Raw genomic sequence first — 225,760 nt, forward strand, 5'->3', positions numbered from 1 at the left:
CCCCAAAACCTGCTTCCGTGTTGCCTCCATCTCCATTGAAGGAGTCAAACAACACGGCTGGGGTAGTGGTGGCTGAACCCCCTAAAATGGCATGCAGCTCATCATAGAAGCGGCATGTTTGGGGCTCTGACCCGGAGCGGCCGTTCGCCTCTCTGGTTTTCTGGTAGGCTTGCCTCAGCTCCTTAAGTTTCACGCAGCACTGCTTCGGGTCCCTGTTATGGCCTCTGTCCTTCATGCCCTGGGAGATTTTGACAAAGGTTTTGGCATTTCGAAAACTGGAACGGAGTTCTGATAGCACGGATTCCTCTCCCCATACAGCGATCAGATCCCGTACCTCCCGTTCGGTCCATGCTGGAGCTCTTTTGCGATTCTGGGACTCCATCATGGTCACCTCTGCTGATGAGCTCTGCATGGTCACCTGCAGCATGCCACGCTGGCCAAACAGGAAATGAGATTAAAAAGTTCGTGGTTCTTTTCCTGTCTACCTGGCCAGTGCATCTGAGTTGAGAGTGCTGTCCAGAGCGGTCACAATGGAGCACTCTGGGATAGCTCCCGGCGGCCAATACCGTTGAATTGTGTTCACAGTACCCCAAATTTGACCCGGCAAGGCCGATTTAAGCGCTAATCCACTTGTCAGGGGTGGAGTAAGGAAATCGATTTTAAGAGCCCTTTAAGTCGAAATAAAGGGCTTCATCATGTGGACGGGTGCAGGTTACATTGATTTAACGCTGCTAAATTCGACCTAGTCCTAGAGAAAAGAACAGACTCCAGGTCTCTTGAGTCTCAGAATGCCACTGCTCTTTAGCAACCACTTGTTTAACCCACTGACCAAGTGTAAGTGTGTTGCATCCCTCCCTGCAGTCTGGATAACAGCTTACTAGTGTTACCAATTATTGCTTTAACTCAAGTGGTACAAGTTAGAGCTGTAGGTTCTAGGGTCAAACCCTACTGATGACTCATTAGGACAACTTTGATTTTGGCATATTTTAACTTTTTTTTGTTAGTTTGTTCTTTGGGATGGAATAATAAAAACATTTTCCATATGTCAAAATTAATGCTTCACTTTGCACACTGCATCAAAAGGTTAACACTTCTATTTAAACATAACTGGGCTCAGGGTCACAACAGAAATCAATCAATGTGATTTTTTCAGTCTATCACCGCAGGTTTTCTTTTTTCAAACCTTTTACATTATTGATCCCCTAGCTTTCCACCAAGCCCCTTCATAAAAAGGAAGCACATCCACATCTTTATTAGTGAAAAGCAACAGGCTGCATGGTAACATGTGTACAAATAATCATATACATACCCAGAACCCTCAGCTATAAGGTTCACTTGTGCCCACTGCAGAGGCAATATGGCCCTGCCCTGTGCCAGAGGAGATCTGGGAGGAATTTTGGCCACAGAATTCCTGCTGCTACAACTTTTCAGCTGGCAGCAAACTCTCTCCCCTCCATCATGTGGGGTCAGCTCTTTGGCTGGTGCACAGTGAGAAACAGAACCATGACCCCACCTGTTCCTTGCCATGTTTGGGGTGGCTTGCACCCCTTAGTGTCCAAATAAGCATCAGTTCCTGTACTTTGGGGAGCGCTGGAATTGCTAGCGTAAGCATACCCAGGCTCTGTAGAAGTCTCTCTGTGTGTATTTATTTGCACCCCCTTCCCCTTTCACACTGAGAAAGCATCTGGGCACAGCCTGGCTTGTATTGTTTGTAAATGTCTAGCCATCTTCTACTGAGGTGCAATACCCTCTCACATTTCAATAAGGAGTCTCTTAAAATAAATGTACTACATAAAACTGATAGGCTAATACTATTAATATAGCACTGTTAGTTTATTAGTAGTGGTACGACTACCATAAAACTCCATTAAGCTGACATTAGAGATAAAAGATACTGAAAATTCAGGGTGCCACATCCTGCTAATCTCACATCAGCTCTCTCTCCTGACTTTGGCGTGGTCCAGACAGTGGTATGCAACATTGCTTGAAGGGAAGGTGGAGAAAGCCCTGTGTTAAATCTGTACAAAGGTTCCTGTCTAGCTGAATTACTGTAGTACTCCATGAGGGTGCAGCAGTGATGCAGAATGGGATATTGTAGAGAGAGCTGGGGAAGAGAGGAAAAGGGCAGAGGACTGAACAGAGGAGACAGGATAAAAAAGGGGAAATGATAGGAGTATTGAGGCATGAAAAGTAGGAGGTAAATAGAGGAACCAGACAACATGAACTAGGGGGAAGACTATAGTAAAGGTAGAGACACTGGTCTGGATCCTCAGGTGCATGGTTAGGGACTTTGCTCAGCACACTTGAGGAGAAGCATTGCAGAAGCACTGGTTTCCTCCTTTGATCCATGGGGCTGGATTGGCCTCTGGCCCAACTTAAAGCAACTAGAAGGCTGCATCTTTTTTTCAACATATTTCTGGGGCAAGCTCCAGCAAACTTTACTTCATCTCTACTCACTCCCACTTAGTTTTCGGATTTACAACCTGCAGAAAATTCAGCCATTTCCATCAGTATGTCTCCATTCAATTTCTCATTTTTCAGCTTAATCTGAATCACCTGGTATGAAACTGGCAGATCTTATTGGGGGGGGGAAATTGGCTTTAACTCTTCAGGCTGCCTTTTTTTATTGACGTTTCCTCCTAGAAGGTCAATTTACATGCATCATTGATTCTAGACAGGGTTCAGAGCCTGACCACCTGCTGCCAGAAAGAGCATAGTATTCTGAGGGTATCACATACTGGCTATCCTTTGGTGCTATTGGATCAATAACCATTTTTAGATTAAACATATTTTTGTGGGTGTAACATAACCGCTGGAATATATTGTCTATGAAGCCTTGCTTTATAGTGCCTGAATTTATTCTTCTAGCCAGGTTTGAAATCTGGACTGGTAGTGGGGAGATGTGGAAGATTTCTTCCTTCCCACATACAGGTTCCTGTCTTTATCAATTAAATTTATCAGTGGTTTTGGAAAGCCTCTTTAAGGAAATCTCTGTAGCTTCTTTCTCTAAAAAGTGGTTGTTATTCATATCTGACTTCAGGCGTAAACTCCATAAACTCTGTGTATGCAGTAGCATTGATCATTTCCAGGATATTAACAGTTGTTCTAAAAGTTTTTCCTCAAGTTTGACTTTCAAGCAACTTGATCTTTTTCTCAACTGAAGCAAAATTGTAATCAAAATTCTTGGCAGTAGTTTTTGTCTTGGTTTCCTGAGAATGCATTTTCTTTAAATACAGAATGAAAAACCAACTGTGCATGTTTCAGAGTAACAGCCGTGTTAGTCTGTCTTCGCAAAAAGAAAAGGAGTACTTGTGGCACCTTAGAGACTAACCAATTTACTTGAGCATGAGCTTTCGTGAGCTACAGCTCACTTCATCGGATGCATACCGTGGAAACTGCAGAAGACATTATATACACACAGAGACCATGAAACAATAGCTCCTCCCACCCCACTGTCCTGCTGGTAATAGCTTATCTAAAGTGATCATCAAGTTGGGCCATTTCCAGCACAAATCCAGGTTTTCTCACCCTCCGCCCCCCCCCCCCCACAAACTCACTCTCCTGCTGGTAATAGCCCATCCAAAGTGACCACTCTCTTCACAATGTGTGTGATAATCAAACTGCCTTCTGAGCATGCTGCTCTCAGCTCTACCAGTTCCCCTTCCACCAATCACTGTACATTATCTTAAAAATGAAATATTTTTTATTGTCTTTGAAGGATGGCCCTGAGGAAATGAGTTCTCATCTTCCACTTTTAGAGTGTTTTTGAAGTGTTTATTTTGAACAGCAGGTAGTCTCTTCTTTGGTGCCTGTGCTGATTATGATGTCTGTTAGTACAATTTCTAAAAGGTATTTAAGTTACATTTTTTTGGAGTATCACACTTAGACTAGATAAGAACACAAACCTCTTGCACACCTGATATTTGCTACAGTGGGGAATAAAAATCTAAGGCTGATTGTTTTGAGCCTTAGGCCCCATGTGTGGGGACATATGTGGAATGTCTTAGTGCTCTATTGGCTTTGGAAAGTTTCCTACTATGGAATTTGACATGGGTCTTTGTGCTCAATGCCCCTAAGGGAGAGGGGGACTAAAAGACAGAGGGTCAGATCCTCAGCGTAGCTCACAGTAGAGGCTCTGGCCCAGAATACTTTCCACTCTCCCTGAGTAGCCTAGATTTTTCTCAGAAAACTACTGAACTGTATCAAATTCTAGTAATTGAGGTCAGAATCTGTCTAGAAGGATTTGATAAAGACTTGAAAATCTCTCTGCTCTCAGGAGAGAAATTTGAAAGCATACGGTTGAGAAACTCTGGACCAGACTTTTCAGATGACATACAAAGCTTAAAACCCAAATTACAAGCATCTCAAAACACAAACATTCAAAAGGCAGCCACTCCCCTCCTTAAACCCTCATCGTTTTCTTTTCTGGTTTTCATAACTGTAAGAAGCAGTTACTGACAGTGACCCTTTCTTACTCTCCAGGCCTATATTTCCAAAAGCTAAAAATCATTCTAGAGCTGGAGCCTGATAGACTGGTGTCTATATTTGTCGGGATAGAAGTAGTGAAGCACACCAAATGGGAGGGAGGGAATGGTGGCAGTCTTTCAAACTCCTCTCATAAATACAGAACCTGGATGTTTTTGCTAAAATGATCAGTAGCAAAATAGTTAATCAGGTTAATATTGAAAATGTGTCATTGTCATAAATATAAAGGGAAGGGTAACCACTTTTAAATCCCTCCTGGCCAGAGGCAAAACCCTTTCACCTGTAAAGGGTTAAGAAGCTAAGATAACCTCACTGGCACCTGACCAAAATGACCAATGAGGAGACAAGATACTTTCAAAGCTGGGGTGGAAACAAAGGGCCTGTCTGTCTGTCTGTATGATGCTTTTGCTGGGAACAGATCAGGAATGCAGCTTAGAACTCCTGTAAAAAGTTAGTAAGTAATCTAGCTAGAAATGCGTTAGATGTCTTTTGTTTAATGGATGGTAAAATAACTGTGCTGAATGGAATGTATATTCCTGTTTTTGTGTCTTTTTGTAACTTAAGGTTTTGCCTAGAGGGATTCTCTATGTTTTGAATCTGATTACCCTGTAAGGTATTTACCATCCTGATTTTACAGAGGTGATTCTTTTACCTTTTCTTTAATTAAAACTCTTCTTTTAAGAACCTGATTGTTTTTTCATTGTTCTTAAGATCCAAGGGTTGGGTCTGTGTTCACCTGTACAAATTGGTGAGGATTTTTATCAAGCCGTCCCTAGGAAAGGGGGTATAGGGTTTGGGTGGGAAGACGTCTCCAAGTGGGCTCTTTCCCTGTTCTTTGTTTAACATGCTTGGTGGTGGTAGCATAGGGTTCAAGGACAAAGCAAAGTTTGTACCTTGAGGAAGTTTTTAACCAAAGCTGGTCAGAATACGTTTAGGGGGTCTTTCATGCAGGTCCCCACATCTGTACCCTAGAGTTCAGTGTGGGGAAGGAACCTTGACAGTCCTACTGATGGTGATACCCCTTCCTACTCTGCCCACAAGCCAAGTTCCAACTGTGATTTCATTAATGTCAATATGAGTTGCAGATGCTCAGCACCTCTAAAAATCTTAAGGTGCCTAAAATATGGATTTAGTTGCTTTGCTTTTATGCAACTAGATTTGGAAATTTTGATTTATTTTTTAAAATGAAAGTTTAAGCCTTGTCTACACTGGGATTATGCATATGACTGATATAAATCATGTCTACACTAGAGCAACAAGCCTGGTACAGTTACACTTGTGGCTGAAAATCTAGGGTTGATAATAAACTGACGGAGCCACCAGACCATTGCTAGTACAGTGTACCACCATGTACATTACTGGCTTTATCTAGATGCTAGACTATGGATAAACAAACTCTTTTTTTACTACATCTTTGCTAACTGTGACTTGGAGGTCCCCATTGAAGTTTTTGAATTATGCTAGCTGGTTACTGGTGGTCATAACCAGGTTTCTGTGTATGGGAAATGAAATCTGTGGCTGTCAAACCTGGTTTTTATAATACAGCAAAAGAACCTCCTGCAGTGGATGTTGCAAGGGGACCTTCCTAGTTATAAACTAATATAATAAATCAAAACACTAATCCCAAGAGGTTTCAGAGTAGCAGCCATGTTAGTCTGTATTCGCAAAAAGAAAAGGAGTACTTGTGGCACCTTAGAGACTAACAAATTTATTTGAGCATAAGCTTTCGTGAGCTACAGCTCACTTCATCAGATGCATCCCAAAAGGTTTGCAGTGTTGTTGTCCTAAACAGCATCTTTCAGATAAAATGTTTTAATTTGCTAATTATCAGAAACATTGGTGTTAGTTTGAAATATTTGCTGTGTATTTGATTTCACTACAATGGAAATATTCAGCCTCCCTACAAAGAAGATGATCATGAATAACATTTTCATGCTCCAGTATCTGGACATGTCACGTTAATAAATGCAGTTTGTGTTTCACGGCAGAAATACCTTTAAAAAAAGTATAAAGGAAAAAATACTGTCTTGTGTAAAGATGGTTGATTGGTGACTTCATACTTTACTAGATGAAAATTAAAAGCTAAATGAAAAATTCAGAGGAGCACAATCTGTCTGGAAAAGATTTGGATTTCAATGGTATGATTATCTAGATTGCAAAAGTGCTGCATGCAGTCACTTGTAAATTTATGTTGCAGATTTGTGATATGATGCATGTATGCATGAACCAGAGTAAAAAATATTTGTTTTACTGCCAAGTCTGCAAACATTTGTGAGCGATCCAGGTATACTGACCACCCAAGATAATTGTCTTGAAAATGTGTGTGTGTGTGTGTGTGTGAGGAAGGAGGAGAGAGAGAGAGATATCTATGCTTTTGCTATACAGCATAATTACTTGAAAAGGACTGTGTGTTTGTGTGAGAGAGATACCAGGCAACTGCTGGAAAAGGCCTGTATATGTGTGATATTTATGCTTTTGTCTCTGAAAAGGTGCCTGTGTGTGAGAGAGAACAAGGGAGAGAGCACTTGCCAGGCCTGTTTTATTATCGCAGGTAATTTTATTTTACAGAGGATGTAGAAACCTTCAGAGCTGCATGGTGAGTGTGCCGTTATAACCGCCAGCACAGATGGACACTGGTAACCATACACCCCAGCAGTAACCATACTGGCCACCTCCTCGGGCTGGAAATCGCCCAACCTGGCTTTCTCTGAGCTAGGGCTGTCAGCTCGTCCAGGGGCATAGTTTGAAGAAGAAAATCACCCCCATTAAAGAAAAAATAGCCACAAGCCCAAGCCCGGCAGTCCCCCCTGAGGCTATACTCTCCTTGCTTTAGCCAAGTAGGACGCAAAGAGCGCACGAGGGGCAAGAACTGGCAACATCCTGGAGGAGAAAACTGCCCTGGGGCCAGCTGGCGAGCCCCACGCACTCCCCGGGAGCCTTCCCCTTCTTTCCCGCGGGGCTGCTCCAGGGGCAGCGACTGGCCCAGGGGCGCAGAGCGTGCGGCCCTTGGGGGCCAAGGCAAAGCCAGGGGCCCGCAGGGAGCCGTTGTTGGGCAGAGCAGGAGGGGCGCGGCGAGGTTTGGGAGAGCGGCCTGGCCCAGCGCCAGGCGAGCAGGGCGGGGGAGCTCCCGAGGCGTGGGGCGGGCTCGGCGCCGCGCTCCTTGGCTGTACCTTTAAGGCGCTGTCCCCGCCTTCTCCCCCCGGGTCGGGGGCCCTAAGCACAGCCCTCCGCCCCTCCCCCCGCCGGGGTGTGCGCGCCCGGGCAGCCGTCACGCCGCAGGTGCGGAGCGGAGCTGCAGGAGCAGAGGCGGCGGCTGCTGCTGCACCGGCCGGGAGGGAGCCAGCCCCTTGCCGCGGCCAGAGCCCGAGCCGGGCCACCGGGCAGCGATCTCCCTAGGGGCGGCAGCGCGGAGCATGTCTGTGGCGACAGGGGGCAGCGAGCCGGCTGCCGCCGCTGGGGGAGGCGGCGGGAGCCGGGTTTTCTTCCAGAGCCCCCGCGGCGGCGGCGGCGGCTCCTCCCGGGAGGACTCGGTCTCCGCCGCGGCGGTGCAGGTTCAGCAGCAGCGGCGCCACCAGCAAGGCAAAGTGACGGTGAAGTACGATCGGAAGGAGCTTCGGAAACGGCTGGTGCTGGAGGAGTGGATCGTGGAGCAGCTGGGGCAGCTGTACGGCTGCGAGGTACCGCACCTGCCCGGGGGCCACGGGGGCGCGGCTGGGGAAGGCGCGAGGCTGCCCGCGTGCAGTGCCCGGGGAGAGCCCCCGGCGTGTGGGCCATCGCCCGCCGCACCCCGCTGGCCGCGGGAGGCAGGCACTCGCCGAGGTGTGTGAACGGAGCGGGGCTCCCCCTCTCTGGGCTGTGTGTGTGTGTGAGATCTGCCTGTGCTGCCCGTGCCTCCGCCCCCCAGAACCCTACCTGGAGACACAGGGGGGGTTAAACTTTTTCCTTTTGCGCCTGTCTATGGTTTGATTAATTGGAAACGTTGGTTGTTTTTTTTTTTTTTTAAGCCCACCTCTAAATGACATTCCCAACTCTGGTGTCCCCGCCCCCCTTTCCTCCCTCTCATTTTTTATGTTCGTAAAGCTGAAGCAAGATGCATGTCCCTCTGTTAAGCCGTTTAATTAATTTCGTCGCAAGGCTATCTTTCCGCGGGAATAGTCCCTGCAGAGGCGCCCAGGGCTTTTTTGCAACTGCGGGGGTTGTAGGATGCCTGTGTGAGTGTTTAAAACACATGTTTAGTGGACATGTGTAGAGCAAAGGGGCTGAAGTCTGGTTTGTATTGATTTTGAGCAGCCCTGATTTCTGTGAAGGTGATCATTTCTTTTTTTCTGTTCCCTTTCGCCGGCCATCCCCCAGAGAGGGATGGGGAAAAACAAGCCTTCTGTTCAACTGCTATTGATAATCATATACCTGGCATGCAGTAAGCTGGCCTTGATCCTCCTGCCGCTAAACCTGTCTCTTGCTGCATAAAGGGGTTATAAGTACAAATTGACTTAAGGGGTTTAGAAACGACGTAATTGTGGGCTGGCTTCAGTTACTTAGGCTACCTCCTGTCTTAGGGTTGTGTGCAGTGTTGCTGGAGACATGTTGGTTCCTAGGGTATTAGAGAGACAAGGTGGGTGAGGTTGGTGAGAGGGGCATGCTTTAGACCAGGGATAGGCAAACTATGGCCCACAGGCCACATTATCGGGCCCTGGGCTCCCACTGGGGAGCGGGGTCTGGGGCTTGCCTTGCTCCAGGTGGGGAGCAGGCTTGAAGGCCACTCCAAGCATGCGTTCTGCAGCTCCCAGAAGCAGCGGCATGTACTTCCCCCCCATCCTATGTTTAGAGGCAGCCAGACGGCTCTGTGCACTGCTCGAGCTGCAAGGGCAGCACCTGTGGACGGGGCAGCGCACAGAGCCATCTGGCTGTGCCTCTGCATAGGAGCCAGAGAGGGAACATGCCACTGCTTCCAGGAACCGCTTAAGGTAAGCACCACCTGGAGACTGCCTCCCTTCCATTCTTCCAACCCCCTGCCCCAGCTTTGATCCCCCTCCCACCCTCTGAACTCTTCAGTCCTAGCCCAGAGCTGCTCCCCAGCCCGGAACCCCCTCCTACACCCTGAACTCCTCTTTTCTGGGCCTACCCCAGATCCTGCACTCCCAGCCAGAGCCCTCACCCCAATTTTGTGAGCATTCATGGCCTGCCATACAATTTCCATACCCAGATGTGGCCATTGGGCCAAAAAAGTTTGCCCACCCCTGCTTTAGAGCTTTTATAGAGCTCTTGAAAAAAAGTTTTTGTCTTGGTGGATTCAATAAAGGTATTACCTCACCCACCTTGTCTTGTCTTACATGTGTGTCTGAATGGAATACTGTCATCCTATGAAGTAACATTATATAGAGCAGCAAGTTTGTTATGTTTACAGTTTACATAGTATGCTGCTGAATGACTATAATATAACTGATGCTTAGCTGTATGTTAAAACATGTTTTTAAAATTTAGGATGGTATCCAAACCCATTCCTTCTTTTAACCAAGTAATTGCATGAGGGAAAGCTAGCAGAAACATAAGAAAGCTTCTCTCTGACAAGCATAACTTGAGTGACTTTTTGTGGGGGCAGTGTTCTTTAAAGAGGATATTTTCTCTTTAGGCTACAGTATGAATATGTTAGGTCTCTTGTATGTATGGGCCTATTAAATGAGACTCTGGTCTAGTCTGTTTTGTATTCGGCAGCCTTCTAGTAGAAAGAATAGCAATGGTTGGATATTGACTGCTGCCTTTAGCATTGTTCACTTTACTGGAGACTAATTGGTTGTAGCTTGGGAACAAAAGGGAAGCATTCCAGAGGCTCATCATGTTAGTGAATAACATATTACACGCATTCTTCAGAATAAATGGAGAAACAAGTGCTTGATTCCTACTACATTAAACATAGATTAAGTGCTTATTTAATCACATTCTTTACCTTACATATTTCCTCACTTTTCTGTATTCACAGAAATGAAGTGAATATATTAAATTGGGGAATATATAGAGGCTGTGCTAATATGGTAAAATATATAGTGTACATATACTGTAGGATACAACAGTCTTGTCAGAACATTATAGCAGCAATTCTGAAGATTGCATTTATGTGCTGATGTTATGCTCAGTTCTGGACAGTATTTTAAAAATAAGCCCTTGCCCCAGAGAACTTGCCACTAAATAAAACTAGTAAATGTGTGATGATAAAGGCAGTAGGATGAGAGAGTTCAGCATACTGATCTTGCATTATTACCTTGAAGCAGTTGATAACAAAAGCTTGTGGCACAGCAAAACTGGTAATAGGTCCTGTGTTAGGAACAAAACACTTCCTTTTGCAATGGGAGGGTTTCTGTTGAAGACTATGCAGGACAACATATACTGTGAGTGATTCCTTAGTTAAAGTGTCTTTTGGTAAAGCATAGGTAAAATAAAAATCCTCCAAAAAACCAAAACCAAACCCCGCCACAAAAAGCAACCCCCCACATCCTCAGGGTTATAGTTCAGCATTTACAAGGTCTCAAAGTTAGACACTTCTCAGCTGAAGTTCCATCGTTGCCCTTCCTTTCCTGTATACCATGTCAACTTCTGCCTAGGGATCACGTCAGAACAAAAGCTGAAGAAGAGGTGAAATCCTGGGTCGACTGAAGCCAATATTAATTTTGCCAATGGCTTCAGTGGAGACAGGATTTCACCCCAGGGTCAGGAGTGCCTGTCAACAAAGAAGGAAAAGCCTGAAGTGCTGATGTCTAAATTAGATGTGAGGTTTGAATAACCAGGATGTGGGCATCTGACACACATGTATCTTCAAAATCAGCACAGCTATATTTTAAAACTAATTTCTTACTATAGCTGTCTTAGATTGCTCCCCTCATTAAGAAATGTGTGTAACAAGTTCAAAGGTGTTAACTAATCTGACACATGGACTTGCATCATCAACTGAGGGAAGGGGATAGGTGGGAATTTAGTGAAAACCAAACAAACCATTGTAACTTTAACTCCTCAGACAGATTTCAGAGTAGCAGCCCTGTTAGTCTGTATCCTCTAAGGTGCCACAAGTACTCCTGTTTTTTTGCAACTAACAAATTTATTTGAGCATAAGCTTTTGTGAGCTACAGCTCACTTCATCGGGTGCATGCAGTGGAAAATACAGTGGGGAGATTTTATATACACAGAGAACATGAAACAATGGGTGTTACCATACAGACGGTAATGAGAGTGATCAGGTAAGGTGAGCTATTATCAGCAGGAGAGCGGGGGCGGGGGGATGACATGACACACACCTTTTGTAGTGATGATCAAGGTGGGCCATTTCCAGCAGTTGACAAGAATGTGTGAGGAACAGTGGCGGGGGGAGGGGAATAAACATGGGGAAATAGATTTACTTTGTGTAATGACACATCCACTCCCAGTCTTTATTCAAGCCTAATGTAATGATGTCCAGTTTGCAAATTAATTGTGGAAAAGCAGCATCACTTGCCCCATAACCTCAGCCGTGCAGAACACAATGACATCCACAGCCTCAGAAACAACTCTGACATAGTCAAAAAGGCTGACAAAGGAGGTGCTGTCGTCCTCATGAATAAGTCAGAATATGAACAAGAGGCTGCTAGGCAGCTCTCCAACACTACATTCTACAAGCCATTACCCTCTGATCCCACTGATGGTTACCAAAAGAAACTACACCATCTGCTCAACAAACTCCCTGAAAAAGCACAAGAACAAATCCGCACAGATACACCCCTAGAACCTTGAGCAGGGGTATTCTATCTGCTACACAAGATCCATACACCTGGAAATCCTGGACACCCCATTATCTTAGGCATTGACACCCTAACAGCAGGATTGTCTAGCTATGTAGACTTCCCCCTCAGGCCCTACGCTACCAGCACTCCCAGCTATCTTCGAGACACCACTGACTTCCTGAGGAAACTACAATCCATCTGTGATCTTCCTGAAAACACCATCCTAGCCATTATGGATGTAGAAGACCTCTACACCAACATTCCACACAAAGATGGACTACAAGTCGTCAGGAACAGTGTCCCTGATAATGTCACAGCAAACCTGGTGGCTGAACTTTGTGACTTTGTCCTCACCCATAACTATTTCACATTTGGGGACAATGTATACCTTCAAATCAGCGGCACTGCTATGGGTACCCGCATGGCCCCACAGTATGCCAACATTTTTATGGCTGACTTAGAACAACGCTTCCTCAGCTCTCATCCTCTAATGCCCCTACTCTTCTTGCGCTATATTGATGACATCTTCATCATCTGGACCCATGGAAAAGATTCCCTTGAGGAATTCTACCATCGCACCATCAACTTCAGCCTGGACCAGTCCACACGAGATCCACTTCCTGGACACTACGATGCTAATAAGCTATGGTCACATAAACACCACCCTATACCAGAAACCTACTGACCGCTATACTTACCTACATGCCTTCAGCTTTCATCCAGACCACACCACATGATCCATTCTCTACAGCCAAGCTCTATGATACAACCGCATTTGCTCCAATCGCTCAGACAGAGACAAACATCTACAAGATCTCTTTCAAGCGTTCTTACAACTACAGTACCCACCTGCTGAAGTGAAGAAACAGATTGACAGAGCCAGAAGAGTACCCAGAAGTCACCTACTACAGGACAGGCCCAACAAAGAAAATAACAGAACACCACTAGCCGTCACCTTCAGCCCCCAACTAAAACCTCTCCAATGCATCATCAAGGATCTACAACCTATCCTGAAGGATGACCCATCGTTCTCTCACAGATCTTGGGAGACAGGCCAGTCCTTGCTTACAGGCAGCCCCCCAACCTGAAGCAAATACTCACCAGCCACCACACAACAGAACCACTAATCCAGGAACCTATCCTTGCAACAAAGCTCCTTGCCAACTGTGTCCACATATCTATTCAGGGGACACCATCATAGGGCCTAATCACATCAGCCACGCTATCAGAGGCTCGTTCACCTGCACATCTACCAATATGATATATGCCATCATGTGCCAGCAATGCCCCTCTGCCATGTACATTGGCCAAACCGGACAGTCTTGACGTAAAAGAATAAATGGACACAAATCAGACGTCAAGAATTATAACATTCAAAAACCAGTCGGAGAACACTTCATTCCCTCTGGTCACTCGATTACAGACCTAAAAGTGGCAATTCTTCAACAAAAAAACTTCAAAAACAGACTCTAACGAGACACTGCTGAATTGGAATTAATTTGCAAACTGGACACCATTACATTTAGGCTTGAATAAAGACTGGGAGTAGATGTTTCATTACACAAAGTAAAACTGTTTCCCCATGTTTATCCCGCCCCACCCCGAACTGTTCCTTAAACGTTCTTGTTAACTGCTGGAAATGGCCCACCTTGATTATCACTACAAAAGGCTTTTTTTTTTTCCTCTCCTGCTGGTGATAGCTCACCTTATCATAGAATTATAGAATATCAGGGTTGGAAGGGATCTCAGGAGGTCATCTAGTCCAACCCCCTGCTCAAAGCAGGACCAATCCCCAATTAAATCATCCCAGCCAGGGCTTTGTCAAGCCTGACCGTAAAAACTTCTAAGGAAGGAGATTCTACCACCTCCCTAGGTAACGCATTCCAGTGTTTCACCATCCTCCTAGTGAAAAAGTTTTTCCTAATATCCAACCTAAACCTCCCCCACTGCAACTTGAGACCATTACTCCTTGTCCTGTCCTCTTCTACCCCTGAGAATAGTCTAGAACCATCCTCTCTGGAACCACCTCTCAGGTAGTTGAAAGCAGCTATCAAATCCCCTCTCATTCTTCTCTTCTGCAGACTAAAACAATCCCAGTTCCCTCAGCCTCTCCTCACAAGTCATGTGTTCCAGACCCCTAATCATTTTTGTTGCCCTTCGCTGGACTCTCTCCAATTTATCCACATCCTTCTTGTAGTGTGGGGCCCAAAACTGGACACAGTACTCCAGATGAGGCCTCACCAATGTCAAATAGAGGGGAACGATCACGTCCCTTGATCTGCTCGCTATACCCCTACTTATACATCCCAAAATGCCATTGGCCCTCTTGGCAACAAGGGCACACTGCTGACTCATATCCAGCTTCTCATCCACTGTCACCCCTAGGTCCTTTTCTGCAGAACTGCTGCCTAGCCATTCGGTCCCTAGTCTGTAGCAGTGCATTGGGTTCTTCCGTCCTAAGTGCAGGACCCTGCACTTATCCTTATTGAACCTCACCAGATTTCTTTTGGCCCAATCCTCCAATTTGTCTAGGTCCCTCTGTATCCTATCCCTGCCCTCCAGCGTATCTACCACTCCTCCTAGTTTAGTATCATCCGCAAATTTGCTGAGAGTGCAATCCACACCATCCTCCAGATCATTTATGAAGATATTGAACAAAACCGGCCCCAGGACCGACCCGTGGGGCACTCCACTTGACACCGGCTGCCAACTAGACATGGAACCATTGATCACTACCTGTTGAGCCCGACAATCTAGCCAACGTTCAACCCACCTTATAGTGCATTCATCCAGCCCATACTTCTTTAACTTTCTGACAAGAATACTGTGGGAGATGGTGTCAAAAGCTTTGCTAAAGTCAAGAAACAATATATCCACTGCTTTCCCTTCATCCACAGAACCAGTAATCTCATCATAGAAGGCGATTAGATTAGTCAGGCATGACCTTCCCTTGGTGAATCCATGCTGACTGTTCCTGATCACCTTACCTGATCATTTTTGTTACAGTATATATGGTAACACCCACTGTTTCATGTTCTCTGTGTATATAAAATCTCCCCACTGTATGTTCCACTGCATGCATCCAATGAAGTGAGCTGTAGCTCACAAAAGCTTATACTCAAATAAATTTGTTAGTCTCTAAGATGCCACAAGTACTCCTTTTCTTTTTCCTCAAACAGATTATCTTCCCAGCCCCAGATGGTGGAAAAAAGTGTTCACCTTTGGTCTGAGAGGAGCAGGGGATCTCTTATAGAAAACTTTAACAGTTAAATGGAAAGATAAATGTATAACTACTTTGCTCTTGAAGTTTCTTGTTCTTTAGCAAACTCTCATGACTGGCTCATTTCAGATCTGTTGAATTTACTTAAGTTTTTGAAGAAAACGGTGTTAAACTTAGATTAGAAATACTAATTTAGGTTAATGTCTTGTTTCCCCCAGCTCTTGCTAGACATGTTACCTTATGGTTAGGGCCCTACCAAATTCAAGGTCCATTTTGGTCAATTTCACGATCATAGGATTTTTAAAAATGTAAATTTCATGATTTCAGCTATTTAAATATGAAATTTCATGGTGCTGTACTTGTAGGGATCCTGACCCAAAAAGGAGTTTGGAAGGGGGAGTGTCGCAGGGGGGGACCAGATTTCACGGTCCGTGACTTGTTTTTCATAGCTGTGAATTTGGTAGGGCTCTACTTATGGTACTGTGTAGTGTCATGGTATGTCTACACAGCAAGTAGACACTAATGGCTGGCCCATGCCAGCTGACTCAGGCTTGCGGGGGTTGGGCTGCAGGGCTGTTTCATTGCTGTGTAGACTTCTGGGCTCTGGCTGGAGCCCGTGCTCTAAGACCCTCCCACCTTGCAGGGTCCTAGAGCCTGGGCTCCAGCAATGAAACAGCCCTGCAAGCCTGAGGGCTTGCTGCAGATGTGTAGCTGCTGTGTAGACATAACTTCAGAGTTGATGGCAGTAGTCAAAGGGCTAAACAATTACTAGGCTGTCACCATTCAAAATAATATTCAATATCTATAGTCTGGTGGCAAGTGTGATGAATAATGTAAGATTTTTTGCTTAAATTATTTTTAGGTTTGGCTGTAGCTCCTGTATTGAAACTTAATCACACTATTACTAACTGTGAGTGAAAGCTGGTTGGGAGGAATTGGTCAGCTTAGCTTCTATGAAAGATCTAGCACAATTTCATAATATGGTGATGCTCGGATTCTGAAATAATTTTAATCCTCCAGAACGTCTCACTAGCTGTGGAATGGATAATTCTGGAATAGCAAGTCCATGGTTATGTTTCCTCTCTAGTCTGTTGAGGGACTCAGCATTTCCATTTTTCACTGATGGTGGAAATGAGTAATTACCATCCATTCTTGGGGAAAAGCAGAAGTAGGGAGGTGAGGGGTACTTTGTAGCTTAGTGCAGAGAATGTGTGCAAAATAAATCTTGGACTCTAATATTGTGACTGGGTAAATTTGCTGTCCGCCCACTGATCTCCATTTAAATAGCTTCTTTCTAATGAATTACAGTAAGACTCATTGGTAAACAAATACTTCAAAAACCAGAAGTGTCCCTTTATTTGAAGCCTGAAATGTGGTCCTGTGTCTTGCTGTCAGTGCTTGAGAGAACACAGGGTATAGGAGGAGTTGAGAACAGGATTTTTAAAAGAAGTTTGTGACTTTGAAAACCTCTCAATTTTTTTATTAAACTGAAACCTTAAGTTAAACTGGATAATGAAAAGCTTTCTTTAGAACATCAATTTTTCTTCAGAGACGTCTTGCCACGATTACAACATACAAAACTTGAGTTGCCTTTAGGAAGACGAATCATATGTAAACAATCATTTAGAGTTGTTTATGTTGGGGATGAGGGATGGCTTGTAAAGGGCTGGCTATTTTGAAAGCAAACTTTGCAGGGCCAAAGAATTTAGAGTAGGATTGAGGTTGAAGCATTTCAAGTAAAGGTGCTCTGAAACAAGGTCCAGTGGAATCCAAGGTGATCCAACCCACTCACCAATTTAGTTGTGCCGGGTTCTCAGGATGACTGGCCTTAAAAACTCAAATATGAACCCAGCTCAAACTCCTGTTCACGTGACCTCTGGCACTTACGTGAATTACTCTAGATCAGGGGTTCTTATTATTTGTCATAATGAGCCTCCCTAAGCTTAAAAAACCTCTCAAAACAATTGCACCTCATCATAGTTTACTAAGACAACGCAAAGAATGAAAACATAAGAACGGCCATACTTGGTCAGACCAAAGGTCCATCTAGCCTAGTATCCTGTCTTCGGACAGTGGCCAATGCCAGGTTCCCCAGAGGGAATGAACAGAACAGATAATCAAGTGATCCATCCCGTCACCCATTCCCAGCTTCTGGCAAACAGGGGCTAGGGACACCATCCCTGTGCATCCTGGCTAATAGCCATTGATGAACCTATCCTCCATGAATTTATCTAGTTCTTTTTTGAACCCTGTTGTAGTCCTATGCTTTGCAAGAATAAGAGTATTCCTAAAATATAATCCTATGCTTTGCAAGAGTAGAAGGGCTTTGATCAGTGTAGTTATAATAAGCGTATAAGTGTCAAAGGTACTAATTTTAGTTCATAAAGCACCTTTCATGTTCTCTCACAGATTTGTTCAAAAAGAGTACAAATCACAGCAGCTAAAATAAAACTGCACAAACATTTTAGGAAATCATAATGTCAAACCTCTTTGTGCCAAGTGGCTGAGGGCACACAGTTTTACAGGTATCTCCTGGGTCGAGCATATGCAGCATAATGCACTAAAAAGGGGCATGTAAGGTCTCTACTGAGAGCCAGTAGCCCACTGGTGGTCATAATCATTGCAAAATGTATCTATGGAATATATTTAAGAAGGTAAAAATCTGTACTAGCAATTAGGTTCCTTGAAGTTAAAGCAGGTCACCTGGAGGTGACATGCCTCGGACAGGTTCTGGTCAGGCAGGAGGTAGTAGACGCTTATCTCTCTGATTGGTTTTTGTGTATTGTGTGTCTCCCAATGTAAGTCTACCTGCATTGGGGGCTGCCAGCTCATCAAGACTGTCAAATCGACAAGTTATCACAAAATCTACAGGAAAGAACACACAGCAGGAGAGTGTCCAGTTTATGAATAAAAATCAAGACTGTTTTGATACATCTGGGGTTGCAAAGAGAGTGAGAGCATTCTACATTGCGGAGACAAGCTGACAGTATGGCTTGTCTCATGAAAAAGGGATCGCAGCCTTCCAGGCGAGAAAATGCTGGTGAACAATATTTACATTAGATATGATAATCTTATTAAATCTAGACTCTGGAATGCATGTTATAAAATTAAACCATATGTAACAATTTGTTTCCAATATTTCTATTTGCTATTGCCTGAATCGTTATACTGTTTTAAACAAACTTTTACTTTTCTTTTTTTTTTTACTATAAACATACCCAAGTGCCGTATGTTAAATGGAATGGTGCTCTGAGGTGGAACTGGCAAGTTGGCTGTACTGCCTCTTTGGAAGCAGTGAATGCTGCGAGTGTCCAGTGAATCGGGGGGGCTGGACACAACGGGGATGCATGGAGGGCTCAGGTGCTGGAGTGTTCCTGTTGCTAACCTGCAGCTGCGTGGGGGTGACAGAATCTGTGGGCAGGGAGTCGAGTTTAGCACTCAAGGTTGCCATCACTTTGCGCTCCACATAGGTCTGGCATAGCAAGAAGTCTGTGGGGGTGCTGAGCTAGTAGCTGGAGTGGCCTCTGCCATGAGTGCCATCATTGTCCTTGGGGCTGGTGGAGCTGGGGGTGAAGTAGAACTGTCACTGGCTGAGACCAGCTGGTTACTTGTTGGCTGTATGGACACTATGTAGGAGGCAGCGTGTCACCATGGGCAGGGACTGCATGGGGCCCTGCCTCCCCCTGGGACCCAACCCAACCAGCTACAGAGACCCCACATCTGCAGTGACTCTTCCCCGGCATGAGTGGCCAAGCTCCAGAAACAGGGAGGAAAGTGACACCAAGAGCCTTTACAGAACTTACTTTGGGGTTGGAGTGATGCTCCAGGAGCACTAAATCCCTGGCTAAAAGACAGGAAACTAGTGCCCCATCCTGGCGCACACTCCTTCCTCCTTAGGGAGAAGGGCACCCCATTGTTTGAATGCCTCTGCTCTAAATTATCCAAAACTACATACATATTTACTAATGAATCAGTAAAGTGAAAATGTAGTGCTTAAGTCATATTAGCCTTTAGTAGCACAAGATTTAGTGGCCCTCACTGGACTAATACTGTATAAATTCATTCTGGTCAGTTTCTTCAACCTCTGCAATGTCTGTCTTTCTTTCTTTTTTTTTTTAAAAAGCTTTAAATCTTTTTGTAGGAGTATCTTTCTCCTCAAGTCTGGCACCTTTAAAACCCCTGACCAAATTTGTAGGTGATGAATAAGGTTTTGTAACTGACGCTGCCTTAGAATCACCTGCAAATGAATAAAAGAATCAAAATTGGTGTAACTTATACCATCTGGCAGGTGGCCATGTAAGTTACACCAGTGAGGATTTCCATATGCATAGTTTGCCTTTGCCTTATGTTTACCACCAGATTTAAAATTTTACACATAGTCTCTGGGACAATTTCAGAGATGATCAGGTCAGTTCTATAAGTAACTTTCTGTGCTGTGGTATTTTCTCCCAGCAGGTATATCTGTAATAAGTAGGGCCCTACCAAATTCACGGCCATGAAATCACAGACTGTTAAATCAGGTCTTTTGTTTGCTTTTACCCTATGCTATACAGATTTCACAGGGGAGACCAGGGTTTCTCACACTGGGGATCCTGATCCAAAAGGGAGTTGCAGGGTGGTCACAAGGTTATTTTAGGGGGGTCGCACTATTGCCATCCTTCCTTCTGCACCGCCTTCAGAGCTAGGCGGCCAGACAATGGAGGCTGTTGGCCAGGTGCCCAGCTCTGAAGGCAGTGCTCTGCCGGCATCAGCATAGACGTAAGGGTGCAATACTATACCATGCCACCCTTACTTTTGTGCTGCTGCCTTCAGTGCTTCGTGGCTGGAGAGTGGCAGGCAGCAGGGCAGAAGTAAGGGTGGCAATACTATACCATGCCATCCTTCTGTGTTGCTACTGGTGGCAGCTCTGCCTGCAGATCTGGGCTCCCAGTCAGCAGCCACTGCTCTTCAGCTGCCCAGCTCTGAAGGCAGTGCTGCCGCCAACCGCAGCAGAGAAGTAAGGGTAGCAGTACCGTAACCCCCCTTACAATAACCTTGTGACCATGCCACAACCCCTTTTTGGGTCAGGATCCCTTCAATTACAACACCGTGAGATTTCAGATTTAAATAGCTGAAATCATGACACTTACCATTTTTGAAATCTTACGACCATGAAATGGACTGTGAATTTTGGTAGAGTTTAGAACAACACAGAATTTATTTTATGCCTGTTCATGTTTTGTTCTAAACCTTGATTCGGGGGGCAAGGTTCAACAGGTAGTAAGATATAGATAGGATATAGATAAGATACCTTGTCTTGCCTGGCATGCATTTGACCAAAAAATGGAAGTTGTATTATTCGGATTTATCATATCTAAGTTACATTGTTTTTTATTTATTTATTTATTTATTAAAACAACGTTATGATCTCAGAGGAGCAAGAGTAGGTATAATATGATGCAGGTGACTTGCTCATATTGTGGGAACTGGAAGAAAGGGTGGTTTGGTTGTCCAGGAGACTGTGTCCTATCCCAGCAGACTATGACCAATCTCAGTAATAAGTGTCTCTTCCTGGCTGGACTACAGCAATCAGCCCTTGAGGAAACTCTCGCTAGCACAAAATGCAGTAACGTGTCTCTTCAGCACTATGCACTAACATAAATACACTACGTCTGTCCCTACAGAACATAGCCAAAGTGAAGATCTTAGTCTTTATCTTCAAAGTGCTTAATGGCTTGGGCCTCGGATACCTAAAATAATCTAAAACTCCAGGATGAAGGAGTTTCCATGTGTCCAGCTTGGCTTCCTGGGGATAAAGGAGCTGTGCTGTCTGCCACAAGGGTGAAGCTTGTCAGTGTAGATGTAGATTTCTTGGGAGGCCCATGCAGAGGTGGGGAACAGACTACCAAATGGTCAAAGAACTGCTTTAAATCTTACCACTTTCCATTCCAAGTGTAGTGTGCCCTTTTCCGTATTGCCTTCTATAGTAAACACAAAGCACAGCAGACGTAAAACAGTTATGGGAACCTCCAACAAAACCTCTTGTAACACTCCCTCTAGACATAATGAGGGAGGGTGGGGGAACCACATGTGACAGATGCTAATTGAGTTGCCTAATGGGTTTCTGGAAGGCGCTCATACTATGGTGATAGGGCGGTAAGGAAATCTGAGCAGAATAAAGAATTTGGTCTTAACCATACTAATCATCATCAACCCTTTCCAAGAACAGTACGGAAATGGAGCAAGTTAAAACTACCACAACATTACTACTAAAGATACAGTTACTAATTTACAATCTCCTCTGAATAGGGCAGGTTTTAGAGATGAGCCCTATTGATCTTATTGTACTGCTAAATATTTCTTTAATGTCCTCATTCACGGCATTTCTAGTCCCTATCTCATTAACAAAACACTAGTCAAGGCTGCACCATTGAACATGGCACACTGCATCAATTTCTATATGCTTTCACCGGCTCGTGAGCCAAAGCTTCTTGTACATCTCCGATTACCTCCGCTATTACAAGGTGCCTGCCTGGGATTTTGAGGCTGCGTTCCTGTCCACCTCTGGTCTTCTGTCTGCTTCAACCCCTATCATCACCTGCCACTATGTCTGTGCTATGCAGACCTTAACCGTCTGAGGTGGTTGCTATGGTTACCAGCAATCTGCTTGTTCTGCATCTACAGGAACAGTAAATGGAAGTGTTTGCAACATCTAGGTAAAACGTTTGTTTGTTTATTTGGCACATCCCATCCTCATTGAAGTCACTTGTGCTCCTTTTGTTGACATTGCAAATTAGCTATATGGATTTGATGGGCTGATGTGGTATGGTGTACTCTTTATCCTGTTTTTGGAGCAATGGTTGAAATATTCTTTATTTTTCTTGCAGAGTTTCTTATTTCAAAGAGGATTGGACCCCTGTTGGGTAAAATATTGCTAGGATATAAAAATTTTAGTGCCAGTTGTGTGTCTTTTTGAAGAGATTCCCTTCAATTTGGGTGGCACCCCACTCTCCCCAGGCTAATTGGTGTCTGTATTCATTCTTGAATAGAATGGATGTGGCCAGAAAATGAGACGCATTAGCAATAATTTGTGGAGTGAGGGAGAATAAATTATTTACTCAGATATGAGTAAGTAGCTAGGTGCTCTGAATTTTTTTTCCTCAAGGAATTTAGTATAGTAACCCAGTGCTTGAACAACTATCCATTCAACTTTTTTTTTAACATCTCTCAGAAAAACTTAACTCAGCACTAGAAATGAAGTCATCTAAGATGACCTCCTTTAGAAAACCGATCAGGAATGGCCTAGAGTTCATAGTATACTGCCCCCACTTACTAGTGAACAGATCTGTGCTAGTGAATTGAGTGCTGCGATCAGGGCTCTTTACAAAGGTTAAATACTCTAAGATATGTGAAGCAATTACTAAATTCCCATGAAGTTAAAGGCACGTACCATGCTTGGCCTAAAAGGGCCTAAGTATCTAAAAGGAACATACACTTTCCTTAGAGAGGTGCTGAGCTCACTCATCTACCTTTTGGGGGGTCTTAGAAACGTACAGGAATGGTTTCTCAGTCTCTTTTTGTTTATGTAAATGTGCTAACTAAACTTCTGAAAATCTGGAAACAAGGTTTTTTAATTCTGGCTTTGAACACAACATTCAGCTATCTCCTTTTCTTTGTGTGTGTAACTTTAGAGATGTTGCCCCCTCAAGGAACACAGGAAAAGGTTGTATTTTAAATCATGTAAATATTGTATAATTCTGCTGCCCTTTCAGCATCCTGATCATTACCATGACTTTAAAATGTAAGAAGTGCCCTTGACTTCTGCTTCTGAGACTTTAAAGTGGACTTTCATTGTCTTTATTTAATCATCTTCCCATGCAGATGAAATCCCTATTTACTGATGGTCCACAGAAGAACTAGTTAAACTAGAGAGCTAATTTACTTCATCTTTTTTTTTCCCCTTTTTTCTCTCACTCTAGAGTATACAGGTCTTGCTCTTTGTGGTGGGGTGTGGCTGCCTTTTGACAAAGCAAGGAAAAGATGAGTCACTTATTTAAGTATATAATTGTACTTGTTATAAAACAACATCTGTAAGTAGTCATAGTTATAAGCTTTTTTTTTTTTTTTTTTTTGGTCTGCCTTTAGGTAGATAGCTTGAAATGTAAAGCTATTTCTGTTATAAGACAGTCAACCAAATTTTGTGCTGACTTGCATTGCATTTAACAGGGTGCAAGTCAGGGCAGAATCTGCTCCAGTCCTCTCATCTTGCCATATAAGCAGATGTAAATTCTGCAACTGAAACAAATATTTGAAACAAAAATAACCCTCTTTAAATGAAGAAAATGTTTATTGCATGACAGACTCCAGTTTTGAGGCACAAGTGAAGTGTCTTTAAATAGACTCGGTATCTGGGTAAGAAGACATTCTAATAGAAGTAAAATCTCACTTTCCAAATAGTGAATTGTTTCAGGTTTGCCCTGTGAATAATCTGATTCTGTACTCATTTATTGTTTGCAGATACAGGTGAATTTCCTGTTTGTAGTCTAGTAGTGCTCACTGTGTATTTGGTGCTTCTTGAAAAGATGCTGTCCCTGGACCCTGACCAGGAAACAAATCTCCAAACAATCTCACTGTACACTAGGGATAATCTCTTCATTTCCTACGCTCTCAAAGAATTGCTTTGCATAACTGAATAGCAGACTTCTCTTGAGTCTCCAAAGATGACAAAGCAGCAGAAGTATCAATCTATTCTTCTTGCAGACTTCCATCTTACTTACCTACCATGAGAGAGTACTTCTCTCTCATCTTCCCCTTCTTCTATCTCGCTTGCCACCCACCCACTGAGCTCGAGAAACTTCAGCTTGACACTACAAATTGAGTAGGTTAAACCATTACTATCCATCTGTCAGTTCAACTGCTAGTTGCATGGCCTAAAATGTTGGCAGTCTCACAACCCCAGTGTGACACAGAGTGGAATTACACAAGTGATTTTTCTACAGGTTATCAGCACTAGAGAAAGGGAGTGAAATTTAAAATCCTGTATCTGCTGCATGTACTGACTGTCACTTTATAAGCAATTATTTCAAAGGTTAAATAAACTTAACTATTAAAGAGAATAGTGTTCTTGGAACAAAGGAGCATGAGTCTGAGGACATATTGGGGTACAAATCTTCATTAAGGTGATTGTAGATCATAAATTGATTTAAATTCTGGTAACTGATAAAATCCTTTGTTTAAAAATCCATCATGCTATTCTAGGAACCTGTTCAATACAGTATCCAAACTATTTCCAGGGAACAGACAAAATGCCTTCTGTGTCTATGACCTGTCTGTTTTGTCTGTATGGTAGTTACCAGTAGTGGAGATAGTGTACTTAAACCTTGATGGAAGTCAGTGTTTTGTGTGTGGACTTCAGTTATTACATAATTGATAGCTTTGTTAATCCAGTGAAACACCCTTCTGGCTCCAGTACAAAACTGGCACACTAAATGTTTGCTATGATGTCTCTCTAATGTTTTCTTATCTCTTACTCTTATTCAGAAGGCTCTAATTTATAGGTGATTTTATTAGTCTATTATAGTGCAGTTTTTGTTCTGAAAATAAAAGGCATCTTGCATTTCTGAGTACATTGCTAATGTGAGGATTGTAAATTTAAATTTTGTGTGTGCCAGACTCCATAAATACAGAATTACAGCACAGTCAGTGCTGCATCGTGAAAATCCTCTTATCTGACTGTCTCAACAGTATTACGTTCTAGTAACTGTAAGCTTTTTGCATTTGATTTAAATGTTAATAGGGTAATTGTAATAGCATATAATATGCAAATCGGTTCAGCCTCATGTTCCTTTCCTGTTGCACTATAAGTTTCTATGTAGACTCTAAATGCCCGACTAAATTGTTTTTTGGTATTGGGGGTCTTCCCTAATGCACTTTCCTCACACACTTTACAATGGCACAAACATGAGACCTGAGGTCATCAAGGGATGTAGCTGTCTACACCTTTTATATGGGAGTGGAGTCCCACTGCAGTAAAAAAGAATTCGTTCCATCATAAAGGTCTACCTTGCACACGCACCTCTTTCTGTGGTTGGGGCCTTGATGGCCTCACTATGAACATCATAGGTTTGTTCTGTGGCTGGGATTACATGATGATCTTGAAAATGATGCACAAGTATCTTAAAAAAACTTAGTGATAAGTGAGGTACGGTAGTAGATTACTCTCTTTTCATAGAACTGGGTTGAGTTCTCTTAAGTAACTATAGACTCTGGTCTTGATTGGGACTCCATGGGAAACTTACCCACCAATATAGCTGTGAACCACTTCGCAACACTTGAAAATAGAAAGAATGATGACAAATCAAGGTCCTAACTTAATATTTAAAGACTTGGCTGAGAAATTAACAGGGGAAGGCAGACCATTTAAAGACTCAGATTTAGCACTGTGCTCCTTCACATTCTTTCCAGCATCTCTGTGAATTAGAGCCTGCTGACTGTAGGCTGAAGTTCTCAGCCCCAACACTACATCTGGTTGATTGTTCTGAAATCCAGTCCTCCAGGCTCTGGATGTCTGCTTGGTCTCACTTCCACAGCACAAATGGTCATTTAATCCTGTTATCTAAAATCATTATTTCATTTAAATCTCTGTGTTCCTCTGGAGGTGCAGTCTCTACAGATTCTACAGCATGTGACCAGAGTTGGGAATTGTTTTACATAGCATGGATGATCCTGGTTTCCCCAGATACTGCCAGGAGAGCACGGTATGGGTTGTAGGATGCCCTTGTAACAATTCTTGGGATCATTCTACTGGTATAATGATGCGGATTACTTCATCCTGTCATAGAAGGCTTGTGATGGTTCAGAACTTTATTATGCTTTCCAAGTATTAGTGTGTAAGTGTGAATTAAAGAGTACAACATGCATAAACATTAATATTGAAATGTTTCTGCTTTGTGTGAAGGATGAGAACGGGAAAACCACGTATCTGCACTGAAGTGGCTTTATCTAACAGAAGTAACAATTGAGAATAGGGTTAGCATGTTGTATTATTTTACCAGAAGATGAGATATTTGCTTAGATCAGGGGTGGCCAACCTGAGCCTGAGAAGGAGCAGAATTTACCAGTGTACATTGCCAAAGAGCCACAGTAATACGTCAGCAGCCCACATCAGCTCCCCAGCGCCTCGTGCCTCCCCCTCCTTCCCCACGCCTCCCAATCAGCTGTTTCATGGTGTGCAGGAGGCTTGGGGGGGGTGGAGGGGAGGAGCGAGGGTATTGCAGACTCAGGATGGGGGGACGGGAAGGGGTGGAGTGCGGGCAGAGCCAGAGGTTGAGCAGTGAGCACCCCCCAGCACATTGGAAAGTTGGTGCCTGTAGCTCCAGCCCCGGAGTCAGTGCCTATACAAGGAGCTGCATATTAACCTCTAAAGAGCCGCATGTGGTTGCGGAGCCACAGGTTGGCCACCGCTGGCTTAGAAGATACTACTTGGATTTGACAAATGGTTCCTGAGACTACCAGTGTTGTGGGGCTGGTTAAGAAATTCTGCATTTTTCCTCCTTATTTTCCTCGATCTGCTGTAGCTCAATGCCTCTACTGCTCATTTAGCAATTTCATGCTCTGATCCTTTCAGGCAACAATAGAAATACACCAAGTAGACTACAATTCCTTCACTTGTGTTTGTTACTGACCTCTTTAAAAACAGTGAAGTTGTTTGGACATTTGAGTAATTAAAACTATAGAATATCAAGCACTGCTAATGTTGTAATACAGTAGACTGAAGCTGAAACCTTGCTGTAACTGGATGGCAGCTCGCTCCTCATACTTACCCAATGATCTAGAGTTCTATTACTGTGAAAATACTACAATTTTCTCTAGATAGTTGTTAATAGGCTTTGAAAGTTAAGCAAATTGTTAGGTGCACCAAACCCTGCATTTATCTTTTTTTTATCTGAAACAGATTATTTTTAAAGACTCTTTGATAAGATGATTGTGGAATTTTTGCTAATCTTTTTAATATATGCCAGAGATGACAGTATGAGACATGCTGGATTTATTTCTCTGGTAACCGTGATGATGGCTCATAATCAGATGGCAAATTCTGGGCCTGATCATTCAAGTTGTGGAGAACCCTCTTTGCTCAATCCTGCAGAGCTGAATGTGCTCAGCACCTCACAGGAGGAACTATTCAGGGGCGGCTCTACCAATTTTGCCGCCCCAAGCAGGCACTGCCGAATTGCCGCTGCCCCCAGAAGAGCGGCGGAGCTGCCGCCGAATTGCCACCGTGGGACACAGAATGCCACCCCAGGCACCTGCTTCGAAAGCTGGTGCCTGGAGCTGGCCCTGGAACTATTGATTTGGATGTTTGAACTCTGAGCTTCTTGAGGAGATAGAACCGTTATAAGCCTCTGCCACCATTGCTCTTTTGCAGGAAAGACTCTTGCAGGACTAATATTTTAGTCACCACGCCCAAGTTAAAGTTTGCTTATTTTGAGAAGGTTGACTTGCTCTGTAATGTTGTAGTGCAAATACTCTTAATATTTGTTCGGCAGATGTGATCTTTCTCCATTAGACAGTTAATTTAAAGACAGGAAATTGATGTATTCAGATATCCACGTAATATTGCAAATGCTGCTAACTCAGATTAGCCTACTGTTTGGGCTAGGCCACCATTTTGTCACTGTTTAGCTAATATTTCATGTTTTGAGGAAGGCAAAAACAGACTTACCTTAAGTATACAGTATTGCATGAGAGTAGGAAGAATGTGTTCCTGAAACACTGTAGGAAATTGGCTTACATCTTGAAGCTTGAGACTTGGTCAATTTATCACTTGTTTTGCAGAGCTACAATGTTGTTAGACATAAATGAATCCAACCACAGTATTTGCATCCACAACTGCCTTCAGGTTGACTACATACTGTGCAATTGAGAGCTTCATTTTATTGGTTCTAAACTTAATGTTGTCTTGGTTTCACCTGTGAAGGGACAGGGTATAAAGGGAGGATGGATCAGTTTTTACTATGCCCTTATTTTCAACTACCTCAATCAAATCCTTTCTGACTTCCTTTTTCCCCTTGTCAAGCTAAATCCTAGTTTTGGAATATCTTATAATAGGAAATATAATATACATAAGAAATAAAAGCAACCTGATACACCAATAGATGCTTGTTTGCCTGCTTGCTTCCCTCTGGAAGAGCACTTTGCTTATAATTGTTTTAATATCAGATCTCTAGATGTGCTGGAATTCAATTTTTTCCCCCTCTTGCCTGCTCATTAAAGAATCTGAGGGACTAAAGGATCAAGGGCCTGAATCAAGATTACTGAAGGTCAGATTTGGAAATCAATGGGAGTTAAGCACCTAAATACCTCTTAAAAATCTGACCCAACCATCAACCAGTGGGATCAGGATTTGAAAAGGCATGCCCACTGACACTAGATATTAGTAATATTGCAGGTATATGGGTGGAGGCATAGAGTGGAGAGGGGATTAATAGCGGGTTATTGCGTCTTCCTTCAAAAGAGAAACAATATTTAGGACCAGTTCCTGGAAGCACTCCATAGTGAGGAGTAATTCCTCTGAAGTTCAGTGTCTGGGGCTCAAGGCTCCTAGCTCTGCTGTGCTGACTGCATTATATCAGTAGCACCTAATGGCTGCTGTGATTTCCCATGCTGACTGAACATCTTAGGGCTATTAAGGAAAATGTATGTGATAATCTTGTGGTTAGTATTCTCATGTTAAATGTGGAATATGCTTGCGTCTTGACGTTAGCTACAGAAGCATCTGCCAGTTACTTCCCAGGCAGAATACTTAATAAACAGCTGGCATCTAACTGTACATTCTGATTTTCAGAACCTAATTTATTCTGAGGGTTTCTGGAGCCAAACCATGTTCTGGCTCATGTGAGCCCTGATCAACATCCTGAATCTCATTTCTTCCTTTCCCTTGTTATACTTCAACAGTTATGCTAAAAAATCTTGAACCACAGAGGCTTTTAAGTGGAACTCTGTGAAATCTTATTTCTTTATTGACTTCATATTTAATAAACCCACAAAAGACATACAAGGAAATCCTGCACAAGCTTCAAAAACAAAAATGAGGTTTTTAATTCTGAACAAATCCAAGAAATACTTAATCTAATTTATGGTGCACCCAAGTTCTCCGCTTTCAGCATGTTGCAGATTCATTGCATTGATGAATAACCGAATTATAGATGTTTCTGGGAGAAGAGTTGGAGGCTTGCCTGCTGTGGGTGTGATGAGGCGTGCTTGGTAGCTGGGAAAGTCTGAGAGATGACTTGATCTTCTGGCATACAGGAAGTGGTTGAGGCTGTTGGTGGCAGAGAGGGAATGCAGCATCTCTTCCTCATGAGTGGGATCAGAAGTTACCTGGAGGGCAAATGAGGAGCGGAAAGTACTAGTTCTGTTTTTTGTTCATCTCTTCCCTCCTTCCCCTTGCAGTAAGCCACACCATTGCCCTCACATGCCAGTATTTATCACTGCATCCAACAGTGATAACTTAACATCAGAGGGAGGAGAATTGTGGGTACAAAAACAATTCAATTCTATAACTTCGGGGTGTCCTAAATTTGGCTCTGTGCTGAATATTATAGAAATACTAAGGTTTCATTTGGCAGAAAAGATAAGCTTTTGCCTGATAGACAAGCTTTTGTCTTATAGACAAGCTTTTGTCTTGGGTTTGCACTCTGTTGCAACCTGCTGCTATTGTGTTAACATTGCCTTGGAGAAAACTTTGTGCAATCAAATAGCAACAGTAAAAGTAGAAATTTACCCTCTCCATCTCGGTCATCTCAATGAGGTGAGAATTTCCAATTCTACTGGTCCATTTAAATGCCAATATTACACACACATCTTTTCTGTCTTTTAAAAACCAAAAGTCCCCTGTGTGATTAAACAAAAATACATTAATACAAATATATAAACAAAAAATACACTAAGAGACTATTTTTTGTTCTTATACAGTTAAGAACAATCAAACTGTGTAAAGACAAGGTTCTAAAAACAGTGTTAACTCTGCTCTTTTGTACACAGAGTAGTTTTTGTTCCTGTTTCCTGGCTAAATGTGTTTTGTTTTGTTCTAAAGCACGGTCAGTGCAAAGTTTTCAAAATGGTTGCGAATGTTAATTAACTAAACCTGAACGTTCTTGTGAGCTACCAATGTATTACCTCAGTTTTAGAGATGGAGAGACTAAGGGCAGGTCTAGACCTAAAAAAGCTGCATTGGTGCAGCCCTTTAGGGCTTGTCTACGCTGGCAATTTACAGCGCTGCAACCTTCTCGCTCAGGAGTGTGGAAAAAACACCCCCCTGAGTGCAGCAAGCTTTGGAGCTGTAAAGCGCCAGTGTAGACAGTGCACCAGTGCTGGAAGCCGTGCCCGTCGTGGAGGTGGTGTGGTGTGGTTTTTCGCTTTTTTTTCCTAAGAGCGCTGGGAGAGCTCTCTCCCAGCGCCCTGCCACAACCACACGTGCAATGTTAACGCGCTGCTCAGCAGCGCTTTAGCATTGCCAGTGTAGACTAGCCCTTAGTGAAGACGTGACCATGCTAACTGGAGAGCTTCTCCGTTTAGTCTAGTTAATCAGGTGGAAGTTAAGTTGTCAGGGGAAGCTCTGCTGTCAACATAGCACTGTCTGCACCAGGGGCTAGGTCAGTACAGCTGTGTTGTTCAGGGGGGTGGATTTTTCACACCCCTGAGCGATGTAGTTATACCCATGTAAGGGTATGTCTACACTACAAAATCAGGTCGAATTTATAGAAGTCGGTGTTTTAGAAATCGGTTTTATATATTCGAGTGTGTGTGTCCCCACAGAAAATGCTCTAAGTGCATTAAGTGCAGCAACTCGGCGGAGTGCTTCCACAGTACTGAGACTAGAGTCGACTTCCGGAGCGTTGCACTGTGGGTAGCTATCCCACAGTTCCCGCAGTCTCCGCTGCCCATTGGAATTCTGGGTTGAGATCCCAATGCTTGATGGGGCTAAAACATTGTCGCGGTGGTTCTGGGTACATATCGTCAGGCCCCCCTTCCCTCCGTGAAAGCAAGGGCAGACAATCGTTTTGCGCCTTTTTTCTTGAGTTACCTGTGCAGACGCCATACCACGGCAAGCATGGAGCCCGCTCAGGTAACAGTCACCCTATGTCTCCTGGGTGCTGGCAGACGTGGTACTGCATTGCTACACAGTAGCAGCAACCCATTGCCTTCTGGCAGCAGATGGTACAGTACGACTGGTAGCCGTCCTCATCATGTCCGAGGTGTTCCTGGCCACATCGGCCAGGAGCGCCTGAGCAGACATGGGCGCAGGGAATAAATTTGGAGTGACTCGACTAGGTCATTCTCTTTAGTCCTGCAGTCAGTCCTATTGAACCATCTTATGGTGAGCAGGCAGGCGATACGGATTGCTAGCAGTCCTATTGCATCATCTTCTGCCCGGCAGCCATGGGATGTGGATGGCATGCAGTCCTTCTGCACCGTCTGCTGCCAGCCAAAGATGTAAAAGATAGATGGAGTGGATCAAAACAAGAAACAGACCAGATTTGTTTTGTACTCATTTGCTTCCCCCCCCCACCTCCGCCCCTCTAGGGGACTCATTCCTCTAGGTCACACTGCAGTCACTCACAGAGAAGGTGCAGAAAGGTAAATCTAGCCATGTATCAATCAGAGGCCAGACTAACCTCATTGTTCCAATAAGAACAATAACTTAGGTGCACCATTTCTTATTGGAACCCTCCGTGAAGTCCTGCCTGAAATACTCCTTGATGTAAAGCCACCCCCTTTGTTGATTTTAGCTCCCTGAAGCCAACCCTGTAAGCCATGTCGTCAGTTGCCCCTCCCTCCGTCAGAGCAACGGCAGACAATCGTTCCGCGCCTTTTTTCTGTGCGGACGCCATACCAAGGCAAGCATGGAGGCCGCTCAGCTCACTTTGGCAATTAGGAGCACATTAAACACCACACGTATTATCCAGCAGTATATGCAGCACCAGAACCTGGCAAAGCGATACCGGGCGAGGAGGCGACGTCAGCGCAGTCACGTGAGTGATCAGGACATGGACACAGATTTCTCTGAAAGCATGGGCCCTGACAATGCATGCATCATGGTGCTAATGGGGCAGGTTCATGCTGTGGAACGCCGATTCTGGGCTCGGGAAACAAGCACAGACTGGTGGGACCGCATAGTGTTGCAGGTCTGGGACGATTCCCAGTGTCTGCAAAACTTTCACATGCGTAAGGGCACTTCCATGGAACTTTGTGACTTGCTTTCCCCTGCCCTGAAGCGCATGAATACCAAGATGAGAGCAGCCCTCACAGTTGAGAAGCGAGTGGCGATAGCCCTGTGGAAGCTTGCTACGCCAGACAGCTACCGGTCAGTTGGGAATCAATTTGGAGTGGGCAAATCTACCTTTGGAGCTGCTGTGATGCAAGTAGCCCACGCAATCAAAGATCTGCTGATATCAAGGGTAGTGACTCTGGGAAATGTGCAGGTCATAGTGGGTGGCTTTGCTGCAATGGGATTCCCTAACTGTGGTGGGGTCATAGATGGAACCCATATCCCTATCTTGGCACCGGAGCACCAAGCCGGCGAGTACATAAACCGCAAGGGGTACTTTTCGATAGTGCTGCAAGCTCTGGTGGATCACAAGGGACGTTTCACCAACATCAACGTGGGATGGCCGGGAAAGGTACATGACGCTTGCATCTTCAGGAACTCTGGTCTGTTTCAAAAGCTGCAGGAAGGGACTTTATTCCCAGACCAGAAAATAACTGTTGGGGACGTTGAAATGCCTATATGTATCCTTGGGGACCCAGCCTACCCCTTAATGTCATGGCTCATGAAGCCGTACACAGGCAGCCTGGACAGTAGTCAGGAGCTGTTCAACTACAGGCTGAGCAAGTGCAGAATGGTGGTAGAATGTGCATTTGGACGTTTAAAGGCACGCTGGCGCAGTTTACTGACTCGCTTAGACCTCAGCGAAACCAATATTCCCACTGTTATTACTGCTTGCTGTGTGCTCCACAATATCTGTGAGAGTAAGGGGGAGATGTTTATGGCAGGGTGGGAGGTTGAGGCAAATCGCCTGGCTGCTGGTTACGTGCAGCCAGACACCAGGGTGGTTAGAAGAGCACAGGAGGGCGCAGTGCGCATCAGAGAAGCTTTGAAAACCAGTTTCATGACTAGCCAGGCTACGGTGTGAAAGTTCTCTTTTTTTTCTCCTTGATGAAACCCCCCGCCCCTTGGTTCACTGTACTTCCCTGCAAACTAACCACCCTCCCCTCCTCCCTTTAATCATTTGCTTGCAGAGGCAATAAAGTCATTGTTGCTTCACATTCATGCATTCTTTATTCATTTATTACACAAATAGGGGGATGACTACCAAGGTAGCTGAGGAGGGAAGGAAAATGCCACACAGCACTTTAAAAGTTGACAACTTTAAAATTTATTGAACGCCAGCCAGCCTTTTTTTTTTTTTTGGGCAATCCTCTGTGGCGGAGTGGCTGGTTGGCCGGTGGCCCCCCCACCATGTTCTTGGGCGTCTGGGTGTGGAGGCTATGGAACTTGGGGAGGAGGGCGGTTGGTTACACAGGGGCTGTAGTGGCAGTCTGTGCTCCAGCTGCCTTTGCTGCAGCTCGACCATACACTAGAACATACTGGTTTGGTCCGCCAGCAGCCTCAGCATTGAATCCTGCCTCCTCTCATCACGCTGCCGCCACATTTGAGCTTCAGCCCTGTCTTCATCCCGCCACTTACTCTCTTCAGCCCGCCACCTCTCCTCCCGGTCATTTTGTGCTTTCCTGCACTCTGACATTTGCCTCCACGCTTTCGTCTGTGCTCTGTCAGTGTGGGAGGACAGCATGAGCTCAGAGAACATTTCATCACGAGTGCGTTTTTTTTCTTTCTAATCTTCACTAGCCTCTGGGAAGGAGAAGATCCTGTGATCATTGAAACACATGCAGCTGGTGGAGGAAAAAAAAGGGACAGCGGTATTTAAAAAGACACATTTTATAAAACAGTGGCTACACTCTTTCAGGGTAAACCTTTCTGTTAACATTACATATATAGCACATGTGCTTTCGTTACAAGGTCGCATTTTTGCCTCCCCCTACCGCGTGGCTACCCCCTCAACCCTCCCTCCTCCCCGTGGCTAACAGCGGGGAACATTTCTGTTCAGCCACAGGTAAGCAGCCCAGCAGGAACGGGCTCCTCTGAGTGTCCCCTGAAGAAAAGCACCCTATTTTAACCAGGTGACCATGAATGATATCTCACTCTCCTGAGGATAACACAGAGAGATAAAGAACGGATGTTGTTTGAACGCCAGCAAACATACACTGCAGTGCTTTGTTGTACAATGATTCCCAAGTACGTGTTACTGGCCTGGAGTGGTAAAGTGTCCTACCATGGAGGACGCAATAAGGCTGCCCTCCCCAGAAACCTTTTGGAAAGGCTTTGGGAGTACATCCAGGAGAGCCGCGAATGCCAGGGCAAAGTAATCCTTTCACATGCTTGCTTTTAAACCATGTATAGTATTTTAAAAGGTACGCTCACCGGAGGTCCCTTCTCCGCCTGCCGGGTCCAGGAAGCAGCCTTGGGTGGGTTCAGGGGGTACTGGCTCCAGGTCCAGGGTGAGAAACAGTTTCTGGCTGTCGGGAAAACCGGTTTCTCCGCTTGCTTGCTGTGAGCTATCTACAACCTCATCATCATCATCCCCCTCATCCTCATCCTCCATCCCCAAAACCTGCTTCCATGTTGCCTCCATCTCCATTGAAGGAGTCAAACAACACAGCTGGGGTAGTGGTGGCTGAACCCCCTAAAATGGCATGCAGCTCATCATAGAAGCGGCATGTTTGGGGCTCTGACCTGGAGTGGCCGTTCGCCTCTCTGGTTTTCTGGTAGGCTTGCCTCAGCTCCTTAAGTTTCATGCGGCACTGCTTCGGGTCCCTGTTATGGCCTCTGTCCTTCATGCCCTGGGAGATTTTGACAAAGGTTTTGGCATTTCGAAAACTGGAACGGAGTTCTGATAGCACGGATTCCTCTCCGCATACAGCGATCAGATCCCGTACCTCCCGTTCAGTCCATGCTGGAGCTCTTTTGCGATTTCTGGGACTCCATCATGGTCACCTGTTGATGAGCTCTGCATGGTCACCTGCAGCTTGCCATGCTGGCCAAACAGGAAATGAGATTAAAAAGTTTGTGGTTCTTTTCCTGTCTACCTGGCCAGTGCATCTGAGTTGAGAGTGCTGTCCAGAGCGGTCTCAATGGAGCACTCTGGGATAGCTCCCGGCAGCCAATACCGTCGAATTGTGTCCACAGTACCCCAAATTCGACCCGGCAAGGCCGATTTAAGCGCTAATCCACTTGTCAGGGGTGGAGTAAGGAAATCGATTTTAAGAGCCCTTTAAGTCGAAATAAAGGGCTTCATCGTGTGGATGGGTGCAGGTTTACATCGATTTAACGCTGCTAAATTTGACCTAAAGTCCTAGTGTAGACCAGGGCTAAGTTTGTAGTGTAGAGCTCGTCTTAGTCAAGTGACTTGCCCAAAATCATTCAGGTATTTCATGGTAGGTCCTGGTTACCAGATTCCTACTCACATTGTTCTGATTTAATTGCCACTCCACCCTTCCTCGCTATTATTTGTAAAGCATACTTCCTGAAACAAGGTGTCTCGTGTCTCCACTCTTTTATAGGGTGGATTACATATCAAGAGTGTCCTGTAGCTATCCTTCTCCTCCCTTTAAAACTATATAATAATCCTACGGGAACTACAGCAAGTACGTATATGAAAAAGAAACCTTGGGTATAGAGTGTCTTTTACCTTCTCTTAATGCAATTTCGTAGCAAGAAACAAGGAAGACTGTCAGCATTATGTAACCAGCTAGCTCTTCATAGGTCACTAGCAGTCCACAGCCCACAGTGTTTGAATTTCGGCAGTACACATCTTGTAATTTTGTAGAGAAAAGTTCCTGTTGTTGGAATCTTAAATCTAGCAAATCCCGATTTTAATATTCTAATGGGCGTTTGAATTTTTAAATATGTAGTAATTTTGTTGTTGGGAACGATATTCTAATATCTGAGATCGATATCAGTATGTTAGGCTCGAAGAAGCTTCCCCAGACGAGTGTATTCTGGAAAATCATTTAAACTCTATAATTAGCTGTTCAGAGGAAGTGCTCCTGCAAGCCTCCTGTATCAGTCTTGCTTTGTAAGAATGTTCGAGGTGCATATTGCTCTCTGTACAAGCTAGGGGGTTCTGTCTTCACTGCAGAGTGAACTCCAGTGATGTGCATTTAGATGTAAGCACCCCCTGTTTGACTTGATCATGTGTGAGCAGCCACACTGCAAAGCCATCCCTGAATTATTGTGACCGCACAATGGTGCTGCTGTCACCTGTGTGAAGTTCTGGACTTCTGGGGGCATAGCTCATGGTGCTTCATGCTGCAGTAAGCCGAGCTGCTCTGATTCTTGTGGGAGAACTTGTTCTTCTTTCTGGACACATGTGGCAAATTGTGGGAAGGCACTGGAGAGCTATAACCACTTGAATAGTTTAACCTGTGTCCTCACTGCAATGTAGGTGTGTTACCAGCTGGGCTGTAAAGAGCACTCCGGCTTTAGCCTGTACCCCAGGATGGGCCAGCTTGCCCAGATATAAAGCATCACCATCCTCAGCTGAGAGCATTTTGTGAGTGGATGAGAGCTGGGTTGGGGCAACACCTGAGAAAGAGCCAGAGTTACTCTTTTAGTGAAAAGAAGCCTAAAGGTGTTGGCATTTCCTCTTCAAATTTTCCTTTGGTGCCCATTATTAAAGAACAGTCATGCAAGAAAACTGATTATACCATGTAAAGCAGAGCAAAATTTCATGACATTGATCTGATGTGAAACTTCGGCTCAATAAGCGAGACTGTACATACTCATCGCACCTGAGTCAGGTTCCCAGACTGACTACACGTCTAACACTTACCAGCTATCAAGCTGTAGGTATGCAGCTCTTTTTCTGTGCAATATCTTGTAACTCTAGCTTTAATTTGCCTTCCTTAAGCATTTTCTTGTGTAATTCAACCCTCCGAAGTATTTGGTTGTATCACCGTACCTCCATGATCTGGGCACTCTTCTGATTATAACTAAAAAGCATTTCAGGATGCACACCTCCAAATCTGTATTTGCTATTAAATGTAGCTTGTGACCTTTCCAAAACTGAACAGGTGGTTGACATGATAAATGTATGAGGAACAGCATGTAAGGACATGGTGAGGCCGTTTAATTGCCTCCATGGTGGTTCTTGAATATAAGGCTATCAAAATAAGTTTCTGTAACTTCCAGAATAAAACGAGTTATTTATCTTTATTGAAATCTCAAGTGAATCTAATGCCTGGGTTTTTCTAATGAAATCAGTGATCATTAATCTTAGTGTTTTGAAGCTAACTTCACAAGTTTGGGTAGAATGCTTATTTTTGTCTTCAATATCACTCATCTAGAAAGTCTTTTTAGAATTTCCTAACTTATCTTTTTGTCAAACAATGGCACCAAAGGCATTAGGCCAGGATCCTCAAACTCCTTTGAAGGGCAGAGCACCCTCTAACAGAGCGTGTCTTGTGGACCATCTCACTTCCCATTTGCAATTGCGTCAGATCCTTCTGGCAGCTACCTAATATTCCTTTAGAGATGGGTGTTGTTATAATGCATTTTTAGCTCTCCTTTAATGTGACTTTAGCTGGTGGGAGTGAGGAGATGGTATCATCTTGCCACACATTACTCCACAGATCAGTTACAGAGCCTCTTTGCATTAGACCATTCACCAAGATATAGATTCAAATTATTGTTTATTTCCAGTTGAGATAAATCTCCACAGGCGTATGTTGTGCTGCACAGAGATGACCAAAAATAGGGTTACTATCAAAAGCTGCTTACAGTCTAAGGGTTCAAGCCTGCAAAAAACTTATTACTAAGTGCAGTGTTTCCTTGGGTGAGTGGTCTCATTGAATCCAGTAGGGCTAATTAAGGTAAGTAAACACCATCTGCACACACTTGTCAAGCAATAAGGGTCTAAGTGCAGTTTTACATAGTTCACATGGAGATGCCGCCAGACAAGAGGTTTACACAGATAAAGCTAATGGGTGGCTTGTCACACAGGGTCATGTTCATCTTTTAATGGAACATGTTGGCGCAGGTTACTGCTGGAGAGACTTGAAAAATCTATTTGCCTATGGTGAGCAGGCTGCTTTTCTTGGTGCGTGCCACCAACCTCCCCAGAATAGCTTTCTCTTTCTAATAGAAGAGAAGTGAAGTGTCTGACAGAAATGACAATTTAAACAATAAACATTCTAAACCAATAGCGTGCTGTCTCCAAGTCTGCAAATGGCTCCAGGGCCTGGGTGGTGCTGCCCAGAACTCTTGCAAGCTTCAGAAGAATGAAGGTTGATCATCTGGTCACTTCTCATCCTGGTGCTGCATAGGGGAAAGTGAGTTGCAGGATTTGGCACTGGAGAAAAGGACCCCAAAATGGAGGCCGGGGTTGGATGATGTAATGGAGATGCCTCTGCAGGTCAGACAGAAGGCTGAGGGAGGGTGGAGCAGCTTAAATCCATGTGTATGCTCCCTTGGTGCAGCCAGGAGGTGCAGATTAATAGATTTTCCTCTACCTGTCTCACTAGCACACTTGGGAAAGGCTCTGGTGGAGGTTTCAAGTTTAGATTCCTGCTAGCCAGAGGCTGATGTGAAATGTGGCGCTCCCAAGCAGTACCCAGAAGTAGCAGCTTGACGCAACCTCAGCACCTTCCATTTTCCTAGCAGATGTGAGTAAAGGCTGAGAGGTTTGCCTTCTCATTAGGGTATTGCCCCTGGATAGTAGCACCGCCTTCTGTATTATTGTCCTTGGGCTAGTAGGTTTCGTTCTCGAACTCTCTTGAGTACTGTACCTGGTAAAATGTTCAAGCCCAAGGGCAGTATAGATGTGGAGGGAGGAGGCTTTTTTCTTATCCTATTGAAAGTGTAGTGCAGTATAAATATATAGTGATTATGGAGAGACACAATGTAGAGGATGAAGCAGAGGACTAAAAGAATAGATGTATGGACAGAGAAAAGGAAGAAACTGATAACAATGCAGAAAAAAGGCCCTGTGGCCTTATAGGACAGAAGAATAAAAATTGGAGGAGGTGTAGGAAGACTTAAGACCAAGAGAGATGAACTAGGTTACATTTTTTAAAAAGCATATAGAACGGTGATTGTATGCAATAAACATTTGTACTTTTAAACTGCAGAAGGTGAGGCTCTGAGATTGTCGGTACAGGTATTGGAAGCCTAGTCCCCAGGCTCGTGTACGCTGAATATATATTTTAAATCCAGGTAGAAGATAGTGTGGGATTTGAATGTGGAGCGGGAGGTTGAGACTGTATATTTTGTAAGTGCATTGTCATTAAACTGCTAGAATAATTCCTCAGCGTTTCACGTCAATAGTTTATCCAATGGTATGGTCATGCAGCATCTGTAACGAATGCAGTTTCATCTAATCCTGGAGACTTCATGTCACTTGTCTGGTGAAGTTTAAACTTCATTTTCTCTAGTGAGTTCAGTGACTAAGATGGTTATCATCAAATGAAACTGATGACAGACAAATGAGTAGTAAACCAGCGAAAGGAACAGATTATGCCACCTTGTGATGACCTGCATGACACTTCAAGTGCTGTCGGCAAACAAAGCATAGAAGCTCTACTGAGTGAGCTAGAAAGAATGCTTTTGTACTGTGGAATCTGGCTCACTTTTGGAGGCTGCTACATGCAGAGCCCTCCCCTGTATGTTAAGGGCATGGAAGGAGTTTGTCTAGCATGGTGGATACAGGATAAACAGTGAAAGAGAAACTTAGGATCATAGAAAAATAGGGCTGGAAGAGGGCTTGAGAGGTCTACTCCATCCCCCTGTGCTGAGGCTGGGCTGGACCAAGCTTACCTAGACCATGTCCAGAGGTTGATTAAAGTCTCCTGGGGCCCTGGGCTGGAACAAGGGAGGAGGGGGCAGCGCTGTAATCATGGCCCCACCTCAGTCCTTCCGCCAGCAGTCCTGACCCTGTCTGCCCACAGTCCCGCCCCACTCAGCCCCATTCCACCCATGGCCCCACTTGCTCCTTTCCACCCCCTCATTCCTGCTGCAGCCCCAAGACTGGAGAATCTCTGTGATCCCGCTGTGGGAACTCCTTCAGCACCAGGGCCATGGCAGGGTGACATTTTTCTGGGGACCCCAGCCCCCACCACTGACTATGTCTGACAGGTGTTTGTTTAGCCCATTCTTAAACTGCCACTTCTCACTTTGCTCTTATAGTTTGGCATCTCTCTCTGATTTATTGTTGATAAAATACTAATGTTTCTTTAGTGTTTGAACATGTCAAAACTATTCACTGTAACTTTTCATTTGAAACTGGGTAGTCTATTAATATTACTCTGGGTCTAAAGGGATTTTAAAACCCATCTGCCACTTTGATTATGCTGACTCTCTTCTTCCCATAGAAGTTTTCCATTGGTAAAAAGAAGGTATTTTAAAAATGTGATCCCTCACAGATATTAAGTAATGGCACTCCAGCATAATTAAAATGACTAGAAAATGAAGTATGGTAAGGGCATTAGAGAAATCTGGGAGGGACCAGTGGGAAAGGAGCAACTGTACACAATTTAGTGTAACATTTTCATGGTGTCACAACTGAATCATTTTTAGGGGGGAAAAGCAGTTGTTGGATCTTCTCTAGCACTGCGTCACGATGATAGAAGGAAGCTCCATAATTGTGAAGACCTCCTAGGCTGGTATTAGGCAGTGCTTAAAGCCTGAGCAAGAAAGGATTTAATGTTTGTAGGCAGGAAACCTTTTCCAGACTCAGGCCAGCAGATGAGTTTGCCAAACCATTTCAAATGGAAGGCCTGGAGGCTTTTGCTTTATCTGGTGCCAGTTTGGATTGCCATCAAAACACGACAGACATGTTTTGGGGAACTAAATAACCTTGGTTGCCTCAATCCAGGATAAAGAGCTAAAACACAGGAGGAAAGAATATCTTAGCATGAATGTCAGAGAACTTTATCAGAATTAACGGCTACATTTTCCTAAAAGTAGGAAACTTTTAAAAACTTCTACTTTGCATCAGATTTCAGTTTCATAAGCCTCTCTCGACACCTCCCAAATGCAGAACTCATGTTGGATATCTTGAACTCAGACCTACAAAGAGAGGAACTAGTTTTCTTTCTATTGTAATATAAGGGCCTAAATTGCAACTTTGTCCTGTAAATGGACACAAGGGATCCAAACCCAAGCACAGTATGTAACACTTTCCTGGGTGGATCATACCCCCATTTCTGTTAGAGATCTCAGATGGGGCTGCCTTTTTTACATTTTGGCTACTCTTGCATAGCTTGCCATGTCAATAAAATCTCATTGAACTGAACTGAAATCTTACTAATATTTCCTTCTTGGCTTAGCAGTACAATGTCCACTTTTAAAATACTTAACAACAACAACAACAAAAAACCCAACAAAACACAAATGTTAGTAATAAATCAGAAACCTCAATATAAAATTGCTTTTCAGACTAGATTTGTAATTCTCTGGTTCTAAGGTTTTGTTTTATATAGAGTGAGTGTTTGATGCCCCCTGTTGGTCATGGTTCCAGGTTGTTAGAGACATTAATGTGATTAAATGTGTTAAATTGCTTTAATTATATTGCTGTTAAAATGTGTTAAAATCTAAGCAACAGGAATAAGACAGGAAAGACTCAGCTGTCTCCTCTCCTTTATCTCTCAGGGGTCCCAGCTTAGCCCTTGTCCCTCTCCAACTGTGTGTGTGTGTGTGTATGCGCGCACTGACGCATGTTTTCTTTACTATTCCCTCTCCACTATGGATCATCAGCAGGGATTGAACCCACAAATTTGAGATCCCCAGCATAGACCTGTTCCACTTCTGTCAGAATCCCTGGATTCTCTTCCCGGCTCTGTGAGCACATTTTTTTGATGTAGTGCCTAGAGGCAGCATAGCCAAATGTAAGGACGCCCTGTTTAGGTCACTTGTTGGCACTGAGTCTGGGGCTTGTGGATATAAAATTATGAGCCTCTAATTCTGGGGAAGTTGCAGACTCAGAAACCTCAATATGTGGTCTCACCACTGAAAGTGACACAGACCCCCAGGGCAAACACTGCATAATATAGCTGCTTTAGCACATCATTAGGCTTGCTCCATCTGAAAGCAGGGTGGCAAAATGGCTGAGACTTTGATATATTAGAGACCTGAGTCCTAACTCTTGCTCACATGACCTTCTGTAAGCTCTCAGTTGTTTTTCCTACAAAATGGTGAATAATACTGACTTCCCCTGAGGGAGGTATGAAGCATTTTCCATGGATACAGATGCTTTTATTTGCTGGGGGAGGGGAACGGCCTAGCTATCCTTATAGAAATTGCCAAGTCTCTTGTCCTAGCATTGTAAAAATACCAGTCTCCTCTGTCTCTTGATGTGTGGTTTTAAAATGGCTCTGTGGAGCTGTAAGGTTGCACATAGGTCATGTTTTTTACAATCTCAATTGGTACTAGGGTTGTCATAACAGTGCTGTGTTCCAAAATGGCATAGGGAAGGGAAGTTGAGTGTAATGGTAGCATACTTTTTTCTCCATGAAAACACTAAAGTAGAAACTTGTATCACCTGTAGGCCTGTAAAGAGAAACCTGCTGTCATTGAGATTGGCAAGGGAGAGGAAGGTGTTTGTCAAAATGCTGAAACAGATCAGGGGAGTGAGGAGTACAGAAGATGTACCACAGCTCAGAAAGCATCTCGAAATGGAGCCCTAACCTTATGTAGAATGCTTCTAAGTTAGTGGGTTGCTTAGAAGAGGATGCATTGGCTGGAGCAGATGCATCTTGGCACAACAAAACTAGGTGTAGCAGTGTTTTGAGTTGGAATTTTGCATTCACATGAAGAGACTTGTGCACTTTCAACCAGGCTCAAATTTCACTGTTTTAAAACAGTTGATTCCTGCCTTAACTCACATTGTGACGTGAGGATCAAAGTACTATATGGAGTGAGGTACAGTGTAGGGTTTCTGGGTTTAACCGTTACACTTTTTTTGTGTCTGATGGAAAACAAAATATTTTCAAACTTGTTCTTAAACTTTTTTGTAGCTAAGATTTTTGCCCTGTCCAGCCCTCCTCTTTGTAATAACAAAACTGTCTGACTTTACTCCTAGTTCCAAATGACTTTCATCCAAATACTATGGTTCATTGTGTTTCTGATACAAAATGGTTGACTTCAGAAGTCAGCTATTTCTTGGCTTGCTGCAGATTACTATGCTCCATTCTCACATGCTTGTGACTTCAAATGAGTTTGAGCCTATGCTGGGATAGATACTGAAGTTGCTCAGTGAAATTCAGGATTAGAGCTTCAAAAAAGCAGCCCCTTTAATATTTTTTATGCTATCATTTCTGGAATGGTAGTTGGTATTGAGCTTGGTAAGATTTCTAAGCTAACAAATATCAGAACTCGTGGAGTTATTTGATGATTTAATAGAGTTTATTGTCCATCTGCTCTGTCTAGTTTGCCACATGGCAGAGTATAATTAAGCCAGAATACTGACTGAACAGTGCACTAGCAAAACAACTTGCTCTTGTACATTATAGTGTATTAAGTTTGTTGATACTCATAAAATGTTTAACTGGTCTGAGTTCCATCCAGTCCCCCCAACTCATGTGCTCAAACTACGGTGGTGAGTGCAGTATAGGTGGATAGAAAAGGGTTGTCTGAATGCTAACTGGAGTCCCTGTTCTTTTTCCTTGTACTTCTGTTAGTTGTTTTCTCAACAGATGGGCAGCAGAGCCAATTACAGTTGCCTCTCTTGACATCCCCTGCTGCTACTGCAAGAGTTTGAAATGCAATGCTGTATGCAGATTAGACACTTCAGTCCCTCTTTATTTTGTACACTCATACTGGGCCAAAGCTCCAAATAGCTGGCTCTGCCCTTCTCAAACATTCTTTATTTCCATGTGTTCTAAATGAATTTTCTTTCAGTCTCTGATTGTGGAACCGTAAGTCAGTGTCTGTCTGTCTCTTCCCTCCCCCCCCCCCCGAACCCCCCATATTTTTATTTAAAAAAAGAAAAAAGGCCCTATATCATCCATAACTGTTAATTCCCCCTGAACTGTCCAGAATTGTCACTGGAAACATCAACATACACTTTCCTTTGGCCAATGATAAGTTTCCAGCAGTATAACTAAGGATTTTTAGTTGCAACCCTCGACTCTTCTATCAGTCCCTTGACAAGTCAAAACTAGGGGAAAAACATGTGGTGGTCTTTTACATATTTTTAATTCAGTGCCCTTTTAAAAATGTTAGCACTTCTTATAGACCGTTTTCAGGATGTTTAAAGACCTGGTAGCTTGTCATGGTCAGCCCGAAGGGGGTTGGGAGGAAAAAGGTGACAGCAATAAGATTCATGTGGCTGCTTCATTCTTAAGGGATATAAAATTTGACTTGGGTTCATAAGCCCCTGAAGTATTTTGAGAGGAGGGTTGGTTGAGTCACGGTGTGTGGACTCAGGAAGGAGGTTCGACATATTTGGTCATGTGAAGGAACTTATGAAGACAGATGTCAGATAAGGGACTGCACATCTGAGCAATATTTGACGTTTTGCCCCAGGTTCCCTTGATTAATATACCTCTCTCTCCTGTGGGTTGGCTGGAAACAAAGTTGGATTGTCTTTGCTTTCTCTCCTAAGGTTCTGTCTTGATCAAGTTGGGAGCTGAGTATTTAATTAGTCCTCACATCTTATTCCTTATGGGGGTGGTGGTTTCTCTTCCCCTGCCCCTTGTGGGGAAAGTTGGAGAGCCAGAGGCAACTGCAGGAGAAGGAAAATAATAATCAGGCACATGACTGCAGCACAACGATAAATTCAGCCATAGAACACTGAAGTCCATGACTATCTGTGTGGGGAAGGGAAAATGTCCAGTTTTGAAGCTGTGGAGTCCACAAGAACTTGATTGAGATGAGCAGGGCTAATCATATCTTAAAATGAACTGTTCCAGGCTCTCTGCAGACTCGGGCAGGTGACATTGCATCTGTTTGGCTCACATTTTCAAGGTTATCTTCCGAACCATCAAGCTAGAAACATCATTCTGATTCTTTTAGAGCAGGAAAGCTGAGAATCTGAAGCATAATTCTGTGGCAATGAGCAAGTTCCTCAGCCACAGAATTAGACTTGCAACCTGGCCTGGGCCTGAATACAAGAGTCAGGTTGGGTTGGATCTGATTTGTGTCCATTTATTCTTTTACGTAGAGACTGTCCAGTTTGACCAGTGTACATGGCAGAGGGGCATTGCTGGCACATGATGGCATATATCACATTGGTAGATGTGCAGGTGAACGAGCCTCTGATAGTGTGGCTGATGTGATTAGGCCCTATGATGGTGTCCCCTGAATAGATATGTGGACACAACGTGATATGCCATCATGTGCCAACAATGCCACTCTGCCATGTACATTGGTCAAACTGGACAGTCTCTACGTAAAAGAATAAATGGACACAAATCAGATGTCAAGAATTATAACATTCATAAACCAGTCAGAGAACACTTCCATCTCTCTGGTCACTTGATTACAGACTTAAAGGTCGCAATATTACAACAAAAAGACTTCAAAAACAGACTCCAGCGAGAGACTGTTGAATTGGAATTAATTTGCAAACTGGATACAATTAACTTAAGCTTGAATAGAGACTGGGAGTGGATGTAAATAAAAACACAATACCACAATGGCAAGGGGGTGAGGACTGGTTCACTCAGACTTGAGTATGTCCTGATTTCATACTCTGGAATCCTGTCTGGAGTGCTGTGCAATGAATGCTGCACTTCAGGATGGCTATAAGGCATGTTGAGGGGGTTGAGTGCAGTGGATAAGGGTCATAGCTTTCGTGAGTGGATGGTGAAGCTAGGGGTGTAGGAGGCAGCTGGGGGCGCTAAGAAGCCAGCTGTTGGGGAAAGTGGGTTGGAGGGGACATGAGGGTACAAGGGAAAGAGTTTTGGGACAAGGGCGCTAGTGCTCTGCCTGCATGGTAATGAGCGCCTGGATAGAGTCCGCTTGGCACTTCATTATGCTAATCAGCCGATCCGTGCTTTGCTGCCAGAGCACCACGTTTTGCTGCTGGCAAACCTCCTTTTTCTGGCAGATCCTCCTTTCATGCTCCCTCCACTTCTGTGCCTTTCGATTCTCTTCCACAGACTGACATCACTTCCTGCAGCGTGTCATCTTTGCTTTTATGGGGCCTCTTCCTGAGTGCTCTGTCTGTTGGCCGGTGATAACACTGGCAGCTGAGATCTCAAGGTTGCACCTATACAGGCAAAATGCAACACTTAACAGAGGAAGCATTGTACACACCAGACAGAGCAATGATTCCCCTAGACTTAAGGAGGGCAATCACAGTCCATACAAAAACCATACTTTGCCTGTCCCAAAGCAAGCGTGCACAACCCATGGGAGCCCCAGAAATGGTGAGTAAGCACAAGGTCCAGGAGGACTGATTGTTTCACGGATGTACTGTCCTCTGGGTTTCTGTGCCTTGGGGAGAGCCACAGCTGCAGAGGAAACCTACACTGAACTCTGTCACAACATTCTCCACAGGAGCTCGTCCTGGAAGATATGCTGAGGGTGACTGGGGAATCAAGGGAGGGTCTTCTACTACAATGCAGCTTCCACCCTGGCCCATACGCAGCTTGCCTGTGTGCAGCAATGGTCCCCTCGTGGCACAGTGGTGCAAACACGTTAGCCTGACTGGGACAAGAACCACACTGGCTCTCCCAATAAACCTGTGCAGGTGCATTGCCCATGTTCTGTCAGACTTTTGAAGAGATCACCGATGCCGATTACCGTGATAGACTACATCAATGCGCTATTCCGCATCTAGGTATGCATGCATCCCAAACCCTCCTCACCCAAAGAGCCCGCAACGAAGAACTTTCTTCCCGAAAAAAAGCTGCTTACCGGGAACCCCAAGCACCAGACGCTGTGACTGGCTGCCTTCCTCCTGGCTCGAGAAGAGCTCCTGGCTGCATGCATCTAGGGCATCCGGGGTGTCTTCCTATGCTGGAGCACCCTCTCATGCGTTTTCCTCCTCTGAACCCAGCACAGCAAGGCGGGAGAAGTGTCCATGGTGGTCATTGGAGTGAAGGTGGGGTTGCCCCCAAGTATTGCGTCCAGCTTTTTGTAGAAATGGCAGGTCAGAGCGGCCGTTTGCCTCGCAGGCTTTGCGGTAGGCATTCTGCAGCTCCTTCACCTTAACCCTGCACTGCACGCCGTCCCGGTCTTGGCCCCCTGTCCATCATGTCCCTTGATATCTGCCTGAAGGTATTGTAATTCCTACAGCTGGAATGCAGCTGGGACTGCACAGCTTCCTCCCCACAAACACTGATGAGGCCCAGCACCTCACCATTGCTCCATACTGGGGCTCGCCTGGCACGTGGAGGCATGATCACCTGGAAAGATTCGCTTATAGCACTCCACGCCTGGCTGAACAAACAGGAAGGGGATTTTAAAAATTCCCAGGGAATTTAAAGGGCGGATCTGATGGTTGGTAACCTGAGAACAGGGCAGCAGAGTTCAAAAGTGATGACCGGAGTGGCTAGAACAGGCATTGTGGGACACTTCCGGAGGCCAATCAGAGCGCATTAGGTGTCCACACTGGCGCCGCTGTGCTCCAGCGAGAGCGCAACAAACGTTATTCCTCTCAGGGAGGTGGAGTACCAGGAGCACTCCAGCTGCGGAGTCAGAGCGCTCTGTGCCTTGCCAGGGTGGTCGGGTAGTAAGGTAGAGCGCTCTTGGTGGCTTTATTGCGCTGTAGCCAAGGCCACAGCTGCAGGGATGCTAATATCAAAAACTAAGTGGAAGGAGCTTCTTGGTCCTGCCAATGAGAACAACGATGGCTGAAAGCACACAGTCGTGATTTCCACTTTGCCGGCAGGATTTCAGAATGCTGGAGTGAACACAGATCCCTTGCTAGGATCTGAATTGGCTCTTCAGTATTCTTATGATGTGCCTCTGGTGGTCAGCTTATCGTGCAGGACTGTGTAAAGTTAGTTCTTGTGGCTGATTAACTGAAGAGGGCACAGTTTTCCACCAATTTTGAGAGAGTGGGCAATAATTAATCTTCTTCTAAATCTCATATTTTAGTGTGTTAAAGTCCCAGCTCCTGGGGTCATAGAATCATAGAAATGTAGGGCTGAAAGGGGACCTTGATAGGTCCTCTAGTCTGGTGGTTCTCAACCGGGGGCACATGTACCCCTGGGGGTACACAGAGGTTTTTCAGGGGGTACATCAACTCATCTAGATATTTTGCTTAGTTTTACAAATGGCTCCAGAAAAACACTAGTGAAGTCCAAACTAAAATGTCATACAATGACTTGTTTATAGTGCTCTATATACTATACACTGAAATATAAGTACAACATTTATATTCCAGTTGATTTTACTTTATAATTCTATGGTAACCATGAGAAAGTAAGCGATTTTTCAGTAATAGTGTGCTGTGACACTTCTTTGTATTTTTTTTTCTGATTTTGTAAGGAAGTAGTTTTTAATCAGTGATGTGAAACTTGGGGTACACAAGGCAAATCAGACTCCTGAAAAGGGTACAGGAATCGGGAAAGGCTGAGAGCCACTGATCTAGTCCATTCCCCTGCACCGAGGCAGGACTAAGTAATAATCCAGACTGTTGCTGACAGGTGTTTGCCTAACCTGTTCTTAAAACCTGCAATGATGGAGATTCCACAACCTCCCTAGGTAATTTGTTCCAGTGCTTAACTACCTGACAGTCAAAAAACTTTTCCTGTTATCTAACAAAAATCTCCCTTTGGAGAATCTAAGTTTTTTTAAATAGAAAACCAAATTTTATGTTTAAATAGTCTTAGAATCTAGTTAATTTTCAGGGTTGATGTCTTCCAGTTTTTACAATCTTGAGTTAGGCTTTTTAAAAGAAAGCAACCACCCCAGCTCTACCTTATGATATTAGTGGGATCTGAATCAAGACTTTTGAGCACTTAAGGCTAGCAGTATTACAACATCCTTATGAAGAAGCTTGAGCTGCGTTATGAAAATGGGCCAGATCAGGAACCTGATGTTTAGGCTCTTCTATGGACTGTGACCACTTACGGTGTGTTTTGTTTTTATTTTGTGGAACATGAAGTGGCACGGTGCTTCAAATGAAAACGCAGCAATCTGTGTGCCTTATTAGTATAGTTCCATATTCCATACACATAGTAAAATATACTATGTATGAACTGAATGTCAGACCAAGAAGAGGGAACAGTCCATATTTTGTATTGCCCAAATTGAGAAACTTTAGTTGCACTGAAGATTTGCTTCTGCATCTGTTACAAGGCATCCTCTGAAATCTGCCCCATCTTTCTTTCCATAAATAACTTCTCTTCACCATGTCAATTTCTTTATACTTACACAAGCATTCGTATAGTTCTAACTTGCATTTCCCCTCTCCCTTCCAACTGGCTTTTGACAGTTTAAGACAACTGCACTCACTTCTGTTGCCCTCCCCCCACCACTCAGCTCCCATTGCAAAGTGCTGTACTTGTAAGAATACAACTGACTGGTGTAAGAATTAAGTATCTGACTTATATTTAGCATTTGGATAACCTATAACCTAGATAAGTTTGTCCAGGGGAAATTGGGAGTGTACTTTCTATAAGGTTTCTGGTCTATAGTCTTGTAACTGAATAAAAAAGGCAAAGATGCAATGGCATCTAAAAAGACAGCAGCTGTTCCTCTGTGCCATGTCTATGTAGATTAACCTTATTTTCCCTGTGGGGATGTGTTCAGTGAAGCGGGGGGGGGGGGGGGATGGAAATCTTTGTTCCGTAGCCCTTACATATTGAAATCTGTTCCTCATTCTCCTTCATAAAGAATTGCCACAAAGGGGCTTTCAAAATAATTACCTTAAGGCATATTATTCCCATCACTACCCATACACCTCCCCCACTCAACTAAAAGACCAAAGCCCTTCAAAAGAAAAGTATTGCTTTCTGACACATCAGTGGAGCACCAGATCTTTGAGGAGGGCTATTAGAGGGTACTTACAACATTTTTCTGTAAAGCCGTCGTGTACACAGTGTTCGTTGCCAAATGGAATCTGACTTCCAGAATTGAACTTGTAACAGCATCATTGCTGCTCCTAACTTACCTCCTTTTTTATCACAGAAACCCTACAAGGATATGACATGGTGTCAGTGCTAATTCATAACAAGGAAAAATGGTCTACAAATATCTGAATAAGAACGTGGGTTTGCTCATTAGGGTTGCCAATTTTGGTTGGATGTATTCCTGGAGGTTTCATCGCATTACATAATTTTTAATTAAAGATTAGTCTCTAACAGGGTGGATTTGATTTAGTCAGGGATTTCTTAACATGAAAGTGCATTCTTGTTGGTGGTTATAAGCTTAGTACATGTTCTTAACTCAGATGTCGGTTTCATTTTTAGATGGTACACACTATACGTTTTGAAAGTGATTTATTTTGAAAACTTTTCAGATTAGTTTTATAGCTATATCAGAAAATGAATGCTTGTTTGGTTGGTTATTTCATTAACCAAAGGAAATTGAAGCAGATATTTATGAAGTCATTGGGAGGTAAACAATCTCCAGTTCAATAGGTTAATCATTAATATTTGGAGGATTTTCTTGTCATGCTGTATTAGGAGGAGAACATCACTAGACAGACATTTAAATTGTTTTAGTTAACTAAAACAACGTTATGTATTCTGGATTTTTTTCTTCAACAGCAAACATAATATTTTAACAAAACAAGCATATGAATTTTTGAATTTAGTTAAACATTCAACTTTTTGAAACTTTGCACTTTTAGAGAGAGGTAAGGGATTGACTCTGTGTACAGAAATTTGCAGAGGGACAATAGGGTTGAGGTCTCTTATTTCTTACCTCTATATATTTATTAAAACATTTTTGCTGTTGACAAGCATGTTACCTCTGGAGAGACAAATCCACAGTTTGAGAACTGCAAAACTAAGCATCTCTGATGGTATCTTCTAGACTGAGCATTCCATCCCATTGGTAATCCTTTCAGTAAGTGTGGGTAGAGTATGGAAATACATCATTAATTTCCCTTAAATCTAATTCCTCCACTTCATATAATCTGAGCTACGGTTGCCAACCCTCCAGGATTTTCCTGGAGTCTCCAGGAACTAGAGATCAGGAGGAATAAAAATCAATTTTTTAAAAAAAAATTAATTTGAATTGGATTTTTTTATAACATGCTTTGAGGAAAACACACCTATCTTAATTAAAACTATTTTTAGATACATTATAGTTCAAAGATCTCATCATGGAATGGGGATTATAAATTTTATAGTATGAGACAATATATTCATTTAATGTTTAAGAAACGTTTTGTAAATGAGTTCCAATAGTTCATGGATTAGGGACCCAATTTTATGGGGTTCCAGGGGTTTCTGTATAGATTTAGGTTAATCTTTCCATCTACCCAATGGGATGGAGTGCTCAGTCTAGAAGATACTATCAGAGATGCTTAGTTTTGCAGTTCTCAAACTGTATTTGTCTCTCCAGAGGTAACATGCTTGTCAGCAGCAAAAAAATGTTTTAATAAATATATAGAGGTAAGAAATAAGAGACCTCAACCCTATTGTCCCTCTGCCTAGTATTACAAGAAATTTCTATAACTGAAATTCCTCTTTTTTTTAAAAAAAAAAGCTGCATGTCTTAATTTGCTTATACTACTTTGTGATAGTACTTACAAAGTTCTGAAAAAGATCTTTTTCAGAACTGGAAGAGTGAAATTGCCTATTCCCAATCACATCTGTTTAACAACTTCAGTTGAAATTGTGTCAATGGAATCCAGGTCCTGTGACAGCCATTTTAAAACTTAATTTCTTTACAAGAAAACATTTTTGTAGGTGTAGAGTTAAGGCATCTAACCACTTCTTTTTCATATAATCTTTCATCACTCAATATTGTCCCACCAGACCTGTGCTGTCATCTCTTAAATCAATAGGGCATATGTTAAATGCATTAAGTCAAACAGTTTACAAAAGTCCAAGTTATATCTACAGAGTTACCTGTATCAACCAAATTTCTTCAAAGAATGAAATTTGGCTTGATTGACAAGACCTATTTTCCATAAAATCATGCTGATAGGCAACTGAATGCATCTGATGAAGTGAGCTGTAGCTCATGAAAACTTATGCTCAAATAAATTTGTTAGTCTCTATGGTGTCACAAGTACTCCTTTTCTTTTTGCGAATACAGACTAACACGGCTGCTACTCTGAAACCAACCGTTATATTGCTACCCTTAATTCAGTTGACTTCTGTATTAGCTTTTCCATTACCTTTCCAACGTAAGAATGGCCATACTGGGTCAGACTAAAGGTCCATCTAGCTCAGTATCCTGTCTTCCCATAGTGGCTAATGCCAGGTGCCCCAGAAGGAATGAACAGAACAAGTAATCATCAAGTGATCCATTCCCCGATGTCCATTCCCAGCTTCTGGCAAACAGAGGCTAAGGGCCACCATCCCTGCCCAACCTGGCTAATAGTCATTGATGGACCTATCCTCCATGAACTTCTGTTCTTTTTTGAACCCTGTTATCGGCTTGGCCTTCACAACGTCCTCTGGCAAAGAGTTCCACAGATGGACTGTGTGTTGTTTGAAGAAATACTTCCTTTTGTTTTTAAACTCCCAGTTTTTATTCATTCCTGGGATTGATGTCATTCTAATGGGGCATATAGTTACCTGGGTAAGACCATTTGCCCTTTCTGAATATTGGCACATTAGGATCTCCCTAGCCAGCTTAAGAACTTTTGGATGCAAGTTATCTGGTTCTGCTGATTTTAAAATGTTTATGCCTAGTATTATTTGTTTAATATTCTTCCCCAGTTACTAATGGACTAGAAAGTAATTTATCCTTATATGAAAGAAACACATCATCCTATGTCTTTCCAAATACAGAATAGAAGTGTTCAGTGAACACTTCTGCTTTTTCTGCATCATTAACGGTTTTGCTAACTCCATCTAATAATGTGCTTATACCATTGTTAGGATATTTTTTGTTTCTAAGTAATTAAAAAGCTGCTTTATTGTCCTTAGACCTACCAGCCATGGGTTGTTACATGATTTCTTTAGCCTCCCTTATCAATTTTCTACACTTCATAACTTCTAATTTACATCAAATGCTATCTATTTCCTCATTTTTTTGTTTAATATTACTTTTTTTCTACTTCTGATTAGTATCTTCAATTTGCTGCCAAACTAGGATGGCTTTTAGCCAAAATTATCCTCTCTTTACTGTGGAGTTATGGCTTTTTGAGCATCTAATCAAGTCTTCTGAAAGAACTCCCAGGTCTCATTCATTTTTTCCTGTTTTAAACTTTTCCTTCCAGTCAGTTTTGCTCATTGTTTTCCTTATCTTTGGAAAATGAGCCCTCTTAAAACACTAATTATATATATCTTATTGGTAGGAACAGTTTTCTTTTTGCCCACATTGAATGTAATCAACTCATGATCACTGGTCCCTAGGCAACCACCAACTTCCAAATCCGTGATCAATTCATCTTTTTATCTGCCTTAATGAGATCTATAATAGTTATCTCATATTCGGCGAAATATTTCATTAGACAATTCTTATTTTTAGAAACTCTTAAGTCTTACTACTGGCTGCATGAGACCCTCCAACATGTCTCCCAAAGTGAAGTCCCCATAACACCACCATTTTTTTTCTTTAAGAATTGGGGTTATAATGGGAAATTGCCTTAACCATGGAATAACTTTTACTCTTTGTAATCAAACTTCTGAAGTATGTTAAACTAAATTTCCTTGGCTGTTGTCTACAAAGAATTCATGTGACTTAATATGTAAAGCTTGACATGGGAATAGAATCTAGATGTGTAATATGGCAGTTCAAAGTCTTTGCCAAATCTTGATGTTTGGGGGGAGGGATGGTGAGGAAGGTCTTCAACTAGGGTCCTTGATTTCAAAAGGGAAAACTTTTTTAAAAATTAAGGGAATTAGTTAGGGAAGGGGACTGGACTGAAGAACTCAAAGATCTGAATGTGGATGGGGTTTGGAATTACTTTAAGGATAAATTGCAGAAACTATCTGAAACCTGCATCCAAAGTAAGAAGAGAAAATGTGTAGGAAGGGGTTGCAGACTGAACTGGATGAACAAGCATCTCAAACAGGTTATTAAGGGAAAGCACAAAACATACAGGGAATAGAAGGGTGGGATGGATCAGCAAGGAAAGCTACCTCTTGAAGGTTAGAATATTGAAGGAAAAATGGAGAACAGCTAAAAGCCAAGCAGAGTTGGACCTCACAAAGGAAATTAAAACCAATAACGAAAGGTTCTTTAGCCATATAAATAAAAAGAAAACAAGGAAAGAAGAGGATGGAGTGGAGATTGAAGGCTATACTTAGATTATCTAATTCCTGAACAAATACTTTGCCTAAATTTTTAATAAGGGTAAGGAGGAGCTTGGGGACGGTGGCATGGTAACTAATGGGAACAAGGATATGGAAGTAGAAATTACCGCATCTGAGGTGGAAGCCAAACTCAAGTAGCTTAATGGGAGCAAATTAGGGGGCCTGGTTAATCTCAATCCAACAATATTAAAGAAACTGGCACATGAAATTGGCAGCCCAATAGCAAGAATTTTTAATGACTCTGTAAACTTGGGGGTTGTACTGCATGACCAGAGAATTGCAAATATAGTATCTATATTTAAGAAAGGGGGGAAAATAAATGATGTGGGAAACTACAGCCTGTTAGTTTGACCTCAGTTGTGTGCAAGATTTTAGAACAAATGCTGAAAGAGAGAATAGTTAAGGACAGAGAGGTAAACTGCAATTGGAATAATATACAGCATGGTTTTATAAAAGGTAAATTGTGCCAGACTATCCTGATTTCTTTCTTGGAGAAGATAACTGATTTTCTAGACAAAGAAAATGCAGAAGATCTAATCTACCTGGATTTCAGTAAAGCATTTGATAAAATTCCATATGGGAAATTATTCGCTAAATTGGAGAAGATGGGGATTAATATGAGAACTGAAAGCACAAGGAGCTAGTTAGAGGGGGGGAAACTACAATGGGTCATATTCAAAGATGAACTGTCAGGCTTGAGGAAGGGGTGCAAGAGGTTTTCCTAAAGAATCAGTCTTGACCAATCTTTATTAACATTTTCACTAATGACATGGCACAAAAAGTGGGAGTGCATTAATAAAATGTGCAGATTATACAAAAGTGAGACAGAAGAGGACCAGAATATCCTAAAGAAGAGGTAGACAACCTTGAAACCTGGAGTAGAAGAAATGAGATGAAATTTAATAGAGCAAAGTGCAAGCCAAGCATGTAGGGAGTAACAACAAGACTTTTTACTATCAGCTGAGGACATATCCGTTGGAAGCAAGAGAGGAGAAAGACCTGGGTGTATTGGTTGATCAAAGGATGACTGAGCTGCCAATGGGATGTGTCTCTGAAAAAAAGGCTAAAGCTATCCTAAGATGCATCAGGCAAGGTATTGTACAGAAAAGGAAGTGTTACCACCATTATATAAGCTACTGGTGAGACCTCATCTGGAATACTGTATGCATTTCTGATCTCCCATGTTTAAAAAAGATAAATTCAAACTAGATCAGGTGCAGAGAAGGGTTACTAAGATGATCAGAGGAATAGAGAACCTACCTTATGAGGCAAGATTTTAGCCTAAAAATGAAGGCTGAGGGGAGATACAATTGCTCTCTCTAAATACATCAGTGGGATAAACACCAGGGAGGAAGAGGAGTTATTTAAGTTACGGGTCAATGTTGGCACAAGAACAAATAGATATAAACTGGCCCTCAATAAGTTTTGTCTTGAAATTAGATGAACATTTCTAACCATCAAGGGAGTAAAGTTCTGGAACAGCCTTCCACAGGGAATAGCGGGAGCAACAAGCCAACCTTGTTTTAAAACTGAGCTTGATAACGTTTACAGAGGGGATGATATGATGAAATTGCCTACAATGGTATATAACCCCTTCATGACTGCTGTTAGCAAATATCTCCAACAGCTGCAGATGGAACACTAGAAGGGGAGGGCTTGGCGTTACTACAGATAATTTTCCCCTGGGTGTGTGCCCATGTGCTCAGGGTCTAACTGATTTGTCATATTTGGGGTTGGGAAAGAATTATGCCCCAGGTCAGATTGGCAGAGACCCTGTTTTTTTGTTGGTGGTGTGTGTTTGTGTTTTGCCTTCCTCTGCAGTATGGGCCACTGCACTGCTTTCTAGCAAACAGTTGTGTAACCACTGGAAAAGTGTCACACACAACCCTCCCTGTACCCCCAGTCACTGGCTTACATGAAGGATGATAGCCTTCTTTTGCTACCTGTTACTCCTTTAGCTTGATCAAGAGAGGTCTGATAATGAGGTCCTTGGTTTAAACCCTGCTAACAAACCATGTAGGAAGAAAATAAGTTTTAGTAAAGATTGCATCATATGCATATGCCCATACAGACTGAATAAAGTTTGCATGGCTACCTTATTTCTTACATTTCTTAACTTACAAAGCCATACACTCAAAAACCTTAACATAGTGAGTGTGAGAGAGACCCTCTCAAGTTGTGTGGTGTTATCATACTTATTCTCTGCCACTGTACTAGGTGCTGTACAAACAGAACAAAAAGTCAGTCCTTGCCCCAAAGAGCTTACAATCTAAGTTAACATTTATTGGAAGATAGGATTTCTCAGAACACTGCCAGTGGGCTACTAAACCTTTTACTTGTTGGTCATCAGTCTGACTCTAGCTCAGCCTAGTAAGGACTGATGTTTTTTTTCCCCCCTCCTCTAGTGGCTATATGGCTCCTATATGAGAAGGTTGGATCCTAACCCATTACCTCAGTCCCTCCTACGCTCTGTCAGGAGCACACTATAGTTTAGTCTCCTGTGGGCTGTAAAACTTTGGTTTCTTTTCTGTTGTTGGGTTTAGTATGCAGGTGCTGGGTGGTGGTGGTGGCCTGTGACATACAGAAGGCCAGACTAAATGATCTGGTAGTCCCATCTAGACTTAAACTCCATGATTCTATGGTAACCTGGCCTACAAACTTGTACAAGCCTATGCTTAGCCCAGACTTGGAACTTGCATTAAATCTGAGGCAGAAGCAGGAAACAGGTTGCTCAGTATGGGAGAAGAGAGCATTGAGGATAGGGCAGATTTTTTCAGGGAAATCTTGTTTTCAATTTTAAAATCCGTTGTTGCTTTTAAATCGAAGAAGCTACCTTAAAACTTATCAGAATGCATATATGGCTTTTTGGTACATCTCCCAGATCCTGGATTACTTGAAAAATTGTACCTGACAATCTATAATGGCAGGTACAAAATGTGTGTGGTTTAAAAACAAAACTAACTTTGACCCTGCTTTGCATGTGCACTCAAAATAGTTTTGTGGCCTGTGTAGCTATATAAATCAGTGTTTATACACAGGTCTGTAGTGGCAATTTAGATGAATGTCTACGGGTTAATGAAATAAGTTTGCAGTCCGTATTGTGGCAAAATACCTTGTTCACCTCAGTAGGCTCAGTCCTTTATAGCCTTGGAGACTCAGGTTTGGGGCAAGGCGAATCCTGAAAGGTGGCACAGGATCCTGCTACTCTTTTTCTCGGTCACTCCCTTGTGCTTGTTTTCCTTCCCTTCTGGGGAGGGAGTGCAGCCTCCCTACTGAGAGGGTCTGGTGTCTTGCTGCAAACAGCCTACTGGCAATTTCCCTGCTCCTCACCCTCCCTCTCCTACCACCCAGGGGAGGATTTAAAAAGGTCCCAAGTAGTTGGAGTCAGCTGAACCTAATTGGTTCCATAGCAACCCCTTTTCCAGCTGAACCTTACTGTCCTGTATTCTCTCTCCTCAGTGGATAGGGAGGGGCCTTTTAATCCCCTGGGACTAATTACTACCCCCCTTTTGTAGGTGTTTGTCCTGGGGCTTACCACAGTATACACAAGTATTAAGAATATTGAACAAATTCTGAATTTCATCTTAATTCCAAAACAAGGATTCTTTGGGTATTAACAGTAGTCAAAATACACTGCATACATAAAATATTGTAAAGGTGCAGGACCTGTTGATCAGATTTCTGGATTTTAACATGGGTGATTTGGAAATTAATGTAGGCCAGGCTAGTTAGGCACCTTAAGTAACTACTAATGAATGGTCTAGGGAGCTAGCGAACAGGAGCGGTTAACGGGAGTTTTGCGAGGGACTTCTCCAGGTGAAGGAGGAGTGATTACATGACTCTTGGTGTGTGTGTGTGTGTGGTGTGCTTGCTGCTTGACTGAAATATACTGTGTGGTGTATTTGTTTGGGGGCCCGTATACTGACCGTGTGTGTGCTGAGCCTAACGGCTTGCTAGGCAAGGCTGAGAGCTTCTTAACGAGGCTTTGATCCCTATGCCCTCTAGCACCTATCACCCTTAACCAGGGGAGACTACAATGGGTCATACTCAGGAAGACCAGGGCTTTAAAAAGCCCACTCCTAAGCTACCAGAGGAGTGGCTAACGGGAGTTTTGCGAGGGAGTTTAGAGGGGTGTGTGTGTGTGTGTGTGGGGGGGGGCTAGATATACTTAACGTTCTTTAAACTTAAACCAAAAACACCCCTGATAAAAACAAAACAGCAACGAAGGAACGAGCTTCAGGAATAAAAATATAATGCAGGCAGAATTCCAGCAACAGAGTGGGGGCTATCCAATTTATTGCACCCAATGCAGCATGTATGATTACCTGCCGTATGGGCAGGTGGCATCTGTGTGCATTCGGTGCAAGGAGCTCCTGGCCCTCAGAGATGGTGTACAGGCTTTGGAGACCAGAGTGGCTGAGCTGAAGGAGCTAAGGAAGACAGAGGTACATAGATGAGACTTTCCAGGATACTGTAGAAAGGCCCCACCCCTGGTCTGACAGCCTCTGTGCTGTTGAGGAGGATGAAAGTCTCAGGGAAGGAGAACATCCAACTGGAGCAGAGGGAAATGATCCCATAGTTGGGACCCTCCTTCCAGATGATGATGTGATATCCTCTCGCACTGAGGATGCTCCTCCAGGGGAGAGAACTCCAGTTATTAATAAGAGACAGGTAATTGTTATGGTAGATTCGATCATTAGAAACCTAGATAGCTGGGTTTGTGATGTCTGGAGAACCACATGGTGACTTGCCTGCATGGTGCAAAGCTTGCGGCTCTCTTGAGACAGCTAGATAGACTTATATGTAGTGCTGGGGAGGAGCTGGTGGTCGTGGTACATGTAGGTACCAATGACATAGATAAGGATAGGAGAGAGAGGATAGACGAGAGGTCCTGGAGGCCAAATTTAGGCTGCTAGGTAAGAGATTGAAGTCCAGGACCTCCATGTTAGCATTCTCTGAAATGCTTCCAGTTGCATGTGCAGGGCCAGTTAAACAGGCAGAATTGCAGGGTCTCAATGCGTGGATGAGACGATGGTGTAGGGAGGAAGGGTTTAGATCTATTAGGAAATGGGAAAACTTTTTGGGAAAGGGGGAGCCTATACAGGAAGGATGGGCTCCACCTTAACCAAAATGGAACCAAATTGCTGGCACTTAAAATTAAAAAGGTCGTAGAGCAGTTTTTAAACTAAGGGCTGGGGAAAAGCTGACAAGTGCAGAAGAGCACATTGTTCGGATAGAGACAACCCTTAGGGGAGGATCTATTAATGGTGATCCTCTCCTAGTAAGGAGGAGAGGATGGAAGAATATAAAATACAGGTAGGATCTGATGAGAAACAGTCAAATGAAAAAAAAATCCCATTCAATTACATCATGTAATGGCAGACAGCTCAAAAGTGACAAGTTTTTGAAGTGCTTATATACCAATGCTAGAAGTCTAAATAATAAGATGGGTGAACTAGAGTGCCTTGTATTAAATGAGGATATTGATATAATAGGCATCACAGAAACGTGGTGGAATGAGGATAACCAATGGGATACAGTAATACCAGGGTACAAAATATATCGGAAGGATAGAACAGGTCGTGCTGGTAGGGGAGTGGCACTATATGTAAAAGAGAATGTAGAATCAAATGAAATAAAAATCTTAAATGAACCAAATTGTACCATAGACTCTCTATGGATAGTAATTCCATGCTTTAATAATAAGAATATAGCAGTAGGGATATATTACCGACCACCTGACCAGGATGGTGATAGTGACTGTGAAATGCTCAAGGAGACTAGAGAGGCTATTAAAATAAACTCCATAATAATGGGGAATTTCAACTATCCCCATGTTGACTGAGTACACGTCACCTCAGGACTGGATGCAGAGATAAAGTTTTTTGACACCTTAAATGACTGCTTCTTGGAGCAGCTAGTCCTGGAATCCACAAGAGGAGAAGCAGTTCTTGATTTAGTTCTAAGTGGAGCACAGGATCTGCTCCAAGAGGTGAATATAGCTGGACCCCTTGGTAGTAGTGACCACAGTATAATTTAATTTAACATCCCTGTGGCAGGGAAAACACCACAGCAGCTCAACACTGTAGCATTTTATTTCAGAAAGGGGAACTACACAAAAATGAGGAGGTGAGTTAAACAGAACTTAAAAGGTACAGCACCAAAAGTGAAATCCCTGCAAGCTGCATGAAAAGTTTTCAAAGACACCATAATAGAGGCTCAACTTAAATGTATTCTCCAAATTAAAAAACATAGTAAGAGAACCAAAAAAGAGCCACCGTCGCTAAACAACAAAGTGAAATAAGCAGTGAGAAGCAAAAAGGCATCCTTTTTAAAAAGTGGAAGTTAAATCCTAGTGAAGAAAATAGAAAGGAGCATAAACTCTGGCAAATGACGTGTAAAAATATAATTAGAAAGACCAAAAAAGAATTTGAAGAACAGCTAGCCAAAGACTCAAAGTAATAGCAAAATTATTTTTTTAAAGTAAATCAGAAGCAGGAAGTCTGCTAAACAACCAGTGGGGCCACTGGACAGTCGAGATGCTAAAGGAGCACTCAAGGACGATAGGGTCATTGCAGAGAAACTAAATTAATTCTTTGCATCGGTGTTCACGGCTGAAGATGAGGGAGATTCCTAAACCTGAGCCATTCTTTTTAGGTGACAAATCTGAGGAACTGTCCCAGACTGAGGTGTCTTTAGAGGAGGTTTTGGAACAAGTTGACAAACTAAACAGTAATAAGTCACCAGGACCAGATGGTATTCACCCAAGAGTTCTGAAGGAACTCAAATGTGAAATTGCAGAACTACTAACTGTAGTCTGTAACCTATCATTTAAATCAGCTTCTGTATCAAATGACTGGAGAATAGCTAATGTGATGCCAATTTTTAAAAAGGGCCCCCGAGGTGATCCCAGCAATTACAGGTTGGTAAGCCTGACTTCAATACCAGGCAAACTGGTTGAAACTATAGTAAAGAACAAAATTGGCAGACGCACAGATGAACATAATTTGTTGGGGAAGAGTCAACATGGTTTTGTAAAGGGAAATCATGCCTCACCAATCTACTAGAATTATCTGAGGAGTCAACAAGCACGTGGACAAGGGGATCCAGTGGATAAACTGTCATGGGATAAGAGGGAAAGTCCTCTCATGGATTGGTAACTGGTTAAGAAATAGGAAACAAAAGGTAGGAATAAATGGTCAGTTTTCAGAATGGAGGGAGGTAAATAGTGGTGTCCCCGAGGGGTGTGTACTGAGACCAGTCCTATTCAACATATTCATAAATGATCTGGAAAAAGGGGTAAACAGTGAGGTGGCAACATTTGCAGTTGGTACAAAACTGCTCAGCATAGTTAAGTCCCAGGCAAACTGCAAAGAGCTACAAAAGGATCTCTCAAAACCGGGTGACTGGGCAACAAAATGGCAGATAAAATTCAATGTTGATAAATGCAAAGTAATGCACATTGCAAAACATAATCTCAACATAAATTAGCTGTTACCACTTGAGAAAGAGATCTTGGTGTCATAGTGGATAGTTCTCTGAAAACATCCACTCAATGTGCAGTGGCAGTCAAAAATGCGAACAGAATGTTGGGAATCATCAAGAAATGGATAGATAATAAGACAGAAAATATCATATCGCCTCTGTATAAATCCATGATACACCCACATCTTGAATACTGCGTGCAGATGTGGTTGCCCCATCTTAAAAAAGATATATTGGAATTCAGAAAAGGGCAACAAAAATGATTAGGGGTATGGAACGGCTTCTGTATGAGGAGAGATTAATAAGACTGGGACTCTCCAGCTTGGAAAAGAGACGACTAAGAAGGAATATGATTGAGGTCTATAAAATCATGATTGGTGTGATGAAAGTAAATAAGGAAGTGTTATTTACTCCTTCTCATAACACAAAAACTAGAGGTCACTAAATGAAATTAATAGCCAGCAGGTTTAAAACAAAAAGAAATATTTCTTCACACAATGCACAGTCAACCTGTGGAACTCTTTGTCAGAGGATGTTGTGAAGGCCAAGACTATAACAGGATTTTTAAAAAAAAACCTAGATAAATTAATGGAAGATAGGTCCATCAATGGCTATTAGCCATGATAGACACGGGTGGTGTCCTTAGCCTCTGTTGGCCAGAAGCTGGGAATGAGCGACAGGGAATGGATCACTTGATGATTACCTGTTCTGTTCATTCCCTCTGGGGCATCTGGCATTGGCCACTGTTGGAAGAAAGGATATTGGGCTAAATGGACCTTTGGTCTGACCCAGTATGTCCGCTTTTATTTCTTATGTCTAACTTTAGAATTCTGACTTCATACTGAATGGTGGTTTTTTAGTCCACACAATTCTTTTAAAGTATTATTTTTTTCACCCTTCTTATACTTAATTTGTACCCAGTTTTGGGGAAGAGGTTGGTGGTTTTGTGTGTGTGCGTGCATGCAGTATTTTAGGGTGAAAAAGTAACTTCCAGTTGAAAATATTTTTTATTTACTCAATGAATGCCCACGCCTAACTTTTGCTTGATGTGTCTACTGCTGCATTTGCTAATCATGCAAGTGACTTGCATTCCATATCAATATTGATATTATCTAACCGTCTGCAGTTCTACACTAGCATGTTTCTGTGCCATTTCTACTTTTTTCAAAAGAAAAAACAATCCATCCACATCCCTCAAGAAATAACAAAATGCAAACTTAGCTTAAAGGAGAAGCTTAAGTCTCTGTCTTAGTTGGTGTTTTGTTTGCAGGTGGAATCTGTGATCTGGCTAGTTATTTTGATGGTGTGAATAAAATGAATCTTGACTGCTAACATTGAGATACTTGTAAGTACAGAGGAACAACTCTGACATTGTATGTGGTCAGACAGTTAAAACGCTCAACAGATTTTTTTTTTTTATTATTATTTTTTTTACATAATTTAAATGCAGTAAGCAGGGATATCTAAATTTTAGCAAAAATGCTTTCTATGGGAGAGACTGAAGCAGCATGTAGTACTTCAGAATCTATATATTGCTGATCATGTTTCCTAAAACTAGTGGGCAGAAAGATCCAATTTCTGAATGGCTTTGTCTCACATGTAACATCTGTCTGATTTCAGTGGTGACGCAAAAGCTGTGGGATATCCATTGAATATAATAATCTTATGGGGAAAGACTTTGTGTATGAAATTTCTCATTTCTTCATTGTGGGCACTGGAAATCTGAACTTTTCTGCTGGGAACTTGTGCTAACAGTGAATGAGCATGCCTTTCCATAACTGAAACAAGGTAGGAACAGCCGAAAGGCCAATCCAGAGTATAATTTTCAAAGCAATTCTTTTGCTTCTCTATCCCTTTCCCTGCACCGAACACTTCATCTGCTCCAATCCAAGGAGGGCTATATGCAGCTATTCTTGAATTAGTTAACACTGTTCCTGAAATTGTCAGAAGACTTACGAGAAATCTCCCTTCCTGTACTACCAAGGCCTAAGCATGCTGTTTGTGACCTCTCTTGGCCTAGGAATGAAGAACCAACCTGGTGTGTCTAATTGATTTCTTTCTCCTCTGACCCCCAGCAGATGGTAATGTACGTGCTATTGCTAGACTGCCAGCTCAGCTTTTGAGTTGGACAACTTAATGCACTCAACCTGATTTTTTTTTTCCTTTTGCAGGAAGAAGAGATGCCAGATGTAGAAATTGACATTGATGACCTTCTTGATGCAACTAATGAAGAGGAGAGAGCTATCAAATTACAGGTAAAATATTTTTCCTTAAGTAAACTTGAGCATATAGCTGACTCAAGATATAGTCACCCTGATATGTTAATTCTGAATGACTCTGCTTCTGGTGGTAGCCTTAGAATGAGTATTTCCTAAATTTGAGAAAAGGGAATTTAATGTAACCTGTCTAGGACTACTGTCTGAATGTAAACAGATTCCCTAGCATTATGAGGAAACTCCTTGAATGAGGATGACAATAGTAAAAATACAATGTCCAGCACACTAGTGAGAGGGATAATTATTCTGAGAAGTAGTAGATCACCTTAACTTTTCTCCAAGTTTCATTAGTATTGTAAAATATGAAGAGGAAAAACCCACGTTAACTTTAAGAACCTCAGAAACCAGTGGGTCTTCTGGTCATGACAGTGTTGGCATTATTCCCTATTAATGCATGTGAACGGATCCCTTTGGTCTTCATTACTAATCTTTTCCTAGCAATGGAAAAAATAACTACAGCTTCTGTTGAAACACATGCAATTTTTTGAGTGTAAAAGCATAACCCATTGGTAGCCATTCAGGGCTCTATCTAAAAATGTGGGGTGAAAATCAAGATAGTCAACAACAAGAATTAACAAAACAGGGAAATCCAAAGTATGTCATCTGAATTAGGCAATTACAGTAGACTTCTTGGTCTAATTCCATAATCTTGTTTGAGGTAAATGTTAATGAAATGGAGTGGGAGAGGAAAGAGTGGGGAGAAAGGAAGAATAATTGTGTGTCTGGAAAAGACACTTGAAGCCAGTGCGGGACTTGCCATAAAATGGGTAATAGGTAAGATATATGAGGGGAAATGAAACAAGATCTAGTAAACATGTGAACTGGGATGAAGGTCTGTAAAGAACCCAATTAGTGATGCCCTAGTGAAAAGCTCCCAGTAAAAAGTTACTTGAATCTTGGGGTGTGTTGGGGGTAGTATTTGTATGTATGAAATCTTAGCTTCTCCTCCTCTCTATCTCCTTGGAGATTTACAAATCGGGATTTTTAATGTAGAATTCCTTTTTAAGGAAGCTGCTACTACTTCCCCTCTGAGCCCAGTGGCGTAGTCCCTTTCTGCTATAGATACTTTGCTGCACCTATGCTGCTACGCTCTGGGAGGAGTTATTGAATGTAAAGATTGCACATCTCTCCTCTCTAAGCTACATGAAAGCTCATTGATCTAGCTTGATTATATATGGGAAAAACACTATGAAAGTACGATAGTCTCAGATTATAGATGTGTTTTTACTTTTCAAAACTTAATACAGAAACTGTATTCAAAACTTAATACATGACTTAATACAGACTTCTTTCATGTTTTACTTCTAGGAAGTTCTTGTAGATTGCTACAAACCAACAGAGGTAAAATACCCCTTTTCTTGAATACCATTTTTCCCTGTTAAAAACAGTGTAGTTGTACTATATCTATATCTTTAGGTAAAAATATGGGAATGCTGATTAGGAGTTGAGGGGTTATGAACATTTCAGGCCTGACAGTCTCCCCTGGAATGCTGGAGTTCTGTTATTTGACTGGAGCAGGATTGGGCTCTTTGGAAGAAAGTTGATTATTCCTAGATAAGTGTTAGGGTTTTGATTTGTGATGCAGGTAAAATGTGCAAACTATAAACATAGTGTTACTTGTCCTTCTCTCATGTTTTGGTTGCCTTCAATAACACCTAAATCAAGATGTGAAGCTCAGATGTGAAGACGTGAACAAATGGAATTACTTCATCTGAAATGATAAAAATCTAACTGACCAAATGACTATATTTGCATAACATTGTTTCAACCTATTAAATGTATTGTATGGTCTCCTAAGCAAGACCATTATACTCTTGTCTTTTTTAGCTTATCTTTGGGAAGAGACTTCTATCTTACTTTATAGACATTTGTTTGAGCGGGCATGTGTCCAGCCACCTTTATAAATGGATACAAATACAATACAGTGGAATGATTAAGCCAACAGACTTCTATTAAGTGGATATTCGGATGGAAGTTTAGTATTTCTATAGAAAATACTTGTAAGCACCTATACCACTTTTAATATATTACAATTGCACATGTTTACTAGGAAGAGTGAGCCTGGTGATCTAACAGATATTTTGAATAGTTGAACTACTAAAATGCATGATCGAAGCTTTTAAGTTCCTGAACAGTTTATTTTAAATAAAGTGGTCCCCATTATAAAATCAATACTTTCTGAACAAATGCCAAATAGTGGTATCTAAGATACTGCAGTTGTGGGTGGGGAGTGCACGGTAGCTTGGTTTCCATTATTTGGTAACTGCTGTAGTCAAGCTGTGCTTGACAGGGGTGTGTGCCATTATTAAACAAGGCTTTGGGTAACATAGTTCTGCTTCAAGGGAGATCAGGGCTGAAATGGCTATAATCTGAGCTGCTTTCTTTACAGAATACTGAAGCGATCTGTCAGGCAAAACCTCTGTTATGGCTGACAGGACAATTCTTTGTCTATTTCTGCCTTAAATTCTTACTGAACCGTATACTGGAGAAGTCTGTTTATGACCCATTGCTGCAGCCATGGCCAATGAAGTCTCTTGTTTGGGATGATGGAAATGTAGCTCAGAAAGACTTGGATACTAATGCTTGTATAGCTTATCCTTCAGTGCGATGGAAATGGTAGATGTGGTACGCTGCTGGGATTCCTACAGAGATACCAGGCTAAAAGGCCAAGTTTTTCTGATGTGTCTTACAGTAGTTGTGCTATGTTTGAGATGACCCAGTCAACATATTCCAGCAAAGGCCATTGAACTTCAATTGTTTTTCATGCTATTGGTCAGGAACCTGACATTGCTGATGTCTCTCGGACTTTGAGGTGAAGAGATGCAGAACAGGATGCTAATAGCTCAAATGGGCTTATCGAGAGTGGCTCTGAATATCTCTTGTTTTAATCTTGCAAGATTACCCCATTCTCCCAACTAGATAAATGTATGAGGATGGCTTTTTTGGGAGGGAAGGGTAGGGCAAGAGAGCAAACTAATAATTACAAAATTAGTTTAAGCTAAAATTATTTTGCTTAAAAATTTGTTTATTATACCAAAATTCTGTCTAGTTTGTATTCGTCTCAAGAAGAATGTTATTTCTGTATTCTGAATATACACCTGACACTTGAGAATGAGGCGATGTTCAGTGTTTAACATAATTTTAGAAAATATCTGTATGCGTGAGGGAATGCATTTACAGTAAGAAAGACAGGGTTAATTGGTATGGCAGCTTAAATGGAATAGTACGAAGATCTGTGTGTGCGCTAATGTTAAACTGAAAGTAAAGAGCCAAAGTTTGAAGGCACCACCATAGGGGATTAGATTTTAGTATTCTAATTTCTTGGTCCTTGACTCCTGTGCCAGTGAAATGGAGGCAATGCTCTTACCTTGAAGAGTCTCCCCTCACTCCCTTGGTGACCCTTTGAGCTGGCATGGGAGCAGAATTGACAGACTGCAGTGAGCAGGGTCTCTTCTTCCTCTGCCAGTGGGGTAATTTGTCCAGTTTGGGGTTGAGAAGAGGAAAAGAGAAAATCCTGGGACATGGAAGAAAAAAAAACTATTTACACATGTATAAACAAATACACAACACACACACTCTATCTATATAAAAAAATCTGGCTGTTTATCACATTAGCATGTGAACTATTTCTATAAGAGCAAGAGTGTGTGTGTGTAGAGAGAAGTGTAGTGTCTGGCATTTCTCCTTCTAAGGAGCTGTAATTCAAATATGATAAGTTCTATTTCTGGCAAGGACTTAACATTTAAACATCTACCACCTGAAAAATGCTTGTGATCCTGAGTTCTAACCAGAAAAAATTAACGTAGTATGAAATCTGCAATTTTACAGCACATGAAAGGAAAGCTAATAAAGTCAAAGTTCACTAATTTGAAGTTCACACAATCATAGAATATCAGGGTTGGAAGGGATCTTAGGAGATCTAGTCCAACCCCCTGCTCAAAGCAGGACCAATCCCCAATTTTTGTCCAGATCCCTAAATGGCCCCCCCAAGGATTGAACTCACCACCCTGGGTTTAGCAGGCCAATGCTCAAACCACTGAGCTATCCCTCCCCCCTACATTTATATGTTTGACAAGGTGTCACTTTTGCAGATTGACAGGTTTCAGAGTAACAGCCGTGTTAGTCTGTATTCGCAAAAAGAAAAGGAGTACTTGTGGCACCTTAGAGACTAACCAATTTATTTGAGCATAAGCTTTCGTGAGCTACAGCTCACCTCAAGTCAGTTCTGTTTAGTTTCCACAACTCTCTTCGGAGGTGGAATGTTAAGGAAAGTTTCAGGAGTTACATCTGTGCATTAATACTCAATGGCTTTTCCGATCCGAAGAAACAGAATTATTTAGGTCACTCAGCAGGTGGCAGGTTTTAAGGTTTTCTCTCTCTTAGATTATCTAAAGTAATAATAGGCACTAATTTATAAGTGTTTATCTTCCTTCAAAGTAAAATACAACTAGACTCTTGAGCATGATCAAAAAGAAAAGGAGGACTTGTGGCACCTTAGCCCTGGTCTACACTAGGACTTTAGGTCGAATTTAGCAGCGTTAAATCGATTTAAACCTGCACCCGTCCACACAATGAAGCCCTTTATTTCGACTTAAAGGGCTCTTAAAATCGATTTCCTTACTCCACCCCTGACAAGTGGATTAGCGCTTAAATCGACGTTGCCGGCTCGAATTTGGGGTACTGTGGACACAATTCGATGGTATTGGCCTCCGGGAGCTATCCCAGAGTGCTCCATTCTGACCGCTCTGGACAGCGCTCTCAACTCAGATGCACTGGCCAGGTAGACAGGAAAAGAACCGCGAACTTTTGAATCTCATTTCCTGTTTGGCCAGCGTGGCAAGCTGCAGGTGACCATGCAGAGCTCATCAGCAGAGGTGACCATGATGGAGTCCCAGAATCGCAAAAGAGCTCCAGCATGGACCGAACGGGAGGTACGGGATCTGATCGCTGTTTGGGGAGAGGAATCCGTGCTATCAGAACTCCGTTCCAGTTTTCGAAATGCCAAAACCTTTGTCAAAATCTCCCAGGGCATGAAGGACAGAGGCCATAACAGGGACCCGAAGCAGTGCTGCGTGAAACTTAAGGAGCTGAGGCAAGCCTGCCAGAAAACCAGAGAGGCGAACAGCCGCTCTGGGTCAGAGCCCCAAACATGCCGCTTCTATGATGAGCTGCATGCCATTTTAGGGGGTTCAGCCACCACTACCCCAGCCGTGTTGTTTGACTCCTTCAATGGAGATGGAGGCAATACGGAAGTAGGTTTTGGGGACGAAGAAGATGATGATGAGGAGGAGGTTGTAGATGGCTCACAGCAAGCAAGTGGAGAAACCGGTTTTCCCGACAGCCAGAAACTGTTTCTCACCCTAGACCTGGAGCCAGTACGCCCCGAACCCACCCAAGGCTGCCTCCTGGACCCAGCAGGCGGAGAAGGGACCTCTGGTGAGTGTACCTTTTAAAATGCTATACATGGTTTAAAAGCAAGCATGTGAAAGGATTACTTTGCCCTGGCATTTGCGGTTCTCCTAGATGTAGTCCTAAAGCCTTTGCAAAAGGTTTCTGGGGAGGGCAGCCTTATTTCGTCCTTCATGGTAGGACACTTTACCACTCCAGGCCAGTAACACGTACTCGGGAATCACTGTAGAACAAAGCATTGCAGTGTATGTTTGCTGGCATTCAACCAAAATCCGTTCTTTATCTCTCTGTGTTATCCTCAGGAGAGTGAGATATAATTCATGGTCACCTGGTTGAAATAGAGTGCTTTTCTTCAGGGGACACTCAGAGGAGCCCATTCCTGCTGGGCTGTTTGCCTGTGGCTAAACAGAAATGTTCCCCGCTGTTAGCCACAGGGAGGGGAGAAGGTTGAGGGGGTAGTCACGCGGTGGGAGGAGGCAAAATGCGACCTTGTAACGAAAGCACATGTGCTATGTATGTAATGTTAACAGCAAGGTTTACCCTGAAAGAGTGTAGCCACTGTTTTATAAAATGTGTCTTTTTAAATACCGCTGTCCCTTTTTTTTTCTCCACCAGCTGCAAGTGTTTCAATGATCACAGGATCTTCTCCTTCCCAGAGGCTAGTGAAGCTTAGAAAGAAAAAAAAACGCACTCGCGATGAAATGTTCTCCGAGCTCATGCTGTCCTCCCACACTGACAGAGCACAGACGAATGCGTGGAGGCAAATAATGTCAGAGTGCAGGAAAGCACAAAATGACCGGGAGGAGAGGTGGCGGGCTGAAGAGAGTAAGTGGCGGGCTGAAGACAGGGCTGAAGCTCTAATGTGGCGGCAGCGTGATGAGAGGAGGCAGGATTCAATGCTGAGGCTGCTGCAGGACCAAACCAGTATGCTCCAGTGTATGGTTGAGCTGCAGCAAAGGCAGCTGGAGCACAGACTGCCACTGCTGCCCCTCTGTAACCAACCGCCCTCCTCCCCAAGTTCCATAGTCTCCACACCCAGACGCCCAAGAACGCGGTGGGGGGGCCTCCGGCCAACCAGCCACTCCACCACAGAGGATTGCCCAAAAAAAAGAAGGCTGTCATTCAATAAATTTTAAAGTTGTAAACTTTTAAAGTGCTGTGCTTAAAGTGCTGTGTGGCATTTTCCTTCCCTCCTCCACCACCCCTCCTGGGATACCTTGGTAGTCATCCCCCTATTTGTGTGATGAATGAATAACGAATGCATGACTGTGAAGCAGAAATGACTTTATTGCCTCTGCAAGCAATGATTAAAGGGAGGAGGGGAGGGTGGTTAGCTTACAGGGAAGTAGAGTGAACCAAGGGGCGGGGGGTTTCATCAAGGAGAAACAAACAGAACTTTCACACCGTAGCCTGGCCAGTCATGAAACTGGTTTTCAAAGCTTCTCTGATGCGTACCGCGCCCTCCTGTGCTCTTCTAACAGCCCTGGTGTCTGGCTGCGCGTAACGAGCAGCTAGGCGATTTGCCTCAACCTCCCACCCCGCCATAAACGTCTCCCCCTTACTCTCACAGATATTGTGGAGCACACAGCAAGCAGTAATAACAGTGGGAATATTGGTTTCGCTGAGGTCTAAGCGAGTCAGTAAACTGCGCCAGCGCGCCTTTAAACGTCCAAATGCGCATTCTACCACCATTCTGCACTTGCTCAGCCTGTAGTTGAACAGCTCCTGACTACTGTCCAGGCTGCCTGTGTACAGCTTCATGAGCCATGGCATTAAGGGGTAGGCTGGGTCCCCAAGGATACATATAGGCATTTCAACATCCCCAACAGTTATTTTCTGGTCTGGGAATAAAGTCCCTTCCTGCAGCTTTTGAAACAAACCAGAGTTCCTGAAGATGCGAGCATCATGTACCTTTCCCGGCCATCCCACGTTGATGTTGGTGAAACGTCCCTTGTGATCCACCAGAGCTTGCAGCACTATCGAAAAGTACCCCTTGCGGTTTATGTACTCGGTGGCTTGGTGCTCCGGTGCCAAGATAGGGATATGGGTTCCATCTATAGCCCCACCACAGTTAGGGAATCCCATTGCATCAAAGCCATCCACTATGACCTGCACATTTCCCAGGGTCACTACCCTTGATATCAGCAGATCTTTGATTGCGTGGGCTACTTGCATCACAGCAGCCCCCACAGTAGATTTGCCCACTCCAAATTGATTCCCAACTGACCGGTAGCTGTCTGGCGTAGCAAGCTTCCACAGGGCTATCGCCACTCGCTTCTCAACTGTGAGGGCTGCTCTCATCTTGGTATTCATGCGCTTCAGGGCAGGGGAAAGCAAGTCACAAAGTTCCATGAAAGTGCCCTTACGCATGCGAAAGTTTCATAGCCACTGGGAATCGTCCCAGACCTGCAACACTATGCGGTCCCACCAGTCTGTGCTTGTTTCCCGAGCCCAGAATCGGCGTTCCACAGCATGAACCTGCCCCATTAGCACCATGATGCATGCATTGTCAGGGCCCATGCTTTCAGAGAAATCTGTGTCCATGTCCTGATCACTCACGGGACCGCGCTGACGTCGCCTCCTCGCCCGGTATCGCGTTGCCATGTTCTGGTGCTGCATATACTGCTGGATAATGCGTGTGGTGGTTAATGTGCTCCTAATTGCCAAAGTGAGCTGAGCGGCCTCCATGCTTGCCTTGGTATGGCGTCCGCACAGAAAAAAGGCGCGGAACGATTGTCTGCCGTTGCTCTGACGGAGGGAGGGGCGACTGACGACACGGCTTACAGGGTTGGCTTCAGGGAGCTAAAATCAACAAAGGGGGTGCCTGTACATCAAGGAGTATTTCAGGCAGGACTGCACGGAGGGTTCCAATAAGAAATGGTGCACCTAAGTTATCGTTGTTATTGGAACAAGTTATCGTTGTTATTGGAACAAGGAGGTTAGCCTGGCCTCTGATACATGGCTAGATTTACCTCGCTGCACCTTCTCTGTGAGTGACTGCAGTGTGACCTAGAGGAATGAGTCCCCTAGACAGGGGAGGAGGCAAATGAGTACAAAACAAATCTGGTCTATTTCTTGTTTTGACCCACTCCATCTATCTTTTACATCTTTGGCTGGCAGCAGACGGTGCAGAAGGACTGCATGCCATCCACATCTCATGGCTGCTCGGCAGAAGATGGTACAGTACGACTGCTAGCCATCCTCATCTCTTGCCTGCCTAGCAGAAGATGGTGCAATACGACTGCTAGCAATCCTCATCTCTTGCCTGCCTGGCAGAAGATGGTACAGTACGACTGCTAGCAGTCCGTATCGCCTGCCCGCTCACCATAAGACGGTTCAATAGGACTGACTGCAGGACTAAAGAGAATGACCTGGTCAAGTCACTCCAAATTTAGTCCCTGCGCCCATGTCTGCCCAGGCGCTCCCAGCCGACGTGGCCAGGAGCACCTCGGACACGACGAGGACGACTACCAATCGTATTGCACCGTCTGCTGCCAGAAGGCAATGGGTTGCTGCTACTGTGCAGCAAAGCCGTACCGCGTCTGCCAGCACCCAGGAGACATAGGGTGACGGTTACCTGAGCGGGCTCCATGCTTGCTGTGGTATGGCGTCTGCACAGGTAACTCAGGAAAAAAGGCGCGAAATGATTGTCTGCCCTTGCTTTCACGGAGAGAGGGAGGGAACGGGGGCCTGACGATACGTACCCAGAACCACCCGCGACAATGTTTTAGCCCCATCAGAGTGCTCCATTGTGACTGCTCTGGACAGCACTCTCAGATGCCCGATTGTTTGCCATTGCTCTGACGCTGGGAGGGGCGCTTACAGGGTTGGCTTCAGGGAGCTAAAATCAACAAAGGGGGTGGCTTTACATCAAGGAGTATTTCAGGCAGGACTTCACGGAGGGTTCCAATAAGAAATGGTGCACCTAAGTTATTGTTCTTATTGGAACAAGAAGGTTAGCCTGGCCTCTGATTGATACATGGCTAGATTTACCTCGCTGCACCTTTTCTGTAAGTGACTGCAGTGTGATCTAGAAGAATGAGTCCCCTAGACAGGGGAGGGGGGGAAGCAAATGAGTACAAAACAAATCTGGTCTATTTCTTGTTTTGATCCACTCCATCTATCTTTTACATCTTTGGCTGGCAGCAGACGGTGCAGAAGGACTGCATGCCATCCACATCTCATGGCTGCTCGGCAGAAGATGGTACAGTACGACTGCTAGCAGTCCGTATCGCCTGCCCGCTCACCATAAGACGGTTCAATAGGACTGACTGCAGGACTAAAGAGAATGACCTGGTCAAGTCACTCCAAATTTAGTCCCTGCGCCCATGTCTGCCCAGGCGCTCCTGATCGACCTCACAGAGGCGACCAGGAGCACCTCAGACATGACGATGACGGCTACCAGTCGTACTGTACCGTCTGCTGCCACAAGGCAAGGGGTTGCTGCTACTGTGTAGCAATGCCGTACCGCGTCTGCCAGCACCCAGGAGACATAGGGTGAAGGTTACCTGAGCGGGCTCCATGCTTGCCATGGTATGGCGTCTGCACAGGTAACTCAGGAAAAAAGGCGCGAAATGATTGTCTGCCCTTGCTTTCACGGGGGGAGGGAGGGAACGGGGGGCTGACGATATGTACCCAGAACCACCCGCGACGATGTTTTAGCCCCATCAGGCATTGGGATCTCAACCCAGAATTCCAATGGGCAGCGGAGACTGTGGGAACTGTGGGATAGCTACCCACAGTGCAACGCTCCGGAAGTCGACGCTTGCCTCGGTACTGTGGAAGCGCTCCGCCGAGTTAATGCACTTAATGCACTTAGAGCATTTTCTGTGGGGACACACACACTCAAATATATAAAACCGATTTCTAAAAAAACGACTTCTATAAATTCGACCTAATTTCGTAGTGTAGACATACCCTTAGAGACTAACGAATTTATTTGAGCATAAGCTTTCGTGAGCTACAGCTCACTTCATTGGATGCTGTAGCTCACGAAAGCTTATGCTCAAATAAATTCGTTAGTCTCTAAGGTGCCACAAGTCCTCCTTTTCTTTTTGCAAATACAGACTAACACGGCTGCTACTCTGAAACCTGAGCATGATCAGTTATTCTAAAAACTCAGGTTGTGTAAGACAGCAATTGCTGCTACTTTCACCTGAACTAAGCATGTTTAAAGCTGGCATTTTTTGCAGTAAATTATCATTTTCATAACTTTATAAACTTAATATTTCAAATAAAGAAATATCAGTCATTCAATATCCTCAAATTATTTTGATGAAGGTATTATGGATTATAGTTTGGCTTGCATATAAAATAAGACCCACTGACTAAAAGCCATTTAAATATATTCAATGTAACATCTTAATCAAGAACAACATGTAATGTGACTGATATGTCCCCTAATCTCAGAAGCAAGTTTGGTCATGTGTGCCAGGAACTAAAAATGTCTTCTGGGCACATGATGCCAACTTCACTGTATTTCTAAAATCAATGGCTAAGAGGCACACTTTGCAAGATATTGTTAGATCTTAAAGTATAAATAATAAAGGCCTGCTTCCTTAATGTGATTAGGTCACACCTGCTGAAGAGAAACTGAGATACCTCTAGAAAACCCAGGCTAGGGAAGAGAATATAAGTTTAAAGAAAAGCCTCCAAGTCTGGCATGCCCAAGTTTGAAAAATTCAGTCTGCAAGACTTTGAATTGTATTTCTGAATTCTTTACACCACTTAAGAGTGGATATTTCTCTTCCATTTTTTCCTTTCCATTATACACTATTCAAAAATGGGAGTTCCTTCTGTGACAGAAGACCCAGTCTTGGGGTGAATGAATATTTTGGAAGAGTACTGTAGCTCCTTTTTTAGATGGGTGGAGAAAACTTAAAGAGCATTTTAAGTCTCATCTGCAAAATAACTGTCACGAAGAGGTGAGGAATGTATGTTGGGTCCATATTTTTCTTTATCCATGAGGGTCACTTAATAATAAATTTTCATGTTCCAGTTGATTTTAATATTTATATATTCTGCAAGAACTTGAGCTTCTCTACTCAAAACAGCTAGCCATTCTCAGAATAGAATACCATCCCTATACTCTAGCCTGTGGAAGAAGCATGGCCTTTCTGCACTGTCCTGGGAGTGAGAAGATCAAGACAGACCTGGGGCAAGTCAATATTTCTGTTCCTCAATTCCCTGTCCGTCAAATGCGAGGATGCTTACCCTGAATCACAGGCGGTGTTTGTGGTCATAAATTTATGTTTGTAGCACTCATGTTGCAGTGATGAGCACCACAGAAAAGCCTCTGGGTATTGTCATCTGTCAGGGAGGACACTAGAACTTACTCTTTTGCTGATCTATTGAAAATTTAATATTAAAGAACTGTTGTGGTCCTGAAAAGAAGGAGTTTTTATCAAGGCATCCATTTTGAAGAAGTTGAGGACTCTATCTGTATTAACTTTTGAGAATCTCTCACTGGTGCAGCTCCACCACTGGTAGCAATAGTGAGAATGCTAGTGTAAGATAGGTTCAGAGCAAGTCTAAGAAACCTCTGGCTAGTCTACATTAGTACTCGCGCTGGTGTGGCTGCCACAGTGACCAGCACAATGTTAGGAGATTTCCTGTTGTAAACAAGGCCAATGAGGTTGGTAATTCTGATAATTCATGTCTAGGCTGTCTCTGACTGTGTGTGTGTGTGTGTGTGTGTATACGTACGCATACCAGAGATAGAAAACTTCAGTTTCTCTTGAAAGTTGTTTTTGACAAAATGCTAGAAAACTTGTTTTGTTTATTTTACTCTTCCTTTTACCCTTTATTTTCCACTGAGAAAAGGGAGAAAAGGAAGAGAAGTAGGGGAAACCAAAAGCACTGAGTGGAAATGTCAAAAAAAAAAGCTTTTCACTGGAAATTTTGAGAATTATTGGCATTTTTCAACCAGTCAAACAGTGTCTCATGGCAAAGGTGCAATTGGCCCTTCACTGCAGCTCTTGGGCAGGAAATTATGTGCTTAACAACATCATGTATCCATGAATGGAGTCAGCAAAAGAAAGTACGGGACTCTATTAGTTAAGTGACTTAATCAGTGCCCCCTAGCTACTTGAACAGTTGGAGCATTTGAGAGGTTTTCAGTCCTGCATTGGGAAGAATGCGTTTGAACTGGCATTTCCCTACAGATCTATTTTTCCAAGTTTAATTTCTAACTAGAGGAAATGATAGTTTCTTGACAAAGCTTTTGGACTATGGTTTGGGCCAAATGTTTGGGCATGCCTCACACAATGCACATATTGTGCAGTTTACTCTGCAGATGTGGCTGGCAAGTTCTATTTCTTTTAATACCACAAATATAAACAAAGGACCAGAACTGTGTTTCCATTCTAGTGATGCTGGTGCACTGTGTGGGGGAGAAGAAACAGCAAAAACAGCAGTGCCTGTGAATAGTCCAGCAGGTGTGGGAATACTCAGGATATATGATCTCTTCACCAGATACCTTCCATAAGCCACTGGCTAAATGCCACAATAGAGATGGGAAAGGTCAGTCCCAATGAAGTGGCACTATCCCCAGGACAACTTGGGGGAAGGGATTATGTTTCAGTGAGCAGCTTAGTGCGCAAGAGGACTGCTATCTGCTCACACCAATATAGATTGGAGAGAGAAAGTAGACCCATGGCTCCACCTCCTTCCTTCCCCTTTTGAGGCACCTGTCACCACCCTGCCCAACCAAGGGCCCACAGAGGGAACAAACCCTGCATTCTTTTTAGCACACTGCAGGCAACTGAGGCTTTGTATATTTTTCTCCCCCACACACACCTGTGTAAAGACCTGTCCGTCTGTTCCTTTATTGAGACCAGGTGGGTGAGGTAATATCTTTTATTGGACTGATTTCTTGAATGTTCTGGGACCAACACAGTGATAGCTCACTGTTCCTGTATTGCTCCAGCTGATCAGTGTCCCTCTGAAGAGATGTCCTCCGCCTATGGCCAGTGTTGCTCAGTAACCCTATCAGGAGTTTTATTTGGCTGTGGAGAGCGAAGGCTGTGGAGGGAAAGGTTACTTTGTGCAAATGAATACTGTCCCTTCTTTGGCTTGTCTTGTAAACCAGACTTGAAATGCTTCTGTATAGGATTCCAAGTATTTCTAGGCTAAGAGGAGCTCTTATCACAAGTATCCTGTACATGTGGAGAAACATCTGTTGGGATGGTGTCCAATTAGACTCTGGAACTAATTGGAATAACTTAAACAGGAAACCTGGAATTCATTGCTGGTCATTAAAACAGTGAATCACACCTCCAAAGAGGAGCGGTGAAATGATTTCCCCTCTTGCTGAATTAGCATTTCATCTGTCCCCCAACCCCCCACCCACCCAGCTCTATCTGAACTGCATGCCTTTGATTAGGAAAAATGTTAGAGGGGGGAGACTGGGAAAATGCCTGAAGGTCTGAATATAAATGAATTCAAATGAAATATAGATTTAGTCTCTCTCTCTCTCTCATGAAAATTTGCTCTTTTGAATTAGAAAGGCATGTCTTCCAGAAACAATGGCTTCCCATGGTTCATTAACAGGGATCTCCACATTTGTAACAAATTGTGTTTAGAGGTGACCTGCAAAAGAAATTAAACTGGGTTTGTGCCTTTTTTCCGCCCTGCTTTGAAATTAAAGGCCTTACTTAGTGTGGTTCTTTGTTTTTTCTTCTTTAAAAATAAGAGGGTGCCAAATTTTGCTGCAGGGACTTCTTGGAGATAGCAAGGAGCAAACTATCTTAGCCCTTTGAATCTTTAACAGAACTGTTGTTCCTAAGTGTTTCTCAAGCATATGAGTTAAATAGATGTTAACAAAACCTGGAAAGGGAAGTGTTTTTGATTTTTAAAAAATTCAGGTTTTTTTTAACATAATCAGCTTTCATTTGCATGGTGACTGTCAATCCTGTCAGTTCTCAATCATCATCAATCAAGCATTCCAAGAAAAACACGGTAGAGAAAACCAGAATTTCTAATGTAAAAGTAAACTGTTTCTGAGGGGCGGTGTGTATGTGTGTGGGGAACAAATAGCCCCCTCCCCCCCACCTATTAAGCTGCCTCCTAATACACCCGTAAAGAATAAAAGGTGCAAAAACCAATTTCAATCCTTTCTGTGTGGCATTTAAAGAAAGCAAAGGGCCGTTGCTGTGCCAGAAGTATTGAGTTAGCTAATTTGATGATTATAAAATGAATGCACAATAAACCATTATGAAGCATCTTCCCATCTCCCAGTTAGCCAAGGAAAACAAATCTGCAGCCTTGTGAGATCCTTCTTGCTTTCTCTTTGCATGCTTACTCAGCTGTTCTTTGCTTTGAATGTGAGCAGAAAGGCATAGTTGTGTATTAGCATCTGAGTTTTATGCAGGCATCAGGGGCAGAATGATGCCCAGTGCAAAGCAAAAATGTTCTAGAAACACTCTGATTACGAACTTGCTTCACTGCATACCTGTGGCATATATTAACTACCGCATGGTGTGAAGTATCTGCAACCTACAAATGCATTGATAGTTTATAGTTTAGAATTCCTTATCACAAGTAAAATTGCTCCTGAGGGGGAAATCCTTTCTAATAATTTCATTTATTTCCTTAAATGAATGGTAATTTGTGTGGTTTGTCTCCTTTCCTGATCAACACCCTTCACTCTATATAAGGTGTAGGAGGGTTGTGGTTCTACTTCAAAGGAGGAGGGGGAAACCCTCTTTGAATTTCTAAAACCGTGTTTCTTCTACTGATTGCTCATAATCTCCCATGGGTCTGTTTGCTTTCATTTTACACAGAGATTTCATCTGAAAGTAAGCTGGTCATTGTTAGGGGGCTTATTCCTTCACCCACTTACTTCCCTGGTCCTTCTCGCATGAACAGAGAGCAACAATACCCGAAGTCCAAAGGTGCAAACAATTCGATGTTTATTGGGGTGAACTTCCAGCAAGCATGATTCCAGTTTCCTTCCTTAGTATCCTCCTTCCCCGCTCTGACACCACAGAGCCTTACACCTGTGTCCCTGTTCCCACTCCTACCCTTAGCCAAACATGATTCCAATTTTCTTACCCCCATTCCCTGTTCCCATCTCACACACCCACGTGCCCACCCCCCACCCACACCCAGTCACTTCCTCATTGACTACAGATTATATAGTAAAACTTGAGTTCTGCTTAGCTATACCTTAACCAATCATTTTCCTGAAATTTAACTAACCAATCCTAACATATTGTAACATGATTATGTAACCAATTATATCCCACCACCTTAATTAGTTTACACCCAGCAAAATTAATCATACAGCAGACAGGAACAATCACAGAACCAGACAGAGATTATACAGACAAACAACAGCAAAGTGGGAACTATAATGACAAGACAATACAGAAGTGAGGATTTCACATCCCAGCTATTGATAAGTGAGTTCCTGCCAGACAGGATGCCATCAAACCAAGCTTCCCTCCACATTTTCTAGGCACCTCCCCCTCTCTGGAGGTGACAGGAATACAATCCTGTCCTGATAGTGCCCAACAGCACCTTCTTTCATTGTGACTAGTTTGGAATGTGAGGATGTGACTGTTCGCTTCCCAGCTTATGGCTGCCTCTGCTGCTTAGCCAAAGGCCTTAGCCTAAGAACAGGGCCTCAGACTGTGACAGTAAGAGAAGGCCCTTACACCAGCAGACAGTGATTTTGATTCTCTTTTATACAAGTGATAAGAATACACCTAAATTCTTAGAGTATAGGCCTTTACAGACAGGCCTGAATATCTATATCCTAACAGTCATAGTTAAATTTGATATCACAGGGGGAAAACTATTGAACAGCTCCTCTAGAAGGAGGGGTGAGAGAGGAGCTCAGTGGAATTCCATGGCCACATTTCAAATAGGAAAACTTGAGCAATCCAATATCAGAAGTGCAGCTATACGGGTCCCTATATTCACATTTTAGGTACACAGGTTGCTGATCAACTCTTTTGTGTCCTGTTGACATTAAAGAGTCAGCCAAGTTCTGAACTGGATGCTTTGCAGCTGCCTATTACGGGGGGGAAAGGAGGTGAAGTACTGCAACCTTTTATGGGAGCAGATAGGGAGGTTCCAGGCATTTAGAAAAGAAATGGGAGGCTGATCAAATAGGGCAGAAAGGAAGGATAAAACTTTTAGGAGGAGAAGAAATATCTTAATCGAGTGTTTGAGATATTGATGCATACTTTTTTCATTTGGGACAGCTGAGGGAGAAATCTATTTCAGGTTTTAAAAAATCTGTTTCCCCAATCAAATCTCTTCTAAATGGGCAGAGAAGAAGCTTGCTTTCCTTCTACTGTATTGCAGTAGTGTGTTGAGACTCACGCAGTCCATCCAGAAACACACCGACCCCTCTCTTGAGTTAAATATATATCTAACCATAAATGTTACTCATAGTGACATCTCCCATAAATACTGTAGCCCTGGTAGCAAACAAACTTAAGCATTTGTTTTATCAGGGTTTCAACATGTTCATTTGAGCCTATCAGTGTGGCGTGTAGGTGCTGACTTTGTTCACTGGCATTTCTAACCCTCCCCCCAGGGAATGAAACTTGGAAGTGCAACTTTTGTTACAGGCTAAGCAAAGGGCTTCATTTTTATTTAATATCACTATAGCGACATTAATGAAGATATCTTTTAAATCTAGGTCTATTGATTACTTTCATTTCCAGTTTGGAATTATCTTGTCAGCTATTTCCTGGCTTGCTACCCATAACTATATTATATTTCGGTATTTAAGAACTTAACGCCAAGCTGACACTCACATGTGCTAGTACTTACGTCTACAAATCACCATATGTTTTTACGGTTCTACGTATGGCACTACTGGTAAACTCAATTATCCAAAAGTCTCAAATGACATCAAAAATCTTCAGATTAGTTGGAATTCCAACTAAACAAATTTTGGGATCTAATCAAAATTTTGATTCAGGGGATAAACTAATTTTGTATAAATTGTTTGGACAATCCTTATCCTACCTGTATTAAGAGGTAATATTGTACCAGAATTCATTAACTGTAAACTAAAAGCTATGATCATATACAAATAACAGTAGATAAATAATAACAAAACAATTTTAAATTGTGGTCTTTTTCTGCAAACCCTGACTCTAACTAGTGTTTAAACGTGAAAGAAAACCCCTTCGAAGTCCATCAGACTACTAGCTTGATTAAGGACCAACTATGTGCATAAGTTTATTATAATTTTAAATAGCACTGGCCCTTTTAAAGTTTAAAAACCATCCTTAACCACTCATATTGTATCTAGATGTTAGTGGCTGGTTTTGCCTGATGTAAGCCTTGCCTACACTAGGTAAACTTGCATATATTTTCACGTGTGGTGACCCAGCTTCCGCAGAAATTGTGAAAGCACCATTGGGAGACCTCATGTGGGCAAGAATCTCTCAGCCAGACCCACTATTATTGTGTCAATTAATTAAATTTCCTTTAATTTAAAAAGGTGGTAAAATGGGGTTTGGCTCTGGGACCGATGTAGCACTAGGGGAAACCCTAGTGTGACTACTTGTTTGGCAAAAGTGGGGCTAACAGTGATGGGGAAAGGGAACATTTTTGGCAAGCTTTTCCATTGTAGATGTGGCATAAATGTCAGTAATTTCTCAGTAGTAACCACTGTAGTCAGAGTTTTCATAATAACTTCATATTTTTCAAGATTGTAGCTTTCTGAAACTCTCCTTCTGGGGCTGAAATTTCCTGAGCTTGATCTCTGCCTGAAGGTGACATGTTTTGAGGGCAGGTTACCAAAATTGCCTGTTGTGTTTGAGGAAAGTGCAGGTGAAAACACCTCGTTGCACTTAGATTTTAACTCTGATCTCATAGAGAGCTACATTTTAAAAAAAGAAAGACTAAGGGCATGTCTACACTTACCAGTAGATTGGCAGCGAGTGTTGATTATAGCGGGTCTGGTAAAGACATGCTAAATCAATGGGAGAGCACTCTCTCATCGATTTGTGTACTCCACCTCCCCAAGAAGCATAAGGTGTAGCCACCGCGGTAAGTGGATCTAACTACGCCGACTTCAGTTACATTATTCATGTAACTGAAGTCGCGTAAGTTAGATTGATTTACCACCGTAAGTTTGAAACAGACCAGCCGTAAGTTTGAAACATAACATTTGACGTGAGCTGCTTCTTCTAGCTTTTGAAGAAAGCTGCCCAGTGGACAACTGTCAAATAGACTTGTGTGATAAAAGGGTGGAAGATGGATAGCAACTGAGTTATATTGCACATGGAGGGAATAATGAGTTTCTTTCCTTTCCACTTCATGAGGGAAGTGTGCATGTAGCCTTTACTTTAAGATTCCAAAAAGAAAAGGAGTACTTGTGGCACCTTAGAGACTAACCAATTTATTTGAGCATGAGCTTTCGTGAGCTACAGCTCACTTCATCGGATGCATACCGTGGAAACTGACAGTTTGCATCCGATGAAGTGAGCTGTAGCTCACGAAAGCTTATGCTCAAATAAATTGGTTAGTCTCTAAGGTGCCACAAGTACTCCTTTTCTTTTTGCAAATACAGACTAACACGGCTGTTACTCTGAAACCTTTAAGATTCCAAGAGCTCATATAAATTCCACCTTACCAGTAAAATCTTATCTCCAGGATAAGCTTGCATAGTTTGCTTTAGTGTTCCTCCTTTTAAAAAAAAATACAAACCAAAACTATGATGTCTTGATGATGCAAAATATTGTTTTTCTAATCTTTTTTTTTTTTTTTCCCCTAGGAATTTATCAGAGAACTGCTAACTCGGATAAGAGGGATGAGAAAGCTAAGCCCCCCTCAAAAGAAGAGTATATAACTACTCAAATAGTAGCACTCTTATAAGAAACCTAGCAAGGGAAATGGGACTTCGACGACAAGACGTTTATTAAAATAGAGTTGTCTTTCTGAGCAACTTTTTTTTTATTTGGTTCAGTTTTGACATTTACTCAAGGGAGTCCTATTTCATGTGCTTTCAAGGGTTTTTTTTAATTGTCAGTTTTTTATCAAGGATATCAACATTTTTGGAGCTGCTCAACTATCCTACTAAAGGATTTTTGAACCAGTGAAGAACCCAGGCATTAGTGACCATGTCATAGCAATGAAGGGCAGCAATCCCACATGGTGAATCAGAAGAGTATGTAAGCTTGCAGAGCTAGAAGAATTGCCTTTTTATTTTCCCCTAGCAACTAGTTAGATAACGTTTTAAGTTGGCTGTACATTTAACTCATGGATGTCAAGTTTCTTGTGCTTGTATGTACATAAGTTGTAAAGTGGGGGTGTGAATACTGTTTCACTTGGCTGGAAGGGAAGTTGTTACAGTAAACTATTTAAATGGTTGCTGAAGCAAACATGTTACTAGAGGGCAACAATTTAGGTTACCACAATGAGTACTGCCATTTTCTAAATCCATTTTAAAACACCGAGGTGAAGAACTTCAGTATATCTTCTCATACAGAAAGCAACATATGAGAAATGGGGGAGTTTCTTAAGGGCTTAATTTGTAGACTTCTAATTGTTTTATTGACTTTGATGCTTTGCCAGATCATTTTCTCTTCACCTCATGGTGTGTTAGAGTTGTATTAACCTACTGTATAAGAGCCTGATGTGATACCTAGAGAAATGTCAATTGCCATCTAAAAAATGTTTCACAGTGTGGGGGAAAGAAGTGCTACCAAAACAAACCAAAAGCGCTGTTTTGCATTGCAGGTTTTAATGCAGATCCCCCTTTCAATAAAGAATAGTGTAGCATTTGTTTAGAGCTCTGTCCCCAGATTTAGGGGGGGGGGGCTTGTTAGTTATGGGTCCTCCTTTCTTGTGAAAGCAAGAATGGAATACTTTCAGTGGATCCCTGACACTTCTTAATTAGGGACATTTTCCAGATGTTCCATAAGCTACCATATGCCAGTAGATGAATAGAGTCAGGCATTTTATATCAAAGGTGCTCTTAACATATTTTATTTTTAAAAATAAGAAATACATGTTTGTGAATTTTATGTATGCTGGCAAGCTTTTTTAAATGTATTTAATTTTGTAATGTTTATCAATGATTTTATTTACCAGATATTTACTCAAATAAATGGAACTTGTGACTCTTGTTACATCTACACTTCCCAAAGCTACTAGTGCATATATTCAATGATAGTTATAGGGATGTATACACAGAAGGAGTGAGTTGGTCAATACATGTCAGTCCACCTTAGGCTGGCCTAATACCCTGGGCTTGGGGGTAATACCACCTAGCCTCAAATGTTTGAGTATTAGATTTCAGTAGTCTCTGCGGACTGAAATCAAATTCTGGGTTTGGTACAAAGTTAAAGTTGTCCTTTCTAGTCATTAGAGAATGCATTATGTGAGATGATTATGGAGCTTTCACATGCCTTCCTCTAGAAAACATACTGCCATGTACACACTTAGACCTTTTCATTATCTCCAAAGTAATAATTCAGTGAAGTATTGACAATGAGAGACATTCCAGTTCGAGAGACTTATCACTGGCATGGAGACTTGTGGTTATATTTATTTTGTTACTGGAACAATATCTGCTTACATGAATATTATTCCCCTACTATCTCCCAACTTTGGATACCTTTTTCTCCTCATGCGTATAATGGAGATGGGCCTAGAAAAACTCCCTAGTTCTAAACACCACAGAACTTTGCTTTCTCTGAATAATGCAGCTGGCTTATGGGTAGCAACATCCTAGATCTGAACACTCTGAGAGTTGTGGTATTTGGAATCTGTGTCTGAATTTTGTGACTTGGGCCCATAAAGATTTTTTTTTTTTTTTTAAAGTATGGCAAACTTTCTAGTCCTGGGGTAATGAAGTATAGTACAACTAAAACACCACCAAATCACAAATATATTGATAATTACACTGCTTCTTCACAAACAATTGTCACTATATTAAATTTTGCCTAAAAATCATGCATAATGTTGCTAAATGTTAATTAGCCAGAAAGGTATACTATGCTGTCTTTGTCATTAATTGCTTCCTTTGTGATCTTCTGATTTGCACACAGCAGATATTGCTGGAAATAATGGTACCATCCTTTCAGGAACTGTTTGGAACAGATAGATCATGCCCTTAGAGCCGATTTCTAAAATCAAGGATAACGTCTGCGATTTTGTTTTTGCCCAGTGTGTAACTATTGAAGGGCCAGTGCTGGGAAGGGCTTCCACTCCCCCAGCTGTAATGCAGTAAATGCTTCACTCTTAAAAAGTGTTTTGGTAGGCAGAAATGAACTCTAAATAGCCTTTCTTTCCAGCTGGTATAACGTGCCTGGGGACCTGTGAGGTCTGATTCTCCTCTTTGACTTTTAATGGAGCTACTCTTGGCTCACTGGTGTGAGAAGAGAAATCAACTTGTTGATTTAAGATCTCATGGTGCTTATTTATTTATACTGTGTGGGTGTTCCTAGTACTCTACAGTACTTGAGTATGGTTTCAATAGCACACACTGTTAGTGAAATTAAAAAGATCTTGCAAGCCATCTTCAGTGCCTAAGTGGGCAACTTGAATAAAAAGGGCCAAGTTTGGCTGCAATACAAATTTCCTTTGGCTTTAAAAACTGCTAGTGAATTATACTGAATTGGCTCCAGAATGAATGCACTTTGAGGCAGAGTTTTGTTTTGCCTTTTTAGTGTACAAGCAGAGTTGCCAACAAGAACATAGGTTTTCAGGGTACACTTTTTGCATAATTCCACATTAGCGTTCGCATATTTTAAAGAAGTAGCTGGCACCAAAGCAGAAGTAAATTGTAAAGTTGGCAATCCTGAAAAGAGGGCATTTGCAGGGTGGGGGTGGAAAGTCCCCTTCCAAGGGGATTAAAAATGACAGCCAGGGTGGGAGGAAGATCTAGCTAAGAGTCTGCTTATGCGCTTAATGTTGAGACCTTGAAGGTAGAGAGTGGCATGAAGTAATAAGCGGGTGGGAGAGGCACATGCTCCTTCCACAGGTGAGTAACAACTCAAAACACTGGCAAGTACTGACAACCCTATTGCCAACTATGGCTCTGATCTTGCAACTAGCTCAGTGGGTAGGTCCCTATGCCTGCATACTGCCAGTTGAAGAATGGGGGCCTACCTTACTTGGAAAGTTTAGTGGTGGCAAACTTTGGATCACGAGTGTGTGATAGGTACCACAAGGGTACTGTCCTAATAAACACAATTATTAATTAATTAACATCTGGTTGCCACTTCTGGATATGACTTGAAAATGCGGCCTCCGGAGGTACAGCCTGTACATTGTAATGGAGATTTAAGTCCTCTGCATTAGTCTGAAGGATTTAATGTCTTGGTTGACTACAGTAGTTACACCAGAGATTAATTTGGCCCTTAACCCTTAATTAAAGTTGTCCCTCAAGGACTTTCACACCTTGTGCAAGTAATAAATGATCTTCAATGAGTTGCATCCTTCTGTTCTAGTTTTAATTTCAAGCCTATCAACGCATTAGGTAACCAAATCAGTTTTAGAATCTATTGCCTCAAGCTTTGTCATGCTGCATTCTTCCATAGCTTGAATTAATAATATGTTTTCCCCACTCCCAGAGGCCTATCCTGATTTTTTTTTTAAGAACCTGCTTATAATGCTGTGAGTTTTCTTGCCAACTCAAACTTGAAAAATGTGTAATTCTCTCTCCCCTGTGCATATCCCTTAAACTTCAGTCTCTTTCTTAATACATATAACTATATGCAATATCATAAATTAAAAACTTCCTGAATTATTCCTTTTCTGGGAGAAAAAACAATTGTTGGAAAGTTCCTTGACCTGGTCCCATTTAACTTGGCACCTCCTTTATCCAGATTTTCCTTAATTTTCCTGGTCTTCCTGGCCTTCTCAAACACCCCCTGGGGGAAGGAGTCCAGTGCTGGTTAATATTTGCTGATTGTACATGATACTAGACCGGGGGTGGGGGGGGGGAGGGGGAGGAGAGGGGCAGGAATGCAGTTTAAAGTGTAGCTAGTTTATAAGATTCATGTCTTTACACTTACAAAAGTGCTGCCTTCCCATTTCCATTCCAACGGGCGCAGTGAACTTTTTGCAATGATAGATAAAACCCTAGAGTGTCCATTCTATCTCAAGAGTCATCTTTTTTTCCCTTTTGTTCTTAGATGTACCTTGAACATGAACTGCCAGTTATTGTATTGTATTATGTCTTCTCGTATTAATCTGGGCACTGGGCTTAGAACTTAATCACTCCAGGGCTGGGTGCTCTACCTTTGACACAAGGACAAACTGATTTTAAAAAAATATCTGGCTAGCCTCTTCAAAAACAATCCCTTGGGGACCCCAACCATTTTGCTTCTGCAGGAAATATGCTGGGTTAAGTGAAAAGACTGACAAATAACTGCTTAACTTTCCACCTCCTTGTTGCTCTTCCAACTCCAAGGGATTGCAAGTTTTAAGATGGGTTTTTAGCTGACCTTGTGAGCTGGTCTCTAGTTCGTTTGTTGTGGCTGTAATTGGCACATGACCTAACCCAAAAGAGTGCTTCGTTCTCCTGTTGGAATTCCATTTCTAAAGGTGTGGAAGGCAATAAACCTGTTTTTTAAATGCAGATTTGGAGACCCTTCTTGGCTTTAAAAATTTATTGCTTTTACCACTTTTGTGTAACAGGAATTCAAACAGGAGAAAGAAATGTATTGCATGTTAAATCACAAGTCCTTTGCGGTGATAGCATAAGACCTAGGGAAGGCCACAGGAGGTGAGATGAATAGGACCCAGTCCAAAACATGAACTGACTACAAATGAGCTTGATTTCATGAGATTACTAGCCCAATTTCTAGAACATATTAATTTCTCGATCAACTTGGATAAGAACCTGAGTTTTTGGATACTTTACCTATACTTATAATCTGAAGTGTCATTAACTGGAAATCTAGCAGCTGTTGTCAGTGATGTACAGTAGGACTAGAGATGGGCCCAAACCAAAAGCCAGGATTGGAACAACCGTACGCTCAGGGTGTTCCAAGCATTGCCACCCTAAATGCTCATAAAACCATGAGATAAGTGCTGCACCTCCCTCCCCACCATTCCCACTGACCCTTCCGAAAAAATGAGACTTAAAATACAGCTTGGGTTTTTTAATCTGGGTTGTGAGTGGGTTACATTTTCCAGTTTTTCTCTGCAAAGATAAGGGCTTGAGACTCTCAGCTTTCATTTAAAAGTACATTTCATGTAATCATGTGCCTTCAGTTACTGGGGTTTTAAGAAAAACCCCAAATGATCTATGATAAAATCATGAGTCAGCCACAGTGCAACTGGCCTTTTTTTTTTTTTTAAAAAAGTCCAAACTGAAGCCCTGCTCATGCAACTGGATCTGCACAAGCAGACTCTTGGGTTGGCATGTAGCCCAGTGAGCCTAACGATTCTCTGTGGAGGTACCTGTCTGTATGTAGCTGCCAGGAAGTGACATCCCACTTTGTTTTTAGATGTGCCAAAACTCAGGATGTTAATCTGAATTTTTCAATTTAAGTCAGTTTCTATGTTTATATTCATCCACTTTAAAAAATAAAATAATCCAGAGACTGGCCATTTTGTTAAATGATAGGTGTACTTTCACTAAATTGGGACTAGAGAATAAAATTCTAACTGATAACTTTTGTGTTTTGCTTGATTATATGGGGATAATGGCTTCTGCTCACTGGAATAATATTGTACTTGGTTGCATGGTGTGGGCAGTTCTCAATACATTTACTAATTATCCTCTTCAAGAAGAAACAAGCTGGTTAGAAAATGACTTCAGGCTGAAAATGTGTTTCAGTGGCATCTAGCTAACACCCAAAACCAATTAAATTTCACTTCCCAAATTGTGCCTTTGTGGGAAACACAACAAATGTTAGGCTTGGTCTGCCCTTAAAGCATAGGCCGACATAGCTATGGTGCTCAGGGTGTGAAAAATCCACACCCCTCAATGCCGTAGCTATGTCAACCTAACCCCCAGAGTCGGTACAGGTAGGTTGACAGAAGAATGCTTCCATCGACCTAGCTACTGTCACTTTTGGAGGTGGAGTTCCTATGGCAGTGGAACAGCTCTTTTTGTCGTTGGGACCAATCTTATTTAACTTCTTCATTAATAATCTTGGCACAAAAAGTGGGAATGTGCTAATAACAGGTAATATGACATAATAATGACAGGTTTCAGAGCATAAGCACGAAAGCTCGTGCTCTAATAAATTTGTTAGTCTCTAAGGTGCCACAAGTCCTCCTGTTCTTTTTGCGAATCAAATTTGCAGAAGAGACAAAGTTGGGAGGTACTGCCAATACGGAGGAGGTTTGGAATAACATATAAGAAGATTTGGATGACCTTGGAAACTGGAGTAATAGAAATGGTATGAAATAGTTCCAAGTGCAAGGTCATGCACTTAGGATCTAACAGGAGCTTTTGCCATAAGCTGGGGATTTGAGGTTGAAGTGACAGAAGAGGAGAAAGAGCTGGGTGTATTGGTTGATCACAGGATGACTGAGTCAATAATAAAAGGAGTACTTGTGGCACCTTAGAGACTAACAAATTTTATTTGAGCATAAGCTTTCGTGAGCTACAGCTCACTTCGTCGGATGCATGCAGTGGAAAATACAGTAGGGGGATTTTCTATACACAGAGAGCATGAAACAATGGGTGTTAGCATACGCACTGTAACGAGAGTGATCAGGCAAGGTGAGCTATTACCAGCAGGAGAGGGGAAAAAAAACTTTTTGTAGTGATAATCAAGGTGGGCCATTTCCAGCAGTTAACAAGAACGTGTGAGGAACAGTAGGGGGGAAAAATAAACATGGGGAAATAGTTTTACTTTGTGTAATGACACATCCACTCCCAGTCTTTATTCAAGCCTAATGTAATGGTGTCCAGTTTACAAATTAATTCCAATTCAGCAGTGTCTCGGAGTCTGTTTTTGAAGTTTTTGTTGTTGTAATATTGCCTCTTTTAGGTCTGTAATCGTGTGACCAAAGAGATTGAAGTGTTCTCCAACTGGTTTTTGAATGTTACAATTCTTGACGTCTGATTTGCGTCCATTTATTCTTTTACATTGAGACTGTCCGGTTTGGCCAATGTACATGGCAGAGGGGCATTGCTGGCACATGATGGCATATATCACATTGGTAGATGTGCAGGTGAACGAGCCTCTGATAGGTGGGCTGATGTGATTAGTAATGAGTCAATAATATGATGCAGCTATGAAAAAAGGCTAATGCAGTCCTAGGGTGCACCAGGTGAGGTGTTTCCAGTAGAGATAGGGAACTGTTATTACTATTGTACAAGGCACTGCTGACATCTCATCTGGAATACTGTGTACAGTTCTGGTCTCCCCTATTTAAGAAAGATAAATTCAAATTGGAACAGATGCAGAGAAGGGCTACTTGAATGAACAGAGGAACATGGAGAACATATTTTGTGAGAGGAGAATTAAGGAACTTGGCTTGTTTAACACAACAAAGGCTGAGGGCAGATATGATTGCTCTCTGGAAGCAGGACCGGCCATAGACCAAATGGCACCCCAAGCGAGGAGCATCTTCAGTGCCCCCCCCCCCACTTCCATTTGTTAAACTTTTGAATGCATTTGTAGCCCATTTCATGACTTTGCACAATTTGCATGCATGATTTATTCCTGTTATATAAGATAAATTTGCAAGTTAGGATCTGTATTTATTCATGCCAATATAAGCAAATAAAAAATTAATTTCCTCTAAGCTTATAGAAACTTTTTTTAATTTTAAGAATAACTGAAATGTACGAACATCAAGAAATTGAACTGTGTACCAACATTAGGTGGACCAGTATTAAATAGTGTTACTGTAGATGACAGCCTTAGAATGTTAACCCTAGTCTTTTAGTTCAAAAGCTTAACCCCCAGTCCTTTAGCTTTTCTCACCTTGTGAAGTGAAGCACAGCGTCAGAGAGATCCAAAGACTGGCAAGTGAAGAGTGCTTCCCATGTGGCAAAATGTGACTGATGTCCAAATCGACGTAGAGGTCTTTATTATTCACATCCGAACATTCCCCAGGTATCAGCATCTGGTGAAGGTCCATATGTACAATTGTTCAAGAGTGTTTTCCTGTCTGTGGCAGCTTCCTAAGGTCATACAAAACCCTTCAGGCTTTGTGTGGTGCTTCATTTTCCCAAGTCTTTCTTCAATGGACACTCGGGCAGTGTCAACAAGCGAGCAAAAAACCTCCTTCTTGAATTTTTCTTTTGGGCTACCCATCACCTAATCTCTGCCCATGTAACCAAACTGTCTCTTCTTCCGATGAGTGAACATTTCCTTGAAGACAGGCTCAACTCAACTTTCCACCTTTCTTTGGCAGCAGCGATGGCATCTTCAAATCCGTTTTCTCCTTAGGCCACAACAAAATCAAGGCAGCTTCTTATCAAAGTAGTAGTGGTCATGATGTCCATCGACTGAGTTTGTAATGCCTTGCTTACAAGGTTTACTTGGAACAGGATATCATGCCAAACCACAATTGAGACCAGAAATTTGAAGTCAGTGATCTGGTTTGCTAGGCTTTGTACCTTGTGTTGGATTCCAGCCTTGGCTGTACTTGACTGCACTAGTTCCATCAAGGCATCATAAACCTTAGTCACTTGGAACCTCACTGGCCCTACGCTGTCAATGCAGCTCTCCCAGCAAGCATCACTTAGTGGCTTCACGGTCAGATTTGTAACATTGTCTGTGAGGATCTTCCACCTGATAGTTGATGCTGAAAACAGGATGTATATCCTTTGCAGTACTCCGAAGAGAGATACTGAATCTAAAGAAGATGACGCTGCATCTGGCACAACCAGGTTGAGGGAATGGCAGCCACAAGGCATGAAGAAAGCTCTTGGATTCAGTGCAAGGACCCTTGCCTGGGTGCCACTGTTTCTTCCCTTCATGTTCGTGCCATTGTAGCCTTGGAGGCTAGTGAAAAATGAATCCACATCAGGAATACCTGAAACATTTTACTTCAAACATTCTATTTTCCCTTTTGTCACAAACAACAAAAACTGCACCCCAAGCCCAGAGCCCCCCAAGCTGGCACCCCAGGTGGTCGCCTGCCCCTAAACCTGTCAACAGACAAATAAACATCAGGGGGAGAGGAGTTATTTATGTTAAGGGCCAATGCTGGCACAAGAACAAATGGATATAAACTAGTAATCAATAAATTTAGGCTTAAAATTAGATGAAGGCTCTAACCATCAGAGGAGTGAAGTTCTGGAACAGGCTTCTAAGGGAAATGTGGGGTGGGGGGGAACCATCCTAACTTGTCTCCATACTGAACTTGATAAGTTTATGGAGGGGATGGTATGATTGCCTAAAATGACACATGGCCCATTCACTACTGCTATTAGCACATATCTCCGATGGCCAGAGATGGAACACTAGAAGGGGAGGGCTCTGAGTTACTACAGAGAATTCTTTCCTGGGTGTTTGGCTGATGGGTGTCTCTGGCATGCTCAGGGTCTGAGTGTCATATTTGGGGTTGGGAAGGTCACATGGGCAGAGATATTTGAGGGGGGAGTAGGGTTGCTTTTCTCTGCACCTTGGGATATGAGTAACTTGCTCATATGAACTAGAGTAAATGGTGGAGTCTTTGTAACTTAGTCTTTTAAATCAAGATTTGAGGACTTCAGTAACTCAGCCAGATGTTATGGGCAAATTACAGGAGTGTGTGAGGCTTTGTGGCCTGTGATGTGCAGGAGGTCAGACTAGATGATCAGGATGGTCCCTTCTGGCCTAAAAGTCTGAGTCTATAAGTCTACATTACAGGATTACAGTGGCATAGCTACTGCGTTGTGTAGCTAAGCTGCTGGAGTGTAGGCATGGCCTTAGCCTGTATGGAATTTGAAGTTAAAGACACACAGGGTTCCACAAACGTGCCATGGCATTCAGGAGAGGAGTCCCCTACTCCAGAGTCTGAGTTCTGAAGTGACCACCTCACATGATTTTATATCCAACTGCAGCCAGCCTTCTGGAATGTTCTCCTTCCCATGCACCTATCTCTGTCTTGGCAATGGAGTTATGTCAAATTACTTAACGGTTTTAATTTAAGGTCCTTATGTAGCACCAATTACCATAGCATCTGAGGTCTTCACAATCATTAACCTATTTATCCTCAGAACCCCTTTGAAGTAGGGGAAAGTACTATTATCCCTATTGTACAGATTCTCTATATGTCTCCGTTCCCCAAGTGACTTAACTAAGTTCATGCAGGAAGTCTGTGCAGAACAGTGTCTTGACCCCACGTCTCCTGAGTCCCAGGTTAGCACTCTAACCATTGGACCATGCTCTAAATTCTTCCCAGGCAGTAGAAAGAAGGGAGGAGCTCCTGCCCAGTCTTGTGCATGCCATTCACAGGAGTTCTTCAGCTGAGATCCAAAGACCTCATTCTCTCAAACTGAGACTACTAAGAATTTGGCCTTCTCTTCTTTCCTGAGCTAGGCTTAAATTCAACCCAGCGTAAGGGTCTTCTCCTTGTACTCCAAGGGTGATGAGGTTACCCGTTATGCAGGGAGTAATGGGTGATTTAAGGTGATGAGCACCATTTAATTTTTCCCCAAAATTGCTAAAAACTTCTTGTCTAGAAAAACAAGAAATGGTAGGGGCCAAATCTTAATGATTGTCATTCAATGCCAATTCAGAGATGTGACCTCCACTATTTCAGTCACTTAGGGTTCTTCTCACCTTCCCTAAGAAGACCCAATGATTAAAGACAAAATAAACACAACTATTAACTGAGACTTATTAAAGAAAGAGAGAGAGAGAAAACTAAATAAAACAGAACACAAACAATAAACAATGTTACTTCAGCTAGAATCTGTTTTGTACATCTCTTTAGTGGAGAGCTTTCAGGAGACAGTACACCTTAAGAGTGGTTCTGCCTCTGTTGGAGAGATTCTTTCCCAGGTAAACTAAAACCAAAGTGTATCATCCCCAAATCCACAGTGAATCCTGTCTTAGTGTATCATATATTACCAGAACACTGCATAGATGGACAAAGGAATTGTGTTTGGTTTATTGTAGATAACATACAGTTTATAAATGGACAGAGGTAAGTGATCTTAACTAAGTCCTATGAAACCAGAGAGAATATTTTACTGAGTTACCTAAAAGAAGCGAGTCACACTGAGACGGGCAAATTAATAAATCTGAGGACTCTAATATCCAAATTAAATGGCACCATTTGTCTCTAAAGTATTGCTCTCTTTGTATTTATCAATACAATTTTATTTGCCATTGTGTTGCCCATTCACCTCACTTGTTTAAATCTCTCTGAAGTACCTCACTAGTCCTGACTAACCTAGATACTTTTGTGTCATCTGCAAATTTTGCTACCTCAGTACTCACTCCCTATCCCACCCCTCTTTTTTTCCAGATCATTAAAGTATATATGAAACAACACAGGACCTACTATGGAACCTTGTGGGGCCTTGCTGTATAACTTTTGCCATGATGAAATTTGACCATTTAATACTACTCTTTGCTCTCTGTCTTTGCCAGTTTTTGATCCATTGACAATACTTTGCCTCTCATCCATAACTACTTAGCTTCAGTCGCCTCTTGTGAGGGACTTTCTCCAGGGCCTTTTGAAAGTCTCTAAAGTCTATTTCGAAAGCAGGAAAGGGAAGCCAAAATGGGAAGCTACAAACTTTCCTTGCTAGAGTCAATCAGTAACCTACAATAAGATTGGAGTCTGTAACTTTTTGCCATGGCCCTGTATCGGAGGCTGTATTGAACGGCACCTCTTCAATAGCAGCGTATAGAAGCATTTCGCCTTCTCTTAAAGCTTGCAGGTTGCTAGGAGGCAGATGTACATGATTATGCCCCTTAAAGGAGTGCTGAGCATATACTCGGCTGGGCAGCTGAGCAGCTCTGTTTGTAGACTTCTTCCCAGCTCCTTTGGGGGGCTAGAGCTTCAGAGGAGAAAAACTTGGAAGAACACAGGAATACCAGTTGTTGCCAGCTCCTGCTTCTTGTCCCAATTCAGTTGTGGCCAGACATCTCCCATTCAGGTCCAAAGCTCATTTAGGCACTGAGAAATCACAGAAATATTTTTGGAGAACGTGATAGAATGGTGTGTCATTGGCATACTGGTGACAGGGCAACCCATTGGTGCCAACGGTCTGCATGCTACAATTTGCATGGTCAGCAGATATGTAGCCGTGGAGTAATATTTTTCTAACCCGAAAGGATTCAGTGATTATTCCCATGCAGAAGGATCAGAGGACCTGCATATGGCCGTGTGGTAAACGTCACAGTCCTTACACTCTTTGTCCCCCAGTTATCATTATAGGATTCATGGTGTACAAGCAATCAATGTGTGCTTTCCCCTTATCCTCCCTAGAAGGAAAACAGAAGCTACCCAGGAGAGAGCTGCTACCTTAGACTCTGCTGTTACCATCGTTCCGGAAAAGGACAGTATTTCTGCTTCAACCATACCCAGGAGAGTCTCCTTCTAGTAAATGCCACCACCTATTACTTCAGATAGAAAATGCATTTGAATGGCATTTCTCAAAGACCTTTCTTTATATCTACATGGCATTGCATCATGTAAAGTCAAGCTAAGTTCTGTTACACTAATGTAAATCTAGAGTAACTTAACTGAAACCAGATTTACACTTGTATAGTAGGAAGCAGAATTTTGCACCCTGTTCATTACTGTTAAATTGTCAAACCTGCTGAAATAGATTATATTGCAACGTAATATATGCTGAATGCATAATTGATTATATATTGTATTAGAATCCAACTTTTGACCCATATTGTGTTTTTATTTTATGTCCTATATAGACTTTAGTGGGAAAAAAAGAAAATGAAACTGATCCAGACAATAATTAAATTGTTCCCGTCTAAAGTCCCATAGGATTTAAATAGGAATAATCTCTTAAAGCACACAATACATTTGTTAAATACTAGAGATTGGCAAACACTTTTGATTAATACAAGAGTTGTAACCAAATCCAAAATTCTTCTAAAGTTAAAACATGTAATGCTTTTTGTTCTTAGGCTTCTCCCACCAGCATGCCCAGGTGACAGTCAACACTGGAATTGCAAAACTAAGAAGAAACCCCGTTTCCTATTATATATGTGACTTCAACACAGACAAGTGGCCTATTTTATGTGTAGTCTCCTGCCTTTAGGAAAACAAATGAACAAACTATCCTGTGTCTAATACTAGGTATGGCAGCTACAGTAGAAGGTAATTTCTTGTGTGCAGTCTCTGTCTGTCTCTGTCTGTCAGTCAATCTCCATCTTGATTCCCAGTATTCTCCCTTTGGACCAAAAATAGTCAGTCCCATCAATTTCCTAAATGCAGCACTTCCGGTATCTAAATGGTACATCAGCACCATTCTTTCCTTGTCCTCCCCTCCCATATTTCTAGTTTAGCAAAAGGCATGGAATAGTTCATTTTAGCAGCTGACATATCAAAAGTGGCCAGGAAGAGACAGGCAAAAGTTGGCAGTGACTTGGAAAAATGAAGCAAAACCTCAGGGAGTCTCTTGGCTGATTAGCTGCTTTCTAACATCTTCCCCTACCAAATCGTCTTCAGCTGCTGAGCTGGAACATTCCTCCTGGGAACAAAGCACTTTTTCCAAGGTAAACTCAGTAGTAGCAGCAGCATGATTATATATGTGCTTAAATGCTGGGGATTAATCCTTTTTGCTGTTTTAAAGGCATGTCCCTAAACAGAAGTAAAGGAATCCCAGTAGCTACACCCTTCCCCCACACCTGAATTGGTCACTAGCAGAAGACCTCAATAATTAACTATTGGAAACATCCATTAAAATATATTTATCGGTGTGTGCCAAAAAGTAATTGATGCAAACTTTACAGGTCATCTGTGAAGATGTATGCCAGATGTAACAACTGGAAATCCTGCTGGTGAGCAATTGATGTTGTTTTATTATGTTTCCAATATTAATTGCTTAAATAGGCTGTAAAGTATTTATCATTAATAAAAGAACCCAACCCCCTCCACAGTAAAAGGCCCCGTTTTCTAAGGTGGTTTAACACAAAAATAAGGGGGTTACATTCTTTTAAAAAATATGTTAAGAAGAATTTTTCTGTCGGCAAATATTCGTTTCTGTAGTTTAGCTGGTGTGGTTTAGAGATCTTTGAGCCAAAGTTATGATTCCCACTGATAGCATATCCCTCTTTCCCCAGGCCACAAAGCATACTCCCAAATTGTGCTGTAAACTTGTTAAGGCCATGATTTTGGGTGCCTCAGTTTCTAGCACACCTCTAAAGGGGCCTGATTTTCAAAGGGTGACTGCTCAGCACTTTCTGAAAAACAGGTCCCTTTAAGGTGTCTCAAGTTGGGTCCTAAGAAACTGACGTTTCCCCAGACTTGCTGGTCCCTTTTTCAGAAAATCTTATTTGTAGAACTGAAGGCTGTTCTCTCATTAGGCACTAATATGGCTGCTTAATACCATAGACATAGCAGAATACATAGGTAAATATGCAACTCACTTACATATGGCTAGATAAACTGCCATTTTCTGAAAGCACAATGGTGCCCTTTGCTGAATTGTATAGAGGACAATCCTTTCCTCCCTTATTTAAATAATAAATGGAGGTGTTTGTTCAGGGGTTCCTTTTTATTCCATGTTAAATAAGTCTGTATACAATACAGAAGCTAAGTATGAAGTGTTCCTATTAGGGCTTATTTAACTAAGACTACTCCTTTCCTCTGTCTTTTTATGCAGAAACTACTAATTCTGCTATTTTAACATGAGAAGAGGCATTTCAGTGAATTCTCCCTCAATTCAAGGACTCATCCTCTGCTACAGAGCATGGTCTTAGTAAATAGCCTGTGGAAAGAACAAGATCACATGGTGCAGACTGGGGAAGGGAATTAATCAATGAAATGAGCAAAGACATCTACTGGTAACTATCTGAGAATAAAAGAAAAGGGTTTGGGTATAGAATGCTTTCTCTGCCAGTGAAGGTGGCTTTAAATTCCTCAAGCCAAATGCCACATACACTTTCAAAAAGATACTGACTTTCCCACAATACTGATCCGATCTTGCAGTTATGTTGGCTGAAGGAAGGTCAGTTTGAAACAATATTCACTGACAAATGGAATGGATTAGGTATTGTGTATTATCTCTGCTGGGAGAAGTAGTTATTTGAAGAGATGGCTTGGATGCAATAAAAACCTCACACCCTGACCTTTCATCCAGAGTTTCAAAATGAACTTATTTTAGGGTTGGCAAAAGTTCATTTAATTTATTTGCTCATTAGTTTTCACTCTTCTACCCCATTTGCAGCTAGCCTGGATGTGAAGTGACAAAATAGTGTAAGAGAGGTTGTTACTGGTACAGCTATGGAGGGAGGTGAGATCTCTTGAGCACCTGATTTTGGGAGGTAGACAGCCTGGTTTGCAGCCCTAAAAGCTTCAGATGATTTGAATAAGCTTGGAATACCAACAGTGGAGTTTACTTGGAGGTGTGGGTGGCTTTGCCTAGTTTGTTTTGAGTCTTCCATATATTTTTCATCTACTGCACTGGCTTCTCAATTTCTTATTTTTATCACCTTTAGTTTTAGATGATATTTGGCAGCCTGAAACAAAGTACAATACTCAGTTTAAAAAAAAAAAACTGAACTGAATACATAGCTGCAAGCTTTGTACCAGTTTTTTTAAAAAACTCTACAATATTCCATTTAATAGTTTCATTCAGTGGAAGGTATTTCCTCAGAAGTATTTATAGAAAGACTGTCTTAATGATATTAAGTGCAGAACAGAAACCAAATGTCCAGCATGTATAAACTACCAATGCAGGTTATTTTTTAGCAGTGTAGGAAGTGCTGTACTTGTAAGGATAGTGCTAACTACAGTAGACACTTTACATTTTACTCCCCAGCAACAGAACCCTATCAGGTTACTGAGCTGAACCAGAATGACAAGTCACAGTGCTAATCCCCATGTTACTATTGCAAGGGATGGCATGGATTTGGTGTGGTGGTGGTGTTCCAGTAGTGACTGCCAATGGCAACATATTTCAGGCAATGTTAATGTTTCCGTTCAGCAACCTTTTTTTTCTCTCTCCAGGTGAGTTATAATGTGGTCAATAAAAACATGAAATATCTCCTGCATTGGTGTTGACTCTCTGGTTTTTCATGGTTTGATGGGTTGGCTTACTCTGAGTGAAACGTTTCTGGCTTTCCTGTATTGCTTGCTTTTCTTTCAGTGGGAGTTACATATTTCTACTCCTAGAATGTCTCATGCTCTTTTTCTAAAAATCTTATCCATTAGTAGGAAAACTCTATTTTCTTTTAGATCTTTTTAGTTGTGTCCTGGTCTCACAAATATTTAGGGTTGTATTTTCACAGGATCCACAACCCTGCCTCTCCATTCATAGACACAATATTGAGTATACCAAAAAACTGAGTTTCAGCCTGATAGTTAGATATCTTCCTAGCCAATTTATACATGGAAATGATGGGTCAATTAGTTGTAGACACAAAGGCTGAGGTGGGTTTTTTTTTTTTGGCAAGTTTTGGCTCTAGTTTTCTTTAGATGCTTGCACTGAAAAGATACTTTGTTACTCTTTTGATATATAATAAAGCTGCTGCATCACTAATTAAAAGTAAAGCTGTTTGGGAAATGATTACTCCCCCACCCTCCTTCTGTGAAAATTTTCAACAAAAATAAGAAATGTTTCATCTTCAAAGTTTCCTGAGGTGGAGAAAAAACCTTTGACAATTTTCAGTGAAAACTAACTTTTTCATGGAAACTTCCATTTAATTCAGAAAGCGTTGTTCATTTTTGGGTGGTGGTGGGGAAACAGGTCAATGAAAAATGTTGACTAAGGGCTTGTCTACATTACTCACTGGATCGAAGGGTAGCGATCAATCCAGCTGGGGTCGATTTATCGTATCTAGTCTAGATGTGATAAATCGACAACCGAGCTCTCTCCTGCTGACGCCGGTACTCCATTGGAGTGAGAGGCGGAGTCGATGGAGGAGCGTCAGCAGTCAATTTACCACAGTGAAGACACCGTGGTAAGTAGATCTAAGTACGTTGACTTCAGCTACGTAGACCAGGTCTAACTCTAGTGAACAGTGACTTGGCTCCTCACCACCTCCCACTAATCCAGTATACAGTGCATCTTCCAGGAGGCATGCAGTATTTCAGATATCATTCAGGCAACAGGATTGTGAGAAATCATTTATTGTGGGGTAGTAACACTACCAGTTCATTGTCACGTCACTGGGGGTGATAAGTAGACCTGTAAACTTCCAAGTTAAAAACAAAAATGGTAAAAGGAAGGTGTGTATCTACTTGGCCTTCAGTTCCACATGTGCAGCTCCTAATTGACCTCAGTAGAATCAGTATGCACATATCCAAGGGCAGAATGAGTCGGGAAGGTATGTGTGTTATGTAAAGTGGGTGGACCTTAGTCACGTATTGTTTTTTCGTTAGTCTCAGCAGTAATAGTGTACTGGTACACTAATAAGTACATATAGCTGTTTTTGTTACAAATATACAATATAAAGTATATCCCAATATGCTACTGTAAATTTTGCTTTTATTCCATGGTACTGTAAATAATTAAAGTGCATAATGAAGGACTGATCATACTGTTAGACCATGTCTCATAAAGCAATTCTAAATATTGACCATTTAATAACACAATGAAGTGAAAAACTAAATGTTATCCCCAATCTTTAGTAGTTTAAAATAAATTAGATAATACTTCAAAAGACACTAAAGTACAAAAGCAAATTCACATTGGGATAGACCAGTGTGCGTAGACTAATAGCAGATCATGCGGTTGATCTGGATGGTAGGACTGGTTTGACTAATCCGTTTAATAAAAGGTGCTATTATAATGAAGGTTCTGTGCATGCGGCTGTTCTAGGGGTTTAGAATGGATGTTTTTAGTTAGCTGCCACAGAAATCTGCCTTTTTATTCTCTCTGGAAATGTGGTTCTCATCTTGTCTTCTGTGTTGGTCCCTGCTTGTGCACCTGAATAGAACTCTCCCTTTCTGTTTGTTTGCCTCTGCCTTCCGTTGAGTAGGCCGAGAGTTGTCTGAGTGGGATGCTGCAGACTGGTGGCACCTACGTGACCCTCAAGGCACAAAACTAGAACATACCCCTGGCAGCCTTTCTGGACCCTTACCCCAAAATACACCTGTCTATCTTTAGGTACTCACAAGCCTCTGCTACCATTGTATCTGAACAACTCAGATCCCTTCATACATTTATCCTCACAACATGACTGTGAGGTAGGGAAGTATTGTCCACTTTTTATAGATGAGCAACCAAGGCACAGAGCAATTGTGATTTGCCTAAGGTCATTAAAGTTTTTTGTAGTAGATCAGGGAATTGAACCTGAGTCTTCCATAGCCGTGGCTACTGCTCTAACCATCACACCATCTTTGCCTGCCAGACCTCTTCCCATAAACTCATCCTGAATGTCTCATCCCTTTCCTCTCACTCCTCTCCCTATACCCACTATCTGCTCACAGCAGCCAGAATGAGAGAGGCAGAGTTCCCACTCTGCTTTTCAGCAGCCAGGAGAAAATGAAATGACATGTTGACCCTAAATTCTGCAGCAAAGCGGCCTGAGTTTTGCAGCAGGCAACACACTAATATTTGGATCCCCAGACCCAGATGGAAATCAAGTGACATCTCAAGCCTGGTTGTAGGAGCAGCTCTGTTTAGAGTACTTGTGGCACCTTAGAGACTAACAAATTTATTTGAGCATCAGCTTTCGTGAGCTACAGCTCACTTCATCGGATGCATACGATATAGCTCACAAAAGCTGATGCTCAAATAAATTTGTTAGCCTCTAAGGTGCCACAAGTCCTCCTTTTCTTTTTGCGAATACAGACTAACACGGCTGCTACTCTGAAACCTGTTTAGAGTGTCTCCTGTCCTGCCACTGAAACAGAAGCAGCAGTGAATCCTTGTGGAGGACCCTCGGAGAAGGTGGGAGTGGCTTGCTGTCTGTGCTTGTGGTGGATGCACGTGATTGATTATATGTATGGGAAGGGGCAGCTAAATGCCTGCCTAAGACAGGCTGATGGCTTTGGCTGAGGGATAAGTGAATTGTTGACCAATATATGCTGGCTAGCATATATATTTATAATTATCCATACCATATAAATATTAGCATGTATCAGGAAGACTCTGTGTAGCTCAAAAGCTTCTCTCTCACAAACAGAAGTTGCTCCAGTGAAAAATATTAGCTTGTCTCTGTAATATCCTGGGACCAACATGGCTACAACAACACTGCATACACAACTATTATAGCAGTTATGTAGCTTAAATTGGCCTATACCTTTACTATAATCCTGTTCGTGTATAGTAAGTATCCCATAATACCTTACATTAGTTGAAGTAAGCTTTTGCTTAACTAACTGGGAAAGCTGTGAGGATCAGGACATATGAGTATTCGACCATTGTAACAGGAAAGGCATTATTGTCACAGGCCTGCACGGGAATGTCCTATAGGAAGAGGATAAGACCTATGATTGTCCTACCGTAATACATACCCAGGAGGTGCCTTCATGCACTTTTTGGTACCTGGAACCCATGTGTTCAGAACAAAGGAATAAGGGGTACACCATGGTACCATTACAAACAAGGTAGAAAGTTGAATGGTTTAAATCTAGTTTCAGGTGCTGTACACGGTACCTTTTACTGGTAAAAAGATGGCTTTGGAGTTTACTGCGGGGAGCACACCTTCTGTGTAAGATGAATGTAACAATGTTGCACAAGATGACTTCCTAGGGACTGGTACCATATTGAACCTTTTCCCTGTTCTGTATTCTTATTGGCTTAATAATACTGACTGACATTGGTTATTTGGTCTTTTAAATACATTTATATAGTCAATCGCTTTACTACACTTCAGTTTGTTATAAAAATGTATCAACAGAATTAAGGAGTGGAATGGGGAAAAAGAGAAATGCTGGATGTGATTTCTGGGAAATAAGGTGTAAGTCCATAGAATTCAAATTGCGTTGAGCTAATGTAAAATGCACATAAGTGAGCACAGAGTCAGGCCTTGAATGTTGTGTGAGGGAGAGAACGGATGAATGAGTGAGACATAGGGAAGCAAAGTGGGCAGGAGTTGTGAATGAGGGATAGACTGGAGGGAGAAACAAGGAACAGTTAGAGATCAAAGGGAGAATGCACAAGTACACTTTAAAAAAAATCCAGGGGAAGAATAGCTAATAAGGAATGGCTGCCAGCTGGGGAGATTAAACAATAAATGAAAATTAATTGAAAGCCTCTAGGCCTGCAGAAACAGGGGAGAGTAGCACAGAAAAGAGACAAGAATCAGTGCGCACACACATGCAGGTGTATGTAGATTTATTTGTAAGCATGTGTATGTATAATTTGTGCAGTTTATAAGTAATGCAAATACAAAATACACCATTTTCTCTTGAGGGAGACTCAAAAGTATTGCCCAGTGTGGCCCTGACAGAGCATTCTGGGCACTGGCCATCATGTATGACCATGAATAATTACAGATGAGGCTGGTAGCATCACTTAAGATTCCTTGATGCTTCCTATTATTAGACCCTGTTTTCAGTTGCTTATACCTTTTTGTCAAACTTTAATTGGGCTGAAATTTTCCATGCTGCATGTCTACCTCACCCTGAAGTGTTGTGGAAATTTTCAGCAAAAATTTTTTATCCAATTTCAAGAACAAGGTTAGGAAAAAAATTTTTTTTGTCCCTGTTACAAAATTTGGACGGCCTTTTCTTTGAGAAGCTCTTGCACCCCTATGCAGGGTCTTGAAATTTAGTAGGAGTGTGTCTGACCTTTTTGGAGGGGATGTGCCTTTTGCTACCCCCATGCAAATTCAGCCAAATATGGCCAAGTTATAAGCCTTTGAAAAATCACAGGATAAGTTCAATAGAGACTTACTAGAACTTTTCAGCTAAATTCCCTGAAGATTCTATCCACACTGAGCCCTGGTCTACACTTGGGGGCATCGATCTAAGTTATGCAACTTCAGCTACGTGAATAACGTAGCTGAAGTTGATGTACTTAGATCGACTTAGCGTGGTGTCTCCACCATGGTGAATCGACTGCATCTAGACTAGACACAATAAATTGATCGCCGCTGGTTTGATCACTGCCTGCCGATCCAGCGGGTAGTGAAGACATGCCCTGAGCATGCTCCAGCCCAGGGATTATCAGGTCTTTCCTTGCAGTTGCAGCTCTGGATCATAGTGGGTAAGGCCAGGCACTGGAAATGAGAGCAGGGGGTCTGTCTCTCCTGTTCTCTCAGTGACTCTCTTGCTGGCCAAGGATGGGTGGATGAGGAATATACCTGATTCAGGTGCAGCAGGTACAAGAGTCAGACCTTGGAGGTGGGGGCATGGGGCGTACACTAGGATCGGGAGTCTGGGAATGGAGTATGGCATTGGAGAATAGACAGACTGGGATTGGCTGGATGAGGAAGTGTGAAATAGGTGTTAACTACTTATGCTAAATAATCTATTCTGTATTGTATTTAGCTGTGACCCTCCTGAGGGCAAGTCTACACTATAAAATTAAGTCAATGTAAGTTATGGTGACATACAACCACCACAGTAATTTAATTGCTTTTGCATGTCTGCACTTTGCTCCTTGTGTTGATGGTGCACATCCTCACCAGGACCACTTGCACTGATTTAACTGTTAGTATGGGGCATTATGGGACTGCTTCTGAAAGGCATCAACAGTCAATATAAGTAATGCAGTGTCTACACTGACATTGTGTTGACTTAGCTACATCAACCTGACCCCTATGCCTCTCATGAAGGTGGAGTTATTGAGTCGGTGTAGTGGGTGAGTTACAGTGGTGGGGGCTACGTTTTAGTGTAGACGCTTAAAGAGTTAGGTCAATATAGCAGATATATGTTGACCTAACCCTGTAGGTAGACCAGACCTGAGTAAGTTTCCCAAACCTGAAGAAGAGCTCTGTGTAAGTTCTAAAGCTTGTCTCTCTCACCAACAGAAGTTGGTCTAATAAAAGATATTATCTCACCCACATGTCTCTCTGATATCCTGGGATTGACACAGCTATAACACTGCATACATCTATCAAGGAAAGGCTAGTTCAAACAGTTAAGTCTTACACTGTGCTCTTGGAGTCAATAGGCTTTGGATTAAGCCCTAAGAAAGGCAAGGCAAGAGTCCATCCTGATACACTGCAGTAGAAAGTTCAATAGTTCTTCAAGAATTCCTTGTCTCCAGCTCTAATCTGTTTCATCGTAGAAACCATTAGCTTCACTGTTTGCAGGAAGGTCAATGCAGAGGAAGAGCTGATCTTCAGCTGGTTACGTTGTAGCCCATTGTCAGCTTTAAAGAGGACTGGGACCTTGAATTACATCCTGTACTGAATGAGTAGCCAGTACAATGTGCAGAGTAATGGAAGGACGTGTTTGTGTCCTGCTTAGGAGAATAGCTGCTGCTATTTGGACCACTTTAGCTTCTGCAGTCAGCTCCAGGTACAGCGCATGGCAGTAATTCAGCTTCAAAGTAAAGAAGATATAGCTTACTAATGGCTAGGTTCTCATTTATGAAGAAGTGGACAGTTCTGAATTGTGCAAGGTCTTCAAAGTGCTTTCTCTTACCACAGCATCATCTCCTACCTGGGTTATGCTTTCACCAGCTATTATTCACTCAGGTCCTCCAGATACTGGGGTAACAAGGTGTTGGCATTATCTGCTTGGGATGAGAGAGGTAAGGGCAGCTCCATATTGTCGGCAGCATATTGTTGACACTTGAGCCTTAAGTATGATATGGTACCCCCTACCGTTTTAACCTTATAGTTGGATGGGAGTGGGGAAGGACTCTGCAGTGTAAGGACCTTGGTGAGGCTGAGCAGTTGCCTCTCTTGGGCATGCAAGACCTGGCCCCTGAATAGCCATTAGGCAGAACTGACTTCCAGTCATTATTGACAGGTTTCAGAGTAACAGCCATGTTAGTCTGTCTTTGCAAAAAGAAAAGGAGTATTTGTGGCACCTTAGAGACTAACCAATTTATTTGAGCATGAGAAGTGAGCTGTAGCTCACGAAAGCTCATGCTCAAATAAATTGGTTAGTCTCTAAGTCATTATTGAGTTAGACTGGATTCAAACTGATTATCTTAAGGTAAAATCTCTCTATCTTATTACATCTATCCTATGGCCATCTATGTTCTAAAAGTGAATGGACATCCCAAAGCAAGTTTTTTTGCTTCTCATCAGGTGTTTTATTAACATTTAGTAGTGGCAGGTTAATGATCAGAGTGTACAAGGACAGGACTGCCTTAAGGGACGCAGTAGGCATGACAGGAAGCCACAGTCAATAATATGTGTAGAAACTAAATCAGTAGAAATAATACTTGATTTAAAGTTCTTTTTTTTGGCTGAGATTTAACCTGCACATTGAGTAGGGTGAACTTGCTGTCTGGTCTACCCTCACTATGGCTAACACCCAGCATTCAAAAAAACATGAGTTACGCTCCAAAAAATGAGTAGTTTTTAAAATACTATGTTTGGGGTTCTTGTTATATCTTCTAGTATTAGAATACTTAGTGGTCATGTTCTGAAGTGTTTCTCCACACCCAGGATTTAAATTAAAATTTTTTTTAATATGAAAGCCAAGATGCTGAGGTTGAGAGAGCAAGCAATTTTGCCTCCCTCTGGGGAATGATCACACTGTAACCCCCATGTCCATCAGGCCCATGTAGAGAATTCCTCCAACGAAGCAGCATATGGGGAAACACATTCCACTACTTGCTCAGTCAAGGGATGATGTCTAAAGCCTGTCTTCATTCTTTGATATGACTCAAACAAAAATTTACTCACTGACATCAATATTTGCCAGCTCTCTGCCATTTGCTATCAGACTGAAAAATTAATATGCTACACTTGGACTAAATTATACAGAACTCTAATTCCTGAAGAAAATGTTGATAAGAGTCCTTTTGAAAAAGGCTTTTAAATACTCATTGCAAATGACTAAAGGAATTCCAATTAGACCTCACATGTCATTTTCATTTCTCTTGCTATTGAAGTCTAATTCTGAAAATGCTTCCATATAAACTGCTTTCATACATTGTCTGCTCCTCTTATTTGTCCACACAACCATAATCTTGGTGGGTGATGTGACAGCTATTTCCATGGTGAGATCATTACAAATTCTAATATCTTCCATTTACACAGTACTTTCATCCTTATTACAGCTGTCTGAAGTTCTATTTCACAGATTTCTGTATACAAACTTTCACCATTCTGCAGGATTTTACAACACCTTATTCTTACCGTTTTCATAGTTTCCACAAGATAGATAAATTTGCATAATAAAAACCCTTGCAAAAACATTTTTGCATTTTGTACAGAAAATCCCATTTGGCTTGAAAATAGGGTTCCTTTATATTTTTAATTGGAAATGAGGCTGTTTTCCCCCCTCCTGCTTAAAAAAGGCCCCTTCCTGCGTAGAAAAATTTAATGTACCATCATGATATGGTGTGCTTAAAATGGGCCCATTTTCAAATGCGTAATGGAAGACTCTTGAATTTCAGCCAGTCTGCCTTACATTTCTTTATACCTGCATCATTCACCATTATGCTGAAAGGATCACAAAGTGATTTTTTTTTTTGTTCTTTCTACAAACTTTTACATGCAGTAATTGCTTCACCTGAAGTTGAAGTACAACCGCTTCTTGGGAGAAACGCGACAACTGTTTAACGGCATGCAATAACGCTACACAACAGTTTATGGAAGGAAGTAATGAACAATGCAATGTCCAAGTGAAACGACAGCCTGGATTTATATGGGCGGAATGTTAATGGCTCAAACTGGAATTTTCCCAAGACATTAAGGTTAACTGCCTTCTGCACTTAGGAAAACTAGGAGAGGCAGGATCTTCTGCCTCTCACCCAAATATCTCTTTGGGGCATCACTTCAGTACTGATGCAGAGAGAAAAGAGGCACATTTTGAATCACCAGCCACTGCCATTTTCTGCAGTATCTAGGCTTTCTTTGTCCCTGCTATTGTGAAGCACTTTTGCAAAGGAAAGGCTTCCATTGACTTCTGTATGCTTTGAATGACTTCCTGTGCTTTAAAGCAGACCTTAAGTTATATCCTCTGGGTCTTACTTAATACAGCCCTGTTCTGCTTTCTCAAGTGGCTTTGACTATACAATGTATAAATTAATTGACTGATTCATGCTACTGCCTCCAATCAAGACAATAGACTATTTGTTAATGCTCAACTCAACAAAATTGTTTCTGTGCAATCCAGGACCCACATTATGCCAGATTCTGATTTAATTGCACTGAAGCGAGTAGAATTACACTGGTGTAAAAATGGCCTGAGATTAGATTCAGGCCCTCTGAATAGGAATATAGACTACCCAACTCATTATTAGAATATGACTTGTAGGCAATAAGAATATATGACTTTTGTATTGGTAAAATGTCTGGCCAACCTTTGCCCCACAGACTGACTGGTGCCCAGATCACCTTGCTGGAGGCTGTTATGGAGTCATGAAATCTGAACATTTGTAGCACGCAGTTACCTGCAAGTTAGAATTGCTGAATTGCAGATCTAAATGTACTACATGATGATCCATCATTTGAATGAAAGCTTTCATATTGAGTGCCCACTGCTTTATGTGTCGAGCAATATATCCAGTGATGCTGCTGTTTCAAATAGAGTATGTCCTCCTTTGCAAAGACTCGCACATAGGAGATCAACAAGTGGCCCATATCATAAAATATTGTCATGTAAAAAGAATATTCTATGAAATTCTTTTAAAAAAAAAAAAGTGAAATCTCAGCAGAATGTCTTTTCAACAGCTCTCTGCTTTTCCTACAGTCAGGCAGTAAGGTCAAAGAAAAGTGCATACAATAGTTGAAAGGGAAATCACTTACACATTATGAGAGATTCTGCCACAATGTGCTGTGGCAACATATGATGTCCTTGGTAATTCAGGAGAGAGGTTTTGTATAGAAAAACAATAAGGTGTTTTCAAATTCCAATTGCAATTGGAAGGAATAGGCAGACATTGCAGGTGCATGACAAAGCAAGGAGGATTAGATTACATATTCTGCAGCAAGATTTAACAAACCTCTTAGTATCTGAATAAAAGCTAAATGCCTCTTTTGACCAGGGACCGCTTAATGCCAACTGGCAGTGAGCGGAGGGGTGCATCAGGGTTGCAGGGATCCCTTGGGTCTGGTGTGTACATTTTAGTTCATCAAAGAGTGTTATGTAAGGTTTCTACTGAAAGCCTGTGTCACACTGGTGGTCATAATCTTTGCAAAATGTATGTGCAGATAATATGTAAGGAAATGTGTGTATATATTGGACATTATGTTCTTAAGGCCTTGTAGTAAAAGGCAGCTCATCCAGAAGTAGTGTGCCTTGAGACAGACCCCTCCAGACAGGAAGTGAGAGAGACTTATCTCCACAGCTGACCACTATGTATTATGTCTTACAATGGATGTCTATTTGCATACTTAGTCAAATTCTAATGAGACTGCGGGGACTTCAGAAGGAAAATTAACAGGAAGAGGTAAACAGCAGGGTTCAGGGTCGGGGGAGGGGAGGATAACCCTGTTTTAGAGGTGATGGACAAAGAACTGGTTCGGTATATCTGTCGGAGTAGAAAGATGCCCTGCCATCCTTCCTCAGGGATCAAGGGTAGACAAGTTACCAGTGGGCTTGATCTCCTAAAAGGAAGGTCTGAGCCATCCTGGTTGAAAACATTGTGTGAAGGACTTTGGGGTAACCAAGACCTTATTAGACAAGAGGGCATCTTGTTCCTTGAGTTCAGGCTCTAGCAGGTGCTTTTATGACTGTGTTTTCTATGTAATGCTTTGTTTCCAATATTTCTATTTGCTGTCATATGAATCTCTGGTCTTTGTTCAATCCACTTGCTTTCTCTATAACCAAATCTAAGTGCTGTGTGTGTTAAGTGGTACTGTGTTCTGAGGTGTAACTGGTAAGCTGTGGTGGACTGTTCCTTTGGGAACAGCGGGTCTGATCATTCTGTGAGGGCGCAATGGAAAAGAGGCTGGATGCCACAGGGGATGCTGGGAAGACTTGAGTGCTTATTACTAGCTTGAATGAGGGATAGCACAGCCCGCGTGGGCTAAGAGGGAGTGCTTGTGTTGCCTGTGGCTGGGAGAGCCAGGGAGCTGACCCCTGCCTGGCAGCAGGGACAAGCCTCCTTCATGCTAAGGGCAGGTGGTAAAAAGATGCCTCACAACCCTGGGTGTCTCTGGGAAACATCACATCTCTGAAGCCCAAATGTTATTGTGGAATGCCCTTGGTCAGTGTACGTTGTGAATTAAGATTTTGCAAGACACTTCATTATAAGGTTAGGCGGATAACCTCACTTGCAGAGCCCACAGGATGCATCAGCTCTCAGTTTTTCAGTGTTACTGCCCTGCTCCGAAGGGCTGGTCGCTGCTTCATCTGGAGCCCGTCCCTGGAGCTGTTAGTTAGCTTGAGTAACCAGCCAGTGAAAAAGAGGAGACCCTCAAATCCCGAGTCTGAGGCTGCTTTTTCCTTCCTGTTTTCGTTAGTAGTAGTAATACAATGGAAGAAAACTTGAATTAAAAACAATGTAGATCATTAAGGCAAATATAAACATGCTGATGAGTGAGTCTCTGATCACTTTGTGTCATTAGATTTAATATTTTCTGTGGAAAATAAGAGCTATCGGATGCTATTGCTAAGCATAACTAAGAATGTAGGAACTGCCCTACTAAAACAGGTCAATAGTAAATCTAATCTCAAGTCTTTTCTCTAACTGTGGCTTATTCCAGAGGAAGACTACACATGCATAATACATCCATGTGTGTGTAATTGTGCTGTGTCCATATGTGAAATATCATGTACCTAGCCAGTGCTCATATTTGGCCATTGAAAGACTGAGGCCCCATCAGGCAAGCATTTAAGCCTGTGCTTAACTTGAAGCACATGATTAGTCTTGTTAAGATCAATAGGACTATTCATATGTTTAAAGATTGGAATATGATCTTAAGTTCTTTTCTGATTCAGGGCCTGAAAGCCCTTCTTAGTGTAATAGTCAGATTCTTACCATATTATTAAAATGTTGAATGCGGTATGCAAGGTGAGGATGTGCTATGGATTGGTAATACACAATACCATAACATTTCCTCTAGTCTCCATTTTCTCATTAATACAGACTAATATTTATTCTCATGTTTAATAGCCGCTGTGCAATAAGCAATCACCCTGCCACTCTTTCCCTTGAGAGACTGCATCACATTTCTGAGCCCTTCACTGTATCAGGGCAAATACTAGTGCTTGATATTAAAAAGCAGGAACAAATGTTACAACACAAGTTAATCACATTGAAAATTTCAAATGACAATGCTTTCTGAATTGTCTCCTGGTGTCTGAAACTGCCTCTTTGCCTCTGTTAGTTATGTTCTCTATTCTGCTTGATCTTTTCTTTGAATAGTATCATTGATATTTTTTTTTACTTTTCCTGATTAAAAAAATGTGAGGAATCATTTTATTTGCATTACAGTAGCACAACAGAACCCAGTCAGGATCAGGGACTCACTGTAATATGGGATGAAACAAACACTGAGGAAAGGGAACTCCCCGGCATTGAAGAGTTCAAAATGTGAACTCTGAGCTGGGCTTCTGACAATTCCAGTTCAGTTTGTTTTCTGGGCAGCCCTGGGAATTTTTAGAATTTTCTTGCTGACACTCCATTATCTAAAAAACACCTCCACTTCCTGCACTCACACTGTCTCTCCCTCTCCAAAAAGCAGAAAGAATACCGTTTTCATTGGTATTTTGTAACTAAGCTGAAAAGAGCTAAGCAATTATCTGAAGAGATCTTACTGTAAGTTAAAGTATACACCAAACTACTGACAATTCATCATGTTTAGGATTGAGCCTTTGTCATAGGGAATCCCTTCTTGTCTGAGGCAGAGTGGGGTGAGAGAGAGACCACTGTCTGATCTCTGGAGTGCCCCAGTTGTTATTCTCCTCCCTTTCCGATCAGTCGCTCTGTCCCTGGCCCTTCCATCAGCGGCAAACAGAACAGCCAATGCAATACTCCTCACCCTTCTGCAAATATTGTGGTGGTGCTTCCCAGAAGGATTTTCCCATCATCAGATAATGGGACAGAGCATCTGTAATGTGCGCTGTCAGTCTGAAGTGGAAGGGGCACCTCTTGGAGTGCAAGGGAAGTTTGATCTCCAACCCCATTTGATCTACTGTGACTGCCAAAGAGGATACCAGTTGTGATACAGACATCCATTCACAAGGAACTGCTTTGAGATCACCAACTAACTTTTACCTTGGCTCCTGACAGCCATAACCTGGTAATTTTCCAGCCATCCCAACCTGGATTGGGTTTGAATCTGTGATTTAGTGGTGAAAGGCTCCATATCTAAGGAGTAATCCCATGAATCATTCGGTCACCCAGTAAACCCTTATTGGTATGGACATTGCAGACTAGGTTCATGATTTGGCTTCCTTAGTTTATATTTTATATGGAATGTTTAATCAAACTTTTGTCTTTGTCCATAATCTTCCCTGCCAGCAGTGCTTTTAAAAAAAGGTGCATTTGGGCGAATGTATGCTAGAAAAGGGTTTTACTCTCTATTTGATCAGTTCACGGCACCACAATGTAGCAGCAGTCAGTAGACCAAAAGGCTCAACAGAATCCAGAAGGGGCTTTGCATCAAGAAAGGACTCTGATGAGGATGCATTGTTGCATCTGTTCAGTCTTCATGCTGCGGTGATAGTATGTACGGTGTGCTGCTCTGCATCAGAGAGTTCAAACTGGCACTGCCCGATGCTGTACTCTAAGGCAGAGAAGATAGCATTGATGCCATCCTTCTGGCCAACTCTGAGGAAAGTTTTCAAGAACAAGGAAGGACTCCCTACTTAAACTATGGTTATACTCTAGAAATATAAAAGACAAAGATGACTATGCTTGGTGGGAAGGTGGCATAGAGGGTGGGGGAGGATGGTCTGTAGCCTTCCTTAGAAATACATTAGATTTGTATTATAAAGGAAAATGAAAAAACCAATCATGAAGAAGCTGACCAAATGAAGTTCTCTCATCTCTAGTGTCTGACTCTACAATGTGCAGTTCTAGAGATGCTGTCAACAGCCAGAATTGTACACAGTATTGTAGCCATGGTGATCCGATATTAGAGACAAGGTGGGTGAGGTAATATCTTTTACTGGACCAGCTTCTGTTGGTGAGAGAGACAAGCTTTTGAGTGTAAGCATTTGACATGGTTTCTTAGGGTATGTCTACACTGGCAAGTTTCTCTGCCACCCATTATACTACTTTTATTAAAACGCTGGAATTAAACTGCTGTTGCATGTCCACACAGTGCTCCTTGCGATGCTGCAGTGCATCCACAGTAGCAGCTTTTGCAACGGCAAAGACAGCAGTGCATTGTGGTAGCTATCCCACTGTGCAACTGGCCACAGGGTGCTTTGGGGAGGGTTTGCAGTGCCTCATGGGGCAGACACAGCGTCACATGATGCAGGTTTCCCAGTCCCATTGTTCCATGGGCATCCTACTACATTGCCAGCTGCTTTTCAACTTGTGTGTGTGTGTGTGTGTGTGGAGGGGGGAGAGAGAGTGAGTGAGTTTTGGGGGACAGTGTGCCAGCATGCTGGCTTGTAAGTTCAGACAGCGGCAGGAAGCAATCAATCCTGGCAGAGGGGGAAACCCTGACATCAGCCCCTGCCTCCTTCCCTGGGCTCTCTGCACAGCAATCTCACACTCTCACTCACAAAACCTGCCTAAAGGGGAGGGGTGCATGTCTCCAGGGCAGCCGAGTTCAAAACTTGAGGCATTATGGGACAGCTCCAGAGGCCAATTACAGGGCAGAAAGCAATCTAGTGTCTACACTGGCAACAGAGCACTGGAGAAGCCTTTGCGCAAATAGCCTTACGACTGTCGTTGAGGTGGGTGTGGTGTAGTTTTTTTTTTTGTTTGTTTTTGTTTTTTTTTGCAGCGCTGTAACTGAGGAGTTTCTGTGCACAAAGGGGCTTGGCAGTGTGTACACGTCTGCAGTTTGAGCGCAAAAAGCTGCTTTACTGCACAGAAACTTGCCAGTGTAGACAAGCTCTTTGAGAGAGCTTAAAGGGCAGCTATTCCTGATCATCCTGAGGCTGAAATTCATAGAATATCAGGGTTGGAAGGGACCTCAGGAGGTCATCTAGTCCAACCCCCTGCTCAAAGCAGGACCTATCCCCCCTTTTTAAAAAAAAATGTATTTTATTTACCCCAGATCCCTAAATGGCCCCCTCAAGGATTGACCTTACAACCCTGGGTTTAGCAGGCCAATGCTCAAACCATTGAGCTATCCCTCCTCCTGAATAGGTCACAGCTGGGGTTGAAAAGCCAGTGCTCAGGAAAACAAAAACAATTTTCCTATGCTACTCAGCTTCTTTGTGATTGGTGGTTTACTTCCTTACTTAAAAATAGAAATTGCTCTCTAAATAGCATCATTTAAATGTATGGCAATCTCCTTCCACACAGCTCTATTTCTCAATGAACTTTTCTTTTAATTATGGCATTTTAAATTACCCATACAAGAGGCAAATCCAGGATTTTTCCCTCTAACATTCATTATTTAATGCAACTTAAATTGACTTCAGAAACCTTTCTGTGAACATCTTTGGCATTTGAAACCTCCTGTTCTAGTTTTTTAAGAAGGGAAGAAAAAAACCTGGGTCATTCATGCATAACAATTAGAAAGTGCTCATTCACTGATTTCTACCAAGCAAATGTTCCTGTTCTTTGATCACCCATTACAATATTTCTGTGCATGAATTCATTATATTCTCCCCCAGTCCCCAAGATTATAATGTTATTCAGGTGGTGCTGTAGCAGAGAAATAGACCTTTTCTTTCAGTGTGTGCATTGAACTAGAAGGCAGTGATTTACAGCATACATTAAAGGAAGCAACAAGTCAAAGGACTGTGTGGATTGCATTCATAAAACCACAGGGCTGGCACTTTGTGACACTTTCTTGTGAACAACCCATTGGAATTCCAGGCAGAATCTCTTACACTGCAGATTGTCCTGATTACAGGAGCTTTGCTTTAACTAAATCTAGTCAGCTGCAGGGCTTGTTTTTATTTATATTACAGCCCAAATTGAAAAGTTCAAATCTGAATCTTATAGGGTCAGGTGCTGGGCAGATGCTGGCTTTTTGTTTCGTCCCTTTATAGAGATGGGAACCAGCTGTGAAGTTTGGATCCAAGGTGGAGAATTTTGGGTTAGGTTAGTTTATAGTTTGGTGGTGTTAAAAGATAAAAGCAAATATTTATGGCACAGGAGGAGGAGTAGTGCATATTTCAGAGCTCTTCTAACTGTGGTGAGGAGAGAGTCCTGAGGTTTTTACTGGGGGCAAGGTGCCATGAAAGAATGGGGATGTTTTTCTTTGAATTGCCTGGTGTATCTGTGCATTCAGAAGTGCATTCAGAGAGTGCCTTTTGTGCACGCAAAGCTTTGCAGCAGGCTCATCACACCTGTGGGGGAGAGGGAAAGATATAGAAATTGTGCTACAAATGCTTGATTCTGTCCCTCACCCCACATACCTTATTAGTAAGGCTACCATTATGTCATGGAGGTCATAGAATCCATGACTTTTTGGCCTCTGTGACATTTTCTGCCTCAGGGCTGAAGTTCCCAGCCAGCCCCGCCCCTGCAGCTCCAAGCCCCCACCCTGGTGGGGGGACCCTGCAGCTGCCCAGCTGCGGCAGGGGGCTGATGGAGCCCAGCAGCTTCCGTGAGTTTGTTTATTGCCCATGACCTGTCCATGACTTTTACTAAAATTACTCCTGACAAAAACTTAAGGTTACTAATTAGGAATCATCCACTAAGCCTATTGCATGGCTCTTCTGTCCCATGCACTGAAGTTGTGCTGTAGACAGTGTGCATGCCTCCCATCCTCTGTGAAGCTGTCTTGGTTCCCTCGGACCAGCTCTAGACCTATTAATACTTTGAGAACGGCTGCAAAAGAGCTTCTCCCTATTTGTGGCCTTTATATGAGAGTACAGGAGGAATTGGTGAATGATCCTATTTAAGTTCTTGTATCTCGCTCATCACTGTATTAAGCTACATACTGTGCTGTACATTGCAATGGAGGCATCTGCTGGTGAAGTGCCATTTTTTCTAGGCTCCTGTAAAGATTGATTTGTACTGAGATATTTGGGATCAAAGAAACGTGAGCTACACATAGGGAGTAATGGACACTTTGGTGCCCTTCAAATAAAGGGGAGTTATTCCATTTTCCATCTATATCAGAAATGGAAAGGATCCTGCTAAGAGCAAAATCATTCCGTTCATCAGGCTGATGGCTGTACAGTAGTTGCCTGACAGCCTATTGTATTATTAAAGAGTTTAAATGGCAGCAATAGATTAGTAGAACAGGCAGGCTAATTAAGATAGGTCGTGGCTTTATTAAGATTGCTGGCTATTTTGGACTGAAATGTTTAAGTGTGATAACCCTTTCTGAGTCTTGCATTTCAAATGATCTTTAAATATGTGCTACAAGACCTGATTCAGTCTGTAACAGAGCCCTGCTCAGATGGAATATTTATATGGTCAGACTCCCTTTTTTCACTCTGGCAGGTGGAGCAACCATTGATTAAAGCCACAGATGATCTCTGCAGTTACTGTAGAGCATTATGCAAAGCTGCCTGATTAATTGATCCGAGGTGCTCTAAATTAGTCAGTTTGTTTTGTTAACTGTTTTGTTACCCTATACATTTTCACATCATATGATGTTTAAGTCTAAATTTCAAACAAAGTATATAAGACTTGATGAGTGCCTGAAAAATGACATGTACCCGACTATGATTATTTCTATGAATACATCCATTCATAAACGAGCATGTGATGGACAGACTGTTTGTGTAGATGCATTGCCACACCTTTGCAGTTAATAGTTGCCAATGTGCTGCTGTATCTCTGTCAGGTCCTTTGATTCCCTCTATACTTCTTCTTTCACTACTACTCTCCTAGCCCTGTTACAGACATCTTTCTGGTAGGAGGAGAGTTGGTCAGGAAGCCCAAGGAAGCTCATCAACACCACAATTTCTCATAAGGGCTAGTGGAAATGTAACAGATAAGAGCATAAAGAAGAAGATTTAACTGGGAATTGGTCCTGCTTTGAGCAGGGGGTTGGACTAGATGACCTTCTGGGGTCCCTTCCAACCCTGATATTCTATGATTCTAAGTTATTTTACAAGGTTTATCTGATGCCCATGGACATGTTTGTGTACATCTCCAGGCTTAGAGCGTTAATGACCATTAGAAGAAGAAAAATATATGGAATCACCTCTGAACTGTATACATACAAAGCAGCATTTAGAGTAGTTGCTTCCAGGGAAGCTCCAACTAGCTCCAGCTTTGTCTAGCAGATATTATCCTAAGAGAGAAAGATGGAGTCTGGAATATGTGCCTTCTGTCTACAGAATATTTTTGGCATGTTTTCTAGTATGCCAGTCCTTTTCTATGCAGCGGCACAAAACAACCCTTTAAAGTTCTAGGACAGAAAAATGTAAGCTTAAAATATGTGGTGGGGTGCCATGAAGTTTTGTGAGATTAGATGTTACATTTGGAGAATGTAGACTGTATTGTCCCTGCAGCTGGGTTTTTTTTTTTAAACTTACAGTGTGGGATCAAATAAGCCAGTAAGGCACTCAGAAAACAGGGAGATAGGTAGGGCATAAGACCCTGAATAGAATAGGATACCATACATTGTGGGGGGAAAGGTATTAGAAAGTATTCTCAGCAAATCTCTAGAAAATACTGTATGAAGTAACCTTGAGCTGACTGGGGGATGGATAAAGCAATGAAGCTTTTCCATCACTAATTTTTCTGATTATAAATTACATTACTCATGAATGGTGCTGAGTGAGTTATGCAGGGCTTCCCAAATAAGTGGTTATAAAAACTGTATAGCATCTCCTATCCATCATCCCTTTTGTTTATGCCATTTATTTTATGTTACTTTACACTGTTACTTTATTAGTCTCCATCTTGCTTCCCCCCCTTTGAACTACATTAGTAACTATGGGAACAGTATCTAGTAAATGGGAAAGTTTGGTGACCTCCACAAGTGCAGTATAAAGTCACTTTACAAAAAATGGTTTGAAACTAATACTTCGTGGGGACCATAGTTAACATGCGAAGTCGGAGATCATATTTGATATAAAATAGTGTGCAGATACAGAGTGATTTTCTGGCCTTCAGTGCATTGATGTTGATCAACAATTCAATATGACTTTAGTGACTGAAGAACTTCCCCTTCAGAGGTATAAATATGAAACAAATGGGACAAATTCAACCCTACTGTGAAATGGGTACAACACCTGCACAGGCTGGAGGAGAAGCTTAAAAAAGGGAGCAGAGTAGCTCAGTGGCAAGTAGAAGGTAGAGGTGAGCTGGGAAAGAGCACAGGGGAGCTCTTGCTTCTTGAGACCTGGCAGTAGTGACCCCACCTACAATGAAGGAACCTGTGACTCTCTGGAGGTGTAGACTGAATGTGTTTTAGTTATTTACTTTACCCTGTGGAAGACAGAGGACTGGTAGGAAGTGATTCGGGGGACAGCTGCCTAGCACCTCAGGGATTTAGCTACCTACTAACCTTTAATCATTCTTGTAGCTTGTTATGGTTTCAGCACTGACCTCTTAGAGCCCCCTTTGGGCCGATATGTGTCTGCAATCAGTCAGTTTTGAACAGGGCAGCACCCACCTCTCATGGGTGCCCCCTTTCTGGTCAGCTGTGAGCCTGCTTTTCTTTCTGTTCTTACAATGGGGTGGCACCCACCTCTCACAAGTAGCTCCCCCAGTCACTGACTGTTGGGGGGGGGTCCTTCAGCAATTCAGCCCTTCAGACCAACAATTGTCTTGGGCAAAACTTTTGTCTTTTGGAGGGGTGTTTAACACCTCTGAAAGACAAAATTTGTCTTTCAGTTGCCAGTGTAGACATAGCCTAAGTCTATGTCTGGCTAGGTTCTGGGCTCAGTCCCCCAAGTATAGCCTACCCACACTGACCCGTTCACGGTCCTGCTGCCCTTCCAGCCAGCCAGGTACTGGGTCCTCAGCAGCCTTCCCTGGGCTCAGTCCTGCTTGCAGTGAGCTGTCCATAGGCCTGCTGCTCTTTCAGCCAGCTAGGCACCTGGTTCTCCCTCTTCAGGCTCCAGGCAGCAACTGACTGTTCTGCCTCAGCTGCCTGGAACTAGGACTAAGTGGACTTGCAGGCTCTAGAGTTTTACATAACTCAAACAAAAATCTACTTTTGTAAGTTGCACTTTTACGATAAAGAGATTATACTATAGTACTTAATTGAGATGGAGATTAATTGAAAAATACTTTTACAGTGCAAATATTTAATATAAATTTAGAACTGACCGCTTTGTAATCTGTGGTGTAATTGAAATCAATATATTTGAAAATGTAGAAAAGCCATCCAAAATAATAATAAATTTTAATTATTCTATTATTTAGAAGAGTGATTAAAACTGAGATCAATCATGATTAATATAATTCTTTGACAGCCCTAATTTCTGGGTTAAACCATATATTCCCCCCTTCCCTGCCCCCTGAGGTGCTATAATTGTCAAAGTTTGGACATACTGCTGCCATTTGTAAGGGAACAATGAAGTGCAGTAAATGTGGAGGAAAAATCACTCACATGGGAACTGTGTGGAAGGAGCAGACCCTAAATGGAGCATGTGGGGGTAGGAGAAACCACAGTGCAGCATATAAAGAGCATGTAGTAGCAGAACAAGCTAGAGAAATGGAATAATTTAAAATTATTCCAAAAGTATCATATGCAGAGGCTACCAAAAGGTTCTTACTGCAGAAAAAGAGAAAAGTACTTAAGAAAAAAGTGTAGAAGGGCTGCAGAACACATCTCAGAAGTTCCTAGCTGGAATTTTTGAAAAGTTGATGGGTCCTATGTGATCAGGGTTAAGTGTGATTAATATTTATCTAGGAGACTTCTCTAAAAATGTAATAGAAGGAATTACAGCAGCACCTGATCTGGCCATCTACAAAACATCACATTAGAAATCTGGTTCCCTGGTGGAAGGAGGATTGCAAGTTAGCAATCAAGGCATACAAGCAAGCAACACATACAATGAATAGTAAAGACTTAAGAGATGTAAGGTAGTGCACAAAGGATTATCAAAAAGACAGCAAAAGAAGCTGGAGAAATGTGTGGGAAGTGAACAAAGATTCAGAAATATATAAGCAAATTCCAAGAGTGAATGGAATCTGAAGTAAAAGTAAAGGTCTTATTGTAAAGAAGAAAACTGAGGTTGCCAGTTCAGGAAAGCTAGACGTTTTAGCTAAAGAATGCCAGAAGGTCAGTAGTATGAATCAAAGCAGTGAGTTTCATGAGAAAAACAGTTTATTGTGGAAAGCTGTCAACTATTAAATTGCTGGGAGAGCATATATTGATGATGCATTAAATAAAAAAAATTAGTATACAAGAACTTATTGCTGCAATTAGAAAAAGGAAAAATACAGCTCCAGGTAAATATAAATAATGAAATGATTCAACTGTCAAAAGATTCTTGTGGTTATATAATGATACAGGGGGAAAAGGACTGCAGCCAATAGAATGGAAATAAAGCTTAGGTGATACTAATTAGAAAACCAGGCAAAGTACATACAAGACCTGATGCTTCTAGGCCTATTGCCCTCACAGCATATGTAGGGAAAATCATGTGAAAAAATGAATGTAATGCTAGTGGAATACTTGAAGAAACATTATAACTGGGGCACAAAGTGGTTTCAGAAAAGGAAGATACACAGTTGACCATATGTACAGTGAGACTAGAAATGGAGGGTTTTTTTAAAAAAGCATGAAGAACTTTATCAGTCTGAAAAGGCATAACATGCTATGGGGGAAGCCTCTTATTTAAACTAGAGAAAATTGGAATAAAAGGGAGAATTTTTCGGTGGCTTTCAAGTGACAGAACTATACAAGTCAAAGTGGGAACAGCTTTCTCAAAACCCTACACTCTTACAAATGGAACTCCACAAGGGGAGTATTATCAGCCCTACTTTGTTTTCCATTATGATAAATGGCCTTCCAGAAATTGTGCAGATGGGAACAGGTATTTCCTTTTTCCCAGATGACTGGGCCATATGGACTAAGTATAAAGATGAAAAGTAGCTGTAGAAAAGACAGATGAGGCACTCCAGAGAATTTCCAAGTGGGGAAGTGATTGGGGATTTAAATTTTCACTTTCAAAAACTAAGGGAATGCTTTTAACCCAGAAGATAATGAGGGAAGACTGGGCTTATTTCTTTAAGGTGAAAAAATTCAGATTGTTCAAAAGTTTATGTTCCTAGGTGTAGTGTTTGATATTAAATTTGAAAAGGTCACATAGAACACAAGTGTAAAGGTAGGAAGAACTTACTTAAAAGCATAGCTGGAAACAAATGGCATGCAGATAAGGAGGTACTGATGATTATGAATAGTGCATTTATAAGACCAGTGTTAGACTACAGATACCAAGCTTTTGGTTCAGCCTCAAAAAACAGATTTGGAACTTCTCCAGGCCCAGCCTCTGCAATTGGCATGTGGCACAATGATAACAGCACCAGTGTGTGCTGCAAATAACCACTGGAGAAGCACCTGTAAATCTAAGGATGAAACTATTCGATCTAACTATTTGGGCAAAGGTAAAAGGGAATCCTGAAAATGGATGTACAAATCAGATGTCTGAGGGCGGTTGAGAGCTTAGTAGACATATTTCAGACATCTTCATACTATTAGGTCAAAAATGGGTAAAGGGGATATAAGAAAAACAAAATTTTTAGTCTTGGGCAATCAGACTGCAGCTAGACTGTCATTCCTGCATTGGTGGATTTGGAACTGTAAGGGAAACCCTTAAGACATTGTTATTGTAGTGGGGTGGCTGCCCCACTCCATGAGAAACAGGGCTAGAACAGGCCAGAGAGGTTGTGCAGACCAGCAGCCAATCAGCAGGGGCCTGTGGAGAGCCAATCAGGGCCAGGCTGGGTCCTATATTAAGGCTGCCTAGCAGAGGAGAGGGTAGTCTCTTCCTGAAAAGCAAGGGAGGATGACTGGCTCCTGAGGTAAGGAGATAGCACCTTGGACAGAGCAGTGCTGGGCAGGCTCCAGCCTAGCAGAGGAGAGCTCTAGCCCTGTTACCTGCCAGGCTGCAGCCCCTGATGAAAAGGGTCGAGAAGGTGTATGGGGCCAAAGGGGAAGTGGCCCAGGGAAGATAGGTGGACAAGAGGGGAACAAAGGAGGGCAGAGAGGTTGCTGTTAGATGGTCCCTGGGTTGGGACCCAGAGTAGCAGGTGGGCCTGCTTTCCCCCCTTACTTCCTCTGTGACCAGGTGCAGTGTAACGTGGCAGAGACAGACTGCAACTAGCCCCTCACTTCAGGGGCAAGACTTTGGGGTTGTTGTTGGCCACTGAGGCAGGTGCTAGCTGAAGGACTGTCATGCCCCCTCACCCCAGAAGGGAGTGAGAATGGAGTTGTGGGCACTGCTGGAGGGCAGTGTCCTGAAGAGGACGCCACCAAGCGGAGAGCAATGTGGGTCCCAAACCAGCAGAGCAGACAATGGGCGAGACACCACACACAGCAGGTGCTCCACAGCTGACAAGAGCCAATTCCTGGAGCAACCAGAAGGAGGTGCCAGCGGTGGTGAGTCTTGACCCCACTACAGTTATGTTTAAACACATTCTGACCAATAAAATTTCAGAATTTATGGAAAATGGAGCCAGCTTTGCAAAGTCTATACAGACAGATCAAAAGTTAACACTGGGTAGAATGGGAACAGCCTTCTGTGTTCCTAGTCTTGAATCCAAAAATCTAAAAGGCTATTGACTTTGATGGCTAACTAATCGGGATAACGTTGGCACTAACCTGGGTAAGAGATGTGTGACCAGCTGCAGCTGTAATTTTATCTGATAATTTGTCAGGTATTATGACTCAGAATAGGGATTTCAGAAAGCAGAAGTGAAAGGGACAAGTGAAAATGTTCTTAACTACAGAAATAACGCAATCAGATAGCTGTGTAACAATAGCATGGATTCTGTAAAGGGATTATTGGGAATGTAAAAGGGAAACAGAATGGGGGCAGGGGCAGGGGGAGGAGCCCTGCTGTGTTTAAGAATTTAAGGAAAAAACCCAAAAAATGAAAGTGGCAGTCAGAGCCTCATGGGATGAGGTTACTGTGCTAAAAACCCAAACAAAAACAAAGAAGGAAGACTGAGGAGAGGCAAGTGAGGAAAAGGCCTGGGAAGGTCCAGAGAGCAGGGTTGGCTACAGTGGAGGAAGCCCTGAGTTAGGGCTTCCAAGCAGCAAGGAGATCACTAAGTGAAGCTGCCGAAGTCTCCACAGAGGGGAAGAAATGGGAAGCAGTAGGGGAATCTTGATAGGAAAGTAGCATAGGAGGAATTCTGCAGGGCCTAGGAGGAAGGGTCAAGCAGCTAAGAACTGCAGTATAGCCCAATAGGGGCAGAATAATTATTTGACTTGGCCCTTCTTGTTATTCTGGAAGGGGTGCCAAACTTATGTGACTTGGCCAAAGAGCCAGGCCATGGAAGACCCAGACAGAGGCAGACAACCTGCAGGAACTAAAAAACTGCATTATGCCAGGATCTAAGGGAGGGGCACTTTAATGGTGACTGCATCCTTATGGCAAGGGGTGAAAGGTACCCATGAGGAGGGAGAGGGATGAGAAACAGAAGAGACAGAACAGGGGAGGAGCAAAGGAAGGGGAGCCAAAGAGTAAGAATTAGCAGCTGCCTTAGAGAAAAATGCAACTCAGTGAGCAGCCTTTGTCCAGCCCCCAGCACTTTGCTGGTGAACCTAGTCCCTGCTGGCTTAAAGCTCAAGTGATTCATCTAATAAACATTCCGATCTTGGACCCATTAGTCTGGCAGCAAGGACCTTGGCAGAAGCGAGAGACAGCTGCACTTTGGGGCAGAGTAAGCAATGCTATAGGCACCAACTCCCATTGGAAAAAAAATAGTTGGTTATCAGCAGCCCCTGCTCCATCAGCTCTTCCCCCTCCCTCCCAGCACCTCCTGCCTGCTGCGATCAGCTGTTCAGCAGCATTCAGGAAGCACTGGGGCTTGGGGGAAGGGGCGTGGCAGAGGTTGACCACCCTCCAGCAACTCAAGACCACCTATGTTATCAACCTCCATAGAAGGAGCAGAGCTATGATAACACTGGGCCAACTGGCAAGGCAATGACTTCCTTTAATTGTTTTCAGCATGACATTTTTAAAGAAGTTTTTAAAAACCCAACTCTGATATCTTTCACTGCAAGCATGTAGCACAGGCAGAGTCTGTAGAGAGAGACAGGAAAAGGCAGGTAGGAGCCAAAACAGCTCCGTACAGGGTGCTAGCATGTAGTCTGAGATGGCTGTTATAAAAGGGACATGAACTGTCATGGTTTGCAGGCAGCCTCCACTGGGTCACCACAAGTGACATTCACATCCTGAAAAAGAATAAAGACATTTTACAGGCCAGAACCTGCCTGCTGCAGCATTGCATTTTACTGCAGTGAGGCAGGGCTCAATCCACATTCCAGCCTTAATCCTGCACTTCCCCAGGCCAGCAGGGTTTGGTGACTAGTTTGGCTCTAGTAGAGAGAAATGGCTAATGTTTTGTGCCCTAATCAATGCAATCCCTCCTGGTAGATTAGGAGGGAGGGCAGCAATTGGAAAAGGGCCTGTTGTCCTCAGCTGAAGGAGCCTGCTGTGATTCAGGCTTACCCCAGGAAGGGCTGGAGATAGGCTTGCTAAAGGGCAGCTCTGGTCTGGGAAGCAGGAGCTATTTACAGAGAGGTGGTTTTCGAATTTGTGCATGGGAACTAAAGTGTGGGAAACGTGGGCATGTCTCGAAGCAGCTTGGTTCAGATTTTGGATCCCTCTTTCGTAAGTCCTGGATGCCGATTCAAAGTTTAAGTGCAATAGGCCCTACTTGGGAGTAGTAGGGCAGAGGGGCAAACCTGCAGAGAAAGCAGTTGTGTGGGGTTAAGGAGACCTAGTAGAAGAAAGGGGATTCCCCATAGTGCTCATTAAAAATGAATGTTTTGTTTGGAGCTTTGTTCATGGTCTCCTGGACAGGCAAAATGTAGAGACTTAATCACATCACAACATAGTTTAAATTCTGTCTCAGCTTTCTCTTTGCTACCTTTGAACAGAGTTTATAAGGTAAATGAGGACCTTCACAATATGGAAATGGATGGGGGTTTTATCACAGCTTGTCTTTTGCACCCTAATTTTTGCTGGCTCTATTGTTTATACTATATTGTAACGAACATGCTGGCTCATTACTGGGCACCTTCCCCTCCCCAACCTAAGCTAGAGGGAATATATCTAGGTAATTGAATACTGTGTTACCCAGTTAAGCATCTAGCTAGAAGAGGGCTTCCCTAATCCTGAGAGTACTGAAAAGGGAACTAATTTCCAAAGGTTGGAGGGAGAAATGAAGCTCAACTGAGAGCTAGAGCCTGTTTGCCTCCACGTCTGTTGTCTATTACCAGTGTTCTGGGATCCAGCTGCAGAGGGGAAGGCTGGATCACAGGCAGCCTGAGATCAGGGACTAAAGCTAGGAAGCACCCTGTTGCTGGTAGGGGGTCTACAGTAGTGGCAGTAGCCACATCTCTTGCTAGCAGGACATGTGTTACAGCTGCACAAGCATCAGCAGAAGCTCAGTGTAAATAGGCCTCAGTGAGACCATAGACTAATGGAACAGGTCTGGCCAGTGGGGACTTGTGATGGGGTTGGGACTCACCACTGCAGCGCCTTCCATTGTTCAGTCCGGGAATGAGCTCAGTCCATGTGGAGCATCCTCCACTGATGGAGTCTCAACCATCTCTCACCCTCTGTTGGTGTCTGGACCCATGTTGCTCCTCACTCAGTGGCATCCTTTTCAGGACACTGCCTCTGGTCCACACTCACCCCCTTCCAGGGGAGGGGATGTTATCAGCAGTTCTTCTCTTTACCCCAGCCACAATGGCCAACCACACCCCAAAGTCTGACCCCTTTTGGCAGGGGCCTAGTACAGTCCGTGATGGCCACTCCTAATGGCCAGGTGTTAGTGCAAGGGGGGGACCCAGGCCCACCCTCTACTCTGGGTCCTGACCCAGGGACCCTTTGGCAGCAGCCTTCCTGCCTGCCCTCCTTCTCTCCCTTTGTCTGTCTCTCTCCCTGGGCCATTTCCCCTTTGCACCAGCAGGCCCTTTCCTCAGGGCCTGCAGCCTGGCAGGTACCAGGCTGGAGTTGCCTTCTGCTGCCCAGTACTGCGCTGTCCCTGGTGCTAGTTTCCTCATGCAGGAGACAGACCTTCACCCTTTGAAGGCCTGGAAGAGACTGCCTGCCTCTCGCCTAGGCAGCCTTTATATAGGACCTGGGCCTGGCACTGATTGGCTGCCTCTTGCTTGCCTCTGATTGGCTCTCTAACAGGCCCTCCCTGATTGGCTGTTGCGGTGTGCAGCCGCTCTGGCCTGCTGTAACCCAATCTTGCCTGGGGGTGGGTTATTGCCCCACCACAGGGCTCAAGAACAACACTTGATTACCTCTGGGAGAGGGGTGGATTGAAGGGCCGCTAGGTCTGGGAGTCACACTGAGGGTTGTTGCCTTTAAGCCCTTCTACTGCACTGCCCTTGCATTAGGAACTGTTGGGTTGCTCATTATTGTAACCATTAAGTCATTGTGCCTAGGGTGTTAGCACTCATTATTTCTGGTAAAATAGCCCTGTGTTACTTCTTTGGAATCTGAGAGTGCTAATGGGGACCCAGAAAAGTTTAGTGCTTGGAGCACACGTAGCTCGCCCTTCAGCCCGTGATGAACAGAGCACGCTACTAGACACCTGGAAGAATCTGGCGTAGCACATCCCCACCCTGCAGTGGTGTCAGTCACAAAATATTAAGATTAGACCTATTGCATCTTTTTCTGCTCCATAGTTATATATTGAATTCAACACCTTCAACATAATCCTGTCACTGATTGGGTTCCAGAAGCCTGAATGAAATTAAACATTTTTATTAAGCTCCCCCCCCCCCCCACTTTCTTTGGATAATTTTGATTGCTTTCAGCTGAGGTTGTTGGCTCATGTTTATCAATGTTACTGAAAGTTGTCCCCCTCAATAACAAAGGCCAAACTCCAAAGTGAGACAGAACTAGAGTACAGCGAGGACCTATGGTAACAAAAGAGAATGAGAATGCTGCTGTGTTTAGACATTGTTATGGGTGTTATAAGTGTTGTGGGCCTTGCAGGCTGCAGTATGTATCTGGTGATCCTATGGATAACATGATCAGCTATTCAGTTCAATCAAAGTGATACAGTAGGGACAGACTTTCTCAAAATAAGAGAACAAAATAAGATTCGTCCCCATTAGTACATGGTGTGTGTGTAAACTGCATCCTCAGGGACTAGTGGGGGCCATTTTGGTTGAAGAGGATGCAGTGTTTTCAGAACCTCTTGTCCCAGGACTTGTACCCGGGTGAGTAACTTTAAACTGCAGCTGGGGCTTCAAACTTATTTACTTATTTAATATTATTTATAGGCTTCACACAGTAGTACATGGATGCCCCTCAGACATCATTAAAGTATTTGACCTCACTGCATCCTTGTGAGGTAGTACAATTATATTATCTCTAGTTTCAGATGGAGAATTTACACACTGAGAGGCTAAGTGACTTGCCCAAGGTTACACAGGATGTCATAGAAGATGTGGGTTCTATTCCCAGCTCTGCCGTGTCCCTGGCCCAGTGCAGTTAAACAAAAGACTGTCTTTCTTCCATAAGTTCCCTGATGGAAGAGGCTGCTAAGGGGGATGCATAATAACTCAATTGTCTCCTTTTCCCCAGAGCAGAGTCAAGCACCCTCCCCAGCCAGCCTCACTCACTTTAGGCTTGGTTCAAACCCAATTAAAGTCTTTCTATTGATTCCAGTGGGCTTTAGATGTTCCCTTTGGGCATGGAAGCCAATTCAACATGGGGTGAATCTAGATCAAACTCTGTATTAAGGCTTCTACCAATACAAAAATTTCTGGGTTTTGTTAGAGATCAGGTGACCAACGTAAATTCTTCTTATGTTACGCATGAAACTTGCATTGTATTCTACCTTGGAATATTTTCAGTCCTAGTTTAACACAGCAATTTCTCCCTTCTCTTCCAGAGGCAGTCATTTAAAAGCACTAAAATTTTGATGAAACATTTTACCTAGTGCTTACATGTGGGAAGAAGGGATTTTACGTATTGGAACTTTCCCAATGCAATGACAACCATAATGTGGTTTCGGGCCACTGTTTATTCTATGATGTCTGCCTTGCCAAAATACAACCATTTGAAGGAATGGATTCAAAGGAAGAACTTTCTCTTGTGTTTTTAGTTATACCTACTGTGGTGAAACATTTGGCTGCTTGCTTTGGTAATTGATATAAAGCTCTACTAAGATTTTCTAACTTGCCATCTCTCATTCTTATAAAGTGAGAATTAATTCTGATCGAATACTTTGCTTCAGTGAGCTGCAAATAAGATGAATGGGGAATTATTGGCTAAGGAATGGCTCACACAATGTGTTTTAAACCTCTGTGTCCCTGGGCATTTGATCTATTAATGGGTTTTGTAATGCTGTTAGCCCCTGCTGTTCTAGTTACCTCACATTGCAGAGCACCTGCATCAGGAGGAGGAGGAGAAGATGACTAGTGGTGACCCAGTTTTTCTCTTGTGCACATACATGGTATGCCCTGGATATCCTCAAAGTCATTTTTTGAAAGCAGCATTCTTTAAGCATAGAGTGATTTCAGGGCTTGCCAGACATATGGTGTCTCATGAGGACAAAGTAAGTGCTTACCCCCTGAGGTACAGGTGGGAGACTGAAGAATGCTCATGCCTCAGGAAAGCATTTGGATTTTATTTTGTTACAGATGTATTTATCTGTGCTGCTGATACTGCATTGCAGTCAGTGGCAATGGAGATGAAGATGTTAGTGACAGGAAGAATATATCCCCAATTTTGTTTGTTCCACTCTTGGAACAGCATCAGAATCTCTTTTGAGAGCAATCACACCTCAGCAGCGGTCCTCCCCAGTTTGAGGGACAGATTCAGATTTAATGTGGGGTCTAAAGTGCTTCAACTGGATCTCTCCTAGGTTGTGTCTGAGGCAGAACTAGTGGAGCACTGATTGCTGGGCCTCCCCTGGGCCTGCTTCAGAAAGACAGCAAGTAGAGGTAACAGGGTTTGTTTGAGGAAAGGAGAGAAGAGGTTGAGGGGTAACCATCTCCGAATAACTTGTGGGTGCCCCCCCAAAAAGCCAAATGCTGGCACTGCATTTCATTACCGCCAGATGGTTATCTACAAAATGAACTAGAATACTTGCTTGAAGAAAAACTAGAGATATATTTAACTGGTGTAGAGCTAGCTGCAGTAAAGGGGCATTTCTCCAGGGATGCATGTGTGTGCTTTGCAGGCAGGGGGAAGTTGGGTGGGCTAACCTACTGCTTTATTGATTATAACAAGACAGTGTTTCAATATTGCTTTGAACGTGCCATTACAGCACATGAGACTGTACATTTTAGGGGATGCTGTAATGTAATGGGCATATAATAAGGGGCAGTGCATTGCTACTCTGTTTCAAGAGCACACCAAGAAAGGTGTGGCTCACTGGCAGAAAATGACTCATCTGTCTCTGCTGCCTCCCCGGTCATGTAGCTTGGTGGCAGGGGGCTGCAAGTGGCAAGTGCACAATACCTGTTTACCCCCATGTGCACAGACTCCAATTCTGGGTAGCCTGTGCAGGGATGTAAAAGGGGTTTACATCCCTGTATAGCTGCACAGGACAAGAGACAATCTAGCTCTGAGTCATACTAACCTAATCCAAGCATATTTGCATATTCAGACCTTTAAACATCATGGCACATCGGCAACTATGTTTTCATTTAAAAGCTGGTTGTTTCTCACCGAGCTTATTTTCACATTTGTTTTAACTTTTGAAACAGTGCTCAGATGCCCCAGAAATGAGCACGGCGCATAAATGCATAAGTAAATGAAGTAAGCTAAATTACACCATTGACACAATATCCTGTCTGAACTCTCTTAAGACTTCTCCATAAATAGCAATCCTCTCACCATTCCATTACATAGTCCCAGTCTCCTCCTGCCTCTAGGAGACATTGTAATATGTTTAGGTTAGGTCTAGAGAAGCACCCCACACAGGTGTGTCTGTGTTTTGAAGTGTGTGGTGTATTGAAAACTGTAAAAATTACAAGCTGTCCCTTTAAATCCTAAGCATTTCCCAGGTTGTGCTTGCTGGCTAGGGGGCTCCGTAGGGAAGCATGCGATCTGTGTCCCTTATCTGCAGAAAGCCAGCCAAGAATAAGGTTTGGTGAGTTGTGCCTCTCTGTTTCAGGGAGCAGCCTGCCTTTTCTCTGATTTTTTTGGGGTCTTGTATGTTATCATTCTGAATTCTAAGAAATAGTGTTATGTTGCAAACTTTTGGCAAGAGTACTTTGTTTCTATCCAACTTGTGTGTGTGTGCCACAAACATTACAAAGAGGAATGGTCCATTATGCTGAGCACTGCTATAGAAGAGATCCAGAGCAGGACAATGTAGTTACAGTGAGCCTAGAAAACTGCCCACTTAATATTCCACGAAGAAAGGTTTCACCATCTTTGAACAGTGTTGTGACCTTTCTGAAGAGAAGCGGACTCCCCAAGCAATGCAAGGACAAAAGCCTTGGACACTGCGGTAGGTTAATTGTCTGCTAAGTTCACACGTAGCAGATGCTTGACTATGCAGGTCAGGCCTGGCTTGCTGCATATAAACTACGGGGAGGACCAAAGCAGGAAAAGCCCAGTTCCAAAGGCAGGAGGCTCCCTTGCCACAATTATTTGAAAATGTTGAAATCTAGGTGAGAATGTTGTCCTTCCACACCCAGAGCTCCCACAGAGTATCAGGGGAGAAACAAAATAACACAGCTGAGAGTACTAGAATAGGAGAGTAGAACAGTGAGAGCAGCAACTCTCCTTGCAAAGCAGGCCCTGTGGGCATCTCAGCCTGTATTGGTTCCAGGTTAGAGACAAGGGGCCAAATTTAGCCTTGGAATAAGATGACACAACTCCACCGACTGCTCCTGCTGACTCCTGGAGCTGTCTTAGTCTAATCTCCCTGAAATATGAGACAGGCAGGGTCAGATTCTCATCTATTACATCATTTCCTCCTACCAACTCCTGACACACATGCATCACTTCTACTCTGGGGGACTCGATTGTATTTTGAACTTAAATTCTTCATGGATTTAGGAAAAAGGAATAGTAAAACGTTAGTTTCTAAAGGGATGAGAGGCTTGCCTTGCCAGCTGTGCAAATTGTATGGGAATAACATATTTAGCTCCTAGCAGAAGACTGGCTTCATGCTCCAGAATTGAGTCACAAAGACTCAGGGCTTCAGGCACATTGTTTCATGGATTCCAAGGCCAGAAGGGACCATTATGGTCATCTAGTGACATCTGACCTCCTGTATAACACAGGCCACAGAACTTCCCCAAAGTAATTCCTACAGCAGATCTTTTAGAAAAACATCCAATGTTGGTTTAAAAATGGCCAGTGATGGAGAATCCACCCACCCCTGAGCAACCTGTCCCAATGATTAATTAGCTTCACTGTTAAAAATGCATGCCTTATTTCCAGTCTGAATTTAACTGCAACTTCTGGCCATTGGATTGTGTTATATCTTTCTCCGCTAGATTGAAGAGCCCATTATCAAATATTCGTTCCCCATGTAGGTACTTATAAACTGTGACTGTCACCACTTAACCTTCTCTTTGTTAAGCTAAATAGATTGAGCTCCTTGAGTTTCACTATAAAACAAGTTTTCTAATCCTTTAATCGTTCTCGTGGCTTGGCTCTGAACCCTCACCAAATAAGCAACTTCCTTCTTGAATTGTGGACACCGGAACTGGACACAGCATGCCAGCAGCAGTCGCACCAGTGCTGAAACACAGGTAAGATAACCTCTCGGCTCCTACTTGAGATTCCCCTGTTCATGCATCCAAGGATCGCATTAGCCCTTTTGGCCACAGCATTATATTGGGAGCTCATGTTCAGCTGATTATCCACTGTGATCCCCAAATCTGTTTCAGAGTCACTGCTTCCCAGGATAGACCACCATCATGTAAATATAGCCTTTGTTCCTAAAAGTATACATTTTACACTTAGCCATATTAAAATGCATATTGTTTGCTTGTGCCCAGCTTATCAAGTGATCCAGATCACTCGGTATCAGAGACCTGTCCTCTTCATTATTTACCACTCCCACAATTTTTGTGTTATCTGCCAACTTTCTGTGATTTTGTTTTCTTCCAGGTCATTGATAAAAATGTTAAATAGCGTAGGGTCAAAAACCAATCCCTGTGGGACCCCACACCCGCATGATGATGATGATTCCATTTACAATTATATTGAGAGCTATCTGTTAGCCAGCATTTAAGTGTGCCATCTTAATTTTATATTGTACTAGTTTTTTAATCAAAATGTCATCAGTGGGTCACTGTGGGAAAACTTATACTGGTACTGACCATAATGGGCCTGAGGTGAAATCCTAACCCCACTGAAGTCCATGGGAGCTTTGCCATTGACTTTAACCGAGCCAGGATTTCAGTCCAAGTGTGTCGATCACCTGAGTGCTTTAGACTCTGGGCCTATCCAATCCAATACCTTTTGGGAACAACAATTAATTTTAAACAAAATCCTTCAACTGATTCCTCAAGTTGACATGTGGGAAAAAGAAATCCTTGTTTAAAATATTTGAACAGGAGTAATTGTGTGTGTGTGTGTGTGTGTAATTAATTGCCACACCTGTACTGGGCCAGCGTGGGAACTCTGGCTGGCTGCTAAATTCTTTAAAGCCACAGCCCTTTTAAATTTTCATATATTACTCACCACCTCAAAGGTGGTGTTAAATATCCTAACAGCAACTGGAGAAGACAGTCAATATGGCTTCATAAATGCCATAAAAGGACACTGAGAATTCTACAGAAGTCTGCTTTTAAGTTTTCTGCTTTCAATTTTAGTGAATTGTTTATTGGGGAGGGGGGAAGGGAAGGCAAGGGAATTCTCCCACAGTATAATGTTGAGGCAAAGTTGTGATGGATTAGTGTATGTATCTATTCTATATCAAGCTCCATTTTGTTTTGTGAATGCCATTTTGATTGTAAAACTGCATTTTAGCTTCACTGTTGTCTTTTAATCTCCATATTGAACTGGGATTCAGGGAAGTGTTGGCACAAGGCCAACACTGGAAAGCAATCAGGAGCTGTTAACCTGGATTGTTGTCCATTCAAATGGAAGCACCCTTGGACAATGAGTTGGCTGAAGCCTAGGAAAACTAGTTTTACAAGTCTGGACTGCCATAACCAAGCAACATCCTTAATGAGGGACTTGAGTCCACTAAGCAAAGTGCTCTGATGGGGTTGGGGGGGATGGGACCTTACAAAAAGTATACAACATGCCAGTAAAGACAGTTGGACTGCAAAGTCTCCTTTCTCAGGGAGCGGTCCTAGATAAAAGATCTGTACTCCAAGAGTGTGCCTAGAGAACCAGAGTCTGAGACCTAGCTTAGATTTGCCTCAGATCCAGTCAGCTAAGAGCACATGGGATCCAATGGGTGGATCTAAATACAGGAACTTGGTGAGCTCACCAAGTGCTGTAACAAAAGTCATTCGGGAGCAGTGTTGTATTTGCCATATCTTGTGAGATTACTCTAGTTTTTGTCACACAACCACGTGTCCTTCAATGGAAGAATTAAATAGATGAGAAGTAGTCAGACTTGTGCCCAGAGTAATCTCGTCAGATACAGTTAGAATCCCAGACAGAAAGGCTCTGCACCAGAATAGTATGATGGCCCACATATCTTCTGCTAGACATGTACACTTAATTTTAAGGCATTGCTGCTCCTCAGTAACATCTTTATAGATGCATGGGGGTAAGCATGCCTGACAAGGGACAAATCTGATTTTCCTGGGGCAACTTCTTTGAATGTTTGTCAGGCTAGATTCTTTAGGCCACCTTATTGTTCATCAGGGTAGCTCTACCAATGCCAGCTGTGTGTGCAACCATCTGCTGCAAGAGATTATGGATATAGTGTAGCTAGGAACCACGGTTTGGTCCATGTGTGTACATATTTCAGATTGCTGCTATACACCAGTGTGTGCTGCACTATGTCCCATAATGCAGCTGTGTGGGTTAAAAAATACAAGCTGTGCTCCGCACTGACCCCATATATACTGGACTGGACACTAACTAGCTTTCAGCTTTTCACTTATTCCAAAGTGAAGGATATTTGTTTCTAATTAAGAACCATTTCTAACAGTCAAAAATGTCCCTCTTGAAGAACTCCTGGAAATAGAACTGGATGAATAATGCAAAAACAGATTTGCAAATTCATGCACCAGCTTTACTCCTCTACTAAAAATGCGGTTATACTGTATTATCTGTTCATGAGTAGCTGCAGGAGTGATAAGTTCTTGGTTTAACATGTGTGTGAATTCAAAAGTTTCAGTTTCCTCCCTCACCAAAATAGCTTTATTGTGGTCACAAATAGTCAAATACAAATCTTACAGGGATAAAGGATACCAAGAAAAACAGGTGAAATGGGCATATGGGTCACTGACATAAAGTCTACGCAAAAACATCACATTTAGCATGAATCATTTTGTCCAAACATGTGCTAGGGAGATAGCTTTAAAGTTTCAGCCGTCCAATCAGAGGGCAGAAACAATACATGTGACTTAAGGGGCCATTAAGAGTGGTCAAAGTGACAGTTTGTGTCCAGCCCCTACCATGACAATTGTTTTGTCCAAACTACTTGGCAAATGCATATAATGGATACATTTGCTCAAAATCAGGATTGGTTTGGGAAAGATTCAGGAAGATAAAGAAATGCTACCTTCCCAACCAAAATTAATCATACTGATAACTGTGACCAGCTGTGTGTGGGATACATGTTTGGGCTTTTCAATGCCTGCACATATCTAACCACTACTAATAAACTCCTGATGCTCTTCAGCTTCTAGTGCCTTTGGCTGGCAGACACAGTAACCCACAGGAAGTGCTGAAAGAGGCAACATATTGCATTTTGGTGTATACACTCTGCTTTCTACTGGCAGGAAAAGCAGTTAGAGCCAAATGAATATGACACCTACATACATGCAGCTTTACTGATGGAAGATCTTTTGGTTTTAGATGTACAAAGAACTTGCAGTTCACTAGTTAGTCATCAGCCTGTCCACAAGGATCCCATTCTAAGGCATCTTGGCCAGGTTCCCGTCTTAAACAACACTGCAGTATTCTACAGAGATAGAAACATGGTAGTAATACTAACTCAATACTAGGGCATCATGGGCTACTGCAGACTGCTGGGAGGAGGCAAAAGGCAATTGCCTCTCTTCCAGGTGTGTCGGACTCATCAGGCTTCTACAGATTATATTTAGAGGAGGTTTGGTCAGGTGATCCTTCTCCTTTCTCCCACATCCCTCTTTGGGTTTTTGCTGCTTGAAGCAACAGCAGCCTTGTCTCTTTGGCCAGCCTTCGATGCGGCTGTCTCTAGCCCCTGTTCTAGTTGTGTATGAACCTACCTGACCAGGGGAAAAGGTGGGCGACGTTCAGTCAGGGGCCCCCAAATGTCCAAAACTAACAAAAATAAATGTTTCTTTAAAATAAGGCTTTGGGCCTGGCTCTTCCCTGCCTTCACTTTGTGTAGGCCCTTCCACCTGTGCAAAGGGAGTGCCAAATGCTACTGCTGGGGAAAGCAAGTAGCGAATTCTGATGTGGTACTGTTTTACACACATTTATTGCAGGTGTGAATGAGTACACTAAATGCAAGGCAGTGAAAAGTCAGGCTCATAACGTGGCCATATATACCCCTGATCCTGTATTGCATGACATCAATGAACAGGCCTGCACTTGAATGGTTAGAGAAAGCAGGAGAGGGCTTTTGGTGGCCTAGGAAGAATATTGCTCTGCCTTCATGTTCCACATTGGGATCCACTCATCACCCTGCAGTACATCTTTATTTTGCACAGATTATATATGTATTGTAGTAAGGCCCACAGGCTTCAGTCAGGATTGGGGACACAGCGAGCTAAACACAGGATGATCTCTGCCAAAAAGCTTACAATCAAAGGAAGACAAGATGTAACGAACAGGGGGGGATGGATGAGGGGCAATAGTTGTAAGGCCAGATGTGTGGTGTAGCTAAATAATTTTGTCAGTTTATATATATTAAAAAAATAAACATATAAGAGAAATATCCAAGTCCCTACTAGCTATTTACCTAGCTAGTCACATTGGGCAGTTTTCTCACAGTAGAAATATGTCTTGAGGGAGGATTTGAAGGAAGACAGTGTACACTGTAAATCTCAAAACAGTCACCACTAAAGTTTTCACAGATGCCTTTGCAAGTAATGAACGTTACCATGATCTTTTCCCCCACTAAGAATAGGGGATAGCTTGGTCATGTTATGTTCTTGCAAGGGCAACATTCTAAAGATTTGAATGGCAATGGTTGTACCTATATGGGGAGGGGAGGAAGCATTACCTATTGATTGGGAGCTGCTGAGAAAATCTCTAGTTTCAAAACCCCTCTCTGCATGATGTGACTTGGATGGCTCTGGCTTATTTGCTATCAGAAATATTCTCTCTTCCTGAAACTTGTATGTGCTTCCCCCCTCCACCCCCCTGTAATATTAGTTCATATTGGAGCAGAGCTCTCTTTCTCCACTGGCTTTTTTGCAGTGCTGTCAGTAACTCTGGCAGCTGTCCAGGCAGAATAGATGTCACACCAATGGGCTCCCCTTAGGGCTTGTTTTATGAAGGGCTAATTGCTTTGATAGATGGCAAAACTGAGGTTTAGAGATGGATGAGAGGGTGAATAGTCTAATTTTAAAAAACAAGATGCTCCTCTTGGCCTGCCAGTCCTGTGAGATCCTTTGAAAATGAAGTAGAGCCAAACCAAGCAGTTTGGTATGCTGGGTAAGCCTGTTGAAGATAAAAGGTGTTCCTGTGATGCCTCATGTGTGATGCAATGGGGAAAACACATCAAGGCCGGGAAGGAAGGACAGAGCAATGATGAGAGAGAAATGGAAAGCTGAAGGCAGGAGAGAAAAATGAGAAGAAGAAAAAGAGGAACGCCTCCCCACCACAACCACTCCCACACTGAGGATGGGAATGGCCGCTCCTGCAGAAGGACAGTTGACAGGTTGGTAGACTGGAGACAATTGCAGAAGCAAGTGAAATTTAAAAAAAGAAATTAGGCCTTGTAGGAGGCTGAGGTGCTGTGTGTGTAATTGGGGCTAAGTCAGGCAGGCAGGATTTCTACAAGGAGGCTGGAGCTGACAGGGGAATGCAGTGAGTTTTTCTGTTAAGAACCTGGATAAAGGGAGCTGTACTTTGCCCTTTATCACTGATTTTAGCTGGAACTCAAGTAAGCCTTGTTGTGGTTTTTTGGCTATTATAGGGGTAGGATACTTTCACTTTTTGATTTTATACTAAACCAACCCACCAATGTATTTAAATTCTAGCCAGGTGTACCCCCCATTAGGAATGTGTAGGATGTTGTCCCTCTTCAGCAGCACAAATGAATCTGTTACTCCTCCAACATAAGACACTTAGGGAGAGATTTTCAAAGGCACAAATGGCAGTGAAATGTTTACTTCTCATTGAGTTTCAGTGGGATTTAGGTGCCAATCTGCCCTTTATAACTTTGACAATTTCCCCCATGTCTTCAAGGAGTAAAGGCTTATGCTTTCATCCTGAAAGTCCTAGGTCCGAACATTCTTGAAACCTTTCCTGCTTCTTCTGCCTGTCCCAATGTTTCTATCTTCCAGATTACGTGACTCATAGGTTTTTAAGGCCAGAAGGGACCACTGTGATCATCTACTGTGTCCTCCTACATAAAGGTCATAAAGACACACTGAAGTAATTTAGAATTTGAAGAAAGTAATAAGTCCCCACAATCCTGAAAAGGCTTGAAATAAAATAAAACCCTACTGAATAAAAAATACAAGAGTAAACATTACATTCTATTGCATTTCATCTTTATTTCTTCTTGGAGCTGTATTTGATGATTTCCATATCTATTAATCAAAAAGAGATTAAACTTCCCCACCTGTTTTATACTTGGTTCAATGTTATGCAGTCCATTGGCTCTGACCAAAAAAGGACTGTTAGGTGGAACTTTTATTAAAACTATTCCAGTTAAACAGTAGTCATTAGAATACATTAGACATCTCCACTTTATGGAGTACATTGTAATAACACCCTTAAGGTCTACATCTGATGGTTTGCTTTGTTCCACCCACTTACATTAGAAGCCCTCTCTAGTTTTGTTAAGCCACCGTAAATTCACCTGGGAGAAACCCCATAACTTTCTATAAATTGCCCTGAGAGAATTCTTTTTTTGTCTGTAATTTTTGCTTTTTCTCTTGCATTTAAAAACAAAGCCTAATTGTATTTGCTTTTCGAGGCCAAAATATATGAAAGCATCAGAGAAGTGTGGGGAAAGAGAAAGTTCTCAAAGTTATAGAGAAATGGGCTTAAATTCAGGCAATGTTAATAAATATTGGTTAATTATCTGAACTGAACCTTTCAAGGTTCTGCCATCATTAATATAAAGTTAATAAATGCACACAAGACAGGGAGACACGTTTGTAAAAATAATGAGACAGGCTTGACAGTTTGGAGGAGAGAGAGACACTGACTATGTTTTCAAAAGTATTTTCAAGGCAGGTCAGTGTTTGCCTACATTCTGCAGCATCCATGCAGGATGCTTATTGCAGCCTCCATTCTGGTCGTCTTCCTATCTTCTCCCCACCCCCCTGCCCCTTTTCCCCCATCATGGCTGCGGACAGAATATGATCTGATTACAGTGGGCTTCCAGTCTAATGTTCATCTCCCATAACTTTGCCTCAGCATTTTTTGAGGAGTGCTGCTGCTCAGCACAAACAGGGTGTCCTCCAATTACAGCAGTTCTTGTGGGAGCTCTGTCTAGTGTTTTGTTCATTATCTTTTCTTTGAAGGTTATAAAAGGAGCCAGGTGTTTCACACAAGCTCTATTTGAAGCGATAACCTTATTCTGAATGATATCTCTTTTAATCAGAAATGTGCACAGAGATAGAAAACTGTAACCTCCTTCTCCCCCTCTCCCCTACAGTGCAATTTATTCTCTGACTAGCATGCTGATTGAGCAGAGAGCTCAGACGAGCTATTCAGTGGAAAATCATTAAGTGGAAGCAACCCTCGCTCAGCACTATATCATGGCTGGACTTTTTGCCCCCTTTCTTTCCAAATGTCAAAATAATTTGTGAAAAATAGCTTCACATTTCAGTGGAGAAACCCTCCTTCCTTGCTCCCCAACACTTCAACGGGATGCAGGAGTGAAATCAGGAAGGCCAAATCACACCTGGAGTTGCAGCTAGCAAGGGATGTTAAGAGTAACAAGAAGGGTTTCTTCAGGTATGTTAGCAACAAGAAGAAAGTCAAGGAAAGTGTAGGCCCCTTACTGAATGAGGGAGGCAAGCTAGTGACAGAAGATGTGGAAAAAGTTAATGCACTCAATGCTTTTTTTGCCTCTGTCTTCACGAACAAGGTCAGCTCCTAGACTACTGCACTGGGCAGCACAGCATGGGGAGGAGGTGAACAGCCCTCTGTGGAGAAAGAAGTGGTTCCGGACTATTTAGAAAAGCTGGACGTGCACAAGTCCATGGGGCCGGATGCGCTGCATTCGAGAGTGCTAAAGGAGTTGGCGGATGTGATTGCAGAGCCATTGGCCATTATCTTTGAAATCCGGGGAAGTCCCAGACGACTGGAAAAAGGCTAATGTAGTGCCCATCTTTAAAAAAGGGAAGAAGGAGGATCCTGGGAACTACAGGACAGTCAGCCTCACCTCAGTCCCTGGAAAAATCATGGAGCAGGTCCTCAAGGAATCAATTCTGAAGCACTTAGAGGAGAGGAAAGTGATCAGGAACAGTCAGCATGGATTCACCAAGTGCAAGTCATGCCTGACTAATCTAATTGCCTTCTATGATGAGATAACTGGCTCTGTGGATGAGGGGAAAGCGGTGGACATGTTGTTCCTTGACTTTAGCAAAGCTTTTGACATGGTCTCCCACAGTATTCTTGCCAGCAAGTTAAGGAAGTATGGGCTGGATGAATGCACTATAAGGTGTATAGAAAGTTGGCTAGATTGTCGGGCTCAACGGGTAGTGCTCAATGGCTCCATATCTCGTTGGCAGCCGGTGTCAAGTGGAGTGCCTCAAGGGTTGGTCCTCAGGCTGGTTTTGTTCAATATCTTCATAAATGATCTGGAGGATGGTGTGGATTGCACCCTCAGCAAGTTTGCAGATGACACCAAACTGGAAGGAGAGGTAGATACGCTGGAGGGTAGGGATAGGATACAGAGGGCCCTAGACAAATTAGAGGATTGGGCCAAAAGAAATCTGATGAGGTTCAACAAAGACAAGTGCAGAGTCCTGCACTTAGGACGGAAGAATCCCATGCACTGCTACAGACTAGGGACTGAATGGCTCGGTTGCAGTTCTGCAGAAAAGGACCTAGGGGTTACAGTGGACGAGAAGCTGGATATGAGTCAACAGTGTGCCCTTGTTGCCAAGAAGGCCAATGGCATTTTGGGATGTATACATAGGGGCATTGCCAGCAGATCGAGGGACGTGATCGTTCCCCTCTATTCGACATTGGTGAGGCCTCATCTGGAGTACTGTGTCCAGTTTTGGGCCTCACACTACAAGAAGGATGTGGAAAAATTGGAAAGAATCCAGCGGAGGGCAACAAAAATGATTAGGGGACTGGAATGCATGACTGATGAGGAGAGGCTGAGGGAACTGGGATTGTTTAGTCTGCGGAAGAGAAGAATGAGGGGGGATTTGATAGCTGCTTTCAACTACCTGAAAGGGGGTTCCAGTGAGAATGGATCTAGACTGTTCTCAGTGGTAGCGGATGACAGAATGAGGAGCAATGGTCTCAAGTTGCAGTGGGGGAGGTTTAGGTTGGATATTAGGAAAAACTTTTTCACTAGGAGGGTGGTGAAGCACTGGAATGGGTTACCTAGGGAGGTGGTGGAATCTCCTTCCTTAGATATTTTTAAGGTCAGGCTTGACAAAGCCTTGGTTGGGATGATTTAGTTGGGGATTGGTCCTGTTTTGAGCAGGGGATTGGACTAGATGACCTCCTGAGGTCCCTTCCAACCCTGATATTCTATTAACCTTTAGTGGGTGGATAGGGGGGAACCTTTGGAAACTATTGAAATAGAAAATACCAACCTTCTGGATGTGGTGGTGAGTTAGCGACTCTGTGTGTGTGTGTGTGTAGTCACATGGCTGAGGTGGAATATTACTGGGATAGGATTTCTCACTGTTCGAGGTTCCAGTGTTTTAGCTCAGATCATGCACAGAGCAGTATTGCCAACCCCATGTGTTCTGTGTTTTTGTTTTGTTTATTAAATTATGCCAAACTTCCCAAAATCATGAGATTGGCCTAAAATCATGAGTTAAATTAATAAAATTGAGGATCTTATTAATTTGTTTTCTGGCTTTTGAGTGTGTGTGTGTGTGAGAGAGAGAGAGTGAGACTTTCAAGAATTTCTCTGCAACTATGAGGGCTAAGAACTTTTGTGTGTGTGTGTGTGTGTGTGTGTGTGTGTGTTTTATGAAAGCTGAGATAATCCCAGGGCTGAAAGAGCTGGGGCTTTCAGAAAAACCCAAGTTCCACCAAAGCTCAAACTGTGAGAGTCAGCAACACTGATAGAGACCTGTTGTACAAAAGGTGCAGCTGTTCGGTTCATACAGAGATGCCAGTCTAGGGGACTGTTACACCACTTGAAATTCAAGAGGAGGTTCCCCATTTTCTGGAAGTTTGTGCTGTCTTGCACATTTATCCTTTTAAGGACATTCAAAGGGTCCTAAATTTACTTCAGGTTACATGATGTATTACAACGTTCTGAAGTATCACATTGGGTGCCCAAATACTGTGGTGGTGGCTGCTCTACAAATGTCTGTAATAAATGTTCATATTTTATATAACATGTTTCAGCTGGAAAGATCCCCAAACACCTCACACTATAGAGAGAGGACAGATGGCCCAGTGGTTTGGGTGCTAGCATGGGACTCAGGAGCCTCAAGCTCAAGTCCCTCCAAGGCCACAGATTTCCTATGTGGCCTTAGGCATGTCACTTACCCCCAGATCCTCAAAAGGTACAAAGGCATCTGGCTCCCATTGGTTTGAGGATCAGGGCCTTAGTCTTTCGTGCTTCAGTTCCCCCATCTGATGGGCATCACAGCATTTCCCTGCCTCACAGGGATGTTGTGAGGTCGGATAATACAGTAAAGATTGTGAGGCACTCACATACTATTATAAGTACCTAAGAAAGATAGCACCACTGGACTCTAGCAACCATTGAGGTAGATGGCAGGAGCCACACAAGCAAATAATGCATAGTGGGATAGGAGGAAAGGGATCTGTTAGCTGAAGACAGTAGGATAGTCCCCATCTGGTATTAAAAGCACCAGTGACTCTTTAATATCTGGGCAGGGGAGGACAGACTTCTGGTTTTGAAGTGGCATGCAAAGGATGCCCCATGCAGTAAACTTCATAGAGCTCAACATATCTCTGAAGCTTAGAGGGCTGAGGCCTGATGGTGTGTGACCCTTTGGTCCCAGGAGTCTAAGTATTTCCAACCTACTGCTTAGACCCCTAATCCATCCAGGATCATGAAGATCTTGAATATATAGGAATGACAAAGTAGCTTATGCTGGCGGGGGAGTGGCACTATATGTGAAAGAAAACAGAGACAAATGTAGCAAAAATCTTAAATGAATTGCAATGTACCATAGACATTGCATGGGTAGAAATTCCATGCTTCAATAATTAGAGTATAGCAGTAGGGATATACTACCAACTACCTGACCAGGATGATGATGGTGATTGTGAAATATTCAGAGACATTAGAAAGGCTACACACACAGACAAAAAAGCCTAATAAAACACAACACCAAAAATGCCACAATAATAATGGGGGATTTCAACTATTTCCATATTCACTGAGTACATCGGGATGGGGTGCAGAGATAAAATTTCAAGACACCATTAGTGAGTGCTTCTTGAAGCAGCTAGTCCTGGAACCATAAGGGGAGAGGCAATTCTTTAAGTCCTAAGCGGAGGACAGGATCTAGTCCAAAAGGTGAATATAGCTGAACCACTCAGGAATAGCCACCATAATGTGATTAAATTTAATATCCAAAGAAACTCATCACAGTGGCATTTAATTTCAAAAAGGAGAACTACACAAAAATGAGAAAGCTAGTTGAATGGAATTTAAAAGGAACAGTCACGAGTAAAATGCCTGCAAGCTGCATGGAAACTATTAAAAAACCCACCATAGTAGAGGCTCAAACTACATGTATGCCCCAAATAAAACAAACCAGTAAGAGGATCAAAATAAATGCCCCCATGGCTAAACAACAGAGTAAAAGAGGCGGTTAAATAATCCCAAATATACATGCAAAATGTGTTCTAAATTAGCTGTTACCACTCAAGAAAGAGATCATGGTGTCATCATGGTTAGTTCTCTGAAAACATCTGCTCAATGTGCAGTGGCAGTCAAAAAAGTTAACAATGTTAGGAACCATTAGGAAAGCGAGAGATAAGACAGAAAATACCATAAAGTCACTGCATAAATCCATGGTACACTCACAGCTCAAATACTGCATGCAGTTCTGGTTGCCTCATCTCTAAAGATATATTAGAATTGAAAATGGTACAAAGAAAGGCAACACAAACTATCAGGGGTATGGAACAGCTTCTGTATGAGGAGAGATTAACAACACTAAGACTGTTCATCTTAGAAAAGAGTTGACTAAGGGGGGATATGATAGAGGTCTCTAAAAGAATGGTGCGGAGAAATTGAATAGGAAAGTGCCATTTGCTTCTTCACATAACACAAAAACCAGGGATCACCCAATGAAATTAATAGGCAACAGGTTTAAAACAAACATAAGGCAGTACATTTTCACACAATGGAGTAAGTCCATGGAACTCATTGCCATGGGATGGTGTGAAAGCCAAAAGCATAACTGGGTTCAAAAAAGAATTAGATAAACTCATGGAGGATAGGTCTAGCAAGGTTTATTACCCTAGATGGTATGGGATACAGCTCCCGTGCTTTGGGTGTCCCTAAACTTCTGACTGCCAGAAGCTAGGAGTGGACAACAGGAGATGGGTCACTCAGTAACTGCTCTGTTCTGTTCATTCCCTCTGAAGCATCTGGGACCAGCCACTACTGGAAGACAGGATACTGAACTAGGTGGACCATTTGTCTGTCCCTGTATGGCTGTTCTTATGTTCTTCAAGGCCTAGTACAAACCAGATAGACAGGGCTAAACAGTTACTGACACATATTTTTCAAATATATAAAATATAATTGGGGGCTGCTGGATAATAAAGAATTATTAATAACTAAATAGACATCTAATTACACTTGCTCATGCAAATATTTTTCAGCAGGTGGGCGCTTGATAGCAAAACAACAATTACAGGGCTAATGACCAGGGGCAAATCTTGGCAGGCCTGCTGAGGACTGATCTGTTTACAGGAGCCTCTAACAACATGCTTTCATCACCGTTCTATGGGCAGCCAAGCCTAATTAGTGCATTTGCTCAATAACGAACGATGATTTCCTACAAATCAAATTGCCCTGGTTTAAATTAGATTTTGAAATTGTTTCAAAATGACTGAAACGTATCTATTAGAGAGGGAGAGACATGAGAAGGTATTTCTCCTCCTCCCCCCGGCGAATGGGTATATAAGCAAAATGGTGGTTAACTCTCTCCAGAGAATGTTTCTGAAATACTAAGTCTGAAAAACATACTCTGCAGAGGTCCAAATCCTACTTGCCTTTCCCCTTACGAGCAGCGCCCTGTGAACCGACGCAACCGCTCTCGCATGAGTAAAGCAAGCTGGATTTGACTCTAGCTTTATATTTGCAAAGAGTGGGAGGGAACATAAGGGTCCTTATTTAAGGTCATTAATATTTCAGCAACAGTAAAAATGATTTTGTGCTGCTGTTTTTCTATTTTTACATGTGCAGTTAAGTTGTTTTAACCTTTTCTTAAAGACATTGCATCATCAGGTGTGCAATTAGGCACATCATTGTGCCTGCAAAAATTTCATATTTCCAATTGCAGGACTCATTTAAATTGCCCATAGGAACCTGTTTCCATTTATTTATGTCTTCAGTCATAGATTTGGGGTGCACTTAAGAGTATTCTCTGAAAATTTAGGGCATGGTTTTCACAGGTGCAGAGTCACTGGCACTCCTACTGGCTTTCCTTGGATTTGTGAGGGCTCCACGTCTCTGAAATTCAGGTGTCTCACTCTTAGAATTGTGGTGAAATTTACTTTTAATGACATCATTTAGCCATATGGATCAAATCTTACTTTCCAGATGCTATTTCGGATTGTGCCCGTGTGTTTGCCCCTTAAATTAGAAGTTATTTTTTTGAATTTCTGTGTTTTCAAAGGTAAGTAAGAATTTCAGACTTCTGAATGTTACTGGGCTGTAAATTAACAATCTTGACATTTTCAAGAGTGCCTGATACATATATAATCTGGCTTCCTGCCATAGCACAATGGCCTTGCCTGCACCAGGAAGATTATTTGTAATTCACGATTGTGCAGCTCCTTTGATGGTGGCACTGATGGAGATGGAAGTGTAATAGGGACTTGGGTATTTTTACCACCATGTTGTCTGATTCAGTTTTGAGCAGCGCTATTGAATTATGGTTGAACATTTTGCTAGTGTAAAAGCCTGGCAGAACTCTGTGGTTATCCTGGCATGATGACAATTTTATGTCTTTAGATGTGTCTGTTTTAGAACGTGGTTGTGGATCTAGATATTGTGATCGTTCAATTATAACAATAAAAAATGGGGGCTGGTAAATTGATCTATGTAACAGAAATCACTGTACTAAAAAAAGTATTTCACTTTGGCATCACTGCTCAGCTAACACCAAGTGTTGAGTATTCAATTAAGCTGTAGTGCCATTTAGAGGCTTGACAGCCAAACTCTAATCATATGACATAACTTCAGACAATCAGAGCTGCAAACGAAGGGCTCTTTTGCCTAAGAGGATAGATAGCCACACCTAGAATGATCTAGGAGATCACACAGCAATGTACAATGCTGCATATTCTCTTAGGCTGTGGAATTTATTTTAATTGTCAAAATAGCTTTTGCAAAGAAGGCTAATGTGCGATACAATATTTTTAGAAAAACAGCTTCTGTTTTTTACAGCCTTGTAAAGGAAGGAAAAAAATTTGCACAAATAACTGACATTCAACACCAAAATCTTTGTTATCCTTCATACAAAATATTACTAAGGTCTGCTCCTGCTCCCTCTGAAATTAATGGGAGTCTTGTCACTAAACACATTGTGGTGATACCAGTGCTGGCTGAGGTGTAAGTCTGACATCTTTGGCATATAAAAATAATCTTTTTGACAGTTAGGCTCCATATCTCCATATTAATCAATTTCATCATTCTGGTTGGCCTCCTCCCTGTAGCCAGAAAAGTAAGACCAGAGAAGGGAAGAGGAATCCTTTAGAGCTGCAGTAACTTCTCTGGTTTCAGTCAGGCTTGATGGTGAAAGAGAGGTTGAGGATCAGTGTGTTGGTGCAGATTGGGGGATTCATTAGCAAGGGCTCTCCTTTTCTCTGCCTTTGCAACAGATGCTGCATGCCAACAGATGGCAAAGTGGCTGTAGATTCACTCTACCCACCTTACGTTCCAGGTCTGACCATCATCAGGACTGGGCGGTTCAGTGTGGTGCTCATTCGTGTGGCAAAATGGAGCTACTGCATCCTTAAATGTGACATGACCATGCATCAAAACCTGACCCAAAAGACATAATAAAGAAGCAGAAAAGGGACAGAGTGCACTAGTCACTGCCGAAGGCAAAATTTGGTCTTAGACTGAAGTACAAAGTAGCAGATAAAAGTCTAGGAGGTGAAGAAAACCTAGAATGGCAATATTCCTCCCTCCAGCTAATTGCAATAAAGGTGGGTGGGGAAATAACTGTCTTGCAAAATAGGTCACACATTTAGCCAGGGAACGAAGGTGTATCCTTTTGAGGAAAGCGTATTTGACGAATTTTATGTGAATGCAAAACCACATCAGAAGGGGGCTCAGTTTTGCCTATTGGCCAAATCCTGCAGTCCTAACTCAGGCAAAACAGCAGGTGACTGAACTGAGATTTACAGTGATGTTACTTCAGCTAGTGGCATTTAGGTGCAGTTATATCCGGAAAACTGACCATTTCAAAAATGTCACTGGCTCCTGATCTCTGACGAGGCCTCTAGGCACTACCATGATACAAATACACTAATGCTTAGCTCTTATATTATTATTGTTTGCCTATGCTAGTTACAATTCCTATTTTCATACATATGCAAAATCCAGCTCTGAATCCAGAGTAGGGCCAAAAATAAACCCAGCATATTTTACAATAGTCCAATCTAAGTTAAGCAAGCAAATTTTGTCATGATATTTCACAAAAGCTTCTATCCTGCAATGAGAATCAGTTCATATAAAACAAGAATCTTCACCCTTTGCCCCAAACTGCTATTCCAATAGTGCAATTCTTCTACAGCTTGTGTTTGTTCAGGTTTCAGAGTAGCAGCCGTGTTAGTCTGTATCCGCAAAAAGAAAAGGAGTACTTGTGGCACCTTAGAGACTAACAAATTTATCTGAGCATAAGCTTTCGTGAGCTACAGCTCACAATGATCCTTCTGTGTGTCCGGTTTCTTAGCAAACAGTTAGCTTGCTTATTCTAACTAAACAAATGTCCCCATGATATTCTGATTAAGTGTCCAGAAAGCTGTTTGTAATCCGTTTTTCAGACATCTCTTTTGATGGACCAAATGTAATTCTGCAATAGGTCTTGTACAAAAGCTGAAGAGTAGAGTCCTTAGTCATTCTGCATTGCTGTCTATACAGCCACGTAATGGCCCGCAAGCAAAGTTTGGTTTCAATCAAACACCTCTAATTGGCCTGCTTTGAGAAGATGACAGTTCTTTTCTTTTCCAAGCAAGGGGCAATACAACAAAAAGAAGAATCCCACATATATAAACTGATTTTTCATGGAATAAGGTATATCGGCATATCTTAAGCATGCTTCTGTGACAATTTATATAACAGAGCAAATGTGGCAGAGAAGTGAAGCTCAAGTGATCATTTAAAAATTCTGTTCAGTGGAAGATCTATGAAAATATTGACAGGCCCCAAGGGCAATAGCAGTAAAATAGAGCCCATGTTAAAATAGTTCCTGAGACTGCTTTCTTCATTTTCTATATTCTCCATAAATCTACTCCCACCTATATTTTCATCCCTATTTCCTCCTACACCTCATATACTTTTCCCTTCTCTAACTCCAGCTGCTCACTCAAGGATTTATATCTTCCTTCATGCTGATCCACATACTTGTTCCAGTTAATATATTCCTTGTGTCATCCTTCTTCTCTTTCAAAGAACCCCTGAAAACCCACCTCTCCTGAGTAACATTCTACCTAGAATGACCACATGCTATAGAACCAATGCAGAACGGAGTAGCTGCTCTGCCTTTACGCTGAAAGCTATTTGGAGGAAGGATCTGCTATTTAGTTGACAAACTTATCCAATTGGACAGCACTGTGTACACTGACAGCGCCATATGCATAATAATAATTAATAATAACTTTTGTATGGTCTCTCTGGCACTGACTGGAGAATCTACATCTCTGACTGTTGTCATAGTTGCATTTCAAGCAGGGTGAACAGCTTGCTACCACATAACTGTCCTAGTTTATTCTTGACCTGTACATAATGTCACAAGTTCATTTTTTACATCTTCTGTAACATTTTTTTGAAGACTCTGCAACGCCACAATTTTAGATCCTCTGAAATAATAACCAGTCTTCTCCTCTTTGTGTCTGTCTACCTTCCTGCTACATGTGTCAGTGACTTACGTGAATATGCTATAGGTTGCCAGCGGTCTTCAGATTCTTTCCAAATTACCACACCCAAAATAAGAATGTGAGATATCTGCTGAGATTGCCATAAACAGTTAACAGAACTTGAAATACTAGTTCCTGTATGTCTTAAAACCTATCCAAGTGTTCATTTGCTTGGGACTCCATTGCTATGTTCTGGTATCTTTGTCAAGGCCAATATTTATGTACAAACATTGGGTGAAAAACTTCCCCACAAAAAACAGTGACAATTATTTGCTCAAGCTAATTAATTAATCAATTAATTAATCAATTAATTCATTTATTGAGACTTTTCTTCCTTTAGTTTCAAAGTCTCAGACATGACCTTTATAAAAAAATAAAATTGCATCATGGAGTCATGATTTTTTGTGTCTCCTTAATTCCAAGTCAGGTTTGCTCAGATTCTAGCTACCAGAACAACCAACTCAGAACTTAATCAGACACTACATAGACAAAATGCTATGTTCTTTAATCTATTTAGTTTGTAAGATCAACGGATAAGATTCTGAACACTCATGGGAAGCAGAACTATTGAATAAGAAGACGTGTTATACATCGTGTTACACATCTAAAGACATAAAATTGTCATCATGCCAGGATAACCACAGAGTTCTGCCAGGCTTTTACACTAGCAAAATGTTCAACCATAATTCAATAGCGCTGCTCAAAACATCATGGAAAGATAGTCCCTGCCCCCAAAGAGCTGACAATCTCACCTGTGCATCTCAGAGTGTTTTACAAAAGATTGGAAATAGCGAGAGCTGGTTGAAACCTTTTCCACTGAAAAATGTGGTTTTGTGGAAACTGAAATATTTCTCAAACATACTGGTTTTGATGAAAAATTTGTCAGGAAGGTTTGAGAGAGAGGGGGACTAGGACACTTGTCTGGGTTGTGGGTGTTCCAGGTTCAAGTCCTTTCTCAAAACCATATCCTGAGAGAGTACCCTAAACACTGGGCTATTATCAGGAATCAGAGTCTGCAGCAGAGCAGGGCCTGCAGCAGTTGCCTGATTAGCTACACAATCTGATTGACTACAAAGGCCAGCAAGCTGGCTCTTAAGCCCGCAGCAGGAGCAGCTTGCTGGCTTCTCAGTTCTCATACCCATCACTGTGCCTGCTCCTACATTATCTTGTTCTCAAATCTTCTGCCTTGCACCCAGCCTTGCCTCTGTCCTGCACTTGCCTTGAACCCCTCCTTGCATGTTGCCCTGCTCACTTCAGTTTCTGACCCCTGTTTGCCCCTTGGCTCTGGCTCCTGACTACAGACTCTGGCTCTACCCTTGGCTCAGGAGTCCAGTTCCTGCCTTCCAGTTTGACCTTTGGCTCCTGACTACTGACTATGGCTCTGACCCTGACCCTGGCCACTATGCCTGACAAGCAGCTCTGAGCACAAGGCTAGGACACCCTCTTCCTAGTTGGCTGACAGATTGAGAAGCCCTTAAAATTGGTGCCAGGAGCTCTTGGTGATAGCATGGACTCTACAAAGACCCCGCGGAACTGGTGGACAATGTCCAGAACCAGCAGGTACAAGTAATCTGCCCTCCAATCACAGAATGTGTTCCTGCAGGCACAGGTTGCTCTGCTGGTTCCCCCTATTCCACCCATCTACTCCACTGGCAGGCACCCCAATCTTTTTTGTCAAGAAGAAAGGTGGCTCTTTGAGACTGTGTATTGCTTACTGGGCCCTAAACAAGGTGACCATATGAAACCGCTCCCCTTATCAATGAGCTCTTAGACTGGCTATGCACAGCCTGTATTTTCACAAAGTTAAATCTGTATGGGGCCTATAATCTGATGCGTGGGTGAGAGGGAGACGAGTGTAAGACTGTCTTTCGTACTCAATACATTCACTATCTAGTCATGCCATTTGGCCTTTGCAACACCCCAGCAACCTTTCAACACTTTATGAGTGATATATTCTGACATATGCTGGACCACTTTTATTATTAATCTTGATGACATTCTGATTTTCTCCAAAGACCCAGCTCTTCATGACTAGCATGTATATAGCTTACAAGAAGTGGAAGGTTGGACATATGACCAGGGAAGAGTATAAAAATATTGCTCGGGCATGTAGGAATGAAATCAGGAGGGCCAAATCGCACCTGGAGCTGCAGCTAGCAAGAGATTTCAAGAGTAACAAGAAGGGTTTCTTCAGGTATGTTGGCAACAAGAAGAAAGCCAAGGAAAGTGTGGGCCCCTTACTGAATGAGGGAGGCAACCTAGTGACAGAGGATGTGGAAAAAGCTAATGTACTCAATGCTTTTTTTGCCTCTGTCTTCACTAACAAGGTCAGCTCCCAGACTGCTGCACTGGGCATCACAGCATGGGGAGTAGATGGCCAGCCCTCTGTGGAGAAAGAGGTGGTTAGGGACTATTTAGAAAAGCTGGACGTGCACAAGTCCATGGGGCCGGACGCGTTGCATCCGAGAGTGCTGAAGGAATTGGCGGCTGTGATTGCAGAGCCATTGGCCATTATCTTTGAAAACTCGTGGCGAATGGGGGAAGTCCCAGATGACTGGAAAAAGGCTAATGTAGTGCCAATCTTTAAAAAAGGGAAGAAGGAGGATCCTGGGAACTACAGGCCAGTCAGCCTCACCTCAGTCCCTGGAAAAATCATGGAGCAGGTCCTCAAGGAATCAATCCTGAAGCACTTACATGAGAGGAAAGTGATCAGGAACAGTCAGCATGGATTCACCAAGGGAAGGTCATGCCTGACTAATCTAATCACCTTCTATGATGAGATTACTGGTTCTGTGGATGAAGGGAAAGCAGTGGATGTATTGTTTCTTGACTTTAGCAAAGCTAAGCTTTTGACACGGTCTCCCACAGTATTCTTGTCAGCAAGTTAAAGAAGTATGGGCTGATTGAATGCACTATAAGGTGGGTAGAAAGTTGGCTAGATTGTCGGGCTCAACGGGTAGTGATCAATGGCTCCATGTCTAGTTGGCAGCCGGTGTCAAGTGGAGTGCCCCAGGGGTCGGTCCTGGGGCCGGTTTTGTTCACTATCTTCATAAATGATCTGGAGGATGGTGTGGATTGCACTCTCAGCAAATTTGTGGATGATACTAAACTAGGAGGAGTGGTAGATACGCTGGAGGGCAGGGATAGGATACAGAGGGACCTAGACAAATTGGAGGATTGGGCCAAAAGAAATCTGATGAGGTTCAATAAGGATAAGTGCAGGGTCCTGCACTTAGGACGGAAAAACCCAATGCACTGCTACAGACTAGGGACCGAATGTCTCGGCAGCAGTTCTGCAGAAAAGGACCTAGGGGTGACAGTGGATGAGAAGCTGGATATGAGTCAGCAGTGTGCCCTTGTTGCCAAGAAGGCCAATGGCATTTTGGGATGTATAAGTAGGGGCATTGCGATCAGATCGAGGGACGTGATCGTCCCCCTCTATTTGACATTGGTGAGGCCTCATCTGGAGTACTGTGTCCAGTTTTGGGCCCCACACTACAAGAAGGATGTGGATAAATTGGAGAGAGTCCAGCGAAGGGCAACAAAAATGATTAAGGGTCTGGAACACATGACTTGTGAGGAGAGGCTGAGGGAACTGGGATTGTTTAGTCTGCAGAAGAGAAGAATGAGGGGGGATTTGATAGCTGCTTTCAACTACCTGAGAGGTGGTTCCAGAGAGGATGGTTCTAGACTATTCTCAGTGGTAGAAGAGGACAGGACAAGGAGTAATGGTCTCAAGTTGCAGTGGGGGAGGTTTAGGTTGGATATTAGGAAAAACTTTTTCCCTAGGAGGGTGGTGAAACACTGGAATGCGTTACCTAGGGAGGTGGTAGAATCTCCTTCCTTAGAAGTTTTTAAGGTCAGGCTTGACAAAGCCCTGGCTGGGATGATTTAATTGGGGATTGGTCCTGCTTTGAGCAGGGGGTTGGACTAGATGACCTCCTGAGGTCCCTTCCAACCCTGATATTCTATGATTTTATGATTCTATGATATAGCGTTTTTGAAAGACTACACCAGAATAATTTATATGCCAAGCTGAAGAAATGCAAGTTTAACTGGGACACCCTTGAATTTCTTGGATATATCATCTCACCCCAGGTCTAGAAATGGACCCTTGCAAGTTGGCAGCTGTCACAGACTGAGTGACACTGAAGCATGTCTACAAAACCAACACTTCTTGGGTTTTGCTAGTTTTTATAGACAGTTTTTATCCCAGGAGTCTCTGCTTTTGCCAGCCCTCTTACAACCTTTCTGTGAAAGGGAGCCCAGTTTTCATGGTCCTCAGAAGTACAGGCTGCCCTTGATAATCTGAAACAGAAATTCATAGCAGCTTCAAACTTGATCCAGCCAGACCCTGACAGATTGTTTATGATAGAGATAGATGGTTCAAACTTTGCACTAGGGACCATCTGTGACGGATTCCCCCCAGGTGCCACCTGGTACTGGGGTACCAATGAGCCCCCAGACCCACCAAACTGGGCTCCCTTTACACTGCTGTGACCAGCCTGCTCTTTCACCAGTACACATACAGGTAGGGACATACCCAGCTACAGTTACATGCAGAAGCTGTGATCAGCTCTGCATGGGAAGGCTCCAGCTAGGGAACTTCCAGCTACTCAGGCATGCATCCACCTCTGGAGTGTAAGCCCAAAATTATATTGTCTTGCACTGCACAGGGAACTGTACAGTGTAAACTCATGAAATTCTCCCCCTCCCTCAATGTGGAGAGGAATATACAACAGCTTTCTGCCCCGTTTTATGACTCCCACACACTTGTTTAAACAAAGCAAAAACAAGTTTATTAACTACAAAAGATAGATTTTAAGTGATTATAAGGGATAGCAAACAGATCAAAGCAGATTACCTAGCAAATAAACAAAAACACAAACTAAGCTTAATATAATAACATAGATCGGATATAACTAGCAAATCCTCACCCTAAGTGATGATACAAGCAGGCTGCAGATTCTTAAAGGGCAAACTGCACTGGCTTACAGCTTGGAAACCCCAGGTGTTCCATTCATAGGCTAAAAATCCCTTTAGCCTAGGTTCAGCACTTCCCCAAGTTCAGTCTTTGTTCTAGGAGTCTGTTTGGGTGGGGAGTCAGTGGAAAAACCATGAGGATGTCACTCCCCTGCCTTGCATAGCTTTTGCATATAGTGGGAACCCTTTGTTTCAAAGCTTGGTTCCCACACCAGCTAGTGGAAAAATACTGATATCCCAAGATGCAGTCCAGCACCAGGTGACCTGGTCACATGTTCCTGTAGTGTCATAGCAGCCATTATTTGGAGGTTGTCTGCAGTGTCCTCAGGAAGGTTCCCCAGGTGAGAAATGAGCTTCTTCTAAGGATTATTGTTTTCCCTAATGGTTCATTAACTTGCATGGGCCCTTCCTAGCCAGCCATCTAGATTGAGGGCCTTTTACCTAGTAGGTGTTACCTAGGTGTAAGTACATGTGAGATACAGATACATAGACAATATTTGTAACTTCAGATACAAAAATGATATGCGTTTACAAATAGGATAATCATATTCAGCAAATCATAACCCTTTCAATGACCTCTGACATGACTTATCTTGCATAAAATACACCATAATTATGCCATAATCATATCATAATAATATCTCTAAGAAGAATATGGGGTGCAGTGTCACACTGTCCTTTCCCAACTTGCTCTCCCGATGATTGGCTTCGCCCATGTGCTTTTTACTCATGAAAACTCACTTCTGCTGAAATAAGCTATGACATCCTGAACAAGGAACTTCTGGCCATCAACGTGGCCTTTGAAGAATGGCACCATCTTCTGGAGAGTGCTAGGTTCCTTGTCCTAGTCCTGACAAATCGTAAAACTTTGCAAAACCTAAAAATGGCCAGGCACCTGAACCAGCAGCAGGCATGTTGCTCCCTCTTCTTCATGTGGTTTTGAGTTTGTGGTCACCTATCAGCCAGGAACAAGGAAGGCAGATGTGTTGTCATGAAAAGATGAGTACTGCAAACCTGGTGAGATTACATCCATGATTCTCAAGCTCTTAAACTAGCCTCTGACTTTTTATCCCTTCATCTGCTCTCAGTTACTTGATAATCCCTTTGCCACCCAACCCATCAAGCATTAGACCACCACCAGGATCAGACCTCCACAGGCTTCATGTTCCAGGACAGAATAATATATTCTGAAGGACGCATTTCTGTGCTCAAAGGGGCCACTTGGTTTTGAGTCCTACAGTTCTGCCATGACTCTCCCCTAGCAGGCTACTTCAGCCATTCCAAGACCTGGAACTGTTGGAACTTCAGCCATTCCAAGACCTGCCATATGCACCTCTGTTGCATCCTATGTAGAGCCCTGTGACCTTTTCTGCCTGGACCAAGACCCTCTGTTCAAAACAACTGGGTCTCCTTCAGCCCTTATCCACTCTGTCACAGCCTTGGGCCATTGTTTCCATGGACTTTATTGTGGAATTACCACCTCCCCAAGGCCATACTACCATTCTAGTGGTGGTTGACCACTTGACCAAGATGGCACATATTTTTATTCCATATTGAATGCTTCCCTCTGTTCAGGAGACAGCCCATCTCTTTGTGAGCAACATCTTTCATCTCCACAGCTTGCCTATGGGCATGGTGTCTGACCAAGGATCCTAGTTTATTTCCTGCTTCTGGAGAGAATTTCTAAACTTCCCAAGTATCGAGACCCTAACCTCAACAACCCCAGTACTGGCAGGCAGGTGGAGTGGGTCAGTCAGGTTCCTGAACAGTACTTATGTTGCTTCCTAAACTATCATCAAGATAATTAGCTGTCCCTGATCCCTCATGCTGAGTTTTTGTACAACAATGTTGAACACACCTCCATCAAGCAGACTCCCTTCTTTGGTCACTGTTTTCCATCTTCATGCTCACCCATGGATCCCCTCCAAATCATCGATGCCTACTGCTGTCACACTCACAATCCACATCGAATATGCACACCAAGAATCCCAGAGGCAGTTAGAAGTTGCCAAGACTACCTACAAATGGTATGCTGACCGATCCCACCAGCCAACACCTGGCTTTGGGGTAGGGAACAAGGTGTGGTTGTCTGCCCAGAATCTGCGAGTGACTCACTCCTCTTTGAAGCTGGACCATAAGAACCTGGGGCCTTTCCAGATCACGAAACAGATTAACCCAATAACTTTCAAGTTATGGTTATCAGTTTCCCTCAAGATTCACCCCCTTCCATGTCTCCCTTCTAAAATTATTAGTCAAGAACCCTTTCCCACTCCATACTACTCTCTCTCCTCCTTCTATAACCGTTCAGGGCCAAGAAGAATATTTGGTTTGGCAGATTCTAGACTCTCTTTGAGTCCAATGAGAACTACAATATTTAATTGACTGGGATGGGTATGGCCCAGATAAATGTTCATGGGGACCTGCAGAACACATCCATGCCCCATATCTCCTGCACATCCCACTACGTGTACCCTGAGGGTACAAAAGCAAAGCAAAACATGTGGCTGGCCCATGCCACCCAACTTGGACTCATGGGGCTGGGGTTGTGGGGCTGTTTCATTGCTGCGTAGACTTCTGGGCTCAGGCTGGAGCGTGGATTCTAGGACCATGTTGGGTGGGAAGTTCCCAGACCTAAAGCTCCAGCCTAAGCCCGGAAGTCTACATAGCAATGAAACAGCCCTACAACCTGAGCGCCACAAGCCCACGTTGGCTGGAATGAGCCAACCATGGGTTTTTCTTTGCTGTGTGGTCATACCCAAAGAAACCAGGTCTCAAAGCCCCTAGATGGTTCCCTCAAAGAGGGGGATACTGTCAAGAATCAGGGCCTGAAGCAGCACCAGCTCACTGGCTTCTCAATGCTCAAACCCACCACTGTGCCTGCTCCTGTGTTACCTTGTTCCTGCTGCTCCTGCCTTGCACCCAGCCTTGCCTCTGTCCTGCCTGGGTGCAAGGCAGGAGCACCCTCCTTGCCTGATATCCTGCTCGCTCCAGTTCCTGATCTGTGGTTTGACCCTTGGCTTTAGCTCCTGACTACTGACTATGGCTCTGATCCTGACTACTAGGCCTGACGCCCACTTTGGCCACTAGGCTAGACCACCCTTCTTCCGGCCAGCTGACAGCCATTGGCTCTTCTGGAGTGGGTTGGTCTCTTATTATTTTGCAAAAAATATTTTAAAAGGTTTCATATTCATTCTGCTTTGGAACAAAACTAATTTCAAAACCTCATTGTTTCATGAAATAGAATTGTTGTTTTCCAGACATCCCTGGAAATCACTTTATCCCCATTTTAGTGAAGGTGAAACGGAGACACAGAAAAGTGAAATGACTTGTCCAGCAGGTCATTGGCAGAGGTGAAAGTAGAACTCTGACCTTCTAACTCTTAGAGCAATTCCCTGGAGTGGTAAAAACAAAATTCTACAAATTGTTCCTTCCCCTATTTAGATATCTGTTTTTACTATATCAGCCATCTGCACCCAAAGAGATAATTACCTCTTTGAAGTACTATATCTACATTATGTAGCACCATATTTTGTATTATTTATAATATGCCAAGGGTGTGTTTAGCTTTTATTGTAGGATATCATCAGAAAATTTATTTGATATAAGCAAAATGAAATAATAAAAGTAATATATAAATGAGAGATGGAGTGAGGGCATCACATTTTCAGACTGCATATATGGGGTTGGGACTGGTGTTCTATTGTCTGTGGAATTCTGACCTATGCATTACAATAAATGATTTCGTGTTACCTTGTTCTCGCAAACCAGAGCATACGATGTAAATTATTTTCCGGCTCTCCAGCATGATTTCGCATAGTCAAAACCTTTACGTGAACAGTTGCTCTAAGAGCACAGTGCCCAGTAAGACATCAATAGGAGTCAATGAATCTTGATTGATTCACTGACCGGGGAATATTTGATGCTTAAGATCATAAAGTATTATGAGAATGACTATTTAGTTTTACTGTCTGATGTCCAGAAGGCAAGTGGATTCTAGTTTAACAAAACTACAGCTTGATTTTCTGTATTATAAAAACATAGTAACACTGTGTAGCTAATTTAAACTAAAAAGAAAAGGAGTACTTGTGGCACCTTAGAGACTAACCAATTTATTTGAGCATGAGCTTTCGTGAGCTACAGCTCACTTGAAGTAAAAAACTCAAATAAATTGGTTAGTCTCTAAGATGCCACAAGTACTCCTTTTCTTTTTGCGAATACAAACTAACACGGCTGTTACTCTGAAACCTAATTTAAACTGACAAAAGCAATGAAAAATAAGGCATACCCTGCTGTGACTGAAGAGATTACAACACATTTAGGTATGAAGCAGCACTGTTTTGAGACCCCTATAGAACATTGACACAAGGAGTTGAATTAAGAACAGAGGGACAAATTCTGTTCTCAGTTAGACTGGCATGACAGCAGAATAATCCCATTGAAATCAATGGAGTGGCTCCAAAGTAACACTGATAAAGGAGAATTTGGCCCTTAGTCTCTCTAGCCTCACTCTGAATTTCATCGTCTATTCTAGGCAACTAAAAATTAGGCATTGTAATGTCTGTTCTTTTGTGGATCCAAGACCTGAGTGCATAGATTTTCACTTTATATGCAATAATCCTGATGTTGATACAATCTGTATGCAACTTGCTTTGCTCCTGCCTGAGTCTTCCCTACCTCCAGGGACACAGGAGAGGAATCAACAAGGGCAGCTTTGGAAGATCTACTTACAATCTAAGTAAAAGCTTATAATATAAACTGTTTGGTGATGGATCCCTTATTGGGCATCTTGTTAATATTTAATAATAATAAGGCCTGATTCTATTACAGTTTGACCCCTTCATGCTGCTCTGGTGGAGCCACTGAAGAATACCATTAGCTAGTGGCTTCCCCCAGATGATTAACTATATGCCCACATCCACTGTAGTCCCTACATAAAGAAGGGCCCAGCCAGGGGAAAGGGAAGTGGTGAGCATACTGCTTATGTGCTGCCTATTCTTGGCTGCCAGACAGGCCCCAAGAGCAATTGGCAGTTGGCTGTTAGTTAGAGCAGCCCAGAGGCTACTCTAATTTAAACCAGGGATTGGACAGGGTCCTCAGCATTAAAGCTGCCTTTCCCTCCCCTCAACACCTCTTTCCTGCACTGAGCAGAGCTTGACTAGAATGGAGAATCAGGCCCTTAATCTTCAATGGTCCACAGGAAAAATATCAAAGGGAATCATTTCAGTGTGCATGTGTCAGAATTTCTGGTCAATCTGCAGAACATGCTACACAATAACTGATTTTCTTCAGGTAAGTAGGGAGAGGAGTCCATCAGAGAGAAGATCCAGTGCATAATTAATCCGTTTTATTAATTTTGGATTGTAATTCATGCTGAGCAGCACATAGAACTGGTCAATACTGAAAAATGAACTAAAGTATATTTTCAGATGCAGAAGACACTCCAGCACTGATTACCAATAAATCACTTCAGTGGTCTGCTTGCAAGGCAAGGTAAGATTGATCACTGAAGGGAAGACATGGGTCTCGAAGTGGTGCTTTGGTAATCTGTAGAAGCAGCAGCAGCAGCAGAGAGCTGTCCCAAATGTAACTTAACACAATACAAATAAAAATCCTATTGCTACTGCAAAATTGTCAGAACATCACAAAACTACACCACAGCGTGGCACAAATCAGTCAGCATGAGAGAGGCCCAAGACTGAAATAGTAAAGTCAGGATTAATATGCACTGGCAGAACTGGGGGGGGAGGGGTTGCACAGCATCTGCCCACACAGTCTCTGACTTTAGCCAGTGCTGTCACTACTTCTTCACACATTTTAAAATATCAAATTCTACGGGGCCTGAATCTCTTCCTGCTGTTATACCGGTGGAACTCTGCTGACTTGAGAGGAGTTACCAGCCGGTTTACATTGGGTACAAGGAGAAGAGAATCAGGTCCCTAAAGTGTAGGAATGCAGTTGTATTTCATATTTGTCTGGTCTATACACTGATTAAAGGATGGCTGCTATAAATAGAAAAAAGGCAGATGCTAAGCAATGGTGCTGTGAAGACTGTAAATATTTTCTGATTCCCTGGCAGATTGTGCAGCTCCATTGCTCAGTGATGCTAGGTATGCTGTCTTCTCGAAATCACTTTCCAACAGAACAATGTGGCAAATGGCAAAATGATTTCTTTGCTGTTCACTGATGCATTCACTCCTAAGTACTTCATACAACTTCTCTTTGCAGTGGGATTTATTTTTTAAATAAAAAACAGGGGGAAGAAAGCACAGCCCTCAAAGACTCATCCTTTCTATTTCAAAATTGTTTGGAATGAGTGTGATGCGAGCTCTGTAAAAGAATTATATTAATCACACAAACCTATGCTCCCCATTAACCCAGTATCCGAGCGCCTGAAAATCTTTTAGGTTTCAGAGTAGCAGCCGTGTTAGTCTGTATCCGCAAAAAGAACAGGAATACATGTGGCACTTTAAAGACTAAGAAATTTATTAGAGCATAAGCTTTTGTGGGCTACAGCCCACTTCATCAGATGCATAGAATGGAACATATAGTAAGAAGATATATACAGAGAAGTTGGAAGTTGCCATACAAACTATAAGAGGCTAATTAGTTAAGATGAGCTATTATCAGCAGGAGAAAAAAACTTTTGTAGTGATAATCAAGATGGTCCATTTAGACAGTTGACAAGAAGGTGTGAGGGTACTTAATTTAGGAAAATAGATTCAATATGTGTAATGACCCAGCCACTCCCAGTCTCTATTCAAACCCAAGTTAATGGTGTCTAGTTGCATATTAATTCAAGCTCAGCAGTTTCTTGTTGGAGTCTGTTTTTGAAGCTTTTCTGTTGCAAAATTGCCACCCTTAAATCTTTTACTGAGTGGCCAGAGAGGTTGAAATATTCTCCTACTGGTTTTTGAATGTTATGATTCCCACCATCAACCTCAGCCTAGACCAATCCACACAAGCAGTCCATTTCCTGGACACTACTGTGCTAATAAGCAATGGTCACATAAACACCACCCTATACCGGAAACCTACTGACCGCTATACTTACCTACATGCCTCCAGCTTCCATCCAGGACACACCACACGATCCATTGTCTACAGCCAAGCTCAAAGATACAATCGCATTTGCTCCAATCCCTCAGACAGAGACAAACACCTACAAGATCTCTATCAAGCATTCTTAAAACTACAGTACCCACCTGCTGAAGTGAAAAAACAGATTGACAGAGCCAGAAGAGTACCCAGAAGTCACCTACTACAGGACAGGCCCAACCCAAAGAAAATAACAGAAAGCCACTAGCTGTTACCTTCAGCCCCCAACTAAAACCTCTCCAACGCATTATCAAAGATTTACAACCTGTCCTGAAAAATGATCCCTCACTCTCACAGATCTTGGGAGACAGACCAGTCCTCGCTTACAGACAGCCCCCAACCTGAAGCAAATACTCTCCAGCAACCACACGCCACACAACAAAAACACTAACCCAGGAACCTATCCTTGCAAAAAAGCCCGATGCCAACTCTGTCCACGTATTTATTCAAGTGACATCATCATAGGCCCTAATCACATTAGCCACACCATCAGAGGCTCGTTCACCTGCACATCTACCAATGTGATATATGCCATCCTGTGCCAGCAATGCCCCTCTGCCATGTACATTGGCCAAACCGGACAGTTTCTATGCAAAAGAATAAATGGACACAAATCTGACATCAGGAATCATAACATTGAAAGACCGGTAGGAGAACACTTCAACCTCTCTGGTCACTCAGTAAAAGATTTAAGGGTGGCAATTTTGCAACAGAAAAGCTTCAAAAACAGACTCCAAAGAGTAACTGCTGAGCTTGAATTAATATGCAAACTAGATACCATTAACTTGGGTTTGAATAGAGACTGGGAGTGGCTGGGTCATTACACATATTGAATCTATTTCCCTAAGTTAAGTATCCTCACACCTTCTTGTCAACTGTCTAAATGGACCATCTTGATTCTCACTACAAAAGTTTTTTTCTCCTGCTGATAATAGCTCATCTTAACTAATTAGCCTCTCACAGTTTGTATAGCAACTTCCAACTTATCTGTGTATATATATATATATAACTATCTTCTTACTAAAAAGAAAAGGAGTACTTGTAGCACCTTAGAGACTAACCAATTTATTTGAGCATGAGCTTTCGTGAGCTACAGCTCACTTCATCAGATGTATACCGTGGAAACTGCAGCAGACTTTATATACACACAGAGATCATGAAACAATACCTCCTCCCACCCCACTGTCCTGCTGGTAATAGCTTATCTAAAGTGATCATCAGGTGGGCCATTTCCAGCACAAATCCAGGTTTTCTCACCCTCCACCCCCCCACACAAATTCACTCTCCTGCTGGTGCTAGCCCATCCAAAGTGACAACTCTTTACATAATCAAGTCGGGCTATTTCCTGCATAAATCCAGGTTTTCTCACATCCCCCCCACCCCCATACACACACAAACTCACTCTCCTGCTGGTAATAGCTCATCTAAACTGATCACTCTCCAAGTTTAAATCCAAGTTAAACCAGAACATCTGGGGGGGGGGGTAGGAAAAAACAAGAGGAAACAGGCTACCTTGCATAATGACTTAGCCACTCCCAGTCTCTATTTAAGCCTAAATTAATAGTATCCAATTTGCAAATGAATTCCAATTCAGCAGTTTCTCGCTGGAGTCTGGATTTGAAGTTTTTTTGTTTTAAGATAGCGACCTTCATGTCTGTGATTGCGTGACCAGAGAGATTGAAGTGTTCTCCGATTGGTTTATGAATGTTATAATTCTTGACATCTGATTTGTGTCCATTTATTCTTTTACGTAGAGACTGTCCAGTTTGACCAATGTACATGGCAGAGGGGCATTGCTGGCACATGATGGCATATATCACATTGGTGGATGTGCAGGTGAACGAGCCTCTGATAGTGTGGCTGATGTTACTAGGCCCTGTGATGGTGTCCCCTGAATAGATATGTGGGCACAATTGGCAACGGGCTTTGTTGCAAGGATAAGTTCCTGGGTTAGTGGTTCTGTTGTGTGGTATGTGGTTGTTGGTGAGTATTTGCTTCAGGTTGCGGGGCTGTCTGTAGGCAAGGACTGGCCTGTCTCCCAAGACTTGTGAGAGTGTTGGGTCATCCTTTAGGATAGGTTGTAGATCCTTAATAATGCGTTGGAGGGGTTTTAGTTGGGGGCTGAAGGTGACCGCTAGTGGCGTTCTGTTATTTTCTTTGTTAGGCCTGTCCTGTAGTAGGTAACTTCTGGGAACTCTTCTGGCTCTATCAATCTGTTTCTTTACTTCTGCAGGTGGGTATTGTAGTTGTAAGAAAGCTTGACAGAGATCTTGTAGGTGTTTGTCTCTGTCTGAGGGGTTGGAGCAAATGCGGTTGTATCGCAGAGCTTGGCTGTAGACGATGGATCGTGTGGTGTGGTCAGGGTGAAAGCTGGAGGCATGCAGGTAGGAATAGCGGTCAGTAGGTTTCCGGTATAGGGTGGTGTTTATGTGGCCATTGTTTATTAGCACTGTAGTGTCCAGGAAGTGGATCTCTTGTGTGGACTGGACCAGGCTGAGGTTGGTGGTGGGATGGAAATTGTTGAAATCATGGTGGAATTCCTCAAGGGCTTCTTTTCCATGGGTCCAGATGATGAAGATGTCATCAATGTAGCGCAAGTAGAGTAGGGGCTTTAGGGGACGAGAGCTGAGGAAGCGTTGTTCTAAATCAGCCATAAAAATGTTGGCATACTGTGGGGCCATGCGGGTACCCATAGCAGTGCCGCTGATCTGAAAAAAGAAAAGGAGTACTTGTGGCACCTTAGAGACTAACCAATTTATTTGAGCATGAGCTTTCGTGAGCTACAGCTGACTTCATCAGATGTATACCGTGGAAACTGCAGCAGACTTTATATACACACAGAGATCATGAAACAATACCTCCTCCCACCCCACTGTCCTGCTGGTAATAGCTTATCTAAAGTGATCAACAGGTGGGCCATTTCCAGCACAAATCCAGGTTTTCTCACCCTCCACCCCCCCACACAAATTCACTCTCCTGCTGGTGCTAGCCCATCCAAAGTGACAACTCTTTACATAATCAAGTCGGGCTATTTCCTGCATAAATCCAGGTTTTCTCACATCCCCCCCACCCCCATACACACACAAACTCACTCTCCTGCTGGTAATAGCTCATCTAAACTGACCACTCTCCAAGTTTAAATCCAAGTTAAACCAGAACATCGGGGGTGGGGGGGGGGGTAGGAAAAAACAAGAGGAAACAGGCTACCTTGCATAATGACTTAGCCACTCCCAGTCTCTATTTAAGCCTAAATTAATAGTATCCAATTTGCAAATGAATTCCAATTCAGCAGTTTCTCGCTGGAGTCTGGATTTGAAGTTTTTTTGTTTTAAGATAGCGACCTTCATGTCTGTGATTGCGTGACCAGAGAGATTGAAGTGTTCTCCGACTGGTTTATGAATGTTATAATTCTTGACATCTGATTTGTGTCCATTTATTCTTTTACGTAGAGACTGTCCAGTTTGACCAATGTACATGGCAGAGGGGCAGGACAGTGGGGTGGGAGGAGGTATTGTTTCATATTCTCTGTGTGTATATAAAGTCTGCTGCAGTTTCCACGGTATACATCTGATGAAGTGAGCTGTAGCTCACGAAAGCTCATGCTCAAATAAATTGGTTAGTCTCTAAGGTGCCACAAGTACTCCTTTTCTTTTTGCGAATACAGACTAACACGGCTGTTCCTCTGAAAGCTGATCTGAAGGTATACATTGTCCCCAAATGTGAAATAGTCAGCTTTCACCCTGACCACACCACACGATCCATCGTCTACAGCCAAGCTCTGCGATACAACCGCATTTGCTCCAACCCCTCAGACAGAGACAAACACCTACAAGATCTCTGTCAAGCTTTCTTACAACTACAATACCCACCTGCAGAAGTAAAGAAACAGATTGATAGAGCCAGAAGAGTTCCCAGAAGTTACCTACTACAGGACAGGCCTAACAAAGAAAATAACAGAACGCCACTAGCGGTCACCTTCAGCCCCCAACTAAAACCCCTCCAACGCATTATTAAGGATCTACAACCTATCCTAAAGGATGACCCAACACTCTCACAAGTCTTGGGAGACAGGCCAGTCCTTGCCTACAGACAGCCCCGCAACCTGAAGCAAATACTCACCAACAACCACATACCACACAACAGAACCACTAACCCAGGAACTTATCCTTGCAACAAAGCCCGTTGCCAATTGTGCCCACATATCTATTCAGGGGACACCATCACAGGGCCTAGTAACATCAGCCACACTATCAGAGGCTCGTTCACCTGCACATCCACCAATGTGATATATGCCATCATGTGCCAGCAATGCCCCTCTGCCATGTACATTGGTCAAACTGGACAGTCTCTACGTAAAAGAATAAATGGACACAAATCAGATGTCAAGAATTATAACATTCATAAACCAGTCGGAGAACACTTCAATCTCTCTGGTCACGCAATCACAGACATGAAGGTCGCTATCTTAAAACAAAAAAAACTTCAAATCCAGACTCCAGCGAGAAACTGCTGAATTGGAATTCATTTGCAAATTGGATACTATTAATTTAGGCTTAAATAGAGACTGGGAGTGGCTAAGTCATTATGCAAGGTAGCCTGTTTCCTCTTGTTTTTTCCTACCCCCCCCCCCCAGATGTTCTGGTTTAACTTGGATTTAAACTTGGAGAGTGGTCAGTTTAGATGAGCTATTACCAGCAGGAGAGTGAGTTTGTGTGTGTATGGGGGTGGGGGGGATGTGAGAAAACCTGGATTTATGCAGGAAATAGCCCGACTTGATTATGTAAAGAGTTGTCACTTTGGATGGGCTAGCACCAGCAGGAGAGTGAATTTGTGTGGGGGGGTGGAGGGTGAGAAAACCTGGATTTGTGCTGGAAATGGCCTACCTGATGATCACTTTAGATAAGCTATTACCAGCAGGACAGTGGGGTGGGAGGAGGTATTGTTTCATGATCTCTGTGTGTATATAAAGTCTGCTGCAGTTTCCACGGTATACATCTGATGAAGTGAGCTGTAGCTCACGAAAGCTCATGCTCAAATAAATTGGTTAGTCTCTAAGGTGCTACAAGTACTCCTTTTCTTTTTGCGAATACAGACTAACACAGCTGTTACTCTGAAACCTATCTTCTTACTATACGTTCCATTCTATGAATCTGATGAAGTGAGCTGTAGCCCACGAAAGCTTATGCTCTAATAAATTTGTTAGTCTCTAAGGTGCCACAGGTACTCCTGTTCTTTTTGAAAATCTTTTAGCATATCTAGGGTGACCAAACATCCTGTTTTTAAAGGGACAGTTCCGTATTTCAGCCCTCTGACAGGTGTCCCGACTTTTTCTTAAAAATGGGCAAATTGTTGCATATTTTCTGTCTCCCCCTCATCTGTACTGGCGGGTCCTGCTGCTGGCCAGATCCCTCCTTGCCAGCTGCCTGCCAACCAGCGTTCAGTGGCCTACAATGCGGGTGGGTGTGCAAGGCTAATGGCAGGGAAAAGATGCAGGGTGCAGGGCTGGCCGCTCCTCCTGCTAGTCTGTTGGCACAGTCCCTGCTGTGTGCTGTCTCTCAACCAGCAGGACTCTGCCCCCACATTTCCAGCTGGTACTGGCTGCGCAATGCAAGCTGCAGTGGCCAGTGAGTGTGGGCAGGTGCGAGGCGGTGGCCAGTTACATGTCGCTTCTGCTGCCCACCCATTGGCCCTTTACCTGCTCCCCTTCTTGCTCTCCTCTCCCTGCTTTGTCCCTTCACCCCTCCCCACCCAACCCCACTGCTCCTCCATATTCTGCCCCCCCCCCCTCGGTGGTCTGGCAGCTGGGTTATGTTGGAGGTGTTAGCTGGAGGTGTTAGCTGCCTTTCAACACCGTGCCAGCAGGAAGGGACAAGCTGCTTCCAGCCATGGAGGGGGTGAGGGAAGAGATGAGTTCTGCAAAGACATGGGCCAGGTCATCCTTTCCCCCTCCTGCTCCCCAGCATCTGGAAGCAGCTCCCGTCCCTTCCCTCCTGCTGAAAGGCTGCCACTGGCCACATTCTGGTGTGAACCCTGGCAAAAATCTGGGGAGGGGTGGCATGTGACCCTATGCGCTCCCCCTCCCGCGCCACATATTGCTTCAGGAAGATGTAGCTCCAGATATGGATCTGTCCCGGGGCCCCAGCCAGGCCTGGAGGGCAGAGAGCAATGGGCAGGGAGGGTCAGGTTGGTCAGTCACCCTCCCTGTGTGAGAGAGGTGTACAAGAGTATGTTTGTGTTACCCCCTCCTCATGTGAACCCTAAAGCCTTAAAGATAAGAAAATAAATAAAAATAATCCAACTACGCAATATTCCTTTTTAACAGGGGCTCGGTCAACTTGATATTAATTTGAACGTTTGTACTGCATGGTTCTGATTGATTGCTGTTGAACTCGCTTGAATAATTTTACCAGGTGTCCTGTATTCATCATAGAGAAATATGGTAAGCCTAAGTATATCTATTCTCACAACACCCGCAAGAAATAGGGAAGTATTATTATCGCTATTTTACAGATGAGAACAGAGAAGCAAAGTGACTTGTCCAAGGTCACACCAGAAGCCTGTGGTGGAGCAGGGAATTGAACACAAGCCTCTAAATCTTAGGCTAGCAGCCTAATGATTGAACCATCCTTTCTCTCTCCACCCTCCAAGATCCTTGTTCCATTTTTATTACTGAAGAAAAGGAAGAATATTCTTCTCATTCCAGAACTAAAATGCCTGAGAACATTTTGTTTCAGGTTCTCATGGTCAGGGCATTTATATTCTTATCGAGTTAGGGTCCGATTTTCAAGAGAGCTCAGAGCCGAGGTTTCAGGTGCTCAGCTCACAGTTTTCAAAATAGCTCAACTCCCAGATAAGCACCTAAATAAAAAGCAGATTTCCCAAAGTGCTCAGCACCCAGCCACTCCATTTGTGACACTTAGGGCCGGGTTTTTAAAAGAGCTCTGCTCCCACTGTACTGAGCTCTTTCTATAATCTGGCTGGTCACTCATTGAGATAGCCAAATTGGAACTGAGCCCATCTGCAGACTTGGGCCTAAATCAATATCTGGCAGAGTAGCAAGTTCTGAACAATCCACTTGGCACTTCATAATTATGTGTTTTTTTCAATCAGGCTGCTACAGTCCAATTACAGAGAGCAGTTGTCTGTGGCAAAGGTGTTCCAACAGCCTGGGATGGGGAGCCAGCATTTTGCTTTTGAGGTTAGTGCTATGTACTACCCTGGGAGAACTCCAGCCATACAGCTCTCCTTCAGACAAGCATAGTGGAGGTTACAATCTCTCTGTCCTGGAGGGAAGGTGCAGCCTGCAAAACGTTCTAATGCCCCCTAGTGACTAGTCATGAACTAGTTAGGCCCTGCAGTTGCTGGCACTACTCCACTGAATGCAGGGTGGCTGCTGCTGAGGGCTGTGAAAGAGGAGATTATCCGGGGCGGGGGTGGGCGGGGAGTAGCCCAATCTAAAGAGGTGGTTGAAAGCCTCTGGACCGGGTCATTAATTCAGAGAAAGAAAGCTTCCCTTGTTGGGCTGATGAGAAAAGGGAAGAGTCTTCACTCGGATTCTGTCATGCTGCTGCTCTAGATTGCCAGTGAGTTGGGAATCATGGTTGAAAAGAATAGGCCAAGATTTCAAGAGTGACTGGTGATTTTGGCTGCCGCTGTTTTTTGCTGCACAACTCTCAAGCCTCTGAAGGGGCCTGTAGGTCAGAATGTGCTGAGCACCTGGCTCCCCAGTACTGAGACGCTTAACATTACTGGTCGCTTTTGAAAATCTTGGCTGTGGTGACTGACCATCTCCCTTGTGTGCCTGACTTTGAGGCAAACTTGCTGTGCAGGCTATTTGCTCTGTTGGTTATTGGGGGCAGGGGTGTATGAAGCAGTAGTCAGTCTACTTCAGTTTTCATCTCCCAAGTAAGAAATAGTTGGGACAAATTAGTCCCTGGTGTGACTGTACTCAAGTAATTTTGGCTATTAATGTTTTAGACATCATTTACCTGACAGTCTGGAAGGATTCTGTTCGGGGAAGGCCTTACTGAGATGCTACAGAGGGACCCTTTAGGACAAACAAGGAAGGGCAACTGCTCATCACTAGCTTTGGGTGATCAGTACTGGGGTGCGTGAAACTGTACAGAGGCAGATTCAGACCCGAACAGAGAGGAATCTCAGAGGGAAGTGACACAAGAAAAGGCAGACCCATCTTGTGGGTTAGAGGAAGGCAAGAGTGATAACTCTGTTCAGTTCATCATTTTAGAAGGTGCTTGGATACCGTAGTGATGGAAGCTGTATCTCAACTTAGATAGGCCAAAAAGGGAGTCCTGGGCCTGTCCCTGAAACTAAAAGGAGTCTAGAGAGAGGAGAAACTATCATACTAAGCATTACAAAAAAACTGAACTGAACTGCTGTTTAGAAATTCATATGTAATAAGGCATCCATTAGCTTAGCCTTAGTGTCTAGGAACTAATCTTCCCAGGTGAGGTTTTACCAGATCCAGGATGATGCACCTAAGGAACTCTACTTAGCGGAGAACATGGGCGGTGGGTATCGAAGGCCAGGGCAGGCTAAGCGTCCCCTGACCTAGGCCATGGCCCTGCTCACTCTCCATCCCAAGGCCCTGTTCTTCCTTCCACTCTACCCTTAAGCTGGCAGGGGTGCGCGGTTCCTGCCAGCAGGCTGGAATTTGGGCCCACCAGGGGCAGCCTGGGGCGGGCAGTCAGGCCAGGCCACAGCTGAGGCCGGGGTGGGGGTGTTTGGTCGGGCTAGCGGGTCGGGCTTCCACCGGCATTAAAAAGGTTAATTGTGACTAAATGAATAGTACAATTATTATTAAAAATAAGAAGGAAGGAATGCGAGCCAAAATAGAGAAAGAACAGGTTAAAGAATATTTAGATAAGTTAGATATATTCAAGTTAGCAGGATCTGATGAAATTCACTCTAGGGTATTTTAAGAACTGGCTGAAGCAAACTCAAAGCCATTAACAATTACGTTTGAGTATGCATGAGGTCACAGAGGACTGGAGCTGGGCAAACACATTACTTATTTTTAGAAAGGTGAACAAAGAGGATGTGGGGAATTATAAACCGGTCAGCCTAATTTCCAAATACCAACTGATAATAGCGTGAGAAGTAATAACCAATGGATTTGTCAAGAACAAATCATGCCAGACCAACCTAATTTCCTTCTTTGACAGGGTTAATAGGTTAATGGTTGGGGAGAAGCTGTAGACATATCTTGATTTTAGTAGGACTTTGATACAGTCTCACATGACATTCTCATAAGCAAACTAGCGAAATGTGGTGCAGATGAAAATACTATAAGGTTGGTGCACAACTGGTTGAAGACCTTACTTCAAAGAGTATTTAAGAATTGTTTGCTGTCAGATTTAGAGGGCGTAACTAATGGGGTCCTGGAGGGGTCTGTCCCGAGTCCAGTACTGTTCGACATTTTCATTAATAACTTGGATAATGGAGTGGAGAGCGTACCTATAGAATGTGTGGATGACTCCAACCTGAGAGAGGTTGCAAGCACTTTGGAGGACAGGATTAGAGTTCAAAATGACCTTGACAAATTGGAGAATTTGTCTGAAATTAGTAAGATGAAATTCAGTAAAGGCAAGTAAAAAGTACTGCATTTATGAATGGAAAATCAAATGCACAACTGCAAAATGGGGAATAATTGGCTAAGCAGTAGTACTGTTGAAAAGGATCTGGGGGGTATAATTAAGTATGAGTCAACAATGTGATGCAGTTGCAAAAAAGGCTAATATCATTCTGCAATATATTAACAGGACACAGGAGTGTTGAATGTAAGGTAATCGTCCTGCTCTACTCATTGGTGAAGCCTCAGCTGAAGTATTGTGTCTAATTCTGGACTCTACACTTTAAAGAAAGTGAGCAAATTGGAGAGCGTCCAGAGGAAAGCAACACAAATGATAAAAAGTTTGGAAAACCTGCCTATGAGGAAAAGTTAAAAAAACTGGACATGTTTAATCTTGAGACAAGATGACTATGGAGGAGGCAAGGTGGGGGAGAACCTGATAACACTCTTCAGCTATGTGAAGGGCTGTTATGAAGAGGATGGTCACCAAGTGTTCTCAATGTCCACTGAAGGAAGGACAAGAAGTAATGGACTTAATCTGCAGCAAAGGAGATTTAGGTTAGATACTAGGAAAAACTTTCTAACAATCAGGATAGTTAAGCTCTGGAACAGGCTTCCAAGGGAGGTTGTGGAATTCTCATCGCTGGAGGTTTTTAAGAACAGGTTGGACAAACCCCTGTCAGGGATGGTCTAGGTTTACATGGTCCTGCCTCAGTGCAGGGGACTGGACTAGATGACCTCTCAATGTTCCTTCCAGTCCTACATTTCTGTGACTCTGAGATGATCAAAGAAAAGGGGGTGCCTGATTTATTGCAGGCTGTGAAGTACCCAAGAATAATTCTGACTTTGAAATGCTGATTAAAATATTGTATAATATGTTGTTCCACAGCCTTGTCACAACAGTATTGGATGAAATGCTGTTTCCCTGGGTTTAAGCACAGAAAAAAATATCTAAGGACTACAGAAATAGAAACCCCTCTCTGAAGCATTATATAATAGTCTTTTGCTTAAAAAATGAAATAAAAAAAGCCAGTGGTAGTACACACTACAGAGGATATTCGGTTACTACTTTATTTATCCCTACTAATGTGACATCTGAAAACTGTTTTCAAAGTCCACTCATTTAGTGCTTGATTGTGGCTTTGCCCCCAGCTTTGAGTAAGGGGCAGCATGTACGTGTCCTGCCCAAGGAGCAGACCAGGGACAAGGGAGTCACAGGCTGGTCCTTTATTCCCCTCTATTTCTGGGGGAAAGGATAATCAGTAATGGCTTTATAGCTGGCACAGATTATACTCCCCATCCATGCTGGCTCAGCATGTTGGGGGTCAGGGGTAGGACCAAGGCTCCACCCATCTGCATTGGAGAGGTCATAGAACCCCAAACAGGCTACTGTCTCCCTCATACAGTCACCTGCAATAAAGGTGTCCTGCACGTGGTTGTAAGGGGGTGCCTTATCCCCTTTCTGCCCTGTGTGGGCATGTCAAGGAGATTGCAATCTGGCCCTTAACAAGAGTAACCGAACAGTATTCAGACAAGAAAATGGATTTACTTTAATAGCTTAGTGTGGTTCTTCAGTCCCTAAAAGTTACTATGTAAAAACAGCATCACGTCACTCCATGTTTATTCTATTCATATTCACCAAGTAGTTTGGCCAAATAACTTTCAGGCTATTATTGACTATTCGTGACCTGTTCACTTTGACCACTTGCAATTTGTGTTGTGTGACTGTTCATCAATGTCATGTGATATTTTTCTGCTTCTTGATTGGCTAACTGAAATCTTTTAAAGGCCTGATCCTGAACACATTTACTCATGTAAGCAACGTCTCTTACCCAAGCAATCCCGCTGTCTTCAATAGGACTATTCACATGCAAAAAGTTATTCACATGCATGTATGTTGGCAACGCTGGTACCTAATTAGCAAATAACACATTCCTGGTATGAATTATTGGGCAAATTACCTCTTGTGCTAAAACTTGTGTAACTTTCTGGAATCTCAAACATTATGGACAAATACCTCCCTGTTGTCCTAGTATTCATAATAAATAGTATGTCCCCACAAAACCTAAATGATGTTTTTATTTGCAATGATGTTTGTTGATAATTTTGTTTATTACAGGTTCAGCTCTTCTGTCCTGTAATATGGACATAAAGAGCAACATGAAATTGAAGGGATACATATTTAGAACAAATGAAAGGAAATGTTATCGTACGTGGTATATAGCTGTCTTGTGGAATTCAGTTCCATAGGACGTAATTGGGTTACATGCTGCATTGTTGCATTTTAAAAGAGTTAGTTTATAACCACTAATAACATTTGTGGCTATGTGAACTCAGATAATGAAAAAGATAATCAAATCTCATGCTTTAGGGCATAAGCAGATATCTCCAGGGGTCATGGGGAGATTTCTCCCATGTGTGGGATTGGATAATTGGTTGGCATGTGTGTGGGTGGATGGGTATGGCAGGAGGGTAGGGTTACCTTTGCTCAGAAACAGCATGCTTTGGCATCCTGCTGGAGGCAGGAGAATGGACTGGGCAAGCTTATTAAAATAATATTTTTAGGAATCCTAATACCTAATGAAGGGCAGGTTTCAATTCTTCTCAATCAGTTGTCTTTCTACATTGACTGGCCTGGGAACTAGATTATTAACCGATTACATGAATCCCTATCTGCTCCTCAGTGGATAAGTGCTTAGTTGATGATGTACATAGATGGATTTTGCCTTCTACACCTTTTGAATGCCCTTTCTTTACTTTTCACTGTGCATTAACCCTTACACTCCCGCTCTCTCTTTCTAAAATAAAATATTTATATATATTTAACCCATTGACAGGGTCAAACTGTCAAAGGATCTTATCTCAGTTTCAAATTGTGTAGGTGACAAACTGTGCCTGCAAGCATTTACGTGCACATTTCTGAGCATATCACCTGCTTGTTATGGCAACGCTAGCACTTGTACAGGCGGGTGACCGAAGTAATGTGTACAAATTCCATTTTGTGCTTAGCTAATGCTCAAAAAATGTGGACACAACTACATGAGCAAATGGAAGTTGGCTCTTAATGTTTTTCCTCACATACTTCAATTACCTTTAATAGCATGTACTTACAATCAAGCTGTCCCTTTCATTGTAAGCTGTCCTCTCTTCCACACCCCTGCCCCCTGTACCTCGTCATCTCTAAATTCTCCTACTGTTGTTTACCAGCTCTTCTTTTTCAGCTAAAGCTTTTGGCTAGGAATATGCATGACACAGGTGGGTTTAGGTTCTTCCTGGACACTCACAATCTCCTAGCCTTCTACCCCTGTTTGTTAACTCTTCTTCACACAGCCAATCTTTCTCTACCTGGATAACCAGTTCAATGACATCTTTCACATTTTGGGGGCTTTCCTGTCAGACATATCCCAGTGTGCATTGTATGTCAGGTGAGAGAGCCCCAGAGGTATGTATGATTTTTGAAAATTGGAAGTTGAGTCCTACTGAGGCAAATAGGAAGAAGCATAAACTCTGGCAAGTCAAGTGTAAAAGTATAATTAGGCTGGCCAAAAAAGAATTTGAAGAGCAACTAGCAAAAGACACAAACTAACAGCAATTTTTTTTATGTACAGCAGAGGCAGGAAGCCTACCAAACAATCAGTGGGGCCATTAGATGACTGAGGTGCTCAAGGAGCAATCAAGGTAGACCATGCCATTGTGGAGAGGTTAAGTCTTTGCAGCTGTCTGCAGAGGATCTGAGGAAGATTCCCATACCTGACCCATTCTTTTTGAGGTGACAAATCTGAGGAACTGTCCCAGATTGAGGTGTCAGTAGAAGAGGTTTCATAACAAATTGATACATTAAACACAATAAGTCACCAGGACCAGTTCTGGAGGAACTCAGTTAAGAAGTTGCAGAACTACTAACTGTGGTATGTAATCTATCACTTAAATCAGCCTCTGTATTAGATGACTGTAGGATAGCTAATGTGATGTTGATGTTTTAAAAAGGCTTCAGAGGCGATCCTGGCAATTACAAGCAGGTACACCTAACTTCAGAACTAGACAAATTGGTTGAAACTATAGGAAAGAACAGAATTATCAGTCACATAGATGAATACGATATGTTGGGGAAGAGTCAACAAGGTTTTAGTAAAGGGAAATCATGCCTCACCAATCTATTAGAATTTTTAGAGGGGGTCAACAAACATGTGGACAAGGGTGATACAATTGTTATAATGTACTTGGACTTTCAGAAGGCCTTTGACAAAGTCCCTCACCAAAGGCTCTTAAACTAAGCTGTCATAGGATAAGAGGGAAGGTCATCTCATGGTTCATTAACAGGTCGAAATATAGGAAACAAAGGGTAGAAATAAACAGACAGTTTTCACAGTGGTGAGAGGTTACCAGCAATGCCCCCAAGGATCTATACTGGAACCAGTGCTGTTCAACATATTCATAAATGATCTGGAAAAAAGGGTAAACAGTGAGGTGGCAGTTTGCAGATGATACAAAATTACTCAAGAGTGTTAAATCCAATGCACATTGTGAAGAATTACAAAGGATCTCACGAAAGTGGGTGACTGGGCAAGAAAATTGTAGATGAAATTCAACGTTGATAAATGCAAAGTATGCACATTGGAAACATAATCCCAACTATGCATACAAAATGATGGGGTTTAAATGAGCTGTTACTGCTTAAGAAACAGATCTTGAAGTCATCATGACTATTTCTCTGAAAACATCTGCTCAATGTACAGCAGCAGTCCAAAAGCTAATAAAATGTTTAGAACCATTAGGAAAGGGATAGATAATAAAACAGAAAATTTCATAATGCCTCTATATAAATCCATCGTACGCCCACACCTTGAATGCTGCATGCAGTTCTGGTCAGCCCATCTGAAAAAAAGACGTATTAGATTTGGAAAAAGTACAGAGAAAAGCAACAAAAATTATGAGGGGTATGGAACAGCTACCGTATGAGATTAAAACGACTGGGGCTGTTCAGCTTGGAAAAGAGGTGACTGAGGAGAGATATGATAGAGGTCTATATAATCATGAATGGTGTGGAGAAAGTGAATAAGGAAGTGTTATTTACCCCTTCATATAACACAAGAACCAGGAGTTACCCAATGAAATTAATAGGCAGCAGGTTTAAAACAAACATAAGTAAGTACTTCTTCATACAATGCACAATCAACCTGTGGAACTCCTTGCCATGGGATATTGTGAAGGCCAAAAGTATAACTGGGTTCAAAAAAGAATTAGGTAAATTTATGGAGGATAGGTCCATCAATGGCTATTTGCCAAGATAGTCAGGGATGCATACTCTCGGTGTTCCTAAACGTGTGACTGCCAGAAGCTGGGACTGGGTGACAGGGGATGGATCAGTCAATAATTGCCCTGTCTGTTCATTCCCTCTGAAGCATGTGACACTGGCCACTGTTGGAAGACAGGCTACTGGGCAAGATGGACTGTTGGTCTGACTTAGTATGGTCATTCTTATGTTCAACAGATTTGACTGGGCTTAGCTGTGAGATGGAGACTTTGATTTTATTATGAAGCTTTCTTGAAGGAAGTGGAATAATTAATGGGTGAATGAGGAGAAAGATGAGAGGGGCATGCTAAGCTTATGAAGAAGGTAGAGGTGGGAGGGCATGCTGAAGAGTAACAGGCTGGGAGAGATCTGCATAATTTTAGAACCCTTGGATGGGTGCTGAAAGACTGCTCTGCTTTCACTAGAAGCCTGTAAATGACCATTGCTCATTACGCATATTTAAAACATTTTTGAAATCCATCTGCTTTGAAATCAAAGCCATATCTGGTTAACTAAACTTTTGTTTTCTTTTCATAACAGAAAAATGAGCAAAGAATTCAATAAGAAACGGAAAAGAAATCACTCCTGGCAAGTGCTTGCAATATGAAGGTCAGTAGGTATCCAACCAGGTTCTTACATGGTCTCCATAAGACAAGTATCTCAGCACTTCTTGGGTGTTTCAAAATAGAAAATTATAATAAGTCTTTCATCCTTACCAGCGTGTGGGAAAAAGAGCTTGATTAGTTTTTATTTGTGTGTGTGTGTGGAAAGTTGTTTTTCCAGAGTGATTCTTTTTTTTTTTTTTTTTTAGTTTATGACTGGTTTAAAAAAAAATCAGCAGTAGAAATTCAGGGTTTAGAACATAAATGGTAACCATAAACCAGGACAATGTTGGTACTGCCTGTCATGATCGTAACTGTTAAGTTTTAGATGAAGTTTAGATTGAAGAAAATCCCTACAGCATGCTATGAAAGATGCTATGAAAATCCAAATTATGTTTTAAATTGACTGTTGTCATCCCCCACCCAGTCCCTGAGTGCACTTCTGCATTTATAGTTTGAATGTTTGTGTGTCGAGTTAATGAAACTAAATCAGATTTTAATAAACCAGGGGACTGTGGGAATTCTGTGAGACTGTGACTATGGATTCTGCCTAAATTAACACTGAAGGGGATTTAATGCAATATGTGCTGTATTTCTCTGGTTTACAAAGGAATAATAAATAATCCATCACCTGTGAGAATGTCAAAATTGTTCCAAAAGAGAGAAATGATGACAAGATTTCTCAGTATCAAAAAAGTAATTCATAAAAACACTACCATTCAACAGGTTATACTGCCTCTTTTATTTACCATTAACTCTTTCCTTAGAATGCTTTCTCAGCTGCAGAACACACACAAAATTGTTCTACTTGTGAGTCTGCATGCGTATGAATATTCAAAGCTATCAAGAATAGGTTCCATTGGGGAGAAATCTCATAAATCCTTTCTCCTTACACCACCAATAATAATGTAATGCTCTTTTCATCGGTAGATCTCAAAATGTTTTATTGACCGCAAAGGAGGTCCAGTATCACTATCTCCATTTTTTCAGATGGGGAAACTGAGGCACCAAGAAGTGACGTGACTTGCCTAAGGTCTCCCAGCAGCCCAGTGCTAGAGCTGGGAGTAAAGCTCAGATCTCCTGAGTCCCCATCCAGTGGTCTGTCCACTAGGCCAGTGGTTCTCAAAGCCGGTCTGCCACTTGTTCAGGGAAAGCCCCTGGTGTGCCGGACTGGTTTGTTTACCTGCCGCATCCGCAGGTTAGGCCAATCGTGTCTCCCACTGGCCGCGGTTCACTGCTCCAGTCCAATGGGGGCTGCGGGAAGCGGCCCCATTGGCCTGGAGCGGCAAACCGCGGCCAGTGGGAGACGCGATCGGCTGAACCTGCGGACGCGGCAGGTAAACAATCCAATCCGGTGCGCCAGGGGCTTTCCCTGAATAAGTGGCGGACCAGCTTTGAGAACCACTGCACTAGGCCAAATTGCCTCCCCTAAGGACAACACTGAAATACTTGTCCTGATGTTAATCGTACACACATGTATGACTGTTTGCATCTTTGCTTACATGACTATTCCAGGGATTACTCAGATGAGGAAAGTTATGCACTGTACAAGATTGGGGACCAATCTCATAGCACTGGACCTCCTGCTGGACGAGGTATTGCCTCTGCTTAGGCAGCTCATTCCCTGGGGTAATTCTGTCTGAGCTCTCTTAAGGAATCCAGTGAAGCAGTTTCCAGCAGGGTTAGCTCTTTTATTTTAACCCTTCTTAATAAAACAAATCAAAACCTTCCAGACGCTTCCCTCAAAGTCTATGCAGGCTGAATAGTCCCTTCCCCGAGTCTGTTCTTCATACCAGTAACTTTAGTAACCCAAAACCCCCTGGCTCTTAACTCAGAGCTTCAGACCCCTCCAACGCATTATTAAGGATCTACAACCTATCCTAAAGGATGACCCAACACTCTCACAAGTCTTGGGAGACAGGCCAGTCCTTGCCTACAGACAGCCCCGCAACCTGAAGCAAATACTCACCAACAACCACATACCACACAACAGAACCACTAACCCAGGAACTTATCCTTGCAACAAAGCCCGTTGCCAATTGTGCCCACATATCTATTCAGGGGACACCATCACAGGGCCTAGTAACATCAGCCACACTATCAGAGGCTCGTTCACCTGCACATCCACCAATGTGATATATGCCATCATGTGCCAGCAATGCCCCTCTGCCATGTACATTGGTCAAACTGGACAGTCTCTACGTAAAAGAATAAATGGACACAAATCAGATGTCAAGAATTATAACAGTCATAAACCAGTCGGAGAACACTTCAATCTCTCTGGTCACGCAATCACAGACATGAAGGTCGCTATCTTAAAACAAAAAAACTTCAAATCCAGACTCCAGCGAGAAACTGCTGAATTGGAATTCATTTGCAAATTGGATACTATTAATTTAGGCTTAAATAGAGACTGGGAGTGGCTAAGTCATTATGCAAGGTAGCCTGTTTCCTCTTGTTTTTTCCTACCCCCCCCCCCCAGATGTTCTGGTTTAACTTGGATTTAAACTTGGAGAGTGGTCAGTTTAGATGAGCTATTACCAGCAGGAGAGTGAGTTTGTGTGTGTATGGGGGTGCGGGGGATGTGAGAAAACCTGGATCTATGCAGGAAATAGCCCGACTTGATTATGTAAAGAGTTGTCACTTTGGATGGGCTAGCACCAGCAGGAGAGTGAATTTGTGTGGGGGGGTGGAGGGTGAGAAAACCTGGATTTGTGCTGGAAATGGCCCACCTGATGATCACTTTAGATAAGCTATTACCAGCAGGACAGTGGGGTGGGAGGAGGTATTGTTTCATGATCTCTGTGTGTATATAAAGTCTGCTGCAGTTTCCACGGTATACATCTGATGAAGTGAGCTGTAGCTCACAAAAGCTCATGCTCAAATAAATTGGTTAGTCTCTAAGGTGCTCCAAGTACTCCTTTTCTTTTTGCGAATACAGACTAACACGGCTGTTACTCTGAAACCGGACTTCTCATAGTCTCCCTTCTGTCTGTTTGGTTTCTGGGGCAATTCCTCTCTGTGGTAGCTCCAATAGGAGTCCATTGGGAACATGGCCCCTGGTCCCTCAGCTTTCTGGAAGGTGTTGCAGTCCCCACTTTAGTTCCTGCTGCCCTCTGTTATAAGAATGGGACAAAGTGGGAATTTCTGTAATATTTTCATGAAGGTTGTGTGTGCTTCAGTTTCCTTCATATTTCACAAGGCTACCCAGGGGGCAGGGAGAAGGACTGTTTGCTCTCAGAGCAATAGTTTGCACTTCTCTAGCATCTTCCATTTAAGGATCTCAATATATGTCACAAAAACTGATTCATTTTAGATTCACAGCATCCCTGTGACCTAGGCAAGTACCATCTTCCTTTTTAAAGATGGGGAAACTGAGTTATAGCCAGACCACCAGTGGTCCACACAGTGAGGGCAAGGCAGAAGTAGGAAGTTAACTTGAGAGTCCTGGGTCCCAGACCCATGTTCTGGCCTCAAGATCATTTTATAACCCTCACAAAGACAAAAACACCACATTTTGAAAATAGTGATGAACAATGAGCCATTTCCCTACCTCAGCATGTACTTCTGAAGTAGCCAGGTAGCTGCAACCTCCACAGGAAATTTTCACAGATTTGCAGATATTACAATCAGAGAGAACTATTATGGAACCATAGAATTTCACCCAGTAATTCCTGTGTCAAGCCCATCATTGCTGGTTGAACTAGAGCTTATCTTTTAGGGTACGTCTACACTGCAATGGAAGCATGCTTCCCAACTTGGATAGACAGACTTGCACTAGCTCTGGTCAAATAAGTGAGCTAAAAATAGCAACGTAGTTGGCGGGTAGCACTGGAAGCAGCTCGGGCTACCTGCCCAAGAATATACCCATGGTTGGTTGGGCAGGTTTGTGGTGAGGTGATTCATTCAAGCCATAACCAGTGCTACCCCTGGCTACACTGCTATATTTAGCATGCTAGGTTAAGCAGAGCTAGTGTTTGTTTTTCTACCCACAGTGCAGCCATACTCTTAGAAAGATAGCCAGTCTTAGTTTAAAGACTTCAAGTGACAGAGGATCCAACACATCCTTTGGTAAATTGCTTCAATGGTTAGTTACCCTCTCCCTGTTAAAAATGTGCACCTTTTTTCAGTCTGAATGTGTCTACTTTCAAATTCCAGCCATTGGATCTTGTTTTGCCTTTTTGTACCTGATTAAAAAACATTCTATCAGAAATCTCCTCATATAGGTACTTACAGATTATGGTCAAACTTCTCTTAACTTTCTCCTTTGTAAGTGAAAGAAATTGAGTTTGAAAAGTTTTTCATTGTAAGATAGATTTTTCCAGACCTCAAGTCATTCTTGTACTTTTCTGAACTCTTTCCAGTTTTCCAGTATCCTTATTTGAAGTGTAGACACCAGGAGCGGACACAGTATGCCAATGATGGTCTCATTAATGCCATATGCACAGGGCTGGATTAACCTTTTGTGGGCCTGGCACCAGACATATTTGTGGGCCCCCATGGAGGCAATGGTGCATAGCACAGGGAGGTCAGTCCCCAGAGCAAGGGGCTAGCCAAAGGCAATGGGGCATGGCATGGCAGGGGCAGCCCATCTCTGCTCCGCCCAATGGGAGGGGACTATTTACAAACCAGCAGTTGCCAGATGCACAGTGGCCTGTCTGGCCCTGTGCTGCCAGCATGCCCCTTTCCCTCAGGGGTGGGCCTATGCCACACCACACAGCCTCCCCTCACCCAACAGCCCCTGACTCCCTATGGCCAGATGGCCCCCAGATCCACTATGCCCAGCGCCCCCTAGACCCACCCACAAATGCACAGTGCCCTGCACAACAACACCACTGTTCAGCGCTCCCCTGCCCACAGACCCACCACAATTGCCCAGCACCCCCTAAAAACCCCCACTCTCTAGTGTTCCAACACACACAGAGCATCCCTGCCCCTTCACTGCCCAGCACCCCCTCAGATTCCCCACAGACCCACTCCCCAAGCCCTGCCTCCCAGCCATATTCACCAGCCTTGCTGGGAGGTGACTGTGTCTGCTGGGCTGAGCTGGAAGTGCAGCCAGGTATGGTCCCAGGGCTGCGAATCGCTCCAACCCCTCGAGAGTGGCGCAATCAGCCAGGCCAGGACCTGCCCCAGCTGGGGTCCCTCAAGACGCACTTGCCTGGAGGGGCCCAGTCAAACCCTCTACACTGTTCTCCCCAACACATACCTGGCTGAGACTGGCGATGCTTCTGCACCAGTTCCAGGTGGCTCAGCTCCAGGGAGAGAGGTAGGGCCCCACAGATGGTGAGAAGCAGAGACTGGGGTCCGGCTAGGGGGCTGAGAGGAGCAGGGGGTGGGGCCAGGGAGCGGAGAGGAGCCCTCGCCAGCTGGCGGGAGGCCAAGAGGATCAAGTGGTGGGCGGGGGAGCCAGCGGGGTCTCGGGGCGCAGTGCAAGTGGAGCAGGCCGGGGCCCCTTCTGAGCATGGGCCTGGCTCCACGGAGCCACTGGAGCCATTGTAAACCCGGCACAGCATATGCAGAGGTAATGCTACCCCTCTCATCCAATAATCACACTGGGATCTCATGTTCAGTTGATTATCCCCCATGACCCTAAGTCGTTTTCAGAGTCACTGCTTTCCCAGATATAGACTGCCATACTTAATCTTTTTAATTATTAATTTTTAATCATTAGCCATCTTAAATAGACATCATCAACTTTCAAAATCGCATTCCATCTGACAGCTTTGGAGCTAATCTTATAACAAGTAGCCCTAAGATTAATGTAACTGAAAGAAATTAACAAAAGCGATAGAGAATATAAAAAGAAAAGGAGTACTTGTGGCACCTTAGAGACTAACCAATTTATTTGAGCATGAGCTTTCGTGAGCTACAGCTCACTTCATCAGATGTTTACCGTGGAAACTGCAGCAGACTTTATATACACACGGAGAATATGAAACAATACCTCCTCCCACCCCACTGTCCTGCTGGTAATAGCTTATCTAAAGTGATCAACAGGTGGGCCATTTCCAGCACAAATCCAGGTTTTCTCACCCTCCACCCCCCACACAAATTCACTCTCCTGCTGGTGCTAGCCCATCCAAAGTGACAACTCTTTACATAATCAAGTAGGGCTATTTCCTGCATAGATCAAGGTTTTCTCACATCCCCCGCACCCCCATACACACACAAACTCACTCTCCTGCTGGTAATAGCTCATCTAAACTGACCACTCTCCAAGTTTAAATCCAAGTTAAACCAGAACATCTGGGGGGGGGGGGGGTAGGAAAAAACAAGAAGAAACAGGCTACCTTGCATAATGACTTAGCCACTCCCAGTCTCTATTTAAGCCTAAATTAATAGTATCCAATTTGCAAATGAATTCCAATTCAGCAGTTTCTCGCTGGAGTCTGGATTTGAAGTTTTTTTGTTTTAAGATAGCGACCTTCATGTCTGTGATTGCGTGACCAGAGAGATTGAAGTGTTCTCCGACTGGTTTATGAATGTTATAATTCTTGACATCTGATTTGTGTCCATTTATAGATAGAGAATATGTGTCTCTTTTTTCCAGTCGGTTTGTAGTTTTTTGCAGTCAACAGCACATTTTGTGTGGTCAGTGTCGCTGTTTTGTTAATGGTACACGGCTTTTCCCAGGACTTGGAAGCATTAGGCAGAAAGAGACTGTGGCATAGGAGCTTGAGGGGTAGAGACACTGAAGCGTGTTTGAGTGGTGTTCTCTGGCCCGCTCAAAAGATCCTTTTATACCTCAAAGGGAGAAGAACAACACTTAGCATTTTTTTTAAAGGAATTAAAAATAGACACCTTAAAAATCTATTTTCTAATTAGCTTCTAGCCCTCAGGGTTGCAGAAAAAAAGCTTGAAACGCTGAAAACTAAACCCTCAGAAAACAAATAAAAAACCTACAGTTTTTTTTTAAATCTCTTAATTTTTGGGGATGGGAGGCTCAATCATAATTTTTGAATGCTTTGGGTTGGCAATGCTGAAATAAAGAAACAAAACAAACGGAAGACAAGACCATAACGTGGGTGTAGACAACTAGGACTGGCAGAGGGGCAGGGGACGGAGATGGGGGGATATAGCTGCCTCCCCAGCAATGTAGAGATTGCATTTATAAATAAAGGAAAAACAGTATTTGGAAGAGAAGCTCGTTTACCTCACTTCATTAGAAGTGGACAGATTTAGTCATGGTATACAAGTACTCGTTAAAATGATATTCAGCAGTTTAACTCCAATTTAACTTTACCCCTCCCATATTAAATAAATGGGTAAATAAATAATAAAATTGGCTTTGCTCCTGCACAAAAACAGAAGAAAGGCAATAGAAAACAAAATAAGAAAGTGTGATTGTGGGAGCCCCAGGACTCCCACCATTCCCTAACTATGATGCAGACACTGAAAAGACATTGCTAAGATCACGGGGAGAGAGAGCCAGCATTTTGAAAACTGCTCAGTTGTGTCAGATTTTAAAGAGGATGCCAGCAAATGAGGTATGCTACAGAGTTGCAGCCAAAAGGAATGTTTGCTTGAGTCTGGAAAACAACAGAACCAGAGTATTGAACTTTCCCCTTTCTCACTGCACGTTTTGTTCCACCCCTTTTTGCTTATCACCCTCCAACCAGTCCCCATTTTCTTTCTTTTTGGGAAAGAAACTGTCAGTGTAAGGGAAGGTGCATCCTTCTAAATTAAACTCCAGGTCATGGAACGCTTTTCTTCCCTGACCCCAGTCTTTATAGCAATTATATGTGTTTTGATTGGGATAATACTGAAAAGCAACAGGAAAAGCAGGAAGAAAGGGAAGAGTGAAACTAAAAATAAATCTGAATCTCGCCCATGGGTGGATGACGACCTCAGAGACAGCACTGACCTTCATGTAGAGGAAGAAGGTAAGGAAAACAGAACTCTACTTTGCATTTTTGTGTTTAATTTTCATCTGTTGGTATGAATAGGGGAGTCACGATCCTCTGGACTAATTAGACAGAGTTAGTCTGCGACATAGCTTTGCTGCTACAATGCACTGTAGTACTTCGAGTAGTACAGAGATCACAAATTCTACCTCTGGCAGAATAAGTCAGACCATCCCAAAGTAGCAAGTACTGGGCAACACGATTAGCTTAAATAAAGTAATTAATTGTGGGTCAGATTTTCTCTGAGATATAATTGTGAGAGGGGGCTAAAGAAGAGGAAATTGCCTCTCATTATGTTAGGAATGTAGGACTGGGATCTGCTTGGAAGTATGCTGGGGGTCAGATTTTTCAAGAAATAGGTAGGCAGAGAATTTGAACTTACAAAATGTGGCATTGATTTTTGCACTGGAACCGCTAGCCAAGGCCTTTGTACTTATGTGGCGTCTCTGGCCTATGCTAGCAGATCCTGATGCAGTATTGGTATGTAAGTGTGTATGTGCACAAAATATACAGTTCCTCCTTTTTGCTCTTTGAATATACTTTCTAAGTTCTCTCTGTTTTTTCTTAAACTAATGCTGCAGATTTTTGCCCCCTGTAATTTTTAGAGCTCTTTTAAAAACTCTCATTTGATGTAAACTACTGTTTCAGCCATTGTGGTTTTAAAGTTTTATATTTAGATTTTTATCTCATAATGATACATGCTCTCCCAGAGCCCATGTCTCCAATTCTTCAAACTTCAACCAGTTTTCTGCTCCTCTGTCTGTTGCTAATGAACATTACCTATCTATTTCACAAGCCTTTTCAAGTTTCATTTACTAGTATCAGGTTTCAGAGTGGTAGCCGTGTTAGTCTATATCAGCAAAAATAACGAGGAGTCCTTGTGGCACCTTAGAGACTAACAAATTTATTTGGGCATAAGCTTTCATGGGTTAGAACCCACTTCACAGATGCATGGAGTCAAAATACAGGAGCAGGTATAAATACATGAAAGGATGGGGGTTCCTTATCCTGCTGTTAATTGATGTATCTCATTAGACTGACCTCACACTTGGTAAAGCAACCCCCATCCTTTCATGTATTTATACCTGCTCCTTGTATTTTCACTCCATGCGTCTGATGAAGTGGGTTATAACCCACAAAAGCTTATGCCCAAATAAATTTGTTATTTACTAGTATGTATATCCAAAATCTCAATAATGGAACCTCATTAAGTTGCAGTCACTGTTTCCTAAATTATCTATAACTTTTTACAATAATCACTTCATCTACCATAACCTCCTTACACAATGTAAAAACTAATCCCCTACAAAATTAACAAAGTCCTTTCCTTTTATCACTTTATGCTTGAATATTCTAGTTAAACTGTGGCAAATTAAAATCCCCGTGGCCAATTAAAGTGATGATCTGTGAATTCTCAAAAAGAAAAGGAGTACTTGTGGCACCTTAGAGACTAACCAATTTATTTGAGCATGAGCTTTCGTGAGCTACAGCTCACTTCATCGGAGCTGTAGCTCACGAAAGCTCATGCTCAAATAAATTGGTTAGTCTCTAAGGTGCCACAAGTCCTCCTTTTCTTTTTGCGAATACAGACTAACACAGCTGTTACTCTGAAACCTGTGAATTCTCAGTGTGGCACTTTGACTATGAATGTCTCCATCAATTTAAAACGTACATTTTCTAAATAAGCAAAAAAGATATAAGTCCTTCAAGAGGGACCTTAGTGCCAACGGGTCATATTTAAAATGTTTTACATTTTTTCTTTTACTTGCTTCTTTTTTTTTTTAAATGCCAGTAATTTAAAATGGGCCAACTTAAAATTTTGTTCAAAATATTCAGAGTCAAATTAAATTTAACTTTCATATGCAAACAGATATTTTTGTCCTGTTAGAAAAAGGGAGATTTTTAAACAACCTTCCTCCATTTACTGTATCTATACCACAACAAACATCCCCCTAGTACAGTAGGATTTTTTCACTTTTGAACAATAAGCAATAATCCCTCCTCCATGTGCTGTGAGGCTGTCATAAATATAAAGGGAAGGGTAAACACCTTTAAAATCCCTCCTGGCCAGAGGAAAAACCCTTTCACCTGTAGAGGGTTAAGAAGCTAGGATAACCTTGCTGGCACCTGACCACAATGACCAGTGAGGAGACAAGATACTTTCAAAGCTGGAGGGGGGGAGAAACAAAGGGTCTGGGACAGAACAGGAATGGAGTCTTAGAATTTAGTAAGTAATCTAGCTAGATATGCGTTAGATTATGATTTCTTTAAATGGCTGAGAAAATAAGCTGTGCTGAATGGAATGGATATTCCTGTTTTTGTGTCTTTTTGTAACTTAAGGTTTTGCCTAGAGGGATTCTCTATGTTTTGAATCTAATTACCCTGAACGGTATTTACCATCCTGATTTTACAGAGGTGATTCTTTTTTACCTTTTCTTCTATTAAAATTCTTCTTTTAAGAAACTGAATGCTTTTTTCATTGTTCTTAAGATCCAAGGGTTTGGGTCTGTGGTCACCTATGCAAATCGGTGAGGATTTTTATCAAGCCTTCCCCAGGAAAGGGGGTGTAAAGGTAAGGGAGGATTTTGGGGGGAAAGACGTTTCCAAATGGGCTCTTTCCTAATAATAATAATACCGGTGTTGGACGTTTGGTGGTGGCAGCGAAAATCCAAGGGCAAACGGTAAAATAGTTTGTACCTTGGGGAAGTTTTAACCTAAGCTCAGGAGGTTTTCATGCAGGTCCCCACATCTGTACCCTAGCGTTCAGAGTGGGGAAGGAACCTTGACAGAGGCTTAAAGTCCAACGTCTCTGCCAGGCAAGCACCTCTTTTTATCTCTAGAGAAGTTAAAAGAGCAAAGCCACAATGTGCTCTGAGCAAATTCTGCTCTGCTTCAGGGATATCCCAGAGATTTACATAGAACTGAGATCAGAATATGGCCCTCCCTGTAGTGATTTATTGAGCTAGTAATGCCTTAATTAAAGGTCAGATAATACTCCCTTTGAAATCTGTAGTAAAACTTCCATTGACTTCAGTAGGTGCAGGAACAGAGTCCCTGGTTATTAACAGAGTTTCCATTATAAACTATATTTTATTTAAATAGCTTCACTCACTTTCCTAGGCTCATTTCTACCTGAAATGTCTCCTGTTTGACCTGTAGTTAGAGGAAAAGTTGTTCTGTGGAAAGTTTCAGTTGAATGGAACCAGGTAGTGTTAAGATGTTGTCAACACTAGAAATTGTTCTGCTATAACTATACTGGTATAGTTAAAGCAGTACAACCTCCCTAGTGTGGATGCCGTTGTATCAGTATAAAAGTGCTTTATATCTGTATAGCTGCTTTCACACTAGTGCCCTGCCTACACTGCAAATGCTTTGCTGGTATAGCTATGCTGATATAGCAATACTGGCAGAGTCCCCTCATGTAGATGCAGCTTATGCTGAGAGGAGTTCTGTCAGCATAATAACACCATTTCCCCAAATGACACTAGCTACGCTGACAGAAGCTCTCTTTCATCCACATAGCTGCAACTACAGTGGGGGTTGTGCTGGTTAGCTGTGTTGGCTATAGGGTGTGGGTTGTTTCAAACTTCTGACCGACATAGCTATGCCAACAAAATCATAATGTAGACCTGGCCTACAGCTATTTTTGTAAAAATAAATAAATCACACCTCTAACCAAAATAGTTATGCTGGTAAAACTTCCAAGCACAGACCAGGTCTAAGATAAGGGACTTGGAAAATAAAGTCTTACAGTTTTGGAAAAAAAAATTTATTATGCTTCTTGTTCAACCATATTTGAGAAGCAGCTTGGTGTAAAACTGCACCGGAAAAACTGACCAGCAATTCTCCACCAGTGGTAGCAATGAAGGAGGCTGTAGTACAAACAGGGCTCAAGTGTTACCTTCCCCACTGCCCAGGGTGGGCCCTGTCTGTCATTGTACTGGTTGTGAATTACGGGTCTTAATTTTCGTAGTGAAGACAAGGCCAAGGAGAGGTAGAACGCAGTGTCTTTTATTTTATTATTTTTTTTAACCCAGATGGAATATTTTTAATTTATTTGCTAGAAACCCTCAACTCTGCAAGAGCTATTTCTGCTGTTTTCTGTGATGTGGACCCGTGTTCATTAGCAACTGGCTTGAGACCTCCTATCCAGTTCACACCCATCAACCAAAAGCCATCAGATGGGAATGAATTTTGGTGAAAATACCAACATAGGTGTAGAAAATATCAATCAGATGTTACAATTTTGCAGTGAGAGGGCATCTGGAATCGCTGTCCCCACTTTGTGTGAAAAAATATGGTTATGATAACTCTGTTTTCCTAGTTAAAATTATTGCTTGTTTATTGTCTAAGAGATTAAACTAAACCAAATTGAGGCCATTTTAATTCTGAACAAGAGAATGCTCACAGAGGTTTAATGCAGTTTAACTAATCCATTTTAAAACCATACGTTAGTTAATTCCGATAAACTTTCCTGAGCATCCTTATGTAGACAAGCCCTAAGTTTCATTTTTCTTCCTGGTTCTTGGAAGAAGCCACTCAACCCCACTGAAGCTGCTTTACTGTGTCATGAGCAAGAGAACACACATGTTGCAAAAGAAAGAAGGGAAAATAATATGATGCTAGTTTGATGGACAAGTGACAGCTGCTATCTAGCACACAGCAAGGCAGAAGAAGGAGACAGGGTCATCTTCTGTGAACCAAGAAGTAAAAGAGATGTGGGGCCATACAGTTCAATACAGTACAAACTTGGTCTATACTGGACCATGACTCTAAATTTTTTAATAAACTGGGGGTAAGTTGCCTGGACATAAAGCAAACCACACATAGGTAGTGTTTTTACTGAATCAGCACCCATAAGACTCAAGTGATATTCTTTGTATCCATTAGCACTAGCACTTGCTTATCCATCCATCCATCCATCAATCCATCCATCCATCCAGTGAGCCTAAAAATGGTGCAGTGCTTTGAAAATGACATACCTTTTGAGCAGTAACAGACTAGGTACAGTTAGTTTTACTGCTTGGCTGGACTCACCAGAGCTGCTTAATGGAATTAAATTGCAGAGTGTGAAAAGGTTAGATGCCACGGAGCTTTTTGTTGTTGTTCTTTCTCCAGTTTAAGAGAAGAATATTGCTTGGAGCCATCCGAATACCAATCATTTGCTAAGTGGAAGGCACACAGTACATTCATTTAGTGTCACGAGTATCAGCACAGCAGATCTGTTTGCTCTTCTATTTCTATCCCCCTAGAAATTTCCTCATTTGTGTAGATTTTGTAGGCATGTGAGATTTTCTTCTTCTCTACATCTACAATAGCTATTTGCATCCGTCACAGCCATGTTCCAAGGCACTGTTCTGTTACCAAAATAGCACTATGAGCACTTCAGTATTGTTGAAAGCTATGGTAAACATATGTCTTTAACCTTGCCATGAACAATGAAAGAGACTGAGCACCTCTTATAGCAAGAAACTGTGAATTTCATAGCTGCAGTACATAGTAACAGAAACCCAGATTTTTGAAGGTATTTAGACATTGCTGCACAGAGTGTTTCAACTCCTAACTGATTTCGGAGACTAAATCTCATTTTCAAAAGGGATTTAGACACTTATGAGCCTAAATCCAATTGCCAATCAATGAGATTTAGGCTCCTAAGTGTCTAAATCCTTTTTGAAAATGAGATTTAGCCTCCTAAATCAGTTAGGCGTTACGACACCTAAATGCCTTTAAAAATCTGGGCCAAAATGCTTTGCCTCTGTAAGCAGAGTCAGGATGAGCTCTACCCTGACATCTGGTGGCGAGTCATGGTGGGTTGTGGAAAAGAACCTCAGCGGCTGATCTCATTTGCATAGGCACACTCACCCTGCCTAGATGGTCACTTTGGCCGTTGTAGGAGCCCCAGTTTCTCTGTTATTGGGGCAGGAATAAACTGTTGTTATCCTGATTATGTGAATCAAGGACAGTGGAACTGTACTTGGCCTTTTGTTATGATGGAGGGACTCACCATCAACTAAGCAGCACTCGCTAGGCAAGGGTCATGCGTTCCAAAAACCCAGTGAATGGAGAGAGGCTGGGGACAGGTATTAATACTTGGTGGTATGGGGCCCCTGCTGAGGGCCTTACATGCTAATTGCACTTCCTCCTCTCTCCATTGTGGAATATCAGAGTTAATTTTGATTCTATTAGGAGTTTAGTTATAGGCTGCTGAGCTGAATTAACTTTGGGCTAATGGTGCACCATTACTGAGGCTCCCGTAGTACAAACCGAAATCACAAAAGAGCTAAACTTACTAAGAGCTGAAATCACTGAGTGTTGTGTTAAGTATTGGGGGAGCCTGAAGATATATGGCAGAGCAGAGCAATTTGTCAGATGCCGGGAGCAGCTCATGGGGGCAGCTGGCAGAGCGGAGTCCTATGGAGAGGTGAGGCAATCAGCCTTGGACCATGTAAGGTGCCCCTTAACACCCACCATCTCCACCCAGGTTGGGAGGTAAAACTCTGCAGATAAACTTTCAAACTTTGGGGCTGCCCTGACCAGGGACAGAGACTTTTGTGTCGTTGGACTTTTGGGACTTTGGGTGCTTTTGGGTTGCTGGACTCAAGAGCCAAAGGGAAAGGACATGCCCCAATTTGCTTGGGGTGGCTTTTTTGCTCATAGGTTGTGTTATGAATCCTGTTGGTGGTGTTTCCCCAACATAATGCCACATTGTTTCTCTCTGTTAATTAAAGACTTTTTGCTACACTCAGAGTCTGTGCTTGCGAGAGGGGAAGTATTGCCTCTTGGAGGCGCCCAGCAGGGGTGGTATATATTTGTCCCAGGTCACTGGGTGGGGGCTCGAGCCGGTTTTGCATCGTGTTTTTGGAATGGAACCCCTAGATACTGAACCCGGCCCTTGTTGCTGCCAGCTCTGACGAGCAGAAGGGTTACCCCTCCAACTCATTGAAATTTTTACAGTTATTCCACCTACATCTAGACTGTTGCTGAGACAAGTTCAGACTAGTGAGTCCACCATTAACTATTAAAAGTTCAGGATCTTAATATACAGATCACCTCTGAAATGTCTTCGTAATCTTTGTATGCGGTGTTGTTGTAGCTGTGTTGGTCCCAGGATATGAGAGAGACAAGGTGGATGGAGGTAATATCTTCTTCAGGCCTGAAGAAGAGCTCTGTGTACACTCGAAAGTTTGTCTCTCTGACCAACAAAAGTTGGTCTAATAAAAGATATTACCTTGCCCACCTTGTCTCTTCATAATCTTTCCCAGTTAACTATTGCCATATTCCATTAAGACACAAGTCGGGAAGAAATGCAAGTCTTTTTCTGGAGCAGATGTTAAGATCAGTGGAGATTTGTGATAATGGAAAGTAAGCAAGTGAAATTGCTTTGTAAAGATGCATATAAAGCCAATTTACAGTAACAGACAAGGATCATTCAAAACAAAGTGAGCTGTTCTTACCCTTGTTGCCCTAATCATCCACTGAGATCATTAGCACTGGCAAGAGTGTGCTACAGTTATATAGAAGAGGTCCTATGTTAGTGAAGCCTGATTCTGGCAATATACTCTCGTTAAATGCACTCACCATTTCTTCTAAAAGTGTAATGCATGTATACAGTGTAATTTATAAGACCTAAAGAGGAATCTCTCCACCTCTCAACTACTGCTTCTGCTCCCATGAGGTTGGCAATGTTCAGAGGTCTTCTTTTCATGTCAGTACATCACCTCTTATTATGATATTAGCTGTTGTGAATTATACAATAATGAACTTCAGCATATGAAGAATACAAACTGTTCATCTTAATTCTGTACCATTTGACACACCTCTTTTATTAATGGCTGTGTTTATGCCTTGTAATAGCTTACATATTAGTGTAGTTATCCCTCTAATAATTTTTTTTACTGGTTTTGCAATAGGCTTACAAAGAGTGCTGACAAAGCAGGGCATTCTGTTCATCGACCTGCTTAAGAGCCAAGGTCAGACCAGTAGGTCTCCTCCAACAATTGGCCTAATAGAAAGTGCAGTACATTTCATGGGTGGTGTTTCTTTAATTCTGAATGCCAGACTAATCCTCACTGTAAGGAGGCAACTAACGAGAGAGAATGGGGGCTACCATTTTCTAGAGTCCTCTTCATATGGATATGTTAGGGTATTTTCTCCAAACACATTTCAGTTTACAAAAACTCACTACAGACAAATTGATAGGAATGATCTCTATAGCATGTCAGCGTCTCTGTTGCTTTAGATATAGTATTAGGAATCAATACAGTCTGTCTTGTTACTTCCACAAATACACCAGTCTGACACACATCTAGAACTGGGTTTGAAACCAAATGCCAATTGTGGGCCAAATTCCATCTTCAGATACGTGCACAACTCCCGTTGACTTCACTAGGAGTTGTGTGCAGCACATGTAAATGAGGGCAGAATTTGGCCCTTTTAGTTTTGGGAATGTGTGTGATCAGGGTAACTGATTTCTTTTACAGAAGTACCAAGGGTATGATAAAGATGTGTGAATGTGCAGTTGATCAGATATGGAGCCAGCAAAGGACACTGGTCAGTTAGAAGCAGCGGTGTGCTGAAATCTGTTTCACAGTGGCATCCTTAACTGGTGTCATTTTATGTCTCTGTGGACTGCTTACATATTGTCTTTGTGAAGTTTTTATGGAGTGCTTTGGGTCGAGGTTACCAGAAGATGGTTCCACCATGTAAACCCCAATTTCTTGTGTGCCAGGTCCAGGGAGGAAGGGAGCTGTCAGCCCTGCCCATATCTCTTTTCTCTCTCCACCCCCTCCCCCCACCAACCTGCTATCTCCCAGGTGTTCACAGCCCAGTGTGTGGTGCTCCTGCTGCTCTTTGGTGGTGACCGCAGCAACTTTACAATGTTTGTCCTAATTAGTATTTTGGCATGCTGCCACCATATTCCTGAGGAATGAAAAGGGAGAGAAAGAAAATCACCATTTTTTAACAGTTTGTAACTCAGCAAGAACTGAAGGGAATTTCATGGGACAAACGAGTCACCTCTGTAGCTTGAGGATTTTTCCCTTTCTGAATATTAAAGACATGCTACAAACAATGGAAATGTGAGAGCTTTTGAAGTAAAAGTCATCAGGATCCTTTAAAATGGAAAGTGTTAGGCCACCTAAATATCAGGGCTGCTCTCAGCTCCCCCTATAACACAGTTTGCATAAGATGCATAATAACTACCTTGGAAGGATATGCATTCTCCTTGACGTAGAGGTTTTCTTTTTCATGTTGGAGATCAATAATGTTCCAGCAAAAATGTTAGTCTCTTACTTTTTACCCTTGTCCTTGTACCAGCTCCTTACAAATAATGTATGCACATGGTAAATGAAAATGAAATGTTACAAATATTGCAGTGATTTCTTTTTATGTACAATGAAATGCATATGGTCCAAAGTCCAGAATCTTTTTGGATTCTAAGTATGAAATTGGATAGGCTGCAATGCCTCCCATTTGCTAAGCTATCCTTGAAAACATTTTTAAACCTGTTTATAGAATGAGCAAATACATTGAATGGGTCCCCCAAAAAACTTCATAGACTAAAAGTGAGAGAGAATTTCTTTTTGAACCTGTTCAAGATCATATAGCGACCCTCTTGGGACTGTGTAGTATCCCCTTTATTTTGGAATAATAGCCAAATGACAATTAATGAGATCATAAAAGAAAATATTCCAATTTTTTCAATTCTCTATCTTGGCAGATGACTTAGTATTACTGAATGTCCATTATATAACGGCTAAATGGGTTTCACTAAATTTAATAATTGCAAAAAAATAAAACAAGTTTTATCCTAAGAACTCTTATATGCTTGTGGAATGTATAAGGGGAGGAATGGATCTCCGAGCCAACAGAAATCTCATCTTATCAAAAAAATAAAAGGCAAGATTTCAGTGAAATGTAAGAATAGTTTTTAGGTTTTAAGAAAGGGAATAAATGATATGGCTAGATTCTCGCTGGAAAGTATTAAGGGAGACTATGCTAGGCTGGGGAAGATGCTTAAGGAAATCGAAGCTCAGGTGATCTTTTGTGGGATTCTGCCTGTTCCTAGAGAAGGGCAACAAAGCTGTGACAAGATTATGACTATCAATAGATGGCTTAGGCAGTGGTGCTATAAGGAGGGCTTTGGGATGTCTGGCCACTGAGAGGCATTCATGGACAGAGGACAGTTCTCTTGGGATAGACTTCATCTGAGTAGGGAAGGAAATAGACTTCTAGGATGGAGGCTGGCACAACTGATTAAGAGAGCTTTAAACTAGGAATTTGGGGGAGATGGTTGGGAGATGTCCACGCCAGATTTTAGCATTGAGAGGGAAGAAAATGAAGTAAGAAAGGATATAGCCAGGGGTAGGAGAATGTATACAAGGAGGAAGGGTAGTGTGGATGCCAGCCTAATAGGTTATACTGGCTGTAGAATGACCGTGCCTAATAGGATACAGAATGTGAGTGAGGCCAAACAGCAAAAATTAAGATGTTTGTACACCAATGCGAGAAGCCTAGGTAACAAAATGGAGGAACTAGAGCTACTGGTGCAGGAAGTGAAACCAGATATTATAGGGATAACAGAAACATGGTGGAATAGTAGTCATGACTGGACTACAGGTATTGAAGAGTATGTGCTGTTTAGGAAAGACCGAAATAAAGGTAAAAGTGGTGGAGTAGCATTGTAGATCAATGATGAGGTTGAATGTAAAGAAATAAGAAGCAATGGAATGGATAAGACAGAGTCTGTCTGGGCAAAAATTACATTGGGGATTTTCCACTGAATGCATCCAATGAAGTGAGCTGTAGCTCACGAAAGCTTATGCTCAAATAAATTTATTAGTCTCTAAGGTGCCACAAGTACTCCTTTTCTTATTGGGGAAGAAAACTACTAGAGCCTCCCCTGGAATAGTGCTTGGGGTGTGCTATAGACCACTGGGATCTAATTTGGATATGGATAGAGCCCTCTTTAATGTTTTTAGTATTTAGTATTGGAAACTGCGTGGTGGAATGGAAACTGCGTGATCATGGGAGACTTTAACTTCCCAGATATAGACTGGAGGACGAATGCTAGTAATAATAATAGGGCTCAGATTTTCCTAGATGTGATAGCTGATGGATTCCTTCATCAAGTAGTTGCTGAACCGACTAGAGGGGATGCCATTTTAGATTTGGTTTTTGTGAGTCGTGAGGACCTCATAGAAGAAATGGTTGTAGGGGACAATCTTGGTTCAAGTGATCATGAGCTAATTCAACAGAAGGATTGATAAAAATAAATCTGCAACTAGGATTTTTGATTTCAAAACGGCTGACTTTCAAAAATTAAGGAAATTAGTTACGGAAGTAGATTGGACTGAAGAATTTATAGATCTAAATGCAGAAGAGGCCTGGGATTACTTCAAGTCAAAGCTGCAGAAGCTATCGGAAGCCTGCATCCCAAGAAAGGGGAAAAAATTTATAGGCAGGAGTTGTAGACCAAGCTGGATGAGCAAGCATCTCAAAGAGGTGATTAAGAAAAAGCAGAAAGCATACAGGGAGTGGAAGATGGGAGGGATCAGCATGGAAAGCTACTTTATTGAGGTCAGAACATGTAGGGATAAAGTAAGACAGGCTAAAAGTCAAGTAGAGTTGGACCTTGCATAGGGAATTAAAACCAATAGTAAAAGGTTCTTTAGCCATATAAATAAGAAGAAAACAAAGAAAGAAGAAGTGGGACTGCTAAACACTGAGGATGGAGTGGAGGTCAAGGATAATCTAGGCCTGGCCCAATATCTAAACAAATACTTTGCCTCAGTCTTTAGTGAGGCTAATGAGGATCTTAGGGGTAATGGTAGCATGACAAATGGGAATGAGGATATGGAGGTAGATATTACCATATCTGAGGTAGAAGCGAAACTCGAACAGCTTAATGGGCCTAAATCTGGGGGCCCAGATAATCTTCATCCAAGAATATTAAAGGAATTGGCACATGAAATTGCAAACCCTTTAGCAAGAATTTTGAATGAATCTGTAAACTCAGAGGTTGTACCGTATGATTGGAGAATTGCTAACATAGTTCCTATTTTTAAGAAAAGAAAAAAAGTGATCCGGGTAACTACAGGCCTGGTAGTTTGACATCTGTAGTATGCAAGGTCTTGGAAAAAATTTTGAAGGAGAAAGTAGTTAAGGACATTGAGGTCAATGGTAAATGGGACAAAATACAACATGGTTTTACAAAAGGTAGATCATGCCAAACCAAACTGATCTCCTTCTTTAAGAAAGTAACAGATTTTTTAGACAAAGGAAATGCAGCAGATCTAATTTACCTAGATTTCAGTAAGGCGTCTGATACCGTGCCACATGGGGAATTATTAGTTAAATTGGAAAAGATGGGGATCAATATGAAAATTGAAAGATGGATAAGGAATTGGTTAAAGGGGAGATTACAGCGGGTCCTACTGAAAGGTGAACTGTCAGGCTGGAGGGAGGTTACCAGTGGAGTTCCTCAGGAATCAGTTTTGGGACCAATCTTATTTAACCTTTTTTATTACTGACCTCGGCACAAAAAGTGGGAGTGTGCTAATAAAGTTTGCGGATGATACAAAGCTGGGAGGTATTGCCAATTTAGAGAGAGACTAGGATATCATACAGGAAGATTTGGATGACCTTGTAAACTGGAGTTATAGTAATAGGATGAAATTTAATAGTGAGAAGTGTAAGGTTATGCATTTAGGGATTAATAACAAGAATTTTAGTTATAAGCCGGGAATGTATCAATTAGAAGTAACGGAGGAGGAGAAGGACCTTGGAGTATTGGTTGATCATAGGATGAGTATGAGCCACCAATGTGATATGGCCATGAAAAAAGCTAACGTGGTCTTGGGATGCATCAGGCGAGGTATTTCCAGTAGAGATAAGGAGGTTTTAGTACCGTTATACAAGGCACTGGTGAGACCTCACCTGGAATATTGTGTGCAGTTCTGGTCTCCCATGTTTAAGAAGGATGAATTCAAACTGGAACAGGTACAGAGAAGGGCTACTAGGATGATCTGAGGAATGGAAAACTTGTCTTATGAAAGGAGACTCAAGGAGCTTGGCTTGTTTAGCCTAACTAAAAGAAGGTTGAGGGGAGAAATGATTGCTCTCTATAAATATATCAGAGGGATAAATACCGGAGAGGGAGAGGAATTATTTAAGCTCAGTACCAATGTGGACACAAGAACAAATGGATATAAACTGGTCATTGGGAAGTTTAGACTTGAAATTAGATGAAGGTTTCTAACCATCAGAGGAGTGAATAGTCTTCCAAGGGAAGCAGTGGGAGCAAAAGACCTATCTGGCTTTAAGATTAAACTCGATAAGTTTATGGAGGAGATGGTATGATGGGATAACATGATTTTGGTAATTAATTGATCTTTAACTATTCATGGTAAATAGGCCCAATGGCCTGTGGTGGGATGTTAGATGGGGTGGGATCTGAGTTACTACAGAAAATTCTTTCCTGGGTATCTGGCTGGTGAATCTTGCCCATATGCTCAGGGTTTAGCCGATGGCCATATTTGGGGTCGGAGAGTGGAATTTTCCTCCAGGGCAGATTGGAAGAGGCCCTGGAGGTTTTTCGCCTTCCTCTGTAGCCTGGGGCATGGGTCACTTGCTGGAGGATCTCTGCTCCTTGAAGTCTTTAAACCACGATTTGAGGACTTCAATAGCTCAGACATAGGTGAGAGGTTTTTCGTAGGAGTGGGTGGGTGAGATTCTGTGCCCTGCGTTGTGCAGGAGGTCGGACTAGATGATCATAATGGTCCCTTCTGACCGTAATATCTATGAATTTATGAAAGGGAAAGAGGTAGAGACCGGCAGTACATGAGCTGATGGAGTCAGTAATGCAGACACAAAAACATTATAAGAAAATTACCACTCTGTCTTCTTTTCTGTGTTTTGTTCAACTTAGAAAAAACATTGTTAGTTAAAAATCCTTTTTTTTTTTTAAGTCACACTTTCTACTTTCTGGGTCCATTAGGGATGAGACTAAGTTGGTGGAATTGTTATTAACATCTTTAAGCACAGTTTGCTTGGCTGATTTGGGCCAGGCCCAGGCTAAAATTGTTATGACTAGTTCCCATCAGCCAAACAAACTGGCCCTGAGCCTCCTCTCACCTACACAAGTGCAAATTATGAATAAATTCACTGAAGAAGTCAATAAAGTTATGTCTGTGTAAACAGATGTGAGTAGAGAATCAGGCCAGCTGTGTGTTAATGTATGCTAGCAGGAAGCATTTTAAATCAATGTTTTATCTCCAGTTTAGTATGGGTTTGTCACAAGTGTAGGTGCCCCTCTTTCCCTCTCCCAATGCTGTCACACAGAAAAAGCACTGTGAAACCACAGACCTTAACCACAAAGTCACATTTGAACTGAGCTCTGCATTATAGCACCTTTAGTATGAGACATGACCATGAACAGAGGCTGGCAATCAGCCCCAAAAGGAAATTTCACATGTTTGTAATTAGCCCTTTCTTGACTTTGTTCGTTTGACCTTTTAGGGGTATGCTTCGGGGAAAAAAAGTGTAGCACTCACATTTTATTTTTGTTAATTTAGCTGAATCTTCGCTATAATGTATTCTCTCTTTCACAGCAAGGTCTTATTCTTTAACCCAGTTTTCTGGATGCATTGATTGAAGCACAACAGGTCATGACTTGATGATGGGTCACACAAGGAGTCAGTGGCTATAGCATGATTAGAACCTGGAATGCTCCTGGTCATTTGTTTTAAACAGCCTCTTTATTCAGTGCATTTTACAACTAGAGCTGGAGATTAATGCTCTCGGTCATCTGGCAGCTAGGAATTCTGGTTCTCCAGTGAGGTACAGGTACAAATTTAGGTTAAAACATATTACGGTGATTAATGTCAAATATATTTATGGCTTCGTCCAGCAAGAAGAAAATCCTTACCACAGTGCATGCATTCTGCTCCTTCTTTACAGATGCTGATGGCGACTGGCAGGGATTAGATGAAAACATTGCACATGTCTCTTTCTCTGCTGAGCGTTACTCCGAGGATGAAATGATTAAGAGGTCAAAGGAATTTTATGAGCTTCTCAGTAAGAGACGGTCTGTCAGATTTATAAGCAATGAGCCAGTCCCCAGAGAGGTCATTAATAATGTCATCAAAGCAGCAGGTATGGTACTGAATGAATGAATCTCTTGAGAGTGACAGAAGCACTGGTCTCCTGCTCCTCAAATGCATAAGATAAGAGTGATATGGAAAGACATAGGGAATTAAATCTTAGAACCATGCTCCTAGTTTTAAATGCAGGCCTATTGAATCGGCACTGAATAAGTATTCAGAAACACTTGAATAGCACCAATGTGACTACCAGGGTAACCTTTGGAATCCTAACCAAGGTCACATGGCTGGGATTGGGAAATACATTTTAGTTCTTTGCCAGAACTCCTGTGTGTCAGTCTCTTACTGCAGGGCCAGACTCAACTCTGCTGTAATCCCATTGACTTCAGTCAGGGATGAATTTGACCCCCATTATTTATCTTGTCCTAGAATTTGGCTGCTTTTAGTAAAGCCTAAAATTGTGAGGAGGATTAGAGTAGGTTTCAGCAGCCTCAAGCAGGATTATTAATACAGAGATCCCAGCCACTATTTGCAGTGGATTGTTTCCGTGTTTAAAAATCTGTGAGCTGTTTTGTTACTGTACCTGCATTTAAGAAGATGGTGATGTATTTCAATTAGCTGGCAATCATTAAAAAACTGAACATGTTCTGGCACATGCAACAAAATGAACAAGCTTGCAGCATAGATGAAGTTCTCTGAAAGCTTTGAGGAGTGGAGAAAGGGGAAAAAACAAACATCAGTTCTTGTCTGACTCTCAGGAGAAACAAAGTAATTGATAAACCACATTTAATTTGGGAGCGAGAGTGGTATCTTTAAATAGTTTGTTCATGGTGTATCTCAAACTTAAGCAGGGCTTTGGTTAGCAAATGGTCATTTGTTTCTAAGACCTACAAACAGTTAAAACTGTTTAAAAGAGGGGCAGGGGAGCACAGTCCATTCAGTCAATATGAAGATCTGATCAAGCTCTTTTATACCCACTTTACTTCTTTAAGGCATTTAAGTCTTGCAAAATGTGTATATTCTATAGCTTTGATTTTATTCGTTTTCAGCCAGTTAAATACTCTTTCCACTGTATTTGTGCATGGCAATCAGGACTGAGTGAACAAGTTCAGATTTCGTAAACACTTACATGTGCCAGCTGCCTTTGGGTCTGTCAGATCAAACCTGTATGCTCTTTGGCAGATGTTTGCATCCTAATATTCCTATTCTTTGTGTAAATCGGAAACTCAGTCCTTTTGGCTGCTAGGATGGCCATCAGCATTTTTTCCCTGAAGCCAAACAAAGCCTTTGGTTTTAATTGGCTATATATTCAGGCTGGTTGATGCTTTACTTTGATTTTAATACATTGCATTAGTACATTTAATACATTACTATTTGGCACTTAGATGCCTGCTGACAGGCACCTTACATGTATGAAATTTAAAAAATATCTAAATTCTTTCTTCTCATTTAAAGACAGTAATTGGAACAGACATTAGATAGGAACTAACCAGTGGATTTAACATGTCTGACATTGATCAGAACTGTGATGGCGTAGTCTCCTCTTAAAGGCAGTATTGCCTAGTGATAGTCTATCCCACCACCTGGTGTAGCTCTTCAAGAGTTAAAAGGTCCAATTATAGATAAAAGGAACTCGGAGATACTGAGAGAGAATTGGTCCTGGGAGTAAGAATGGTTTAGGACGAAACCTTGTTCTTTAGGGACCTGGGGCCAGGAGCCTTGCAGAGAGGGTGGGGCAAGGCTTCCCTCTCTCCCAGCCAATGGAGGATTAGCTGGGAAAAGGTGACCAGTATAAATGCTGCCTCCTTCCTCATAGCAGTACAGGTGCCTGCAGATACTGAAGGGAATTAAGAAGGCTCCTCAATTAGTAGGGAACAGACATCAGCAGCAGAAGACTGCCAAACCCTCTGAGTCTGAGGATTAAGTGGGGTCAGCTGAGGTATAACAACTGCTTGAATTACCCAGCTCCTAAGGAGAAAAATAAAGATTGAGAGTAACCCTGAGGGGTCTGGTAACAGGATTTCAGGGGCAGGCTTCAGAGGAACCTTGAAAGCCAGAAGAACCTTTTGAGACTATTTGGAACTTTTTGTTATGGATCATTTTGTAGGAGGTTTTGTAATAAACAAGCCCAAGGCAGATATAATTAAGACAAGCATCAGGAGTCCCTGAAGTGGACGGACAGTAACTACAGGGGGTGTGAGTGATTGCTGGACACAGACTAGAAGGAGATTAGTCTGTAAAAGAAAGCTTACTGGAACTGCTGAGGTTTTTATCTGTATTCAGTTTTATTACCGTACTAGACATAGACTTGCGTGTTTTATTTTATTTTGCTTGGTAATTCAGTTTGTTCTGTCTGTTACTACTTGGAACCACTTAAATCCTATTTTCTGTATTTAATAAAATCACTTTTTACTTACTAATTAACCCAGAGTATGCATTAATACTTGGGAGGGGGGCAAACAGCTGTGCATACCCCTCTGTCAGTGTTACAGAAGGAGAGTGAGGCAGAGAGTAAGGTGCAGTACCACATTGATGCTGCAGGAGGGACTGCAGCACAGGCATGCCCTGCAACAGGAACTTTAGGCTTTCCTCCATGAAGAGAATGAACTGAGACTACCAACATCAATGGGCATGAATACCTTCTTTCCCATTTGGTCAGCTTGCTTTCTTATTGCTCTGTAATTCAGTCCTGTATCCCCCAGAAAGATGATCTGACTCTTCATTTATTTTCCCTTAGCATTTTGTTGGTTGATTTTTAACGTTTGCATTTATTTGCATAAAGGAACTTCTCCAAGTGGAGCGCACACTGAGCCTTGGACCTTTGTGGTAGTGCAGGATCCTGAAGTAAAACATAGGATTCGGGAGATCATCGAAGAGGAGGAGGAAATAAACTACAAGAAAAGAATGGGAGACCGATGGGTTAATGACCTGAAGAGACTGAGGTACAAAAATCAAGGCAAATAACGGGCCAAGATTTTTCAAAAGTGACTTGAGAGTTTTGAGTGCCTGACTTGAGACATCTTGAAAGAACCTGATTTTTATAAAAGGATGAGCACCCACCTTGTCAAAACTGGCCCATTAAGTGTCTCAAGCTGAACACCTGAATACTGAGCCACCCAAAATTGTTAGTCAGTTTTACAAATCTTGGGCAAGGTAAATAAATAAATTTAACTGCAAGCAAGAAAGACAAAAGAAAAGGCCTGTTAGGGAATTTTATTCACACTAGCACTGCTTGTTTTTCCTCTTACTTCAAGGAAAAACAGAATTATTCAGCTCAGTTTAAAATCCTATTTTTTTTTAGCCTTTTTGAGCATTCTGGGGGTTATAATGGATCACAAATTGAATATGAGCTAACAACGTGATACTGTTGCAAAAAAGGCTAATTGGAGTGTTGTATGTCATACACAGGAGATAATTGTCCCACTCTTCTTGGCACTGGGGAGGAGGCCTCAGCTGGAGTACTGTGTCCAGTTGTGGGCACCATACTTTAAGAAAGATGTGGACACTTTGGAGAGAGTCCAGAAGACAGCAACAAAAATGATAAAATGAGGAAAGGCTTTTCAAAAAGCATGTTTAGTTTTGAGGAAAAGAAGACTGACGGGGCACCTGATAAGTCTTCAGATATGTTAGGGGCTGTTATAAAGTGGGTGGGGATCAATTGTTCTTCATGTACACTTATTTATTTATTACAGTGGTAATTATTATGCTGGTGCAAGATCAAACTAGATGTGTACTATGTATGTAATTAAAATATCTCTCTCTTTGCATAATGAGATGAGATATACATGAAAATAGGAGGAAATAGCTGTCTTTTATATATCCTTTTAGGCCATCTCATAAATTCCTATAACAACATATATGGAACCAAAGTGACTGAAGCACAAAAGAGATGACCTACACAAGGACAGGTCAATGATCTAGGTTAGATGGACATGTACTACACAAAATAGCTTTAAAACTTATCCAAAGTTCCCAAGTCCGTGGCCCACCAGTAAGCACCACTGACTACAGTGGGAGTTATAGGAACCCAGAAATTCTGAAAATCATGCCACTGTCTTAGTTCCCAGTGCCTGTGGGTGAGTGCTCATGAGGTCAGTCCACAGGTAGGAGGGGATATATCTGCACTATATTCTCATGCAACTGCACACTAGAGAGCAGGCAAGTAAAATCTTTCTCTCATCCATCCATAGACTGAGAGTGCTGGGACCCAGGGTTCTAATTCAGACCTGTTTCTAGGAAAACATCCAACAAACTTCATTTAAATGTTGTTTAAGATCAATAACTAAGAAGTAGCTTAAAAAACACCTGTTATAGCTGTTGTACATCTGTACCAACCTTTTATAGCCAACACATATATATGATAGTGAAAACAATGAGACAGCAGAATAAATGTCTTCAAAAATCACCTTTTTGCAGAACAAACTGGATAAAAGTATACCTGGATACAGCTCCCTACCTGATCCTCATTTTTAAGCAGGTGTACGGGATGCTTCCAAATGGCCAAAAGAAGACCCATTACTACAATGAGATCAGTGTTTCTATTGCCTGTGGTCTTCTCCTCGCTGCACTGCAGGTACGCTGACAGCATGCCGTACAGTCAGAGTTGGTATAAACTAGGGTTGGGTTGGGCTGGGTAAGAATAGAACTGAACCTTTGCCCCAAACTTGGATTAAACCCAAATCTTATTTTTGAGGTTTGAAAAAGCTTAACTTGCTATTTTAAAAACAATAAAAATAAAAAAATCACTCAAGTGAAAGTTTGAAGCTGAAATGTTCATCTATTGATAGCATGCATTGTCATGGAAAAAATGACACTGTAGACTAGTTAGATATAGGCCCAACTTTGAGAAGGTAAATCTTTCTCCATCCATACTGGCTAACAGTAAGAAGAACTTAATTTAAGCAATGTGCTTCGTTTTATTTGCACCTCCTTTTAGACAATAAATTCAGGTGCATACAGGTTTAATACTGTCTTATTAATAGAGCTGCAGTAGATACCAACTTAAGCACTCATAACTCTTGTACTAAACTAATAATGATGCTAGGGTTCTCAGGTTACCAGTATGTCAGTCTTAAAATGATATGCCATTACCATAACACAACTTCCTTTCATGAATCCCCAGGACAGTCTTACTTTGAGATCAGTTTCAGTGTTGCTATGCCCGTTATTTGGGGGGCGGGGGAAAGCAGGCATATGTTTTGTTTAACAGCCCATGCAGTTTGTTGTTTTGTTCAAGGCATTTCTAAAGATGAATTTATTTCTAACGAGTTTAAAGCTCTGAACTGTATACACTGGACAATCAGATTGTTTGACTAGTCTCTCAACATTTAATTCTAGTCCTTATGTCTAATGTATACAAAAATGTTTAAATAGTGATTTTTTTAAACTGTTAATTCATTAATGGAGCACAATAACAGCAAGCCAATGCATTACCAGACTCTTCTCTTTTAGTCTAAATTTTTCCAAACCCTTCGTTCTGAAGGAAAATCGTCATAGCAGGAAATCTGAGGAGGGAGCAGTGCACGAGATTTAATTGTAACCCTGGTTTGTTGCTCCTCTGCAACTGTGTATGGGTACTGTATGTCTATACTGCAATGTAAGCCAGGCTCAGACTCAGGCTTGAGCCAAAAACCCCTTCTGTCTACACACAAATCTCTCAGTCTCTGGCTCGAACCTAGGACCCAGCAAGGGTGGAGGATCTGAGCCTATGACAGGCCGTGACCCATGGTTCAAGCCCTATTGTTTTGCAGGGTAGATGCAGCCCCACTTGACTCAGGTCTTGAGGAGACTGCCAAAAGTATCCAACAATCTCATGGGACAACTGCCTTTATCCTCTATCCTAAGAATCTCCAATTAACTCAATTGAAAACGGAAGCCATTCCTCTTGGTGCACAGCAGCAGCTCAGTGAGTCAGTGTTAACCCTTCCATTGTCTTCACTGAGCTGCAAACACCATCTGGGAGCCTTCTGTGTTTGCAATGGAGACTGAACAGAACAAGCCTCTTCCAAAGTGCGCTGCTTCATGGTGATGGGAGCACAGCCAGCTTTGGTGAATCTCTGGTGCGAGGCCAACAAAACTGTGGTAAAACTTTAGTAAAAGTACCAAGAGTGACCATGCATACCAGCAAACTGCAAAGAAACTGACAGCTTTGCCAATTTACTGGACTGTGCAAGGAGCGGATTAAGCAGCTCAAGAGCAAATGCCGGAAGACCAGGGATCAGATCCACACCTCAGGCAACTCACTGGCACCCTGCCTGTTTTATGAGGTGTTAGCCTGGCACTGCACCCAGGACAGAGTAAACTGTGGTGCATAATGGCCTGGTCAGCTCGGATGTGACCTGCCAGCTGCAGAATCTAGCGTGGGGAGTGATGGGAGCCAGCAGACACTGAGTGAGGACCATGAAGTCACTCTGTTGCTGAGGCGGGTCCCAGAGCACACTTTGGAACAGGATCAGTGGCAACTTCTGGGTCCATACTCTGAGGAGCTGTTTGATGCCCCCTCAAGGAACAGCAGCAGATATGGAAGGGACAGAAGCCGCCCCTGAGCTTGGTAAGTGTCTGGCTCCAATTTAATATTTATTGCTACAGGAGGGGTTTCCACTATATAGATCAATGCAAAAGTTCTGAGAAGCTCATTGTAGCCGCTAATGGCAGATTGTATCACAGTCTTGGCGCACCCCTCCCCCTCATGTGGAGTTCAAAATGGCCACCAGGAAATACAAATAGTAAAGAACAGCTCTAAAAAGTATTTTTATTGGAAAGACACCGATTTTTGCTATGGCCACTCCTGTTTCTTAAAAATAACATTATATTGCCATGCCTTTGTTTACTGCTCTGTAATCAATCAATGGCCTATGGACCTTCCCGGAAACTGTGTATGTGTGTGTTTGGGAAAACGTGATCCATTTTCAAAACTAGTCCATTTCAGTTAGAGGAAGTCCATAAGTGACAATCATCTATCCCAAGTCTGACTGGGGTTTGACTTTTTGCCAAGAAATGTGAGCGTGGGGAGGAGAAAGGCTGTGGAGTTCTTTGTTTTCTTATGCAGCCATAACAGGGTAAGCCCTGTGGAAGCTAATGCAGCCTGTTGATTTCCTCATGAATTCTGACCCAATCCCAGGTGCTGATAGCTGTGAGCAGGAACCCCAGATAGGTAGTCCGGTTGTGGGGAAGGGCGTATTTTCCAAGGCCACTTTGGTAGATAATTAGACCACTCTACTCACAGGGCGATTTACACCTTACGTGCCCCTAGGCACAGCATCTTCAGCACCCCCACCCCCTGCCTACAGCTGACCTTCGTGTTTTCCATAAAAAATGAAACTTTTAATGCACTTAACTTTTAGGCCCCCATGAATGCTGGCTCCCCAGGCATGTGTCTACTGTGCTTAATTGGAAATCCAGCCGTGTCCACTCATAGATGTGCTGCTCAGTTATATTGGAATACTCCAGCTGCATACACTGCAGGTTTCCTACCATCAGCTTTGCCAATATGCCGCCGCAAGAACAGTTACGGCCTCCAAAATGTGAAAGGCTTGAAAGGACAGAAAAAGGTTTTTGTAGTAAGGTCACAGACTGCCTCCTTACCCCACCATAAGTAGCTCTGCAATTTTTGTAAAACAAAAACAGATTAGAATTTTTAACTTACCATTGTCTCTGCATTACTTTCACCAGGCCGTGTCCAGGGAAGTGAAACATCCCTTTCACAATATATTGCAGTTCAGTTTTGAAATGTGGAATTTCAAGGACCTAAAATGTTACAAGAATTAATTCTGTGCTCCTCCCCTGAGCTTTTTGAGACAGTGACACTGTCTTGTCCCGTTTCAGGCCCCCTGTTTCAGGCCCCCTCTACCGGCTGCTGTACCTCCACAGCTCGACCCCTGACGGTGTAGTTCAGGCCTGGCCCCAGCGTACCTTCTGGACTTTGTTCCAAGAGAAAGCATTTCCATGATGAATTTATGGTTCAACAAGCAAGGCCAGTACCAGAAACAGAGGGACTTAAGACTGGGGAAAAAGCATGCCAAGAGGCAGGAGGAAGGCTGAGGCTTTCTGCGCAGCTAGAGGACAGTGTTTCAGTGTGGGACCAGGCACTTGCTACACAGTTCCTGGATTTTTGGAAATGTTCTTTTGTAACTGTTCGGATGTTGTATGGGAAGTCGCCTGCATGGCAATGGGTGACTGTTGTACTGTTCTGACACATTTATAAATAAAGCCTTTTATCTCATCAAAGTTTATTGCTATCACTGCATCTCATCATACAATCATGAATTGAAATAATAAAGCTAAACACATGACTGGGAACAATTAGGAATTAATAAACAAACACTATTCCTCTATACAGTTAGGTACAGCAATCCATTCTTCAATCACTTAGATTCATAGAATATCAGGGTTGAAAGCTCAGGAGGTCATCTAGTCCAACCCCCTGCTCAAAGCAGGACCAATCCCCAATTTTTGCCCCAGATCCCTAAATGGCCCCCTCAAGGATTGAACTCACACTCCTGGGTTTAGCAGGCCAACGCTCAAACCACTGAGCTATCCGTCCCCCCAGCACTTCCTTATATGAATACATATTGTGACTCATCCTGCACCCCCATTTCATAAGTGGTCATGTCATTAATAAGTACATTGCATGGCAATCAAGCCCCCACCCCCCAAGCACTGAATCCACCCCAAAGCAATTAGCCCCATACCTCCCACCGCAAAAGCACATTCATAGAGTACTATTCCCCCTCTTCCATGGGGCCAGGCAAGTCCATAAAGTGGGAGCACAAAGCATCCCTGACTTCTAATGCCTGGATTCACCTGCGCCAGCTGTGGTAGGTGCATTTTCTGGCTGAGGGCACTGATTCAGCAGCCCCTCACTGTCATAGGTCCATTCAGGGGGAAATGGCTCACCTCTGGCTCCACAAAGATTGTGAAGAGCACAGTACAGTACAGTAATGCAGACAGCACTGATGACACTGGCATCTAAACATGTCTGTAGACATCTCCAGTGGGATCTCAATCTGCCAAAAGCACATTCAGACAACCATTCTACATCTGCTCATCGTATAATTAAACCATCTTTTGTCAGGACCTCTGAAATCAGAGCATGTTTCATAGGCCAAGGCAAAAGTGGGCACATAGGGTTCCCCAAAATAATGGTAGGGACAGTAATTACATTTATGACCATGTCATTTGGTGGGAATAGTGTCCCAGCCTGTCCATGAATGTAGACTCCTGATTGGTAAGAAACCCTGACATTGTGAACTTTCCCAATGCAGCCTACATTGACATTCATAAAGTGATCTCTGTGGTCCACGAGGGCCTGCATAACAATGGAGTAGTTCCCTTTGCACTTTATGTACTCACAAGGTCCTTGAGGAGGGTAAACTATGGACACACGACTCCCATCAATGGCCCTGGCACAGTTTGGAAACCCCATTCTCTCAAAGCCAGCAATTACCCCAGGAATAGCTTTGTATGCCCGCCATCTTGGAGTTAACCAAATGCCTGACTGCCTCAGAAACCTCTGCCACTACTGTACCCACTGTCAACTTTCCAACACCAAACTGCTTGACCACATTCTGGTTGGAAGCTAGCTACCCCAGACTGCTGACAGCAACCTGCTTCTGAACTGGCAAAGGTGCTCTCATGCTTTTAGGTTGAAGAGTTGGGGTAAGCTGCTCACAAAGCTCCAGAAATGTAGCTTCTTCATGCAAAGAAACCCACTGCTGTCATCCCAGGTCTCCATGACAATGTGATCCTACCAGTCTGTGCTTGTGGCCCAGCACCAGATACACCAATCTTTGTAGGGGGCATCAGTGGCTATACGGAGTGTAACAAGCAGCATCAGCTAGTGTGAGCCTGCCATGCCAGGTTACTCTTCCTCCTCCTCTTCCTGCTCCATCCAAAGCTCTCTCACACACCTTTGGTGGATCAGAAAACATTGCCAAAATGTCCACTAGTGCCTCATGGAAGTTCTGCCTGTTTCCTGACACAGGAGTGAAAGTACAATCAAGAAAACTTCTGAAGTCTCCTCCATGTTGGTTGGCAGGCTGGGTTGGCTGCCTATAACTTCCTGTAACATGCAGGGTGGGCAGTACAGTTTTCCCACAGTGCACCAGTCAAAGGGCCAGAGCTATCACTTTTCGGGAGAGTGCTAGGAGTCTGGGATCTGGTCGGTTTGACTCGGGGCTGCATGCTGCACTGTGGAAGCCGGAGCCCCAGGTTAGAAAATTCTTAACGTAGGATTAAGAATCAGTGTAGATGCTCAGGCCCTGGGTTCTCGAACACAGGTCAACTGATCTGAATCTTGCTAACCCTGGTCTTACATTGCAGTGTAGACATACCCTATGTGATTCTCCACTCCCCCTCCATGTAACTGCATACAAAGGGGGTGCAATGAGGATGTGGCTAAAGGAAAAAGGGCAGAACCTGCATTTTATGTCCCCCAATGGCATGGTGCTCTCCTCTACTCACAGACATCCTGCTCTTAAGTTACTCTAGGTGTCTCTAGAGTTAGTTTGTCAGCCATCGTCCCCAGCCACAGAGACTTGTATTGCACACATTGCTCCCTTTCCCAGTCAGAATTAGTGGGTGTAATCAGGCTCCAGATTATCTCCAGTACCACCTTAGCCAATGCCTCATCCAGACTAACTCTCGATGCTCCCTGCCAGCTCGAGAGTGGCCCTGCTCCTCAGGGTCACTTGTCAAGCTCAGAGGCAGATTAAAGTTTCCTGGGGCCCTGGGCCAGAGCAAGTAGGGGCCCCTTCGCACCCCTTTTGCCTGTAGCCCTGACCACAGCCCCAACCCTTTCTGCCTCTTCCCCGGGGCCCACTCCTATTCCACCCAGGGTCCCCTCCATTCCCCTCCCTTATTGCAGCCCCGAAACCCATTTTGCTCCTTTTTGCCTCCCCCCCACCCCCGCCCCACTGCAGCCCCAAGACTGGAGACTCTCCATTCTGGCACCACAGCCCAGGGCTCAGCGGGGAGTGAGAGCTCCTCCAGTCCCAGGGCCACAGCAGGGGGGGCTGAGTGCGGGGCTTCCCTTGCTGCCCCATGGCTTCTTTCAGGTGGGGGGTGCTGGGGCTTCCCTTGCCTGGGGGCTTCTGCTGGGGACGGGGTCAGGGGCCACTGGGAGGGGCTTCCCCACCCCGCCTGGTGCTGCTGGCGGGGAGCGGGGTTGGGGCACAAGATTCCCCTGCCTGGCACCGTGGCCATGGAGCAGGGTCAGGTTGCGGGGGTTTCCCCTGCCCCTCCGCCCAGCAACTGGGGCTCTGGGCTTCCACCACCCAGCAGTGGATTTTCTCCGGGGCCTCCCCGTTGGATGGTACCCCTGGCATGAACCCCGTTGGCCCAGTGGCAAATCTGACACTGGCCCAGCTTCTAGAAATTATTTTATACTCTTTCAGAAGAGAGCCAGCCCTATGACTCCACAATACTTAGCACTACTTCAGCTAGCACTCTGCCTCTTCAGAGCACTAGACAGGCTATTTCAACAGGAGGTGCAACCTGTGAAAATGCCATAAAACTGGCTCTCCTTTAAACTTAGTATATGCCCTGTCATTCTAAAGCACTCCCAGAATGCTTAACCAATTAAGGACTGGGCCATGTTCCGCTTAAATCCACATGCACAACTACCATTGAATCAATGAGAGCTGTATGCTCATGTCATGTCTAGTATCTGATCTGAGTGTTTGGTGTAATGCTTCATTTCCTTGTGGGATTTTATATGGGAGGACTGGGGAATAAGTGAATGGGTTTAATGAATGGCTCTGGGTTTTTAAAAACAACCACCTCCCATTCCACCCACACCCCCAACATTTTCATAGAAGATGACAGGCTAATCCTGTTTGGCACCTCCTGAGAGGCATGGCACTAAAGATGCAACCCCTGGGGAAAGGGGAAAAGCTTTAAGTCACCTTTGTGCCCTCTGGATTCTGGGCTGCTGCAGGAACTGAAAAAGCCCCGGATGTAAGTTTGAGCAGCCCACAGGATTGATCTAACTTCCAGCAGCCTCCTCATAGCTGCCTTAGCTCAGAATCCCCGTAACACTGAGTACTAAGGATAGGTCCCTTCCCAGACTCATCTACCTTGAGGCCTGAGAGGCAATAGGCTGCATAGGACTGCTTATGCTAGCCTATGCTACTCCCACAGTGGAGGAGTTCCTTTTGACTCCTTCACTGCCCTCTAGGCTGCTGGAACCATGTGCAGGGGCTGGAGTGAGAATTGGCCTCTGAAAATCAGTGGTGGCGAGGTGCGGGGGAGCAGAATGTGCCATTTGCCCAGCAGCCTGGTGTGTTTTATTTTAAGTAGGGTAGGAAATCTCTTTTGCTCCTGGTAAGGCTACAAATACGTTAGAGATGAGCTTTAAAGGTTTGAAGCGTGTGAACATGTTTGGACTGTACAGTAGGAAGATGGGCATGGAAGGTCAGCTACAAACTCAGAGGACTGAATTTTATTTCATTCAGTTTAAACTGCACCTTGCCTCTGTTTGTCTGTCTCATTCTAGAACGTCGGTCTGGTCACAGTGACCTCTACGCCTCTGAACTGTGGCCCTCGCCTCAGGGTGCTGCTCCAACGCCCAACAAACGAGAAGTTACTCTTGCTGCTCCCTGTTGGGTACCCCAGCAAAGACGCCACCGTGCCTGATTTGACACGAAAGCCACTGGACGACTTTATGATGGTTATATGAGCATGGGACAACTAAGGAAAGAAATTACTAAAATGCTGACTGTAAAGCAACACTGTAAAGCCCACAATATGCTGCTTCTCTCTGTCTATTATACACAGCTTATCTTTGTCCTCTTAAGCGTACCTGTGGATCTGGCTGTTTATACCCATATGCCTTCTTAGCACTCGTAATTGCAGCGGCTGCAGCCAGTAATAGCAGCAAGCAATCAAGCGCTGTGAATCTGACAACTGCTATTATTGATGAGCCTGGTTGATTGTTCCAGGGGATATGCACAATAGCCCTTCAGTTGCTTTTATCGCTTCAGTTTCCTCTCCCCATTAGGGAGTGACTCTTTCCCTGAATTGGAAAGAACCTCCTCATCCTGATATCTTTTGATTGTCACTTGCACACTTATCTTCCCTTTGGGGGTTTCAGCAGAGCAAGGCAGCAGAGAGGTTAGCAGAGAGTGGGTGGAAGACTAAGCAGTTTGTACATTGCTTGATGTACACCAGTCAAAGATCCCCTGTCCAAGAGCTGCATTATCTTTTGCAGTGGAAGAGGATATCTTCACATGTTAGTATTACTTCTGCTTAACCAAGATACTTGGAGGCCTTGTCTAACCTAGACATTGTCTCTAAACTTCCTTCCTTTGCTGCAACTGGTGCAAGCCCCCATTAGGGGAAATCTAGGGCAGACATGGCACCCACAATGGTCTAACTGGTGTCATCTACATGTGCTCTGGACAGTTAGGTGGCGTGACAATGAAAATGCAGGTTCCCTGTCTACGCTAGTGCTCCCATCATTGCTGCCCCTAGTGAAGCAAATAGAGGGTATGTCTACACTACAATTAATAACCCATGGCTGACCCATGCCAGCTCACCTGGATTCGGGCCAGGAGGCTGTTTAATTGCAATTTAGATATTCAGGCTTGGGCTGAAGCCCAGGCTCCAGGACGCTGCGAGGTGGGAGGGTCCCATAGAGTAAACCACAATACTGACTTTGGGTTTGTCTTCACAGACAGGTGCTCCAGCTTAACTGAAGTTCTCATTTTAAACTGATTTTGTTAAACGCATGCAAGACTGTGTGTGTGGACAGTCTCATTTTGAAATCTTTTACTAAGACAAAGTTACAATGAAATGTTAACATACTACATCGTACAGCACTTCTTCAGGATCTGTTTAATATTCAAAGAACCTGGCTAAAAATTCTGGCTTCTTGGCTAGGGAGCCCACCTCCTCTTACACTAAAAAGGGTGAGCATATTTCTAAGCATCCAACCTCTTCTGGGCATTTCTCTTGTTCATGTATTGATCTGAAAGCTTTTCATTACAAGGACAGTCCATATTTTACTATATCACAATTCCATAGGAGGAGGAGTCACATTTTTCCAATAAAATGCAATACAAAGTCTAGCAGCTAACAATTTACTTGTCATTCTGTTTACAATGCAGATGCTTTACTGGAGAGTTAAATAAGAAGGTCAGGGGACCTTTAGGAAGCCAGCATGTTGTCTTAAGATAAAGCTCTTTAATAATTTCCTTACAAAGCCATCTAATTCCTGCACACATATGCAAGCATGTTCCCCTTTCCCCACAACCACTGCAACAGAGCACCTCCCTAGCAGTAAAAATATGATGGCTTTTAACTGATGTCAAATGCCATATATGTGGTCATTCATAAACAATTTATTTGAGCTATTCTCTTATTTTGGTCTAAACCAGATTTACTTTGGTTTAGTTTAAATTTATTAGGAAGAGGTTTAATCTACACAAAACTAAGGCCTTGTCTACAGGGAAAAGTTGTACTGGTGTGACTTCAATTAGTTTTTAAAGGAGTATAGTTACGTTGGCACAAAGCTGTGTATGGACACACATTTCGGCTTAGCTTAAACCTGTTCCCAGTTGACTTAAACTAAACCAAAGTTCTTTTTAAACTGAATTAAGTGGAACCACGGACAGGTTTCGACTTGTTTAACTGAACCAGTTTAATTAAACCAGTGTGTGAGCAAGATCTTATATTATATGGTGGTGGTTAAAAGAGAGAACACAAAATGAACTGTCAAAAAACAAAAACTGTTCTCTTTTTTCCATTCTTTGACTCTGGAAATTAATATATTAACACATCAAAAAGAAAATGAGCCTGTAAATTGTTCATCGATTGTATGGAAATGACTCTGTTGAAAATTCCATCCAGCAAAGAGCCTCTGACACTGCAAAGCACATGTGAAAAAACAGAAAAATATCAATCCAAATACAAACATCTTGATAGTATTACAACTGTTGATGACACTGTATGAGAGAACCTTTTCAATCGTGTTTATTGCTGCTGTTATGCCAAGCCTGCTTAGATCTGCCAATATTCTACAACTATGCTATCATTTTTAAGACAGAAGTGAAATTGGAAGATAAGAAATTTTGCTCTTGTGTTTTCCTGCAGGACTTTCTTAAATAAAATGAAACATTCCATCTACAGTGGTTTTACTCTTATTAATTAAAGGCTTTCAACTTGTTTGGTTCTAATAACTAATATGGGCAGAGATTAGCTTGGTGGAAAGGTCTCCCAGGCATTTTGTGGGGCGGGGCCTTCATTTTATATTCAGTCACCCATTAAAAATTTGAACCAAGGTAAAAAAGCGGGTCTGTATTTTCTGAAGAGCTCAGCACCCAGCAGCTCACCTTGTGACACTTTTCAAAACAGCTCAGAACCTAGACTACGGAGCTTTTGAAAATCTGGTACTGAGTGAGCAATACATGAAAGTCTGGGAAATCCAAAGTGTAGCTGGAAAACACAAAGCTGTTAAATCATCCAGTCCAGCTCCCTGCCAATTCAAGGTTGTTCCCTACAAGACACTTTCAAATGTTTTCATTTTTCAGTTTCTTACTGTGCTTGGTTGAAGCTCAGAACTTTTTGATTCTTAACCCCCTTCTGAATCTCACCCAGTAGAAAGTTTGGCCTTTGAGAAGCTGTTAGCATGGAGTAAGGATGGTAAACTCAACTTTCTGATAGAGTTTCTGGGATCTCTCTAACGCCCGGCCTGTGCTTGCACTGGTGTAACTATTTCAATTGGGTATGATTTTTTTTCCACTGAAATAGTTATACTAGTATAAAGGTGTCTTATACCATGATAGCTTATTCCCTTTCATAGAATAATAGAATATTAGGGTTGGAAGAGACCTCAGGAGGTCATCTAGTCCAATCGCCTGCTCAAAGCAGGACCAACACCAACTAAATCATCCCAGCCAGGGCTTTGACAAGCCAGGCCTTAAAAACCTCTAGGGATGGAGATTCCACCACCTCCCTAGGTAACCCATTCCAGTGCTTCACCACCCTCCTAGAGAAATAGTGTGTCCTAATATCCAACCTAGACCTCCCACACTGCAACTTGAGAGCATTGCTTCTTGTTCTGTCATCTGCCACCACTGAGTATAGCCTAGCTCCATCCTCTTTGGAACCCCCTTTCAGATAGTTGAAGGCTGCTATCAAATCCCCCCTCACTCTTCTCTTCTGCAGACTTAATAACCCCAGTTTCCTCAGCCTCTCCTCGTAAGTCATGTACCCCAGCCCCCTAATCATTTTTGTTGCCCTCCACTGACTCTCTCCAATTTGTCCACATCCCTTCTGTAGTGGGAGGACCAAAACTGGACACAATACTCCAGGTATAGCCTCACCAGTGCCAAATAGAGGGGAATAATCACTTCCCTCGATCTGCTGGCAATGCTCCTGCTAATACAGCCCAATATGCCGTTGGCCTTCTTGGGAATAAGGGCTCACTGCTGACTCATATCCAGCTTCTCGTCCACTGTAATCCCCAGGTCCTTTTCTGCAGAACTGCTGCTTAGCTAGTCGGTCCCTAGTCTGTAGCGGTGCATGGGATTCTTCCGTCCTAAGTGCAGGACTCTGCACTTGTCCTTGTTGAACCTCATCAGATTTCTTTTGGCCCAATCCTCTAATTTGTCTAGGTCACTCTGGACCCTATCCCTACCCTTCAGCATATCTACCTCTCCCTGGAGCTTAGTGTCATCTCCGAACTTGCTGAGGGTGCAATTCACCCACCATCCAGATCATTAATACAGATGTTGACCAAAACTGGCCCCAGGACTGACCCCTGGGGCACTCTGCTTGATACCGGCTGCTAACTAGCCATCAAGCCATTGATCACGACAATCTAGCCAGCTTTCTAGCCACCTTATAGTCCGTTCATCCAATCCATACTTTAACTTGCTGGCAAGAATACTGTGGGAGATCATATCAAAAGCTTTGCTAAAGTCAGGATATATCACATCCACTGCTTTCCTGATATCCCAGAGCCAGTTATCTCATCATAGAAGGCAATCAGGTGGGTCAGGCAGGACTTGTGTGGGAATAACTGCCAGTCAGCAATGCAAGTAGGGCGGTCCAGTCTGGTACGCCGTACCAGCAAGACATTTATAGTTGGTGTGGCGTACCAGAAAGACACAGGAGGAGCAGAAGATGGGGCCGCCCAGTGGCCCCACCCCAGCAGCTCCTCCAGCACAGCTGTACTGCCTCCAGCCCTTCTACGCAGGGTCTCCTCCATCTGTACAGCAGCCCTGCCAGAGAACAGGGCTGGGGGTGGTACACCCATGCCAGTGGCGCTGCCAGTGTTCTGCTCCTTTCCCCACTGCGGTTCCCAGGAGAAACCTGACCCGCAGGGCTCTCCCGGGAACTGCAGCAGGAAAAGGAGCAGAACGTGGGGCTACCAGGTGGCCCCACACCGGCAGCTCCTCCGGCTTGGCCGTATTGCCCCCAACCCTGTCCTCTGGTGGGGCTGCTGTACAGACAGAGGAGACCCCGCATGGAAGGGCTGGGCCGCGTAAGAGGGGATTGAATCCTTAATGCCTGATTGTGGAGCTACTCTGCATAAGCCACTTCAGCTCAAAAATGAAGGAGCAAAAATTAAATAAAGAAGCAGAACAGCATATAAAGAAAGAGGTAGGCCAAAGCTGAGTGCTGCTTTCACTGAAGTCCATGGAAAAATTTCAGTGAGGGAAGACATAGGCCATCACTGTACTTTCAAAAATCCCACCCACCTTGTAGGACTTCACCACCTCACTATGGTGGGGATTATCCTATACTCAGTCATGACTCATACTTCACAAGGTCTTTTCATTGTCCCTCTGCCTCTCTTACATATTACCATGTTCCACATACTGGAGAGATCTGTAACATTCTTGCTTCTCAGTCGAAAATGTGACTGGGATGGATGGGGCGCACATGCGCTTGCTGAAAGAATAAGGAGAAGCCTTAAAGGTGTGAAGCGTGACGATCACTTGGTGCTTCCAAGGTTGGGAAGGAGGGGCACGCTTGAATCTTGAATTTGCAATGCAGCATGTGCTGTCTGCTAGCTGAAGATCACATCTTTTGAGCAAAAAGACAGATAGAGGACCTCTCCCTTTGGCTAGATTTGCTGTGTTTACAAGTAAAACACAAACCAGGAAGGGTCTTAAGAGCCGGGGCAGCAGCCTTATTGTCCTGTTGTGGTTACTGGAAGATGATGGGCCTGGCCCATCCAAACCTAAAGGTCTAGTCCCTCAACATAGCGGGAGGAGCTGTTGAACCCAGGCCACAAGTAAATACTGGGGACAACAAATAAAAATACAGGAACAGGAGTGAAGACCAAAGGTTAAAAATCTGGGAAGCAGAAGGGGACACCCAGCAGAGAGTTTCTGACAGCGCCCAGTCTGCTCTTTAAAGGCACCTAAGGCGTCAGTGGCCATGCCCAGAGGAACTCTGCTCAGAGGCATGACTTTGAGGGATCAGAGACAGGCCCCTCACTCTCAGAGCACTACCCTTCCTCCTCCTCCATAGGATCATAGAATATCAGGGTTGGAAGGGACCTCAGGAGGTCATCAGTCCAACCCCCTGCTCAAAGCAGGACCAATCCCCAACTAAATCATCCCAGCCAGGGCTTTGTCAAGCCTGACCTTAAAAACTTCTCAGGAAGGAGATTCCACCACCTCCCTAGGTAACTCATTCCAGTGTTTCACCACCCTCCTAGTGGAAAAAGTTTTTTCTAATATCCAACCTAAATCTCCCCCACTGCAAGTTGAGACCATTACTGCTTGTTATGTCTTCTGCTACCACTGAGAACAGTCTAGATCCATCCTCTTTGGAACCCCCCTTTCAGTAGTTGAAAGCAGCTATCAAATCCCCCCTCATTCTTCTCTTCCGCAGACTAAACAATCCCAGTTCCCTCAGCCTCTCCTCATAAGTCATGTGTTCCAGTCCCCTAATCATTTTTGTTGCCCTCCGCTGGACTCTTTCCAATTTTTCCACATCTTTCTTGTAGTGTGGGGCCCAAAACTGGACACAGTACTCCAGATGAGGCCTCACCAATGTCGAATAGAGGGGAACGATCACGTCCCTCGATCTGCTGGCAATGCCCCTATGTATACATCCCAAAATGCCATTGGCCTTCTTGGCAAAAAGGGCACACTGCTGACTCATATCCAGCTTCTCGTCCACTGTCACCCGTAGGTCCATCTAGCAGCCTTTTTATTTGTGAACTGAGTAAAAGCCTGCTCCAGCTGAACTTTTGCTTACATATTTATTAAGTGGCACTGTATGTAACTGTCTGAACTGCATACAGAATAGAGAGTGGGATTAATAGTGGGGGGTCAGTTTGCATTTCAGGCAATCATGATACCAGTTGAGCAGAGGGAATCCATCCAACCATTCTACTATAGTCAAAGGGACATTGGTACAAATCTTGGCTTCATTTTCTGATGTAAGGGGGAACTCCAGATGCACATAGGGAATGTAGGAAGGATGACCAGAGTTAAGGCAAGTATTGTGACCTGGGTAGAGTTTATGGAAGAAACTCATTATAGCACCCTTTTAAAAGCCTTTAAAAACAAGGACTGGTTTGCAAAGCTCCTCCCACACCAGCCACCTCAGAAAAGGATTGCGAGTGAATGAGTAAGGCTGTTGCTGTGGTTGGAAGGCAGAGACAAGAGTTCACAGGCTGGGTGGTTTGTATGTTCGTTCATTTTATCGTCCAAAGTGACTGTTGCCACTAGAGTTGTCCCAAGCAGCAACCCAATTTAAAAACACTTGCTACACAGTATTTTTATTTATAGAAGAGTGAATGCAGATGCTAAAAGAAATTGATAGTCATAAAAGTACACATTAAATGTAGGGTCTGCATTAATCAGCTGATTGATTACACATGGTCCAGGTGCAACTCCATAGCGGTGATCCCCAGCTATTTGTCGAATTCCAGTGCTACTTTTGTGACAGTCTCATGCCCTGTGCTGTGAATTGCCCAAACCTCTCCAGGCTTAGTATGTTTCAAACTATCCAACTAGCTCAAAGCCATAAATATAACAATTTGCAGCTTGCAATAGACATTTGTATAATCAGTTGTCGTTGGGACTAGGGCTAGCTCACTCACCCTGCCCCCTCTACTTTGTTTTATAAAAAAGGCATGTTCCCCACCAGCTCACTCCTAAGGACACCCTGCAGGTGAACAGCAGCATTGCTAGTTGGAATGGTGTAAAGAAAAAAAAGATACAAAGAAATCTTGGGCTAGTAGCTACTTCTCCCAGTGATGCAAGGTGAGTCCTAGAGACTGCTTCCAGGGCTTACCCCCTTTCCTACCTGCACTGTTTACCAGGCTCTGGTTCCAAGCACAGCCCAATTCTTTCTCTCTGTAGAAATCTTCACTGGCTTTATTGGTTGCAGCCTGAGCCTCCTCTTGTCTAGCCTTGAGCATGTACATGAAGTCAAGAATACTATAAACTAGCAGCAGGGAAAAGAAACACTAAAAACAATCTCTTCCAGTATGTAAAGCTACGGCTGCTCTCTACCACAAGCTCACATGTCCTACTCAAGGACTAAACAAGGTTAATAATATACAGCACCTGCTGACTCAGGTTAATGAGGGTCTGGTAGCTTAAGTGTGAAAATGTGCTCTGGAGAGAGGTGAATTCAGTGGTGTTGCAAGGTTTTAATTGGTCAGTTTTCTGGCCCATAAGATAAATTAACAGTATTTTGTATGTATATGTACTCTCTCCCCCAGAGGATCTCAATATGCTTTACATAAGAATGGAACCTCAGTGTCCTGGTGAGTTAAGCAAATGGTTATCCATGCTTTATCAATGAGTAAACTGAGGCACAGAGAGATGAAGAGTCAGAGAGTAGCTAGTCCGTGAGCAGCCTTGCAAGGGGAGGAAGGGGTTGAAGATGAAAGGAGCTTTCCTGCACCTTCACCAGAGTGGAAGGAGGTGCATTTTATAAACACGGGGAAATGGGGTGGGTTCTAAAGAGTCCACTTTACTTCATATGACTTTCTCAGATAAATAGGCCCCATCTGACCCATCTTTCTTCCTCCCTCTATCCAGTTATATGCCTGGACACCCTAAAATATGAGAATTGACTCTAACATTTCAGCAGGAGGGTACTATGAAACTATTGAAAATGTATGCAATTCAAAATGATTAAGTAGTAGAGCCATACTGACAGTGATTGGGAGTGGATGATGGGGGATGGATCACTCAATGTTTGTCTGTTCTGTTCATTCCCTCTGAAGCACCTGCCTCTGGCCACAGTCTGAAGACAGGATACTGGGCTAGATGGACCATTGGTCTGACCCAGTATGGCCATTCTTATCCTATGCCTTATTTAGCTACTACCAATCTGAACTATTATGATGCAACTCTTATTTTGTATAGAGCATCATCTCTCAAACTGGGGTTCGTGGACCCCTGGGGGTTCCCGAGGGTACTCTGGGGGTCCCAGAGCGCTGCTGATCAACTTCTCCTCCTCCCTCCCAGCGTCTCCTGGAATCAGGTGCAATCTCCCAGAGGCTATTGAAGCCAAATCAGGAGATTTTAGGAGCTAAAAGTCCAGTGGGGCTAAGGCAGGTTCTCTACCTGCCCTGACTCCGTGCCGCTCCCAGAAGTGGCCGGCATGTCCCTGTGGCCCCTGGGTCAGGGCAGAGGGTGTCAGTGCACTGCCCCCACCCTGAATGCTGACTCCACAGCTCCCATTGGCCAGAAACTGCAGCCAATGGGAGCTGCAGGCGCAATGCCTGTGAGCAGGGGCAGACCCCCTAACCTCCCTGCCTAGGAGCTGCTGCCAGAGGGTTGTGCTGGTTGCTTTCAGGAGCCGTCCGAGGTAAGTGCTGCCTTAGGTAAGCATATCCTGGCCAGAGCCGTCACCTCTCACCCTCTCCCGCACCACAACCCTCTGCCCCAGCCCAGATCCTGCCCCCAAACTCCCTTCTAGAGCCTGAACCCCTTCCTGCCCCTAAACTCCCTCCCAGAGCCCACACCCTCTCCAGCACCCCTGCCCCAGCCCAGAGCCTACATCCAAACTCCCTCCCGGAGCCTGCACCCCGCACCCCCTCCTGCATCTTGCCCCAGCTTGGTGAAAGTGAGTGAGGGTGAGGGAGAGCAAGCAAGGGAGAGTGGGGGATGGAGTGAGTGAGGCAGGGCCTCAGAGAAGGAGCAGGGCAGGGGCATGGCCTCTGGGAAGGGGGTGGGGCAAGTGCTGAACGGGGGAACTTGGGGGTCCCTGAAAAATTTTAAATAAAATGGGGGTCCTTGGGTTGCTAAAGTTTGAGAACTGCTGGAATAGAATCTTTCATACAAGTTATATCCTCAAATGCTTTGCAGAGTTAATTCAGTAGCAGATTCAGATTCAGAATATGTGTTTTATTTCAATTTTTTTGTTTTTTGTGTCATGTTACTGTACAGGTGATGTATATAGAAAACCTACTTCACCCATAATTGCAATGCAGACAAATATAAATGTTGATCAAATGCATAATATAAATAGATTATTGGAAAACAATACAAGACCTCCTTATGCGTTGAAAGGTGTCAGAAATACATAGCTATAGCTTGTAGAGTTTCATAAGAGTATAAAGTATAGCCGTAGTCACTATGTTTTAACCCAGGGTGAAGTGTCAGTTAACTTGGGTAGTGGTTGGCTGACTTCAAAACAAAGAATTTAAATACTTATTATTGTAAGATGTATTTAGAAAACAAAGTCACTAGAAGTACTAACTACCAGCTGGAATTGTCAGAGGAACTGAGGAGTTGGGTGACTGACTGTGCTCTTTTGAATAACCCAGCAAGAATGTGCAAGTGGAATAATTGTAAAGTTATGTAGGATTCGTTTTATACCAAGAATGTGTTTAAATAAAAGCATATTTCAATCTTTTCCTGAAACAAGAAGTAGTATTTCCAAAATGTACTGCTATGCCAGGGTGTCAGCCCAGGATTTGAGCATCACAATGCAGTTCTAATGCTGTTCTAATTTATAACCTTAAGGGCCCATTGTGAGTAGATAGGCCTGCTATAGAATTATAGGATTGGAAGAGACATTCAGAGGTCATGGCAGGACTAAGTATTATCTAGACTATTCCTGACAGGTGTTTGTCTAACCTGCTCTTAAAAATCTCCAGTGATGGGGATTCCACAACCTCCCTAAGCAATTTATTCCAGTGCTTAACCACCCTGACAGGAAGTTTTTCCTATGTCCAACCTAAACCTCCCTTGCCGCAATATAAGCCTGTTGCTTCTTGTCCTATCCTCAGAGGTTAAGAAAAACTAATTTTCTCCCTCCTCCTTGTAACAACCCTTTATGTACTTGAAAACTGTCATCATGTCCCCCCTCAGTGTTCTCTTTTCCAGACTAAAGAAACCCAATTTTTTCAATCTTCCCTCATAGGTCATGTTTTCTAGACCTTTAATCATTTTTGTTGCTCTTCTCTGGATTCTCTCCAATTTGTCCCCATCCTTCCTGAAATGTGGTACCCAGAACTGGACACAATACTCCAACTGAGGCCTAATCAGCACAGAGTAGAGCAGAAGAATTACTTCTTGTGTCTTGCTTACAACACTCCTGCTAATACATCCTAGAATGATGTTCGCTTTTTTTGCAACAGCGTTACACTGTTGACTCACATTTAGCTTGTGATCCACTATGACCCCCAGATCCCTTTCTGTGGTACTTCTTCCTAGGCAGTCATTTCCCATTTTGTATGTGTGCAATTGATTGTTCCTTGCTAAGTGGAGTACTTTGCATTTGTCCTTATTGAATTTCATCCTATTTACTTCAGATCAGTTCTCCAGTTTGTCCAGATCATTTTGAATTTTAATTCTATCCTCCAAAGCACTTGCAACCCCTCCCAGCTTGGTACCATCCACAAACTTTATAAGTGTACTTTCTATGGCATTATCTAAATCATTGAGGAAGATATTGAATACAACTGGACCCAGAACTGATCCCTGCAGGACCCGACTCATTATGTCTTTCCAGCATGACTGTGAGCCACTGATAACTACTCTCTGAAAATGGTTTTCTAACCAGTTTTGCACACACCTTATAGTGGCTCCATCTAGGTTGCATTTCCCTAGTTTGTTTATGAGAAGGTCATGCGAGACAGTATCAAAAGCTTTACTAAACCTACTGTATAACCTTTAAAACTCATTAAGGCCAGAGAAACAAAACCTGGGATCCAAAACACCTCTAACCTTAGGACTGGCTTAAATCTGGACCAAATTTTGTGTCTTTAACACTAGCTCCCCTTTTGCTGGAGTTCCACTGCAAATAACAGATCATCAGAAGACTAGAATATAAAGGATGGTTACTTGATCACCACTACTAACTCCAGCTGTAGTATGCAATGGCATAAGGCATAGAAGAATTATATCTGAGTGGTATCTGAATGGTCAGTCACCTACAAGAGGTTTCAAGCACTCTCCTAGAAAGGAAGAGCTCCCATTTTCTTAGGGAGACACTATTCTTGGAAGACACAGAATCACTCTAGGGAAAAAAAGCCCCAAGGGAAGAAGAAATTTTTTGAAGACTCTTCTCCCTCCTCCCCAGGAAACTTTTTGGATTAACTGCTAGTAAGGTAGAGAGACTACTGAGCTTTGAAGGGAGGGTGGTTGACTAACTTGATAGAGTAGGAGTTATTATAAAAGTGGAACAGTAATTAGGTGAAATGGATACTATAGCTTAGATAACAGTCAGACACCACAAGGAACCCAATAGCCCTATCAGGGTATCAGCAACTAATCATATGAATATCTTCTCAGCGCCATTCATAAACTCTACCTACCATCCAATGCATTGTTCCATTAGCAGTGAATTGCATGGAAGACCCTCCCTGAACTGCTTAATAAAATCACCTCCTTCTTCAAATTTCTCCCTCAGACCTACCTCTGCTGTGATGCCTACAAGTAATTAGCCAATTACTAATGGCTAAGTGAGAAGGATAGGTTATATAAATATATGTATATATATAAAACTGTGAATATTTTGTCCCTCTTCAACTCTACATTTCTCACTTGTCTTTTTAGGTTGTAAGCTTCTCAGGGCAGGGATTGGGTCTTGCTAAATGTCTGAACAGAAAGTAGTGTGTTGTCTCCCCTGCTTGTCCCCCTTCTACAAAAAGACAAAACATAGCTTTCAAGAATATAGGTGCCATTATATGCC

The 225,760-nt window shown here is 42.9% G+C and overlaps 2 protein-coding genes and 3 long non-coding RNA genes across 7 annotated transcripts; 4 read left to right on the forward strand and 1 right to left on the reverse strand.

The window, feature by feature from the left end:
* Positions 1–7,698: 7,698 nt before the first annotated feature.
* Positions 7,699–85,164, forward strand: PPP1R14C (protein phosphatase 1 regulatory inhibitor subunit 14C). 2 transcript variants are annotated; one of them, XM_048844284.2, is made up of 4 exons: positions 7,708–8,162; positions 64,539–64,622; positions 65,952–65,984; positions 83,797–85,164. In XM_048844284.2, exons 1-4 carry the CDS (start codon positions 7,899–7,901, stop codon positions 83,869–83,871), a joined length of 456 nt encoding a protein of 151 aa, XP_048700241.1. In that variant the 5' UTR covers positions 7,708–7,898; the 3' UTR covers positions 83,872–85,164. The 2 variants fall into 2 exon arrangements, with proteins under 2 accessions (XP_048700242.1, XP_048700241.1); XM_048844285.2 differs by lacking the exon at positions 65,952–65,984 and having other exon boundaries at positions 7,699–8,162.
* Positions 29,393–208,495, reverse strand: LOC142071580 (uncharacterized). The gene is made up of 3 exons (XR_012667697.1): positions 208,284–208,495; positions 68,011–68,157; positions 29,393–29,808 (listed from the first exon to the last, which is right to left on the reverse strand). It is a non-coding gene; the product is annotated as an uncharacterized LOC142071580 (long non-coding RNA).
* Positions 168,470–173,787, forward strand: LOC125634075 (uncharacterized). The gene is made up of 3 exons (XR_007355783.2): positions 168,470–168,585; positions 169,257–169,344; positions 171,926–173,787. It is a non-coding gene; the product is annotated as an uncharacterized LOC125634075 (long non-coding RNA).
* On the forward strand, positions 185,227–215,761 carry IYD (iodotyrosine deiodinase). The gene is made up of 5 exons (XM_048844280.2): positions 185,227–185,516; positions 200,496–200,690; positions 203,421–203,580; positions 205,055–205,211; positions 213,132–215,761. The coding sequence occupies exons 1-5, from the start codon at positions 185,330–185,332 to the stop codon at positions 213,312–213,314; spliced, it is 882 nt and encodes a 293-aa protein (XP_048700237.1). The 5' UTR covers positions 185,227–185,329; the 3' UTR covers positions 213,315–215,761.
* Positions 205,220–208,864, forward strand: LOC142071579 (uncharacterized). Of its 2 annotated transcripts, none has more exons than XR_012667695.1 (2): positions 205,220–207,188; positions 207,982–208,864. It is a non-coding gene; the product is annotated as an uncharacterized LOC142071579 (long non-coding RNA). The 2 variants fall into 2 exon arrangements; XR_012667696.1 differs by having other exon boundaries at positions 208,463–208,864.
* Positions 215,762–225,760: the final 9,999 nt, after the last annotated feature.

This window comes from Caretta caretta, chromosome 3 (assembly GCF_965140235.1).
Source record: "Caretta caretta isolate rCarCar2 chromosome 3, rCarCar1.hap1, whole genome shotgun sequence".
Lineage (NCBI taxonomy): Eukaryota > Metazoa > Chordata > Testudines > Cheloniidae > Caretta > Caretta caretta.

What these genes read in the sequence shown, in the direction of transcription:
- PPP1R14C (XM_048844284.2), top strand. Translation starts at nt 7,899, where the DNA reads ATGTCTGTGGCGACAGGGGGCAGCGAGCCGGCTGCCGCCGCTGGGGGA. An exon ending in GGCAGCTGTACGGCTGCGAG is followed by an intron (nt 8,163 to 64,538) that starts GTACCGCACCTG and finishes TTCCTTTTGCAG; the next exon opens with GAAGAAGAGATGCCAGATGT. An exon ending in AGAGAGCTATCAAATTACAG is followed by an intron (nt 64,623 to 65,951) that starts GTAAAATATTTT and finishes TTTTACTTCTAG; the next exon opens with GAAGTTCTTGTAGATTGCTA.
- IYD (XM_048844280.2), top strand. Translation starts at nt 185,330, where the DNA reads ATGGAACGCTTTTCTTCCCTGACCCCAGTCTTTATAGCAATTATATGT. An exon ending in AATGACCTGAAGAGACTGAG is followed by an intron (nt 203,581 to 205,054) that starts GTACAAAAATCA and finishes ACCTTTTTGCAG; the next exon opens with AACAAACTGGATAAAAGTAT. An exon ending in TTCTCCTCGCTGCACTGCAG is followed by an intron (nt 205,212 to 213,131) that starts GTACGCTGACAG and finishes GTCTCATTCTAG; the next exon opens with AACGTCGGTCTGGTCACAGT.